The sequence below is a fragment of the Manis pentadactyla genome, chromosome 2, assembly GCF_030020395.1.
Source record: "Manis pentadactyla isolate mManPen7 chromosome 2, mManPen7.hap1, whole genome shotgun sequence".
Classification (NCBI taxonomy): domain Eukaryota; kingdom Metazoa; phylum Chordata; class Mammalia; order Pholidota; family Manidae; genus Manis; species Manis pentadactyla.
In genome coordinates, this window is record NC_080020.1 from 152,909,789 (window position 1) to 153,136,105 (window position 226,317).

At 37.7% G+C, this 226,317-nt stretch overlaps 5 protein-coding genes across 20 annotated transcripts; 2 read left to right on the plus strand and 3 right to left on the minus strand.

Moving 5' to 3' along the window:
* Positions 1–248: 248 nt before the first annotated feature.
* On the minus strand, positions 249–62,242 carry MRPL30 (mitochondrial ribosomal protein L30). 8 transcript variants are annotated; one of them, XM_036879998.2, is made up of 7 exons: positions 25,192–25,305; positions 17,807–17,890; positions 15,160–15,237; positions 5,800–5,883; positions 851–997; positions 549–622; positions 249–470 (listed from the first exon to the last, which is right to left on the minus strand). In XM_036879998.2, the coding sequence occupies exons 3-7, from the start codon at positions 15,208–15,210 to the stop codon at positions 338–340; spliced, it is 489 nt and encodes a 162-aa protein (XP_036735893.2). In that variant the 5' UTR covers positions 15,211–15,237; positions 17,807–17,890; positions 25,192–25,305; the 3' UTR covers positions 249–337. The 8 variants fall into 8 exon arrangements, with proteins under 8 accessions (XP_036735893.2, XP_036735895.2, XP_057352930.1 ...); XM_036880000.2 differs by having other exon boundaries at positions 25,196–25,251; XM_057496947.1 differs by lacking the exons at positions 17,807–17,890; positions 25,192–25,305 and adding an exon at positions 62,224–62,242.
* MITD1 (microtubule interacting and trafficking domain containing 1) lies at positions 25,365–34,863 on the plus strand. Of its 2 annotated transcripts, none has more exons than XM_036879994.2 (7): positions 25,365–25,541; positions 30,627–30,728; positions 32,464–32,600; positions 32,681–32,764; positions 33,453–33,565; positions 34,473–34,533; positions 34,633–34,863. In XM_036879994.2, exons 1-7 carry the CDS (start codon positions 25,391–25,393, stop codon positions 34,726–34,728), a joined length of 744 nt encoding a protein of 247 aa, XP_036735889.1. In that variant the 5' UTR covers positions 25,365–25,390; the 3' UTR covers positions 34,729–34,863. The 2 variants fall into 2 exon arrangements, with proteins under 2 accessions (XP_036735889.1, XP_036735890.1); XM_036879995.2 differs by having other exon boundaries at positions 34,615–34,736.
* LIPT1 (lipoyltransferase 1) lies at positions 56,502–62,338 on the minus strand. Of its 2 annotated transcripts, none has more exons than XM_036880047.2 (2): positions 62,224–62,338; positions 56,502–57,686 (listed from the first exon to the last, which is right to left on the minus strand). In XM_036880047.2, the coding sequence occupies exon 2, from the start codon at positions 57,683–57,685 to the stop codon at positions 56,564–56,566; it is 1,122 nt and encodes a 373-aa protein (XP_036735942.2). In that variant the 5' UTR covers position 57,686; positions 62,224–62,338; the 3' UTR covers positions 56,502–56,563. The 2 variants fall into 2 exon arrangements, with proteins under 2 accessions (XP_036735942.2, XP_057352929.1); XM_057496946.1 differs by lacking the exon at positions 62,224–62,338 and adding an exon at positions 59,296–62,103.
* A 5,047-nt stretch (positions 62,339–67,385) lies between these two features.
* Positions 67,386–67,661, minus strand: C2H2orf15 (chromosome 2 C2orf15 homolog). The gene has a single exon (XM_036880044.2). It carries the CDS (start codon positions 67,659–67,661, stop codon positions 67,386–67,388), a length of 276 nt encoding a protein of 91 aa, XP_036735939.1.
* Positions 67,662–79,774: 12,113 nt separating this feature from the next.
* On the plus strand, positions 79,775–199,434 carry TSGA10 (testis specific 10). 7 transcript variants are annotated; one of them, XM_036880010.2, is made up of 20 exons: positions 79,775–79,854; positions 89,029–89,154; positions 103,089–103,304; positions 106,928–106,993; positions 108,112–108,279; positions 108,682–108,837; positions 112,269–112,439; positions 112,529–112,606; positions 113,524–113,675; positions 137,988–138,103; positions 140,469–140,623; positions 144,340–144,395; positions 145,485–145,653; positions 149,072–149,182; positions 152,463–152,648; positions 176,674–176,883; positions 183,554–183,756; positions 185,333–185,437; positions 185,610–185,759; positions 198,806–199,434. In XM_036880010.2, exons 5-20 carry the CDS (start codon positions 108,229–108,231, stop codon positions 198,828–198,830), a joined length of 2,094 nt encoding a protein of 697 aa, XP_036735905.2. In that variant the 5' UTR covers positions 79,775–79,854; positions 89,029–89,154; positions 103,089–103,304; positions 106,928–106,993; positions 108,112–108,228; the 3' UTR covers positions 198,831–199,434. The 7 variants fall into 7 exon arrangements, with proteins under 7 accessions (XP_036735905.2, XP_057352934.1, XP_057352935.1 ...); XM_036880006.2 differs by lacking the exon at positions 79,775–79,854 and adding an exon at positions 79,970–80,136; XM_057496951.1 differs by lacking the exon at positions 103,089–103,304.
* Positions 199,435–226,317: the final 26,883 nt, after the last annotated feature.

Sequence of the window (226,317 nt, forward strand, 5' to 3'; positions counted from 1 at the left end):
CAACACACTCTTCACTCAAAGAGCACTCAGGGAATTCGTTGAATTCAATTAAATGAGAAAACAGTACTTTAAGAAAGCTAATGACCATTACAATGGTGAAATCTGATCCCAGTTGTTTAAACAATGCCATTCTTAACCCATTTTGCAGTGAAACTATTAGAGGGAAAGGAGAGAGTTAAACCAATTAGCACAAAACCCCTGAAGCCTATATAAGGAAGAAACATACCAGGTGTAGTCAGTGAAAATGATTAATGTTTGAAGTACATTTAATGAGAACATTTTCTCACCATCTTTAAATAAAAATGATTTGCCTTTTTTAACGTGGACTGCCCTGGCATTAGGACTTAACTGCTTCCTGTTCTACAGGGCTTAGATGCCACTTCACTACTAATTCCCCAGTGCTCTTGAGGCACGTGTTAGACATGTCCTCCTCTGCTGGAAGTCCTTGTGGCAATTTCAGGGGCTGGATTCTGTAACATAAGAAAATGCTTTTAGAATTAAACTGGGTAACAAGTTTGTTTAAACTACTGAAGTAACAAACAACAAACCTTATCAAATGTTTAACCACTTTCAATTTTGCATTCACTGAAGGGATATTCTTGTGAACTTGAGGAGTGTGTGCCTGCAAGGAAGGAAACAACATTATGGATCGATTTCAAAAGCACGTGGTCCCAGGTTCCAGTAAAACATTAAGTTAAACGGACATTTGTTCTAAATCAACTTTCAAATAAATTACACTAAATAATACATCTCAACAAAAGAAATAATAAAAGTATATCTTTAAGTTTAAAAAGTATAAAATTTAAAGCAAATTTAAACAACACTAAAGATGACTAGGATAGTTGCATACTTTTTCTAATCCAAGCATCTTTATTATGTCCTTTTCCCAATATGGACGTCTTTTTGTACTCTTTATTCTGGTAACAATATGCAGTTTATGAGGGTGCTGTGGATCCCCACCGTATTTCTCATGATCTGCAGGTGAAGGGTGAAATACCTGGGAAGGAAGAATTATAAATGGTAAATTTTCAGCTGTGCATTTTTTTTCTTAAAAAACTCCCAAGTAACTACATAATGATCTCATTCCTAATGTTTCTATAATCCTCATCATCAATTTCTACCGGTATGATATTACTCAGATGGAGTCTTTTAAGAATTTCATACTCTTAAGAAAAATAGCACATAGGTAAGGATTTTGTTGTTTAGTCTAAGAGCAAAGCAGGAGCAAGCAGATGATGTAAAGAGTTCAAGTGCCAGGAGACAACGTGAGCGCTATAAAAGTTGGCCACTGGGTTGCAACCCCCACCCTCCTTCAAGTGAGGGAACAAACATAAATTTACAATGACAATAGCATGACCATTATAAATAATACGTACAAAGTATTGTGAGCATACAGACGAACAGCTCCAGTTGACATGTGAACTGAATTTCTAAGAATCAAAAGGTTCTGGGGAGCTGTCCCACAGAAAAACTTCCCTAAGTACATAAAATGTAGTGAATAAGGATGTACATTGCAACACTATTTGTAAAACTGAAAATTAAGGTCACATCTGTGTTCTTAGTAGAACTAAATAAATTGTGATAAATACATTCTAAATAAAACTAACAATACTAATACCAAATAAAATATGATGTAAGTAAATAAATGATGATGTAGCCTACTGGATACAATGCTGCCACTATAAAGGTTTACTATCTTTGCAGCTACTAACATGGAAGGATGGCCATAACACATTCTTGAGCAAAATCCAAACCAAACCAAACAAAAAAACACATTTCCACACCACTATGTGCAGTAGGATACTGTATTTGTTTCATCTATACCAAATACATGAGTGTGAATATGACATATTCTACAAATACTGAATCTAAGAATCACATATATGTATATATGTGTGTGTGTGTATTTATATATGTATGTATATATTCCTATATATGTAAAAGGTCTCAAAGACGTTAGCTCAAGAGTTGTTATACCTCTGGGGAATTAGTCCAAGAAAGGAAACACACATAAAAAAGATGGTACTTAAATCAAAAAGGATATTATTTAATAATTAAAAACAGCATTGTAGAAACTTACTAAGAGGTCATACTATATTGCTAATGAAGAAAGCAACTAGAGAAGTGTTACATCTGAGATGATTCACATCTTTGAAAACACATAACAGAAAAGGATGTAGAAGGTGTTGACAGTAGCTGTCTCCAGGTGGGTGGCATTAAGGGTGTTTTCCAGTTAGTTTTGCTTGTTTGTATTTTCTAGGGATTTCAAAGATATACAGGAGGGGAGGAACGGTGGCAGGCAGAGGATGGAATAGGTGCGCCAAAGAACATTTAAGGGAACAGTGTGAAGAGCATGAAATAGTGGAAAACCGAGTGTTCCGTGTGGCTGAAGTAGGAAAAAAGCATGAAAAGCAATGCAGGGGATGAACTTAAACAAGGCTCAACTATGCTGAGCCTTTAGAAATTTCCAGAAGGGATACAAAGCTACTAAAAATCTGGAGCAGCATGATCATGTTTCAAAAATAGATAGAAAGACAACTCTTACAAGAGAATAAAATGAACTGGAGGTGGAAGACTGGTATAAGGAAACAAGGGTAGGAAGGTATGGCCATGGTTAAAAGCCTGAATTACAGTAGTTGTAACAGAAAAGGGACTCATTTCAAGCCTGGGGCAGTAAAATAGATGGGTCTGTGGTGGTGAAGGAGGGGTGGAGATTCACTCAGGTCTCCAGCCTGGGAAATCAGCTTGAGGATGTAGCATTAACTGATACCATTCATACTGGATGAGCACCCTCTTTTTGTTTGATTGTTCGGAGGGAAAATAAGATAGTGAGTTTAATTTCGGATGTTTAACTCAAATGCTTATGAGTTATCCAAGCAGCATGATCTAGAAACAATATGAGAATACAGGCGTAAGTTTAGAAGACAACAAGGGCTGGATATACACACTATGAAGGTTAAAACTTTTCACCTTTACTATAACTGGTGATGAAAATAACTGTCTTGCACATTTTAAACAAATACATTTATATCTATCATTCTCTTTCAGAAGTTTACAGATTAAGAAACACAGAAGATATAAGATAATGCACTTGTGGCAAGGACAGCGGCAGAAAGACTATGACTTGAGAAAAAGGTTTCTGGTAAAGGAACGTCAAGTACACTAAAGGTGTCAAACAGTCAATGGCAATACTATTTTTTTTTTGGTATCATTAATATAAAATCACATGAGCAACATTGTGGTTACTAGATTCCCCCCATTATCAAGTCCCCACCACATTCACCATTACAGTCACTGTCCATCAGCGTGGTAAGATGCTATAGAGTCACTACTTGTCTTCTCTGTGCTACACTGCCTTCCCTGTGCCCCTCCACTAATGTTATGTGTGCTAATCATAACGCCCCCTTTTCACTTTATCCCTCCCTTCCCACCCACCCTCCCCAGTCCCTTTCCCTTTGGTAACTGTTAGTCCATTCTTGGATTCTGTGAGTCTGCTGCTGTTTTGTTCCTTCAGTTTTTGCTTTGTTCTTCTGCTCCACAGATGAGTGAAATGATTTGATACTTGTCTTTCTCTGCCTGGCTTATTTCACTGAGCATAATACCCTCTAGCTCCATCCATGTTGTTGCAAATGGTAGGATTTGTTTTCTTCTTATGGCTGAATAATATTCCATTGTGTGTATGTACCACATCTTCTTTATCCATTCATCTACTGATGGACAGTTAGGTTGCTTCCATTTCTTACCTACTGTAAACAGTGCTGTGATAAACACAGGGGTGCATATGTCTTTTTGAATCTGGGCTCCTGCATTCTTAGGGTAAATTCCTAGGAGTGGAAGTCCTGGGTCAAATGGTATTTCTATTTTTAGTTTTTTGAAGAATCTCCATACTGCTTTCCACAATGGTTGAACTAGTTTCCATTCCCACCAGCAGTGTAGGAGGGTTCCCCTTTCTCCGCATCCTCGCCAGCATTTGTTGCTCCTAGTCTTTTCCATGTTGGCCATCCTAACTGGTGTGAGGTGGTATCTCACTGTAGTTTTAATTTGCATTTCCCTGATAATTAGCGATGTGGAGCATCTTTTCATGTGCCTGTTGAATGGCAACACTATTTAAAAATTTTTAAAAATAAAAAAAAAAAGGAAAATGGTGGTGACCAGAGGCTGGGGGTGAGGGAATGGGGAGGCACTGTTTAATGGGCACAGTTTCAATTCTGTAAGATGAAGAGTTCTGGAGATGGATGGTGGTGATGGTTGCACAACAACATGAATATACTTAATACCACTGCTCTTTACACTTAAAAACAGCTGATATATTGTTTTATGTTACATACAGTTTGCCACAATACAAAAAATTGGAGGAATAATGAAAAAAAAAAAAGACAAAACAAAACCCAGCTTTACAAAACCAAATGCAGTCGTTTTACCATACATTCCAGCAATTATGTTTCTAGATGTTTACCTCACATAAGTCAAAAACTTCTGTCCACACAAAAGCTGCACGTGAATATTTATATCAGCTTTATTCATGATTGCCAAAACTTGGAAGTAACCAGATGTCCTTCAGGAGGTGAATGTGATAGACTGTTGTACATCCATACAATGGAATATCATGTGGCAGTAAATAGAAATGAGCTGCTCAGCCAGAAAACTTGGGTTACAAAAATATGCTTTATTTCCAGTACCTTCTTAATTGCTGAGTCTCTAGCCACTTTACTGGAAAACAACTTGATCTTTTCAAATTCATGTTTTCCTTAAGTTCTAGCCAGAGATTTTCTAGTTAACTCATGATTTATTATTCCTTTGATTAAATATACAGTTGATTAGAAAAAAAAAAGAGCTATCAAGTCATGGCAAGACATCAAGGAACCTTAACTATATGCTGCTAAGGGAATGAAGCCAGTCTGAAAGGGCTACAATGCTGTATGATTCCAAATCCATGACATTCTGGTAATGGCAGAACTATAGATAAGTGGTTGCCAGGGTTGGGAGATGAGAGGGAGGGATGAAGAGGCAAAATTCAGGGGATGTTTAGGGCCGTGAAACCATTTTGTATAATACTCTGATGGTAAATACAGGACATTATGCATTTGTCAAAACCCACAGAATGTGTAATGCAAGCAGTGAACCCTGATGGAAAGTATGGACTTTGGTTAATAATAATGTGTTGCTACTGGTTCATCAATATATACAACAAATACATACCAAAGCAAGATGTTGGTAATAAAGTAACTGTGTAGCGGAGGAAGGAGTATTTGGAAACTCTGCACTTTCTATTCAGTTTTCCTATAAACCTCAAAGTACTCTAAGAAATAAAGTCTACTCAGTTAAAAAAAATCAAAAGAAAAAAATCAGTGGAGGGCTTAGCCAGTGTTTTCTTTAACAATGATATGTATGCATAAATCTAGCAGAGAAAACACAAGATCAAAAATAGCAATAGCGGGTACAGAAGATGAACACAAAGAGCACATAAACAGAGCCCTGAGTCAGGGGAAGACCACATTTTTCTCAGGACAATGTTGATATGGTAACATAAAATATTAAAGAAAAAAACAGGAATACACAGATTCTGAGTGACAAAAACCTACTACTTTGAAGGCCAGTGGCATGTTATTTTTAGTAATCATCATGTACATGAATCCTACTATATTTTATGTGAAATTATGTGTGGATGTAGTTAATAGTGCAGATCCACACATAATTTAACATAAAGGTTTTCAATATTACAAAAACAGGTACCTTTTGAAAGAAAGTATGTTTAAAAAAATAGTAAAAAAAAAAATACACAAAATCACTTGTTCTTACTTTATCTGGAATTCTTGACCTGGTAAATTTGTGACGAATCCAATCCGTACATATGACAGGTTCCATACCTTTTGTAATAAGAGTCTAAAATATGACATAAAATAAAACATTTATTGTTTAGAACTCTGGTGCAGAAATCCATATCTACCAACTTTGGTTCTTTTTTTAAAAAGAAATCTGTTTTTATCTAAAAAGTAATTATTAGTTTATCTCAGTCCCTAAGCGAATGAATACATCTCATCTCACCATTAATAGATTATAAAGCAAAAACACATAAATACTGATTTCTAGACCAGGAGTGGTGATATTTTTCTATAAAGGACCAGACAGTAAGTTGCCACTGCCAAGTCCCAACTCTGCCACTGTAGGGCGAAAGCGCCATAGACAATATATAAGCAAATGGGTATGATTATATTCCATTAAAACTTTATTTACGAAAATAGGTGGGTGGGCTGAAGCTGGCCTGCTGGCTGCAGTTTGCCAACCCCTGGGCTAGACAATGTGCAGTACTTCACCTTCAATAACTCAGTGTCAAAGAAAGCCCGTGAGCTTCCAGTTTCCTCTCTAGTCCCAACAGTGCCATCACTCCAGGCTCCTATCTCTTGTTCCCTTTCTGCAATCCTCCAGTCCTCTTTCTCTGTCTGCTGAAGAAAAAGGATGCACAGCAATCCTTCACACCAGGAAGCTCCTCTCTGGATGGGAAATATTCACTCCTTTTCATGACCTACCTGTACTGCAGAGCTGGTATAAAACAAGTAGAGAGATTGCAGAGACAACATGGCGGCGTGAGTAGGACAGTGGGAATCTCCTCCCAAAAACATATATACTTTTGAAAATACAACAAATACAACTAATCCTAAAAGAGAGACCAGAAGACACAGGACAACAGCCAGAATACAACTACACCAGCGAGAACCCAGCGCCTGGTGAAAGGGGTAAGATACAAGCCCTGGCCCCGGCGGGACCCGAGCACACCTCCCCCCAGCTCCCGGCGGGGGAAGAGTAGGCAGAGCGGGAGGGAGACGGAGCCCAGGACTGCTAAACACCCAGCCCCAGCCATCCGGGCCAGAGCGCAGGCACAGTGCATGCGTGGAGGGCTGGTAACTAATGAAATAGGGCAGTAAGACCTCTGAGCGGGTGCCGAAGCTGATGTCCCTGTGACAAAGAAGAGCGGAGGCTTTTTGAAAGTCTTAAAGGGACAGGGATTTAACAGCTGGACGGAAACAGCATAGGTCACAGCCCAGCGGCAGGAAATTACAGGGAAAACCGGGCGCACTAACCCCCTGGGCAACAGCTCTGAGACCCCTCACGGAGGTAAACAGCCAAACAGACCCCCCGTCCATTACCCCTCCGGGCGCTGCGAAAGCAGAGAAACAGCCTAAGGCAAACCCCGCCCACAGAAAGGGAGATCCATCCATATCGGCAAGACACAAAGACCCAGCCTACTCGCAATTACCCAACACAAGCCACTAGAGGTCGCAGTTGTCCCAGTAAAGAAAGGCCAGTAGCAAGTGAAAAGTTTGGCCCTCCCAGCGGACAGTCAATAGCACCTGTCAACATGAAAAGGCAAAAAAATATGATCCAGATAAGACTAACCCAGACAGCTTCGGCATCTGCTACATCTTCCCCTGAGAAGGAACCTGGGGAGATAGATTTAACCAGTCTTCCTGAAAAAGAATTCAAAACAAAAGTCATAACCATGCTGATGGACTTGCAGAGAAATATGCAAGAACTAAGGAAGGAGAATACAGAAATAAAACAAGCTCTGGAAGGACTTCAAAACAGAATGGACGAGATGCAAGAGACCATTAATGGACTAGAAAACAGAAAACAGGAACGCAGAGAAGCTGATGCAGAGAGAGATAAAAGGATCTCCAGGAATGAAAGAATTTTAAGAGAGCTGAGTGACCAATAAAAAATGAATAATATACACATAAGTGGAATAGCAGAAGGAGAAGAGACAGAAAAAGGGATAGAAAATGTCTTTGAAGAAATAATTGCCAAAAACGTCCCCAAACTAGGGGAAGAAATGGCCTCTCAGACCACAGACGTACACAGAACTCCCATGACAAGGGATCCAAGGAGGGCAACACCAAGACACATAATAATTAAAATGGCAAAGATCAAAGACAAGGACAAAATATTAAAGGCAGCCAGAGAGAAAAAAAAGGTCACCTACAAAGGAAAACCCATCAGGCTATCATCAGACTTCTCAACAGAAACCCTACAGGCCAGAAGAGAATGACATGATATACTTAATGCAATGAAACAGAAGGGCCTCGAACCAAGACTACTGTATCCAGCACGAATGTCATTTAAATATTAAGGAGGGATTAAACAATTCCCAGACAAACAAAAATTGAGGGAATTTGCCTCCCACAAACCACCTCTACAGGGCATCCTACAGGGACTGCTCTAGATGGGAGCACTCCTAAAAAGAGCACAGAACAAAACACCAACATATGAAGAAGGGAGGAGGAGGAATAAGAAGGGAGAGAAATAAAGAATCATCAGACCGCGTTTACAATAGCTTAACAAGCGAGTTAAGTTAGACAGTATGATAGTAAAGAAGCTAACCCTGAACCTTTGGTAACCACAAACTTAAAGCCTGCAATGGCAATAAATTCATACCTTTCAATAATCACCCTAAATGTAAATGGACTGAATGCACCAATCAAAAGACACAGAGTAATAGAATGGATAAAAAAGCAAGATCCATCCATATGCTGCTTACAAGAGACTCACCTCAAACCCAAAGACATGCACAGACTTAAAGTAAAGGGATGGAAAAAGATATTTCATGCAAACAACAAAGAGAAGAAAGCAGGTGTTGCAATTCTAGTATCAGACAAAACAGACTTCAAAATAAAGAAAGTAACAAAAGACAAAGAAGGACATTACATAATGATAAAGGGCTCAGTCCATCAAGAGGATATAACCATTATAAATATCTATGCACCCAATACAGGAGCACCAACATATGTGAAACAAATATTAACAGAACTCAAGGAGGAAATTGAATGCAATGCATTCATTCTAGGAGACTTCAACACACCACTCACTCCAAAGGACAGATCCACCAGACAGAAAATAAGTAAGGACACAAAGGCACTGAACAACACATTAGAACAGATGGACCTAACAGACATCTACAGAACTTTACATCCAAAAGCAACAGGATAAACATTCTTCTCAAGTGCACATGGAACATTCTCCAGAATAGACCACATACTAGGCCACAAAAAGAGCCTCAATAAATTCCAAAAGATTGAAATCCTACCAACCAACTCTTCAGACCACAAAGGCATAAAACTAGAAATAAACTGTACAAAGAAAGCAAAAAGGCTCACAAACACATGGAGGCTAAACAACACGCTCCTAAACAATCAATGGATCAATGACCAAATCAAAATGGAGATCCAGCAATATATGGAAACAAACGACAACAACAACACTAAGCCCCAACTTCTGTGGGACACAGCAAAAGCAGTCTTAAGAGGAAAGTATATAGCAATCCAAGCATATTTAAAAAAGGAAGAACAAGCCCAAATGAAAGGTCTAATGTCACAATTATCGAAATTGGAAAAAGAAGAACAAATGAGGCCTAAGGTCAGCAGAAGGAGGGACATAATAAAGATCAGAGAAGAAATAAATAAAATTGAGAAGAATAAAACAATAGCAAAAATCAATGAAACCAAGAGCTGGTTCTTCGAAAAAATAAACAAAATAGATAAGACTCTAGCCAGACTTATTAAGAAGAAAAGAGAGTCAACACAAATCAACAGTATCAGAAACAAGAAAGGAAAAATCACGACAGACCCCACAGAACTACAAAGACTTATTAGAGACTACTATGAAAACCTATATGCTAACAAGCTGGGAAACCTAGGAGAAATGGACAACTTCCTAGAAAAATACAACCTTCCAAGACTGACCCAGAAACAAACAGAAAATCTGAACAGACCAATTACCAGCAACGAAATTGAAGCGGTAATCAAAAAACTACCAAAGAACAAAACCCCCGGGCCAGATGGATTTACCTCGGAATTTTATCAGACATACAGGGAAGACATAATACCCATTCTCCTTAAAGTTTTCCAAAAAATAGAACAGGAGGGGATACTCCCAAACTCATTCAATGAAGCTAACATCGCCCTAATACCAAAACCGGGCAAAGACCCCACAAAAAAAGAAAACTACAGACCAATATCCCTGATGAAAGTAGATGCAAAAATACTCAACAAAATTTTAGCAAACCGAATTCCAAAATACATCAAAAGGATCGTACACCATGACCAAGCGGGATTCATCCCAGGGATGCAAGGATGGCACAACATTCGAAAGTCCATCAACATCATCCACCACATCAACAGAAAGAAAGACAAAAACGACATGATCATCTCCATAGATGCTGAGAAAGCATCTGACAAAGTTCAACATCCACTCATGATAAAAACTCTCAGCAAAATGGGAACAGAGGGCAAGTACCTCAACATAATAAAGGCCATCTATGAAAAACCCACAGCCAACATTATATTGAACAGCGAGAAGCTGAAAGCTTTTCCTCTGAGATCGGGAACTAGACAGGGATGCCCACTCTCCCCACTGTTATTTAACATAGTACTGGAAGTCCTAGCCATGGCAATCAGACAAAACAAAAAAATACAAGGAATCCAGATTGGTAAAGAAGAAGTTAAACTGTCACTATTTGCAGATGACATGATACTGTACATAAAAAACCCTAAAGACTCCACCCCAAAACTACTAGAACTGATATTGGAATACAGCAAAGTTGCAGGATACAAAATCAACACACAGAAATCTGTGGCTTTCCTATACACCAGCAATGAACCAACAGAAAGAGAAATCAGGAAAACAACTCCATTCACAATTGCATCAAAAAAAATAAAATACCTAGTAATAAACCTAACCAAAGAAGTGAAAGACTTATACTCTGAAAACTACAAGTAACTCTTAAGATAAATTAAAGGGGACACTAACAGATGGAAATGCATCCCATGCTCGTGGCTAGGAAGAATTAATATCGTTAAAATGGCCATCCTGCCCAAAGCAATATACAGATTTGATGCAATCCCTATGAAACTACCAGCAACATTCTTCAATGAACTGGAACAAATAATTCAAAAATTCATATGGAAACACCAAAGACCCCCAATAGCCAAAGCAATCCTGAGAAAGAAGAATAAAGTAGGGGGGATCTCACTCCCCAACTTCAAGCTCTATTATAAAGCCATAGTTATCAAGACAATTTGGTACTGGCACAAGAACAGAGCCACAGACCAATGGAACAGACTAGAGAATCCAGACATTAACCCAGACATATATGGTCAATTAATATTTGACAAAGGAGCCATGGACATACAATGGCGAAGTGACAGTCTCTTCAACAGATGGTGCTGGCAAAACTGGACAGCTACATGTAGGAGAATGAAACTGGACCATTGTCTAACCCCATATACAAAAGTAAACTCAAAATGGATCAAAGACCTGAATGTAAGTCACGAAACCATTAAACTCTTGGAAGAAAACATAGGCGAAAACCTCTTAGACATAAACATGAGTGACCTCTTCTTGAACATATCTCCCCAGGCAAGGAAAACAACAGCAAAAATGAACAAGTGGGACTATATTAAGCTGAAAAGCTTCTGTACAGCAAAAGACACCATCAATAGAACAAAAAGGAACCCTACAGTATGGGAGAATATATTTGAAAATGACACATCCGATAAAGGCTTGACGTCCAGAATATATAAAGAGCTCACATGCCTCAACAAACAAAAAACAAATAACCAATTAAAAAATGGGCAGAGGAACTGAACAGACGGTTCTCCAAAAAAGAAATACAGATGGCCAACAGACACATGAAAAGATGCTCCACATAGCTAATTATCAGAGAAATGCAAATTAAAACTACAATGAGGTATCACCTCACACCAGTAAGGATGGCTGCCGTCCAAAAGACAAACAACAACAAATGTTGGCGAGGCTGTGGAGAAAGGGGAACCCTCCTACACTGCTGGTGGGAATGTAAATTAGTTCAACCATTGTGGAAAGCAGTATGGAGGTACATCAAAATGCTCAAAACAAACATACCATTTGACCCAGGAATTGCACTCCTAGGAATTTACCCTAAGAATGCAGCAATCAAGTATGAGAAAGACCAGTGCACCCCTATGTTTATTGCAGCACTATTTACAATAGCCAAGAATTGGAAGCAACCTAAATGTCCATCGATAGATGAATGGATAAAGAAGATGTGGTACATATACACAATGGAATACTACTCAGCCATAAGAAAAGGGCAAATCCTACCATTTGCAGCAACATGGATGGAGCTGGAGGGTATTATGCTCAGTGAAACAAGCCAAGCGGAGAAAGAGAAATACGAAATGATCTCACTCATCTGTGGAGTAAAAGAACAAAGGGAAAACTGAAGGAACAAAACAGCAGGAGAATCACAGAACTCAAGAATGGACTAACAGGTACCAAAGGGAAAGGGACTGGGGAGGATGGGTGGGTAGGGAGGGATAAGGGGGGGCAGAAAAAGAGGGGTATTAAGATTAGCATCCATAGGGGGGTGGGAGAAAGGGGAGGGCTGTACAACACAGAGAAGACAAGTAGTGATTCTATAACATTTTGCTACACTGATGGACAGTGACTGTAAAGGGGTATATAGGGGGGACCTGGTATAGGGGTGAGACTAGTAAACAAAGTATTTGTCATATAAGTGTAGATTAATGTTAAAAAAATAAAATAAAATAAAAAAAGCAGTTCCTGTGTGGTGACCTCCAATGAGCTCTACACAATGATATAAAGGGCATATAAAAGTGTAGGCAAAGGGTCTGTTTGTGTTTATACAGAGGATCAAAGCCTAATTTGGCTACCCCAAAAATGAACTAAGATACGATATGAAAAAGAACTTCCAACATCAGCACTCTCGGGAAGACTCATGCCAGAAGATGATCATCAAAAAAACCCCAACAAAGATCCACGCACTGCTACAGCTGTAGATGCACTCATCCCACCAATTCCTGGACTTGCCATGGGAATGAAGAAGGAGATATCTAAGCTGGCCTGTGCATACAGTAAAACAACAAGTTTGACTGGATCTATATGGTTGGAACTCAACCAAGAATTAGGAGAAGTGCAAATTGTAGCACTCCAAAATCTTACAACTACAGACTATTTACTGTTAAAAGAACATATGGGATGTGAACAGTCCCCAGGAATGGGTTGTTTTAATTTATCTGAATTCTCTTAGACTGTTCAAGTTCAGTTGGACAATATCCACCATATCATAGATAAGTTTTCACAAATGCCTAAGGTGCCTAACTGGTTTTCTTGGTTTCACTGGAGATGGCTGGTAATTACAGGTATGCTTTGGTTACATAACTGTACTCCTATTATGTTAATGTGTGTGCACAATTTACTTAGTAGTTTAAAAACTATACATGCTGAAGTTACTCTACAGGAAGATATGTCAAAGAAATAATCAATCTCCCCAGGTTTTCTTCCACCTGCTACTTCTATAGCTTTCCTCCTTCCTTCCTAATTACAACCCTTAAATAGAATTCGTGCCACATATCGAATTTACCGAGTATCATAATTCTTCCAAGTGGTAACGACACCTCAAGACAAATACTGGGCATAGAAGCCACAGGGCATAAATCTGCAAAGAAGTAAAAAGCTAACCTTTTCAAACAATAAGGCTTCTCTCTCACTTACCAACTTTACATTTCCCTGTATGGCCCCGGAAGATGACTGGTTAGCCAGAGACGGGTAAGATTCCTCAAGGGAGGAACAACCTAAGACAGGCACAGTCGCAGGGGGGTCATCAGGTGAGAAAATGGGGATCAACAGAGGTGAGGCTTAGAACCTGCCCCCCCGTTCTGAGAGAAATCTTCCGCATACGAGGATGTTTTATTGCCTGTGTCTAGCGTGGATTAACACATAGTCTACAGGTACACACCTGATCATCTACATTTGCTCTCTTACAACACTAAACTATGTTTTCTACCTTTATCTTGTATCTACCTACCACTTCAGCATTTTATTAAAAATAATAATAATAAAGAGAGAAATGTGGTATCCACATATAAATCAAGTATAAAAATCAAATGAATATTCATATTTGAACTGTTTATAGTTCATAATGCATGAGCAAAACCGAAAGCTTCTGTGATGACTGCCCCTGTAATGTTCACCATGTAACTTATTCACTAGGTAAGAATTTGTACTCCATGTAAGAACTTGTTCGTTAAGCTTCAAAAGATTGGAGACTGACGAAAATTAGGCTTGGGGTGGATTAATGATTGTGCATTGAGCATTGACCCCCCTATACAGAATTTTATTGTTGTCAACAACCATTTGATCAATAAATATGAGAGATGCCCTCAGGTAAAAAAAAAAAAATATATATATATATATATATCCAATTGTAAAATAAATAAGTAACCGGGATGTAATGTATAGCATAAGGAATATAGTCAAAATATTGTAACAACTTGGTATGGTGATAGCTGGTACCTAGAATTATCATGTATATAAATGTTGAATCACTGTGTTGTACACCTGAAACTAATGTAATACTGTGTGTCAACTACCCTTCAATTAAAAAAACAAACAAACAAAAAAAAAACAAGTAGAGAACAAGCAGGAGGGAGTGGCGGAGGGGAAGGACAAACACGGGCAAGACAATGGGCACTGCATCCTGTCTCTGTGAGAAATGAGATGCTGACCCTCTCAGAGGGTCAGTTTCCTCAGATATAGAAAGGAAGTAATACTGAGGATTAATCTGAGGGTAAGGTAATGTAAGTAAAGCACCTGACATTATCATTTATGGCCAGCAGCCCTCCTGAATAAATTAGGCTGCACCGTTGCAGTTTCTAAAAGAAAAGACCAGAAAGAACTACATGTTTGAACTCATGTTTGAAAATACAAATGGTCTCTGGCAGATTGTTTTGTTTTACTCATTTTTTATGACTGAAAATGTACTTTTTCATAAGTGAAGCAAAAACACTTAAAACTTTAAAAAGATTAAGGCCGACTGGCCATTTTTCACCAGCATGTTCTCCAGGGAAAGAGATTTTGATTCCAAATCTTTAGGGATAAAACAGCAGATAAACCATATATAACCCTTGACATTAAAAAATATAAAAAGAGGAACTCATAAAGTTTAACCTGCTTGTATGTTTTGTTAATTAGAAAAGAGAAAGAAAAATATCTTAAGGAATAGAAAAAACAAGATAATTCTTGAAAAAAAAAGATAATTAGAAAAGAGAAAGAAAAATATCTTAAGGAATAGAAAAAACAAGATAATTCTTGAAAAGAAATACTTACTTTCAGTCTGCCTGGAGGCCTCTGAACTATTAATGGCAAAATCCCTGCCATGAATGTGGCGACTATTCTCCTTAGAGGCTGTGAGAAGTAAAAAATAGGTCTCAGAAATAGACAGGTCTCCCCTTCTGCAGTATTAAAAACTAAATAAGAAGTTAATTGTATACTTGACTGAAGTTTAACAGTAAAATCTTGGTTATTTTAAATAGTAAGGGCAAGAATTAGTTATAATAAATGTTTTATTCAGCGTTCAGCAAAACCACAGGTGATTACACATTAACTCTATCCCATTTTTACCAGGTAAGTTAGAGCCTACATTGATTCAACAGGAACAGGTGATGGAGGTTATTATCATTTTTTAAATCTTCAATAATGAGGGCAAAAACATAATGTTTTGTTACACAACCATAAAAAAATCAAAGAGCTAAAACATTAAATGAAGATACCCCAACTCCTACAATTAGAACTGACAACCCTGTTGCGCTATGTGTGAGGAAAATGAATCCCCAAAAGTTCAATCTTTTACCCCAGGGCATCCAGCTTTCCAGAGTATATGGTCTGGAATTCAATTCTCCTAATTGCTAGTCCAGTGCTTTTTCACTACACTGTAACGCCCTTCTCTTTAAAGTAGAACTCTCTTTTTTGCTTGTATTTGTATTTTTAAATGATTCTTCACAAATATACATTGTTTTCATGACCTAAAAAAGTTATGTTTACCTAGACACAAAACAACTATAGCTTACTATGCTAATGTATACTAAAAGTAGAAAGATTAGGTTCATGTGGTAAATGTGTATTTGGATAATTTGTTTCAAATTTTTACCCAAAGAACAGACAGAAATACCCAACTTGCAAAGGAGTTACTCTAAAAACACCTAAAACTCAGCACATAGGGAGCCCTCAATAAGTTTTACCATTATAAAATTATTAAATAATTACAAAGCTATAATAAGAATATCCTAACACACCAAAATAGGGTAAGTGCTATGTGTTAGTGTCCACCAGATTCTGGCTCACTCAAGCTCTACAAATCTTTCCTGAGATGTGGATAAAACAGTAAAGTTGTGAGAATCAATGCAAGATGTCCCAAAGAGCCAGACTTCAGAAAAATTCTCAGCAAATGAACCAGTCTCTCAAAATTAATTATGTATCAGATTTAGAAGCATTAACTACCAAACCCATAATGCCCTGAATGCAAGAATTTTCTTGTTCATCTTCTACTCTCAGCATCTAGCACACTATGTGATGAACAGTAGGCACCCTATGTTTGTTATGAGTATATGAATCACTCAATGGGTTAGATCTATGGTCTGCTCAACTCAGAATACAGAAGTACATCCAAATTTCAAAAATGTCACTAAGACTTCAGATCTCAAACTTTACGTAATGATTTCTAGTTCAGATCATTTTTGCTTTGCTGGTGCTTTATATACTTAGTACTGGGGCTTCCTTAGAAGAGACGCTTAATCCTCCAGCCCTCCAAATCAAAGAGGTAATGCTAAATTATTTTCTCTACCATACTTCTTCCTCACAAGTATTACATACTAACCCTACTCATTTAGCTTCATGCTTTGTTATATCTTTCTCTTATTAGCTATATTTCAACAAACACCTCCTAACTGGCCTTCCTACTTCCCCTCCAACTTCCTAAGGTCTTTTCTCCATAGCAGCAGTCATCTCACTAAATTTTAAATCAGATCATGTCAACTCCTCTGCTCAAAATCTTTCAATAAGCCAAGTTTCTCATTGTTGGAATGAGAGGTTACAAATAAGCACGAGGGAAGGCTAAGATGATCCATGTGCTCCAATGATACAGGATTAGAGCTGGAACTCATGTTTGGCTTCATATAATGATGGATACAGACAAATTACAGATATGTACATATATATGGATTAGCTGTTAGCTGAGCGGGCCTAAAAGCAATGGTACCCCAGTAGCCATGAGCCCATCCAGTGCCCCATTTCTAACAGCATTCTCTAATAAAAAGAGCCAGGTCTCCTCCTTTGAGAAATGGCTGATTGCAGGGCTGTAGCAGGGAATATCTAAAGATGAGTATGAAGTACTAGAATCCTGTAGTACTAGAAAAGAACTACTCATAAAATGAAAATGATGGGGTATGTCAAAGGGACACAGGGGCCAACTGAAAGATCTCCTAATGGCTGAAGCGGGAATAATGAGCAACAAAATAATACCTTACAATACAAACCCTAAAATAACTATGAGCCCATACTGATATAAATAAATTAATAAATTAATGGGAGAGAAGAAACAAATTTCCTTTACAGAAGAATTATAAATAATTTATGCAGATGCTCCCCACCTCAAAGAGATGGAGCAAAATACTCACCCCTGAAGCATGGGCCATGCTTACTGACTCCTAGAGTACAGTATAAAAAGCAGGGAGTGGTGGTGGGGGGATAACATTACACTACAGAAACCTGTTCAACACTGCATCATCCAGGTGATTAAGGTTAATGTCAACTGATTCACCATGACAACAATCAAGTTGATAGCATGTGCCCTTGATATGATGGAATGAGAATGGCATTTCACCTCTGTGGTCTTCCTCCCCAATATCCCTAAACCCACTCTAAAAGAAAAACATCAAACTCCAGTTAAAAGATATTATATAAAATACTTGACCAGTACCTCTTCAAATACCTGATTGCTTCACAACTCCCAAGGTCATCAAAAACAAGGAAAGCCTGAGAAACTGCCATAGTCAAAAGGAGTCTAAGGAGACATGATGACCAAAGATAAGGTGGTTTCCTGGATGGGATTTTGGAACAATAAAAGGACACCAGGTAAACACTAGCAAAATCTGCATGAAGTACTAACTTCAGTTAGTAATTAATACTGTTTCATAAATTATAACAAGTGCACCAAATAATACAAGATGTTAATAAAAGGGGAAATTGGGTGTGGGGTATATAAGAGCTCTGTGCTACTCACTAATTTTTTGTAAACCCCAAATCATTCTAAAATAAAAAGCTTACTTAAGACCTAAAGCTTTCAGTGCCCAATGCCTCTTCATTTCAGTCAGAGCAACAGCCAGTCCTTAAATCCAGCCCCCTACCCCAGTTCAGGACTTCATCCCCAATTACTCTCTTACTCAGTGGCTACACACAGGCCCCCTTGCAGGTCCTGGGACTTGCTAGGCAGGTATGCTCCCTGGGCCTGGCTGTTCCCTCTCCTGGAATGCTCCTGACAGTCACATAGTAAATTCCCTTACTGCCTTCAAATTTTGGCTCAAATCCCATCTTCTCTAAGGGGTCATCCCTGATTTATTTAACATTTCAACCTACACCAAAATAGTCAGCCCTCCTAATCTCTTTCTCTATTTGATTTTCTTCCCATAGCACTTATCATCTTCAAACATAATCTAATTATTTGTTAGGTTTGTTGTTTATTGTCTGTCTCCACCCAATAGCACATCAGTTCCACAGGACAAAGACTTTTAAATTTTGTTTTGTTTTTGTTCTGTTCTATCTGTTCACACATGTATCCCAAGCATTTACCTAAGGTAGAACTTGCCATGTAGGAGGCAGAATTTCCCTTTCAATAAACTGAGATATCCGAAGGAAAGAAATGTCTCTTCTTTCAACACCTAATGCCTAACAAATGGTAGTCAACCCTCGTAAGTGCCTGTGGGGAAGTTGGGGTTCCTATGGCCAGGATCCTCACTGAACTTAACCACATGATGATGTAACTGGCCTGTTGCTAGGCTACCACTTCCACACGTTTTGGCAATAAGCTATTATTGTACTATATAGAGAGCTTGGCCCAGTGCTCTGGGCAGAGGCAGAGACGCTAATGCTTGACCTACCGCTGGGAGAACAAGCCGGGTAATAAACCCTTTCACCTAAAAGAACGTTTTGTTGTCAATTTCTTTGGTCACATTGAATCCATAGCGAACTTGCCCAGGGCTGAAACTCATTGGCAAGACAATTGGCAAAAGTCGGCAGGGTTCATTGTTGACCAAGGAAAAAGAAAAGCTGCCTTTATGGGAGGGGTGCTTCAGCAGGCTGCCCCTGTGAATGGGGAGACAGTGGATTGTCCCCCAATGGGTATGTGGTCTGAGGTGGCTTGCCTCCTAGAGGACTGGGCCCCACCCCAGGACTGGAGGCAAGTGGAGGTGACACCTGAGGCTGTAGCGGTGGTCCTTGGTATAGTAAATAGGTCTTTTGAGAAACAGAGTGCTCGTGAGGTAGTGGGGACTGTGGGTTGGCTGCTTCTCACAGTATTAAAAAGGTCTACAGAAGAGACCCAAGAAATGGCAGCATGAGAATGCAAGCTGCAACCTTCTGTGGATTCCCTGAAGAAGGAAATGGCATTGATGAGAGAGGAGGCAGCACGAGAACGCTGTCAGCAAGGTGCCATTGGAGAGGTAAACAATTCTTTACAGAATGAGATGGCAGCACTGCCAGGTGTTCTGAAGGAGTAAGAGGCCATCAAGGGAAAAGACGAACTCCTGAGAACAGCACAGGCAGAGGTGGCACAAGAACTTCAGCTGAGAAGCATTGAGGTGACAGTAAGAGAGCTTCTGAAGACTTGAGCTAGCATTGCTGCAAGGCACAGTAGAAAAGGTAAAGGTTGTAGCAGAGGAGGCACTCCAGGGAGGGGAGAGAAAGGTGCTATCAGCCCCAGAAATGGAGGAGCAGGGGAAGGATGAAGGGGTGATGCCGGAGGCACTGGCCCCTCCTGTATTGAAAGCATGTCCAGTGGTTGTAAAGAATATAAAGACCCAGCAGCTGAAAGTTCCCCAAGGAGAGGAGCAGCCCCCTCCCCAAGTCGTGGAGCACTCTATGCTCCGCACTTATACTCAGGCTGAGCTGGTGGATTTGGGCTCCCAGTTTAGGCCGAAGCCCTTGGAGTAAATATCAGCTTGGCTCGTGCGTCTGTGGGACTTAGGGGTGGATGGAATTGTTCTGTCGGGATCAGAGATGGGAAAGCTGTCTTCCCTGACAGTGCAGCCTGCCTTGAGGCAGCGATTACAAAATGCACATCAGACCCCAGGGAGTCACTCCCTCCTGGATTGGATTATGGCTGCACTTTGTGCTGTGTGGCCCAATCAGGGTGATCTACCATCCTCTCCTGTTAGATGGCAGACGTATGCTGAGCTCCAACACATGTTATGAGAGCTAGGCATAAGAAATGCCATCTATAGTCCAGAGAATTATGGCCCAGATGAAGAGATTTTCACTACTGGGATGAGAAATATTGTACTTCAAACGGCTCCTACATGCCTCTTTGGGTCTCTAGTGGCCATTCTTTCCCCTCACTTAGGGCATCCCATAAGTGAGGGGACACGGAACAGTAGCAGACCTAAGAGAGGCTGAAGCAATGAGAACCAGAAAGAAATAAGATCTGTTATTCACAAGAAGAATTTAAACGGCCCCATGAAGGTTATGAGGACCCAGATGTGGGTTGATTTAATAAGGGCAGGAGCAGATGGAAGGAAATTAGATGGGAAGTCAAATAGGATCTTACTAGAGCTATGACAACAGCTGAAACCAGAGCAGCAGTTCCAGCCATTAAGACCAAAGAGGCAGAAGTCAGAGACAGAGCCATGAGTCCAGCCTGTGTGTTTGCAAGACTTCCTGCTGGAGAACGAGCCAACCTCAGTTGAGCCCACAAAGGAAGGTGATTGGGGAACATGCTTTGACTGAGGGAAAGGTCAAGGTATCTGCCCTGAGGGACCCAGGGGGGACCAGAGGCCACATGTTGAAATAGCTAACCATTGGTCCCCAGAGAACATACAACATGTCCTGGCTCTGGTGGACACAGGGGCTGAATGTTCACTGATTCATGGTAACCCTGAGCAGTTCCCCAAGAACCCCACTGTCATAGATGGATATGGGGGGTAAGGCTATCAGAGTGAAAAAAGCCCAAATCCCTTTGGGAATAGGGCGTCTACCCCCAAAAGAGTATTCTGTGTATATATCTCCTATCCCTGAGTATATTTTGTGGATTGATATCCTGCAGGGTCTATGGCTGCAGACCACTGCACGTGAGTTCAGACTGAGAGTACATGTGGTAAAGGCAGTTCTGAGGGGACATGCTAGGCACCCATAGCTTTGCCTGTGCCTCAGAGGGTGACTAATACCAAACAATACAGACTACCTGGATGGCATAAAGAGATTGGAGAAACTCTCCAGGAGCTGGAAAAGGTAGGTATTGTAAAGCCCACCCATAGTCTTTTCAATTCCCCAGTGTGGCCAATAAAAAAGCCAGATGGCTCCTGGCATATGACTGCGGATTACAGAGAAGTGAATAAAGTCATACCCCCTATGCATACTGCTGTCCCCTCTATTGCAGGCTTGGTGGATACCCTCAGCTATGAACTAGGAACATACCATTATGTGGTAGATTTTGCTAATGCTTCTTTTCCATTGACATTGAGCAGGAAAGTCAGGAACAGTTTGCCTTCACATGGGAAGGATGGCAATGGACTTTCACCATCCTTCCACAGGGATACCTCCACAGCCCCACCATCTATCATGGACTTGTATCCCAGGACTTGGATACACGGGAGAAACCGAGAGAAACCACCAATGGTGCGGCTGTACCATTATATTGATGATGTCATGCTCATGTCTGATTGTCTTTCAGATCTAGAAGGTGCAGCACCTAGACTGCTGCAACATTTACAGGAGAAAGGATGGGCTGTGAACAGTACCAAGGTTCAGGGACCTGGTTTGTCTGTCAAATTCTTGGGGGTCATCTGGTTGGGTAAGACCAAAGTTATACCAGAAGCAGTCATAGATAAAGTCCAGGCCTTTCCTACCCCTATAGCTGTAGCATTGCTACAGGAGTTTCTGGGTCTTCTAGGCTAGTGGAGAGTGTTTATTGCACACTTGACACAAATTCTGAAGCCCTTATGCTGGTTGGTATGAAAGGGCATCAGGTGGGACTGGGATGAGACATGTACATCTGCCTTTACTACAGCAAAACGGGCAGTCAAGGCCCTGCAAGCCTTGAGTGTGATAAACCCAACAAGGCCCTGTGAGCTGAATGTTCATGTGACTGAAGACTGTTATGGCTGGGATCTCTGGCAGCAGCTTGAATGAACTCGCCAACCTGTTGGATTCTGGTCACAACTCTGGAAAGGGGCAGAGGTACGATACACTTTGATAGAAAAATAACTGGCTGCTGTGTATCACGTCTTGCTGGCTACAGGTCCCATCACTGGAATGGCCCCAATAAAGGTAATAACCACCTATCCCACCTTGGGTGGGTACAAGACTGGACTCCAAAGCCAAGGAGTAGTGTGGCACAAATGCCCACACTAGCCAAGTGGGGTCCTTACCTACAGCAGCAATAATGCCCTCTCTAGTAGCCCCTTGAGTGAGTAACTCCAATGCTTATTGGGGCTAGTGACATATACTAGGGAAAAGCGGGAAGAACTTGCTTTTGAACCATTAGTAGTAGAGAGTCCCTGTTGGGAGGGAAGAGCCCCTATACCCGAAGATCCATGGTACACAGATGGCTCCAGCTGTGGGCAGCCCCCAAAATGGAGGGCCATATAGTTTTCTATCCTAAGACTGAGACAATATGGATGGAAGATGGTGAGGGGAAGAGCAGCCAATGGGCAGAGTTGCGACCCATGATCAGCCAGGAGCCCTCCCCTATAGCTGTCTGCACTGACAGCTGGGCTGTGTATTGGGGTCTGACCCTGTGGCTACCAACCTGGTACTATGCCAACTGACTGGTTGGTCATTGACCCCTTTGAGGGCAAGAATTGTGGCAAGACTATGGGCCTGTGGTCAGACTAAAATAATTACAGTATACCATGTAACAGATCATTTACCACTGGCATACCCAGGAAATGATGAAGCAGATATATTTGCCCAGATACATTGATTAGAAGGAAAGCCAATGGTTACATCAGCATTTGTTGCATGCAGGGAAAAAGACAATGTGGGCTGTAGCCCGTCGGTGGGGCTTACCTTTGACCTTTGAAGAAGTTAGTAGAGCCTGGCAGGAGTGTGTCATGTGCTCCAAAAGGGACTTACACCCAGTTCCACAGCAACATGGGACAATAGCTACGGGGCCTATACCCCTCGTCAGGTGGCAGATAGACTATATTGGGCCTCTACCTGTGTCAGAAGGATATCGGTATGCTATGACTTGTGTGGACACAACTACTGGACTTCTGGTTGCTTTTCCTACCCATTGTGCAGACCAGCAGATGACCAAAAGAGGCCTGCAGTGTCTCTTTGCTACCTATGGCCGACCACAGGTAATTGAAAGCGATCAGGGCACACATTTTACTGGACATACACTGCAAGAATGGGTGTGACAGCTGGAAATCAAATGGAAGTTTATTTGCCATACAATCCTACTGCAGCAGGCATGTTAGAGAGGCACAATGGCTTGTTAAAATCCAGACTAAAGTCAGATACTAATTGTCTGCAGGGATGGTCATCCGCTTATGGACCGTGCTATGGTGTTTGAATGAGAGACCCCCGAAAGGGAGCCCTGAGCCCTGTAGACATGTTAACATGCATGGCTGCCTCCCATATATAACTGCAAGTACAAACCAAGGAAGAATCCCTGAACCGAGGTTCGGCCACCAGAATAACATCTTGCTGCCAGCACCAACTGTGCTGAACCCCAGAGACTCCATTGAGTGGACATGGCCTTGGATCTTTTGACACATGGACCAACGATGGCTGGCTATCCTGGCATCTTGGGGACAAGGCCTGGAAGCTAGCCTCCTGTGTATTCCTGGAATAACAGCAGAGTGGCCACCAAAGGTCACAGTAGTATATCCTGAATGGCCAGAAGGTAGGAGCATCTTACTGGGGAGTTTTATCATTATGGCCAGTGCATGCACGTCCAGTAGCACTATATATAGACCCTTCAGTAACCCCCAGGGGGAAAGGAGTAAAAGTATGGTACACTAGACCTGGAAGGGATACCCTGCCTGCTACAGTCCTATCACAGGACCACTCTCTTGCATGCATCCTACCTGATGGACAAGATTGGCCTATGTTGGTGTAATTAAAACATGTGTCTTATCACCCCTAAAGTCTTTGTGGATTGGGAACTTCCTCTGGCTTGAGGATTATTATAATTTTTGTTACCTGTATCAAAATCTTGTTGTATCTTAATTTTGTTATTATCTCTAAGTTGTTGTTATCCTCTGTTGCTGTTGTGGAACCTGGTTACAGTGCTCCAGCTTTCTCACACAGGGACCATTGCAGAAGATTGAAAGTGTGTAGATTGTAAGGTGAGAATCCTGGAGGCGTGGAGTGTGGGGAAGTTGGGGTTCCTATGGCCAGGATCCTTACTGAACTTAAACAACGTGATGATGTAACTGGCCTGTTGCTAGGCTATTGCTTCCACACCTTTTGGCAATAAGCTATTATTGCAGTATATAGAGAGCTTGGCCCAGTGCGGGCGGAGGCAGAGACGCTAGTGCTTGACCTACCGCTGGGGGAACAAGAGGGGTAATAAACCCTTTCACCCCAAAGAATGTTTTACTGTCAATTTCTTTGGTCACATTGAATCCATAGCGAACTTGCCTGGGGCTGAAACCCATTGGCAAGACAGTGCCTCTTGGCAAAAATACACAAAACAGCTTTGGGTAGGTGGTGATCATAACGTGGTTGGAAAATCACAGCTTTCAGTAAACTACCAACTCCAGACAGTCTGCCTTTTAAAATGCAGTATTTTTAAATTAGGCAAATTTGTATATTCTTTAACAAAAAATGTTAAGTTAGGCTTAATGTGGAAAGCCAAAGTTAAGAAAACACTAAGACAAACCTGAATTCCTTTTCCTCCCAGCCTGTCAGGGCGCAACAGACCGCGCGTCCCGGAAGCCCTGGACCTGGCTTTTCTGGAGCCACTGGGAGGGTGTCGGAACGCAGGCCCAGTTAGGTTGCTGTGACCCGTATACTCACAAACAGGAAAAATCAAGCTGCATCTGCACAGGATTCCCAGACATGTACTCTTGGCAAAAATGCAATACTTTCGGCCACTCATTTCCCTACTTCCCAGCGATGACTAAATATTTATCCTGAACTTACCCACCGAAGGGAAGCGGAGAACAGGAGACTCCACCACGCACTCTAGACTGAAACCCTGCGGTCAGAGGGCCGACAGTACCCGACACTTAGTTCCGGCGGAACGCCGCTCAGGGGCTGTATAAAGAGCGCGCGCAGGCGCATTCGAGTCACGTGAGTCCGCACCCCAGCTACAGAGAATGCGGAAGGGATTTCCGGAATTATGGCGAGGTCTGATTGCGTGTCTGGTCTCGGGAGCACTGCTGCAGTCGTTGTGCTAAAGAGGGCGGTGGAACTAGATTCGGAGTCCCGGTACCAGCAGGCTCTGGTGTGTTACCAGGAGGGTATTGACCTGCTCTTGCAGGTTCTGAAAGGTGAGCAGTAAACCGTGGAGGGAGGCTGGAGGAAAAGGAGCTGTATCCCGCTGTGTCTGGAGCGGAGTCAGAGTTATAAAAGAATCTTGAGCACCAGGTGGAAGCAGTGAGATACAGAAGGTGGGGTATTCTATTGAACAAGCGGAGTGTTTTCTTTTATATCTTTAACAGATTGATGTCATCAAGAAAAAGGGGATGCTACAGATTTGTAAGAGACATAATATACAGTTGACCTTTAAACAAGGAGGAAGGGTATGGGTGGGGCGTGTAGGTGGCCTTAGGGGCACAGACCATGCAATCAGAATCACAGAAAACTTGATTACCCAAAAACTTACCTATTGCTAGCCTACTGTTGAGTGGAAGCCTTATGGATAACATAAACAGTCGATTAACAAATATTTTGTAATATATATACCATATTCTTACAAAGCTACAAAAAAGAAAATGTTTTTTTGCACATTGTCGCAAATCTCCAAAACAGTTTTCCAACATGTTCATTGAAAAAACCCCTGCATATGACTAGCCCTGTACCAGTGTTGTTCAAGGGTCAACTGTACAAGCCTTGACAGGACTTAGGTTTGAATGAACTGTAGAAGACGTTTTTTGGATCAATTTGGAAAGTTTGAATATGGAATGGGTAGTATTTAAATTAATTTGTTAGGCAGTGTGATTTTTTTTCGAAAACTGCCCTTATTTTGTAGAGATGCAGACTGAATTTACTTAAGAAAAATCGAAGCAAATGTGGTAAAATGCTAACAATTTTTAAAATCTATAGGTGATGGGCAATTAGGGTGTTCATTACACTATTAAACTTTTGTTTTTAAACATTTTCAATAAAGTAAACTGAAATAAAATCATGTAGTGGTAGAACAAAAGTTTTTTTGTAGGAAATGGGTGTAAGGAAATAGGGTGTGATAAATGCTCAGGACTGTGGCAGGGACTGAGACTTTTTCTGTTACATAGTTACTCAATGTTGACAAGTACTCAAATAACCCTTAACACCCAGCACAATCCGTGGCACCAAGTGGACACCCGGTAATCAGGCGTGAAATAGATAAAAATCAGGTCTTGCTCCCCATCCCCTGCAGCTCCTAGTCTGGTCTGAGATCTCCCCTCTGTGCTTTTAGGCTTGAGTTTATAATTTAAGTGTTACAGAAGCTTTGAGACAGCAGAGGGCGCTCTTCAAGGTTCGGTGCTTTTCTTGGAACTATAAAACTACCGTGGGCAGGGCCAATTTGATGATGATGATGATGATAACAGTAAAAATGTGCGTAGTACATTGAAAGTATCTCGTTTCCTCCTTAAAATTCTCTTGTGAAGTAGGAGATGATGTTTCCTCATTTTACAGCATAAAAAAGTAGTTTGCTTTCCAGTTATGCCACGATTGGAACCCAAGGCATTACAAACTCTGGTATATTGACTCCCCAAATGAGGGATGGTGAACAGTGTTGGCCAGGAAGCACTGCTCAGATCCTGGTGCACTAGAAATCTGAAGCACAGAATCACAGGAGTTCTGCTCCAGTATGCTTCACTGATCCAGTAGAGGTTATAGAGTCAGTGACATGATCTTACAGGTTAAGATAGAAGTGCAGATAACTAATACAGGGAATAAGTGCCGGGAGAGAGAAAGACAAGTACAATGAGGGTTTAAACAATTAAAAGTCATCTGGGGGTGGGAAGGTATAAGTGGCTTTTGATAGTTGCTTCGGAGGAATAAGCAGAATTTCAAAAGTTCAGAAATTTAGCTAAGAGTATTCAAGTTCTGTCTGTGTGGCTTTACCAGATAAGTGGTTCTGTTTGGTTCATCGTGTATCTAGAGAGGAAGAGTGAGAGGTACAGTTTAAAGGTAAATTGAGGCTTAGAGTGCACTGTGGATGGTCTTGATTGCTAGAGATTTTAACTCTTGCCATAGACAAGGAGAAACCCTAAAGTTTTTACAAAGGTGTGATGCAATTAAAGTTACATTTCAGGGCTTGTCCCTTTTAGGAATATGCTTTTCTCCCAAATATTTACAAGGCATACCCCTCTTCTCTTTCAGGTCTTTACACAAATATCACCTTCTTTGTGAGGACCTTCCCTGACCTCTGGTGTAAAATTACAGCCCCATCCAAGACACCCTTATCCTGCTTCCTTGCTTTATTAAACAGCACTTGCCATAATCTAACATATATATTTATTTTTTTAAATTTATTTTTATTGTTGACTTTCCTCCCACTTGAATGACAGGGGAGAACTGTATGTGTTTTATTAACTGCTGTATACCCAGTGTTTAGAACAATGCCTGGCATGTAGTATGTTCTCAGTAAGTATTTCTTGAGTAAGTGAGTGAATATGGCAGGAGTGTAGGAGAAACATTAACTTGAAGAGACTGAGGTCAAGCAGACCAATTAAGGTGCTCCTGCAGGAATCAAGATAAAATGTGATAAGGGCCTGAATGAACTGGTGGGGGGTAGGGTGATACCAGTATGTGGAAAAGGAGTGGCCAGTGTGGCTATTGAATTACTGGTATTGCCACATGACTGGATGTTGGAGTGAGGTTCCAATGGGAATCAAAGATGGCTGTGAACTTTCAAACCTGGGAAACTGAGACACAGTGTTTGAACAATGGGTCTACAGTGCCAAACTCTAACAGAGATCTAAATGATAGTGAATTTTGGCAGTAGAACAACTTAAAAGGGAAAGATTCCAGTAATCATACTGGTGTCAATAAAATGTTGGAAACAACCTAAATGCCCCTGGGTAAGAAAGTGTTTGCTTAAACTGCAGTATGTCTACCCAATGGAGTATATACAGCTGTAAAAAAGAAACAGCTCTTTATGAAGTGATATGGAGGGATTTCCAGCATATATTCTTACATGAAAACTACAAAGAACAAGTATCTATAGTAGGCTATCCTTCCTGTAAAAAAGAAGATATAGAAATATATTCATATGTCTACTCATTTGTTGAGAAGAAACACGGATGAAACCAGAAATGAATGAGGTTTGTGAGGTGGGTGGGAAAGGTGGTAGAAAGATGGGGGAAGTGGGACCTGGGTAACAAGATGAGGAGAGGCAACAATTCTCCAAATTATTCAACTGTAATACATAAGAGTGGAAATAGGTGACTGAAGTATCTTTGGAAAATAGTATTTTGACTGTATTCTGTAAGGTTAAAGATGAAATGAATAGTATACAAATACTGTATTTTAGTTGGTAAGTTTTTCTCTCACAGGGGCATGGGTTAGGAATTCTGGAACTTTGTCTATACTAGGCTTGACCAAGACAGTAAATCTATTGTGGATAATGAAAATTACAAATAGGAAAGGAAGGCTACAATGAACCCTGTGTGGGATCAAAGTTACCAGTGTGAACTCCATGGTTTTTAATATACATACAGATGGATAGACACAGAAATAAATACAGATGTGTGTGTTAATAAACCTACATATACCTTGTTGACAAAAAGGGTCTAACCATGTTGACAGAAAGGGTCTAGAAGTAGTGATAGGACTCCCCTGGTAATATTGAGCACACTTAGAACCCAAATTAGATTTCTTGATACCAATCACCAGTAAAAGAAACCAGGGCTCCTTGGAAAAATGGTTGATCCCAGAGCTGGGGCAGGGAAAATATGAGCTTAAAACATTTTGCACCAAAAATAATAAGTGCTCAAAAATTGATGGGGCATTTTGAAAGGAGTCAACATGAAGGAGCTCTCAAGCCAAGGCTGATAAGTTTGAGCAAGAAAATAATAGTATTAGATTACAACTCATAGAATATAATAAGTATCCACAAGTCCATATTGATGCACATTAATAATAAATAGGTGGGGAGAAGGGGTAGCTCTCCATACAGTAGAATTCTAGTTAATAAATTGAATAGGAAAGATGGAAGTAGGAAATTGCCATTGACAAACACCACAGGCAGGGAAGGACCAGCACTAGATGCTAAAACTAGGGGGGAAAAGAGTGCTAAAACTAAGGGAAAAATATGAAACAGGACATCTTCCCATAAGATACTTACTCATTATAAGGAGAAAGGAGTGATTGTGCAGTGAAGAAATCTGTGAAGTCTACCTGAACCAAATGATCAAAGTGAACATCACCAGTGACCAGATAAAGCATCATTTACCCACAGAGAGAGGCTGAGCATTTGTGTGATTTTCTTGCCAAAAATGCATAACCTCAGTCTAGTTGTGAGGAAACATCAGCCCAAAATGAGAGGCATCCCACAAAATAACAGGCCACTCTTCCTACATGTCAAGGTCATGAAAAGCAGAGACTGATATTGTAGATTAGAGGAGGCTTAGGAGATGTAACGACTAAAGCTATGCAGGATTGAACAAACTCTCTTTAGTGAGGAAATTGATAACTACAAATAAGGTTTGTAGATGAGTTAATAGTGTATCAATGCTAGTTTCTTAATAACTCTGATAATTGTACTATGGTTTTGTGATGTGTTAATATTAGGGGAACGTGGGTGAAGAGATTCTGTACAACTTGTGCAACTTTACCGTAATTATAAAATTAATTCAAAATGAAATGTTTTAAAAAACAGTTTAAAAATGAAACTTTATGGAAAATATAAACAGTATCAAAAGGAAGGAAGGAACCATAGTTAATTTGGTGACTGGGTTTGGGGACTTGGGATAAGATTTTATTGATAATGTGTTGTCAAAAATACCTTACATTTTTTGGGTGGTGGGAAAAATAAATGTAAACTGTAATGGGGAGGTCTGGAGGAGAAGCTGGTTTTGTGGAAGTAAGATAGGTATTGTTTGCTATCTCGATTATGCTTTCAAAATTGTAGGTGGTGAGGACAAAATAGTGCTCAGACTCGTGTCCCCCCACCAGATTTGCTGTCCTCAGCAGTGAGACATGGTGTCAGAGTCCCCACTCCTAAATAAAGATGCTTGAGATGCTTAGTGTGAAAATGAAGGTCTTGTATGATCAAGCCAAATTTGAGCCTATTGTTTGTGTACTTTAGGACTGGGGCAAACCATACTGAAGGATAGGATATTTATGGAAAACGGGAAGCTGAAAATAATGCCTCTACTTAATAGAAAACTGTTTTGAAATTTAGGAATATATTTTTTAATTTGTAGGTGCCAAAGATGATACAATGAAATGTAATCTCAGAAAAAAAATTTCTGGCTACATGGATAGAGCAGAAAACATAAAGAAATACTTGGATCAAGAAAAAGAAGGTAAAGAGACTATTGTAGAGAATGTGTCCATAAGCTGTTGTGACAAAGCCCATTATACCAGTGTTTCTGGCTCTGCCCTTTGGAGCACTGTGAGGTCTGGACCATTTATCCCTAGGGGCTTAGAGATTTATTTTTTACTCTGCATTTCTGCTGCTCTACACATAAGCTGTTCTTAACCTTTTTTTGGATGGGGGAAGGTAGGGGTCAGATACCCTCTTAGGAATCTGATGAGAGCTGTACATACTGCAGGACTTTGCATGCCATTTTAAGGAATTCACAGGTGCTCATAAAGCTTATGTGTGGACTCCAGTTTAAGTAATACTACAGAGGAATACTGAAGATAAATCCTGTATTTTTTTTATTTCGCCTTATAAAATTACCAAAACATTAAAATAGCTAAAGAAACCCTTGGACTTCTTTGGGATTTTGTTGTGAATTAAAACATTTCAGGAAGTATTTCTAATGATTAGGGATGCCATAGGTATAGTTCCCTATTTATTAGTTCTCTACTTTGGAGCATCCAGTTTATACACATATATGTGTATTTATAGCCATTGCCCCCTTTGCCTGAAGTGCACACTCCTGTTGCTTTCCAGAGCCAAAGGAACTGCTGCCATTAAAAAACCAGCACCTCCAGCCCTCAACTGCCCTTCCCTCTCCCCATCACTTTCTAGTATTCTGTACTAGCCCATATTCTGGGTACTCCCACTGAGTTCTGTTGAATGGGAATTAAATAGTGTGTCCTTCATCCCAAGAAGCAATCTACAATGTAATTTCCTTCTAAAACACTGATGAAGTATAGTACCATCCGCACTGCAGTTTGAAAACACTTAGTTAACTTTGGTGGTTGGCTTGGCTTGACAATTGAAGCATAGTTGTTAAACATACTTCTGGAAATACTAGGAACAAACTACTGGTTCTTAAAGTAAAGTGCAGCTGCCATATCAAGGAACTACCATTAAGGGTCACATTAAAAAAAAAAAAACCTTAAAGGTCTTTGCTAACTTAATTCAATACATTTTCATTTTGGATAAACACAAAAGCAGTGAAACTATCCTACTGATCGTGTGGCATCCTAGTGTTTGGCTTGGGTTATTACTATAAGTTTCTGCTTAAAACACTCTACAAGTTCTAAGAAAGACTTCTAAACTCCATATTATACTGCATGTGTGTGTTTAATACTCACCTTAGCTATTAAATTGCAGGACATAAAAAGACTTAACTGATGGGGGATGTGGTGGGGACTTGATAATGGCGGGAGTCTAGTAACCATAATGTTGTTCATTAATTGTACATTAATGATACCAAAATTAAAAAAATTAAAAAAAAAGACTTAACTGAAGAGAAGGACAAGACAGCCACTGAATTTTGTAGCTTGTACTTCTACTCATGGTGACAGGAGAATCAGATATCTTTATACGTAAAGTCCTGTCTTAAATAAACTGTCTAGTTAACAGGATTCACTCAAGAATCTGTCTCAAGAAATCTCTGGATTTCCCCATTTGCCTCCATAAAGGCAGAAATCCCTTGTGGGATGGCTTGCCTTGTTTACTCCATATGTGTAGCATCTTGCAGTGTGCCTTCTATATAGTAGGCATTCAGAAAAGTATGCTGAGTGGTGAGTTAAAAAAAAGTAACTTTATCTGATCCTGATTAAACTTATATAAATATAAAGTTTATAGAAAGAAAGTGGTCATTGGTTTATTGGTTTATTATTGAAGCTTGTGTTTTGTAGATGGAAGATATCATAAGCAGATTAAAATAGAAGAGAATGCAACAGGTTTTGGTTATGAGTCACTTTTTCAAGAATACCTTAATGAATGGGTTACAGAAGTTTGGATAGAAGATCCTTATATTAGACATACTCATCAGGTAGGTGAAGTGCACTAAAGTATGATGAAATGTTACTTAAAATGTATGAGTTGGTAATAACCCATCCTAATGTCTTTCAGCTGTATAACTTTCTTCGATTTTGTGAGATGCTTGTTAAGAAATCATGTAAAGTAAAAACGATTCATCTTCTCACCTCTCTGGATGTAGGTATCTGAAAGCATTTATTCTTTTCAGTTACAAGATGTAGTTGAAACAAGAAAAACCTAGACATAGTGCTTTACCTAAAGCTATTGTCTTGGAAATGAGAATGTTATTATCTAATGATAGACATAAAACTCCTTGAGAAAAGTACAGTTGATGTAAGTATGTCGTACCTTGAAATTGGCCACTTTGCTAAACTCTCTTACTCAAACAGTTTGTTAGTTTAGTCTCTCCAGTGTTCTAGGAGGCAATCACACTGAACTATTGACAGTTTTCCTCTTCTTTACCAATTATTACATGTTATCACTTTTTCTTGATTTATTGCATTGGCTTTCTGGGAGGGGTGGGTCGTAGCATGATGGTTGGCATCTCTGTCTTGATTTTGACTGAAGTACGAATGCTTCTAAATAATAGAAAGCAGCCCCATCTGAATAAGTAAACAGCATCACTAAATACCTTTTAGGAGATAGAACAGCATTGCGTTATGTTCATGTTAGAAAAAAACAATTATTTTTATTAAAAATTCCACTCTTAAGGTACTTAATATTCCTTGGTTGCTTCTTTGAGGTAACAGATATTGAAACTAGTATATAGTCTTTGCATTTTAATTCATCTGTGATACTATATAGATTAGGAATAATTTAAAATATTAATAAGTGAGGCAGAAAACTGTATTTTTCCTATTAACAGGGCATTGGGAAAGAGCAGCAATGTGGCCTGGAAGAAATAAAAGAGTCACTGAGAAAGCATGGAGTGCTATTGGAATTAGAATATTCTTCTTCAATACATGACCGAGAAATTCGGTTAGTATACAGTATTATTTTAATTTTTATGCACTTTGAAAATATTTTTTTCTCTTAATAGGTTAACTTTTATATAATTGCATATAAATATTCAGCTTAAAAATTAACATCTTAAAGCTCAGTTTTAGTGTATCTTTTCACTTTTGAGAAAAAAAATCTGGCTTATTTGTCCTGTATGTGTGTTTCGTATTTCCTAATGGAATAAAATTTATGCTTTATATGTCATGTGAAAAGAGGAAGTACTTTTCTATTCAACTACATATAGTGTTATGGTATTGGGATAATTTCCTTTTCTGGTGATATTAATACTTATTTAATATAGTTTTACTTCTTATAGAGTATTAAGTATTCTAGTCAGCATGACAGCGTGCTGTGTCTGTAAGGAAACAGTATAGGCAGTTATATTAATGATGCATTCCCATGTTGAACAGAGTGGCTTTCACCTGTTTATAGTGACAAGAACCTTAGTTTTAATGAAAACCTAAGCACAACCTAAATGCAAAACAGATGAAAATGCAGCTGCTGTGGTTGAAGCAGAGGTTAAGACCCAGAGCTCTTCCTGCTTACATCCCTTATCTCTAGGTTGCAGGACCCCTAAAACACCCCACACTGCCTGAGAACACATTGATGCCAGAACAGGAAAGTTTTATCAGCAAGCCAAAATTCAGGAGTAAGGTTTGATTTAGTTGCTAAGCACTTTATCAGCTAATCAACTGGTGGTTTCTGTGGACCTTTTGTTTCATTGTAGATATAGTTCATGAGTATCCCAGGTTTGGGTCAGTTTCATGTCCCTAGAGGAAATGATTTTCTTTGTTGGTGGAAATTTTGCTGACACTTAATACACCACACCTGTGATAACTGTCTGACTTAAATGTGTGGAATATAATACTTATACTCATTTCAATAGGTTCAACAATGGATGGATGATTAAGATTGGAAGGGGACTTGATTATTTTAAGAAACCACAGGTAGGATATAGTCTTATGAGTAAGTACGTAGCACTCTTTGTATCATTTTAACAAAATGGCTTTTGTTCTTTGTTTAAAAAGCTTATTTTCTTCTCTTAGAGTCGTTTTTCCCTTGGATATTGTGATTTTGATTTAAGACCATGTCATGAAACAACAGTGGACATCTTTCATAACAAGCACACAAAAAAAATATGATGGGTAGTAGCTTACATTAAATATTTCTATTTTTAGTAAATACTGTATATTTTTTTACTTTGAATAGCTCGTTCCTGTAATGTATAAATTTAACAATAAACTTTAACATTTCTACTAATTTATGGATCTGTTGTTCAGTTGTGTGACCCATCCTAAAGACATATGTAAATACACTACTCAGATTTACAGTGTTTCAAGTCATACAATTAATTTCAACATGTTTCCAGCTTTTCTTTTATTTGGCTATTGGAGAGTAGATCAACAAGTAATGAACACATATGATGAAGATGAATTGGATGTTAATCTTACCCCTGGGAATTTAGAGTCCAGAAAGAAAAAAATCATAGATTAGAGTACTCCTTAAGAGATAGATGGGCTTGTGGGTCTAATAACCAGAAAAAGAAAAAAAAGTACAATGTTAATTTTGTTACAACTGAGTGTCTTTGACAGACATTGACCAACCTTTAGTTATCTAATTACCTAACTCCATAAAGGCAAATCAACCCGTTTAGTTACCCAGATGAATTTTATGGCATAGTCAACCTTGGCTGGCATGTTTATAAAGCTTTGTAGCTTAGAATCAACTGTTCTAGGGAAGCTCATCCAGCCTGATGCCAGCTGACCAGTCCCTCATGTGCTCGCTCTTTGCCAGGAGGTATAAGGGATAGAGGCACTGTGCCAGGTGTGGGATAAAAGTCCTCCCAAACTCCTGCAAAAAAACTGGCTCCTCTTTCACATTTTTAGGGATTGGATAGGCCTGCACCTTGTCAATAACAACTTTTGGGATAACATGCTTCTAACTTCACCATGTGACTCCCAGAAATGTCTTGGCACTGCCTGGGCCTTGCGTGTCCTGCAGGCACACTGCCTGACCTGTCCCTCACAGGCGTGTCAGCACAGTCTGCAGCGTCCTGCAGCAGAAGCAAGTCCTCACGTGTTAACATGACACCATCAGTGCAATGGGCCCCTTTTCTTGATGCAGAGGAGAACAGGAACAGGTCTCAGCCTCCATCCCCATGTGGTGGGCTGTGCAGGCGGCCTTGGGACAGCACTGGATCCACTGTTGCCTCTCCTGTGGGAAGGCAAGTTGACCTTGTGACTCAGGGGCCAGGGTTCTATGGGAAAAGGCATTTGCTAAGTCTAGCACAGCATGATACACTCCTAGGATGATGGCCGTGGTGTCTACAATGGGGGCAGCATTGGGCATTGCCACCTGGATAAGGAACATCCACCTTAATTCTTGCTAATCCATTATGAACCATCAGTTTTTTTTTACCAGCCATACTGGGCTGTTGAAAGCACGATGGGCAGGCTATACAGTCCCACTTGGAGCTGCTGATCAGGTGGCTTCTCCTGTCTCCTTCCACTCCCCAGGCAACTTATACTGTTTGACAGCTACCTCTCTGTGGGGTTGGTAGAATTGCCAGTGCCCAGTTGGTGTTTCACCTCAGCACTGGTTTGATTACTCTTAGCCCAGAGGTGGAATTCACTGATACCAATTCGCAGAGTTTGACCTTGTAGGAGGTTAATGCCCAGTATGTTCTCTGGTGTTAGAGAAAAGCCTCATATTCTTGGGGGTAGAATGCTCAATTTGTAAGGTCAAAGGGACCTTGCTGACTATAACTGCTCTCTGCAACCATAATTGGTGCTGAGGGAGCCCGAAAACTTGAGCGTCACCATGTGTTAGAGTACATTCATCTCCAGTACGAAGCACAGCCATCACTTTTTATTTCTAGGGGACTCAGTGAATAGTGAGCTCCACCTGGGGCCTCCAGTTACCACCAGTGGCCCTTGCCTGGAGGTGATCTTGGCCCACATCCTATACCTGGGGCATGGGAGGCACCCACATCCAAGAGGGCTATCCCTGAGGCCTCCACTGAAGCAGGTGGGGCACTAAGGTGGTGGGGCCTCGGGTGGTAGGGGCAGGTCTGAACTGCAGTTCAGGGTTATGGCTTTCCACAGGCTGACCAACACAGGGTGAGGTTACTGGTCTGTCTTTTCAGGTGGGGTCCTGGAAGCAATGAGGTCAAACCACGTTTGCTTCCAGGTTACTTTTACTGGACCCATAACAGTTGATGGGAATAGATATGGCTTTTGGAGTCTTCTGTCTCAGGTCTTTCCCATAGTCCATTCCTGTTCTGGGATTTGTCAGTTTCCCACACATCAGCAATGGACTGCCCAACGTAAATATTCTTTTCACAACTGGGCTCATCATGGATATTAGTGTCCCATACAGGTACTGGGGGCAGACTTCACTTTCGTTCCTTCAGTGAATATGGTTTGATCAGGGCCTTCAAAGGGCCTGGTCCATTGTCAACTCCATGAGAATTTGTTGTACCTCCTTGTATGGTAGCACTGGATGGCAGATGCAGGCACACCCTGAGTACCGCAGTTCTTCATTACCTTGAAAATACATAGTTTCTATCCTCCTGTATTCCCACCAGGCCAAAAGTGTAACAGAACATGTTGTCTGGCAGGCCAAGATCAGAGATTCTGAAAATGGCCAACTTGGGCCATGTTCTTGGTAATAAAGAACATGCAGGTGCCAGGCCTTTATCTCCTTGGGGCACTGCTCATGCCAGGAGGAGAGGGGCCCTGATAGTTGCTAGGTTAGTTGCTACACAGTAAAAGCTTGCTGCACGTAGACCCCAGTAGTGGATGCTTCATCCAGTTGGCTGCTGCTGGACTCCCTATATCTAAGTTCACCCAATAAACCTATTTCAGTTGTTGTCTCTGGGTTGTTTCATGGGTGTCAGCCCATCCTTTGTCCCGAAGTTAAAGTCAGCTGGGGTGCAGTGACACAGTCCTCTATAGATATATAGGGTTTCACGTGTCCAGGTAGATACGCCTCACCTCCCTGCAGGATAGAATATAAGGGAGTACTTTGAAGCCCCCAAGGGCCATGCTGGTGGGCAGGGTGTGTGGGTATGTGATGATATCGCTCACTTTCTCTGCCTCCTTCCTGGCCAGGGAAATGTCATTGCTCCTGGATTCCCATAGCTGCACTAACAATGCCTGCAAACTTTCCCTGGCCTTGTGGCACTGGGCAGCTGTATCAGTAAGCTTGGTGAGAGTATATTTCCTCATCATGTTTCCTCAGTTGGGGCAGCCCCACTGGCTGGGGTTGCTGCTGTGCTGTGTTTTCCATTGTATTAGGGGCTGGATAGCCTGGGGCGTTTTGTCCTTTATTTCACTGCCAATCACCACAAATCCTCTCTCCTCACTTTCCCAGGGATTCCACCTCTTAGGGTCCCAATCATCAGGTTGTCACAGCACTTGGACCTTAATTTGAGGCAGGTTGCACCCTCCTAGTTTTGCAAAACAGCATACTATGGTCTCCAACTTATTATCCTGCCGTCCCACTTCTCTGCCAGCCTCAAGCTAGTAGAGCAGTGGACATGCATGTCCTCTAACCTCAGATCTTCCAACTCTCTTAACTTGAGCTTCAGCCTATAGTTGGACATCAGTGGCCAGCCAAACTGCCCACAGTAGACGCCAGCCCACACATGTCCCTTCTCTGCTGCAGTGCACTCTGCACAGTTCCTCAAACGCATTTTCTATGCATCCCCATCCTCATGAAGTGGTCTACAAGCATCTAACTTACCAGCCACCTCTTCCCACAGAGACTGATGGCCACCCTGGGATTTCCCCTGGGGATGCCTCTTTTCCAAGGCCCATTCCTTTGGTCTCTGGCTAATTGTTGGTTTGAAACTTCAGGAGTTCCCTGGGTGAAATTCAAATTGCCTCCATATAGGGAGGACAAGGAGATAACTCAAGAAAGAGGCAGGCCACTCTAGATTGGTAGTGGGAGTTTTAATAAGCAAAGTAACTTAAGAGGCTTGTCTTGAACTAGATGAGTAGATCTCCACAGCTGCCCACCAGAGTAACAGTTTATAAAGAGGACTCAGGGATGAATGATTAAACATGGTGGAATAGGAAGGCAAGACAGAAACCTCCTCCCAAAACACATAAAAGAGGAAAATACAGCAAATGCAACTAGACCTGAAAATGACCTGAAGATTATAGAATAGACCCTCTACACCTGAGGAAGAAGAGAGGACCACACAGAAAAGGGTGAGGTGGAACAGAAAGGGAACCCAAGCCCTTCCCCCACCCCAGCCCACAGGCAGGAGAAAGATGAACAGAGCTGGAAGGGGGTCGGAGCCCGGGAACTCTGCACACCTGGTCCTGGAGATCTGCTCCGAGAGCACGAGCCCACATTACATTGGATTCTAGTGATTTTGGGGGCTGGACACCAGGGGCAGGTGACTGAGACTCCAGTAAATATGGAAGACGGGCACTCTCCACAAGTCCTGAGACCTGAAGCAGAGGCAGCAGTTTGAAAGACTTGCCAGCAGTGTGAGGAGTACTGGAGGTGACAAGGGTTGGACGGAACTCTCAGGAGAAAGGGCAGGTGGAGGATACCTCCTGAGTACTTCCTCAGCCCAGCAGATTGGGAACTTTTGGGAGCTCCAGGTGCTCCATCCCCCTTGCTGGCAATGCAGTCCTGAGGCTCCTCCCTGTGCCTGCTGCCAACAGACCACCCACTTGGCCCAGCAGCAGCAGCAGACTTTGCTGCCTGGCAGGCAGAAGACTTTCCCAGCTTGCTTAGCTCCATTTCAGCCCAACTGGGGAGGGGCCTGGAAGAGCCAGCCCCAAGAGCTCCTTTCTCCCTGCAGGTGTCCAAAGCTGGTGCTGCCTGTTTGGCTGTGGTACATCAGTCCACCCACCCCATTAACCCTGCAGCGTTGTCATTGCTGCAGGCCAGGCAAAGGGTAGCCCCACGCACAGTGAGCTCAACAGAGATTCCTGAGTTAATCCCAAAGGCAGCAACTCAAACTACCAATCCAGACTTAGACCACTACAGAAGCCAGACAGAAAGGTGGCCCTGTCCATGGCACATCAACAGCTGGGGGCCACTGCAAAATAGAACCAGGCACTAGAGAGTAAAAGTCTTGAGCTTCTGGGCACCATAGCACACCTTCTGCATAAAGCTATTACTCTTTAGACTAGAAAGTATAGCAAAGACATCTAACACAAAGGAAGAAACACAGAATCCCTGATAAAATGAGCAGGCAGAGGAATTTGATCCAAACAAAACTATAAGACAGAACGCCAGAAAGAAGGCTAAATGAAACAGAGATCACTAATCTTCTTGATAAAGATTTCAAAATAAAAGTCATAAATGTGCTCATGGATTTACAGAAAATACTCAAGAGCTCAGTGAGGACTTTAATAAAGAGATAGAAAACCTGAAAAAGAGCCACTCAGAGCTGAAGAATACTAGTATCTGAAATGAAACAAACATATAAGGGAGGGGTTTAAAAGTAGATTAGATCATATAGAGGAGACAGTAAATGAAATAGAAATTAGAGAACAGGAAAACAAAGCTGAGGAACAGACAAAAAATGATCTCTAGGAATGAAAGAATAAGAGAGCTATGTGACCAATCCAAGCAAAACAATATTTGCACAATAAGGGTACCAGAAGGAGAAGAGAATGACAAAGGGATAGAATCTCTTTAAGGAAATAATTTTTGAAAACTTCCCCAACTTGGGGAAGGAAATAGACACTCAGATCATGGAAGTACAGAGATCCCCTAACAATAGGAACCCTGGAAAGACAACACCAAGACATTTAATAATTAAAATGGCAAAGATGAAGGATAAGGAGAGAGTGTTGAAAGCAGCCAGAGAGAGAAAAAAGGTTAGAAATCCCATCAAGCTATCAGCAGAATTCTCAACAAAACTCTACAGGCCAGAAGGGAATGGCATGATATACTTAATGTACTGAAACAGAAGAACCTCCAACCAAGAATCCTCTGCCCAGCAAGATTACCATTTAAATTTGAAGCAGGTATTAAACAATTTCCAGATAAATGAAAGTTGAATGAATTTGCCACCACTAAGCCAATCTTACACCATATGTTAAAGGGATTCCTGTAGATGGAAATGACCCTAAGAATAAATAGCTTTCACCAGTGAAAATAAACCCATAGTAAAGGTAGTAGACAAACTAATTACCAAGCAAGTATGAAATTAAAACAAAATGCAGCAAAACCAACTTTATAAAAAATCAGTCAAGTGATATACTAAAAGTGCAGAGTATGACATCTAATAGGAAAAATGAGGAGGAAGAAGAAGGAAAGCAAAGTACCTTTAGATTGTATTTGAAATAGAGTAATCAGCAATTCAAGATATACTATTATACAGTAAAGAAGCTATCCTTAAACCTCTGGTAACCACAAAACTAAAGCCTACAGTAAACACACACAAAAATAAATTAAAAAGAGAGAGAAATCCAATTACAACACTAAAGAAAACCATCATAATAACAGAAGAGTAAAAGAGAGGAAGAAAGGAATAGAGAGGAGATATAAAACATAGCCAGAAAACAATAAAATGGCAATATGTACATATCTTTCAATAATCATCTTAAATGTAAACAGACTGAATGCACCAATTGAAAGACAAAGAGTGGCAGAATGGATAAGGAAACAAGACTCATCTATATCTATATGCTGCCTATAAGAGACTCATTTCAGACTCAAAGACCAACACAGACTAAAAGTGAAGAGATGGAAGAAGATATATCACGCAAATAATAGGGAGAAAAAAAAAGAAGTAGCAGTACTTAGACAAAATTGATTACAAAACAAACAAGAGACAAAGAAGGACATCACATATGATAAAGGGATCAGTCCAACAAGAAGATATAGCCATTATAAATATCTATGCACCCAACATAGGAGCACCTAAATATGTAAAACAAATACAGAATTAAAGGAGTAAACAGATTGCAATGCATTCATTTCAGGAGAATTTAACACGCCACTCACATCAACAGATAAACCAGACAAAATAAATAAGGAAACAGAGGCACTGAACAATATATTAGATCAAATGGACTTAACAGATATCTACAGAACACTCCATCCAAAAGCAGCAGTATGTACCTTTCTCTCAAGTATACATGGAATGTTCTCCAGAACAAATCACATATTAGGCCACAAGAAGAGCCTCAATAAATTCAAAAAGATTGAAATTGTATCAAGCAGCTTCTCAGACCACAAAGGTATGAAACTAGAAATAAATTACACAAAACCAAAAGACTTACAAACACATGGAAGCTAAATGACATGCTTCTAAATAATCAATGGATCAACAGATTAAAACAGAAATCAAGCAATACATGGAGACAAATGAAACACACAACAGCACAAAATCTGTGGGACATGACAGAGGCAGTTCTAAGAGGAAAGTACATAGCAATACAGGCTTACCTCAAGAAACAAGAACTATCTCAACTAAACAGCCTAAAATCACAACTAAAGAAACTTGAAAAAGAACAAATGAAACCCAAAGTCAGTAGAAGGAGGGACATAATAAAGATCAGACCAGAAATAAATAAAATTGAGAATAAAACAATAGAAAAATCAGTGAAATCAGGAGCTAATTCTTTGAAAAAATAAACAAAATAGATAAACCCCTAGCCAGGCTTCTCAGGAAAAAAAAATATATACACATAAACAGAATGATAACTGAAGAAGGAATGATCACAATGGATATCACAGAAATACAAAGAATTATTAGAGAATAGTATGAAAAGTTATATGCCAATAAACTGGACAATTTAGAAGAAATGGACAACTTCCTAAAAATATACAACCTTCTAAGACTGACACAGGAAGAAACAGAAAATCTGAACAGACCAATTACCAGCAATGAAATTGAATTGGTAATCAAAAAACTACCTAAGAACAAAATGCCTGGACCAGATGGCTTCATCAGTGAATTTTATCAAACATTTAGTGAACACCTAATACTCATCCTCCTTAAAGTTTTCCAAAAAGTAGAAGAGGAGGGAATACTTTCAAACTCATTCTATGAAGCCAGAATCAATCAAATACCAAAACCAGACAAAGACACCACAAACAAGAAAATTACAGACCAATATCCCTGATGAACATAGATGCAAAAGTCCTCAATAAAATATTAGCAAAGAGAATAAAAAAATACATAAAAAAGATCACTTTCAATACCCAGTATGATTTATTCAGGGAAGCAATGATGGTACAATATTCATAAATCAATATCATACACCACATTAACAAAAAGGATAAAAACCACATGATCATCTAAACAGACTCTGAAAAAGCATTTGACAAAATTCAACATCCATTCACGACAAAAGCTCTCAACAAAATGGGTATAGAGGGTACATACCTCAACATAATAAAGGCCATATATGACAAAACCACAGCCAATATCATACTTAATAGCGAGAAGCTGAAAACTTTTCCTTTAAGATTGGGAACAAGACAAGGATGCCCACTCTCACCACTTTTTTTTTTTAACATAATGAAGATTTTTTTTTATTAAGGTATATTGATATACACTCCTATGAAGGTTTCACATGAAAAAACAATGTGGTTACTACATTTACCAATATTATCAAGTCCCCAACCATACCCCAATGTAGTCACTGTCCATCAGTGTAGTAAGATGCCACAGATTCACTATTTGCCTTCTCTGTGCTACACTGTTTCCCCTGTGATCCCTCACACCATGTGTACTAAACATAATACCCCTCAATCCCCTTCTCCCTCCCTCCACTCTCACCACTTTTATTTAATATAGTACTGGAGGTTCTAGCCATGGCAATCAGACAAAACAAAGAGATAAAAAGCATCCAGATTGGTAAGGAAGAAGTTACACTGTCACTATTTGCAGATGGTATGATACTATACATAGGAAACCCTAAAGAATCCACCAAAAAACTACCAGAACTAATAACTGAATTCAGCAAAGTTGCAGGATACAAAACTAATACACAGAAATCTGTTGCATTCCTATATACTAACAACAAATTAGCAGAAAGAGAAATCAGGAAAACAACTCCATTTACAACTGCATCAAAAAGAATAAAATACCTAGGAATAAGCCTAACCAAGGAGGTGAAATGCCTATACTCTGAAAACTACAAGATACTTGTGAGAGACATTAAAGATGAAACCAAAATATGGAAATCTATCTCATGCTCATGGGTAGGAAGAATTAATATTGCCACAATGGCCATCCTGTCCAAAGCAATTTACAGATTTAATGCAATCCTTATCAAAATACCAACAGGATTCTTCAAGGAACTAGAAAAGTAGTTCTAAAATTCATATGGAACAAAAAAAGACCCCAAATACCAAAACCATCCTGGAAAAGAAGAACAAAGCTGAGAGGATTATGCTCCCTGACTTCAAGCTCTACTGCAAAGCTACAGTAATCAAAACAATTTGGCACTGGCACAAAGACAGACCCTTAGATCAATGGAACAGAACAGACAGCCCAGAAATAAACCCACACATATATGGTCAATTAATAAATGATAAAGGAGCCATGAATATACAATAGGAAAACAACAGCCTCTTCAACAACTGGTGTTGGAAAAACTGCACAGCTACATGCAAGAGAATGAAACTGGATTATTGTCTAAATCCATACATAAAAGTAAACTCAAAATGGATCAAAGACCTGAGTGTAAGTCATGAAATCATAAAACTCTTAGAAGAAAACATAAGCAAAATCTCTTGAATATAAGCATGGGCAACTTTTCCCTGGACACATCTCCTTGGGCAAGGGAAACAAACTAAAAAATGAACAAGTGGAACTACATCCAACTAAAAAGCTTCTGTACAGCAAAGGACACCATCAGCAGAACAAAAATGCATCCTACAGTATGGGAGAATATATTCGTAAATGACTCATCTGATAAGGGGTTAAAATACAAAATATATAAAAAACTCATATGCCTCAACATCCAAAAAACAAATAACCTGATAAAAAAATGGGTGGAGGACCTGAACAGACACTCCTCCAAAGAAGAAACACAAATGGCCAACAGGTACATGAAAAGATATTTCATATCATTAATCATCAGGGAAATGCAAATTAAAACCACAATGAGATATCCCCTCACACCAGTTAGAATTGTGACCATCCAAAAGACAAGAAACAACAAATACTGGCCAGGATGTGGAGAAATAGGAACCCTCCTACACTGTTGGTGGTACTGCAAATTGGTACAACTGCTGTGGAAGGCAATCTGGAGGTTCACCAAAAAACTTAACATAGAAATACCATTTGACCCAGTAATTCCACTCCTAGGAATTTACCTGAAGAAAACAAAATCCCTGATTCAAAAAGATATATACCCCTGTGTTTATTGCCACACTGTTTGCAGTAGTCAAGATACGGAAGCAACCTAAGTGTCCATCAATAGATGAATGGATAAAGAAGATGTAGTACATATACACAGTGGAATATTATTCAGCCATAAAAAGAAAATAAATCCTGCCATTTGTAACAACATGGATGGGCTAAAGGGTATTATGCTTAATGAAGTAAGCTAGGTGGAGAAAGACAAGTACTATATGATTTCACTTTTTGTGGAATATAAAAACAAAGCAAAACAGATGAACAAACAGCATTAGATTCATAGACACTGAGAAGTGACTAGTGTTTACTAAGAGGGAGGGGAGTGGGATGGCAAGGGAGGGGGAGGGGGACTGTTGAGCCATTGTGATGTACATTTGATAATAAAAATAATTGTGATAAGTTATAAGAAATACATATTTGGTCATTCTTATGACCAAATATATATTTCCCAGGTATATTGGTCTTCATTCACAGTTCCTGAAAACACTGCAGAGTCTTAAAGGTGAAATAGTTGTTTTGTCATGTTAATGAGAGACTTTTGGACCCCCACCCAAGGGCAGGGGCTGGAGTTCAGATCAGCCAATGGCCAATAGTTTAGTCAATCGTGACTATGCAATGAAGCCTTCACAAAACCTGTACAAGAACTTGTATCTCTCTCTCGCTCTGCTTTGCCTGTTCTGCTGGCTTGGATCCTGTTTCTTGGTCTGAGAGAGCTTCTATGCTTGGGGAACCAGAACGCCTTCATGTGCCACTGAACCAGGCCCCAAGCTCCTTGAGGATAGAAGCTCCTTTATTTGGGAACCTTGCCCTATGTCTCTCTTCATCTGGCTATTAACTTGTACCATTTATAGTACCCTTTATTAAACTGGTAAATGTAATTTAAGTTTTTTCCTGAGTCTGTGAGCTGCTCTAGCAAATTAATCCAACCAAAGGGGTGGTCATGTGAGCCTCCAATCTGTAGCCGGTAAGTAAAAGCACAGGTAACTGCCTGAGGTTTGTGACTGGCGTCTGGAGTCTGAAGTGGAAGGTAGTCTTGTGAGATGGAGCCCTTAACCTGGCAGTCTAGTGCTGTCTCCAGGCAGAGAGCACCAGATTTGTGTTCTGCAACACCCTGCTGGTGTTCGAGAATTGCTTGATGTATGTGTGGGAAGATCCCCTCCCACATACTTACACACAATGGAATCACGTCCAGGAAACTGAATGAAGTTATACTGTTACTGCTGGGTATAATATTGTTACTGTTATACATATATGTAGGGAAGAAATATACCATGGCATTTGGTGTCACACATATTGCAATTAATTTTTAAAAAATAAATAAAGAGGACTTAACTGGGGTCAGTCATGTGTATCATCCAGATGGTCTCAATAATCTTTCAAGGCTGCTTGCTTGAGGTGGCTCCAAGTATGGGAACAAGTGGGCAGAATACACATTCCAAGTACGGGGGTAGGGGGTGGTGGTGGTGGTAAGGAGCTTGTGATTGCCTGAGTTCAAGGGTCAACTGGCAGTCAAATCCTCTCAGTCACCTCTCCAACAGGTGGACTCTATATACCACCAAGATTTGCAAGATAGAGAATCTCCCAAACACAGTAAAGGGACTCAGATGCTAAACACTTTAAATTAAAATTCAGATGAATTATATAACTCCACAGTTATCCATTTTCATGACTTAAAATATTATTTATATTCTGTCACTCCTAAATAATATATTAAGCCAAGACTTCTTAGAGTTCTAATTTCATATATTTAGCTGCTTATTTGGCATGTCAGCTGGCATCACAGAAGCACACATGTGATTTCAAATATAATATGCCCCAACTGAACTATTGATAAACACTCCCCCACTCTGTTTATTCCCATCCCTCCGGTTGTTCAAATAAATTTAGGTGCTATTCCTCAGTCTTCTTCATCCCCATATTCAAACAATCAGAAAGTTGTGTGGAATCTACCTTCAAAACATCCCTTGAACATCTCATCTATTCCAGGCAATGCTTGTCAAATCTCCCTTTTGGAACTGGAAGCTCTTAACACCATTTACCTGATGATATCCTCTCTTGAGAAACAAATGGTATTAGAAAATCATGTCTGCTTTTGTGGGGAAAATGTTAGTTCCTATGGCCAGGATTCTCACCTGACTTTAATCTACTTGATGATATAATTGGCCTACTGGTAGGCTAATGCTTCCACACCCTAGGCAATGAGCTATTTTATTACCCACCTAGTTACTATATAAAGAGCTCTGCCCAATGGTCTGGGAGAGGCAGAGACAGAGGTGGATTATAGACCTGCAGAATGCTGGATGTAGATGTGATTCTAGTGCTCCACCTACCACTGTGAGAGTGCCAGGTATAAATTCTTTTACCCCCAAAACTCCGTTGACATTTCTCAGTCTCACCGAATCCATAGTGAAGAAACCCAGGCTGAAATGCTCGGGTGAGACAGCTTTGTTGCATCAAAGGACAACAGGACTCTTATACCTTTCTTAGAAAATAAGTTTCACCTATTGCAACAAAGGTAATGTTTAAAAATATGCCTGAGAAACCTCTTAAAAATTGTGTACTTGCTATTTAACACTGCTGCTCACTGCTGCTCGTCTTGCCTGAGGGTTTCATCCCAGGGCAAGTTCACTATGGATTCAGTGAGACTGAGGAATGACATTGGGATGTTCTTGGGCAAAAGGGTTTATACCGAGTTTTATTCTTATGGCAAGAGGTCAGGCACTACAGTCACATCCGCATCCAGCAGTCTGCAGATCCCTAATCTACCTGTCTCTGCTTCCATCCAGAAGAGCTCTTTATATAGTGACTCAGCAATAACAGCTCATTGCCTACAGGTGTGAAAGCATTAGCTTAGCAGTAGGCAAATTACATCATCAAGAAGTTTAGTTAGGTGAGGATCCTGGTCATAGGAACTTCCATTTTCTCCACACTGCTAAAGAACAAAAGGGCCTGCCCATTAGACCCACCTCAAATGGAGAAAAGCTGAACCACCTATCATGTTTGTCCCAAGAGCAATGAGGAAAGTAAAATCTTCTCCATTTACTCCACTCCCACTCTGAGATAACCAGTTGCAATTGTCAGCACCAATTTCTCAACCATGTGAATAAGCCATCTTGGAAGCAGGTATTTCCAGCCTGTTAGATTCTCCTAGCTAATGCCATTGGATCATAGGCTATCCCCACCAAAGCCCTGCTCAAATGTAGATTTGTTAACAAAATAAATGACTGTTGGTGAGAGGAGCTCAAGATAGGGACATGAGTAGGGCAGCAGAAATCTCCTCCCAAAACCATGTATGTTTTTGAAAATACAACAAATACAACTATTCCTAAAAGAGACCAGAAGATACAGTACAACAGCCAGGCTACATCTACATCTGCAAGAACTCAGCATCTCACGAAAAGGGTAAGATACAAAGTTGTGACCTGGAAGGACGTAATCACTCACCCCACCCCAGCTCACCGGTGGAAGGAAAAGAATCAGAGTGGGGAGGGAGTGGAAGCACAGGACCACTAAATAACCAGTCCTAGTAATCTGCACCAGGAGCACAGACACACATTGCATGGTGCACTGGATATTAGAGAAACAGAAAAGTAAAATCCGAGAAGACGACTGCGAGCAGGTCCCCATAGCTGGCTCCCCTGGGACAAAAGAAAAGTGAGCACTTTTTAAAACTCTTAAAGGGACAAGGGCTTAACAGATGGACAAAATTGTCTGGCACACTCAGCCCAGCAGCTGGGAATCTTAAGGAACTTCAGGTGCCCTAACCCCCTGGGGGGTAACACTGCCCCAAAGCCCCTCACAGCGATAAGCAGCCTGCCATTCATTTCCCCCAGCCAGCACTGAAAGCAAACAGGCTCACCCGCCACAGCTGCGGGGCAGCCAGAGAACAGCCTCACCCACAGCAACAATACAGTCTTCTCCCAGTTTGCAGCTAACCAGGACAGACCGAGGCTGCCGCCAGCACACAGCTACCCAGCACAGAGGAAGCCTGGAGCAAGGTCCAGAAGGCACGAAGCGGCACTTTTCTTGCAGGAGAACACACCCAGCATGTCTGCAACCCTCCGCAGTGCCCTAGGCTACCCGAGGACCACCCTGCCCATGGAAGCTCAGGGAATTAAATGAGAGGCTACCCCCCACAATAGTAGACCGGCACAGGCAGAGGAAGCCAGAGCAAGGTTGGAAGGCATGAAGGGGTGCCATTCTCACAGGAGAACACACCCAGTGCGTCTGCAAACCCCCGCAGTGCCCTAGGCTATCCCAAGGGCCCCCCTGCCCACAGCAGCTCAGGAGATTATCCCAGAGACTGCTCCCTGTGTGCAGGTAACCGACACAGGCAGCAGAGAAGAGCAAGGCGACCAGCAAGAAGGAAGGGACTTTGTTCTCCCAGCTGACACAACCGCCACCTGCCTGTGACCATTTTTATCACCATGAAAAGGCAGAAGAATCTGCTCCGGCTAAAAATCACTCAGACAACCCCAGAGAGAGGGCCTCGTGAGATAGATATAACCAATCTTCATGAAAAAGATTCAAATTAATAGTCATAACCATGCTGATGGAGCTGCAGAATAATATGCAAGAGCTAAAGGATGGAGTCTGAAGAGAGATAACAGAAATGAAACAATCAACAGAAGTTCTTAAGAGCAGACTGGACAAGATGGAAGAGAGTGTTAATGGAACAGAAATCAGAGGACAGGAATACAGAGAAGCTGAGGTAGAGAGAGATACAAGGACCTCTAGGAATGAAAGAATATTAAGAGAACTGTGTGACCAATCCAAATGCAACAATATTCACCTTATGGGAGTACCAGAAGAAGAGAGAGAAAAAGGGACAGGAAGTGTCTTTGAAGAAATAATTGCTGAAAACTTCCCCAAACTGGGGGATGAAATAGTCTCTCAGACCATGGAAGCCCACAGATCTCCCAAAACAAGGGACCCAAGGAGGACAATACCAAGACACATAATAATTAAAATGGCAAAGATGAAAGACAAGGACAGAGTATTAAAGGCAGCCAGAGAGAGAGAAAAAAGATCACCTACAATGGAAAACCAATCAGGCTATCATCAGACTTCTCAACAGAAACCTTACAGGCCAGGAGGGGCATGATATATTTAATGCAATGAAACAGAAGGGCCTTGAACCAAGAATACTATATCCAGCACAATTATCATTTAAATTTGAAGGAGGGATTAAACAATTTCCAGACAAGCAAAAGTTCAGGGAATTTGCCTCCCACAAACCACCTTTACAGGATATTTTAAAGGGACTGCTCTACATGGAAGCACTCCTAAGGCTAATTAGATGTCACCAGAGAAAATAAAATCACAGCAAAGAAAGCAGACCAACCAAATACTAACTAAAGGCAAAAAATAAAATCAACTATCCACAAAAGCAGTCAAGGGAAACAAAAAAGAGTACAGAATAAAACACCTAACATATAAATGCAGGAGGAAGAATAAGAAGGGAGAGAAAAAAGAATCATCAGACTGGGTTTACAATAGCATAATAAGAGAGTTAAGTTAGACAGTTAGATAATAAAGAAGCTACCCTTGAACCTTTGGTAACCATAAACCCAAAGTCTGCAATGGCAATAAGTACATATCTATCAATAATCACCCTAAATGTAAGTGGACTGAATGCACCAATCAAAAGACACAGAGTAGTAGAGTGGATAAAAAAGCAAGACTGTCTATACGCTGCATGCAAGAGACTCACCTCAAACCCAAAGACATACACAGACTAAAAATGAAGGGATGGAAAAAGATATTTCATGCAAACAATAGGGAGAAAAAAGCAGATGTTCAGTACTTGTATCAGACAAAACAGACTTTAAAACAAAGAAAGTAACAAGAGATAAAGAAGGACATTACATGATGATAAAGGAGTCAGTCCAACAAGGGGATATAACCATTATAAATATATATGCACCCAACACAGGAGCACCGACATATGTGAAACAAATATTAACAAAATTCAAGGAGGAAATAGAATGCAATGCATTCATTTTAGACTTCAACACACCACTCACTCCAAAGGACAGATCCACCAGACAGAAAATAAGTTAGGACACAGAGGCACTGAACAACACACTAAAACAGATGGACATAACAGACATCTACAGAACTCTACACCCAAAAGCAGCAGGATACACATTCTTCTCAAGTGCACATGGAATATTTTCCAGAATAGACCACATACTCAGTACATACTTGGATGTACTTAGGCCATAAAAAGAGCCTCAGAACATCCAAAAAGAATGAAATTCTACCAACTAACTACTCAGATCACAAAGGTATAAAACTAGAAGTGAATTGTACACAGAAAATAAAAGGCTCACAAACATATGGAGGTTTAACAACATGCTCCTAAATAATAATGGATCAATGACCAAATTAAAACAGATCAGGCAATATATGGAGACAAATGACAATAACAGCACAATGCCCCAACTTCTGTGGGATGCAGCGAAGGCAGTTGTAAGAGGAAAGTATATAGCAATCCAGGCCTATTTAAAGAAGAAAGAACAATCCCAAATGAATAGTCTAAAGTCATAATTATTGAAACTGGAAAAAGAAGAACAAATGAGGTCCAAAGTCAGCAGAAGGAGGGACATAAGACAGATCAGAGAAGAAATAAATAAAATTGAGAAGAATAAAACAATAGAAAAAAATCAATGAAACCAAGAGCTGGTTCATTGAGAAAATAAACAAAATAGATAAACCCCTAGCCAGACTTATTAAGAAAAAAAGAGAATCTACACACAAAAACAGAATCAGAAATGAGAAAGGAAAAATCATGATGGACCCCACAGAAATACAAAGAATTATTAGACAATACCATGAAAATGGTAACAAGATGGAAAAACTAGAAGAAATGGACAACTTCCTAGAAAAATACAACCTTCCAAGACTGATCAAGGAAGAAAGAAAATCTAAACAGACCAATTACCAGCAACAAAATTGAATTGGTAATCAAAAAACTACACAAGAACAATACCGCCGGTCCAGATGGATTCACTGCTGAATTTTTTCAGACATTTAGAGAAGACATAATACCCATTCTCCTTAAAGTTTTCCAAGAAATACAGAAGAGGAGGTAATACCTCCAAACTTATTCTATGAAGCCAGCATCACCCTAATACCAAAACTAGGCAAACACCCCACAAAAAAAGAAAATTACAGACCAATATCCCTGATGAACATAGATGCAAAAATACTCAACAAAATATTAGCAAACCAAATTCAAAAATACATCAAGAGGGTCATACATCATGATCAAGTGGGGTTCATCCCAGGGATGCAAGGATGGTACAATATTCAAAAATCCATTAAACATCATCCACCACATCAACAAAAAGAAGGACAAAAACCACATGATCATCTCCATAGATGAAAAAGCAATCAACAAAATTCAACATCCATTCATGAGAAAAAATTCTCAACAAAATGGGTATAGAGGTCAAGTACCTCAACATAATAAAGGCCATGTATGACAAACCCACATCCAGCATCATACTTAACAGCAAGAAGCTGAAAGCTTTTCCTTTAAGATTGGGAACAAGACAAGGATGCCCACCCTCCCCGCTTTTATTCAACATAGTACTGAAGGTCCTAGCCTCAGCAATCAGAAAAAACAAAGAAATAAAAGGCCTCCAAATTGTCACTGTTTGCAGATGACATGATATTGTACATAAAAACACCCTAAAGAATCCACTCCAAAACTACTAGAACTAATATCTGAATTCAGTGAAGCTGCAGGACACAAAATTAATACACAGAAATTGGTTGCATTCCTATACACTAATGGTGAACTAGCAGAAAGAGAAATCAGGAAAACAATCCCATTCACAATTGCATCAAAAAGAATAAAATACCTAGGAATAAACCTAACCAAGGAAGTGAAAGACCTATACTGTGGAAACTACAAGACACTCTTAAAAGAAATAAAGAGGACATTAACAAATGGAAACTCATCCCATGCTCCTGGTTAGGAAGAATTAATATCATCAAAATGGCCATCCTGCCCAAAGGAATATACAGATTCGATGCAATCCCTATCAAAATACCAACAGCATTGTTCAACAAACTGGAACAAATAATTCTAAAATTCATATGGAACCACAAAATACCCCGAATAACCAAAGCAATCCTGAGAAGGAAGAATATAGCAGGGGGGATCTCGCTTCCCAACTTCAAACCACAGTAATGAAGACAATTTGGTACTGGCATAAGAACAGACCCACAGACCAGTGGAACAGAATAGACAGTCCAGATATTAACCCAAGCATATATGGTCAATTAATATTCAATAAAGGAGCCATGGATATACAATGGGGAAATGACAGCCTCTTCAACAGTTGGTGTTGGCAAAACTGGACAGCTACATGTAAGAGAATGAAACTGGATCATTGTAGAACCCCATTCATAAAAGTAAATTCAAAACGGATCAAAGACCCGAATGTAAGTCATGAAACTATAAGCCTCTTATTAAAAAACATAGGCAGAAATCTCTTGGACATAAACATGAGCAACTTCTTCATGAACATATCTCCCTGGGCAAGGGAAACAAAAGCAAAAATGAACAAGTGGGACTATATCAAGCTGAAAAACTTCTGTACAGCCAAGGACACCATCGATAGATGATGTATGAGAGAATATATTCATAAATGACATTCGATAAAGGTTTGACCACAATGAAACATCACTGCACACCAGTTAGGATGGCCAACATCCAAAAGGCAAACAACAACAAATGTTGGTGAGGTTGTGGAGAAAGGGGAACCCTGTTACACTGCTGATGGGAATGTACATTAGTTCAACCATTGTGGAAAGCAGTATGGAGGTTCCTCAAAAAACACAAAATAGAAATACCATTTGACCCAGGAATTCCACTCCTAGGAATTTACCCTAAGAATGCAGGAGCCCAGTTTCAAAAAGACATATGCACCCCTATGTTTATCACAACACTTTTTACAATAGCCAAGACATGGAAGCAACCTAAATGTCCATCAGTGGATGAATGGATAAAGATGATGTGGTACATATACACAATGGAATATTATTCAGCCATAAGAAGAAAACAAATTTGCAACAACATGGATAGAGCTAGAGGGTATTATTTTCAGTGAAATAAGCCAGGTGGAGAAAGACAAGTATCAAATGATTTCACTCATCTGTGGAGTATAAGAACAAAGAAAAAACTGAAGGAACAAAACAGCAGCAGACTCACAGAACCCAAGAATGGACTAATAGTTACCAAAGGTAAAGGGACTAATAGTTACCAAAGGGAAAGGGACTGGGGAGGATGGGTGGGGAGGTATAAGGGTAATAAGGGGCATTACAATTAGCTCACATAATGTAAGAGGGGGCATGGGGAAGCCAGTACAACACAGAGAAGACAAGTAGTGATTCTATAGCATCTTACTACAGTGATGGACAGTGACTGTAATGGGAAATGTGGTGGGGATTTGATGATGGGGGAAGTGTAGTAACTATAATACTGCTCATGTAATGGTAGATCAATGATACCAAAATAAAAAATAAAAATAAATAAATAAATAATAAAATGACTGTTGTTTTAAGCCACCAAATTTTGTAGTAGTTATGTAGCAAACTGATAAAACCAGGAACACTCCTCCTCCTCACTCCACTTTGCATGGCTTTTTTCTCCTTCAAGTCTCAATTTCAATGTCATCTTCCTGAGTGCTAGCTAGGTAGCCCCTATTAATGTCCATTACAGCTAACTGGACTTTTTTTCATACTTTTGTTTCATAATTATTTACTGATTTGTTCACTATTCCTACTATAGGCTTGTGGGGAAGTTGAGGTTCTACGGCCAGGATCCTCACTGTACTTAAACCTCCTGATGATGTAAGTAGCCTGTTGCTAGGCTACCACTTCCACACCTTTATGCAACAAGCTATTATTGCACTACACAGAGAGCTCAGCCCAGTGCTCTGGGCACAGGCAGAGACACCAGTGCTTGACGTACCACTGGGAGAACAGCCGGGTAATAAATCCTTTCACCCCAAAGAACGTTTTGCTGTCAATTTCTTTGGTCACATTGAATCCATAGCGAACTTGCCTGGGGCTGAAACCCATTGGCAAGACAAGGCTTGAGTATTTTAAACTTATATCTTGACCTATTAATGGGTCATGAGATCAATTTTTAAAAGGTGAAATAAAATTGAATATAAAGTATCAGTAAATAGTGAGGGATAAGCATTGTATTGTGAAACTTGTTAGGTATAGGTAACACATGTGTGTGCTGTACACAAGATAAAACGTAGTTTTTACTCTAGTTTTTAGAGTTTGAAAACCACTACATTAACCGTCCATTCCTGAGGTCAGTGAGCTTGTCTTTCACTCACCATGAATGTCCAACAACTAGCAAATACCTGAGAAATAGTAGGTACTCAATAAACATAGAGTAAATACAGTAGAAATAAAAGAAATATGTGAATGAACCGTAGAGAGAGGAAATGGTTGGCAATGATGACTCTTCGAAAAAGTCTGGCAATGAAGAAATGGAGAGAAATGGAATAAAACTGAGCAGGAGAGTTTTGCGGGGAGGGAAACATGAGGATGTTTGTTCACTATGGGTAAGGATCCAGTGAAAGTCGAGACAGAAAAAATATGTAAGATAAGGAAGATAATATTTGATAACACAAGGCCACAACAGTCTGAACAGGACAAAAATTCAGAGTAAATTAAAGGGATTAGCTTTAAGGAAAAGAGGTATTTCTTTCTGAAATTGAATGAAATGAGAAATGTGGAAGTAGAGAACCTGAGGGCTAAAGGAGCTCACTGCTGAAGGCCTCTACTCTCAACTATGAATCAAGTTTGTGACAAGATTACAAGTAGTGGAATTCTGAGATTAAGAAGAGTAGAAATATTTAGGAATACGGCCTCTAAAGAAAGAGGGAATCAACTGAGATGAGTTGAATCTGACACCAATAGAAAGTTACTGTAAGTTGAAAATTGTAAATAAGAAATTGGGTTACTCTGCATGTTTATGTGATTTTCTTCCAGCACTGCCTACCATCTGGGTATGGGAGTGAAAAATTAATTGCTGGGGGAAAAAAAAAAGATGGCTATGATAATGTTAAGAGAGAGAGAAGCAAATAAAAATGCCGGCATGAAAGGACAGTAAACTTGAAGCAATTCAGGCTAGGGTAGGGAGATGAAGCATTCCCCCTAGGCAGGAAAGAGAAGGTTTTAGAAAAGTACAATTGTCTTGATTTAGTAAAAGAGGATGGAAGTATAAAAAAATATGTGAGATTTTTAGATTTTAAGGTATCAGGAGGCAAGAAACCTGGGTTATATTCCCTAGAACTTAGAAAAAGAACTCACTCTGAAACCAGAATGTCCAATGTGGTATACATCCCCAAGATAGTAACAGAGGAGGGAGCTGAGATACAAATGCAGGCCAGGTATTAAAATCAATGAAGAAAGATAGAGTTTCCTGAAGGTCAGTAGGAAATATGGACAAGGATAGGTGATAGACAATTTCTAATAGGGAGGAAGTTACTGAAAGAGACTAAGCCTCTTTATTTTAAGAGACATACAATGCACATTAAAATTTTTATTTTTCTCATTGAAACTGTCAATATTAAGAAATTTACTTGCAATCACATTATTCCCTTAATTTTTTCACAAAGAATATCCCATTTACTGTGTAGTTCATTGTCTTCTGGACACGTTCTATGTAATATACTTGTTAGCATAGTAGTTTCAACTGGGCAAAACTTACTGCCAATAAAACTTGAATTTAATTTGTCACATATTTCCAGTGGCAACCAATGATCAGGTGCTTCAATATTACAGATTTCAATTCTTCCATTCTTTATGTCTACAAATACTTTAATTTCCAAGTGTGACTGTTCATATAACACATTAAAGGAAGTATTTATACTAAACTTTGGAGTTTTGCCATATATCCACTCCCAGGTTTGCAGCTCTTTGGCTTTGCTATTTATTCCAGGAAACAGTGTCTCATCTGTTGGGTTTACTAGGTTAATGTGATTATCAATTTGATGATGAGCAGCATACTCTGCAGCAATAGCATTCATCAGTACTTCACAGGTCAGACTGGGATCTTTTTCCAGGAGATTTTTTACTAAGGAAGGTATGCTGGCAGTGGCATTGCTCCTGATCCCTTGGTAAGGGCTCTTCAGCAAAGATGACAAGAATGTCCCATCAGTACTACACAATAAAGTGCAATGGTGATAAGCAGTAGTCCGGCCAATCTTAGAAGCTGTTCCTGAGATCTTAAACTGTCCATCAAGTACGAGGTCAAATCTTTTGGTAGCCTGCACATCCAGCCGGGGTTGGACAGTACGCAGAGCTCTCACAACTAATTTTAGATTTTCCATCCTGTCATACTTTTTTTTGGTTGTAAAAAAAGTCAAATTGATATTTCCCATATCATGGTAGACTGTTCCTCCTCCACTTCTTCTTCGAGCCAGTTTTATACCTTCTTCTCTCATCAGAGTCAGATTACATTCCTGCCAAGGATTCTGATGCCTACCAATGACAACAGAAGGAGAATTTCTCCAAATGAAAAGAACTGGCTTGCCTTCTAGATTCATATGGTCATGGATCCAGTCTTCTACAGCCAGATTATGGTAAACATCATTGGAAACGGACTGTAAAATGAGCCCACTTTTTACTGTGTTTTTAAAACCAGATGCTGGGACTTTGAGGTTACAAAGTAACTGGAAGCAATTCTTCATTGAAACTGGGATCAGCATGCTTTTAAAAGTGGAAGACAAACAAGTTAATTGATTAAGAAAGGGAAAACTGTTTTCTAGCTATAAATGTTTAGCTATCTAATTCTTTAGTATCCAGTCCAGTTGCTTTTCTGGCCTTTTGGCTTTATAATTAGTCTTTAGCAATTCTACAGTAAGAGTACTCAGAGAAAACAAACTAAGACAAACCTTAAATAATTTCAGTTGAAACGGAAAAAGGGCGAAGATTTTTCAAACAATAAATCTGCAAGTACATTATGTAATATAGCTCAAAGCCAAAACAGTGATTTAAAATTCACAGGTAGTACAACCTCACTGAGAAAAATGAGCAAATACAGATAAGCAAAAAGAGCAAAATAAAAGGATCCATAATACCACAACCTGGAGGAAATCAGTTAACATTTTGGTGTATGCTCATTTTTTCTGTGCATGTGTAAACATCCCCCAACCAAAATGGAACTGTCTGTTATTTTATTCAATGTTAAATCTATTTTTTTTATCATCTTTAATGTTGTGTAAGAGGCCATCATCAGATATACCACATTTTACTCAGTCTCTTAGCTTGCAATTTTAGGTTGTTTCCAGTTTTTCTGTGTTATCAACAACATATTCATAAATATCTCAGTAGAAAACTTTAGTAATTAGGTCCTTACAATACTTTTGAAATAATTCTTATCTGACTTTGAGATATATGATTTACTGGCAATATAATGGTAGTAAGATATTAAATTAGGATGAACCTCCTGAGGTCAGGGGTAGAGGCTGTCAGAGTAGCAGGGTTATACAGAAAGGCCATGAACAATTTTACATCTGCACACTTTACATACCATTTTTGTCAGCAGTGCTGAGGAAGAATTAGGTGGCAGAAGCCTGAAAATACTAAGCATAATGATGAAGTAGTCTGACTAGTTATGGTTGTAAAGAAATTATTTCTGAAAGATAGCCATAATTTTCCTTCAGGTTAAAGAATTGTGGTAGAATGGATTATTAAAATCTATCATGAGACTAGATTCTTTTATAGTTGAATAATGTTCTAGAAACAAAATTCCTAGGTTAAAGAGTCTTCATATTTTCATCACGCTTGATACATTTTGATAAACTGTGCTACAGAAAAGTTGAACCAATTTATCTAGAAAAGTCAGGAAAGACTTAAAAGAAAGCCCAGGAGAGGAAGGATACTTGAACTGAGTCTCAAAATTGATGTTGTATAGTAGCATATTCCAGGCATATACAAAGACAAAGAGTCACCTAATAGTGTGGCATATTTGGGGGAATCCCTCCTCAGGGGCAGAATTAACCTCTATCCAGTCTTTCAGCTCCCCTGAAATCTATGGCTACACTGTCCTAGAAAGCCTCTGCAGCCAGATCAAATTCCTTTGGTACAAAAATGTACAAGGTGACTGGTACTTAAGAGTGTAAGACTGGGGAGTTACAATAAGGAGGCAGAAGAAGAAGAGGTCAGATTATGAAGAGATTTAAAATCTGTGTTGAATGCTTGAACTTTGTCCTGAAGAACATGGAGGAAGTGCTGAAGAGTTTTAAGGAAAGGGGAAGATCAGATTTATATATTAGAGACATCACCTAGAGATAAAAGCGCTGAGAATCTACAGTACCTGGTAATTGGTTGAATGAGGGTGAGAGAGAGAAGTCAACGGTCATATCCTTTATGGCATATTGATTATAAGCTCAAGCCAGAGTGCCAGCATTCAAATCCCAGCTCCTCCTAGAAGCTGAGTTGACATTTCTGTGTCTGAGATACCTTTTCTGTAGTATCTGGGTAGTCACAGAACTTGTATCAGGATTAAATAAGCTAGTACATGTAAAGTGCTTTTAAGAGTTCCTGGCACACAGAAAGCACACAATGTTAGCTCTTTTATTAATAGTATGCCCTGATTTCTGACCTGGAAAAATGGAGAGAAAGAGGTGACATTTCCTAGGACAGATTTCACAGGAAGACAAGGCATGTGGTCAAGATATGGGTTCATTTTGACCATGTTGAACTTTAACAGAGTCTATGGTTATCCAGCAGCTAATGGCACAGAGCTAAACAGATTAATGGTGGCCATGCAAGGGCACTAGATTATCCAGAAGGGATTCAGTAAGGAGACGTAAGAGCCTTAGAACCCTGAAAAGCAACATTTATGGGATATGCAGAGGAAGGTAGGAGATCTCCCAAAAGCTTAGCACAGAAGGAAGAAAATTTTAAATATGGTATTACAGAAGCTTCAAGGAGACAAGATGGTTAATGCCAAATGTTGAAGATAAATAACATAAGGATGAAAGGGATTTATTAGAATTAACAGGATCAAGATTATTAGTATTAGTGATGCTGGCAAGAATGAAATGTGCTGAGTGGAGACAGTGAGTATATTCCAGCTGCAAAGTGGAAAAGCTAAGGGCAGTAATTAGAAGGAGATGTGGAGTTAAGAGAGCACTTAAAATGGAAGCGAACTGAGCGTGCTTAGATCCTGGTAGGAGTCAGGAAAGAGCAGGCAACACTGGTGAAGGAGATCCATGACCTAGTGATGGTGTTGGGATCCAGAGCTCAGACAGGGAGGGAGGCAGCCTGGACAGCAGACAGGATCCTCTTACATTGTGATCCAAGGGGAGACTCAGTAAGGAGTGGGTGCAGTGGATGCTAATATGCTGAATGGTGTCTGTGGATCTGGAGATTTTCAAAGACCTTGTGACACATTCCTCCCTAAGGTTAAGGCTTTGACTCTTGCCTGCATATGCAGGACAACAAAGTGGTTAAAAGCTTAATGTTGTTCCCCCCACCCCCCACCAGTTTTATTGAGATATAATTGACATATAATATTGTATTAGTTTAAGATGTACATCATAAGGAGTTGATATACATATTGCAAAATGATTATCACAATAAGCTTGGCTAACAACCATTACCTCACATAGTTACAATCTTTTTCCCCTTGTGATGAGAACTTTCAAGATCTACTTTCTCAGCAACTTTCAAATATACAATACAATATTATTAATTATAGTCACTTACAGAGCTTAAGTTTTAATCCTGGCTCTACCACTTACTAACTTAATAACCTTGGGCAAGTAGTTTAACCTCTAGCTGCTTCAATTGCCTCATTTATAAAATGTTCCCATCTCACAGAATGGTCAATAGGATTAAATGGGTTAAGGAGCATAAAGCACTGGTGCGTGGCAAGTATGAAATGCTCTATAATGTTAACTGTTACAGTGTTTCTACCTTCCCATTTCTATGCTTCTCATACTGTTCCTGTCATGTGACATGTATTCCCTCCAGGAGCTTAACAGGAAAGTGTACAAAGATTCCTAACCAAGACTTAACAAAGTGGCATTTACTTTGATAAATTAACAACAGTGCAAGATACTGAATTGGTAAAAAACACAATCTTGTTAGGATTCCAGAACTGACCCAATTTACATATTAACACTGTTCAAAATGTATCCATCTAGGCATTTTATATATAGTGTGAATGAAACACAGCAAAGGTATTAAATCAACAAATCCTACATCTACTGCTTGAGAGGCATTATTCTTGGCACTTGGGATTCATCAGTGAACCAAATAAGTAACGGTAACAAGGATCATAGGAAAAAGAAAAAGTAGAGCTGGGAAAGGGAGGATTGAAATTGTGTATGTGAGAAAACCAAGCTGCAAATTTAAATAGGGTTGCCAGGCTAGCCTTCATTAAAAAAGTGACGTTTGAGCAAACATTGAGAGGGCTGAGGGAGTTAGGCTGAGTCTTTGCTATGTGCCAGAAACTGTACTAGGCACCTGAACACATAAACAAGCAAGCCCCTGTGAGGATGTAATTTTAATTGAGCCCCCAAGGATGAGAAAGATTCACACACTGAGTAGAATATTATAAGGATACCTGAAAAAAGTCTTTCTTTAGTTGTCAGGATATAGTCAAGTCTTGAAGGCCTGGTAAAATTTTGTTTCTTTAACGTTGTATATCTCTACTCTCATACTTCAAATTAGTACCTTATAGTTTTTCATTATTGGACAATCTTACTTCCATGGTCTAGGGGTACACTTTGAGACCTACAGTTTGTAATGCCAAACATACTTCTTCATCACCTAACATAACGCAAAGCGTAATAGTCCCATCTATCCTCGGCAAGCCCAGCTCCTTCAAACAAAACCTTCCCACGTGATTTTATCCCCCTCTGACAGCACGAAAGGGACCCAGAGGCTCAGAAAGGCCCCATGCACGTCTCACGCGCCTTTAGCTCTCTGTGAGCGCGCACGCAGCCGGCATCCAACGCGTGTCAGCGCTTTACCCTCCCGTGTCGGGGACAAACCGTTCCGTACTGTGGAGGTAGGTTCCCTCCTCACCGCCGAACGCCCGAGCGCTGAGTGCGAACTGCAACGCCTTCAGTACCAGTCGCGGCGGCGCGCACGCCAGGGGACCCCGGGTCCCCGCCCGTCGTCCGCGACGGGGGCGCAGACCGCACCTGAGGAACGGGGCGCACCGCGCGGCGCCTATAGCCACTGCTGCTCCAGCCCGCGAAACCCGAGCTCTGCTTCCGGCATTACCCACCTGCTGCTTCTGGACGCGCGCGGACTCGTGCGGGAGAAGGACGTGTGCGACGCCGGGCCTGGGAGGTTGCGGCAGCGGCGGGGGTGGGGAGGACGCGCCGGGAGAAGGGGGCGGGCCTGCGCCGGGAGCGCCGGGCGGGGCTGCGCCGGGCAGAGCGGGGCGGGGCCGCGCCGGGCAGGGGAGGGGCCGCCGGGCCTCGCTCTCTGCGGGTGCTGGCAGCCCCCCGGGTTCCTGAGGGTCTTTTCGAGCGGCCCAGCCAGCGCCAAACCAGACCAGGACTGGGACACCGCCCACGTTCTAATAATAGTACCTAATAAAGAAAGCCCTGTAAGGGAAGCTACACGCGGGAGAGCGCGTGCCTAACGGCCACCGGGAAGGAGGCCGTTAGCGGCGTTGTCAAGGAGGAGGGGCGCTGCGTGCCGCGAGCCTAGGCGGAGTCCGCCGCACTCCCAGAGCTGAAGCGCACACCGGGCCAGACTTCCAAAAGATAGTCTCTATGGCACTTGCGGGCATTGCACAGACTCTTGACACATCTCGTAAGCCAAAGGGCACATAGTTCCACTTGGAAGGTGAGGAAACAAAAATCAGTTTTAAGAAACAAATTGCATTTAAAGGAATAAACGCTGTTATTCTCAATGCAGAGATGATAGCAGGTAGGAAGGAGTATGGGTCCGAAAACAAACGCACTGAGGGTAATGAACGTTAGCACCTGGGTGCCCTTTAGTGCTGATAGTAGGAAAATCCTTGTAGCTCAGCCAGATGGGAATTACCCCAGCAAGACAAAGTTTCGGTTAACTATTGCTGCGTAACAAACTGCCTCAAATCATTAGTAGCCTAAAACGATTTATTATTTTTAACATTTATATAGGCAAGTTGGGTGATTCCTCTGCTAACTTCAGAGGGCTTACTCCCGTGGCTTCATTCAGCAAGGGCTGGCTGAGCTGGGAGGTCCAGGATGGTGGAATCCACCCTCCTGGCAGCTGGTGCTGGCTGACTGCCGAGGCCCCTTTAGGCCCAGCCTGAGAAGTAGCAGTCAGTCATATTCTATTGGCCAAAGCAGCACAAAGACAGCCCAGAGTTAAGGGGTAGTGGACCCAACCTCTTGATGAGAAGAGCCCAAAGAACTTTTGTTCTTTTGCAGTCTTCCACAGATAAGAATCTCTCCTGCAGGTAGAAACTACCAAGACTTGCATTTTGCAGTGAGATGCATCCAGTGTTCACAATTTGGTGGTGCTGATACCATAAATGACCAGGGCTCTGTATGAGTCTACAGTAAAGACCCAGTGACTCCTCATTTATTTCTACCTTTTGATTGAAGTCTCTCTGAATTAGTCTTGTCTTATGCAGTGGATTCTGTGCAGTTAGTCCCAGCAGGGTTTTTCCTAGTTATCATTAAAAAGAGTCATATACTACTGTTGCCCTCTGCTTATATAACATCTTTCTAAGTTCCATTTCTCTGAAATGACAGTTTTTTAATCCCCTCCCCAACTTCCTACTGAGTTGATTTTCAAGCATCCCATTCCTTCCCCCCTGCTCTGAGACTTGTGGTTATTCTTATCCCCTCTCCTACTTCAGCTTCTCCACTGGAACCTTCATCCACTGACACTCAAAACATGAACTCTGTCTTATGTTAATAATCCTATGATTTCACTCCTCTTCCCACCTTTCATCCTATCCATTTCTGTTTTCAGATTGGAGTTCTTCAAGGAGTTGCTACACTTCCTCACTTCCCATTCAGTTTTCGGCCTACTCCAATATGGCTTGTGTCTGCATTATTCCATCAAAAGTGCTTTTTGTGGGAGTAGGCAAAATGGGTGAAGATGGTCAAAAGGCACAAACTTACAGTTATAAATAAGTAATTATGGGGATGTAATGCACAGTACAGTGACTACAATTAACAATACCTTACTGTATATTTGAAAGTTGCTAGAAGAGTAGATATTAAAAGTTCTCAACACAGGAAGAATCTGTATGGTAATGGACGTTAACTAAACTTACTGTGGTAATCATTTTGCAATACATACATACATAAAATAGTTATGTTGTACAACAAAGCTTGTTAATTATATCTCACTTAAGAAAGAAAATTCTTTAAATCATTTCTAAAATTAGAATTAGGTCAGTTACTTATTTATCAAATGGTTGGAGAATTAGATCAGTTACTTATTAAATGGTTTGGGGGGAGAGGAAAAGTCCTTTGTACTATATTTGCAAGTTTTCTGTAAATATGAGATTGTTTCAAAATAAAAGGAAAATAATATGGTAGGTGTCTGGCATTGTAACAAAGACTGTTAGTACCCTACCCAGATTCCCTTTATCCTTAATTCATGCATCCATTCTCCAGCTGCTATGAGTGTAGGAGTTGCTGTGCCCAGAGACACTGAGCAATTCATGCTACCTCCCTGTCCCCCAAAGACCTCTCACATTGGCTTGGTGGTAACAACTAATGCCTAACTGGTATATAGGGTTACAGTAGTCCCACCTCATGCCTCAAAGTGGGACAGTGGGGAACTCTGCAGTGTGATCCTTCCAGAGCACCCTGCGGATAAGGCCAAGAATTTATCTGAGCTCTCATCCTTAGTTGACTATTGCTTTCCTATCTTGCTTCCTTTCACCTCCTTACAGGTTTTCCCTAAAGAGCACACTTTCAAATTCCTGTGCACCTGAATCCCAGCCTCAGGCAGCTTCTAAGGAATCTCAACTAAGACAGACACATACCAACTCAATAAATGAGAGCTATTATCATTAGCATCAATGTCAACACCACTAGATGCAATATTATTGTATGAATTATAGGTTTAGATACCATTATTTTACGGATATGTTGAATTTAAAGTATCCCAGCATTCTTATTTTTGAACTATGTTAATTTTTATTTAGGAAATTTACTTTCTTATCAGAAACAGTAGAACTCTGAAAAGTGCTCACTTTAGGATTTCACTTGTAGAATACTCCCCCAAAATTCAAATAAACATTTAAGTGAGGCTGTTGTCTTGATTAAACTTGTTACCCCTTCCAGGAAGTCTTTATGGGTTTCCTTTCCCAGGTGTTCTGCTAAAACTGTGGCTTGGCTTGGATTTGGGGGTTCCAATTTTCTGATGTCTTAGCAGCAATGGTTTTCAATGAGTGTAATTAATGTTTGCATTTTTTCTTGTTTCAGTGACTGGGTTGTACTACTATATTTGACATCCTGCAATGCATGGGGCATCACACACAATGAAGTATCATTCCCAAATCCTGCATCCAACAGAACTATCAAAAGTTCTGTTGGACATTTCTGGAGGCTATAAAAAAAAAAAACAAGGCCACAATTATCTAAGCCAAGTCCCTTAAAAAAAAAGTGGTTTTGCTAAGGCCACTGGGTGACATTCATGTTGCTAGATCCAGTGGACCTTTCAGTCCTCATCTAACCTTTCAGTTGACTGCCTCCACCTCAAAGACTACCGTGGGCAATCCTGACATTACCCCGTCTTGGTTGCCAGCAGTCTCACTGCCAACTCCTCAGTCCCCTTTGCCCTCCTATGCTGACCAACTCCTAAATGTTGGAGTCCCTCAGGACTTTATCTCATACTATATTCTCCTCAAGTAATCTCATTTGTCCTCAAGACTTAAAATACCATTTTTGTAAACAACTCTAAAATTTTTATTTTTAGTTCCATACATACAACTGTCTACTTGCATTGGAAACCTGGTATGTCCCCAAACCTTGCTCCTGGGCTCACTCTTTCCCCCAGGGAAGCTCCATGCATCTAGCCTTTCTGTTAGAAACCCTTTCTTTTTCCTCATTTCTCACTTTTAAACCATCACTGTGTCCTGCCAAACTTCACCTGGACTTCATATGCTTTTCAATACCTTGATCATTACCATCGTCTCACTGGATCACCATGTTACTGCAAAAGCTGTAATGTCATGTCCTCAGAAAAGACTTCCTAGTTCCCCAAATTAAAAATCAATTTTATGTACTATGTCTCCTCTCTCTCTGAACATTTCACTTTTTCTTGATGGCACATCACAATTTATATCTTATGTAATTACTGTCTGATGTTCTGTCTTTCCTGGTGGACAGACAGTAAGCACTATGAAGGCAGTGGCTATTTTATTCAGTAGCATATCCCTAGCACCTCGCAAAGAATTACATTCTGTAAATGACACAAAGCACCATTTTCTTGAGTTGTGTCCTGCTTAACAATTTTTTTAAAATTCTAGGCACAATATTCCCTACAAATGAATTATGTTTTTTAATTATTTTTCTAATTTATAAAATATAGCTTCCCCTAAAAGAAGATTCCCTTTCCTCTTTGTTTTTATGACTACTAAGAAGATTACTCAGTTGGGCATAAGAGATAGTCATTAAATGTTAAAGTACAGGAAGATGTTCAAAACATACATAATATTGTTATAGGTTGGTTTTAATTTCATCTAACATTACTTGGGACAATACTGCTATTTCAGACTATTAGACGTTTCAGTAAGAATGGCAAACTGACACTAGGCTGTTCCTATATTAAATATTGGTGGCATAAATGGTAGCATATGCAAGATAGATGATTACACTTAGAATTAACTATTTTGTAACTCTGAATGAATTTCACATTGGGATAAAAACAGTTCTAGAAGGATGACATGTTACAATGTGAGATGCTTCCCAAAGTATGCAAATTACCTGTCCTTTGCAGAGTTCATCTGCAGTGATCTTTTACAGAACAAAAATGCAAAAATTTAGGAAGATAAAGTACCCTAAACCCAAATCCCAAACTGGAAATCTAATATACAAAATTGGTACACCAGAAAGTGAAATACTGATGTCAAATTGTTTGGGCACTCTTTCATGATTACTTGTTAGAGATAAATTATACTTAAATGTTTTGGTGCCATTTAAAACCTGTTACTCTAAACTCTGATTTTTGGTAAGAATAGAATGTAATACCAGGAGAATGTAATACCAGGGAAATCTGCTTTGAAGTTTGGAAAGCTTTTTCTCCCTAATGCAATTTTTTTGAGTATGTACCATCAAAAAATGCAGTCTAAGGTGATTCATAAATAGTGAAAAATAAACAATCATCTTCCCTCATTTTGTTAGGTTTCCTAATAAGGTTAATTTCTCATCACACTCTTCTGGTCAAAAGCAATTCTGGCTTCTTTGGTAATATGTACAAATAACTTCATTCCATGTCTGTCATTTCTAGCCCATCACTTTCTTTAACATAGACCACTGAACCCAGGGCTTTCTCTGAAAGAGATCCTGTGCCAGTCTCTTTACTTTTTGTAGTGTTTTCCTGGTTTGTGTCTTCTAATCTTATTTTCTTGGTGTTCTGAAATAACTGAGTCACTGGTTCCAACTTGCTTTTCTCAGTCCCTCCCATTAAGTGATCATCCACTTTTGAATCCATATACATAGCAGATACCTGAGTGGCAGACTTACTAAGAGAAAATCCCATTAGGATAGCTGAATAAATATAGTTTGCAGGTACCTCTTTAAGAAATAGAAACATTTCTCCAACTTGATTGCTTGGGAGGAAAAATGGTAACAAGTGATTACAGCAGGAATTTCAACTAACTTCACAACAATGTTTGTTTTAATGAAACGTCATGGTGATGCCAAAAATACAAAGTGAAATCACCTGCAACCTTTTAGTGTTTACATCTTTCTGGGAAGGTTTGCAGGTTCTATAGATTATTTGAAATCTTCTTTAAAAAGTATTTCCAGATTTTATATTTCATCACCTTTTGGAAAATAACTGAACTTCTCTTCTTAGACCTTTATATCATTCTTGCTATCAAAAACTTTTAATTCTTTAATAGATTGATAATTAAGTGAAGAGAACACTCTGCTAGGTGTTCTACAAAAAATAAACAAATCCAAACAATTGTAAACACTCACCTAATTACATACCATAAAAATATATGAAAGAAAAATTGACAGCATTGAAGGGAGAATACACCATTCTACAATAATAGTTGTAGACTTCAAAACTTAACTCACAATAATGGACAGAACCACCAAACAAGATAAGTAAGAAAATAGATTTAAACAGCACATTAAACCAACTAGATCTAACACACATTTACAGAATATTCTACCCTGCAACCACACCATACACATTCTTCTCCAGTGTACGTGGGACATTTTCCAGAATAGGCCATACATTAAGCCACAGATTAAGCCTCAATGAATTAAAAAAAGATATTATACCAAATATATTCTCTGACCACAAGATAAAGTTAGAAATCAATAGCAGAAGTAAAACGAAAATTCATGAATATGTGGAAATTAATACACTCTTAAATAGTCAATGGCTCAAAGATATCACAAGGAAAATTAGAAAAGAGATAAATGTAAATAAAAAAACAGCATATCAAAACTTATGAGATGCTGTAAAATCAATGCTAATGGGGAAATTTATAGCTATAAACACATTTTAAAAAACAGGACATTTAAAATCAATAACCCAAGTAACTTGAGGAACTAGAAAAAGAACAAATTAAATCCACTGTGAGAAGAAGGAGGGAAATAGAGTACAGCAGAAATAACTGAAATAGAGAAAAATTAATGAAACCAAAAGTGGTTCTTTGAAGAAATCAATGAAATTGACAAACTTTAGATAGACTGACTAAAAAAAAAAGAGAAGACTCAAATTACTAAAATCAGAAACAAAAGTGGGGACATTACTACCAATTATACAGAAATAAAGAGGATTATAAGAGAATGCTATGAACAATTGTATGTCAACAAATTAGACATCTCAGCTGAAATGGATTAATTCCTATAAAATGAAACCTACCAAGACTAAGTCACAAAAAAATATAAAATCTAAATGGAGCCATGACTAGTAAGAAGACTGAATCAGTAATCAAAATGCTGTTGACAAGAAAAGCCCTGGACTAAATGGCTTCATGGATGAAATCTATCAAACATTTAAATAGCTAATACCAATTGTTTTCAAACTTCCCAAAAACTGAAGAGGATGGAGCACTTCCTAACTCATTCTATGAGGCCAGCATTATGATGATGCCAAAGCCAAGCAAAGACCCTACAAGAAAAGAAAACTAAGACCAATACCCCTTATGAACATTGATGCAAAAATCTTTAACAAAATACTAGCAAACAGAATTCAACAGCATAATAAAAGGATTATACACAATGACCAAGTGGGATTTTTTCAAGGAATACAAAGATAGTTCAACAGATGAAAATTGATTAATGTAATACACCACATTAAAGATTGAAGGAAAAGAACAACTTAATTGATACAGTAAAAGCATTTGACAAAATTCAACACCCTTTCATGATAAAAGCACTCAACAAACTAGGAAAAGAAGGAAACTACCTCAACATAACAAAAGCCATATATGAAAACCAACAGTGAATATCATCTCAATGGAGAATCTTTCCCTCTAAGACCAGGAATAAGGCAAGGATGCCTACTTTCACCACTTCTTTTTAAACATAGTACTGGAAGTTTTAGCCGAGCAAAAAGAAATAAGTCATACAAATAAGGAAGGAAGAAGTAAAATTATTCCTATGTATACATGATATGATCTTATAGGTAGAAAACCTGAGAGAGTCCACAAGAAAAACTGTTAGAACTAATAAATGAATTTAGCAAAGTAGCAGGAGACAGAGTCAACATACAATAATCAGTTGCATTTCTGTACACTAACAATCTGAAAGTTAATAAATTAAGAAAAATCTGAAATTAAATAATTCCATTTACAATAGCATACATATGACAGTAAGATACTTGGGAATTACCTAAGAAGTTGAAAGACCTATACAATGAAAATTATAAAACATTGCTGAAATTAAAGACATAAATAAATGGAAGCACATTCCATGTTCATGGATTAGAAGACTTAATATTATTAAGATGCAGTACTACTCAAAGTGATCTACAGATTCACTGCAATCCTTATCAGCCTGCCAAAGATGTTTTTGGAAGAAATAGAAAAAGCCAACCTAAAATTCGCTTGCAATCTCAAGAGACCCTGAATGGCCAGAACAATCTTGAAAAAGAACAAAGCTGGAGGAGTCACATTTCCTGATTTGAAAACTTACTACAAGACTATAGTAATCAAAATAGTGTGGTAGAGAAATAAAGATAGACATATAGACTGATGTAATAGAATAGAGAGCCGAGAAGTAAACCATTGCATATATGGTTAAATTATTTTTGGCAAGGATGCTTAGACCACTATACCGGAAGGGCAGTCTTTTCAACAAAAGGTGCCGGGAAAACTGGATATCCACATGCAAAAGAATGATGTTAGGCATTTACCTCACATCATATTAACCAAAAAGTAACTCTAAAATATTAGCTAAAAATTAACTCAAAATGGGTCAAAGTCCTAAGTGTTAGACCTAAGACTATAAAACTCTTAGAAGAAAACATAGGACAAAAGCTTCGTGACAGATTCGGCAATGACTTCTTGAATATGACACCAAAGGCACAGGCAACAAAAGCAGAAAAGTTGGACGACATGAGAATTTAAAAATTTTGTGTGTCAACAGACACTGTCAAGAGAGTAAAAAAGCAAGTCACAGAATGAAAGAAAAAATTTGCAAATCATATATCCAGAATATATAGAGAACTAAAACTTTCAACAACAAAAAAAACCCAATTCAAAAATGGGCAAAGGACTTGAATAGACATTTCTCCTAAGAAGTTATACAAATGGCCAATAAGCCCATGAAAAGATGCTCACCGTAAATAATAAGGGAAATGCCAATCACAACTACTATGAAATACTGCCTCACATCCATTAGGATGGCTACTATAAAAAAAAATAGACTATAACAAGTTTGATCAAGGTGGAGGACCTGGAACCCTTATGCACTGTTGGTGGCAATATGCAATGGTACAGCTGATGTGGAAAACAGAAGGAAGGTTACTCAAAAAATTAAAAATGGAATTACCATATGATCCAGCAAACCAACTTCTGGGTACCCAAAAGAACAAAAACAGTCTCAAATTCCCCTCAGGTCTGAGCTGCCTGGACTCCAGTAGGTTCCTCATTGGCTCCTAGACACCAGCCTTCCCAACTGCCACAACGCCAAGACCTCCCTCCTGCAGAGTCCACAGGGACCACCTTGCTGCAGAGAGGAGTGCCCTGGCCACAGCGCCAGGCTGTCCATCCCCACAAGGCCTGAGCCGTAGGCAGCCCAGGCTCAACTCACCAGGGTCTGCACCTCCCCTGCACCTCCACCCCAGACTCTGTAGCTGAGCACAGTCACTGCCTGGGAGGGCTGGCCTGGAACTGGCATCCTCTTCCCACCCTGCCCCATGGCATCCAACTCACTGCTGTTTCTCAGCACTGCCTCTTGAAACAGCCACCTCCCTCCATGTCCACGACATCCTCCAGGCTCCTAGAGGCACCTCTTCCCACCTGTCTCCTGCTCTGCTTGGCTCAATCCATCCAGCCTGCACCGAGAGCCACCAGAGGGACCCCCTCCCTAGTCCTGCATGGTTTGCGAGGTCCAATCACGTGCGCCACCGGGGTCTGCTTGGTTCTCATCTGCTGCCTCATCTCACACTTTCTCACCCAGACACAAGGCATGGGCCACACCTCAGGCCCCTCACCACCCTGGCTGCCCCACACATCTGCTCATCAAAGGCCCGTGTCACACGGGACCCTGCAGCCAAGACCTGCTGTCATGGCCAGAGTTTGGAACCATGACATCAAGGTCCAAATCCAAGTTTTGCCACAAACTGGCTGTTGGTAGTCTATGCAGAATGCCTGTGTGTAGAAAAGCCAAAAGTGGTCTGTCAGGATCATCTGTGTTTGGTGGGCCAGAAGTGGTCTCTGGAGGGACCCCTGTGTGACCAGAAAGGGTCTATGCAGGAAAGCCTCTATGCAGACAGTGTAGAAGTGGCCTATGCAAGATGGACAGTCAAGCGGTCCAGGCAGGAACACCTGTATGCAGACAGGCCAGAAGTGGTCTCTGCAGGAACTCCTGTGTGTGGATACTGCTTCTCTTCCCTTCCTGTCAGAGTGGCAGCCACCTCATGGCCCTGCTCTGAAGGTCACTTAGACACTTGCCTGGGTGAGACCTGCCGTCAGGAGAAGTGGAGACTGTGCTGCGTAGGGGAAACCCCATCATGGGCAACCCAACTAACCAGGGACATCCTTTTGCATTCCAACACATTTATTTGCAGCACACTTCAAGCAGGAGCTCCCACACCCCCGACCCTAGGTGACCCACTTCTGCCCCAGTTTCCCTCCTCTGCCCTGCAGGGGGCAGCATGTGCAAGGAACGTCACCCCTTCAAGGAAATAAAACATTTCTCAGGTGGAAAAGCTTCCAGGAATCCCTGCACTTGGCCATAAAAGGTCTCCAGCATTTGGACCTGGGCCTTCTGCTGAACCAACCGCCTGTCTTCTTCCCACAGTGCCTCCACCTCCCGCTTCAAGGGGAAGTACTGGTCCTGAAACAGGCAGAGCTCGGCCAGGGACCCCTGTGTGCTCAGGGCTGGGGTCTCCTCTGGAGCCAGCTGGCAGCCCCCCTCCTCCTAAGCAGCCTGTGGTGAGGCCTGGGCCTCAGGTGAATTCTTCCCTTTTCGGGACAACAACGTTAGAAACAGATTTTTCACATTTCGGTGTTGTCCTTTGAAGAGAAGCCCCCAGATTATACTCCCCCAGGACATGAGGCTGAAGCTGATCCCAGACCAGAGGTCTTCAGGCCGTAGGCCCAGCAGCATCTTGGCGCAGTGATCAACCAGGGGGACAGCCCTCTGAACGGCTCCCAGCACTGGCCAGGCCTCGGCAGGCAGCCACAACACGGTGACATTCTGGAGCATGCTTGGGACAGAGGCGGTAAAGACTGCCTTCACAGACACTCCCAAGCTTGGCCTCTCCTCGGGAAGATGGAGGTCCCCCAGGGCTGGCAGCCTCAGACGTGCCGTGTCTGGGACAAGATAGCCCATGATGTCGGATTCAGGCTGGACTTCCTGCCTCGGCTCCTGGCTTTTTGAGTTTCTTACACAGTCACTGGATCCTGGCAGAGAAGGAGGGGTCCCTGGGGCCCAGGCATCACTTTCTGGCCTCAGGGGCACCACCTGCGACTGAGAGATGTGACTGGGCCCCAGGCTGCCAGATGGTGATGGCAGATCTCTGAGCCCACTGTCCTCATTCTCTGCACCAGCAGGGCTCACTGACTTGGGAGACATCTTGGTGACAGGGTGCATGAGGACAGGTGTGAGGAACTTCTCCTCTACTAGGTAGCAGCCTCTTCCAGCCATCTCAGCCGGGTCCAAGAGATGTCCTGATGGCCACAGGCACACAAGAACTTTGGGGGCATCAGTGGAAAACGAGGCAAAGGGCTTCTGGTATGGAAGAAGGATGGGTCCAGAAAGATGGGGGAGATGGAGCTGGAGGGCTTTCGTTTACCTTGATGTCCTGGGGACTGGCTGGCCCTATGGTGCCCTTGGCCAGGTGGCTTCTGGTCACTGTGATGTGCTGGGCACTGGTTGGTCCTGTGGTGAACTGGGCCAGGGGGCTTCTGGTCACCGTGGTGTCCTGCGGACTGGCTGGCCCTGTGGTTCTCTGGGCTGGGGGGCTTCTTTTCACCGTGGTGTTCTGGAGCCTGTCTGGTCCTGTGATGCTTTGGGCCGGTGGGCTTCTGGTCACCGTGGCGTCCTGGGGTCTGGCTGGTCGTGTGGTGCCCTGGGTCAGGGGTTTCCGGTCACCGTGGTGTCCTGGGGACTGGCTGGCCCTCTGGTGCCATGGGCCAGGGGGCTTCCGGTCATCCAGCTGTTTCAGGCCCTTGTTTGGCCCACAGTGACCTTGGTCGTGGGGACCGCTGTCAGCATCGTGTTCCCAGGGTTTGTTTCCCCTTTGTTACCCCTAGGAGTTGGTGGAGGGTCTGGGGGACTGGCTGGCATTGTGGGGAGGTGGGCGGGTGGGCTTTGGTCCAGTCCCGGGTTGGGCGTCCTCAGCAAGTCGGATGGGCTACGGGAGAGCCCAGGATGTGCGCATCCCGCTGGGCGTGGTGCTGTGCTATGGCGCGGTGCTGCGGGTCTCGGGGTGGATCTCTTCAGTGGGGAGGGTATTTGGCGTGCTATGCTTCCCGGCCACCTGTCCCCAACCGCCGATCTGGAATGTGGGGCTGAGTGGCTTGCCTGGAGGGCCTGGACCCAGGAGTTTCCGGGTGCAGGTGCACGGACTGGCGGGACCGCAGAGGGGTGCGAAGGTGGGTGCCAACATGAAGGTGGAGGGCAGGGTGCTGGCCAGGGGTCCCGGGCAGGCCGAGTGGGCCACCACGAGGGTGTGGGGGACATGGGCGTGAGCCTGGATGTGGGAGGCGCCGCAGAAGGGGGAGAGCAGTGAGATCGCCATCGCTCCCCTAGGCCAGGGTCGCTGGGTGCTCTGCTTTTGTAGTACCCACCTGGCGCATCACAAACCGTCTTCATGACGTCAGCCACGCTTCTGGCCAATAGGCAGGTGGCTCTCATATCAGCCTGCTTGTTCAGCCGATAGCCAGGCGGCTCTCACCTGAACAGAGAGCCCTCCAGCGCGCAGGTGGCCCTCCAGCGCACGCACCACCCGGGCTGTTTCCCTGGCAGCGCCACTCGCACCACTAAGCCCTAGTTTCGCATGGGAGCCACTGGGGAGGGTCACGGTTGATTCCCCGACCTGTGGGGATCTGAGAGTCCGCAAGTGGCCATCGGCCTAGCTGCAGGCGGCCCGGGCAAGCACAGAGGTGGTGACGCTCCAGAAAGAAGGGTCTTCACACCGCGGGTCCCAGACAACAGAGAGAGTGGGCTGCTCATCTGAGAGACTGGAAGTACTGCTCCTAGACAGCACCCCTCACCCCTCCTGTGCAGTTGGCTGCCCCTTCCCCGTTGCTGCCTCCTCAGCAAAGCCTTTAGCCCTGCTCGCCGCTGACCAGTATGCCCTGATGGGCATTTTCAGTGACTTATACATTCACAGTGATAGTCCATCCCACACATGGCCTTTGGGTCCCTGTCCTCCTTGTCTCCTGTTGCAAACACTGTTGCTCTTTTCCCCAGAGGTCATGTTTGTCTTCCACACTGAATATCGGCCATACTACTAAAGGTGTGTTTGGTCTCCTGTTGAAAGCAGGCACATTCCCAGGGAATGCGTGCTGGCAAGAGGACGTCAGTCCTGGTCCTCCTCTTTCTCTTTGCTGGTAATGGTTGGTCGTGAAGAGGGCTTTCCCCCGTTCTGGCCAATAGGGCCCCAGAGCAAGCCCACTGTAAGCGGGAGGTAGTTTATCTCATTAACTGAAGAAGGGCAGGTGGTAGGAATCCTTCCCCAGTCTTACCTTGACCTCGTAGTGTGAATAGGCAATGCTCGGTCTAGCAGCCGAAGACTATGAGGAGAGGGGTGGGTGGAGCACAGAGAGGCAGGTGTCAGGGCTCTACTGGCCAGGAACACTGCCCACCGCGAGTCCACCTACCTTGGCCAGCTTGTTGTGAGATCATCACCACCTGTGTTGACGCCTCTTTGTGCCCAAGGAAATCACATGAAACTGAAACTACCCAGTGGATACATTGCATCCCCAGAATGATACATGTATGTTATATAAATATTTCTTGTGCTGACCCTACTTAAATTTGTATTTACCTGGACGAGACATCGGCCACTGTAAGTCAGAGCCATAGCTAGTTCCCTTTGCATCCCCAATGCCCTAGCATTTTAGTTCCCTCAGTCTGTGCTCAACGTATGAATAAAAGTGTCATCAATGGCTTACAGTCTCAGCCTTCAGCAGAGCACAGCCCTGCACCCAGACAAATTCTTCACTAGTGTAAAACAAACAAAACTAGCACACACAAAACCAGAGAGCTTGACATCAAGAACCTGACCACTGAGTGTTCTACCTGTGGTCACTGCTGTGACAGCCAGTCAGGGATGTGTGTGGACCTGGCCCAGCTGATGCAGAGCCCTCAGGTAAAGGCCTTTGTCCCCACAACCCCTGCAGGGAGGGGAGCTGCTTACAGACCAGAATTCATCTACAAACCTACCAGCCGGGATGTAAGGTGTTAGCAGTTTTTCAGGCAGCTCCTGGGGTCTAAGTGCACACCCTCTTCCCCCTCTTCCTTGTAGAGCCATGTACCCATGCTAACAGTCTAGCCTCTCGGCTCCCTTGAGCCCTGGAGTGGCCACGTGACTGAGTGTTGAGTAGAAGGGTGGTTTGGGATTTCTGAGGTGGTACTGGAAGTGAGGCCACAGCCCCCTCACTGCTGCACATGTGGGGGCTGGACCCCCTCTGGTGGTCACTCAAGGATAGAAGCCAGGGAAGGGCAGTGGAGCAGAAGGATGGAGGCAGATCCTGGCATAGAGAATCCAGATGTCTGTGCACAAGAAAGGACTTGGCTTTCTTTTTCCCTTATGTTGGCATTTTGTTGTATGCAGGTGCACTGATCCCCAGCTGACCAAGGGCCCTCACCCTGCCCACAGCTTCCCAGGGAAAAGGTCCACGAGGCCTGTGCAGACCAGGAATGGGCCCTCACCTGGCCCCACGCATGATTCTAAAGCCTCCTCGTCTTTGCCTATAGCGACTCTCCCAGTTCCAAGCTGGCCCAGCTCCTTCGTGCCAGAGGGCCTCTGCATGTGCGCCCCTCACCCTGGAGGGTCAGCTGCCCGGCCCTCATGGGCCCAGACCCCCTGGCCTCATCACTCCTGTATCCCATATGTTTGTGGGTCTACCCATACGTGCCTCCCATCCCTATGACATGTACCCTGAAAACAGGTAGCCCCCGTCTGTGTTCCTGTGTCCCCAGTCGGAGCACAGTTCTGGCATACAGAAGGCGCCTCGTGGGCCTCCATGCTTCTGCTCCTGGGAGGACAAGGTGCTACTCCTTGTCAGGACCACCAAGCACAGCAACAGCCTCAGCCAGGCCCTCACACAGATTTTCTGCCTGACCCCTTCCTCACTGTACAGTTTCAGGCAGGTGACCGCTTCGACCCTGAAAGTGGGTGTGATGAGAGACACAGCTGTCAGCTGTGGGGAAACTGTGAAGAGCATGAATACATGCCTGGTGCCTTGCCAGGCACGGGCCACCTTTTCACCCATGTCAGCCCCCGGCTGGTGCACAAGTGACTCCAGAACGCCTTTGCCCATGCCCTGGCTTGAGGACATTCTCGCACTTTCCATTCTCAAGGGGAGCTGGTGACCAGTCATGGTGCAGTCCACCAGCCTCTCCGATGTCCAGCAGGGGCTCAGGATGTGCATAGTAGCTGCACCCCACCTTCCTATGTGCCAGAAGGAGATTCCCTCTCCTTCTGGGAAGACATAGGCTGAAGATTGTGTGGGGCTGGAGCCCGGATGGGTGAGGTCATCAGGGGAGGCCATATATGGGGGATTATGACAGGTGCTGAGAGCTTGAGGTGGGCAGAGATGACTGAGGCCAACGGGGAGGTCGGTGGAGCAGAGAAGGAGGTCTCTGGATGCTGCTGGTGTGGGTGAACCCCAGGAGAGGCAGCACTGGAGGAGTTGAGGGGGAGCCCTGGGGTTCAGCTGGGACTGGCCAAAAAGCAGACATGGGGCAGCTGTGAGAGCAGCCACACGGGGTGTGGGTGGGCTCTTCCAGCGTCATCACAGGCCCTCTGTGTCTGGCCCAGTGGGAGCCCTATGGTCTTTCAAGCCTTGGTGCAGACGGCTTCCTCCCTGCTCCCCTAAGCTTGTCAGTCTGGGCCTGTTCAGACCCCACTCAGGGCTTTATGGGGTCAAGTCACATTCTTCCCACTGCTGGCACTCCTGGCAGTGGGGGAGAGGCAGGGCCATAGCCTTCATTTCCCCATCACCCTCCCATCCACCCACCCAAGAGGAAAGTGCTGTAACCCCCTCTGTCCTCAAACCCCCTGTGGTGGCATCGTCATCAGCTACATTTTCCATCAACCATTACATCCTCCCAAACTTCCACGGGAGAGTCTGTCGGACTCTCCACTTGCCACGAGCCCCTCTGTCCTCCCACAGCCCTCTGAGGGGTATGCTGGGATCTGCACTCTCTATCGAGGTGCTTCATCCTCCTGTCCTTCTAAGAGGGCAGTGTTATTCCATCAGCCCGATTCAACCTGCCGACCGCATGCAGGGCAGGGAGGCCATAATCTCAGTGAAGCACTGGCCCACTTTGTCCAGCCGCACACTCAGAGAAGGCATATCATGATCGCAATTTAAATCAATACCCTCCCTCCTCTCAAAAACCATGGGGAAGGCTGAGCATAATCTCCTTTACACCAGTCACCTTATTTCCAGCTCCCACGGAGGAAGCTGCCTCCATTTCCCCACCGAGGAAAGGCAGGCACAGAGACGGTGAGCCCCTTCTTACCACGTGGCCCTCATGGCATGGTTGCCAGAGGCATCCAGCTGGTGAGTGAGGCTTTAGATCCAACCCTGGCCTTGGCACTGGAGTACGTGCTGCATGGCCTCCTAGTGGCGGGAGTGTGCAGAGAGCTCTTTAGGAGATGGGTACAAACATGCTACCAAAACACGCCTAAAAATCATCTGGGAAAGAAAGTGGGACATTGACAGTGAAACCTAGGGGCTGGCAGCAGAGATGGGAAGTGACAGCTGTAAAGACTTCCTGGTGCAGCGGGGGATGTGTGGATGAGAGAGCATGCCAGGGGTCTCACTTGGATGTGGGCTGCAGTGGGAGAGGTTCACGACATTGGCTTCTCTGTGGAAGGTGTCCCCCAGAGCTGGTCACATCCCCAGCCGCCCCTGAAGTCCGCCCAGGGATGACGCCTTCCGTGGGAGCCGCGCTTCTCCCCGTGGCCACACCCCGCCGGGACCTGGTTAAGATTGCTCCCCGACTGAAGGCTTCTAATTGAGAGAACACACATTTAAACGGTATTACACAGAAAATAATCGATACAATATTAAATATCAAGGGAGGTGGTATATAGCCTTTCCTTATTTGGTTAACCATCACCAGTTTTTCTGGAAAGGGGACTTGGAGAGGGACTGGCATCTGGAGAAAGAATACAGGTCAGCAATCTGCGTTTTCATTACTAGTTCTGCCACTTCCCGATTTGGCACTGCCTGGACCGTGTAGGGCTGACGGGGTGTGTGGGTCTGCAGGCTGCCTACGCTCACTTCAACAGGCCGGCTCTCTCCCCGTAGGCTGCAGCAAGACCGACCCGGGAGGCTCCCCCAAACTGGCCCCTGGCTGCTGCAGGAAAGCACACCAACCTCCCAGAGAACAAGCGCAGCTCAGGGAACAACGGGCTCACTGAACATGAGCCCAGTACGACACCAGATCCGTGGGGAAAGCTGCACAAAGCAGCGGCAGCAAAGCAGCAGGGTTTCCGAGGGAAAGCGGCGGGCAGGAGATACGGTGCTGCGCATGCGTGTTCTATCCAGGTGCCGCTGCTGTCAGCAGGGAGTCAGAGGTTGTGGAAACGGGGCAGTGGCTGGTTACTAGGAAACGGGACGCTCGAGTGGGCGTCTAGGCGCTGCGTGGGCGAGCGCCTGCGCGGCATGGATGGACCAGAAAGAGGCCTCAGGAGGGCGGGTGGATTTACGCTCGTTACGTGTTTGGGTGCGCGCGCAAGGCTTGTAGTCCCCAGGAGAGGCCGGGCCGAACCAGGTACGCGTGCGTACGGGAATTGGAGGCACGTGGGACGGAAGCGGAGGAAGGCTCCAGGGAGGTGGAGAACGAGCCCCCCTCAGGTACAGAGCATGAAGGCGGAGCCGAGGGCGGTGCCGGAAGGCGCTAACCGCCCCGCCTCCTTCCCTCCGGGTCCAGCCTTCCTCCGGCCTACCGGGGCGGGGCCAGGTCGATTTAGGGGTGGGGAAGGAGGAGAAAGGGGCGGAGGATGGAGACCGGGAGGGACCTGGATCCCCGGCTGAGGTCGAGATCGAGGTCCAGGTCGGGCCCACTCTATACCCTCTGGGATGATCTCCGGGGAGGACGACGGGCAGAAAAGCCCGGGGAGGGACCCTGAGCACCAGGTAGAGCAGCGGGGATGCGCCGCGTTGGGGTAAAGCAGCTCCTGTGCCCGAGGGCTTCTGAGAGGGCAGCTGCAAGAGGGCGGGTGTGGCGGGAATTGGGGATGCGGGGCAGTAGCGGCAGAGTTGTCCAGGGCAGCCCTTCGGGAGCAAACTTTGCCTCTGTTGTCGTTTCTGGGAATTTAGGGTTGAGTCCAAGTTCCCATGGTGACCGCTTTGCTTCCTGCCTCCGCTCTCCGCATTGTTGTTGGGGGGAGGGTTCTGTTTAGAAACGTTTGGAGTGAAGCTGAGGAATTTGGAAGTCAGAGATTTGGGGGTTCAACCTGGCTCTTCTTGACTACCAGCCTCTCACTTTCTAATCTTCTCTGTAGACTTTGGGAGGTGAAGGGCCGAGATTATGTAGGCATTTGCATGAAAATCTCATATAATTTTAGTAGAAATTATACACAGGAAAGGCAGGGTAAGATGGCTTTGTTTGAAAAAATATTTGCGGCTTGAATAACTCTGCGACGGTCATGGACCTGATACGAATAAACGTATAGAAATATATGTTTTTTACTTTAAATAAAGAATCGTGGCTTCAGGAAAAGTTTGCATACATGACAGTGTCTCAGTGTTTTCTCTCTTCCACTCCAGGCCCTTGTATCTCAGAGTATTTGTTGTTTTGGATTTCTTCTACTGCTTTTCAGCATCTCTCCTACACCCTTCTTTTTTTTTTAACCTTTAATGAATTCAATAGAATAACAATTGGTTTGTTATTCTATATAACTAGGAGAAAATAGGCTATAAAAGGAAGGTGTCACATTCAAATCTGCGTCTAGGATAAAACTGATTCTTGTTTGTATTTTAATTGATGAACTAAACCATTTAGTCTTAATTAGTGGAAATAACTAGGAAGGTACCTTAATATTTATTTTAAACAATAAACTTCGGTATTATTTAATGGCAGCTTCCAGAACATATCTTATTGTATTTACTTTCTGAAAAAAAATTACTGCTTATAGCCTAGAATATAATCAAATGTAGAGATTCTTGGGGTTATCTTTCCATCTTCTTTTTCAATTGCTTTCATCAGTTTTTTTTAGGATTACTTGCTTTAAAGTACTCCATATACTGAAGCAGTTAGAGCAGGTGTTATTATTTATTCTCTTTTCCCACCTTACACATCTCCTTCTCCCTGATGTAGGCACTAGCCTGACTTCTATAATAGCTACTTCCATGCTTTTCCTTCCAGGTTTACCGTCTTTGTATGTGAACATGGACATTCTAATTTGGCTTGTTTTTGAACTTTATATAAATGGAATTGTACTAAGTATTTCTCTGCATTTTGCTTCCTTATTCAACATTGTTTTTAAGATTTATCCTTGTTTGTCGTTTGTTGTTTGTTCTGAGTACACCACAGTTTATCTGCTCTAATGTTGATGGATATGTATATGTCTTGTCATGTCTTATACATGTACCCCATGATAATCTTTTGAATTGAACTAGTTAGTAAGATAGTTCTTTTGTCTTAGTTTTGCTGTTAATATTAGTCTATGTATTACTGAAATCTTTTAGTACAGAAAAGCCTCTTGAAAACTTTTTAATCCTTTATGTTTCCAAGAGGTATTGATAAATGATACCACTGTTTTATGCTTCTTGAAAAAGACAAGTTATTGCTTTACAGTGTAATATATTGAAGAGAAATGAGGAGCTTGGGTTTGGATGGAATGACTAGAGATATTACTTCTTTTTCATAAGAGAGGCTAAACATTGTGACTACTATTTTGTTTGAAGTGAATAACAAAAACATTTATTCACTTATTTTTACTAAAAATACAAAAGCCTATATCAAAATAATTCCTAAAATTCTGTGCGGTTTACATATCTTTCTCTTAGTGAGCCTATTGAAAGTGTCCATAAACTTCTGAGACAATTTTATAAAAAGAAAACAAGTAGAGCTGTTTTGGAACCAGATTTCAAAATCTCATATAAAGTACTCAAATATATCAAAATATTCAGTAGATATTTGTTGACAACTATTATATGCCTGATACTTTGCTGGACACTATGATACTTTTTAGCAGTGATCTTCTGGTTTGCTGAAAAATTAAAGTTCTACCAGGCAGGGACTTAATATCTTTTTAAAAATATTGATATCATTAATATACAATTACATGAGCAACATTATGGTTACTAGATTCCCCCCATTATCAAGTCCCCACCACATACCCCATTACAGTCACTGTCCATCAGTGTAGTAGGACGCTGTAGAATCACTACTTCTCTTCTCTGTGTTATACTGCCTTCACCGTGCACCCCCCCTACATTATATGTGCTAATCGCAATGCCCCTTTTTCCCCTTATCCCTTCCTTCCCACCCATCCTCCCCAGTCCCTTTTCTTTTGGTAACTGTTAGTCCATTCTTGGGTTCTGTGATTCTGCTGCTGTTTTTGTTCCTTCAGTTTTTTCTTTGTTCTTATACTCCACAGATGAGTGAAATCATTTGATACTTGTCTTTCTCTGCCTGGCTTATTTCAGTGAGCATAATACCCTCTAGTCCATTCATGTTGTTGCAAATGGTAGGATTTGTTTTCTTCTTATGACTGAATAATATTCCATTGTGTATATGTACCGTATCTTCTTTATCCATTCATCTACTGATGGACACTTAGGTTGCTTCCATTTCTTGGCTTTGTAAATAGTGCTGCGATAAACATAGGGGTGCATATGTCTTTTTGAAACTGGGCTCCTGCATTCTTAGGGTAAATTCCTAGGAGTGGAATTTCTGGGTCAAATGGTATTTCTATTTTGAGTTTTTTGAGGAACCTCCATACTGCTTTCCACAGTGGTTGAACTAAATTACATTCCCACCAGCAGTGTAGGAGGGTTCCCCTTTCTCCACATCCTTGCCAACATTTGTTGTTGTTTGTCTTTTGGATGTTGCCCATCCTGACTGGTGTGAAGTGATGTCTCATGGTGGTTTTAATTTGCGTTTCTCTGATGATTATGATGTGGAGCATCTTTTCATGTGCCTGTTGGCCATCTGAATTTCTTCTTTGGAGAAGTGTCTGTTCAGCTCCTCTGCCCATTTTTTAATTGGATTATTTGCTTTTTGTTTGTTGAGGTGCGTGAGCTCTTTATTTATTTTCGATGTCAACCCCTTATCGGATCTGTCATTTATGAATATATTCTCCCATACTGTAGGATGCCTTTTTGTTCTACTGATGTTGTCCTTTGCTATACAGAAGCTTTTTAGTTTGATATAGTCCCACTTGTTCATTTTTGCTTGTTTCCCTTGCCATGGAGATATGTTCATGAAGAAGTTCATGTTTACATTCAAGAGAGTTTTGCCTGTGTTTTCTTCTAGTTTTATGGTTTCATGACTTACATTCAAGTCTTTGATCCATTTTGAGTTTACTTTTGTGTATGGAGTTAGACAGTAATCCAGTTTCATTCTCTTACATGTAGCTGTCCAGTCCTGCTAACACCAGCTATTGAAGAGACTGCCATTTCCCCATTGTATATCCATGGCTCCTTTATCATATATTAACTGACCATATATGCTTGGGTTAATATATGGACTCTCTATTCTATTTCACTGGTCTATGGGTCTGTTCTTGTGCCAGTACCAAACTGTCTTGATTACTACGGCTTTGTAGTAGAGCTTGAAGTTGGGAAGTGAGATCCCCCTGCTTTACTGTTCCTTCTCAGGATTGCTTTGGCTATTCGGGGTCTTTTGTGGTTCCATGTGAATTTTAGAACTATTTGCTCCAGTTTGTTGAAGAATGCTGTTGGTATTTTGGTAGGGATTGCACTGAATCTGTAGATTTCTTTAGGCAGGATAGCCATTTTGACAATATTAATTCTTCTTATCCAAGAGCATGGGATGAATTTCCATTTGTTCATGTCCTCTTTAATTTCTCTTAGGAGTGTCTTGTAGTTTCAGGGTATAAGTCTTTCACTTCCTTGATTAGGTTTATTCCTAGGTATTTTGTTCTTTTTGATGCAATTGTGAATGAAATTGTTTTCCTGATTTGTCTTTCTGCTAGTTCATAATTAGTGTATAGGAATGCGACAGATTTCTGTGTTTTAATTTTATGTCCTGCAACTTTGCTGAATTCAGGTATTAGTTCTAGTAGTTTTGGAGTGGATTCTTTAGGGTTTGTTATGTAGAATATCATGTCATCTGCAAACAGGGACAGTTTGACTTCTTCCTTACCAGTTTGGATGCCTTTTATTTCTTTGTGTTGTCTGATTGCTGTGGCTAGGACCTCCAGTATTATGTTGAATAAAAGTGGGGTGAGTGGGCATCCTTGTCTTGTTCCTGATCTTAGGGGAAAAGCTTTCAGCTTCTTGCTGTTAAGTATGATGTTGGCTGTGGGTTTGTCATACATGGCCTTTATTGTGTTGAGGTACTTGCCCTCTATACCCATTTTATTGAGAGTTTTTATCATGAATGGATGTTGAATTTTGTCGAATGCTTTTTCAGCATCTGTGGAGATGATCATGTGGTTTTTGTCCTTCTTTTTGTTGATGTGGTGGATGATGTTGATGGATTTTCGAATGTTGTACCATCCTTGCATCCCTGAGATGAATCCCACTTGATCATGGTGTATGATCCTCTTGATGTATTTTTGAATTTGGTTTGCTCATATTTTGTTGAGTATTTTTGCATCTATGTTCAGGGATATTGGTCTGTAATTTTCTTTTTTTGTGGAGTCTTTGCCTGGTTTTGGTATTAGAGTGATGCTGGCTTCATAGAATGAGTTTGGAAGTATTCCCTTCTCTTCTATTTTTTAGAAAACTTTAAGGAGAATGGGAATTATTTCTTCTCTAAATGTCTGATAAAACTCAGTGGTGAATCCATCTGGTCTGGGGTTTTGTTCTTGGGTAGTCTTTTGATTACTGATTCAATTTCATTGCTGGTAATTGGTCTGTTTAGATTTTCTGTTTCTTGGGTTAGTCTTGGAAGGTTGTATTTTTCTAGAAAGTTGTTCATTTCTTCTAGATTATCCAGTTTGGTACCATATAGATTTTCATAGTATTCTCTAATAATCAGGGACTTAATTTTATTTAACCCTTCTCATCTAAATCTTCACCTAACCTTGTTTTTCTTTCTTATCTCAGAGCACTAGTGCATCCTTTACATGTGTTTCCTCTTAGCTCAGGGGTCTTTGTCCATTAGTTAATCCATGTCCTGGGAATCTCCATTGTGCTTATACTGTAGGACTTCTTAACCTGGAGTACAAGAACTTTAGGGAGTTCTTGAACCCTCTGAAATTATAAAGTTTTATATGTGTTTGCACTTCCTGAAGAGAGTACCTAGAGCTTTTGTTAATTTTGAAAGGGGTCCTTGGTATATAGAGAATTAGGACAAGTTTTCCTACTCTTGTAATGACCCTTCAACACACCAGTCTTCTTCCAACTTTCCTCTACTACTCCCCTTCTCACAATCGTGTTTCCTAAAGTCAAAATTATCCATAATTTTTACTATACATTCATTTATTAGTCCTCTTCAGATTTACTTCCATACCTCCCATTTTAAAATTACTTTGAGTCATCAAAATACATTATTTTGAAAATGTTTCATTGAGTACCAACTTTGTACTGGACACTTTTCTAGACATTGGGGGTGTAACAGTGATCAAACAAGAACCTAGCTCTCTTGGAACTCACATTCTAGTAAGTGTAGACAGACAGTAAACAACTGAAGAAATAAATGATGCAACTTTGAATAGTGTTAAATGCAAATAACCTAATGAGAGAGTGACTAGGACAGAGGCTACTTTAGGTAGGAGTAAGGGAGGACCCTCTTGACATTTGAGCCAAAGAGCTGAGGGTAAGAAGGAGCCAGCCATGCAAAGTGCTTGGGGAGGAAGGTTCCTGACAGAAGAAAAACAAGGGTAGAGGCCTCGAAGTGGAAGGAGATTGGCGTCATAGAGGACTAGAACACCTGTAAAGCTGGTGGGTGAAAAAGGAGAATACTAGGTCTATTTAGGGAAATGAAAGCAGGAGTCAAATCATGTAGGACCTTGAAAAGTTTGGATTTTGTTCTAATTGTAGTGGAAGCCTTTGGAGTGTTTTTGAGCAGGACTTCATTATTTTAAAGTGATTGTTTTGATTTCAGTTTGGAAAACAGGTTGTAGGGAGCAACAGTAGAAGCAGAAAAGACCAGTAGGAAACTATGGTTTCCTATGCAGTAATCCATGTGGGAGATGATAGTGACTCGAACTATCGATGGAGGTGGTAATAAATATGTAGAGAAGTGGATGGATTTGGAATATATCTTGGAGGTAGAACCAACAGGGCTGTTGGTGGATTTGAAGGGGAGTCAGGGAAAGCAAACAATGATTACCCTTCAATTTTTGACTCTGGGTATGAACTGAAATAGTAATAATAAGGATGGAAGAAATGTATGGGATTTAGTGAAAAGATCAGTAGAAATTGGTTGCCAGTAATATATATAAGCATGTCTTATTGCCAGATGCTGTTAAAAGTACTTTGCATATATTAACTTGTTTAATCTTCGCAACAACTCTATGAAGCAAGTATTATTATCATCCCTATTTTATGGGTGAGGAAGAAGTGGCCAGAGAAGTAACTTGCCCATGGTCATGCAGCTAAGAAGCAGCAGAACTACTAGCATCATGAGCATAAGCAGTATGATGCTAAAGAACATGCTTTTAACCACTGTGCTATCTTGCACAGAATGGTTGTGACTCTGGCTTGGGTGTTTATGATAACAATTTGCTGCTTACAAAGTACTTGTATTCTCTGAGATCTGTACAGGAACACAGATTGCATTCAAAGTTCCATTTTGAAATCATGGGAATGTGGAAGATACTCAGGTGGCCTGGGGTGGGGAAACTGGCAGGCCAGGGCACAGGCATTTCAGGTACACTGATTTCTGTCCCTTTCTATTGCTTCCAAAGCTAGGACAAGGAAAGTAGTAACTGTATATAATTGTTCATAGTTGTTAGGTAGATTCTTGGCTTCTTCCTACTTTAAATTTCTAGACTAGCCTGATAGGTAATATTATGGAATCCCCACTTGACTGTTCAGTTTACCAAGGAGAAGAAGGTAAGTTCAATTTTATCTGCTTTAGTACACTGCTTCATTATCAACCTCTACAAATAGTTATTGATACCTTTCGATTATTCAAAGAACTCTGTGCAGATTAGTGGGAATACAGAAAACTCTAGGGCATTGCTTATTCTTAAGATTCTGATAACTGTGTGAGGAGGAGATACCAGAAAAAATAAATAGCTACATAAATTGTAAGTGATAAGTGATCACTATTTGATGGAGAAGCTAGAGAAAGCCTCCTAGAGAATATGAAATTCAACTGAGCCTTAGATATGTCTTTAGTTAAATGGAGGAAAGGGTGAGGGCAAAACTCATGAACAAAACATAATGTGTTTCTGAGTGTATGTGTAAAGAATGTGTAGGGTTCGTCTTTACTAGAGAGGTTCTTAGTGTCAAATAGGAGATAGGTTTGGGGAAGTGGGAAGGAGCATATTATGAAACACTGAATGTTAAACAGGTTTATACTTTAGTTAAATCCTTGCTATTCATGGTGTAGTCTCCGAACTTGCCAAATCAGGATCATTGACCAGCTTTTTAGAAAAGTAATATTTCAGGCATACTGTGAATAGAGTAAGTCAAATGTTTATAACTAGGAACATATTTTTCAATAGAAACTATGTAAGAAACAGTAGTTGGGATTTGGGCCTAACCCATAAAGGCCTAAATGATTCATAAATAGAAATACGTGGTGAGATCTAATGCTGAACTTCCAGTTGAGGCAGTAATTGCTGAAATGAAGAACAGTAAAGCAGATTTGTGTCTTATTTAAGGGAAAGGAAAAGGAAAATCTGTCAAACTGCTGAGTGCTGGATTGCACAAGGTTAAATCCAAGATCAGTGACTGGGAGATCCTAATCCTATAATTTCCCAAGCACTAGATTTTGTAGAAAACCATCTGCATTACCAGAATAGCATCTAGGATAGCTGTAGCAAATTCTCTGTTCCTTAACATTATGGCAGCCTTAACTCAAGGAAAGAACAAATTATTTCCCTTACTTACACAATTTCTAAGGTACATCATCAAGTAAAAAAGCACAATGCAGAGTAGTATGTCTATTATGCTAAAGTGAAAAACCTTTAACACTTGTTATTTTACACACATGCAAATATATATGTAGGAAAAATTCCTAGAGTTTTTTGTATTAAAGCTCTGTACATTTGTGATGTTGCTAGATTTTACATAATTGTTCTCTGTAAATATTGTATTAATTTAGGATGCCACCGGTAATGTATAAGAATGCTGTTATATATCCAATTTTTGTTCTTTGCCAATGTGATAGTTAAAAAACAGTACCTCAGTGTTAAATTTCTATCTCTCTAAATAGTGAGATTGAATATCTCTTTATCTGTTGAAATGCCATTCCATATCCTTTTCCAGGTTTTCTGCTAGGGTGTTGTAGGAATTATTTATAGATTAGGGACATCAGCCCTTTGCGATATGGGTAGCAAACTTTTTTTAATATACAGAAGCAACAATAAGCAGGGTGACCACTATATTGGACAACATAGGCTTAGAAGCAGACTGCTCAGTTTGCTGCTGACCCATATTTCTTTTGAATGGTGATTACCAAAGGGGTAGGATGGAGTATGTCTTTTTTGGAAATGATGTTCATTATTGTAGTTTATATCTGGAAAACACACAGAAAAACTTTATAACATAACATTTTGAGAAAGTGAAACAATGAAATCTTAGCTGGTGGATAAGATTAAAAACAATTGGAAGTGTATCTTAAGAATGTGTTAATTTTCAAAATGTATTGATGTTGTGAAAAATCACAAAGCTGTTTTAAAATGAATGCCTCTCTAGTATTCTCATTCTTTCCACTAGGTTACCACCAAAGAACATGATATTCTAGGGGCTTCAGTTTCCGAAGCTGAAAAATACCAGAATACTCACCAGCTAGAACAAGAAGTGAGAAATCAAGATAAACTAATCTCTACACTGAAATTACAGGTTACATTTATTTTATATACTTATTTCCCTGAATTAGTTTGGGGTGGGGCCTATTTTAAAATAAGAAGATGGAGAATCAGTACTAATTCACTGCTCATTTAAGTCGTATGGATCTAAAACCACTCCATTTTATCTTAACCATTTTAGTACACATAGATTTAGAGTCACTGAATGCACACTACGTGCCAAGTGTTGTGTCTGGTGCTTTCAAGTCCATAATCTTTCTTAATCCTGTCAATCCTGTGAAATAGTGATGTTATTTCCATTTTATAGACATTGAAGCTGACATTCCAAGAGGTTAAAGAATTATGATGTTTGAGTAACGAGTGACAGAGCTAGGATTTCTCTGAACTCCTAAGTTAGGCTTTGAATCCAGGTCTCTGAATTCCACAATGAGTTTTGTTTCTGTTCTCTTGGTGCTTGATGTGGTATAGCTATTAAAGGCTACTAAAAGAAACTTCCACTCCAGGAACATGGAGTAGACTTACTTTTTCCTATTCCTTATACTAAGTACAGCTAAAAACACTGAACATAATGTGTAAAACAAACATAACATTCTGAAAGGAGGGGTAAGAAAGGAAGACTGTCTAGGGATCTCAACAAACAGTGAACAACACATTAGTAAATTTGTGTTTTGCTCTATATATCCCAGACAGTGCTGGAAAAACTGACACCTGGAAATAACCATAGGTGTGCAGACAGAAGTCTCAGAAGAGCCACCCCTCTGTAGTCAAAGGATTAGGAAAGGGGCAACCTAGCAAGGCAGATTGATTTTAGACGGTAATTGTCTGCTCTGAGTAAACACCATGGAAAAAACTAGCCCCATTCTTGTCAGCCAAAGCTGAACAAAGAGCCTGGACTTCAACTCTTGTTGATGTGTAACAAGGAGCCTTAGCTGCACTTAATGCCCCCCAATCCTAGGTCCCCCTAAGCCAAGCCCTGGCGGTATGAAAGACATGCGAGTGGGGAGCCAAGACTCTTGTGCCCACCAGGCAGTAGGGAAGTCTCCAACCCTATAGTGTCAGTGGAGATTACATGGGTAACCTAGGCATGCACCCCTGCCTGATAGTGAGAGGTGCCTGCTTTCATCCTTGCTGGGATGGTATCAGAGGAGACCTAATGCAGAGTTAGGATTTTTACCACCCCAGCAGTAACAAGTCCACCCACTCACACTGGCAGTTGGGGACATGTGGAAGCAGCAGCAAGGTGCCTCTGCTCTTCATGTCTGTGGTGGTATCAGCAGAGGCCTAGTGAGAAGCTGAACTTCCATCCCTGCCTAGCAGTAATAAGGAGCTCTCTCCTCCCAGGTGTCAGTAGAAGCATATTGGAGAAATTGGACTTCCACCCCCACCTAGCAGTAACAAAGCAGTGCCCAGGTTTTCTACCTGGAGCAGTGTCACAGGAGCATACTAAAACATGAGCCAGAGTCTTCAAATATTTGCAGGTCTCAATAAAAAAAAATCTCTCCTCATTCCAATAATCAAGAAAATGTCAACTTCAATGAAAAAAAACTTCAAGAGATGCCAGCACAGAGGTGAATCAGATATAATTATCTGGTAAGGATTTTACATCAGCTATCATATAAATGCTTCAATAAGCAATTCTGAGCATGTTTGAAACAAAAAAACAGAAAAACTCAGAGAAATAAGATGTAAAGGAGAACCAAATGAAAGTTTGGAAGCAACCAAGATGTTCTTTAATAAGTAAATGGATAAGCAAATGGTGGTACATCCATACATTGGAATATTATTCATTGAAAAAAAGAAATGAGCTATAAAGCCACAGAAAGACATGAAAGAACTTTGAAAGCATGGTGCTAAATGAAAAAGTCAGTCTGAAAATGTGATTCCAACTATATGACCTTCTGGAAATGACAAAACATAGAAACAGAAACATCACTGATTGCCAGGGATTTGGAGAGAGGGAAGGGTAATGAAGCATAGGGGATTTTTTGGATAGTGAAATTATTCTGTATAACAGTAATAATGGATAACTGTCATTTAACATTTGTCAAAATCCATAAACTCTACAACCCAAAGAGTGAACCTTAATATAAACTATAGGCTTTAGTTAATAATAATTTATCAATGTTGTTCATCAGTTGTGACAAATGTACCACACTAGTACAAGATGTACATAAGATGTGGAAGAGAATGGGTATGTGGGAACTTTCTGTACTCTACTGATCAACTTTTCTGTAAATCTAAAACTCCTCTAAAAAAATTAAGTGTATTAAAAAAATTCATGGGAGAAAATATTACAAATCAAATATCTGGGAAGGGATTAATATCCAGAATGTATAAAGAACTGTTACAGCTCAACAACAAACAAACAAAAACAACCCAATTCAAAAATGGATGAACGACTGAATAGACTCCAGAGAAGATGTACAAATTGCCAACAAGCATATGAAAAGATGTTCAACATCACCAACCATTAAGGAAATGCAAATCAAAGCCACATGATATATATGCTATATCACTTCACGCCCATTAGGATGGCTATTATCAAAAAAACAGAAAATAAAAAGTGTTAGAATATGGAGAAACTGGAGCTCTTGTGCATTGCTGGTGGGAATGTTAAGATGTTGCAGCCTTGGTGGAAAAATCTTTTGGAGATCCTGAAAAAGTCAAATACAGAATTATCATATGATCCAGATATTCCACACCTAGGTATATCCCCAAAGGATGAAAAGCAGGAATTCAAACAAATAATTGCATAACAGTGTTCATAACAGTAGTATTCATAATAGCCAAAAGATTGAAACAACTCATCCATCAATGTCCATTAACAGATGAATGGATAAACAAAAAGTGGTATGTACATGCAATAGCATATTATTCAACTTTAAAAGGAGTGAAATTCTGATTTGAGTCTACAACAAGGATGAGCTTGAAAACATGCTAAATGAAATAAGCCAGGCACAGAAGGACAAATAATGTATCTTCCACTTACATGAAGTGCCTAGAAAAGGCAAGTTCATAGGGAGAAAGTTATTATTTAATGGGTACAGAATTTTTGTTTGAGATGAACAAGTTCTGGAAATGGATATAGGATGGTTGCCCAACATTGTCAATGTACTTAATATCATCAAACTGTATACTTTAAAAAATGGTTAGAATGGTAAATTTTATGATACATGTATTTAACACAATCAAAAAAGTTTAAAAAAATACAGTAACAAATTAAAACTCATTGTATCCAAACAACAGAATTGAGAGAGGAATGAGTAAGTGAACATGAGAATAGAAAAATAGAAATAACCTAATCATACAACAGAAAATAGATTCAAAAAGGTGAACAGAGGCTCAGGTATAGGTTGGACAATAACAGAAAATGCTAATATTTGGAGTCCCAGTAAGATAGAGTGGGGCTGAAAAAGTATTAAAATAAATAATAGCTAATTAGCCTGCAAATTTGGCAAAAGACATAAAATAGATTTTAAAAAGTGAATATTTACCTTCTAGGAATCTCTCAAAGAAATCCATGCCAAGACAGTTCAGTCAAACTTCTGAAAACAAAAGACAAAAAAAGAGTCCTGATAGGAACTAGAGAAACCATTTTTTACCTATAGGGGAGCACCAGTTCAAATGATAGCAAATCGGAAACCATGGAAGTAGATGGAAGAAAGTGGTACATTTTTCAAGTGCTGGAAGAAAAGAGCTGTTGATTCAGTATTCTCTGTCTGGTGTAAGTATCCTTTGGAAATGAAGGGAAAATCAAGATATTCTTAGATGAAGAAAACTAAGAAAATTGGTTGCCAGCAGAGGTACCTAAAAGGATAGCTAATGGAATTTCTAGGAAGACATGTTTATCCTGACACCAAAAAGATGATTCAGAAAAGAAAAAATTGTTGATTTCGGCTTCATTAAAAATTTAAGTTTTTTGCTTTGTGAACACCCCATTATTAGGATGAAAGTGCAAACTACAATGTTGCTGCCAGAGGAATCCTATCTAGAACCATGAAGAATTATCAGAATTCGGCAGTGAAAAGCATACAGTCCAACTAAAAAATGAACAAAAGACATGAAGAGATATTTCACAGAAGCATATGTGGTTGATGGATGGCACATAAAAAGATGTTCATCCTGAGTGCTGAGATTCAAGATGGTGGCATGAGAGGTGAGACAGAGAACTCCTCCCACAACCACATATAATACAAAAATATAGTTAATATAACTAATCCTAAAAATGCAACAGGAAAGAAGGCTGTGCCAGACTGTGTACACGTGGAGAACAGAGCAGACCTCACAAAGCAGGATAACATACCAAAGCCTTGATCCAGTAGGACCCAAGCCCTTTCCCCAACCCAGCTCACTGACAGGAGAAAGAGAAACATAGTGGGGAGTGGGTGGAAGCCTAGGACTGCTGACCACCTAGCCCTGGAGATCTGCTTTGGGAGTACAAACCTACATTAAATGGTGCTCTGAAGATTAGTGAGGTTGGAAATCTAAGGTGAAATACTTGGAAAGACTGAGATTCCAGCCGTTTGTGGAGGACGGGATCCACATCCAGCTGCTCTGGAACAAAGGGAAGGCTGTGGTCTGAGAGGCTTCCTAGCAGCAAGAGGGCTGCTGAAGGGGTGGGGTATGCATGGAGCTTGCCCCACACGGAGCTTGCTGCTTGGGAGAAGGGATAGGTGGACAAGGTTGTTTGGGCAGACTCTGCCCAGCAGGTTGGGAACTTTCAGGGGCTTCAGGTGCTCCACCCCCCTGGCTGGCTACTCATATCTGAGACCCCCCACTGTGATATGCAGCCTGATGCACCTCCCTCCTGGCCTGCTGGCACTGGCTCGCAAACTGGCAGTCTCTGCACTGGCGTCAGGCCAGCCAGAGGGAGGTCCCACCTACAGCAGCTACAAAGCAAAGCACAGGCTTACACCTGTTTGCTGGGCCCACTGGTTCTGACAGTGGAGACAGGCACTGCAGCCAGGAAGCAGGAAACAGCTCTTCCCACCCCTAGGCACCAGCGCTGACTCCCTGTGACCCCCCGACATCACTCCAGGGGCTGAGCAGCACCAGAGACTAGAGCTTCTGGACAATAGAGGGTGCCACTTACAAATATGAAATGTCAAAGGAACCTGGTTAAAACCAAAATCTGGCAAACACCAGAAAAAGGGCCAAATGAAACTGAACTCACCAATCTTTCTGAAACAGAGTTCAAAATAAAAATCAAAAACATGCTCATGGAGATACAGAAAAATATTCAAGAACTCAGGGATGAATTTAGGATGCAGATTCAATCATTAAGAAATTCCATATCTGAAATGAAACATACAATGGAGGGATTTAAAAGTAGATTAGATGCAGTAGAAGAGACAGTAAATGGAATAAAAATTAGAGAAGAGGAATACAAAGAAGCTGAGACACAGAGAGAAAAAAGGATCTCTAAGAATGAAATATTGAGAGAACTGTGGGACCAATCCAAATGGAAAAACATTCGCATTATAGGAGAACCAGAAGAAGAAGAGAGAGAAAAAGGGATAGAAAGTGTCATTGGGGAGGTAATTTCTGAAAACTTCCCCAATCTGGGGAAGGATATAGTCTCTCAGGCCATGGAGGTGCACAGATCTCCCAACAAAAGGGATCCAGGGAAGACAACACTAAGATATATAATAATTAAAATGGCAAAGATCAAGGATAAGGACAGACTTTTAAAAAGCAGGTAGAGAGAGACAAAAGATCACATACAAAGGAAAACCCATCAGGCTATCATCAGACTTCTCAACAGAAACCTTACAGGGCATAAGGGAGTGACATGATATATTTAATGCAATGAAGCACTAGGGCCTTGAAACAAGACTACTCTACCTGGAAAGATTGTCAATTAATTTGAAGGAGGAATTAAACAATTTTCAGATAAGCGAAAGCTGAGAGAGAACCTCCCACAAACCACCTCAACAGTGCATTTTGGAGGGACTGCTATAGATAGAAGTGTTCCTAAGGCTAAATAGCTGTCACCAGGGGGAATAAAACTACAGTAAAGAAAGTAGAACAATTAATTACTAAGAAGCTGGAAATCAAGTCAACTACCCCCAAAGTCAATCAAGGGATAGACAAAGAGTACAGAATATGATACCAAATACAAAAAGAATGGTGGAGGAAAAAAAAAGGCCGTTTAGGTTGGGTTTGTAATACCATACTAAGTGAGTTAAATTAGACTGTTAGATAGTAAGGGAATTTCCCTTGAACCTTTGGTAACCATACATCTAAAGCCTGCAATGGCAATACATACATACCTATCGATGACCACCCTAAATGAAAATTGTCTGAATACACCAATCAAAAGACGTAGAGTCACTGAATGGATAAAAAAGCAAGACCTGTCTATATGCTGCCTACAAGAGATTCACTTCAAACACAAAGACATATACAGATTGAAAGTAAAGGATGGAAAAAGATATTTCATGGAGCTAATAGGGAGAAAAATTCAGGAGTTGCAGTACTTGTATCAGACAAAATAGACTTCAAAACAAAGAAAGTAACAAGACATGAAGGATATTACATAATGATAAACGAGTCAGTCCAACAAGAGGATATAACTATTATAAATATCTATGCACCCAACAGAGGATCACCTACGTATGTGAAACAAATACATTTTAGGAGACTTCAACACACCACTCCAAAGGACAGATCAACCAGAGAGAAAATAAGTAAAGAGACAGAGTCACTGAACGATGTATTAGAACAGATGGACCTATCAGACATCTACAGAACACTCCATCCAAAAGCAATAGGAAACACCTTTTCAAGTGCACATGGAACATTTTCAAGAATAGATCATATACAGGGCCACAAAAAGAGCCTCAGTAAATTCAAAAAGTTTGAAATTGTACCAATCAGCTTATCCGACCACAAAGGTATGAAACTAGAAATAAATTACACAAAGAAAATGAAAAAACCCACAAACACATGGAGGTTTAATAACATGCTCCTAAATAATCAATGGATCAATGACCAAATAAAAACAGATCCATCAATATATGGAGAAAAATGACAATAATTCAACACCGCAAAATCTGTGGGAAGCAGCAAAGGCTGTGCTAAGAAGAAAGTATATTGCAATACAGGCCTACCTCAGGAAAGAAGAACAATCCCAAAAGAACAGTGTAAACTCACAATTAACAAAACTAGAAAAGGAAGACCAAATGAGGCCCAAGGTCAGTAGAAGGAGGAACATAATAAAGATTAGAGAAGAAATAAACAAAATTGAGAAGAATAAAATAAAAGAAAGAATCAATGAAAGCAGGAGCTGGTTCTTCGAGAAAATAAACAAAAAAAATAAACCCCTAGCCAGACTTATCACGAAAAAAAGAGAGTCTACACACATGAACAGAATCAGGAATGAGAAAGAAAAATCACAGACACCACTGAAATATAAAGCATTATGAAAGAATACTATGAAAAATTATATGCTAAAAAACTGGATAACCTAGAAGAAATGGACAACTTTCTAGAAAAATACAACCTTCCAAGACTGACCCTGGAAGAAACAGAAAATCTGAATAGATCAATTACCAGCAATGAAATTGAATTGGTAATCAAAAAACACATAAGAACAAAACCGCTGGACCAGATGGTTTCACTGCTGAATTTTATCAAACATTTAGTGAAGACCTAATACCCATAGTCCTTAAAGTTTTCCAAAAAATAGAAGAGGGGGGAATACTCCCAAACTCATTCTACGAGGCCAACATCACTCTACTACCAAAACCAGGCAAAGACACCACAAAAAAAAGAAACTTACAGACCAATATCCCTGATGAACATAGATGCAAAAATACTCAACAAAATATGAGCAAACCAAATTCAAAAATACATTCAAAAGATCATCCATCATGCTCAACTGGGATTCATTCCAGGGATGCAAAGATGGTACAACATTTGAAAATCCATCAACATCATCCACCGCATCAACAAATAGAAGGACAAAAACCACATGATCATCTCCATAGATGCTGAAAAAGCATTTGACAAAATTCAAAATCCATTCATTATAAAAACTCTCAACAAAATGGGTATAGAGGGCAAGTACCTCAACATAATAAAGGCCATATATGACAAACCCACAGCCAACATCGTACTTAACAGCAAGAAGCTGAAAGCTTTTCCTTTAAGATCTGGAACAAGACAACGATGCCCACCCTCCTCACTTTTATTCAACATAGTTCTGGGGGTCCTAGCAATGGCAGTCACACAACACAAAGAAGTAAAAGGCATCCAGATTGGCTAGGAAGAAGTCAAACTGTCCCTGTTTGCAGATGACATGATATTTTACATAACAAACCCTAAAGATTCCACTCCAAAACTACTAGATCTAATATCTGAATTCAGCAAAGTTGCGGGTACAAAATTAATAAACAGAAATCTGTTTCATTCCTATATACTAACGATGAACTAGCAGAAAGAGAAATCAGGAAAACAATTCCATTCACAATTTCATCAAAAAGAATAAAATACCTGGAATAAACCTAATCAAGGAAGTGTAAGTTCTATACCTGGAAAACAACAAGACAGTGATGAAAAAAATTAAAGAAGATACTAATAAATGGAAACACATTCCATGCTCATGGTTAGGAAGAATTAATATTGTCAAAATGGCCATCCTGCCTAAAGCAATCTACAGATTCAGTGCAATCCCTATTAAAATACTAACAGCATTCTTCAATGAACTGGAAGAAATAGTTCTAAAATTCATATGGAACCACAAAAGACCCCGAATAGCCAAAGCAATCCTGAGAAGGAGGAATAAAATGGGGGGAATTATGCTTCCTGACTTCAAGCAGTACTACAAAGCCACAGTATTCAAGACAATTTGATGTTGTCATAAGAACAGATCCATAGACCAATGGAACAGACTAGAAGCCCAGATAGAAACCCAAGCATGTAAGGTCAATTAATATACGATAAAGGAGCCAAGGATATACAGTGGGGGCAATGACAGCCTCTTCAACTCTTCAACAGCTGGTGTTGGCAAAACTGGACAGCTACATGCAAGAGAATGAAACTGGATTATTGTGTAACCCCATACACAAAATAAACTCGAAATGGATCAAAGATGTGAATGTAAGTCATGAAATGATAAAACTCTTACAACAAAACATAGGCAAAAATCTCTTGAATATAAACATGAGCAACTTCCTGAATGCATCTCCTTGTGCAAGGGAATCAATATAAAAAATGAACAAATTGGCTACATCATGCTGAAAAACTTCTGTACAGCAAAGGACACTATCAGCAGAACAAGAAGGCATCCTACAGTATGGGAGAATATATTTGTAAGTGACATATCTGACAAGGGGTTAACATCCAAAATGTATAAAGAACTCATATGCCTCAAGACCCAAAAAGCAAATAACCCTTTTAAAAAATGGGTGGAGAATATGAACAGACAGTTTTCCAAAGAAGTAATTCAGATGGCCAACAGATACATGTGAAGATGCTCCACATCGCTAATTATCAGATCAGGGAAATGCAAATTAAAACCACAATGAGATATCCCCTCACACCAGTTAGAATGGCCAACATTGAAAGGACTAGGAAAAACAAATGCTGGTGAAGATGTGGAGAAAGGGGAACCCTCCTACACTGCTGGTGGGAATGTGAATTAGTTCAACCATTGTGGAAAGCAAAATGGAGGTTCCTCAAAAAACCAAAAGTAGAAATACCATTTGACCTGGGAACTCCACTCCAAGGAATTTACCCAAGGAAAACAACTTCTCAGATTCAAAAAGGCATATGCACTTCTGTGTTTGTTGCAGCACTATTTACAATAGCCAAGATATGGAAGTAATCTAAGTGTCCATCAGTAGATGAATGGATAAAGAAGAGGTGGTACATACACATAATGGAATAGTATTCAGCCATAAGAAAGAAACAGATCCTAGCATTTGCAACTACATGGATGGAGCTAGAGGGTATTATGCTCAGTGAAATAAGTCAGGCCAAGAAAGACTACTACCAAATGATTTCCCTCATTTGTGGAGTATAACAACGAAACATTAACTGAAGGAACAAAATAGCAGCAGACTCACAGACTCCAAGAAGGAACTAGTGGTTACCAAAGGGGCGGGTGGGTGAGGATGGGTGGGTAGGGAGGGAGAGGGGGATTGTGGGGTATCATGATTGGTGGACATGGTGTATGTGGGGTCACGGGAAAGATAGTATTGCTCAAGACAAATAGGGACTGTGGCATCTTACTACACTGATGTACAGTGACTGCAATGGGGTATGGGGGGACTCGATAATAAGGGTGAATGTAACAACCACATTGTTTTTCTTGTGAAACCTTCTTAAGAGTGTGTATCAATGATACCTTAATAAAAAAAATACCTTCTGGGAAAAAAAAAGATGTTCATCCTTTGTAAACATGGGAAATTCAAATTAGGACCATTATGAAATAATGCGTATCTATAAGAGCACTAAAATAAAAAACAATACCAAATTCTGACAAAGATAAGGAGAACTTGGGTCACTCATACATTGTGTGGGAATGAAAAACAGTACAACCACTCTGGAAAATTGTTTATTTCTTATGAAAGTAAGTATGCAGTTACCAAGCAATCCAGCAGTTGTATTCCTGGACATTTATTTTGGAGAAAAGATAACTTATGCCCACTCAAAAACATGTATAAAATTGTTTTTAGCAGCTTTATTTGTTATAGCCAATAACTTGAAACAACTAAATTTTCCCTTCATCAGTGAGTGATTAAACTGACTGTGGTAATCCATACCATGGAATATTGCTCATCAATAAGAAGGAATGAACTGTTCATTCATATAACTTGGCAGACTTCAAGGCATTGTGCCAAGTGAAAAAGCCGTTGTCAAAAAACTACATACTGTGATCTTTATCACATGATTTAATTTTTATTGCATTTTTGAAATGAAAAAATTGTTGACATTAGTAGTTGCTAAGAGTTAAAGGTGGGGAGGGATAGCATGTGAATATAAAGGGGTAACAGGAACTCCATCTTTGTGGTCATGGAATAGTCTGTACCTCACCGAGGTGATAGTTACAGCAATCTGCACATATGATAAAATGGTATAGAAAAACATGCACAAATTGTTAATGTCAAATCTCTGGGTTTGATAATGTATGATGATTATTTAAGATGTATTTAATGTTTTCTTTGGGGAAGCTGGGTTAAGGCCACAAGAGATCTCTGTGCTATATTTACAACTTCCTGTGAGTTCATAGTTACTTCAAAATAAACTTTTTTTTTCACCCTACTTTTTGAGTACCTGTTACTGGCCAGAAATTTTACTGGAACTTTTATTTCTAACTACAACCCTGAAAATTACAGCTTTTTTCTCCACTGAACATTGAGACTCAGGAGGCTTCCATTTATTTTTTCTGAAGTCAGATAAATCCCTTAGGATCAAGAAAATATGGTACATTGCCCAAGGTTAACTAACTGGTAAAAAAACTGTACCAGGATTAAATCAGCCTGCCTAAGCGCCAAGCCCACATCCTTTCTGCTTCTCTGAGTGAACTGCCTCTTCTAAGTATTTGTGTCTTGAAATTGAGTAAGGCTTGATGGCAGGTGGGGGAGTGTTCATTTTTTTATATAATGTATTTTATTCATTTAAAAATAATTTGAAATATGGGTGAATGTAGTAACCATATTGTTTTTCATGTGAAACCTTCATAGGAGTGTTTATCAATGATACCTTAATAAAAAAAATAATTTGAGCAGTATGTGCTACATATATAATGAACCATACAGAAAGGAGAGTTGTATTGATACAGAAATTAGAGATCTATCTCTAAAGTTGTTTAGAATTTAATGCAAGGGGCAGGGAAATAAATGATTGTAATGCATCTTATAAAATATTAAGAAAACTAAATAAGAGACTTTATTGGAGCACCAAAAGGAGAAGCATTTAACCTGTCCCAGTACAGTCGGAGGTTAGTGAACATTTTTAGTGCGCTCTTGTTGTCATAAATATGGCCATGAACAAAGAAAGACATACAGATAGATAAATTGAAGTTTATGTTTGCTTATCCCCTATTCTATAGTTTAAAACAATACTAGTAATGAAAATAGCTTAGATAATAAGAGTAGGGGAAAAATAAACTTAGGGAAAGCATAGGATAATAATAGACAGACAGGAAATCATTGCACACTATTTCCATACTGGTTGTTAGAGGGAGGCTGCAGGCTGGCTTTAAAATTATTGGAGGCAAAGGCAAAAAGAAAATTTTAGTTAAATAATTCCTGGTCCATAGTGTAAGAACAAACCAGGTCTCCAAAAAATAATATGTTTTTCTGAAATTGAGACTTGAGCAAAGTTTCCATTGGGAATTCTTACAAAGACGGCTCTGGGACATAGTATATAATATTTGCAACAACTTCCCTAGTATAGCTTTTAAAATGAGTTTAGTGAGATTGTTTCCTACAGCATGTCTGGAGCTTAAGTATATTTTGGGGATGGTGAAAAGTTAGGCTGAACAGGTCAGTACAGCTGGGATCACAAATGGCATTTTTTCATCCTATTCTCAGTGTGATGAAGCACCATATGGTTTCAAGAGTCATTTCAAATTTGCATTTTCAAAAAATTTGTATTTGTGTTTGGGAAGAAGGCCAAAAGAGAAGACAGTAGGAGATACTGCTGAAATTCAGGCCAGTTGTAATGAAAGACTTAACTAAGGAAACAAGTTCACTTACAGTTCCCCTTTCTGATTTTTTTTAAATTCTTGAAATTTTTTCTTTTCCTGGGTTTGACTATTTCAACTCTTTACCTCTAAATCCTGCAAGGTAGTGTCCCTTCCAAAATGCCAAAGGGAGTGTTGGATTAAAATAATGGCTTTTACTGTGCTTACTGAATGTAGTATATTAAATATAATTTATGACCTTTATGATATTTACTTATATAGTGGTAAATTACAGATAACATTTATATCTTTAAAGAAAACTTTGTTCATTTTGATGATTCGGAAAAAGCTATCTGTATAGTTATTTACAAAGAGTCAGGTCAGGGCAAGAATAATGTTAGAACTAAGAATAACATTAGATAAGGGATTTAGCAATTCTAGAAGCTCCTTAAAGACCGAGACTGTTTTTCTTCTTTTTTACATCTTCTGCAGGATGCCAACACAGTGCCTTGAATATAGTAGGTGCTCAATAAATGTTTATTAAATATACAGTGAGAGACAGATACTATGGAAAAGACCTTTGTGCCACCACCTTATATCATAGATGCTTCTGTTCTGGCACTTAACATACTGTATTTGTATTTCCTCAAGTAACAGTATATTCTCTGAGGACAGGTACCTAACCTATCTTGTATCTTTGTAATTTAACATAGTTCCTGATATATAATCATTGTTTAATGCATCTAATATATTTTTTTTCCTTTAAAGGCATTTGGATACCTTTGTGATAGAAAAGGCCCTTTTCTTCATCCTTTGATGATTTGATAGTGGGCTGGGAAGGAAAGCTGTGGTCCTCCATTTTAGTCAGCAAATACCTGATTGATTTGATATTTAGCTTAGTCATGTAAGTTATTGATACATTTATTCAAAAGGACTTTCTTCTAAAGAGTTAACATTTTGATAATAATTAGAAATTTAATTCTAAAGACTTCCTAATTGATGGTATTGCTAAAATTAAATAATTTCAAGACCATGGTTTCTTTTTTGCAAATATTTGGCCAATTTTATAATATCTGGTTAAAAATCAATAGAAATTTTTTATTAACTGTAAATTGTCTTTAAAGATATAGCTGTAAATCTTCAAATTTTCATTTAATGTATTTCAGATAGGTAATACATTCACATGGTACCAAATTCAGAAAACAAAAATATATAGTTAAGTCTCTTTGCCAGGGAAGCAACCTCCCTTCCTAATTCCAGTCACCTAGTTGTTTTCCTCAGAGGGAAGCTAAGTAAATATTTTAATGTGATTATTTTCCTTCTAATTATAACAGATTGAAGATCTCAAACAGACAAATCATGGCTTGGAAGAATATGTTAGGAAACTCTTGGATAGTAAAGAGGTGGTAAGCAGTAAAGTAGATGATTTAACCAGCCGCAATGAGCATCTTTGTAAAGAATTGATTAAAATTGACCAACTAGCAGAACAACTAGAAAAAGAGAAAAATTTTGTGGTGGATACTGCCGACAAGGAACTTGAAGAAGCAAAGGTATTATGTTTACCACTGACCAGGACTTTTTTTTTTAATTATTGAAGTATAATTGACATACAATGTCTATTCTGAGGATTAATTTATACAATTGACCCTTGAACAACATGGATTTGAACTATGTAGGTCTACTTACATGTGAATTTGTTTCAGTAAGTGCAGTACCTCTCATTGGATGCAAGGCAGCAGATTCCCCAAGCAATGAGGTTGATAGAAATGGAAAAGGAAAACCAGCCTTGTAAGGACTGAACTCACAACCTTGGGTTTCTTAGCCCTAGGGTGTTAACTGAGCTAACCAGCCCTCATTAGGACCAGAGAGAAATGCTGGAATCTGAGAGGAGCGTGGAGTAGAGAAGCCTGAGGCTGGGATCAGGCAATTCAAAAGAAGGAGGCAGGAAACTTTGCCCCTTCAATATTTCTTAGTTTTCTTTTAATGCTTTAAATAATTTTTTTAAAGTTTTTAATCTTGCTGGAAATTCTTTGTTCTATTTTGAGGTAGGGTTGACTTGTCCTTTGTTACCCATTTGAAATACAATTTTAACAGCTACTAAATTCTCATACATGCATGGATTTGTTCCTGGACTGTTTGGTTTCACTGATTAATTTGCCATTTTCTGTGTCACTACCACATTATTTTAATTGCTTGTAGCTTTATGATATTTTGATAAACATTTTATTTGATTGGGTTTTAGTAGTTTGCCATGAAATTTAGAAACTAGGAATTTATGTGCAATTTTAAAATGAAGACAGTTCATTTCTCATTGCTGCCTAATGGCTTATAAGCAAGATACAGAATATATTTGAAAGCCAAAAAGCAAACAAATGAATTTCTAAATGATAATGTGTGGCTGTGCTTATTCATCTTGATTTTATTAGTCACCAAATTAGTAAATTATGTCTGTAGTAAGGTAGTTTCCCAAAGCTAATTGTTGTTACGTGTTATTTCTTAAACACCCTTTCAATGTACTCTTGGTAGCATATAATAAAGCATATTACATGCTATTCTTGGTAGCATATGATAAAACACTTAAATGATCAGGCTGAGAACATAGTGTTACTGAAGACATTATTTGTTACAGTAATTTGAAATTTAAGAGCCTACCTAATGAACTCTAGGATAGTATTTGCTTATATGCAGTGATCTCACATATTTACACTATGTAAAGACTAAGTAAGTCTAAGTTAGTGAAAAGTCTTAATAACGGCATATTTAAATACAAGAAGTTTATTACTTTAACATAAACACACAGTCCTCTTTAGCAGTGTTGCTTGGAGGAGGTCCTAGGAGAATTACTTGAAAGAGAAGATAAGAATGGTTTGTTTTTAACTAGTGAATTATTTATCTTGCAAGGGTTGCTACTAAAGTATTTGAAGGATATTTAAAAGTACGTTGAATATTTTAAACATTTCTTAGTGAAGTCTTTTGTTTATATTCTTTCTTTAAGAATAGTTATCCTTCATTAATACTTTCCACATTAATGGTAAATTGAGTTTAGTCTTAATGATAAAAATGATCAAATTAAAGAGCAGTGGATTGGTATTTTATTATGTCTTCCTTGTTTTCTTCTTTAAATTAAAAATTCACTGCACTCCTTCCCAGATTGTAGGAAGTCTAGTTGGCCAAATTCTTGTGAAGAGAAGTCATTAATTTTAAAGGCTTGTTAGGGTCTGTGTTCTTGAGAATGAATACTGTCTAAGGGTAAATCCTCTGTTATCAAAAGGGAGAATTTCAGGAATGAAAAACACCAAAAGAGCTAGGATTTACCTAAAACTGAAAATACTAAATTCACAGATGAAAATTCTTCTGGCTCAGAAAAGAGCTTTTCTAGGAAATAGGTAATCCATATATGATGTGTAAAGTGTAGTGTATCTGAGAATTGGAAAGCTATTTGGGGAAGAGATCAGCAGCAGTCTTAGAGATAGCATTGCTGATGCAGGGAAAACACTGGAAAGTTAATAAAGAGATGACAGAAAGGAAATAGGTGCTTTCAGTTGGTAGGATGCCCTGAAATGATATCACCAGCCTCAGTAAGTGGATGTTACAGGTAGAATGGGTATTAGAAAGATGCACAACCAGTGTTAGGGATATGAATACCATTGCGTCTTGTCATTATCCTTAAGTCATTGGATGTGCAGTTTAGATATCCAGTCTCTGGTGAGAGATTCCTTGTTTGAGCTGTGGGATGAGTCTTGAAAACAAGAGAATTTCTAATTTGAAAGCTCATAAGAATTTTTGGGACCCTACACTGTTTGAGATTATGCTATAGATACATGGAGGTAGTCTGACATATATTTTACCTGTTATCTTTGTTTTTTCTCTTTGCAACTTGAAAGTAAGCTCCATTAGGGCAGAAGTTTTGTCTGTTTTATTCACTGCTATACCCAACATTTAACACTATGTGAAGCACATAGTAGGTCCTCATTAAACAGTTGTCAAGTAAATGAAAATACTGTGTTAGCATCTTCATTTGGGCCAGTTATAATTTTGTTTTTCAGAGAGGGATCAACTTCTGTTTTTTATCTTTATTAAAGTAATACATGTTTATTAATCAAAATTTCAGTCCACATAGAAACCATACCTTGCTGTACCTAGACATAATCTATCTTCCCCAGTTTACATAGTATTAGTTATGTTCTGTCTGTATGTGGATATATGTGTATAAATTTTTTACAAGAATGTGTCATGCTAGATAAAATGTTTGGCAGCTAAGCTTTTATACTTAATTTAGTGTGGACATCTTTATACATAATTCAGTATAGATCGATTTCTTTTTAGTGTCTACATGGTAGTATAAATTAAAGCTTTGAAAATTATCTATCCAAAACTATATATAAGCTTATCCACACTGTGTAAGTTATGTTGCATACCATAGCACCCCTTAATATTTCATAAACTAAAATATGACTGCCAGAGAAATCTTAGAAAAGAATTTTGGTCTAAAGAAATGAGCAATGAATTCCAGACAATCCAATATAAAATACAGCAGGAGACATTTTAGTTTAGAATAACAAGGAGGAGGTTCTTGAATTGAGAAATAACTTCATTAAACTAATATGCCAACTTTTAGCAAAGGGCATTACAGCCTTACCTAAAAGCATAGTTAACTGTCCTTTAGGAAGATACTCCATTTGTATACTAAACACATGATTATCGGTAGTTACACTTACACAACTGGGTATGTCAAATGTCTTAAAACTGATAGAAAAGGTATTTTGGGGGTTGGCTTGAACTAAATTATTAAAGAATTCAGAGGAGAAAGTAATGACTTCTAAATGATGATTTGGGAAACTTTTATCCTAGTAATTCTTTTCTCTTTCCTGTTATCTTCAGAATTATAATTAGTATTAACATTTTGTTCCAGTTTATTGGGAGTAATTTGGTAAAATATTGTCAATATTTTATACACAACACTGGATAATTTAAAGGCACTGCTATATATTTCTTCCAAGGTTTTTTTCCCATCAAAGGTACATAAACATAAAGGGGTAATATCTTTTTTTCTTCAAATATTCACTGTCTTCATGTTTTTAAGTGGCTTCCTTTTTTTGATGCTCTCTTTCAAGTTCAATCAGTTTAAACATTTTTCATCTAAATTAACAACCTTTTTTGTCTTGATTTTTAGATTGAACTCATTTGCCAGCAAAGTAATATAATAGTACTGGAAGATACAATAAAAAGGCTTAGATCTGTGAGTATATTTTTCATAAATATATGTTAAGGAATCATTTTTATTCTGTTAGTAAGACTACAAAAAACTGTACGTGTTTTGGGTCTCATGCATTTTGTGAATAATAAAAAATGTTTCTTTTCTTAAACAATAAAAAATGTTTCTTTTCCCTGCTTGGTGCATGAGGCACTCCCATCTGTAATAGCAATGCTGTTCTTGCCCCATTTCATCATTACTCCTTTCTTTCCTAGAGGTGGAGAACTTTTGGTTGGTTTTATTAATGTTCTTAGCTGTTACTTGATTTAAATTGCTGACTGTGAATAACTTAATTCTCAAAATATAGGATTGATTTGTTTACACATTAACTTTTATTTCTGTTAGTAATAAATATATTTAAGTCAAATTTTGTTACTTAATTCCAAGTAATATGTTTTTCTGTAACACTGTGTGATGAAAACTGCTCTATTTAGACATTTTAATGTTATCATTTAAAATATTTGAAACAATCTCTCTGAAAGAATTTGCACTTTTCCCCAATAAAGTATTGGTAAATGAAATGTTGTAAAGGAACTGTTTCTAAATAAATTAAAGTGAATGGGAATACACTAGAAATGCATACAAGTATGGAATACTCAGCATTCATTTAATTTATATTCATTCACAGAAATTATTGAACAAAATTTAGGTATTGGAAAAGATGCTTTAATAGTAACATGCTATTATCTGTGAGTTAAAAAAAATTTTTTTTTGTATCGTTAATGTGCAATTACTTAACCAACATTATGGTTACTGGACTCCCCCTATTAAATTTTTAAATTAATTTTCTAAGCAAAGTAATTACATTGCTAGGACTTGTAACTAGGTCTGTGGACATTTCTGATCTCTGAAATTTCTTTATCATTTTTTCTTCAAAATTATTGAGGAAATTTAGGGGTGCCTTCAGTTAAATACAAATATAGTACTGAAGAAATACTGGAAAAGAAAGGTATCTAACTGCTTTTTAAAAAAATAATTGATGAATTATTTTAAAAATACTAAATTTGTGATTTTTAAAGATCCTTTTTGTTTTCAACTTTCATTAGAAAATGATGCTATAGTTTAGCTTGAAATAATGGCCTGATTTTTTCCTCTTTGGCAAGATAATTTTAGAGACTGAAAAAGCACAAAATAAATCTCCTTCTAGACTTGACTCCTTTGTCAAGACGTTAGAAGCAGACAGAGATTACTATAAGAGTGAAGCTCAAAATTTGAGAAAGATGATCAGAAGCAGATCTAAAAGTCCAAGACGCCTGTCTCCATCATTCCGGGTAGGTTTTGAAAAGTCGTAAGTATTTTGGAGTTTGCTGCTCAAACACTAACTGTATATTTGGATTTACCTACTCTGGAAATAATTCATTTGGGTTTGGCATAAATTGATATATCATAGGTTGGGAAAGAAAGGTTTCCTTGATGACACAATGAACCATCGAAACTGGTTCTTTATCCCCAACATTAGTAGTGGGAGGTTGGCAGGTAATTAGAAGAATATGGAACAATTTGGGTTGAAACTATTTAAAAGACAGGTGATTTTACTCTTTCTTTTTAAATCATTTCCTTTCATTATATAGTCATGTTTGCTGAAGTAGAGATTGTGTACTGCTATCAGTAATATCTTCCTGTTAATACCATAGTCAAAGAAGAATTTCTAGTTTCTTATGTAATAATTATAGGGTACGAACTGTGATGTAGAGCTTTTGAAGACAACAAGAGATCATGAAGAACTTAAATGCATGCTGGAAAAATATGAGCGTCATTTGGCAGAAATTCAGGGTAATGTCAAGGTTCTTACCTCTGAAAGAGACAAGACCTTTCTTCTTTATGAGCAGGTAAACTCATTTGTAAATAACAAACTATGTAAGTAATAACATTCAATTCTAGAGAAATGTAATTCTTTAAGTTCTATTAGAATGCTTAAATTTGCCAATCAAATTAACTAACATTTGGGAATTACTTTTATACTTAAGATTTAATGAAATATACGCTATTTCCAATATAGTAAGTGTATGTGTACACACACATGTATGCTATCCCCATATCCAAAAAATCATATCATGCATAGAAATAGTTCAATTTTTGTATAAGAAATGGAAAAGTGTTAAATGATAGGATGGGTGAGTTCAGGGTAAAAATATTTGATTTGGGGGTTAAAAAATACTAACATCATTTTGATATAGTGTCAATCACTTTAGGAACTGCCATGTAATTTGCTTAAAGTCAGTTTGTAGTTTATCTCTATTTTGGATTAAAATTATGTAACATTTAGTCAGATTGCTTCTTTATTCAAATATTAAACCTCATAAATCACCAACATAATTTCTTTTAAAAATACCAACTTTATTAAGAATTAAGCTACTATGTATGGGTTCTGGGCTTGGAACTCTAAGAAATAGAAAATATGATAAGATAGAGACACTGTTTTCTAATTTTGCAATCTAGTTGGAGAGATAAAGTATGTTGTCCTGTCCTTTTTGTTGCTTTAGCATAAATAGTCTAGAAGATAATTGAAAGAAATAAAAGCAGTGGGTATTTTTAGTTAATTGTGATCAAGGAAATCTTTGCCAGATGATGTGGGGTTTGAGTCCTGAAGGACTCAGGTTTCTGTCGTCTTGAAATGAGTAAGAAGGAACTTTCAGACTAAAGGAATGGTGTGAGGCAAAGGATAAAGGTGGAAAAATGAGTAGATAAATGAATCAGTTTAAATGAGATTAGAATAAATAGCCTGTGTCAGTGGACTAAGGGGAGTTAAGGCTTGAGTAGATGGGACTAGAAAAGGAGTCTGCCAACTTCTTTGTAAAGGCCCAGATGAATGTCTTGGCTTTGCAGGCTGTACTGTCTCTGTCACAGGTGTTCAGCTGTGTTGTAGTGTGAAAGTAGGTGTAGACAGTATACAAATGAATGAGTTTGACTGTTAAAACTTACTTTATGGACACTGAAATTAACTTCATACTATTTTTACCTGTTATAAAATATTCTTCTTTTGATTTTTTTTTCAACCATTTAAAAATATAAAAGATATTCTCAGTTTACAGATCTGCAAAAACAGGAGGCAGTCAGGATTTGATTTGTGAGCTCCATGTAGTTGCCAACTACATGGTAGAGGCTGTTCAACGGGCCTTATAAGGGGTTTATACTTGGCTTTATAAGCACTGGACAACCTATGTTTTTAAGACAGAAGAAATGACCAAAGCCCCATTGTAAGTCCAGGGAAAGGAAATTCTGGGGCAAAATACCTCTAAAAACCAAAATCAGCCAAAGAGAGAAATAAAATTTAAAACCCGTTTATTGCTTACAAACTGTAGTCCAGGGCCATCTCTCTCCTCTGCTCCTGAAGAAGAAGCCAGCAAGCCAGCCAGCCTCCTCCCCTCAACCTCTCAGGTTCAGGCACACCCTCGGTTGCCCAGGTAATTACCCATTGATATGGAGATGAACTTCTCTCCACCCCTGAGAAATTATGCAAATGACCTAAAGCCATACTTCTCTCCACCCTTGAGCACCTGTTGATATGCAGATGTACTAAAGCCAGGGGAGATATTCTGGAAATACTACAGTTTTACCCACACACATTTTTATAGTTTTAACCTAACAATTTTATGTTATCTCTTACATAATCTTTCTATCTTACTATCTTATATAACAATTTCTTCTTCAAGGGAAACCATGAACCCTCTAGAAGGCTGTTACAGTAGGCAATCCATGAAGCATTAGAGGACTAAGCAAGGGTGCTGTCAGTGGAAATAAAGATAGGGACGGATGCAGGAGTAACTGTAATGGAAGACTTGACAAGATTTGATCTTAGCATGAAGGAAGGATGAATGGAAATGAATGAAATTCTGTTTTGAATGACTGAAGAATTGTGGTAATAGAAAAAGAAATAGGAAAATCATTGGTAATTTTGATTTGAGAGAAAAAATGTGTTTAGTTTCAGATAGATGGAGTAAGATGATGGTAGTACATTCATTCAGGAAGTAATTGTCATCAGGTAGCAAGAAATGTGGGATTGGGGAGGCAAGAGCTGAATATATAGATTTAGAAGTCGCCTGCTTAGAAGTGAGTTTTGAGCCTTCACAGTGGTTAGGGTCTCTGAGAAAGCAATAATAGAGGAACAGAGAAGCCAACATGTCACCTTGGGAAGTTTCATTCAATTGGTAGAGGCATCTTTGAAAAAGATGAAGATAGGAAACTAAGGCAGAACAATGTTATAAGCCCAAGGGAGGAAGGAATTTCAAGGAGGGTGTTGTAAACAATGTCAGATGTTGCCCAAATATCAAGAATAACAACTAAGAAAAGGCCATTAGGTTTGGTGAGGTCATTAGTTGAAATTCTTCAGAGTGGTCAGTGTGGGAGCCAGGTTTACACTGGGATGAGAGAGTGGGTGGTAAGGAACAGGCAATGGGTACAGACCATGGCACTTTTAAAAAGTCTGTCAAAGGAAAGAGACATAAGATGGCAAATGGGGCAGCAGGATTAAGTTCCCACAGTGCGTGGTTAAAGGCAGGAGAGAAAGAACCAGAGGAGAGGGCGCTCTTCAAAGTGAGAGGCAATAATGATAATTGAGTCAGGGATATATTAGAAGGCACTTCAGGAGATGATGTCCAGGATTCTGGTGAAAGCTTAGCTGTGGAAATTAGGAAGTAATATATCTTCCTCTGAGACTTGGAGATGAGTTGGACAGAGTGTGATCAAAATTAAGAAGGAAGGTAATGGACTTAAGCAGCAAAGTAGCAGATGAAAACATCTGCTGGTGTGGAATAGGTTTGGGACCTGAGGGTGGATGAACAAGTGTGTAGAGAGTATATTGGATTGTCAGTAAGGATTGGTGGGCCCCTCTGTCAGGGTCAGAGTAGTCAGGACATGGAAATGGCATATATGTTCATGTAGAGAAAGACTGGAATACTGTGATACTGTTTATTGAAGCAGTATTTTATCTGAATTGTGCTGAATTCAAATTTGTATCACAAAATGGATGAAGTATACTATATATATTTCTTAGTAAAACAATCTCTCTTGTATTGTCTGCCTTCAAATTAATTTTTTTTTTAAACTTTCACAAAGATACTGTAAACCAAACTTTACTTGTATACATTCATCTGCATTTTGGGGGCATCATTTGTATTTATTTGTATAAACTCATTAAGTTATGCCATTATCCTGATGCCTGCATATTAATATAGGCTTGCATTTTTACTAGTTGGGTATAAGATAGCTATGTGTATGTCTGTCCTAAAGCTTGTTAAATAGGAGTCTTTGTATTTAATAGGCACAGGAGGAAATTGCCCGACTTCGACGAGAAATGATGAAAACCTGTAAGTCTTCTAAGTCAACAACAGCACATGCCATCCTCCGGAGGGTAGAGACTGAAAGAGATGTGGCCTTCACTGATTTACGAAGAATGACGTCAGAACGAGATAGTCTGCGGGAAAGGCTGAAGGTTTGAAAGAATTTTATCTGTATGAACTTTTGTGAAACACAGTGCAGTGACATTGCAAATACTTTGTTTTGTTTTTGTTTTTTAAACAGATTGCCCAAGAGACAGCATTTAATGAGAAGGCTCATTTGGAACAAAGGATAGAGGAGCTGGAGTGTACAGTTCATAATGTAAAGAAAAATCACTTGTGCTTTTGGCTCTAAAATGTCAATGGCTTCCCCCTTTCCCCTTTTTCTGTGTTCAGAGAAGTTCTTTTATTTTTCTGAGATAGTGTTTATAATCCTAAAATATTTAGGATGTTATGTGTGGTGTAAATTGTCACTTTTTCATTGTTTATTTCCCTCTGAAAAATGTGAGTAAAGGTTTTGTGTTAGGCTGCAAAGTGTGTTCTTTAAAAAAAAAAACCTTTAGGGATGCATTCTCAGGGATTTTAGCAACTGACTCATCCCAGTGTTTCATTAAGGATAACATTGCATGATACAGAGAAACTGGCTTATTCTACCTAAAGAATAGCTTGGGTAGAGAAAATGATGATGAAATGAGAAGTAGTAAGAAAAACATTTAAACTAAATTTAAATGTAAAGTGTCGTCTTTTTACTAATCAAGGATTTAAGATGTTATAGCTATATATTTGAGGTATTCTGATTGTATAAGCGGAATTAAGGGAATTTGATTTCTGTTACCACATTTAATTGAATATATTTATAACTCATCTGTGTTAGGTTGTTATTAGTGAAAAAAAAACCAGAAAAACAATTTTTTTTCATAATCCCACTTTAATGTATAATTTGTTAATGTAAGCAACAAATAAGAAATCCTTTTGCAAAGAGGATATAAAAGCCATAGTCAAAGTGAACCAGATCGTAGATGTATATACTGTGATAGACTTTATAGAAAAGCTGTGCAGTGGCTTGTTCTCTGCAGTACCTTGTCCATCCAACCTCCTCAGTGGTCAAGTCTAATCTGATCATCTCCTTATGTAAATTATGTCATATACCACAGTTGGTACAAAGGGACGATCTCTCTTTAGGAAGATTACTAAGACATTTTCAGTGATGGCATTAACCTTGTCATTCTACTTGTATAGCTTGATGATGAACGTATGGAGCAAATGTCAAATATGACTTTGATGAAGGAAACCATAACCACAGTGGAAAAGGAAATGAAATCACTAGCAAGAAAGGCAATGGATACTGAAGGTGAACTTGGCAGACAAAAAGCAGAGAATAATTCTTTGAGGTAAATTGAATGACCTTTAAACAACTAATAGTTTACTACAACTAATAGCTCTGCTTTTTGTAGTATATTTTATAATAATAGTTTATTGACTTTAATTTCTGAGAGGATTATTACAAAGCAGATGTAGAAACCTCAACAGACATTAAATGATTTCTGCAAGACTAATCATCTACTAGTAGTGCCATACTTAACTAGGAATCAGACTTCTAGTCATCTTAATTTTATATTTGCAGAAAGCCTCATTGTTTACTGAAAGAGCTTTTATAAAGACCTTCTGGATACAGAGCATTTTGACTTTGGTATTGATTTTTAATTTACCTTTACAACTTAAATTATGTTCTGGGATCTGAACAGTATAAGAAAGCACAGAGCATAGATTTGATATTAGCTTAGAAAAAGGGGTATTTGGAATATAATAAAATGTTACAGCAGAGAGATAGAAACATGTAAGAGAACTTTTATTACACAGAATGCCAAGTACTGTGTTTAGCCCCTTCCTACATACTGGTATGGTTGCAGAAGAAATTCTAATTAAAGCAATAATAAATATAGGAAGAACAGGTTTTCCATGTTAGTGGTTTTACTTTTAGTTTCTGTCAATGGGAGAAATAAAGGTTCTACAGATTTGTAAAGTTGAATTTCAGTGTATCTATGAACATCTGAAAAATAGTAGTTCATATGAGTGTGAAATATACTATTAAGTTTATAGATAATACTTGGTTCACATGTATTTCCAGAGTCCCCTCTTTGATTTTTTAGGGGTCTGTGGTGCATATGTTTGACTCCCTTATCAGGACAGATAATCACTCAAATTCTTTACCTTCATTTAGTTTTTAATTTCCTGCTGAAAAAGATGTTGCTGGCTCAGGTAAAATAAAAATAATAATAAGGTAAGATAGCAACAAAAAAAGCCTTGGAAAATAGAGAAAAGTCTAAAGAAAATTTAAATCACCCATGATTCCATAACCAGGAAAAACTATTACTGATATGGATTTATTTCCAACCATAAATATTTCTATGTGTATATAAACTTCCTATGTAATTAACATTATTCTATATTAGGTTATATATTTGGCCATTTTCACTTAATTGTATACCATAAGCATTCTCCCATGTCATTACATGTTCTCTGAAGGCATTTTTAATGGTTTATTAAAGTGTTCTAACATAGATATGTAATAATTTGGAGGGCTTTGTGTTCATTTATTTTAACAGTATTACTAAAGTCTAATTGAAATATATACAGTAAACTGCATGTATATAAAGTGTTACATTTGGCTAGTTTTGACATATATATATATATACCTGTAAAACTGTCACCACAATCAAGATAGTGACTCTATCCATCACTCTGAAAGGTTTCCTCATACCCCTCTGTAACCTCTCTACCCTGCCAATCCTTAGGCAACAACTGATTTTCTTTCTGTCATAGAGATTTGTTCGGATTTTTCAAAATTTTATATAAATGAAATCATTCAGTATATATTCTTTCATTGGGCTACTTTCATTCAGCATAATTATTTTGAGATTTATCCACACTGTCACATACAATCAGTAGTTTATTCCTTTTTATTGCTGAGTAGTATTCCATTGCATGGATATGTCAGTAGACGCTTTTGTTGTTTCTGGCTTTGTGCCATAACAAATAAAACTTCACGTACTCAAAATTCAAATAAGAATGTCATTCTTATATGAGTCTTTATGTGACTTAAGGTTTTATTTCTCTTGGATAAGTACCTCACAATAGAGTGACTGAGTCATGTGACGGATATATGTTTACCTTTTGAAGAAACATTAAATTATTTTCCAAAGTGGTTGTACTATTTTATTTTACATTTGCATTAGCAGTGTATAAGTGTTCCAGCTGTTACATATCCTCATCAACACTTGGTATGTAGTATCTTTTTAATTTTAGACATTCTAATAGATAGTAATTTATAGTTTTAATTTGCCTTTCCTAATGACTAATGATTTCAAGCATCTGTTTGTGTGCTTAATGTTCCATGCATATATCTTCAGTGTCTTTTCAAATCTTTTGCACAACTTTATTGAGTTATTTTTATTAAGCTGTAAAAGTTCTTTTTATATTCTAGGTCCTTTGTCAGGTATATGTTTTGCAAATATCTTTGCCCAGTTTGTGGCTTGCCTTTTCATTTCTTTACAGTATTTCTTAAAGAGCAAATGTTTTTTATTTTGATTTAGTGAAATTTATTGATTAAAAAAATCTTTATGCAGATTTATGTTCTTTTTAAGAAATCCTTGTCAAGTCTAAGGTCATTGAGATTTTTCTCCTATGTTTCTTCTAGGAGTTTTATCGTTTCAGTTCTTACATCTAAATCTATGATCCATTTCAAGTTAATATTTGTATACAGTACAAGGTATAGATCAAAGTTGAATATCCAATAGTTACAATACTATCCATAGAAAAGCTACCTTTCTACACTTCATTGTTTTGCACCTCTGTAGAAAGTCAGTTGTCCATATATGTGTAGGTCTATTTCTTGGTTATGTATTTCATTTAATGGATTTATTTATGTATCTTGTTGTCAATACAACACTCCTGATTATTTTTTTTTAAGTCTTCAAGTCAGGTAGTATTAGTCCTCCAACTCTGTTCTTTATCAAAGTTATTTAGGCTTTTCTAGTTCTTTGGAGTTTTATTTTAATTTTAGGATCAGCTTCAGAAGTATACAAAAAAACCTTGCTTGGGATTGGGGGAAAATGACATTTACAGAAGATATCAAGTGTTCCTGCTCATGAACACAGTATATCTCTCCTTTTCTTTAGGTCTTCAATTTCCCTCAGCAATATTTTGTAGTTTTTAAAAAGTGAATGGATTTTATGCTTCATCAAATTTATCCCTAAGTATTTCCTATTTTTTGATGGAGTTGTAAATGGAATTTTTAGTTTTCACTTTCTGATTATTGCTTTTATATGAAAATACAATTTTCTAAAAAACTTTGTATTTTAGAATAGTTTTAGATTCACAGAACAATTGGAAAAATAGTATTAATACTTCCTACATACCTCACACCTGATTTTCTCTATTATTAACATCTTACATTAGTATGGTACATTTGTTACAATTAATGAATCAGTGTTGATATATTATTATTAACTAAAGTCCATACTTTATTCATATTTCCTTAGTTTTTCCTTAATGTCCTTTTTCTATTCCAGAATCCCATCCAGGACACATTACATTTAGTTGTCATGTCTCCTTAGGCTTCTCTTCACTATTAAGTCTCAGACTTGTTTTTGATAACCTTGACAGTTTTGAGGATTACTCTGATCAGGTAAATTGTAGAACGTCTCTCAACTGGGGTTTGTATGCTGTTTTTCTCATGATTAGATTGGTAATATGTGTTTGAGAGAAAGATCACCAAGGTAAAATGCCATTTCAGGGTGCATATCTGTCCAGGGTATCATGGGTACATACTGTCTATATGACTTTCCACTGCTGATTTTGACCTTGATCATGTGGCTGAGGTCATATTTGCCTTTCCCAGAATATATAATTGAAATCATACAGCATATAGCCTTTCCAGATAGGCTTGTTTCACTTAGCAATGTATATTTAAGGTTCATCCATGTCTTTTCGTACCTTGTTAGCTCATTTCTTCTTAGCATTGAATAATGTTCTATCATATGTATGTATGTGTGTGTTTATTTCTGCACATATTGAAGGACATCTTGGTTACTTCTAGCTTTCAGCAATTATGAATTAAGCTGCTCTAAGTTTTCATGTGCAGGTTTTTGTGTGGACATTTGTTTTCAAATCAGTAAATACCTAGGAACACAACTGCTGATTCATATCATAAAACTATATTTAGATTTTTTTTTTTTTGTAGATAATTATTTTTTATTGAAGGGTAGTTGACACACAGTATTACATTACATTAGTTTCAGGTGTACAACATAGTGATTCAACATTTATATACATGATAATTCTAGGTACCAGCTATCACCATACCAAGTTGTTACAATATTTTGACTATATTCCTTATGCTATACATTACATCCCGGTTACTTATTTATTTTACAATTGGAAGTGTGTACTTTTTTGGGTTTTTTTTTTTGTGAGGGCATCTCTCATATTTATTGATCAAATGGTTGTTAACAACAATAAAATTCTGTATAGAGGAGTCAATGCTCAATGCACAATCATTAATCCACCCCAAGCTTAATTTTCATCAGTCTCCAATCTTCTGAGGCGTAACAAAGAAGTTCTTACATGGAGAACAAATTCTTACATAGTGAATAAGTTACATGGTGAACAGTACAAGGGCAGTCATCACAGAAACTTTCGGTTTTGCTCATGCATTATGAACTATAAACTGTCAGTTCAAATATGAATACTCTTTCGATTTTTATACTTGATTTATATGTGGATACCACATTTCTCTCTTTATTATTATTATTTTTAATAAAATGCTGAAGTGGTAGGTAGATACAAGATAAAGGTAGAAAACATACTTTAGTGTTGTAAGAGAGCAAATGTAGATGATCAGGTGTGTGCCTGTAGACTATGTGTTAATCCAAGCTAGACAAGGGTAATAAAACATCCACGTATGCAGAAGATTTCTCTCAGAACGGGGGGGTGAGGTTCTAAGCCTCACCTCTGTTGATCCCCAATTTCTCACCTGATGACCCCCCTGCGACTGTGCCTGTCTTAGGTTGTTCCTCCCTTGAGGAATCTTACCCGTCTCTGGCTAACCAGTCATCTTCCGGGGCCATACAGGGAAATGTTAAGTTGGTAAGTGAGAGAGAAGCCTTATTGTTTGAAATGGTTAGCTTTTTACTTCTTTGCATATTTATGCCCTGTGGCTTCTATGCCCAGCATTTGTCTTGAGGTGTCTTTACCACTTGGAAGAATTATGATACTCGATAAATTTGATATGAGGCACGAATTCTATTTAAGGGTTGTAATTAGGAAGGAAGAAGAAAAGCTATAGAAGTAGCAGGCGGAAGAAAACATGGGAAAATTGATTATTTCTTTGACATATCTTCTTGTAGAGTAACTTCAGCATGTATAGGTTTTAAGCTACTACTTAAATTGCACACACACATTAACATAATAGGAGTATAGTTACATAACCAAAGCATACCTGTAATTACCAGCCATCTCCAGTGAAACCAAGAAAACCAGTTAGGCACCTTAGGCATTTGTGAAAACTTATCTATGATATGGTGGACATTGTCCAACTGAACTTGAACAGTCTGAGAGAAATCAGACAAATTAAAACAACCCATTCCTGGGGAATGTTCACATCCCTTATGTTCTTTTAACAGTAAATAATCTGTAGTTGTAAGATTTTGGAGCGCTACAGTTTGCACTTTTCCTAATTCTTGATTGAGTTCCAACAGTATAGATCCAGTCAAATTTGTTGTTTTACTGTATGCACAGGCCAGCTTAGATATCTCCTTCTTCATTCCCATGGCACTATATTTAGATTTTTAAGAAACTGACCAACTCTCTTCCAAAGTAACTGGTTTGTTTTGCATTCCCACCAGCAGTGAATGAGAGTTTTTGTTGCTCCATGTCCTTGACAACTATTTGGTATTGTGAGGTTTTTGTATTTTAGCCATTATCATAGGGGTGTAGCAGTATCTCATTGTTTTAATTTGTAGTTCTCCATTGGCAAATGATGTGGAACATCTTTTCATATTGTTATTTGCCATCTGTTTATCTCATCATGGTGAGGTGTCTGTTTAAATCTTTTGCCCATTTTTCAATTGTTTATTTACTTTTGAGTTTTAAGAATTCTTTGTATATTTTGGCTATGTGTTCTTATCAGATGTCTTTTGCAAATATATACTCTCAGTCTGTGCATTGTGTCTTCATTCTTCTAACAGTGTTTTGTACAGCAGAAAATTTAAAATTTTATGAACTTCATCTTACCTTTTCCATCATAGATTGTGCTATGATATTTTTCAACTGTGTTTTCTTCTAGAACTTGCATAGTTTTGCATTTTATACTTAAAGTCAGTGATCTATTTTTTGTGAAAGGTGTGAAGTCTGTGTCTAGATTCACTTTTAATTTACCATTTGTTTAAAGACTGCCCTTTTCTGTTATCTTTGCTCCTTTATTAAAGCTCAGTTGCCTTTATTTGTATGGGCCTGTTTCTGGGCTTTCCATTCTGCTCCATTGATCTATTTGTTTTATTCTTTTGCCATGTCATGCTGTCCTGATTACTAGAACTTCATAGTAAGTCTTGAAACTGGGTAGTGTGAGTACTCCCACTTAGTCTCCTTTGGTATTGTATTGGCTATTCTGGGTCTTTTGCCTTTCCATGTAAAATTTAGAATTAGTTTATCTGGTTCTAAAATAGATATCTGTAAAATGGCTTTCTGGGACTTTAATTGTATTTACACTGAATCTATAGATCAAGTTGGGAAGCATTGACATCTTAACAGCATGGAGCATTTCAATCCATGAACATGGAGTTTTTCTCTATTTATTTAGATCTTTGATTTATTTCATCAGTGTTTTCCAGTTCTCTGCATATAGCTACTATACGTTAATTTGGGAAAGTTCTAGGTCATTTAAATATTTCTTATGTTCTTGTTCTCTCCTTTATTTTTTCCTCTGGTACTTCAATTATACCCATAGTTCTTGGTATTCTGTTCTGGTCTTTTTTTTTTTCCATTCTTTTTTTCTCTTTGCATTTTAGTTAGGGTAATTTTTATTGATTGATCTTCAACCTTAATGATTTATCCCTGACTGTTGAGTCTGTTGATGAGCCCATCAAGGACATTCTTCATTTTTGTCACAGTGTTTTGCTTTCTAGCATTTCCTTTTGATTCTTTCAAGTTTCGATCTCTGTGCTTGTATTACCCACCTGTTACTGCATGTTGTCTAGTTTTTCCATTAGTATCCTTAACCAATTAATCATAATTAATTTAAAATTTTCTGTCTGATAATTTCCATATCTGTGTTCTGAGTCTAGTTCTGATCCTTCAGACTGTTTTTGCTTGATGTGTTTTGTATTGCTTTGTAATTTTTTGTTGAAAGCCAGATGTATTGGGTATTTACTAACTGAGGTAAATAGGCCTGTAGTATGAATGTTTATATTTATCTGGCTAGGAGTTGAAATGTGTTTAATGTTTGTTGTAGCTGTAGGTTCTAGAGGCTTCAAATTCCTCTATTGCCCTGATTTTTGTTTCTTTTCTTGACTTTAGGCTTTCCTACACACTCCTCCTTAGTGACAGTCTGTCTCTTCAGGCTCTTTTACTTGTAATTCACTGTGATTATCCTGCAGCCCTGTTAGTCTGCTGGTTAGGGGAGAGGGTGGAAACATGTTCGGTAGTCTTGTACTTATTAAATCCCGGTCCTTTTATGGGCCTGAGTATCTGGGCTATGATGTTTACAAGTGTTATTCCAGTGGTATAACTTCTTTTTTTATCCACTTATATGAAACAGGAAGGTTAGAGGGCATAAAGTGGAAGGAATGCCCTACTCCAGTTGGAATAAAGCTCTGGTAAAGTCTTTTTACTTGAAGAGTAAGGCTTTATTATGGAGAATGCTCTGGGTGTATTTCATAATATTTAATTTTCCCATGTCAGAGCCACAAAGGGATCCTTCTCAGATCTTCTCTGTGAGAACCTAGGGGAGTTCCTAGAGGTAAACATGCTGATGTGTTGCGGCCCCTCTAAGACTGCTGTCCTGGGAGCTTCGTGCTCTCATGTTAGTACACATTCAGCATCCAGCAATGCATCGTTACCATTTAAATGTTTCAACTCTTCATGATTCTAGTGACTTCTTCTCCACATGAGCAGATCTCAGTTGTAACTCTCTGGATTTGCTTTCTTTTTAGATTTTGGGGTGGTGATATGCCCTGTAACTCATTATCCTGATGTGTTCATGAAAACACTCTGGTATTCTGCAGGGTTGCTGAATTTACCTTTTAGTTCTAATAGCCTCTTTGTAGGTTTCACTTCATTTTCTACATAGACAATTAAGTCATCTGCAAATAAAGTTTTACTTGTCTAGTGTACATGCTTTTTTCTTTTCATACTGCTTTGGCTAGAATATCCAGTACAATGTTGAATAGAAATAGTGAAGTGGACATCCTTGTCTTGTTCTACATCTTAGGGAGGCTTCAGACTCTCAACAGCTGGTAAGATATTGGTTGTATGTTTTCCATAGATGTCTTCTTTCAGGTTGAAGAAGTTTCCTTTTATTTGTACAGTACTGAGAGTTTCTTTTCAGTGATGTATGTTCTTTTTCGAATTGGTCAGGGTCTATTATACCTTTTTATAGATTTCTGGTGTCAGTTAACAAATGCTTTGTTTTAAGGTATGTACATCTATTTTTATAATTAGATTGGCCAATAATTTGCCTTTCTTGAGCTTTTTAAAAATCAGACTTTGGGATCAAGGTAATGCAAATATTATAATAATCTTTCCAATTCATTTTGTCTCCTTTCATTACCTAAAAGAATTTGTAATATTGGAGTTTTTGTATTTATCCATGAAGCCATTTGGATCTCAAAAGAGATAGGTTTTTTTTTTTACGTATTAAACTGACGAGGGAACAATGAAATATTTTTTCTTATATCATTTAATATATATTTTTTGAGGTATTTGTCCATTTTCTCTAAACTTAAAAAATTTTTAGAATGTTTGTTATAATATACCATCAACATTTTAATGTCCATAGAATCTGAGTGATTTCTTCTTCCAGTCTGTTGTTATTAGTCTTTTCAAAGGATCAAATTTTTTGCTTGGTGATCCTTCCTATTGTTTATTATTTCAATACATTTTGCTCTTTATTATTTCCTTGCTTTTACTTTTTTTAGATTTATTTTCTCTTTTTCCTCTAACTTCTTCAGATGAATGCTTACTTAACACTTCTCAGGCTTTTTTTTTTCTCATATGAACATTTAAGCCACAAGATTTCCTCAAAATACTTCTTTGAATTTATTTTACAATTTTTGTTATGTATTTCTTTCTTTATATTTTCTAACTCTCATCACAACTTCTTATTTCGTCCATTGGTTATTTATAAGTATGATCTTAAGTATCCAAAAGGACAATGATTTTTCCCTTATCTGTTTGTGATTGATTTCTTTCTTAATTACATTGTTTTGCAGAATATACTGTTAGATTTCAAATTTCAGAAATTTGTTGCCCTCTTATGGTCAATTTTTGGTAATGATCTGTGTATATTTGAAAAATTATAAATTCTGAAATACATGGGTGCAGTGTTTTATATTTGTCCTTTAGTTCAGATTTATAATCATATTACTCAAATTAATTTTATATTTTTACTGAATTTTGTGTCTCATTTACTGGAATTTCATTGAAAGTTATCTAGATTCCTGGCTCCCAAAAATGTCTCATTTTTTGTTCTCTCTTGAACCTACTATAATCTCCCTTTCTCCCCCACCATTGTAACAAAACTTTTTCAAGGTAATACTTACTTTTATGTTGCTCAGTTTAGTAGTCAGTCTTCAGTTTTCATTTTACTTGACCTATCACAACATTTGACAGAGTTGGTCAGTTGCATGTTCTCACTCTACTCCTTTAAAGACTCTTCATTTGGCTATTGGGCTATCACGATTGTCTGATTTTCCTTTTATCTCTTTGGTGGTCCTATCTCAGTACCTTATCCTACTTCCTCCTCATCTCCATTACTTCCAGATGTTGGAGTATCCCTGAGGTCAGTCCTTAGACCTCTTCTGTTTGGTATTTATACTCATCCCTCAGTGATCTCATCCAATCTTATGTATTTCTTCTTGACTCTCAAATGTGCATCTGTAGACTGGACTTCTCTCTTGAACCCCAGACTTAATGTCCAAACACTTCCTTTCCATCTTCACTAGGTTGTCTACTAGACACCTCATTTCTAAACTGAATTTCTGCTCTCTACTATCCTTCCCCGTCTGACACACACAAATCTGCTCTTTCAGTCTTCCCATTGCAGTAAATGGAAACTTCATTCATAAAATTCTTGTCCTGAATCCTTGAAGTGATCCATGATTACTCTTTTCATATGCCTATATCCAGTTCAGTTGATTTTGTCTTCAAAACATGTCCAGAAGCTGAGCATTTCTCACCATCTGTCTTGCAGCCTTGCTAGTTTTGAAGCATAGTTACAAAGGTTGGGCATTATTTTAAAACATTGATGATGTATTTCACTCTCTTATGACTTGTATTATTTTTGCTGAGAAGTCAGCTATAATTTATTTTTTATAGATCCATATCTTATAATGCACTCATATTTATCAAAGACTTCATTTTTACATGTACAGAAGGCAAAGACTTAAAAAGAATCTACTCAGGAGCTACATAATCCAACTATATTCAAAATAATTAAAATACTATTGTCTCTGTTCCCTGTTTTGGTAAGAAAATATAAGTGTTGTCCCACATATAAACTCTACTTATTAGAAGAAGCAGATTTAAAAAAGGTCTGTGTGTCTGCATCTGTGGATCATACATCTCAAGGCCCAAGAAGTTAGAATTTTCCATACAATTGAATAGAACTGTCTGTTAATAAAAACTTAGTGGGTTTTTGTGTCCAGTGATTCCAAGACTGGTTTGGTTTGAGTTTTGGTATTTGAAGCAAAAAAGACTTCAATAATTAAAATCTATTCTAGATGACATAATATTCTACATAAAAATCCCAAAAGAATCAATAAAAAATCTGACACTAATCAGTTATAACAAGATTGCAGGATATAAGATTAATATACAAAATCAGTTGTTGGTGCATATACTAGTAATGAATAAGTGGAATTTGAAATTAAAAACAATACCATTTATATAAACCCCCAAAGAAATGGAATATTTAGGTATAAATCTAGCAAACTGTGTAAGATGTATGTGATAAAAGCTACAAAATTCTGGTGAATGAAGTCAATGAAAAACTGAAGAGAGGATTTTCTCAAGATGGCAGCCTGAGTAGGGTGGCAGAAATCTCTTCCCAAAACCATATATATTTTGAAAATACAGCAAATACAACTATTCGTAAAAGAGAGACCAGAAGATACAGTACAGGCTACTTCTACATCTGGGAGAACTCAGCATCTCATGAATGGAGTAAGATACAAAGCCATAACCTGGTGGGACCCGAGCATTCCCCCTACCCCAGCTCACTGGTGGGAGGAGGAGAATCAGAGTGGGGAGGGAGTGGAAGCGCAGGACTGCTAAGTAATCAGCCCTAGTAATCTGCACGGGAGCACAGACACACATTGCTTGGGGTACTGGATATTAGAGAAACGGATAAATAAAATCCAAGATGGAGACTGTGAGTGGGTCCCCACAGCTGGCTACCTTGGGACAAAAGAAAAGCAGGTGCTTTAAAAGTCTTAAAGGGACAAGGATTTAACAGGTGGACAAAATTGTCCCACACACTCAGCCCAGCAGGCTGGGAATCTTAAGGATCTTCAGGCACCCTAACCCCCTGGGTGGCAACACAGCTCCAAAGCCCCTCACGGTGATAAGCAGCATGCTGTTCATTCCCCCGAGCCAGCTCTAAGCAAACTGGCTGAGCCGCCATTGCTGCGGACCAGCTGGGGAGAAGCACCGCCCACAGCAACCACACAGAGTGTTCTCCCAGTGCTCAGCTAAGCAGGCCAGACGCAGAGGCTGCCCCCTGCGCCCAGCTGCCTGGCACAGGCAGAGGAAGCTGGCTCAAAAGTAAGGAAGGAACGAAGGGGCGCCATTCTCACAGGAGAACACATGCCACTTGCCTGCAACCCCCGGCAGTGCCCTAGGCTATCCCAGGAGCCACCCTGCCCATTATAGCTCAGGGGATTAACCCAGAGACTGCTCCGTGTGTGCGGTTAACTGGCACAGGCAGTGGAGAAGGGCAAGGTGACCAGTAAGCAGGAAAGGACTTTGTTCTCCCAGCTGACACATGCGCCACTTGCCAGCGATCACTTCTATCACCGTGATAAGGCAGAAGAACCTGGTCCAGTCCAAAATCACTCAAACGCCAGAGAAAGGGCCTAGTGAGACAGATATAACCAATCTTTCTGAAAAAGAATTCAAAATAAAAGTCATAACCATGCTGATGGAGCTGCAGAGAAATATGCAAGAGCTAAGGGATGAATTCCAGAGGGAGACACCAGAAATGAAACAAAAAATGGAAGGATTTAAGAGCAGACCAGATGAGGTGCAAGAGACTGTTAATGGAATAGAAATCAGAGAACAGGAATTACAGAGAAGCTGAGGCAGAGAGAGAAAAGGATCTCTAGGAATGAAAGAATATTACAAGAAATGTGTGACCAATACAAACAGAACAATATTCACATTAGGAGTACCAGAAGAAGAAGAGAGAAAAAGGGACAGAAAGTGTCTTTCAAGAAATAATTGCTGAAAACTTCCCCAAGCTGGGGAAGGAAATAGTCTCTCAGACCATGGAAGACCACAGATCTCTCAGCACAAGGGACCCAAGGAGGACAACACGAAGACATGTAATAATTAAAATGGCAAAGATCAAGGACAAGGACAGAGTTTTAAAGGTAGCCAGAGAGAGAAAAAAGGTCACCTTCAAAGGAAAACCCATCAGGCTATCATCAGACTTCTCAATAGAAACCCTACAGGCCAGAAAAGAATGGCATGATATATTTAATGCAATGAAACAGAAGGGCCTTGAACCAAGAATACTGTATCCAGCAAGTTTATCATATAAATTTGAAGTAGAGATTAAACAATTCCCAGACAAGCAAAAGTTGAGGGAATTTCACTCCCACAAACCACGTCTACAGTGTATTTGAAAGGGATGCTCTAGATAGAAGTGCTCCTAAGGCTAAACAGATGTCACCAGAGAAAATAAAATCACACCAAAGAAAGCAGTCCAAGCAAATACTAACTGAAGGCAAAAAATAAAATCAGCTATCCACAAAAGCAGTCAAGGGAAAAACAAAAGAGTACAGAATAAAACACCTAACATATAAAGAGTGGAGGAGGAAGAAAAAGAATGGAGAGAAACAGAATCATAAGACTGTGTTTATAATAGCGTAATAACTGAGTTAAAGTTAGATGGTTACATAGTAAAGAAGGTACACTTGCACCTTTGGTAACCATGAATCCAAAGCCTGCAATGGCAATAAGTACATATCTATCGATAATCACCCTAAATGTAAATGGACTGAATGCACCAGTCAAAAGACACAGAGTAATAGAATGGATAAAAAAGCAAGACCCATCTATATGCTGCTTACAAGAGACTCACCTCAAACCCAAAGACAAACACAGACTTAAAGTGAAGGGATGGAAAAAGATATTTCATGCAAACAGTAGGGAGAAAAAAAAGCAGGTGTTGTAGTACTTGTATCAGACAAAATAGACTTCAAAACAAAGAAAGTAACAAGAGATAAAGAAGGGCATTACATAATGATAAAGGGGTCAGCCCAACAAGAGGATATAACCATTATAAATATCTATGCATCCAACACAGGGGCACCGACATATGTGAAACAAATACTAAAATAATTAAAGGAGGAAATGAAAAGTAATGCATTCATTTTAGGAGACTTCAACCCACCACTCACTCCAAAGGACAGATCCACCAGACAGAAAATAAGTTAGGACACAGAGGCACTGAACAACACACTAGAACAGATGGACCTAACAGACATCTACAGAACTCTATACCCAAAGGAGCAGGATACACATTCTTCTCAAGTGCACATGGAACATTTTCCAGAATAGACCACATAGTAGGCCATAAAAAAGAGCCTCAGTAAATTAAAAAAGATTGAAATTGTACCAACCACCTTCTCAGATCAGAAAGGTATAAAACTAGAAACAAATTGTACAAAGAAAACAAAAAGGCTTACAAACACATGGAGACTTCACAACATGCTCCTAAATAATCAATGGATCAATGACCAAATTAAAACAGATCAAGCAATATATGGAGACAAATGAAAATAGCAGCACAACACCCCAACTTCTGTGGGAAACAGCAAAGGCAGTTCTAAGAGGAAAGTATATAGCAATCCAGGCCTACTTAAAGAAGGAAGAACAATTCCAAATGAATAGTCTAAAGTCACATTTATTGAAATTGGAAAAAGAAGAACAAATGAGGCCCAAAGTCAGCAGAAGGAGGGACATAATAAAGATCTGAGAAGAAATAAATAAAATTAAGAGGAATAAAGCTAGAAAATAATCAATGAAACCAAGAGCTGGTTCTTTGAGAGAATAAACAAAATAGATAAACCTCTGGCTAGACTTATTAAAAGAAAAAGAATCTACACACATAAACAATCAGAAATGAGAAAGGAAAAATCATGACGGACACTACAAAAATACAAAGAATTATTAGAGAATACTATGAAAAGTTGCATACTAATAAGCTGGGTAACTTAGAAGAAATGGACAAGTTTCTAGAAAAATACAGCCTTCCAAGACTGACCAAGGAAGAAAAAGAAAATCTAAACAGACCAAATACCAGCAATGAAATTGAATCTGTAATAAAGAAACTACCCAAGAACAAAACTCTTGGGCCAGATGGATTCACCACTGAATTTTATCAGACATTTAGAGAAGGCATAATACCCATTCTCCTTACAGTTTTCCAAAAAAATAGAAGAGGAGGGAATACTTCCAAACTCATTGCTCTAATACCAAAACCAGGCAAAGACCCCCCCAAAAAAGAAAATTACAGACCAATATTCCTGATGAACAAAGATGCAAAAATACTCAACAATATTAGCAAACCAAATTCAAAAATGCATCAAGAGGGTCATATACCATGATCAATTGGGATTCATCCCAGGGATGCAAGGATGGTACAATATTCGAAAATCCATCAAACATCATCCACCACATCAACAAAAAGGACAAAAAACACACGATCATCTCCATAGACACTGAAAAAGCATTTGACAAAATTCAACATCCATTCATGATAAAAACTCTCAACAAATGGGTACAGAGGGCAAGTACCTCAGCATAATAAAGGCCATATATGACAAACCCACAGCCAACATCATACTTAACAGCAAGAAGCTGAAAGCTTTTCCTTTAAGATCTGTAACAAGACAAGGATGCCCACTCTCCCCACTTTTATTCAACATAGTACTGGAGGTCTGAGCCATGGCAATCAGACAAAACAAAAAAATAAAAGGCATCCAAATTGTCACTGTTTGCAGATGACATGATATTGTATGTAAAAAAAACCCTAAAGAATCCACTCCAAAACTACTAGAACTAATATCTGAATTCAGCTAAGTTGCAGGATACAAAATTAATACACAGAAATCGGTTACATTTCTATACACTAATGATGAACTAGCAGAAAGAGAAATCAGGAAAACAATTCCATTCACAATTGCATAAAAAATAATAAAATACCTGGGAATAAACTTAACCAAGGAAGTGAAAAACCTATACCCTGAAAACTACAAGACACTCTTAAGAGAAATTAAAGAGGACACTAACAGATGGAAATTCATCCCATATGGTCTTGGGTAGGAAGGATTAATATTGTCAAAATGGCAATCCTGCCTAAAGCAATCTACAGATTCAATGCAGTCCCTATCAAAATACCAACAGGATTCTTCAACAAACTGGAACAAATAGTTCTAAAATTCATATGGAACCACAGAAGACCCCTAATAGACAAAGCAATCCTGAGAAGGAAAAATAAAGCAGGGGGGAATCTCTCTTCCCAACTTCAAGCTCTACTACAAAGCCACAGTAACCAAGACAATTTGGTACTGACACAATAACAGACCCACAGACCAATGGAACAGAATAGAGAATCCAGATATTAACCCAAGCATATATGGTCAATTAATATGTGATAAAGGAGCCATGGATATACAATGGGGAAATGAGAGCCTTTTCAACAGCTGGTGTTGGCAAAACTGAACCAGCTACATGTAAGAGACTGAAACTGGATCATTGTCTAATCTGATATACAGAAGTAAATTCGAAATGGATCAAAGCCCTGAATGTAAGTCATGAAACCATAAAGCTCTTAGAAAAAAACTTAGGCAAAAATCTCTTGGACATAAACATGAGCAACTTCTTCATGAAAATATCTTCCCGGGCAAGGGAAACAAAAGCAAAAATGAACAAGTGGGACTATATCAAGCTGAAAAGCTTCTGTACAGCAAAGGACAGCATCAATAGAATGAAAAGGCATCCTGCAGTATGGGAGAATATATTCATAAAAGACATACCCTATAAAGGGTTGACATTCAAAATATATAAAGAGCTCACACACCTCAAGAAACAAAAAGCAAATAATCCAATAATAAATGGGCAGAGGATCTGTATCGACACTTCTCCAAAGAGGAAATTCAGATGGCCAGCAGGCTCATGAAAAGATACTCCACATCCCTAATCATCAGAGAAATGCAAATTAAAACTACAATGAGATATCATCTCACACCAGTTAGGATGGCCAACATCCAAAAGACAGACAAAAAATGTTGGCGAGGATGTGGAGAAAGGGGAACCCTCCTACACTGCTGGTGGGAATGTAAATTAGTTCAACCATTGTGGAAAGCAGTATGGAGGTTCCTCAAACAACTCAAAATAGAAATACTATTTGACCCAGCTATTCCACTCCTAGGAATTTACCCTTATAATGCAGGAGCCCAGTTTGAAAAAGATATATGCACCCCTATGTTTATTGCGACTCTATTTACAATAGCCAAGAAATGGGGCAACCTAAGTGTCCATCAGTAGATGAATGGATAAAGAAGATGTGGTACATATACACAATGGAATATTATTCAGCCATAAGAAGAAAACAAATCCTACCATTTGCAACAACATGAATGGAGCTAGAGAGTATTATGCTCAGTGAAATAAGCCGGTGGAGAAAGACAAGTATCAAATGATTTCACTCATCTGTGTAGTATAAGAAGAAAGCAAAAACTGAAGGAACAAAACAGCAGCAGAATCACAGAACCCAATAATGTACTAACGGTTACCAAAGGGAAAGGGACTGGGGAGGATGGGTGGGAAGGGAAATATAAAGGGGAAAATGGGTCATTACTATTAGCACACGATGTAGCAGGGGTGCACGGGGAGGGCACTACAACACAGAGAAGACAAGTAATGATTCTATAGCATCTTACTATGCTGATGGACATTGACTGTAATGGGGTATGTGGGGGGGACTTGATAATTGCGGGAGTCTAGTAACCATAATGTTGCTCATGTAATTGTACATTAATGATAGCAAAAGAAAAAGAAAAACTGAAGAGCTATTCTATATTTATAGATAGGAAATCTCAGTATTGTCAAGATGTCAGTTCTTCCCAATTTGATCTATAAATTCCATGCAATTCTAATTAAAATCAGGTTATTTTGTGGATATAGACAGATAGAGTCTAAAGTTTAAATGGAGAGGTAAAAAGAATACCCAACACTTTTAAGGAGAAGATAGTTGGAGGACTAACAGTCCCTGACTTCAAGACTTACTATGAAGTTACAGAAATCAAGACAGGGTTGTATCAGCATAAGAACAGACAAATTGATCAGTGAAAAAGGACAGAGAGCCCAGAAGTTAGATCCACATAAAGATAGTCAACTGATCTTTGACAAAGGAGCAAAGGCAATACAATAGGACAGAGATAGTCTTTTCAACAAATGGTGCTGGAACAACTGGACAATCATGTGAAAAAGAAATCTAGACACACCATGCCATTCAAATTAATCCAAAGTGGATCATAGACCTAAATGTAAAATGCAAAACTGTAAGACCTCTATAAGATAACATAGGAGAAATCCTAGATGACTTTGGGTATGGTGGTGTCTTTTTAAAAACAAGATAAACCACAGACTGGGAGAAAACATTTGCAAAAGACACATCCCATAAAGACCTGTTACTCAAAATATCATCTTCTCAAAATATGCAAAGAACTCTAAAAACTGAATGATATAAAAGGTGGGCCAAAGATCTGAACAGATACCTCACCAAAGAAAAGATACAGGTGGAAAATAAACATATGAAATGATATGCCACATCTTACGTCATCTGGAAAATGCAAATTAAAACAAATACCATTGCGTATCTTATCATAATGGCCAAAATCCAGAACACTGAGAAATGCTGGGAGGATGTGGGTGAAATTAACTCCTATTTATTGGCATTCAAAATGGTACAGCCACTTTGTAAGATAAACTGGCTGTTTCTTGCAAAACAATTTACCATATGATGTAGCAACCATGCTCCTTGGTATTTACACAAAGGAATTAAAACTTAACATCTACACAAAAACCTACACACAATGTTTATAGCAGCTTTAATCATAACTGCCCAAACTTGGGAGCAAACAAAATTCTAGGATTCTGGGCTGGACCAGATGGCAACTGTGTCAGATCTTGTATTAGTGTCAGACTGAGGACCTTCATTGTCTTACTTCTGGCCAGGCAAATTACCTGATGGCGTTTTCCAAAATTGCTTTAAAAAATCTATTATTTGGTTCTGATTATGTCATGCTTTGTGAATGAAGCATTCTGTTGTGTGCACTGAAGTTTATGATGGGTACAGATTTCCCATCTTGAATTTAAATCTTAGAGTTAGAAATTCTGAGTTAACAAAGCATGAACTTCAGTCTCTGCTAATTAACTGTTCTTGGTGAAGGGAAACTAAAAACCAGTCACCATACATGTCAGCTTGGTTGATCAGTGCTGGTAAATGTAGAATTTTGTATTTCACCGGCTTGAGTTTCTCTAGAGAGTCCACCTCACAGCAAAAAAACATATATCTGAACACTAATGGAAAGAGACTTGAGAACCAAATGGCAGTTTTGTTTGAGAATAAGGCCATACAGAGGAATCAGGAGAATCCCATGATGCAAGTGGTTTTAAAGTTTCATGATGTATGAGCTCTATCTGTATGAGGAACAAAGAAACATTCTTTTGACTGTTTTCCATAATTCTTATAAAATATTAGATGGACTTTGTACACATTGTATGCCCACTTGTACACTTGTACTCATTGGATCATTAGGATTTTCAATTTTTGAAAGAGGTTGGCTCTCCTTAAGAGAAAGCCTCTTAAATTAGCCAGCAATCACAGTTGCAACTGACAAAGGAATTAAATGAATAGTACCCATGGCAGAACCCTGGCTTATTTAATACCCCCTACTAAGGCTGCAAAGAGGTTGATTGTAAGCACCCAAAATGGGCATTTGAAAAAAACAGGTAGTTTAACCAAAATCTCTTTGGGCTTTGGTAAAAGCAACTTCTAAATATATCTTGGAAGAATTATAAAAGTCTGTCTTCTGACATTGGAATTAACAAGATCTACAAAAGAAACTACCAGCTTTATTTCTAAAGTTACTATTTCTTGAATGTCTGCCTTAGGTATGGGTTTATCGGTCAGTGGTTTAAAGATCTGATTTGTGAACTTGTGACTATGCATGTAGTTTTCATTTTCCTTTTTCTGATTAAATGACACCCCCATGTTGTGAAAGAGTCTTACGGCTGCTTTGGAAAAACTGGCTGTAGTGCAATATAACCACATAAGGAAGGATAGCCGCAATGCACGCTGCAAGGTTTTGCCACAGTCCTGTTTTTTCAGAACTCATTTATCATCATAGAAATTGATAAACTTACTACATTTATGCTTATTTTAGCATAAGTTCTTTTAAAGTCTGTTAAGATTATCCATTCACCCATTGAATTGCGTTGGCATCTTTGTGAAAAATCAGTTGACCATATATGTATATTTCTCATCGCCTCTGTTCCATTCATCTGTTTTTCCATCATGCTAGTATCACTCTGTCTTGATAATTGAAGCTTCATAATAAGTCTTGAAATCAGATACTGTAAGTCCTCTACCTTTGTTGCTTTTAAAAGTTGTTTTGGCTATCCTAGGTCCTCCACATTTCCATATATATTTTAGTACTACCTTGTCAATGTCTATAAAATCCTTGCTGTGATTTTGATTAGAACTATATAGAATCTATAGATTGAGTTTGGAAGAACTGACTGTGAATAATATTGAGCTTTTTGATCCATAAACATAGAATATCTCTAGTTAGGTCTTTTAAATTTTCTTTCGGTATTGTTTTATAATTTTACAGTGTACAAATCTTGCACACCTTTTGTCATATTTATACCTAAATATTTTTGTATTTTTGATGCTATATAAATGTCTTTAAAGTTTCAGTTTCCTGTTGCTTTTTGCTAGTATATAGAAGCAAATCTGATTTTTGTATATTGCTCTTCTATTTTTGTAATCTTGCTAACCTCAGTTATAGTTAATACAGTTTTTTTTATAGATTCAGTAGGATTTTCTATATGGATTATCATATTGTCTATGAATAGAGTTTTAATTCCTTTTTTTCCATCCTGAAGGTCTGTTGTTTCTTTTTCTTGTTTTGTTGCATTGTCTAGAACCTCTGGTAAAATGTTGAATAGAAGAATAAGAACAGTCATCCTTCTTTTGTTCCTGATCTTAGGAGGAAAGCATTCTGCCTTTCACCATTGCGATGTTAGCTGTAGGTTCTTTGTAGATGCCTGTTATCAGACTGAGAAAATTCTCTTGTATTCCTAATTTGTTGAGAGTTCTTCTGCAGAATGGATTTTGAACTTTGTCAAATGCCTGTTCTGCCTCTGTTGATCTTATTTTTTCCTCTTTTTTAGTCTCTTAATATGGTGAATTACAATTAGATTGTAAACCAATCTTACCTGGTTACTGACTTTACTTGGTCATGATGTATTACAATTTTTACATATTTCTGGACTTGATTTACTAAAGTTGGTGACAACTTTTTACATGTATGTTTATGATTTTTCCCAAAAGCATTAGTTTTAACTTTTATGTTAGGTGTTTTGTATGACATAAAGGTTAATTCAGTTTTTCCCCACATTGGATTGTTTTGATGTATTTGTTGAAGTTAATTGACTGTATAACTGTGGGCCTTTTTCTGGGCTCTCCCTTCTGCTTTGCTAATATATTTGTTAATCTCTATACTAATGTCATAATGTTTTGGTTACTGTAGTGATTACTATAATAAGTCTTCAAGTCAGGTTTGGTAAATTCTCTTAACTTTTCATTTCATGTTTTCTATTTATTAGTCCTTTTCAACTTTTTTCTGAGAAATGTCCTCAGTTTAGTTTTTCAGTTTAATGACTTATTCAGCTGTAGTCATTCTATTTGTACCATCTACTTAAAAATTTTTTTAATGACTATATTTCTCATACTTGATACATCTATTTCTTTCCTTGTTTCTTTTTTCATATTGCTTGCATCTTCCTGTTTTTAAAATATGTTTATTAGTCTAATTTAAACATTTTTATTCTAATGTATCTATTACTGATGGATTCTGTCATCAGTATGCTTTATCTCATTTGAAATGGCTGGGCTTTTCAAATGTCTTGTAATTTTTGGCCCATGAACACATTTTTTCATGGAGATATGTCAGAAAATGCTTTTGGAGGAATGTCAGTGTCAGTCTCATTAAGTTCAGAGTGTGGAGGAAGTCCTAAGATAGAAGTGAAACCATAAAATTGCAATTCAATGCCTTCTCTGTCAGGTTTTAGCCTTTGACCTCCCCTACAGGAAGTAGCATTAGGAGGCAGTCCTTTTCAGCCTGGGATGCATATTGGAATCAAATGAGGAGCATTAAAAAATAGTGATTCCTAATTCCTGGTTTAGTTGTGCAGCCTGGATTTAAGAATTTGTTTTACTTCTTAAATTTAAAGTAATTATAGATTTACAGGAAGTTGCAAGAACACAGAGAGAGTCCATGTACCCTTCATTCAGTTTCTTCCAGTGATTACGTTTTGCTAACTATAGTACAATATAAAAAGCAGGAAATTGACATTAGTACAGTGTGTGTAGTTTTATGTTATTTAACACATGTAACCACTGCTACATTCAAGATACAGAACTATTCCATCATCTCAAAGATATCTCTAATTACCTCTTTAATGTCACACTTCCCCCCACCATCCCTAACTTCTGGTACTTATTAATCTGTTTCTCTGTAATTTTGTCATTTTGAGAATGTAGTATAAATGGAATCACACAGATGCAACTCTTGAGATTGGCATTTCATTTAGAATAATGTTATTGAAATTAATCTAGCTTGTTCCTTGTATCAATAATTTACTACTTTTTTTTAGTTCTGAGAGTATTCCTTGGTATGAACTACCACAGTTTGTTTAACCTTCAATTCATCTATTGAAGGAAATTTTGTTTCTAGTTGTGGTGATTATGATACAATAAACCATATGCATTTAATGTAAATATTGGTGTGTTAGGGCTCAAATATCCTACATTATTTTTTTTGTTTTCTATTTTTTCCCTTTATCTTGTCTGTTTCCTTTTTCCTGCTTTTCTGGGGTTACTTAGACATTTTTTAGAATTCCATTTCAGTTTATGTTTGATACTTTTGAGTATCTCTATATAGATATTTTTAATGATTGCTGTAGGTAAACATAAGAACATAACTCATCACAGTCTATTGGTGTCACATTTTACCAGATTAAGTATAGAAATCTTACCTCCCTTTAAGTCCTTTTACCCTCCCTCATTTATATTCGTCTTAATGATAGAGGTTTGTTTTTTGTTCTGATCAGGACTTATATTCCCCTAATGTTGATGTTCATGTTTTTCATTGATGTTTCTTTAGTCTAAGATTTCATATATTAGCATTATTTCTTTCAATGTTTATCCTTTCTTGGAATTTTGATTAGGTGAATATTGGACCTTTTCATTCTGTTCTTTTTTTCTAATTAAAGTTTCATTGATATACAATCTTGTATTGGTTTCAAATATACAACACTGTGTTCAGTCTGTTTTTTATGTTTCTTAACCTCTCATGTATTTTTCTATCTTTTATTTCTGCTCTATTATAAGTAATTTCCTCTGATCTGTTTTTTTCCAGCTTACTTATTGTCTCTTCAGCTGTATCTATTTTGTTCTTAAATTGTCAGTTGATATTGTTTCTCTTTTTAAATTATTTCAGTGATTTTAGTTTAATTTCCTAAAGTTCTCCTTGGTTCTTTTTAAAAATCTGCTGGTTGTTTTTTCTTATTATCATGTATTCTATTAATTTATGTCTTAGTATCTAAACACACTTAAGTTTCTATTTGATAATTCTATAATCTGAAGTTCTTGGGGATCTAATTTAGTTTGTGTGTCTTCTGACTCCAAGTTTGTGTTGTTTCTTAATGTGTTTTTAAAATTTGAATTGTGAGCTCATTTTCAACAGACCTTTATCTCAGGTTTAGTTCTGTGCATGAGTTGAGGACATATCCTTCCAAAAGTTTTGTGTTTATTTTTGCCAAGTGTTCTAGATTATATGACCATCCTAAAACCAGACTTATTTTGATATTTTTATCTTGAGATTAAGAATTCCCAAGTAACATTCTTAGTGATTATTACCTTAAGTCTAGCAATGGTTGACAAGCTCATTTTCTATAATCTGACATTTCCACTAAATGATATAGTCCTCAGTGGCTTTATCTGGGGTATCTTAGTACTAATTCTTGCATTGCAGACATCTCTATAGTCTCATATGTTTCTGAGTTAAAACAAGAGACCCTACTACTGAGATAGGCAAACCCCAACCATATCTAACAAAATATCAGTTCATAGTCTTATTGCTCTAATTCCAGAGAACTTCCCTTACAAATTTTTATAAGTTTTGCTATACAATTAAGAGGATACCTCTTACATTTTATGCAGTATGTCCAAGTGTTTTATGATGAGAAGACTTTCAAATTATCTAGTTTCTGTATTGCCAGAAATTATAGTCTGTGTACTTGTTTATTGGCTATGCACTCCATAAGGGCAGGGGAGGGCCAGTGCCCACCTCATTCACCATAGCTTCCTCAACACCTAGTGCCTGGTACATATTAGACATTTAATAAATGTCTGTGGAATGAATGAAATGCTGTTGATTACTGATATATTTATAATAGTTAAGAACTGAAATGAACCTGTCTAATAATAGAGTAATTAAGTAAATGGTTATATTTACTTGAAAGTAAATGGCTGTTGCTCATACATTTTTTCAGCCACAAAATGATGATTTGGAGGGCTGTAGTATAAGATTGAAAAATATAAAAAATTCCGTGTAGGTGAAAATTCAGAATTCAATTTTGAAATTGTAGTATGGTAACTTTAAATTATGCATAACAAGAAATTAATAGTGAACATCAAAATGCTAATAGTTGTTTATGTTGGAGTGATGGATGAAGGATCCCTTTTTAACCTTAATTCTCCCAGCTTCCTATACTGTGGTTTTATAATGAAAATACTAAGAAGAAAAAATGTTTATCAGTGTCCTTAAAAGTTTTTAGATTTAGATACACTAAAAAGTTGATGAAACATAAAAATTTCAGAATTAGTTTAATTATTAAAATGTTTACAGACTTTTATATGAAAACACAGAAAAAGATCTTTCTGATACTCAGCGACACCTTGCTAAGAAAAAATATGAGCTACAGCTTACTCAGGAGAAAATTATGTGCTTGGATGAAAAAATTGGTGAGTTTTTTTCCCTGATATTACCCTTTTTTCAAAAAGCTGGTAGTAAAATACATTTTCTTTTCAGTAATAACATAGGTAAACTTGGAAGTAATTCAAATAAAGTTAAAATTTTATTAATCAGAAATCATGGGAAAATGTGTTTTTCCTTGATAGTAAAAGTTTTTACTTAGATTTAGGAACATAAATACTTAGACATGGCTTCATATTTTTCAATAGCTAAACAAAGCAGCAACACTTTGTAAATTTATGATGATGGCTTTTAAATTTACAAGTTTTTGTATTGTATTCTGGCTTGTCCATATACTATAATGAAACATAGTACATATGTGTTACTTCCAGTGGAAATTGTAGATATATTTGTCTATATCTATGGTATTGGGTTTATAGAGAAAATTATTTTTATAAGTCTCCTATTTATTTTTCTTATCAGTGATCTCTATAAAAATACAGTCATAACTAATTTTACAACTGTAAAGTAAAATTTTGGGCAGGACTATAAAAGAGCCCATTTTAAAACTGAGAGAATAGTTTTAACATTTGCTATTATTATGTAGTTTAAAAATGTCTAGCATAAACAATTAGATGCATAGAGGTGCTTTCTATTGAGGTAGGGAAATATTAAAAGAGAAAAACAAAAGGGGAATATTGAAGAACTCATTTTAGATATTTTTTCAGTCCAAGTAGAAGTGTAAGGTAAGCGATTAAACAGATGTTTGTATCTCAGGAGAGAAATCTAAGCTAAAGATATATCAGGACACATCAGCATATAAATGATATTTTAAAACCATGAAATCACCTAGGAAAATATAGAAAATGAGAAGAGGAGGATCCAGGTCTGAGTGAAAAGAAGCCAAAGAAGTAGGAAGAAAACCCAGAAGGGAGTGTTATTTTGGGAGGGAAGACAGCAAAATGTTTTAAAAAGGAGGGTATGATCAATTGTCAGATACTTTTGAGAAGCAAAAATAAGATGAGGATGAAAAAATACTGGTTAGATTTGGCACATTGAAGGTTTTAGCAACACAAAAAAAGTTTGAATGGACTGTTAGGTAAGAAGATGGAGCAGGTTGAGGAATGAGGGAAGTGAGGAAGTAGAGACGTGAGGGAATAGGGCTCTAAAAAAGTTTGCCTGTTAAGAGTAGCAGAAAAATGGGTGGTAGCTGAGGGGAGTTGGGAGGTTGAGGATGTTTTTTTTAAGCTAAGAGATACTAGAGCTGTTTTGGAGATTATTTTTTTATTCATTTTATGCTAATTAATGAACTCAGTATCAGAACATCCAAAACATGTGAACTGCCTTAAAGACAGTACTGCCTGGAAAAGGGACGTGTTGTATTCTCAAGTACTATGTAGATCATCCCTTGGTAAATGGTGTTACTTCTCTTATTGCTGCATTGGATGGCCATCGGCGGGGATTTCCTGGAGTTGTAGACTAACAAAGCTTCCCTGGTCTAGTTTTAGACCAGTGGTTCTCAGACTTTGGTTCATGTCAGAATCCCCTGGAGAGCTAATAAAGATCATTGGAGCCAGGCTCCTTGAAGTAGGATATGGCTCGGGCTTTTGTTTCTTTACCAATTTCCTCAAGTGGGTCTCAAGCTTTAATTCTGCATTAGGATCACTTAGGAGGGGTGCTTGTTAAAACATAAATTGCTCTGCCCACTCAGAATTTCTTAGTCAGTTAGTCTGGGGTGAGACCCAGAAATTTATATTTCTACCAAGTTCCCAGTTGATGCTGATGATGTTGGATGAGAAACCACAATTTGAAAACCCCTATTCTATACTAACCATTCAGGCCTTCAACAATGACTTCGGCTTTCCAGTGTTCTCACAGATTGAGTCAGACTTCCTGGAGTGATTTTTTGTTTTCTAGGAATTTCTATAACACTACTTTAGAAAAATCAGAACATTAGAAGATGTTTGACTCTGAAGATGACTTAATTGAATATTTTATTAAGATCTATTAGTTACCAGGTTATATTCAATAGTAATTCTGGGGTAGAGGGAGGGAAAATTAGAGGGGAAAAAGCTCACAGTTTGTTTTAATATTCCATCCACTTCATCCACCCACTCTCTCTTCCCCTACTATACCTATAAATATACTTTGAGAACTTGTGATACAGAGTTTTCCTTTTCTGCTGTAATTCAAATGTGTTAATTGTGCTTTTACATTTATGAGTCATTTAGAATTTCATGATTCATCCTAGTTTTTAATCACTAACAAAAGTCATTTTTTATTTGGGATACAGTACTTATTTTTAGTCATCAACATAATATAGATGAACTTAACTTTGAAAAGTGTTTTTCAATCTGCTTGAAATGGAAAAAAAATTATCTTGATTAAACAATGACTTTGTGATTACATTTTTAGATAATTTCACAAGGCAGAGTATTGCCCAACGAGAAGAAATCAGTATTCTGGGTGCAACCCTCAATGATCTGGCTAAAGAAAAGGAATGCCTGCAAGCATGTTTGGATAAAAAATCTGAGAATATTGCATCTCTTGGAGAGAGTTTGTCAATGAAAGTATGTTCTGAGAATTATAGCTTAAAAGAAATATTTGAACATGGATCTGAGTAAAATGATAGGATTTTCTTAGCTATTTTCCTAGAGAGCTGATACTTTAAAATCTGATTTTGAAATATTTCAAGATAGTCTTAGGAAATAATGTGTTCACATCCACTAGTTAATATTTTTTAATTGATTTTTCTGTCATCAATTTGCAATTAGCATTCGCTGACAATAACTGATTCAAATGTCAAAATCTGAAGCATGATAGTAAAGCAGTGAGACTGATTTCCTCTTAAAAGCACACCAGAACTTATATTTTTAGGTGGTCACCTTGGGAGGCATATGTTTACTCCATTAAAACTGCTTTTGTAATTGTGTGCAGAACTAGGAGCACATTTACATCATCCTCAGCTTTGAGAGTAGATCATATGGAGCTGGTGAATAGAGCTGGATGATAATCTCAATCCCACATTTTTTGTTGCTCAAACAACAAAAAAGGTTGCCAAAAAAGGCAGGGAATTGTTGATGCCGTTTTCTAGCTCATCAGCTGATTCTGAAGGCAATTCCTGAACTGTTTTCCAAAAATGCCTGAAGCAAAGGTAGCATCACAGAAGAGGGTCTTTCCCGTCCCTTAGGGAACTAGTCCGTCCATCCAGCCACCCAACAGACATTATTGATGTGTGCTAGCTGTTTTGTTAGAGGTTTAGAATGAGTGGGCATGCTGTCTAAAAGCCTTTAGTATAATTGGGAGAAAGGTAAATAAAGATGCTATTATGATAGAATGTGCTAAGTACTGTAATGATGTATTCACAATGTGCAACTAGAGTTTGGCAGAAACATCTAGAAAGCCTTCCAGGAAGTGATGGTACCTGGACCACCCCAAAAGATGGCTAGAAATAACCAGGAAAAGATTTAGAGAAAGGGTGATTCAGACAGGTAGAACAGCTTATATGAAAGCCCAGTGGCTTTCATAAGATAATTTAATGAGATTTCCTGATGGTTTAGTATGTGCGGACAATAGATTGCAAAGAGGTGAGTATGGAGATGGGGTTGGGGGTCAAAGATGAGTAAGCAACCAATCATAAAAATATATGTGATACTGAGTTTAGACTCTTACCATGGATATAAGATATCTTTGAATTAACATAAATGAAATATTACAATTAGATCTTTACTTTAAAACAAATATTCTGGAACTGTTAATCCATGTAAATGATACATTATAGGGAAATGAGAATAGTGACAAGAATACTAGTTAGGAATGAAATGATAACTGTGTTAGGGTAGTGGCAGGATTTCTTGAGAGAAACAGGCAGTTCTATTAAGGAAGTAAGAGTATCAAGATGTGCTTTCTGATTTAGGAAACATGAAAGATTCCTAAACATTAAGTACGATACACAGGAAATAGAACAGGCTTAGAGAGGAATATTATTGACATGTCTTTCAGACATGTAGTTAAAATATTCACAGTTCTTGGATTTTTAGGTTTAGAGAGAAAATTGAATCAAAGTTAATAGATTTGGGAATGATGAGCATAACTGACGTCATCAAAATGCATGAAATAGTAAATTTTGGTTTACTTGCTGAAAAGACTGACTCATGACTTTATAACTCAATAATTTTGAAACTTCATGGGACTTTTTGGGGTTGAATTTTGCTTCTCATATTCAGACCACTTTTAAAATACTGAAGTGTGATTTTCTTTAGAAACAAATTATTCAGATTTTTAAAATCTCATTTTCCTCTACTATATCTAATATTTCACATTTCTTCGGTTCTGTTAACTGAACCAACATTATCTTTTCCTGCACAAGGAATACTGACTTGCAAGGCCATTTCAAAATCAGGAACTTCGTATAAGATTATGAATATATATACATCCATTTTCTGAGGGGAAGTAACTTCTTAAAACAGTGTTAGACATTCTAAAGAGGAAGTATTCTCTATGATATTTCAGAGCTGAATTTACAAATACCCTTCAGTGAAAAGCAGTTTTGTAGTCTAATCTGGAGATTACAGAAATAAATTACTATGGAAAAATCTACATTATAGCCAGTGCAGTGGAACTTTTTCTGGTAATCATGATTTAAAAAGATGTTCTTCTACTACTTGCTACCAATTAAAGTTAGAAAACTAAACAGCAAGTTCACAGATTTTTGAGTAATAAAAGATAGCATTATTTGTGCAATGTTTTAGTCTCTTTCTAAGTAGATTTATGACCATCTTGTCCAGATTGAACTTTTAGCAGTTAACTTGAATTTGTCTCTGGTTGGCCAAACATATGGAGGTTGTACAAGGAATATTAAGCTGGAAATGATGGCATAGATTTCAACAATTTGAGAAATGGTGGTCTTAGTGTCAAATTAAGAAAAATATAGTCTAATAGGATATATTTTTGGATTCTACCCAGTAATTTTCTTGCCCTGGACACTTTACAATGTTCTTTGAGAATCTTACTTTGCAAGGATTTCCATAGTTAAAGGAAAGTCCTTTCTAGGCTTATAAGCCGTATTTAAAGCTTAACCAAGTAATGGCTTTCAGAAACACTAGAAGTTCAATTAATTTTTCAGAATTTACTTAGAAGTGTATTATATTTCAAAAGCATGTGTAAATATCTCAAATTAGGTAGTATTTTCTCTTTGAGTTTTTTCTTCCATTGGCTTGTGCAGCTTAAAGAGGTTTAACTGTTTTGCTAATGGGTATTTTAACCATACTCCAATGTACATATGTGGAATCCACACCATTCTGCCAGAAAGAATGGGAAATGAGGCAGAAATACCCTGGAGAGGAGCACATGAGTAAAGGAAGGTGTCTAACATACACACATCCAACTGTCCTCTAAAGAACAAGAACAGGACTAGTTGGGAAATGAAAGTTTAGTTTTTCATCTTGTAACTTGGTTACTAAGGATTTGAAGTGTCAAAGGGCAAAGTGAAATCTAGGTATTTATTGACAGAATAATTTTCCTACTGTTTTAGGGCTAATGTCAGCTCTAAGTGTCTGTGTAATATCTAACTTCTTCAGGATCAATGAGAGTTTTAAAAGGAGGAGGTGTAGGAATGGTATAGATGGCATTAAGATGTTCGCATGCATTTCAGCTTTAACTGACTCCATTAATTCTACTCCCTGATCACACCCTTGGAAATGGAGAATATCAAGAGTTTGTTTGTTTACACCTTTGCTCTAGGCCAAATGCCTACATGCTTATTAGCCCAGACCTAAAATTAATAGTATACTTTCATAAATAATTCCATTAGAGCAGCTTTTTGGAGATGCTATTGATGACTAACATAAAAAACTTGATCAAAAGTGTTATTATTAAGAATTAAATTTAGTTTTACGTGATTCACTTCCTTGATTTTTAAACATGAATGAAGTCAGTTAGTACTCAGTATAGAACACCACCAAAACCATTGCTTTGCCTCCAAAAATAGGATGCTTATGGGGTTCTTGTGTTGCTGGGTGACTGCAGAGCACACCTTTTAACAAAGTAGTTGATATGTTGATCTCATGTCAACACACCGAAGTGTGTTGTTGACTTTCATGAGCATAAGCTATTGTTCTTATCCAGTACAGATATTCACATTGATACATTATGCTTTAGTTTTAAAGTATAATGAAGAATAGAACATAAATATTTAAAACCAAATGGAAATCAAAAAGGGAGAAGTTTTAACAGAAATAATAGTTCAAGATAATTTATTAATTTAATACTTATATTACTTTTCAAGGAAAAGACCATTTCAGGCATGAAGAATATCATTGCTGAGATGGAACAGGCATCAAGGTAAATTGTTCATTCAATAAAAACTTGAGCACTTTCTGCGAGCAAAGTACTATGTTAGGTCAAAGATAGTGAGAAAGAAGGGGCTTAATGTTACGTATCAGGTGATAACTCTCCAATGTTGAAAGAAGGCCTAAGTCTCTCTGAGGAAGTAAGAGAGGATATGGTGTTTGCCAGGTGAAGGAAAAGGAAAGGCATTCATGGTAGAACGAATAGCAAAGAACCACAGATTCTGTTCACAAGCCTCTTGAATGACACATAGTGCATCGGAACCCAAAGTGTAAGAGGGGAAGTGAAGGGAGGGGAGGCTCAAGAGGCAGGCCCAGGCTGGTGATAGACAAATGAGTCTTGGTTTTATCCTTTGGGCAGTAAAATCACTGAAGAATTTTGAGGAGATTTTTGTGTTAGATCACCCAAGGCAAAGAGGTGGTGATTGATTGTGGTTAGCGGTTTGGGCACAGAGGTACTTGTGAGGGAGAGACTCTAGGAAAATGCCAGGTGCTGGCTGGGGATGAATACTGGACATGATGAAAGTATGTGGAAAAAGATAACTTTCCTCTGAATTTGAAGAGTCTTTGAGACCTTTTTGTACATATGTCTAGCAAATGTTAGTATAAGAATCTGGAATGTAAGGAAACGCCTGAGGCTGGAGATAATGATTTCAGAGTTATCTGGGTATGGATGGCATATAAATGGGATTTGTCTGAAAGAAAGGGTAGAGAGAAGAATCAGAAGGCTAAGGATTAATCCCTGAAAAACATCAATTTTTAAGAGGGCAGAAGAGGAACCTGCAGAGGACACTAAGCTATAGCAGCTAGAGGTAGGGTGAAGGCTTTCTTATACCCAAGTGTCAGAAGTTTTGAAACACTTAACAAATCAGTGCCTGTTATGTATATCTAGCATCCTTTTTTGTAATGAAATGTTGGCAACATAGAGAAACTCCAATGCACTGTTACTGGAGTATTTATTCCTACAGATTTAAATGTGTTTAAAACTTCTTCAAATGTTTTCATGCTGTCTATCTTCTGTCTTATGTGCATTTGTTATTCTGTTTTGAGTCTCTTCTTATGTACTATTTCATTTGTGGAATAGACAGTCTACTGAAGCCCTAATTATGTGTGAACAAGACGTTTCCAGAATGCGTCGGCAATTGGATGAAACAAATGACGAGCTGGCTCAAATTGCCAGGGACAGAGATATCTTGGCTCATGAGAATGACAATCTCCAAGAACAGTTTTCTAAAGCTAAACAGGAAAACCAGGTATACTTGTTCCTACAATTTTTTCTCCAAGAAAGTGATATATAAATATTTCTTCTGAGGCATGACCCTCGTTTCATTTTGTAGAAAACTCAGGCTTTGTAATGAGCCATTTTTTACCTTTATTACCCAGAATATGCCACATGATTTCTAAATGAAATTCTCAGAAAATGTTAAATATTAAAAGAAAAGAGGGAATAGGAGATATAATAGATTTGTATTGAACTTTAAGAAGTACTTCCTTACTGAAGGATAAATTTGAATAATCAACAAATGAAGATTAAAAACCTTCAGAAACTAATAGGAAAAGTATAGAGTTATTTGATGGACCACTGTTCTGTTTAAGTGTGAGTGTATGAACAATGCCACGTTTTTTGGCCCTCTTTAGCCCTGTGATTCTTTTTAGGAAAATTTCTTTTGTAATTGCCACTTCTCTAAGCCAGTCTATTTCAACTGTATCCACAGTTCTCACTTCTAGTATCATTATTTTAATTTGAACATTAAACAATTCTATTTGGATGCTTTCTTCCCTTAAAATTCTTCAGTCCAAATGATTTTCCCCACTTGTCTATCACTCTCAATGTGTTTAGTTTGCACCATAAAATTCTGTGTTTTCTGTTAAATATTTTTAATTTGTATAAACAGATAACAAAGATGCAATGCTTTGTTAATCATAAAAAATTGCCTGCGATAGTGAAGTACTTTGTTGAAAAGTCAGCAATACTGAGATGCTGGAACACAAAAGGGACATTACATAAAAATGAAAGAAATCTGAATAAAATGTGACTTTAATAGTATACCAATATTGGGTCATGGTGACAAATGTACCATACAATGTAAGATGCTAGTAATAGAGGAAACTGAGTATGGGTATATGGGGATTCTCTGTACTCTTCACAATTTTTCTTAAATTTAAAACTATTCTAAAATAGTTTATTTTTAAAGAGTTAATGATGGCAATAAAAATAAAAGATGAATTTATATATTTTGTGTGCTCTACTTGTAGCTAGAGCAAATAGACTAAAGATGAGTATAACAGCCAGAGACGGGTAAGATTCCTCAAGGGAGGAACAACCTAAGACAGGCACAGTCGCAGGAGGGCCATCAGGTGAGAAATTGGGGATCAACAGAGGTGAGGCTTAGAACCTCACCCCCCCTGTTCTGAGAGAAATCTTCTGCATACGTGGATGTTTTATTGCCCTGGTCTAGCTTGGATTAACACATAGTCTACAGGCACACACCTGATCATCTACATTTGCTCTCTTACAACACTAAACTATGTTTTCTACCTTTATCTTGTATCTACCTACCACTTCAGCATTTTATTAAAAATAATAATAATAAAGAGAGAAATGTAGTATCCACACATAAATCAAGTATAAAAACCAAATGAGTATTCATATTTGAACTGACTGTTTAGAGTTCATAATGCATGAGCAAAACTGAAAGTTTCTGTGATGACTGCCCTTGTACTGTTCACTATGTAACTTATTCATTATGTAAGAATTTGTTCTCCATGTAAGAACTTGTTTGTTATGCCTCAGAAGATTGGAGACTGACGAAAATTAGGCTTGGGGTGGATTAATGATTGTGCATTGAGCATTGACTCCCCTATACAGAATTTTATTGTCGTTAACAATCATTTGATCAATAAATATGAGAGATGCCCTCACAAAAAAAAAAAAAAAAAAAAAGGACAGACTTCCAATGGTAAAATAAATAAGTAACCGGGATGTAATGTATAGCATAAGGAATATAGTCAAGATAATGTAACAGCTTGGTAGGGTGATAGCTGGAACCTCGAATTATGTATATAAATGTTCTACCACTGTGTTGTACACTTGAAACTAATGTAATGTAATACTGTGCGTCAACTACCCTTCAATAAAAAAATAATTATTAAAAAAGAAAAAATAAATAAATAAATAAAGGATTTCATTATCCAGCCAAAAAAAAAAAAGATGAGTATAACTTATATTTATGAAGAACTAGATTAAAAGCTCTCATTTTTACCACCCAGTTAGCCACTGTTAACATATCTGTTATGTTAACAAATCTGATTTTCAATGTACTTTAAAAAAATTTTATACTCTCTTTTACATTAATTTTTTAATGTAACTAGAATAAAACTACATACCACCCTATATCATGCTTTTTTCCTGCATGAGAAATCAATAGAGTGGAGTATTAATGGCTCACAGGAATTTGAATCCCCCTGCCTGGCTGTGTGATTATATCACTTAACTTCTTGAATCTCAGTTCATCATCTGTAAAATGGAGAGTAAATGTGAATATGCCTAGAAAGCACCTATCAGACTGTCCACCATAAAAGCTCAATAAATCTTTTGTAGTGAAGGTATTAGCTTACTCAAACATCATAAACACTTCCCTGCTTTGTTAAAATTTCATAGATATGCTTTATAATCAGAAGAAAATTGGTGTCATAACAATTTACCCATGTTGAAGAGTAGTTTTTTCTTTTATTTGGGTCACAGGCCCAAGGGTAGAAGATGGTCTGTCTAGTGGACAAGTTGTTTAAGAATCCATATTACAGATGATTTGGAAAATAGAATTCTAAAAAAAATTTCATCCTCAATACCACAATTTTAAACAAATTGGGATGAGGTATTTTTAGTGTTTTATCCTGATTTTTTCATGAATATTTTCCTCTGTTATTAAAAATTATTCCGAGTGTTTCTCATAGATGCATAATGTTCTATGTGGTTATACCACAATATAGATTATTATTAATTACTGCATGATTCACTTAATGTGAATAAATACTACCACTATAACAAATAATGCCTTAATGAACATTCTTTCTCACTAAATTTTGTTAGATTTAATTCCAAATTCAATAAAAAAGCTATGAGATTTCTTTTTTTTAATTTTTAAAAGATTTTCTCACTGGACATTCTCAAATACAGTCCGCACTCATGTATCCATCTCCCACCTTCAACAAAAGCAACATATTTGCCTTTCTTGTTTTTGTAAGTGTTTAAAAATGTCTCTTGATACAGCATCAGCTCATAGATCAGAGATTTGTTCTTTGCAAATTTACATTTACTCCTGATACATAGGAATGCCCATTCTTTGCCATGACAGAGTAGCTTTAAATCTTTGCTAATTTGGTAGGCAAAATAGTATTTCATTGTTTTCATTACCATGTCTTCGATTACTAGTAAATTTTAACTTTTTTCAAGTATTATCCACTTGTGCTTCCTTTTTATGAAGTGCCTATTTAGTTTCTTTGCCCATTTACTGTTTGGACCCTTATGTTTTTATGAGAGCTTTATGTATTGGTATATTAACTTTTATTTATCATATTTATTGTAAGTATTTAAACATTTATTTATGGTGTTTTTTACATAGATTATTTTTTTATTTTTTGTAGTCAAATCTAGCTATCTTTTTCTCATAGGCCCTGTCTAAAAAGTTGAATGATACTCATAATGAACTTAATGACATAAAACAGAAGGTACAAGATACTAATTTGGAGGTTAACAAACTGAAGAATATATTAAAGTCAGAAGTACGTATATATTTTCCTCTTCTTTGCTTGTAATACCTAAGACTTCACTACAGTTTTGATCAGTTATACTCATTGGGAAAGCCAAATCAAGTCTTTCTTTAATACATAGCACATTTTAGTGTTAGCAATGATGGGTTAACTATATATTTTGAATGTTACCAATGTCCAGAAAGTAACGCAAGAATGTGCCCTTTCAGTTTGCCACTCAGCCATTCTAGATAAGTAGCATCCTAAGTCAATGAAGGACAAGGGGTCAGAATCAACTTGGGCTCATTTATATTTGAAAATGGTAGAATTTAAATTACAAACCTTTAACAAAAGAGCCTCCACCTGATTGTATAGCAAATCAGAACTAATCACCCTGTTGTGGAACTATTTCTTAGGATCAGAGGTAAGATGACTGTCCTCTGTGCTTTATCTGAAATAGTGTAGTTGGATTTATTACTGTAATAGCATATAGTGTTACCTAGAGACCACTCAAACCATTAACAGGAATTTCCCCCATAACTGTTTTCCTTACTTTATTAACATGTCATATAATATCAGTCCACAGATATATCGACATAAAAATAAATTTTTATTTATTTATTTATTTACATATAAATATTTATAGTATGCACAAAATTATTTAGGACTTGGAGAAAAAGGAGATTTTAAGGGTACCCAAATTTCAGCCCTTGCTTTCAGGCAGTAAGACAGGAGCCCTACATTGGCAAAGTAGGTGGTTTCCTACACTTCTTGATTTTAAGGCGCCAGCAATATAATACTGTAAGTGGATAGAAGCTTTGGAGTCAGATAGGTCTGACTCTTCTCACTGATGACGTGGACTTCTGTAGACTACTCAGCCTCTGAGTTTCAGTGTTCCATCTGTAATTAGGAAGAACATCCAAGTAGGATAGACCTAACACAGTGAGCTATTTAGATCTATTTGGAAATAGGACAATAAATAAATAAATGAATGTCTGAACATTTAGCTTTCAATGTTAGAGACACTTCCCTTTTTCTCCCTTTCCTGTCACATTACCTGAAATTCCACCTTTAGGCACTGGGGGCTTTTAGATTCTGGAATTTTATTTTCAGACATCACACATGAAGCTTCTCTCAGCTTTTAGCATCTTAATTTGAGTTCTTTATGAGATTTCATTTCACAACATAGCTGGATAGATCCAGGGACCTGCCTGAGAGGATGAACCACAGGTCCATTGGTAGGGAGGCCTATTAAGAATTGCCAAGTACTTTATTCATTACTCATTCATTCAGCATGCAGTATGCTAGGTGCCGAGATGATAGAGATGAAAAACTGAGAGGAAACAGATGGTACCTCTGGCAGTGGGCCAATGTGAGCAAAGGTGTAAGGGGAAAAGGTAGGTCTTACAGCTAAAGTGAAGTGTAAAGATGGGTTATAATAGACAAGAAGGACTTGTTTGAACTCTTACTTTCAGGAAGCTTTAGTTACAGCATAAGCACAGAAGTTATTTGAAGAATTGCCTTTTAGAAAGATCACTCCAGAGATGTTGAGAAGAATAAATCATAGGGTGACAAATCAGAAGGAGGGAGAGCAATTAGGAGAGGCTGTATCCGTAATTCAGTCAAGAGATGCAGAAGAGTCCAGCTGAGGCACTGAGCTGAACCTAGGTGGGCCACCAGAGGGAGCTATGGGGGACAGGGGTGGGGCAGCACCAGACAGCGGTAAAGAGATCTTGAAAGAGGGAATTGGAGAATACCAAAGAACAGTTTCACTTTGTAATCTTACCCCATACTGCTCTGGCTGCTTTGGACAAGTACAAAAAAAGAGTAAAATATAGCTAGGTGGTTGGTGGGCAGGAGAGACGTTTTATGGCAATCATTTTTTAATGCTGAATCGTGTATTACCTACTCACAAAACTAAATTTAATATAAAAATGGTTCCTGTCTTAATGAGGAAACTAATTTTTAAATATAAAAAATGGTAGCTGTCTTAGAAAACTAAATTTAGAATAAAAAATGTTTCCTATCTTAAGGAACCCAAGGTGTTATTGGGAGACTCCACATCCACATCTAACTATGTAAAGCTGTAAGGCATTTAAAGGGAATGACATAGACAGTAAGTGTTACAGAAAGTTAAAGGGGGAGAAAATTGATGTGGGTAAAATTCAGTTTATATATATCTACCTCCCCAAGTATGTACTCTACACAACTGGTATTTTTAGTACAATGATGTAAAACACACACCAGATTCCTGTTAGCACATGGGGAATATCTGAATCTTTAAAGGTAATACAGTAGTTTAATATGTCCATAAAGTGGTGATATTAACTGAATTTCAAGTAGTCTAATGATTAATCATATTTGTGAGAACTTAAATCTGATTTGAAAGCTTCACAGGGTAAGAGATTGTTTATTGCAGTTTGGTCATTTTATTTAACCTAATGTTTCTGGTAGAGAAATGCACTGTTTATTAACAGGTAGGAAAGAATGAGATCTAGTGCCTTTTAAATTAATTACCAAAATTATAAATGATTTTTTAGAATAAGTTTCCAAACCGTACTTCTAAAATGTTTTAAGAAACACCCTCATAATGATTACTCAAGGTAGCATACTGTTTGTGGAGCCTATTGCTTTTCTCTAGAAATAAGATCCTACTTCAATTTGTCATGAATATATGAGTAGTGTTTATTGTCATAGGTTTAATATTTTACTTCTGAACAATTTCAAGTGAGTTAGTTAGAATAGTGAGCAAAAGTGAATTTTATAACAGTCCATGATCAAACCTTAAGGGTGGGGTTATGAATGAAAGGCAGGAAACAGGAAATGCTCCAAACCAAGAGAATTATCAGAAGTTGATGCTTAAGACACGCAAGCAGCCAGAAGCTCTGTAGTCACTACAACCTAGAAAAGTAGTTAGGAAGGGAATACACACATATAAAAACTTAGAAACCAGACCAGCTAGTAGTTAGTAAGCAGATGCATGGGAAAAGGAGGCAATGAAGGGTTTTGAAAAGCAGATATAAGAACATATTATTCATCCAGGTCCTGTAGATTACAGTAAGCAGTTAACTTTCCTAGACAGGTGAGGGTGACAGAGAAGCCAAGGCAGATCCTGGTCACAGTCTCTTTCTGTTAATTATAGGATGACCAGTTTTCTAAACTGATAGTGTAGATGGGGTTCCTTGAGGTTATGTTACAAACGATCCTTGTGGCAAGTAAATTCCCAATGAACTGGCAAATAATGTTTAATTTACATCATATGTTGAACATTTTACATCTTTTAAAGTAAGTAATACCTAAGTTTGCTTTTCAGGAATCTGAGAGCCACCAAATGATGGACCAACTCCGAAAAGCCAGTGAAGATGCTGAAAACTGGGAAAATAAGGCCCGTCAAGCAGAGGCAGATAACAATACCCTCAAATTAGAATTTATCACTGCTGAGGCAGAGGGTAACAGATTAAAAGAAAAAGTAGATTCCCTCAATAGAGAGGTTGAGCAGGTATGTTTGGGGGAAATATACTTGTAGTACATCCTGTGTCATATTTAAAAGAACTTTGCTTGGCTTTCCATACATTAAATATTATAAACTCTTAAATTATTTAGATATACTGTAAATTGTAGCCTGCTAACTGTTCTCCTTATACCCACTCTGATTCTCCTCTGTTACCTATCCTACAACTAGAAGAATGCTTAGCATTTTTAAGTATTAGTAACTATTTCAAACATAATAAAAAAATACAAAAAAAGTAATATAAAACACACACATACACACACCTCCCAGGTTTAAGGATGCTAACATTTTGCCATATTTGCTTCTTTAAGTCTCTCTTTATTTAAAGAAACAAAACATTACAGATAACTCCTCACCCTTTCCCCTCCTCCCTCCATAATGACTGGTGTGTATAACTCTCAGATCATAAAACTCCTTTGCACATGTTTATACTTTTTCTGCATATCTGTTACCCACTAATATAAAATATCTTGTGTGCTTTAAGTTTTTAAGTGATAATATATGGTAAATACCTATTTGCAACTTGTCTTTTTTGTTCAATATTATAATTTTGAAATTTATTTATTTTGATACAAATAGTGTACATCTAAACAGTCGCATCTATATTCATTATGTAAATATTTTCTTTTAAAAGTTCATTCCCATATTGAAGGAAATTTAATTGTCTTCACTTTTTCTGTAATAAAACACTGCATAGGCATCCTTTTAGAGTTTTCCTTGGATATGTATTTCTCTAGTTTACACCTGGAAGTGGAGTAACTGGATCTGAGATATGTTCAATTTTAACTCTTCTAAGTTTTGTCAAATTGCTGTCTAAAGTTTTATTCTTTCACCAGAAATCATGGAGTTATCATCTTCTCAAGTACTAATCAATACTTGGTATTATCAGACTTCAAAATTTTTTTCCATACTTTTTGTTTTGTGTTTCCTTGATTACAAGTGAAATTAAGGGTCTTTTCATGGTTCTTGGCCATTCAAGATTCCTCTTCTGTTAATTTCCTTTTGATTTTCTCCTGAATGAATTTTAATAAACTTTACCCATTTTTCTATTGGGTTGCTATCTTTTTCATACTGATTTATGGGAAGTATCTATATATTCATTATAATAATCCTTTAAAAGGTATTAATTATTCTCCTTGTCTGTGGGTTGTCTTTTCACTGTGCTTGGCAATATAAACACAATGTTTTAAAATGTTATGCTGTCAGAATTTTGTTGGTCTTTTCCCATATGGTTTATGCTTTTATGTCTTCTTCAAGAAATTCTTTACTATCCCAAGACCAGAAAGGTATTTTCTTATATTTTCATTTAGAAGTTCTTCTAAAATTTTAAAGGTATGTGACATTTTACCCTTCACATTTATGTCTTTAATCTGCTTGAGATTGATTTCATATATAGCTTGAAATAGAGATGTTATTTTATGTTTTTACGGATGGATAGCCATCATCCTTCTTTATTGAATTGTAAGTCTACTTTGTCATAAAAGTAAGTTCCCATATATTCTGCTCCATTGATCTGTTTATCAGCTTGCCAACAATATACTCTTAGAGCTTCTATAGTTTTAAGTCAGATATCTGGGAGGATTAATATTCTCCCCAATTATTTATTTGTTTGTTTTTTAAAAACACATATGGCATTATTAATTTTTCCAGGAAGTTAATATATTATTAACAGGAGTGTGACATGGGTTCAGCTACCCAGTGAAGCCGCTAAGGAGCCAAGCTTTTCTTTTTCTTCCTTAACTTATTGAGTCTTCATCCTCATGCTTACGCCCTCACGGGCACATTGCTGTCAACAGCACCAGGCAGTATAACAAAAATTGAGGAAGAGGGAACACCTCCAAACTCTAAGAGCCCAATATTACCCTGGTAAAATCAGACAAAGACACTCTCCCCAATTATTTTGACTATACTTTGCCCTTATTAAACTCTCTTAAATGAATTTTGAATAACTTTATCACATTCCATGATTTAACATCTTCTTTTTATATACATTTAAGACTGGAAATTTCTTTCTAAATATTTCTTTGGCTGCATCCTGCAAGTTTTGAGATAATGCTTTTATTGACATGCAATTTTAAATATCACCTAATCCAGTTATTATTTTTGATCACTGAAGTTATTTTTAGAATTTCCAATGTACAGGTGACTTGTTATTGTATTTTTTGTTTCTAATTTTGTTGTCTATTATGATCAGATTAAATGGCTAATGTTATTAATTCTTTGGTATCTGTTAAGGCTTGCTTTGTGGCAGGATACACAATTAATATTTGATAATACTCCAAATGACCTTGAAAAGCATGTGTATTCACTTACTGGATGTACATATAATGTACATTTACTTTAATATATTTATATGTACACACGTGGTTAGCTTGTTTATAGTATCATCCAATTCTTACAGAGCCTTACTAAATTCACGTTCAGTTACTGCAAGAAATGTGTTATATACTCTTCTATAATTGTGCATTTGTTTTTCTCGGAATGATTTTCTTAGTTTTTGTTTTATACATGAGACTACTTTTAGTTCAGTATTTTATATATTTGTGATGAAAATATGAATGTGTCATGACTCATTTGAACACTTTGTGCTTAAAAGTGTGTTTTATATATTAATGTAACTTTCTAGTTTATTGTTTATGAACTGCTGGTATATATTTTAATCAACTGTATTGAATGATTTTACATGCCATTTTACATGCCAAACTGAATTTACATGCCATTAAAAGCATTCATTTTAAGTGTATGATTCAGTGAGTTTTGACAAATGAATACTTGCACAATCATCACTATAATCAGGTTAGAGAACATTCCATCACCTCCTCCACATTCCCTCAAGCCATTTTGCAGCCAATCCATCCCAATTCCTAGGCAACTGCTGATTTGCTTTCTGTCAGTGTAGATTAGATTTGCTTTCTCTTAGAATTACCTATAAACGGAATCCTAAAGTAAGTACTCATTTGTGTCTAGGCTTCTTTCACTCAGCATAATGATTTTGACATTCACCCATGCTGTTGTGTGTTCGTTCATTCATTAGTTCATACTGTTTAGTGGTATTCCATTTTATAACTTTATCACGATGTGTTTCTCCGGCTGATGGACTTTAGTTCGTGTATTAGTCTGTTAGAGATGCTGTAAAGAAATACCACAGATTGAGTGGCTTAAAAAATAGAAATTAATTTTCTCACAGTTCTGGAGGCTGGAAATCCAAGGTCAAGGTGCCATCAGCTTTGGTTTCTTCTGAGGCCTCTCAGCTTGGTCCACAGATGGCCACCTTTTTACTGTGCCCTCTCAAGGCCTTTCCTCTGGGCATGTGCCCCTCTCTTATAAGGACATCATTCTTGGATTTTAATGATACCATTGTACTGGATTCGGGTCCCATTCTTATGATCTCATTTAACCTTAATTACCTCATTTAACCTTATTTCCCTGTCTCCAAATACAGTCACACTGGGGAGTAGGGCTGCAACATAAGAATTTTAAGGGGGCACAATTTAGCTTCTAAGAGTTTGTAGTTTTTAGCCATTATGAATAAAGTTACTGTGAACATTGTATGCAAAGTTTTATGTAAACACAAGTTTAAATTTTTCTTGGATAAATAACTAGGGGTGGAATTACCAAATCATATGGTAAATATGCTTAACTTTTTCCAATCTGATTGTACCACTTTACACTCCATTTGCATTTATGTGAATTCCAGTTCTACATCTTCCATGGTATTGTTAGTAGATATGTATGGTTATCATGTTGCAGTTTGCATTTTTCCTCATGACTAATGATATTGAGCAGCTTTCCACATTCTTAGTGATCTCTAATACATCTTTTTTTCTGAATTACCTATTCAAATCTATTGTCCATCTTTTTATTGGGGTTCTTATTTTTAAGTTGCAAGAATTTTTAAAAAATACTCTAAATGTCCCTTAGATACATATATTTTAAAATATTTTCTCCCAGTTATTGGCTTACCTTTTTTTCTTAATGAAGTCTTTTTAAGAGCAGAAGTTTTAAATTTTTTATGAAGTCCAGCTTAGTTTTCTTTTATACCTTTTACTTCTGTGTCCTAGCTAATAAATCTTGGCATACACCAAGGTGCTTAGACTTCCTTCTCTGTTTCCTCTAGAAATCTTATACTTTTATTTTCTAGGTTTTGGTCTCTGATACGTTCTGAATTAATATTCTTTTTTTTATTTTGGTATCATTAATATACAATTACATGAGCAACATTGTGGTTACTAGATTCCCCCCATTATCAAGTCCCCACCACATACCCCATTACAGTCACTGTCTATCAGTGTAGTAAGATGCTATAGAGTCACTACTTGTCTTTGTGTTATACTGCCTTCCCCATGCACCCCCCCTGCATTATGTGTCTAATGGTACTGTCCCTTATTCCCCTTATCCCTCCCTTCCCACCCATCCTCCCCAGTCCCTTTCCCTTTGGTAACTGCTAGTCCATTCTTGGGTTCTGTGAGCCTGCTGCTGTTTTGTTCCTTCAGGTTTTTCTTTGTTCTTATACTACACAGATGAGTGAAATCATTTGATACTTGTCTTTCTCTGCCTGGCTTATTTCACTGAGCATAATACCCTCTAGCTCCATCCATGTTGTTGCAAATGGTAGGATTTGTTTTCTTCTTATAGCTGAATAATATTCCATGGTGTATATGTACCACATCTTCTTTATCCATTCATCTACTGATAGACACTTAGGTTGCTTCCATTTCTTGGCTATTGTAAATACTGCTGCAATAAATATAGGGGTGCATACGTGTTTTTGAAACTGGCTCCTGCATTCTTAGGGTAAATTCCTAGGAGTGGAATTCCAGTGTCAAATGGTATTTCTATTTTTAGTTTTTTGAGGAACCTCCATACTGCTTTCCACAATGGTTAAACTACTTTACATTCCCACCAGCAGTGTAGGAGGGTTGAATTAATATTCTGTATGATGTAAGATAATGGTGCAGGTTCATTTTTTCCCCATATTTATATGAAATTGCCCAACACCATTTGTTGAGAAAAGACTATCCTTTCACCTTTGAATTATCTAATAACCTTTGGTAAAAATCAAATGATTCTGTATGTATGGGTTTCTACTCTCTTCTGTCCCATGGATTATATCTATCCTTAGCCAGTCATAGAGTCTTAATTAATACAGCTTTATAGTAAGTCTTGAAATGACTAGTGTAAGTCCTCCATTTTCTAAAAATGTTTGACTCTTATGGGCCCTCTTCATTTCCATATAAGTATAGGATGAGCTTGTCATATTTTGAAGAAAAAACATACATGGAGTTTGATAAGCACTGTAGTAAATATACAGATCAATATGGGGAGAGTTGGACTTAACAATATCAAGTCATCCAGTTCATAAACATAGTATCCACATGTTTTGTACTTTTCAGTATATAGGTATTATATATGTATTTTAAAGTTTATTCCTTATTACTTCATGAGTTTTTAAAATACCATTGTAAATGATATTTTATTCTTAAATTTTACATTCCAGTTCTTGGTAGCCTGCACACAAATAGAATTTTATGATCTTTTATTCTGTAATATTGCTTAAATTCAAGTTTTTAGTTCTAATAGGAGTTTGGTAGATTTTTAAAGGGTTTTCTACATATGTAGTCACTTCTTTTGCATATAAAAATAGTTTTTACTTCTTCTTTCCCAACATGAATGCCTCTTATTTCTGCCTGGTGTTGAATAAAAGTGGTGAGAGTGATTATCTTGCCTCATATGCTATCTTACGGGAAATTGATTCAGTGATTCATTTTTGAGTATGATATTAGCTGCAACGTTTTTGCAGAAGCATTTTATCAGGTGGCAGACATTCCCTTCTAAGTTTATTTGGAGTTCTTATCATGAGTGAATATAGAATTTCATTAAGTACATCTGCAGCTATTGAGATGGTTATATCATTTTTACTTTGTTAGTCTGTTAAAATGGCTAATACATTGATTAATTTTCAAAAATGTATTCTTGGGATAAATCTCAGTTGATCATGATATATTATCTTTTTAAATAAATTGTTGGATTATTAATATTTTGTTGAGGATTTTTACACCTATATTCATGAGGGATATTGGTCTGTAATAGTCTTGTGATATCATTGTCAGATTTTGTTGATCTGTCTCATATATTAATGAGATATATTAATCAGGTTAATGCTGCCTCACAGAATTAATTTGGAAATGTTCCCTTCTTTTCTATTCTAGTTTATGTATTGATGTTATTTCTTCTTTAGATATTGGCAGAATTCACAAGTAAAACTATATGGACCTGGAACATTTTACTGGGAAGATTTTAAATTGTGACTTTAATTTTTTAATATATTGGGATCTGTTCATATTTTCTATTTCTTATTAAGTCAGTTTTGGCAATTTGTGTTTTCCTATAGTTTGTGCATTTCATCAGAATTGTCAAGTTTGTTGGCAAAAAGCTGTCCATAATTTTTAGTGTCATCCCTTTTGCTTTCTTGCTATTGGTAATTTATAACTTTTCTCTATTCTTTTCATCATTCTAGCTGGAAATTTATTATTTAGTTGGTCTTTTCAAAATAGAACTATTAATTTCATTGATTTTTCTCTATTGTTGGTTTTATATTTCATTGAGCTCTTTGTTATTTCATTCTACATAATTTGGGCTTAATTAACTCTTATTTTCCTTTTATAAGATGGACACTTAGATCATTGGTTTTAGACCATTTTTTCTTTTCTGATGCAGTCATTTAAAGTTATGCATTTTCTTCTGCACACTGCTTTAGCAGCATCCTACATGTTTTTGTGTTATTTTTTCTAACAGCTTTGTTGAGATATAATTCACATGCTATATAATAGTTCACTCATTTAAAGTATACAATTCAAATGTGTTTGGTATATTCACAGAGTTAATGCAGACTTCATCATAATCAGTTTTAGAAAATTTCCATCACTTCAAAAAGAAACACCATGCCTTTTAGCTATAACCCTCAAGTCTCCCATTCAGATCTTTGATTCATTTTATGTTAATTTTTTGCACATGGGTAAATGGTCCAACTTCATTCTTTTGCATCTCGTTACCCAGGTGTCTCATTAACATTTGGTCTTAACACCCTTATTGAAAATCAATAGACCATAGTAACATGGGTTTATTTCTAGACCCTCAGTTCTGTTCCACTGATCTACATGTCTGTCCTTATGCCAGTACCACACTGTCTTAATTACTATTGCTTTGTAGTAAGTTTTCTTGAAATCAGGAAGTGTGAATCTTCCAGCTTTTTTTCTTCAAGATTATTTTGGCTATTCTAGGTCCTATGAGTTTCCATATGAATTTTAGGATCAACTTGGTAATTTCTACAAAGAAGCCACCTGGGATTCTGATAGGGATTGTATTGAATCTGTATATTAATTTGGGAAATATGGTCATCCGAACAATATTAAGTCTCTTGATCAGTGAATGCTGGCTGTAGTTTTATTTATTAAATCTCCTTTAATTTCTTAAAATAATAGTTTGTTGTTCTCAGAGTATGAGTTATGCCTTCTTTTGTTAAATTTATTCCTAAGTATTTTATTCTTTTGGATGCTATTGTAAATGGAGTTATTATTTTCAGTTTTGGAATATTCATTTCAAATGCTTGAAAATACAATTGGTCTTTGTCGATTGATCTTATAACCCACAATCTTGATGAATTTATTAATCCTCACCATTTTTTAGTGAATTCCTTAGGATTGTCCTATATCCAAGATTGCAAACAAATAGTTTTTACTTTCTTTCCAATATCAATGTCCTTTATTTCTTTTTCTTGCCTAATTGCCCTAGCTAGACCTTCTAGTGCAATGTTGAATAGATGTAACAAAAGGGTATATCCTTTTTCCTGTACTTGGAAGGAAAACATGTAGTCATTCATTCACCGTTAAGTATGATGTGAGCTGTGGGTATTTTGTCAAATGCTTTTTTGGTATTGATTGAGATGATCATGTAGTTTTTGTTTTTTATTTAACAGACAGTATATTAATTGATTTTCAGATGTATTCCTGAGATAAATCTCACTTTGTAATGGTATATAATTACTTTTTATGTTACCAGATTTTGTTTTCTAGTGTTTTGTTGCATATTTTTTGTTTATATTCCTATTAACTCCTTGTCTGATAGATGGTTTGTAAGTCTTTTCTCCCATTCCATGGGTTGTCTTTTCATTTTGTTGTATGTTTCTTTTGCTGTGTAGAAGTGTTTTAGTTGAGATAGTTCCATTAAATTTATTTATGCTTTTGTTTGTGCTTTTGATGTCATATCCAAAAAATTATTACCGAGAACAATGTCAAGGAACTTTTTCTGCTTTCTTCTAGGATTTTTATGGCTTCAAGTTTATGTTTAAGCCTTTAATCCATTCATGGTTAATTTTTTTTGAGTGGTGTAAGAGGTCCAATTTCATTCTTCTATATGTGATTTTTCAGTTTTGTCAGCATCATTTATTAAAGAGACTTTACTTTCCCCATTGAGTATTCTTGGCTCTCTTGTCAAATATTAGTTGACCATAGATGTGAGGGTTTATTTTTGGGCTCTTGATCCTGTGCCATTCGTCTGGGTGTCTATTTTTATGCTTGTACCATATTGGCATGTTTTGATTATTATAGCTTTATAATATAGTTGGAACTCAAGAAGTATGGTACCTCCAACTTTGTTCATCTTTCTCAGGATTGTTTTGAAGTCCCCTAGTATTATTTTATTGTCTATTTTCCTTTCAGATCTGTTAGTATTTGCTTAGTATATTTGGATGCTCTGATGTTGTGTGCATATATTTTACAATTATCGTGTCCTTTTGACATGTCCCCTTCATCACTATATAATGGCCTTCTTCATCTCTTGTTGCAGCTTTTAAGTTAAAGTCTACTTGTCTGATAAAAGTAGAGCTACCCCTGCTCTCTTTTAGTTTCCACTTGCATTGAATATCTTTTTCCACCCCTTCACTTTGAGCCTGCATGTGTCCTTGAAGATGAAATGAGTCTCTTGTAGGCAGTATATAGTTGGGTTTTGTTTCATAATCCATTCAGCCACTCTATGCCATTTGATTGGAGAATTTAATCTATTTACATTCAAAGTAATTATTGATAGGTAAGGATTACTGATTCCATCTTATTACTTTCTGGCTGTTTTATAGTTCTTATGTTCCTTTCTTCCTGTTTCACTATCTTCCTTTAATTGGTGATTTTTGGTAGTAGTATGTTTTGATTCCCTTCTCTGTATTTTTGTATATCTACTGTAGGTTTTATTTTGTGGTTACCATGAGGCTTACATAAAATATCTTACAGATATAACTGTCTATTTAATGTGACAACTTAACTTGAAATTACATATCTCCTTTACTAGCATATCAATATACCTCTTTTTAAAAAAACTTTTAGTGACTGCCCTAAAGTTTTCAATGTGCACTTACACTAAGTCTACTTCTTTTTTATTAAGGTATCATTGATATACACTCTTATGAAGGTTTCACAAGAAAAACAATGTGCTTATTACATTCACCCTTATTATCGAGTGCCCCCTCATACCCCATTGCAGTCACAGTCCATCAGTGTAGTAAGGTGCCACAGAGTCCCTATTTGTCTTCTCTGAGCTACACTGTCTTCCCCGTGACCCCACACACACCATGTGCACCAATCATGATACCCCGCAATCCCCTTCTCTCTCCTTCCCCACCTGCCCTCCCGACCCCTCCCCTTTGGTAACCACTAGTCCCTTCTTGGAGTTTGTGAGTCTGCTGCTATTTTGTTCCTTCAGTTTTGCTTCGTTGTTATACTCCACAATGAGAGAAATCGTTTGGTAGTTGTCTTTCTCTGCCTGACTTATTTCTCTGAGCATAATACCCTCTAGCTCCATCCATGTTGTTGCAAATGGTAGGATTTGTTTCTTATGGCTGAACAGTATTCCATTGTGTATATGCAGCACATCTTCTTTATCCATTCATCTACTGATGGACACTTAGGTTGCTTCCATATCTTGTCTATTGTAAATAGTGCTGCAATAAATATAGGACACTAGGTCTACTTTTAAATAACACTATGCAGTGCGGTATCTTAAAGCAGAGTATTCAGAAATTCCTCCCTGTTGTCCTTTATAACTTCGCTCTCATTCATTTTACTTATTCATAAGCTATTATCATCCAATGTATTGCTATTATGTTGAATAAACTATTACCTATTAAGTCATTGAAGAATGTGTATTAGGTCAATTAAGAATAAGAAAAATAAAATACTTTTTTAAACTTTCACTTATTCCTTCTCTGATGCCCTTTCTTTAACATAGACCTGAGTTTCTGACCTTTATCATTTTCCTTTTCTCTGAAAAACTTTTAACATTTCTTCCAAAACAGATCTACTAGCAACAAGTTTGTTTAGTTTTGTTTGGATGAAAAGGTCTATTTTTCCTTCACTTTAGAACAGTAGTTTTTCTGGATACAGAATTCTAGGTTGCAGGGGGGGGGGTTCCTTTAATACTTTGAATGTTTCACCCCATTATCTTTTGTATGTGGTTTCTGAAGAGAAGTCTGATCGTTGTTATCCTTGTTCCTCTATAGGTAAGATGCTTTTTTCCCTCTGCCTTCTTTCAGGATTCTATCTTTGTATTTGATTTTCTGATGTCTGAATACAGAATGCCTCAGTGTAGATTGTTTGCCTCTTGGTGTTTTCTCTCTTTCCTGGATTGTTGGTTTGGCCTCTGTCATTAGAAATTTTTTAGAAATTTCTTAGTCATTATTACTTGAAATATTTCTTCTGTTTCTCTCTCTCTTTCTTGTCTTTTGATGTAATCTCATTATGCGTATGTTACACTTTCTAAAATTGTCTCAAATTTTTTGGATATTCTGTTCCTTTTTCTCCATTATGCTTTCTTTTTGCATTTCAGTGGGGAAATTACCATTAATTTTTCAATCTAATTGATTCTTTCATAGGCTGTTTCCAGGAAGATAATCAGCCCATCAAAGACCTTATTTATTTCTGTTAGTGTTTTTTATTAGTAGCATTTCCTTTTAAACTCTTAGAGGTTCAATCTCTCTGTTTACATTATCCATCTGTTCTTGTACGTTCAGTTTTTTTTGTTACTGCCCGTAGAATATTAATCATAGTTATTTTATGTTCCTTGTGTGATAATTCCAAAATCTCTGCATAACCATCTGGTTCTGTTGCTTTGTCTCTTCCGACTGTGTTTTTCTTTTAGAATATCCTGTAATGTTTTTTTGAAGTCTGGCCATGATGTATTGGGTAATAGTTACTGAGGTAAACAGAACTGTTGTGTGAGTGAAGTTTTATGTTTATCTGTCTAAGTCAGGTTGTGATTATTTGCTGTACATGTCAGACACTAAAATTTCCCTCTTGTGTTCTTTTTGTCTCCTCCGTTGCCTGTGTTCACTTAGACTCCTTAAATAGTGTGAGCCTTGTAGTTCTTCCATCTGTAATCCCCAGTTATTACACAGGAGCTCTGTTGTTGTGGTAGTAAAGTGTAGGTGGAAGAGAAGGATTCTATAATCCTATGATTACTTCTTAAATTTTAGTGGGCATCTGCCTCTGGGATGTGACCTTCACAAATATTTCTCAGCATTTTTTCTCCCTTAGGTGAGACAAAAATGCTAGAAAAAAATCTGAGTTAGGTATTACCATTATCCCATATTGGTTAGGCTATTAAAACTATGTTGGTTACAAAACCGTCTGCCTTGAAGGCAGACCTTTATCCAGGAGAACAGAATGCTCTGGGGTTATTTCAAAGTGGTTCCTTTTCCCCTCATCCTGCTAAAAGCATGAGAAGATTTTCTCTGATATTTTCCCTGAAAACATGGTGGCCTCCTGGAGGTAAAACTAATGAAAGTCCTCCCTAAAGATCCTCCATAGGCTGGGATTTCAGGAGGTTTATCTCTACAGCTAGTCCATGTTCAAACTCCAGCAAGTAGTCAATATCCTTTAAGTGTTGTGACCAGTTGCTAACTCCAGCAGCAGCTTCTGCTCCTGGGAAACTGATTCTCTGCATTTACCTTTTTCTACATTTTGGCAGCAGCAGTTTGTTCTATGTCCTCATTTCCCTAATGGGCCAGAGAAGAGCTGTTTATTATAATATAATAAAACATAAAAGAATCATGACAAGTTGAAAATAGAAAATGAATTGGTAATTGTAAACCTAAAAGTGCCAGTTGATGAATTCATCTCTTTATCCATTGTAATATTTCTTATCCTGTAGTATACTTTGTGAGATATTAGTATAGCCACTTCAGCCTTCTTATGATTATTTGTATGTCATATCTTTTCCCATGCTTTTCTTTTTAATTTTTCTATGTTTTTATGTTTAAAATGGCATTCCTTTAGACTTCATATGTTTGGATCTTGCTTTTTTATCCAATCTTAAAATATGTGTATTTTGTTGTAGTCTTTAGACCATTTACATTTAATGTAATTAATATCGTTGTGTGGAAATCTACCACATTGTTGCTTTCTATTTGTCCCATTTATCTTTCTTTTTTACTCTTTTCCTGCCTTCTTTTTCCCTCAGATTTGTTGACCATACATCACTTATAATTGACATACATCACTGTATAAGTTTAAGGTACTGTAAAAGTTTACATTTCACAATGTAAAATTGCCACAATTGGTTCAGCTAACATCTATCTTCTCATACAGATAACAATAAAAATAAAAGAAAAAAGGAAAAAAGTTTTCTCCTTGTGATAAGAACTTGTAGGATTTACTCTCTTAACAAATTTCCTATATATCATACAGCAGCATTAGCTACAGTCACAATGTTGTACATTACATCCCTAGTACTTATTTATCTTATAACTGGAAGTTTGTATCTTTTGACCACCTTCCTCCAATCCCCACCCACCTTACTCACCTCTGCCTCTGATAATCACAAGTCTGACCTCTTTCTGTGACTTTGGTTTTTGTATTTTTTTTTTATTCCACATGTAAGGGAGACCATACAATATTTGTTTTTCTCTGACTTATTTCACTTAACATTATGTTGTACCATTCATAATGGTACATTCATGTTGTCACAAGTGATCGGATTTCATCTTTTTATGGCTGAACAATATTCCATTGTATACATATCATAACTTATTTATCATTCATCCATTGGTGGACACTTAGGTTGCTCCTGTGTCTTGGCTATTGTAAATAATGCTGCTGCGAGCATGGGGGTGCTGATATCTTTTCAAGTTAGTGTTTTGTTTCTTTTGGATATATTTCTAGCAGTGGAATTGGTGGATCATTTGGTAGTTCTATTTTATTTTTTTCTTGCCTTCTTTTATATTGAGCATTTGAAAGCATTCCATTCTATCTCTAGTATGGCTGTGTAAGGTATATATCATTTTTAAAAATTGTTTGCTCTGAGGTATAAACCATGAATCTCTTGTCACAGTCTAACTTCAAGTAATATATTACTTCATAGTATCCTCTTATTTCCTCCCCCCATCTTTTATCTTACTGTTCTTATATTTTACTTCTACATATATTATAAACTCTATAATGCATTATTATTTTCACTTTAAATAGCTATCTTTAAAGAAATTAAAATATGAAGTGAATGTAAGTTTTTTATTCACACACATATTCACTATTTCTGAAGCCTTCATTCCTTTGGGTGGATCCAAGTTTTCATCTACTTCAAATTCTCTTTGCCAGAAGAATTTCCTTTAAACATTTCTCCTAGTGAAGTTCTGTTGGCACCAGATTCTCTCAGGTCTTGTTTGTTTCAAAGTGTTTATTTCACTTTCATTTCTGAAGAACATTTTTGCTGAATAGAGAATTCTCAGTTGGTAGATATTTTTTCTTTGACCATTTAAGTGATGTTATTTCATTGTATTCTGGCTTTTGTAGTTTTTGGAGAGAAATCTGAAGTTATTTTTATTTCTCTAATCATTCTCTTTATCACTGGTTTTCAGCAACTGGGCTTTCTGCAATTAAAGTTGGTGTTATTTTCCTTGTGTTTGTAACACTCAAAAGAGTTTCTTGTGACTGTAGGTTTCATCAAATTCAGAAAATATTTGGCCATTTTCCTTCAAATATTTTTGTCCTCCTACCCCCTTCTTCTGGAACTACAATTCCACATATGTCAGACCACTTGATATTATTCCACAGATCATTAAGGCTCTATACATTTTTTCTCAGTCTTTTTTTCTCTTTTTGCTTCATTCTATGTAGTTGCCAATTTTGTGTCATCGTGTTTACTGATCTGATGTGTTTAATTTGCTGCTAATTCCATTGGGTGAAATTTTCATTTCACAGATTTTATTTTCATTTCCAAAAATTCCACTGGTTTCTTTTGAATGTCTTTCACTTCTCGTTTTTATTTTTCTCTTTAAATCCTTGAGCATATTGAGTGCATTTATAGTAGCTGTTGTAATGTCCTTGTTTGCTAATTCCATCTCTGCCATATTTGATTCTGCATCTACTGACTGATTTTTTCTTGACTGAAGGTCTCATATCTCTACTTCTGGGCCCATTTAGTAAATTCCAATTGTATTCTAGATATTGTTAATTTTACACTGTTGAGAGCTGAATTTTAAAACTTGTTAGGTTTATCTTGCCTACACTATTACTTGACATTCACTTTATCTTTTTAAGGATTGTTTAAAATCCCTTTAGTATAGGTCTAGAATAGTCTTTATTCTAGGGCTAATTTATCCCCACTAGGAAGAGTATAACCCTTCTTGGGCCTCTATTGAATGCCTGCTATAGTAGTGAAGTGTAAAACTGTCTCTACTCTGGCTATGAGATCATGAATGATTCCTGGGCCTATATAAGATATGGGCATTGTTTGGCTCATGGTTCTCCTGGAATTGTTCTTTCCTACGAAGTTGTTCTTTGCCTGGTCTCATGGAGTTTCACCTGTGCATGGACAGATTTCTGGAACTCCTTCTCTGCATAGCCGCCTTCCCTCTGGTGTTCTATCCCACAATTCTAGCCCCCTCAGTCTTTCTGAACTGATCTTTCTCTTATGAATTCAATGAGGTCTCTGGACTGTGTTTTGGTTCCTTTTCCCTGGATCATCGTCCAGGATTTGCTTCTTAAGCAAGAAACTGAGGCAATCATATGGTTCACCTTGTTTGTTTTTCTTCCATCAGAGATCATTGTGCTAAGCTACCTGCTACCAGTTGTCTGAAAACAGGTTTTCCCTCCTATATTTTTCTCCATTTTTCTAGTTGTTTGTGGCAACAGGGTAATTCAGAACCTGTTACTTTCTCTTGTCTGGATAATATCTGTCTTAAAGCCCTTGTCTGTTCATATTGTCTTTGTCATTTTTGCATTTGCTTAGTCAACTGATTTTTATCCTACTGTGAGTCAAATTTTCCTGCACTTTGCATGTCTGGTATTTTTTTAATTGGAGGCTGGACATTGTGAATTTTACTTTGTTGAATGTTAGATATTGTTGTCTTCCTTTAAAGTGTCAGATTTGTTCTGGCAGGCTGTTAAATTACTTGTAGGTCAACTGATCCTTTCAAGATTGTTTTTCAGTTTTGATAGGGCATATAAAGTGGCCTTTTCTGTAAGACTAGTTTAGCCCCAGCACTAAAGTCTGACCCTTCTGAGGTCTCTATTAAATGCTCATCCCAGTGTTCATTAAAGACTTTTCACTTTGGCAGGTTCAAACATTGATATATCCCCAACTATATATCAGCTATGGGATCATTTTCCCTAGAGCTCCCTGGTCTGTCTTTCCCAATCTCATGGAGTTTCACTTTATATATTCATGGCTCAATATTTAGCAACAGACTCAAGGAGATTCCTAGGTTTTTTTGTGTAGATCCCTTATTTCTGGAACTTTACCCTATGTATTTCAGATGCTTATTTCTGTCTCTTCAACTTAGCAACACAACCATACTCTAATTGAAGTTTCCTTCCCTGAACTACAGACAGGAAAGTGTCTCCTGACAGATAGTTGGAATGATCATAGGAGGCATCTTGTTTGTTTTACTAATCTCAGAGATCAACAGTCTTGTGCTGGTGTCTGAAAGCAGTTGTTTCCTCCTTCCCTTCCTGCCTTCCTCTCCCTCGCTCTCTCCTCTCTCTCTCTCTCTCTCTCTCTCTCTCTCTCTTTCTTTCTCTCTTTCCCTCCTTCTTTCCTTCTTTCTTTTTTTTAAAGTAGTTTTTTAGTTGTTAAGGGTAGGAAGATAAGTTAAATTCCATTCTGTCATGGCTGGAACAGAAACATTATGTTTCTTTTTAAAAATCCTTTCCAACTGTTTGTCTCTAATAAACACCATATAGCGTGATTTTTTAAAAAATTCAATCTGAGAATATTTTTCTGTTAACTGATAAGTTTAATCTCTTTAATGTATTTGTTTGGATTACTGGCACATTTAGGTTTACTATTACCAATTTATTTTGTATTTTCAACTGGTCACAATTCTTTTGTGTTTCTTTTTTCCTTTTATCCAGCTGTTATGTTTTTGTTCTCTTTACATACTTCCCACCCCCACTACTTACTGGTTTAGAAATTATATATTGTCAATCTATTCTTTCAGTAGTTAAAATTGTAACATGTACATTTAACAAAGTCTTTTGCTAGTATCATCAACCCTCTACCTAGTCAATACATGGTCCAGTTGAATTCTGAGCGTAGTATCCTACCAACTAGTGTGTGTATGCGCTCTCTCTTATTCTTCCTCAGACACACACGCCAATCTTTTATGGTGTTCTTATGTACTAATTTAGTTCCATTTTGTATTTTTATATTCTAAAAAATTATTACTACTAGTATTTTTTCAGTTAATCCTTATTTGTACCCACCCATATGTTTATGAAATCTTCATTCATCATTCCTCCATGCATTCTATTTCTTCCAAGTTCAAATTCTTTTTTTCAGACTATTTCCTTTCTTTGATTTTTGAATTAGTTTCCTCAGTCATCTGAAAACAGCTTTATTTTCCTTCAGTCTTGAGTGTTAGTTTAGATGAGTATAGAATTCAAGGTTGAGAGTTATTTTCTCTTGATAACTTTCATAATAATTGCCTTTTCTGTTGAAAAGTCTGTTGTAATTTTGATTTCATTGTAAGTCTGTCTTTGTTGTTGGTTCTTCTTCAGGTCTTTTCTTTCTCTTTGTAGTTTCACTATTATATGTCCAGGTATGCTTTTTTTTTTTTTTTGTATTGGTTTTGTTTAAATTTTCTAGTCAGAGTATTCGTGTATTTTATTATTTTTGGAAAAATTTCCAGTGTTATTTATTTGGATATTACTGCCTCCAAATTCTACCATCTCCTTCAACTTTTATAATATACTTTTGGATCTTCTAGTCTAAATGTTTATTGGTATTTTTATTATAGTTTCTATATATTTATCTCTTTGTGCTGTGATCTGTCTTCTAGTTCATTCTTTCTTCTTCAGCAGTACTGGTTAGTTCTTGGATGCATTCAGCAATTTTTTTATTTTCTTAACTACTTTTCCTTTCTTTTCAGAAGTTCTATCCAATTCTTCTTTAAATCTGTTTCTTTTTCTAAGTCTTATTCTTTTCAATTTTTTCCTTAAAGTTTTTAAAATAACTTTTTTTTTTTGGTATTACATTGTGGGTCTTTTTTTTACTATCATTAATATACACTTACATGAACAACATTGTAGTTACTATATCCCCCCATTATCAAGTCCCCACCACATACCCCATTACAGTGGCTGTCCGTCAGTGTAGTAAGATGCTATAGAATCACTACTTGTCTTCTCTGTGCTATACTGCCTTCCCTGTGCCCCCCCACTACATTATGTGTGCTAATCGTAATGCCCCTTTTTCCCCTTCTCCATCTCTTCCCACCCATCCTGTCCACTCCCTTTCCCGTTGGTAACTGTTGGTCCATTCTTGGGTTCTGTGAGTCTGCTGCTGTTTTGTTCTAAGTCTAAATGTTTATTGGTATTTTTATTATAGTTTCTATTTATTTATCTCTTTGTGCTGTGATCTGTCTTCTAGTTCATTCTTTCTTCTTCAGCAGTACTGGTTAGTTCTTGGATGCATTCAGCAATTTTTTGCTTCCTTCTTATACTACACAGATGAGTGAAATCATTTGGTGCTTGTCTTTCTGTGCCTGGCTTATTTCACTGAGCACAATACCCCTCTAGCTCCATCCATGTTGTTGCAAATGGTAGGATTTGTTTTCTTCTTATGGCTGAATAATATTCCATTGTGTATATGTACCACATCTTCTTTATGCACTCATCTACTGATAGACACTTAGGTTGTTTTCATTTCTTGGCTATTGTAAATGGTGCAGCGATAAATGTAGGGGTGCATATGTCTTTTTGAAACTGGGCTTCTGCATTCTTAGGGTGAATTCCTAGGAGTGGAATTCCTGGGTCAAATGGTATTTCTATTTTTAGTTTTTTGAGGAACCTTCATACTGCTTTCCACAATGGTTGAACTAATTTACATTCCCACCAGCAGTGTAGAAGGGTTCCCCTTTCTCCGCATCCTTACCAGCATTTGTTGCTCCTAGTCTTTTCTATGTTGGCCATCCTAACTGGTGTGAGGTGGTATCTCATTGTAGTTTAATTTGCATTTCCCTGATAATTAGCGATGTGGAGCATCTTTTCATGTGCCTGTTGAATGGCAACACTATTTTAAATTTAAAAAAAAAAAGGAAAATGGTGGTGGCCAGAGGCTGGGGGTGAGGGAATGGGGAGGCATTGTTTAATGGGCACAGTTTCAATTCTGTAAGATGAAGAGTTCTGGAGATGGATGGTGGTGATGGTTGCACAACAACATGAATATACTTAATACCACTTTATTATGTCCCTCCTTCTGTTGACTTTGGGCCTCATCTGTTTTTCTTTCCCAATTGGAATAATTGTGAATTTAGACTATTCATTTGGGATTGGGTATTTAGACTGTTCATTTAGGATTGTTCTTCCTTCTTTAAATAGGCCTGGATTGGTATATATTTCCCTCTTAGAACTGCCTTGCTGCATCCCACAGAAGTTGGGGCATTATGCTGTTGTTTTCATTTTTCTCCATATATTGCTTGATCTCTGTTTTAATTTGGTCATTGATCCATTGATTATTTAAGAGCATGTTGTTAAGCCTCCAAGTGTTTGTGAGTCTTTTCATTTTCTTTGTACAATTTACTTCTAGTTTTATATACCTGTGATATGAGAAGTTTATTGGTACAATTTCAATCTTTTTGATTTTACTGAGGCTCTTTTTGTGGCCCAGTATGTGATCTATTCTGGAAAATGTTCCATGTGCATTTGAAAAGAATGTGTATCCTGCTCTTTTGGGGTATATAGTTCTGTAGATGTCTGTTAGGTCCTTCTGTTCTAATGTGTTGTTCAACGCCTCTGTGCCTTACTTATTTTCTCTCTGGTTGATCTGTCCTTTGGAGTGAGTGGTGTGTTGAAGTCTCCTAGAACGAATGCATTAGATTCTATTTCCCCTTTTAATTCTGTTAGTATTTGTTTCACATATGTAGGTGCTCCTGGGTTGGGTGCATAGATATATCCCATATTGTAATAGTTATATCCTCTTGTTGGATTGACCCCTTTATCATTATTTAATGTCCTTTTTTGTTTCTTGTGACTTTCTTTGTTTTGAAGTCTCTTTTGTCTGACAGAAGTACTACAACACCTGCTTTTTTCTCCCTATTAGTTGCATGAAATATCTTTTTCCATTTCTTTCACTTTTAGTCTGTGTATGTCATTGGGTTTGAAGTGAGTCTCTTGTAGGCAGCATGTAGTTAGGTTTTGTTTTTTTATACATTTAGTGACTATGTCTTTTGATTGGTGCATTCAGACCATTTACACTTAGGGTGATTATCTATAGGTATGTACTTATTGCCACTGCAGGCTTTAGTTTCGTGGTTACCAAAGGTTCAAGCATAACTTCCTTACTATCTAAGAGTCAATCTTAACTTACTTAGTATGCTATTACAAACACAATCTAAAGGTTCTTTTTTTTCCTCTCCTTTTCTTCCTCCTCCATTCTTTATATATTATGTGTCATATTCTGTACTCTCTGTCTATCCCTTTTTATTACTTCTGGTGACAGCTATTTAACCTTGGGAACACTTATATCTATATCAGTTCCTCCAAAATACACTGTAGAAATGATTTGTGGGAACTAAATTCTCACAGCTTTTGCTTATCTGGAAATTGTTTAATCCCTCCTTCAAATTTAAATGATAATCTTGCCAGATAAAGTATTCTTAGTTCAAGGCCCTTCTGCTTCATTGCATTAAATATATCATGCCACTCCCTTGTAGCCTGTAAGGTTTATGCTGAGAAGTCTGATGATAGCCGATGGGTTTTTCTTTGTATGTGATCTAATTTCTCTCTCTCGCTGCTTTTAATAGTCTGTCCTTATCCTTGATCTTTGCCATATTAGTTACTATATGTCTTGGTGTTGTCCTCCTTGGGTCCCTTGTGTTGGGAGATCTGTGCACCTCCATGGCTTGAAAGACTATTTCTTCCCCAGATTGGGGAAGTTTTCAGCTATAACTTCCTCAAAGACACTTTCTATCTCTTTTTCTCCTGGCACCCCTATTCATACAATATGAATATTGTTCCATGTGGATTGGTCACACCATTCTTTCAGTATTCTTTCACTCTTAGAGATCCTTTTTTCTCTCTGTGTTTCAGCTTCTTTGTATTCCTCTTTCTTAATTTCTATTTCATTTATCATCTCCTCCACCGTATCAAATCTGCTTTTAATACCCTCCATTGTATTCTTCAATGATTGAATCTCTATCCTAAATTCATTCCTGAGTTCTTGAATATTTTTCTGTAACTCCATGAGCATGTTAATGATTTTTATTTTGAAATCTCTTTCAGGAAGATTCATGAGGTTGATTGCATTTGAATCTTTCTCAGGTGTATTCATAATTTTGCTTTGAACCAGGTTCTTTTGACATTTTGTAATTTGTCTGTGGTGCCCTCTAGTGCCCAGAAGCTCTACTCTCTGGAGCTGTTCAGCCCCTGGAGCAATGTCAGGGGTTACAGGGGAGCGGTGTTGGTGCTTGGGGGGAGGAAAGAACTGTTTGTTGCTTCTTGGCTCCTATGCCTGTCTCCACTGCCAGAACCAGTGGGCCGAACACACAGGTGTAAGCCTCTATGCTTTGTGTTTGTAGCTGCCATAGGTGGGGCTTCCCTCTGGCTGGCCTGATGCCAGGGCAGAGGTTCCCAGTTTGTGAGCCTGAGCCAGGTGCAGGCTAGCTGGGGGGAAGACTCAGCAGGCTGTGTATCATGGTAGGGGGCCTTGGAGCTGTGTAGCCCGCCATGGGGTTGGAGGGCCTGAAGATCATTTAAGCTCCCAACCTGCTGGGCAGAGTGCACCCAGACAATTTTTTTCTACCTGTCTTTTCTCCTGAGCAAGCTCTGTATAATCCTTGCCCCTTTAGCAGCCCTCTCAATTTTAAGAAGTCTCTCAGACTGCTCCCCCAGATCAGCCGGATATGAATCCCTGTTTTCCACAAGCAGCTGGAATCTCTTTCTCTCCAGGTATTCCTCCTGTCTTAGCTTTCCCACCACTCTAAATCACCGTAGCACCATGCAATGTAGGTTCATGCTCCCAGAGCAGATCTCCAGGGCTAGGTGTTCAGCAGTCCCAGGCCTCCACTCCCTCCCCATCCTGTTTCTCTTCCTCCAGCTGGTGAACTTGGGTGGGGAAAGGGCTGGGGCACCACCCGGCCACAGCTTTAGTATGGTACCCTGCCCATGAAGTCTTTTCTCCAGGTGTATGCAGTCTGGTACAGCCTTCTTTGCTGTTGTTCTTTCAGGATTAGTTGTATTAAATTATATTTTCATATTATATGTGGTTTTAGGAGGAGGTCTCTGTCTCACTTCTCATGCCACCATCTTTAATCCAATCTTTAAAACAATTTTCAAGCATATTTTTCCTTGTGTTCTAAGATATTTTGTTCAATAATTGAAAGTGTAGAAGTCTGATCCTATGTGTTGTTTTTTTGACTCTCTTTCAATGAATTGTTTCCTATGTTTGATTGTAAGCTCCTCTTAAACAGGACTTTCTTCCTCGTATACAATCTTGTATGACCATGGCGATGAGTTTGCTTCTACAATGGGACTCTGAGTTATTGGCATGGGACAAATTTTATGTTAAAACTTAGAATTGGATATAGGTAAAGTCACACTCCAAAATTGAGTGAGGTCAGACTTATGGTTTCAATTTCTACATAAGACATTTTTTTCCCTACCCAGAAACCAGGGCAAGATAAACTTTTGGTTTTATCGCTGAGGTTGAATTCATTTTTTTCTCCCCTAGTCTCCTTTCAGGGCCCCAGATTATGTAGGTGTCTCAGTTCCACTCTCCATTAGTCCTAAGTTCTTGTTTCCTATCCTTGCTTGAGCATTGAAACATAAGCCACTCACTGTTACATGTCTTCCTACCCCCAACCCTTATCTTCAAGCCTGCTCATTTCTTCCTGCTCTGGCTCTGTTTTCTCTGTTTTTGGCATGTGAGAATTTCTCTCTCTTTCCTGCAAGCTCAGTTGTGAATTACAAATTTTTTTTTTGGTCTAGTTTATCCAGAATGTTTTTCTTTTAGCTTAACAACTATTTTGCTAGAACCTGAAGCATTCAAAGTGATCTTTCCAAAACACAAAACTGACTGCATCACCTCTTTCTTTAGGATCTTTCAGTGGTTAAAGACTTAAGTATTAACCTGGCTTGCTAGGCTCTGCCTTGTAAGTCATGTGTGCTTCACAACTACATCTCCTATCATGCTCCTCTGTAGTCACTAGGCTCCAGCCATACTAGCCTTCTCTATTTTTGGATCATGTCATTTCCCACCCTACAAACACCCCTTCCAGGGCCTGTGCGCTTTGCATTCGTTCAATTTGGAAACTGCCCTCCCCTCCCCACACACACTGTATAATTACTCACCTTTCAGACCTCTCTCAAGTGTCATTTACTGAGGGAAGCCTTTCCTGAATTCCCTGATCCTCTCAGTCTAGGTCACTTTCCTTTGTTAAACACTTTTTTTATCTCTAGCAGTATTTGCTTAATATGCATCTATATATGTTCTTCTGTATGATTATTTGATTGATGCATGACTCCCTGAATGTCTGAAAGTTTCATGAGAGCAGAAATCATTTTGTTTACCATTAGATATCCATCTAAGCACATTGGAACATGGAATATACTCAATAAATATGGAATGGATAGATAGTTAAGTGAGTGGGTGGTTGAAGTCTGGATGGCTAGAAGGTTGTTTGAAGAATGAGTGAGGAAGGAAGCTAGGGAGAAAGGTACAAATGAATTGTGGCCAAATAAGTTATTCCAGGAGCAATTTTTGTGTGTTTTGTTCTTGTAAAAGCACCTACAAAAACAGAAATGTTTCTTTCTTTGCCTCTCAGTTAATAGCTTCACTAACAACTTGTTCACACTAACAGCTGTAGCAAATATTTCTCTGTAGGTGGTAGTGCACTTACATAAGAGATTTTTCTGAAAGAAAAAAAGGGGGTAGAATTATCTTGAGCATTTGAAAGCATTTACATAACTGGAATCTCATATTATAGTTTTGAAAACATGCTTTATATCCCATAATGCAGATGTATTCTTTATTTATACTTGCTTTGAGTCTTTCTTCCCTCACAGGTATTAGTAAGTGCTAGAGAGGTTCCAGGCCTCACTTTCTGTTATTTTTATCGATATCAACATGCTATTCAAGAATTGAAAATGGGTATTGTGAATGAAACAGTGGTAGTGGATAATGTTTTGACTTTAACAACAACAATATTTATATTATAGAATAACTGAAACTGTAGCAAATTTAGGCCAACTATAGACCATGTCTAGCTTTGGGACTGAAACTTTTAGGTGGGAGAAGTTTTCTAAATATATTAAGAAGAACAACCAGTTGACCACCTTACTTATGGATTTTATGTGCAGAAATTTGAAACCTGAATTTGTCTTTCCTGTAGTGTTTTGTACATTACTATTACCATGTGTATCATTAAAGTGTCTTATAATCAAAGTGCACTATTGTTAAAAGATTTGCCTCACTTTGTTTTCCAAGTTGTAGTTTTTTTTACAGTAAAATATATATAATAATTTTGTCCTTGCAGCACTTAAATGCAGAAAGGTCTTATAAATCCCAGATGGCTACATTACACAAATCTCTTGTAAAGATGGAAGAGGAGCTTCAGAAGGTTCAGTTTGAAAAAGTGTCTGCCCTTGCAGATTTATCTTCCACAAGGGAACTTTGTATCAAACTTGACTCAAGCAAAGAACTTCTCAATAGGCAGTTGGTTGCTAAAGATCAAGAAATAGAAATGGTATGTAACATATTTTTAAATCATTCTTTTAATATTACTATTACTATAAAATTGCTACAATTTTAGAAAAATAAATTCTTAAAAAAGTATTACATCAAGCCATGGCTTTCAACTTTAGATTTTATTTTTAAAGTCCAAGAGATTAATTTATTACAGCCATGTTCCAACAACTCAAGAATATAACAAAAACTCTTCCTTTTAGTACGTAACTTACATTTTCTTTTAGCCAGAAGAATTCTAAAACACATTGGCATGGCATTCAGCAAAGAGCCATGAGGTTGAGGTTTATTTCACTCAATTAGAACTTTAATAGTATTATTTTAAGTTAAATTTATTTACTAATTGGCTGGGTTCTTTTAAATTAGAATTCAGTTTAAACTTACTGTGGTTGTGTCTAGTGTATGCCTAACATTGTACTTGCCACTATGATTATAATGTTCAAAAGATACAGCCCCCTGCCCTCAAGGACCTCCTAATATTGATATACAAATCATTTGGTATGAATCTTATACTACCAAGAAATACTTACAGTTTTAGAGTGGGAATCCCTACTCAGCCTGTGGGTGTCATGGAGGAGTTCACAAGGACATACTGCTGAAATCATAAGGGATGATAAGTATACTACATACTATTACATACATAGGCAATAGTATGGAGGAATAAATGAATTATTGAGCAAATAGTAATTTGCACTGGGCAGTGTCATATACATGGGTGAAAGTGGTTGGAGATGCATGTGAAGGGGTAGATGGAGCCCGAATCCTAAAGGGGTATGTATAAAGTTACATAGTGTAATTAAAATATCAATACATTTTGATCATGTTTACATTTCTGTTACTATGCAACCTTATTGAACTTTTAATTTTGCTAGTCTGCTGGTTGTTAGGAGGATATGATGCATTTGAGAACCATGTGTCTATTTGGTTTCTATAAGAATCCACTGTTAATATTTTATTAATGAAGTGGTATATACCAGAATTCTCAGACTTTTCTTTAAATTATCTTTCATTTCAACAAGATCTTTTTAATGATGAATGTAACTCATGAATATAGTCAGTAATGTAATATTTTTGTATGGTGACAGATGGTTACTACATTTATCATAGTGAGCATTTAGTAATATATATAATTGTTGAATCACTGTGTTGAACACCTGAAACCAACTTAATATTGTATGTCAACTATATTTCAATAACAAAGAAAGTAACTCATGAATAGATAACCACTGTAAAAATCCAAATAATATGTCCTTAATTTTTTTTTTAAAAACACTTTTTTGCTTGTTGTTTTCAAATTAGAAAAGTAATGTATGTTGTTGTAACAACTGGAACAATATAAAGATGAAATACCAGAAAAAATTATCCCAAAGCTTATTAAAATAATAATAGACCCTAACCAAGTAAGGTATATTGCAGAAAGTTTCTTTAAGCTTTAAAATCATTACCTGTAGCAATAGAACTATGTTTAAGTTGATAATGATTTATATTAGTTTTTAAAAATATTTTAAAGATTGTTTACTCCAAGTTTTATGGTTTATTTGCTGTTATCATACTACTTTTTCTTTTTTTGGTTGTGTTAAAATACACACATACATCACCTTTACTATCTTAATTATTTTTTAATATATGGTTGAGTGCTACTAAATACATTCATATTGTTGTGCAACCATCACCACCATCCATGCCCATAACTTTTTTCATTTTGTAAATCTGACACTTTATACCTGTTATGCAAAACTGTCCACTCTCCCTTCTCTCCAACTCCTGGAAACCACTGTTACATATTTCTGTCTTTATGATTTTGACTACTCTAAGTATCTCACATAAGTTGAATCATGTAATATTTGTCTTTTTGTCACTGACTTATTTTACTTAGCATAATGTCCTCAAGGTTCATCAATGTTGTATCATATTGCAGAATTTCTTTCCCTTAAAAAGCTGAAAAATACTCCATTTTTGTTTATCCAACTTGATGGACACTTGGGTTGCTTCCATGTTGTAGCCATTTTGAATTATGCTGCTATGAAATATGGGTGTACAAATATATTTTTGAAACCCTGCTTTTAATTTTTTGCATCTATACCCAGAAGGTCGATTTTTAGATCATATGGTAATTCTATTTTTAGTTTTTTGAGAAGCATCCATACTGTTTTCCACAATGGCTATACCATTTTATATTCCCACCAATAGTGCATAAGGGTTCCAGTTTCTCTACTTCCTTGCCAATACTTTATTAGTTATGTTTTTTTTTTTCTTTTTTTGATAATAGCTATTCTGATGGGTGTGAAGTTGTCAGGCTAATTCTCATTGTATCTTAAAATACTCCTGAAATAAAAGTTTTTCCCTTGAAATTTAGTTATTTATGTGTGTATGTTTATCCCTATAATAAGCTATACTTTCAAGAGCAAGGACTATCTTATTTATCTGTATCTTTCTTTAGCTGTAATATGCATATAGGGGACACTCAAATAATTTTTTCTAAATTAAACTTTTGATTCTGAGATAATTATAGATTCACATGCAATTATAAGAAATAATACAAACAAATCCTGTGTATCCTTTGCCTGATGTCCCCCAATGATAACATCATGCAAAACTATAGTATAATATCACAGCTAGTATGTAGACATTGATTTGGGCAAGGTATGGAGCATTTCCATCATGTTGCCTTTTTGTACCCCATCTACTTCTCTCTTATCCTCAACCCTTCTTTAGCCCCTGCAACCACTAATCTGTTCTCCATTTCTATAATTCTGTCACTTCAAGAATCATTCAGTATGTAACCTTTTGGAATTGGGTTTTTTTTTTTTCACTCAGCATGATTACCTAGTGGTACATCCAGGTTGTTTTGTGTGTTAGTAGTTCATTCCTTTTTGTTGCAGTATAATATTCCATGCTATTGGTGTAACACAGTTTAACCATTCATGCATTGAAGAACATCTGGGTTATTTCCAGTTTTTGCATCTTACAAATAAAGCTATTGCAAACATTTGTGTATAGGTTTTTGTGTAAACATAAATATTCATTTTTGTGTAAATGCCTAGGAATACAACTTTTGGATAATACAGCAGACGCATGATTAGTTTTTTAAGGAACTGCCAAACTGTTTTCCCAAGGGTTTGTATCATTTTGCATTCCCAGCAACAATGTATGAGTGTCCCAATTTTTCTGAATCCTTGTCAGCATTTGGTGGTGTCACTATCTTTAGTTTTAGCCATTGTGATATGTATATAGTGCTATATCACAATCTACTTGCATTTCTAATGACTAATAAAGTTGAAAATATTTTTGGTGTGCTTTTTGCTTTACATAGATGTCACTGTATCTTTATGTCTTTTGTCCATGTTCTCATTGGATTGTTTGCATTTTTAATGTTGAGTATTAAGAGTTCCTTATATATACCAGATACTAGTCATTTATCTGATATGTGGTTTGCAAATATTTTCTCCCACTATGTGGCTTGTATTTTCATCCTCTGATCAGGGTCATTCTCAGAGCAAAAGTTTTAAATTTTGATGAAATGCAATTTATCAATTTTCCTTTTATGAACTGTGCTTTTGGTTTTAAGTCTAAATTTTTATAACCCTAAATCCCAAAGATTTTCCCCAGGTTTTTTTCTAAAAATGTGTAGTTTAATGTTTCATATTTAATTCCATGATCCATAATGAATTAATTTATGCATAAGGTGTCAGGTTTACACTGAGATTTATTTTTTTGCCTATAGGTATCCAATTGCTTCAGTACCATTTGTTGAAAAAGCTGTCTTCTCCATTAAATTGATTTTGTACCTCTGTATAAAATCAGTTGGACATATTTAAGTGGGTCTATTTCTTGGTTTCTATTCTTTTACATTGATCTGTGTGTCTGTCTCTCCACCAAGACCACACAGTAATTACCAAATTACTGTAGCTAAATAATAAGCTTTTAAATCAGATAGACTGATTCCATTCATTTTATTCTGCTTTTTTCAAAATTGTTTTATCTATTCTAGTCTCTCTATCTTTCCATAGAAATTTTAGAATAATCTATTTCTGTAAAATATCTTGCTGGGATGTTTATAGGAGTTGTATTAACCCATGTATCAAATTGGGAAGAACTGACATATTTACCAGGTTGAGGCTTCCAGTCCATGAACATAGTATGTCTTATTTAGATCTTTGTTTTCTTTTGTTGAATTTGTGTAGTTTTCAGCATGTAAGTTCTGTACTTGTTTTGTTAGATTTATACCTACAAAAATAACAAGATATTTCTCTTTTTTGAGCTACTACAAATGGTATTTGAGGTATAATTTTGCTATCAATGTGTTCAGTGCCTGTGCTTAGAAGTACAATTGATTTTTGAGTGCTTATAACCTTTGACTTTGCTAAACTTATTTATTAGTTCTAGGAGTTTTTCTGCAGATTTCTTAGAATTTTCTATGCGGACAACCATGTTTTCTGTAAACAGGTACAGTTTATTTCTTCCTTTTCAACCTTTATGCCTTTTCTGGAGTTTTTATGCTGGTTAGTACTTTAATGCTGCATTGGAAAAGAGTGGTACAAGTAGTCATCCTTGCCTTCTTCCAGTCTTAGGGAAGAGCATTCAGTCTTTCACTATTAGGTAAACTGTAGGATTTTGTAGATGCTTTTTATCAAGTTGGAGAAGTTCCCCTGTATTTCTGGAAGTTTTTTTAAATAAAAAATGGTGTTGAATTTTTATATCAAGTGCTCTTTCTGCATCTAATTAATTAATATCCTAATTAATAGGCTCATGTGACTTTTTCTTCTTTAGCCTGTTGATATGATAAGTTACACTGGTTGATATTTTAATGTTAAACCAGCTTTGCATCCCTTGAATCACTGTGGGTACTGACGAGGAATGACAACATAGGTTGACACAAAAACTTGTACATGAATGTTCTTAGCAGCATTATTTATAATAGCCAGAAAGTGTAAATAGCTAAAATGTTCCTACATCTATACAAGGGAATATTACTTGGCAATAAAAGTAACAAAGTACTGAACTACTGTAACATTGATGACACTTGAAAACACTATGCTAAATAAGGAAATCAGTCACAAAAGACCACACACATTGTACTATTCCATTTACATGAAATGTCCAGAATAAGGCACATTGTAGCAACAAAAAGTAGGTTAGGGATTGCCTAGGGCTGGGGCTGGTGTAGAGGGTGTGGTGCAAAGTGACTGCTAATACTACTAGGTTTCATTTTGGGATAATGAAAAAGTTATAACACTAGATTGTGAAATTGTATGATCACACAATTCTGTTAACATACTAAAAATAATTGAATTGTACCATTTCAATGGCTGAGTTGTATGGTATGTGAATTATATTCCACTAAAGCTGTTACCAAAAAAAGTGATGGTTCATTTTGTATTACTGCCAGCAGAGTATATGAAACTGCCATTACCCATTTAATCAACACACACTAAGAAATTTGCCAATTTGATAAACTAGAACAGTGGTTCACTGAAAGAGTTTTTTGTTCCCAGTGGACATCAATATCTGGAGACATTTTTGATGGTCACAACTGAGGTAGTAGAGGCCATGGATGCTGCTAAACATCTTATAATACCCCTATAAGACAGTTCCCTACCCCAAATAATTATACAACCCAAAAGGTTAGTTTAGTAGTGTCAATATTAAGAAACCCTGGACTAGAAATTGCATCACTTTAACTAATATTTCTTTGATTATTTGTAAGGGTACATTTTTTCCATATGTTTACTAATTAGTTATATTTTGTAAATGTTCTGTTCATGTCATTAGTTCATATTTCTCACTAGTTTGTTTGAGTTCCTTATGCTAGTAAGATACTAACTATTTTATTAAATTTGTTTTCTTCTAGTTTTTTCCTCCTAAATTTTGGTTAAGTTTATTTATGGTTAAGTTTATATCATTTATACTCTTGTATTGTTTATCAATATGTTAATTTTTCATATAGACTTTTAAAAATTGTATGTAGTCTAGAAATTTCTTCCCCTAGCTACCCAGCCACCAATAATTTCAGTGTTATTAAATTCTTTCTTAGAGTTTTATCCTTTCATGTTTAACTTTTTAAATGCATATCTTATTTATTATATAAATGTTTTATATATATATGTATATATATGTGTATATATATGTGTGTATGTATATATATATATATACATATATATATATATAATATAAATATTCTTTTTCTGGTTTTGATTTTCTTCCTTTTGAAGAAACATTTAGCTTAGAGAGTATATTCCAGGCTCAAGATAACCTTCAAAAAAGCTTTGCACAGGTTTATGCAAGACAGAGAATGAGCAATTACTCCTTATCTCCCTTAACAATGGAGTACAGTGACATTCCCAAAGGTGGCTAGGTGTTTGCAACTCACCTAACTCAGGACAAAGCGGTAGTAACATATATCACCATTTAAGTCTTGCAGAAAAATATAAAGAAATAACAAAGCTGGAAATGGAAATTGTTTGCAGTTTGGTTAATAAGTCTTCATTTAAGTCAATGAATTTTTTAATATGATCAGAGAGTTGGGGAAGTAATAATGTGTATGTGTGTGTGTGTCTTTGGTAAGAAGGGAAGCACAATTTCTAGTCAAGAAATTAATTTTATGAGCCTCTGATAATCAGTTAAGTGAATGAATTGGAGTTAAGTATAGATATCTTCCTATTGTTGTACAGATGGAGAATGAATTAGATTCTGCTCGTTCTGAAATAGAACTACTAAAGAGTCAGATGACAAATGAGAGAATCTCCATGCAGAATCTAGAAGCTTTGCTGGTGGCCAAAAGAGACAAAGAATATCAGTCTCAGATAGCACTTCAAGAAAAAGAATCTGAAATTCAGCTTCTTAAAGAACACCTTTGTTTGGCAGAAAATAAAATGTGAGTTGGTTGGCAATATAATAACAGAAAGTTGTATTTCTTAAATTTTGGGTATTTTATAGGTTAGTAGAATTTTGAAGCTGGAATTCAGAAAATATAGTGCCCATAATTTGCCATTAATTAAACTGAGGACCAGAAATACTGTGATTTGCTTAAGATTTAGTATTTATTATATGTTTTTAAGTTTAACCATCTCTGTTGTTTTTAGTGGAACTTTGGGTATAAGAGAATATTTAATCTAGGAAATATTATAACCAAATTAGAAAAAAAATGAAGCACTTCTGAAACTAGAGTTTTTCTATTTATGGACCTGCCTGGTATTGCTACCTAGTCTTTCCAATTGTCACATAGTATTTCCTTACATACCTGTAAGTGTATATTGGGTACGAGGAAGATCTGCATTCACAGAATACTAAAGACTTCCCTTATAGCACTGAATTTGGCTTTTTAAAAAAATCCTTAGCACCTTATTACAAGACCACTAGTTGGAAGATTGGGTAGAAATGCCTGCCTGCATAGTGAATGTTTTATTATGAAACTTGTTCATCTCTCACAAAAATCACTGCTCACCCTTAGCCTCTGTTTGTATCTATCACACTTTTTCATCCAGCCTCAACTTTGCCCTCTCAGCTGAGCATGGCTCCTGGGAAAGAATAGGAATCTGCCATGCATAAGAACCGCTGTCTAAGCAAGGGCTGCCAAGCCAGGGCCAGTGTCCTTTAGAAACTGCTTTCAGGTTAAGGCAGCTGTGACTGAGTCATGCTTTTCAGTCACTGCAGCTAGGCTTTTGTGATACCTTCAACCGGTTCTGCAGGGTAACTTTCTCAAGCTGGTAGGTGGAAATCTGCCTTAATGAAGTAGGCCAAAACTCCCACCTTAAGGGTGCAGCCTGTTTTAGACTGATTGGTAAATACTGTCATTTAGAACTGGTAAGCATGATAAACTTTTGTGTTCTTAGTTTCTGAAGTTTAAATTTCAGCCATCTATAATGCAATCCTGAAAGCAAGCAAAGAGGATAAAATGTTCTGTGCAAGTATTATTCATCTCTGTCATTATCTTCTTCAAGATAGTATGCCTTATCACAGACATATTATTTAAGGCATTATTTAGCCCTAAAGAAGATCCTGTTAAATTGAAGAGATTTATGTTTTCTAAACAGTGTGTATATATCAAATTTCACTGTGTATATGTAAAGTAGTGGGTGCTAATGAATTCCAGTGTTGATTATTTGGTCGTACTACTATTTTGCATATAATAAATATCTCAGGATACTTTTATAAAAATTATTCACAGTAAATAGATAAAATAGATAATAGATAATAGATAACATTATCCCATCTAAACAGGGAAACAGAGAAGGCTTAACTAATTGAATGGGACTGAGACAGCTTAGGCTTTTCAAGTACGCTACTTCGCACATTAACTACATCAAAAACTGACATAATTTAGATGTACTAACACATCCAGAAATATCACAATTTGGCTTGGATGCAGGTGAGAAACCAGTAGGGCTTAATGGACTCCAGGGGTCCATATTTTAATTTTAATAAACTGTCACTCCTATTCTTCTACGCAGGGCCATCCAGAGTAGAGATGTGGCCCAGTTCAGAAATGTTGTTACACAATTGGAAGCTGATTTAGACATTACCAAAAGACAACTAGGGACAGAGCGCTTTGAAAGGTAAGTTTGTCTCTATGCAGTGTTCACCATGGAACATTACATCTTAGATAACAACAGATTTTAGTTATTTTCATGATAGTTAGATATTAAAGTTGAACTGAATTATGGTTTTATGACAGTACTAATAATGTCATTGGATATAAAGTTTAAAAGCCTTACTGTTTTGCTTTAGGGAGAGGGCTGTGCAAGAACTTCGCCGCCAAAATTACTCAAGTAATGCTTATCACTTGAGTTCTACAATAAAGCCAAAGACAAAATGTCATTCACCAGAACATGCTCACCATCGATCTCCTGACCGAGGCCTAGATCGATCATTAGAAGAGTAAGTAGTTTAAGGATCCATTCTTTGGGGACCATATAGCAATCAATATATACAGTAAATATTTGAGAGAGTTAGGAAACTCAATGACAATCTCACTAATAGTGCTATTTAAACATGATTATGATTGGATATGTTGACCTAAAAATATTTTGATAATTAATCTGTAAAAATGCTAAAGTGAAAAATTTCTATTTAATGTATACATAAATTACATTTTAAAAATATTTTTATTTTTGTTTCTACAACAAATTTTTTCATATACTTTCATTAACAAAATATTGGTTAATATAACACCTTAAAATACATATGGTCTAGGAAAATAATAGGCTAATTTTTCAGAGGAAAATATTTTAGATATATTCCTATATGTCACTAATTTTGTGAGAATATTTTTATTTGGAAATTAAAACTTATACAAGAAATTACAAAAACATAAAATAATACAAAGATTATCTGTATACCTTTTACCTGTACTTACTATTGTTAAAGCCTTATCCTGTTTTGTTTCTTGTGTGTTTATAAGACAAAGCATGTGCTGTCTCACACATGCGCCCTCTCTCCACACATACACAATTATTTGGCTTTTTTTTAAATTGAAGTATTTTATATTGGTTTCAACTATACAACACAGTGGTACAACAGTTATTCATATTATTAAATCCTTACCCCCTCTAGTGCAGTTACTATCTGTCAATGTAGAAAGGTGTTACAGAATCATTGGCTATGTTCTCCAAGCTGTACTACCATCCTCATGACCAACTTGTATTATAATTGAAAATTATTGTGCCCCTTTATCCCCCCACCCTCCCTACCCACCCATCCCAGCCTCTTCCCCATGGTAACATTAGTCACTTCTCAGTGTCTGTGAGTCTACTGCTATTTTGTTCATTTTATTTTGCTTTGTTTCTATATCCCACAAATAAGTGAAATCATGATGGCATTTGTCTTTCTCTGCCTGGCTTATTTCACTGAGCATAATACCCTCTTGATCCATCCATGTTGCAAATGGCAAGGTTCCTTTTTTATGGCTGAATAATATTCCATTGTGTATATGTACCATTCATTTATGGACATTTAGGTTGCTTCCACAACTTGGCTATTGTAAATAATGTGGCAATAAACATAGGAATACATATATCTTTTCAAATCAGGGATTTTGCTTTCTTTCAGTAAATTCCTAAAAGTCGAATTACTGGGTCTAATGGTATTTCTATTTTTAGTTTTCTGAGGAACCTCAATACTGTTTTCCACAGTGGTTGCACCAATTGACATTCCCACCAACAGTGTAGAATGGTTTCCCTTTCTCCACACCCTCACCAACACTTCTTATTTCTTGTCTTTTGGATAGTGGCTATTCTGACTGGTGTGAGATAATACCTCATTGTGGTTTTGATTTGCATTTCCTTGATGATTAGCAATTCTACATACATGTGTTTTAAAAAATAACCAATATCTCCAGTTCCAATCCATCCTCACAGGTTTAGTTCTTTTTCCATTCTTCATGTGGTATGTCTGTCCTTTTACACTGAGAACCTTGGCTAAACAGCAAAAGGTTGACTCAACAACATTAGCATGGACACTCATTTGTTCAATTCCAGAATGCAACTAAAATAGTTGCAAAATTTCATTTCTTCCTCTGTGTCACTACAATAAACAAACCTACTATAAAAAAAAGTTCAGGATCTATTTGCAATTCTTCCTTCCTATTCCCATACACTACCTTGCCCAAGTCTTGAGGGCATATAGTCAAATACTGTGTTCCTAAATTAGTTTGGATCAATTCATTTTTTCCCTGTCAGTGTGGTTATGATATACATTTGAAATAGCTTAGATTCATTTGTTTCTATTTGCTTTCATTTTTCATTTTTTCCCTTCCTACTTTTTCCCTTGCTTTAGCTTTATTTTTGAATATGTAGATTAATATGCTTTCAAAAGTTAAAGCTCTACAAAAAGTAATAGTCAGAGAAGTGTCATTCTCTCCTATACATCTTCTACATTATATCCCAGACCTTTCCACCCCCTTCCTTTATGGTTTTATGGTAATGATATTCAGATTTTTATTTTTCCTTTCTTAAGCAAAAAGTAGCTTACAGTATGTGCATCTTTGTGCTTTGCTTTTCTCACTTCCTTCTGGAAGTCACTCCATACTGATTCACTGTGATCCTCATTCCCTTTTATAGCTGCATAGTACTCCATTGTATGGGCGAACTTGAATTATTCAACCTGCCTTCTGTATGTGGACATTTATGTAGTTTCCAACAATTTGCAGTTATAGATATAGCTGTAGTTAATAATCTTATCCAAATGTATTTTTGTATTGTCAGAGGTGTATCTTAAGAATAAATTGCTAGAAGTGGGATTTCTTTGTCAAGGAATAAATGTATATGTAGTTTTGTTAGTGTCAAATTCTTCTCCATTGAGGTTATACCATTTTGCATGCTGACTAGCTATGTATAAGAGTGCCTATTTCCCCACAGCCTCACCAGCATTAGTGAACTGTCAAACTCTTGAATTTTTGCCAATATAGTGAGTGAGAAATGGTGTTTCAGTGTAGTTTTAACTGCATTTCTTTTTATCAGTGATCTGAATATCTTCTCATATATTTAAGGGCTATTTTGTATTTTTCTGAATTATCCATTCGTTTTGCCCATTTTTCTAATGAATATTTTGTCTTTTGGTTAACTTTTTTAATGAATTTGGGAAATTAGCCCTCTCTCAGTAATTTATGTTGCAAATATTTTCTCCCACCTTGTCATATTTCTTTTGATTTTACTCACAGTATTTTTTCTGTATAAAAGTTTTTATTTTTATGCTGTCAAATTTAAAAATTTTTTTCTGTAATGTATCCAGATTTCTACTTAGAGTTAGAAAAATCATTCCCTGTATCCAAATAGTAGTAATTCATCAATTTTAGTACTTTTAGTACTTATTAGTACTGATATAGTTTTACTTTTTACATTTAAATTTCTCACCCATTTGGTGTCTATTTCTTAAATGGTATGAAGAATGGATCTAATTTTATTTTTTTCAAGTGAGTATCCAGTTGTCTAAAGATCATTTATTTAAAAAAATAAATAAATGAGTCAAGTCTCAGTGAACCAGGTCTCTTTCTGGACTTTCTCTTTAAAATATTTTTAAATTAATTATCCACACTTTTTAAATTATAGAGGCTTTATAATGTTTTTAATTTTGTAGAGTCAGTCCCATGGTTTGCTGATTTGCTGGTAAACTATTTCTCCAAAGAAGGGGAGGGAGAAGCCCTGATTTATAGCACTTGCCAATTTCTATGGTATAAATATTCCTGCTGTGCGAATTTTGTGCCTAGTTTCAAACTATCAAGCTTTTTACCACCAGCTCACAAAATTCCTGAATATTTACAGTCAGCTGCAGCATACCAATAGTGTAGTGCCACCAAAAGCTCTTCTTTATAAGTGTTTCACATATATTTTCTTGTGAGTTTAATTCTCCATATGAAATTTAGGGTTGACTTGTCTAGCTCCATTAAAAAAAAGCCCATTGAAATTTTTATTAGGATCACATTAAATTTATAAATTAACTTGGGGAGAACTGATTCTTGATAATGTAGAGATGTCCTAAGAAAGAAGAAGAGATGTCTTTCCATTTGTTCAGATTCACTTTCTGTCTTTCAGAAATAACTTGTAGCTTTCTTTATATAGGTTTATATAGGAGCATCCCTTGTTAAGTTTACTCCTATTTTATCTTTTTTTGTTGCTGTTATAAATGGGCTTTTCCCCCATTCATTGTATCTTCAAAAAATGCTACTTTTGTATGTTGATTTTATGTGATGTTACCTCACTAAATTATTTTATTGTTTCATTAAGCTTTGTCATTTATTAGAGGTTTCTAAGTATACTATAATGTCATCTGCAAAAAGAGGCCATTTTATTTCTTTTCCTCTTTTTATCTCTTGAATTGTATTCTATAGTTAATTGTATTAGCTTGTATATTCAGAATAATTGATACACGGGGAATTCAAGATGGTGGCGTGAGAGGTGAGGCAGAGGACTCCTCCCAAAACCACAAATAGTATGAAAATATAGTTAATTGATACAACTAACCCTAAAACAGCAACAGGAAAGAAGGCTGAACCAGACAGCATACAGACCTCACAAACAGAGCAGACCTCATGAAACAGGGTAATGTACCAAAGCCTTGATCCAGTGGGACCCAAGCCCTTCCCCCACCCCAGATCATTGGTGGGAGGAAGAGAAATGGAGCAGGGAGAGGGTAGAAGCCTGGGACTGCTGAACACCCAGCCCTGGAGATCTGCTTTGCGAGCAGAAACCTACATTGTGTGGTGCTCTGGAGGTTGGGGAGCTCGGACAAGCAGAGTGCCTGAGAGACTGACATTCCAACTGTTTGTGGAGAACGGGATCCACATCTGGCCACTCTGTGAGAGAGGAAAGGCAGGAGGTCTGAGAGGCTTCCTAGCAGTGATAGGGCTGCTGGAGGGGCAGGGGAAGCTTGCTGCATGGGAAAGGGGAGAGCTGGACAAGGTTGTCTGGGTGCACTCTTCCCAGCTGGTTGGGAACTTTGAGGAGCTCTAGGTGCTCCATCCCTGTGGCTGACTGCTCAGCTCCAAGGTCCCCCACTGTGACATGCAGCCTGCTGCGCCTCCCTCCCAGCCTGCTGGCACCAGCTCGCAAACCAGAAGTCACTGCGCCAGCATCAGGCCAGCCAGAGGGAGGTCCCCCCCACAACAGCTAGAGACGCTGAGCACAGAGGCTTCCACCTGTGTGCTCGGCCCACTGGCTCTGACACTGGAGACAGGCAACACAGATGGGAATCAGGAAACAGATCTCTCCTCCCCCCAGGCACCAGCTCCGCTCCTCTACAGCCCCCAACCTCACTCTAGGGGCTGAGCAGCTCCAGAGACTGGAGCTTCTGGGCACTAGGGGGCACCTCACAGAAATATGACATGTCAAAAGAACATGGTTCAGACCAAAATCTCACAAACCCCAGAAAAAGGGCCAAATGAAACTGAACTCACCAATATGCCTAAAAGAGAGTTCAAAATAAAAATCATAAACATGCTATGGAGGTACACAAAAATATTCAAGAACTCAGGAATTAATTTAAGTTGGAGATTCAATCATTAGGAAATTCCATATCTGAAATGAAACATACAATGGAGGGATTTAAAAGCAGATTAGATGTAGTAGAAGAGATGGTAAATGGAATAGAAATTAGAGAAGAAGAATACAAAGAAGCTGAGACACAGAGAGAAAAAAGAATCTCTAAGAATGAAAGAATATTGAGAGAACTCTGTGACCAATCCAAATGGAACAATATTCTCATTATAGGTGTACCTGAAGAAGAAGAGAGAGAAAGGGGGATAGAAAGTGTCACTGAGGAGGTAATTGCTGAGAACTTCCCCAGTCTGGGGAAGGAGATAGTCTCAAGCCATGGAGGTACACAGATCTCTCAACACAAGGGACCCAAGGAAGACAACATCAAGACATATAATAATTAAAATGGCAAAGATCAAGGATAAAGACAGACTTTTAAAAGTAGCTAGAGAGAGAAAAAAGATGACATACAAAGGAAAATCCATCAGATGATCATCAGATTTCTCAACAGAAACCTTACAGGCTATAAGGGAGTGGCAAGATATATTTAATGCAATGAAGCAGAAGGGCCTTGAACCAAGAATACTTGACCCGGCAAGGTTATCATTTAAATTTGAAGGAGGAATTAAACAATTTTCAGATAAGCAAACGTTGAGAGAATTTATCTAACACAAACCACCTCTAAAGTGCATTTTGGAGGGACTGCTATAGATGGAAGTATTCCTAAGGCTAAATAGATGTCACCCAAGGAATAGACAAAGACTACAGAATATGATTCATAACATACAAAGAATGGAGGAGAAAAAAAAAGAAAAAGGAGGAAAAAAGAAGAACCTTTAGGTTCTTACCATATGAAGTGAGTTACATTAGACCATTAGATAGTAAGTGAATTACCCTAGAACCTTTGGTAACTACAAATCTAAAGCCTGCTATTGATAATCACCTTAAATGTAAATGGTCTGAATGCACCAATCAAAAGACATAAAGTCACTGAATGGATAAAAAAAAAAAAGACCCATCTATATGCTGCCTACAAGAGACTCACTTCAAACCCAAAGACATACACAGACTGAAAGTAAAGGGATGGAAAAAGATATTTCATGCAACTAACAGAAAAAAGCAGGAGTTGTAGTACTTGCATCACACAAAATAGACTTCAAAACAAAGAAAGTCACAAGAGACAAAGAAGGACCTTACATAATGATAAAGGGGTCAGTCCAACAGGAGGATATAACTATTATAATTATCTATGCACCCAATACAGGATCACCTACATATGTGAAACAAATACTAACAAAATTAAAGGGGAAAGTAGAATGCAATGCATTCATTTTAAGAGACTTAAACACACCATTCACTTCAAAGGACAAATCAGCCAGATAGAAAATAAGTAAAGAGACAGAAGCATTGAACAACGTATTAGAACAGGTGGACCTAATGGACACTCCATCCAAAAGCAACATGATACACATTCTTCTCAAATGCACATGGAACATTTTCAAGAATAGATCATATACTAGGCCACAAAAAGAGCCTCAGTAAATTAAAAAGATAGAAATTCTACCAACCAGCTTCTCAGACCACAAAGGTATGAAATGAGAAATAAATAAGGCAAAGAAAACAAAAAAGCCCACAAACACATGGAGGCTTAATAACATGCTCCTAAATAATCAATGGATCAATGACCAAACAAACAGATCAAGCAATATATGGAGACAAATGACAACAATAATTCAACAACACAAAATCTGTGGGATGCAGTGAAGGCCTTGCGAAGAGGGAAGTATATTGCAATACAGGCCTACCTCAGGAAAGAAGAACAGTCCCAAATGAACAGTCTAAACTCACAATTAATGAAACTAGAAAAGGAAGAACAAATAAGGCCCAAAGTCAGTAGAAGGAGGGATATAATAAAGATTAAAGCAGAAATAAATAAAACTGAGAAGAATAAAACAATAGAAAGAATCAATGAAAGCAGGAGCTGGTTCTTCAAGAAAATAAACAAATAGATAAATCTCTAGCCAGAGTTATCAAGAAAAAAAGAGAGTCCACACACATAAACAAAATCAGAAATGAGAAAGGAAAAATCACTATGGACGCCATAGAAATTATGTGAGAATTATGAGAGAATACTGTGAAAAATTATATGGTAACAAACTGGATAACCTAGAAGAAACAGACAACTTTCCAGAAAAATACAACCTTCCAAGGCTGACCCAGACAGAAACAGAAAACCTGAATAGACAAATTACCAGCAAAGAAATTGATAACAAAAATACTACCTAAGAACAAAACACCTGGACCAGATGGTTTCACTGCTGAATTTTATCAAACATTTAATGAAGACCTAATACCCATCCTCCTTAAAGTTTTCCAAAAAGTATAAGAGGAGGGAATATTCCCAAACTCTTTCTATGAGGCTAACATAACTTTAATACCAAAACCAGGCAAAGACACCACAAAAAAAGAAAATTACAGACCAATATCCCTGATGAACATAGATGCAAAAACACTCAACAAAGTATTAGCAAATCAAATTAAAAATACATCAAAAAGATCATCCATCATGATCAAGTGGGATTCATCCCAGGGATGCAAGGATAGTACAACATTTGAAACATCAACAAAAACAAGGACAAAACCCTCATGGTCATCTCCTTAGATGCTGAAAAAGCATTCAACAAAATTCAATATCCTTTCATTATAAAAACTCTCAATAAAATGGGTATAGAGGGGAAGTGCCTCAGCATAATAAAGGCCATATATGACAAACCCACAGCCAACATTATATTTAACAGCAAGAAGCTGAAAGCTTTTCCTTTAAGATCAGGAACAAGACAAGATGCCTACTCTCCCCACTTTTATTCAACATAGTTCTGGAGGTCCTAGCCACGGCAATCAGACAACACAAAGAATAAAAGGCAAGGAAGAAGTTAAACTGTCCCTGTTTGCAGATGACATGATATTGTACATAAAAAACACTAAAGAATCCACTCCAAAACTACTAGATCTAATACCTGAATTCAGCAAAGTTGCGGGATACAAAATTAATACACAGAAATCTGTTACATTCCTATATGCCAATGATGAAATAGCACAAAGAGAAATCAGGAAAACAATTCCATTCACAATTACACCAAAGGAATAAAATACCTCGAAATAAACCTAAACAAGGAGGTGAAAGACTTATACTCTGAAAACTACAAGACACTCATGAGAGAAATTAAAGAAGAAACCAATAAATGGAAACACATCCCATGCTCATGGATAGGAAGAATTAATATTGTTTAAATGGCCATCCTTCCTAAAGCAATCTACAAATTCAATGCAATCCCTATCAAAATACCAACAGCATTCTTCAATGAACTAGAGAAAATAGTGCTGAAATTCATATGGAACCACAAAAGAATAGCCAAAGCAATCTTGAGAAGGAAGAATAAAGTGGGGGGAATTGTGCTCCCTGACTTCAAGCACTGCTACAAAGCCACAGTAATCAAGACAATTTGGTACTGGCACAAGAACAGACCCATAGACCAATGGAACAGACTAGAGAGCCCAGATATAGACCCAAGCATACATGGTCAATTAATATACGATAAAGGAGCCTGGTTATACAATGGGGAAATGACAGCCTCTTCAACAGCTGGTGTTGGCAAAACTGGACAGCTACATGTAAGAGAATGAAACTGGATTATTGTCTAAGCCCATACACAAAAGTAAACTCAAAATGGATCAAAGACCTGAATGTAAGTCATGAAACCATAAAACTCTTAGGAAAAAACATAGCAAGACTCTCTTGGACATAAACATGAGCAACTTCTTCATGAACATATCTCCCCAGGCAAGGGAAACAAAAGCAAAACTGAACAAGTGGGACTATATCAAACCTAAAAAGCTTCTGTACAGCAAAGGACACCATCAATTGAACAAAAAGACATCCTACAGTATGGGAGAATATATTCATAAATGACATATCTGATAAGGGGTTGACATCCAAATTATATAAAGAGCTCACACACCTCAACAAACAAAACACAAATAATCCAATTGAAAAATGGGCAGAGGATCTGAACAGACACTTCTCCAAAGAAGAAATTCAGATGGCCCACAGGCACATGAAAAGATACTCCACATCCCTAATAATCAGAGAAATGCAAATTAAAACCATGAGATATCATCTCACACCAGTAAGGATGGCCATCATCCAAGAGACAAACAACAACAAATGTTGGCGAGGATATGTAGAAAGGGGGACCCTCCTACACTGCTGGTGGGAATGTAAATTAGTTCAACCATTGTGGAAAGCAGTATGGAGGTTCCTCAAAAAACTAAAAATAGAAATACCATTTGACCCAGGAATTCCACTCTTAGGAATTTACCTTAAGAATGCATCAGCCCAGTTTGAAAAAGACTTATGCACCCCTGTGTTTATCGCAGCACTATTCACAATAGCCAAGAAATGGAAGCAACCTAAGTATCCATCAGTAGATGAATGGATAAAGAAGATGTGGTACATATACACCATGGAATATTATTCAGCCATAAGAAGAAAACAGATCCTACCATTTGCAACAACATGGATGGAGCTAGAGGGTATTATGCTCAGTGAAATAAGCCAGGCAGAGAAAGACAAATATCAAATGATTTCACTCATGTGAAGTATAAGAACAAAGAAAAACTGAAGCAACCAAACACCAGCAGACTCACAGAACCCAAGAATGGACTAACAGTTACCAAAGGGAAAGGGACTGGGGAGGATGGGTGGGAAGGGAGGGATAAGGGGTAAAAAGGGGCATTATGATTAGCATGTATAATGTGGGAAGGCAGTATAACACCGAGAAGACAAGTAGTGATTCTACAGCATCTTACTATGCTGATGGACAGTGACTGACGGTAATGGGGTATGTGGTGGGTACTTGATAATAGGGGGAGTCTAGTAACCATCATGTTGTTCATGTAATTGTACATTAATGATAGCAAACTAAAAAAATTGAATAGTAATAAATAGTAGTGGAGAAAGTGGGCATCCTTGTTTTGATGCTGACTTTTAGTGAGATTGCCTTTCCCACTAAAGTTAAATGCTGGCTTTAGGACTGAGGTGTATATGTTTTATATTAAGGAAATATTTACGCATTCCTATTTTGTCAAGATTTTTTATTAGGAATGGATGTTTAGTTTTGTCAAGGATTTTTCAGCGTGTTATGAGGTTAAAATATTAATAGATTTCAAATATTGAACTATATTTGAATTTCTGGTATAAACCCTTCTTGGTCATAGTGTATTATTTTCTGAATGTTCACTAATATTTTATTTATTTTATATTTGTGGGTCAATATTTATGTGATATTGGTCTGTAATTTATTTCTTTGTGGCATCTTTATCAAGGTTTATATATCAGTATTATATTTGCTTCAGAAAATGAATTTGACAAGTTTTCATTGACTATGCTTTGAAACAATTCATGTAGTTTGGGATTATCTGACCTCTAAAGATTTGACTAAATTCACTTATGAAACCATACAGGCTCTTTATTGTGTGGGGTATACTTCCTTGATAATTTTTTCAATTTTTTTTCTTTGGAACTTGGTCTTTTAAAGCTTTCTATTTCTATTTGTCTGAAAATTATCCATTTCCTCTAGGTTTTCAGATTTCTTTGCACAAGGGTAAACAGTGCAGAATCTTACAAATTTTTAGATTTCCTCTGTATCAGTAGTTATATCCAGTTATCATTTCTTATTTGCATAATGTGCTTCCCCCCTTTTGTTTCTTGATCACCTTAACCAGTAGTTTATTCTGTTCATTGCTTCAAAAAAACCAGCAGTTTGACTTACTGATTCGATCTGTTTATCTTACTAATTTTTAAAAATGTGTATCATTTTCTTCCTTGTGCTATCTTTCTATTTACTCTTGGGTTTTTCCCCTAGCTTTTTGAGTTAGGAATTTATTTATTGCCATTTAAAAATTTGTATTGATGTACATTTTTAGGGCTATGCATTCTACTATGATCATTCCTTTAAATTTATTCCATAGATTATGATATGTATATTTTCATTATCATTGTTTTGCAGAAATTCTGTAATTTCTATTTTTATTTTTACTTTTACCCAAGAATAATTTGATAGGAAATCTTTTAATTTGCAGTGAGAAGGGCTTTTTTTGTGTTTTTGGTTTCATTTTTAATTTCTAGTGTTGCTACATTGTTATCGTAGACTGTTGTTTGTAACATTTCTATTCTATGGAAGCTACTAATGTTTTCTTTGTACTTTACTACAGTTTTTGTGAACAGTTCATGTATACTTGAGATGATATGGGTATAGTATATATATATATATTTAAAAGATTTACTATTTTGATTTCATTTAGTTCTTTTACATTTGTCCATTTGATCTGCTTTGCTAAGAATGGTGTTTAAAAATCTCCAATTATTAGTATGCTTTTATTTCTTCTTGTAGCTCCTATAAATTTTTTTATATAAGTAGTTTGCTGTTTTATTTGTTTCATAGATATTCTGAAGTCATATCTTCATTGTGAAATGTGGCTTTATGAAGTGTCCTTTTCTGATGCATTTAATTTTTTGGAGAGGAAAGGGGCTTAGTATCTACTTTGTCTGGTATTAGAGTTAGAACTCCTGTTTCCTTACTGTCTCTGTTTGCCTGGTAAATCTTTGTCCATCTCTTTATTTTTTTCTCCTTCAAACACAGTAAGGATTTGAGTCTTGCTTTCTGGATCATTTTTAAATACTATTTAAAAAATAGGTGAGTCAAGCTCCTTCACATTATTGATATGACTGTTAAATTTGGTCTCAATTCTGTCATATTATGTTATAATTATGTTTATTATATGACATTTGTGTATTTCCTTCTCTGTGGTAATTCTTTGCTTCTGAGCATTTCTTTTGATTATAGTGGTTACCTTTCTATCAATACCTTCAGTAGTGCTTTAATACTTTTCAAAAATATTAAAAATACTTTTACTATCTGCTTTTTAAAAATGGTATCCTTTGTCTGACACCTATTATTATCTAGGCAACAGTCAATGTACTTAATTTCCGCCCCCCATCCACTGATGTGTTCCCTATCGCTGTAGTTTTGCCTTTTCAAGGTTGTCATATAAATGGAATCATGTAGTAGGCAGCCTCTGGTGGCTGACTTTCACTCAGCATCATGTATCTGAGATTTGTGTAGGTTGCTATATGTATCAGATGTTGTTGCCAGTTCCTCTTAACTGCTGAGTAGTATTCCCTTGTATGGTTGTATCACAGTCTTGTTTTGTTTTACTTTTTATTTTGAAATAATTATGGCCTCACAGGTAGTTACAAAAATAGTAGACAGCCCCACATATCCTTCCCCCAGCTTCCCTAATGGCAATATCTAACAAACTGAGAAATTGACATGTACAATACAATTAGGTAGTCCATAGGCTATGTTCAGTTTTCACTAGTTTTCACACACATTTGTGTGTATGTGCACAGGTTTTTTTACACACCACACATACACCATCACCACAGCCAAGATAACTGAATTGTTCCTTCAGCCCCAAGGAACTGCTCCCTCATGATCCATACCCCTTAGAGTCACTTCTCCCTGTCCTCTGGCAAACACTAACTTCTCCAGCTCCATAATTCTGACATTTTGAGAATGTTGTATAATGGAATCACACACACTATGTAACTTTTTTGAGAGTGGCTTTTTTGTTTAGCACAATGCCCATGAGATCCACCCAAATTGCTGTATGGATCAATAGCTCATTCCTTTATATTGTTGAATATTATTCCATGATGTGGATGTCTCAGTTTGTGAAAACTGAATGAAAAAATACATTGTATCTGTTTCCCTTCACAGAAACTGGGGGAAAAAATCTTAAGTATTGTCAAAATCATGTTAAAATACATTTTTAATATACAGTGAAATTGTTGAGTTAAAAATACTAATCAGCATAATTTTTTCTCTCTCATAGGAATCTTTGTTATAGAGATTTCTGAGATCTGAGAAGATTCTTCACATCCTTGGGAAAGGTCAAAGTTACAAACTGATTTTTTTTGCTGTATGATTGCATTTATCTTTTGAATGCTTGACAATGTTAAATGTTTTTATTAACTTTGTGCCTCTGAATCTCTGTTTTCATGTGCCGTATCACAGTGATGTGCCTTCTAAAAACAGAAATGCATATATATGGCTCTTTCTGTCCGCACAGTAATAGTGAGTGTAAAACTGCTTACTTCACTATTGAACACTGTTATGTTAACTATCCGGAGTAAATAAAAAAGCTTATAAAAAGAGGGAGAAGTGTTCTTACAAAACTGATTTCCTTTCCTTTCTTGGTATCTCAAATAATTGGTTGAATTTTTTCTTTGTAATTTATGCTTTCATGGCTGGAGAAGTTGTGTCAAAACAGGCACAGTTCACCCCTACTGGTCTGGGACCCAGTGTTCCATTTTGGAACCAACCTGATGTAAATTCCAAGCTATAATCTGATTTTAAAACAGCAGACGGAGTGTGTCAGGGTTTTAAAATCCATAGTATTGTACCACTAATTAACATACATTTTCTACAATCGTGTTTACCCCTACTATTTTTAGAAAGGTAGGTGATGCTATCTGTCAAGAATGTAAGATTTTTAAAAATCAGTATTTTTAATAAGTTTTCTTTAAAACATTTAAGTACTACAATCAACATAATTGCCATTTTATTTATTTGCCTGTGACAGCTGTCTGTAAAGTAGAATAACACAATCAATGATGTTTCCTTACTTCCCCTAAGATCTCCTAAATCTCACCTTTTCTGTCCTTAGGCTTTGATTTAATGTTCATATTACAGCCTGAACACTACTGTATTTTACTGATACAAGCTTTTTGTATTCTAGCCATTTTAATTTAAAAAGTCCTATCATTAATAGTATTCATATGAAGTAGACAGTTTCTTATTTTATAGAGTTACTATTCAGTATGACTACAGGGATGTGGGGAGGCACACTGATTAGGTCCTCTTTAATCATTAGGCTCGTGATACCCCTGTACCATCACAGCAGCCCCTCCTCTGTTCTTATTGCACTATTGCATGTGATACATCCATATTATGGAATAGTATTTAGATCAGTCATTACTGATTTACTTTAAATTCTTGGTATGTATTCACTTTATTTGATTTTTAAAGACCTTGAAGTTTACTCATCTAGTTTAAGACAGTCATTATAGATTGATTTAAAAATTGAATAATTTAAGATAAGATGTCCTTTCACAGAGGCACTGAACAACACATTAGAACAGATGGACCTAATAGACATCTACAGAACTCTACATCCAAAAGCAACAGGATACACATTCTTCTCAAGTGCACATGGAACATTCTCCAGAATAGACCACATACTAGGACACAAAAAGAGCCTCAGTAAATTCCAAAAGATTGAAACCCTACCAACCAACTTTTCAGACCACAAAGGCATTAAACTAGAAATAAACTGTTCAAAGAAAGCAAAAAGGCTCACAAACACATGGAGGCTAAACAACACGCTCCTAAATAATCAATTGATCAATGACCAAATCAAAATGGAGATCCAGTAATATATGGAAACAAACGACAACAACAACACTAAGCCCCAACTTCTGTGGGACACAGCAAAAGCAGTCTTAAGAGGAAAGTATATAGCAATCCAAGCATATTTAAAAAAGGAAGAGCAATCCCAAATGAACGGTCTAATGTCACAACTATCGAAATTGGAAAAAGAAGAACAAATGAGGCCTAAGGTCAGCAGAAGGAGGGACATAATAAAGATCAGAGAAGAAATAAATAAAATTGAGAAGAATAAAACAATAGCAAAAATCAATGAAACCAAGAGCTGGTTCTTCGAGAAAATAAACAAAATAGATAAGCCTCTAGCCAGACTTATTAAGAGGAAAAGAGAGTCAACACAAATCAACAGAATCAGAAACAAGAAAGGAAAAATCACAACGGACCCCGCAGAAATACAAAGAATTATTAGAGACTACTATGAAAACCTATATGCTAACAAGCTGGGAAACCTAGGAGAAATGGACAACTTCCTAGAAAAATACAACCTTCCAAGACTGACCCAAAAAGAAACAGAAAATCTAAACAGACCAATTACCAGCAACGAAATTGAAGTGGTAATCAAAAAACTACCAAAGAACAAAACCCCCGGGCCAGATGGATTTACCTCGGAATTTTATCAGACATACAGGGAAGACATAATACCCATTCTCCTTAAAGTTTTCCAAGAAATAGAAGAGGAGGGGATACTCCCAAACTCATTCTATGAAGCTAACATCACCCTAATACCAAAACCAGGCAAAGACACCACCAAAAAAGAAAACTACAGACCAATATCCCTGATGAACGTAGACGCAAAAATACTCAACAAAATATTAGCAAACCGAATTCAAACATACATCAAAACCATCGGACACCATGACCAAGTGGGATTCATCCCAGGGATGCAAGGATGGCACAACATTCGAAAGTCCATCAATATCATCCACTACATCAACAAAAAGAAAGACAAAAACCACATGATCATCTCCATAGATGCTGAAAAAGCATTTGACAAAGTCCAACATCCATTCATGATAAAAACTCTCAGCAAAATGGGAATAGAGGGCAAGTACCTCAACATAATAAAGGCCATCTATGAAAAACCCACAGCCAACATTATATTGAATAGCGAGAAGCTGAAAGCATTTCCGCTGAGATCGGGAACTAGACAGGGATGCCCACTCTCCCCACTGTTATTTAACATAGTGCTGGAGGTCCTAGCCACGGCAATCAGACAAAACAAAAAAATACAAGGAATCCAGATTGGCAAAGAAGAAGTCAAACTGTCACTATTTGCAAATGACATGATACTGTACATAAAAAACCCTAAAGACTCCACCCCAGAACTACTAGAACTGATATCGGAATACAGCAAAGTTGCAGGATACAAAATCAACACACAGAAATCTGTGGCTTTCCTATATACCAACAATGAACCAACAGAAAGAGAAATCAGGAAAACAACTCCATTCACAAATGCATCAAAAAAAATAAAATACCTAGGAATAAACCTAACCAAAGAAGTGAAAGACTTATATTCTGAAAACTACAAGTCACTCTTAAAAGAAATTAAAGGGGACACTAACAGATGGAAACGCATCCCATGCTCATGGCTAGGAAGAATTAATATCGTCAAAATGGCCATCCTGCCCAAAGCAATATACAGATTTGATGCAATCCCTATGAAACTACCAGCAACATTCTTCAATGAACTGGAACAAATAATTCAAAAATTCATATGGAACCACCAAAGACCCCAAATAGCCAAAGCAATCCTGAGAAAGAAGAATAAAGTAGGGGGGATCTCACTCCCCAACTTCAAGCTCTATTATAAAGCCATAGTAATCAAGACAATTTGGTACTGGCACAAGAATAGAGCCACAGACCAATGGAACAGACTAGACAATCCAGACATTAACCCAGACATATATGGTCAATTAATATTTGATAAAGGAGCCATGGACATACAATGGCGAAATGACAGTCTCTTCAACAGATGGTGCTGGCAAAACTGGACAGCTACATGTAGGAGAATGAAACTGGACCATTGTCTAACCCCATATACAAAAGTAAACTCAAAATGGATCAAAGACCTGAATGTAAGTCACGAAACCATTAAACTCTTGGAAGAAAACATAGGCACAAACCTCTTAGACATAAACATGAGTGACCTCTTCTTGAACATATCTCCCCGGGCAAGGAAAACAACAGCAAAAATGAACAAGTGGGACTATATTAAGCTGAAAAGCTTCTGTACAGCAAAAGACACCATCAATAGAACAAAAAGGAACCCTACAGTATGGGAGAATATCTTTGAAAATGACACATCCGATAAAGGCTTGACGTCCAGAATATATAAAGAGCTCACACGCCTCAACAAACAAAAACCAAATAACCCAATTAAAAAATGGGCAAAGGAACTGAACAGACGGTTCTCCAAAAAAGAAATACAGATGGCCAACAGACACATGAAAAGATGTTCCACATCGCTAATTATCAGAGAAATGCAAATTAAAACTACAACGAGGTATCACCTCACACCAGTAAGGATGGCTGCCATCCAAAAGACAAACAACAACAAATGTTGGCGAGGCTGTGGAGAAAGGGGAACCCTCCTACACTGCTGGTGGGAATGTAAACTTGTCCAACCATTGTGGAAAGCAGTATGGAGGTACATCAAAATGCTCAAAACAGACATACCATTTGACCCAGGAATTGCACTCCTAGGAATTTACCCTAAGAATGCAGCAATCAAGTATGAGAAAGACCAATGTACCCCTATGTTTATCACAGCACTATTTACAATAGCCAAGAATTGGAAGCAACCTAAATGTCCATCGATAGATGAATGGATAAAGAAGATGTGGTACATATACACAATGGAATACTACTCAGCCATAAGAAAAGGGCAAATCCAACCATTTGCAGCAACATGGATGGAGCTGGAGGGTATTATGCTCAGTGAAACAAGCCAAGCAGAGAAAGAGAAATACCAAATGATTTCACTCATCTGTGGAATATAAGAACAAAGGAAAAACTGAAGGAACAAAACAGCAACAGAATCACAGAACTCAAGAATGGACTAACAGGTACCAAAGGGAAAGGGACTGGGGAGGATGGGTGGGTAGGGAGGGATAAGGGGGGGCAGAAAAAGGGGGGTATTAAGATTAGCATCCATAGCGGGGTGGGAGAAAGGGAGGGCTGTACAACACAGAGAAGACAAGTAGTGATTCTACAACAGTTTGCTATGCTGATGGACAGTGACTGTAAAGGAGTATATGGGGGGGACCTGGTATAGGGGAGAGCCTAGTAAACAAAGTATTCGTCATGTAAGTGTAGATTAATGATTAAAAAAAAAAAAAGCAGTTCCTATGTGGTGATCTCTAATGAGTTCTACACAATGATATAAAGGGCATATAAAAGTGTAGGCAAAGGGTCTGTTTGTGTTTATACAGAGGATCAAAGCGTAATTTGGCTACCCCGAAAATGAACTAAGATACGATATGAAAAAGAACTTCCAACATCAGCACTCTCGGGAAGACTCATGACAGAAGATGATCAGCAAAAAAAAAAAAACTCCAACAAAGATCCACGCACTGTCACAGGTGTAGATGCACTCATCCCACCAGTTCCTGGACTTGCCATGGGAATGATGAAGGAGATATCTAAGCTGGCCTGTGCATACAGTAAAACAAAAATTGGACTGGATCTATACTGTTGGAACTCAACCAAGAATTAGGAGAAGTGCAAATTGTAGCACTCCAAAATCTTACAACCACAGACTATTTATCGTTAAAAGAACATATGGGATATGAACAGTCCCCAGGAATGGGTTGTTCTAGTTTATCTGAATTCTCTCAGACTGTTTAAGTTCAGTCGGACAATATCCACCATATCATAGATAAGTTTTCACAAATGCCTAAGGTACCTAACTGGTTTTCTTGGTTTCACTGGAGATGGCTGGTAATTACAGGTATGCTTTGGTTAGGTAACTATATTCCTATTATGTTAATGTGTGTGCACAATTTAATTAGTAGTTTAAAACCTATCCATGCTGAAGTTACTCTACAAGAAGATATGTCAAAGAAATAATCAATCTTCCCAGGTTTTCTTCTGCCTGCTACTTCTATAGCTTTTCTTCTTCCTACCTAATCACAACCTTTAAATAGAACTCGTGCCACATGTCCAATTTACCGAGTATCATAATTCTTCCAAGTGGTAAAGACACCTCAAGACAAATGCTGGGCATAGAAGCCACAGGGCATAAATATGCAAAGAAGTAAAAAGCTAACCTTTTCAAACAATAAGGCTTCTCTCTCACTTACCAACTTAACATTTCCCTGTATGGCCCCGGAAGATGACTGGTTAGCCAGAGACGGGTAAGATTCCTCAAGGGAGGAACAACCTAAGACAGGCACAGTCGCAGGGGGGTCATCAGGTGAGAAATTGGGGATCAACAGAGGTGAGGCTTAGAACCTCACCCCCCCGTTCTGAGAGAAATCTTCTGCATACGTGGATGTTTTATTACCCTTGTCTAGCTTGGATTAACACATAGTCTACAGGCACACACCTGATCATCTACATTTGTTCTCTTACAACACTAAACTCTGTGTTCTACCTTTATCTCGTATCTACCTACTTCAGCATTTTATTAAAAATAATAACAATAGAGAAATGTGGTATCCACATATAAATCAAGTTTAAAAATCAAATGAATATTCATATTTGAACTGACTGTGTATAGTTCATAATGCAGGAACAAAACCGAAAGCTTCTGTGATGACTGCCCTTGCACTCTTCACCATGTAACTTATTCACTATGTAAGAATTTGTGCTCCATGTAAGAATTTGTTCGTTATGCATCAGAAGACTGGAGACTGACGAAAATTAGGCTTGGGGTGGATTAATGATGGTGCATTGAGTATTGACCCCCCTATACAGAAATTTATTGTGGTTAACAACTATTTGATCAATAAATATGAGAGATGCCCTCACAAAATATATATATATATATATAAACACACTTCCAATTGTAAAATAAATAAGTAACCGGGATGTAATGTATAGCATAAGGAATATAGTCAAAATATTGTAACAACTTGGTATGGTGATACCTGGTACCTAGAATTATCATGTATATAAATGTTGAATCACTGTGTTGTACACCTGAAACTAATGTAATGCAATACTGTTGTCAACTACCCTTCAATAAAAAAAAATTAAAAAAAAAAAAAAAAAAGAAAGCATTTATGTAGGTCTTTAAAACACATAAAATAATTCTGTATATTGTTTAATGCATCCATATGTATGTAATACATTTATAAAAGTACAGCCTGGAAGGCCTGCAATTCATGACATTGGTTGCCTCTGGGGAGACAGAAAAACAGGACTGGGAGGGAAAGAAGGTAGCAAGGCTTCCATTTTTTTGTTACTTTTGGTAATTTTATTTTTAAAATTATAAATAAATATGAAGCAAACACACACACACAAAAAAAATAAGATGTCCTTTTATAAATATTTTAGATAAATGCAAAATAGTTGCTAATATTAAATAATATACTGATAAATATACAAAATTAACTTTTGCTAGGTGATGTAATGACCTAAGCACTAGGTCATCACAACATTAATTTGAATTTATCTACATCCTACAAGAGCTGAAAAGGAACAGTGTCATCTGTCATATGCATTTAACATATGTTGTACATAGAGGTCCGTATATAAGGAGAGGGCATGAGAGAAATAGGAATGAAGTTTGTAAGAAAATATTTCCATACTTGATTAAAAGTATACTAAGCTTGTGCTATAAATTGCAGAATATTTAAAAGGAAAATTATATGGGAAGTATCATGAGGTCAATATTAATCAAAAGTAGAAGACACTTCAACTGTATCCTATGTTAAAATTCAAAAAAATTTTTCTTATAATATTTAAGAATATTTATTGTTTGATAAAACTAATTCAAAAAGATATGTATACTCCTGTGTTTATTGCAGCATTGTGTACAATAACCAAGATATAGAAGCAACCCAAGTTTGCACTGATAGATGAATGGATAAAGAAGATGTGGTACATAGGTACAATGGACTATTACTCAGCCATAAAAAAGAACAAAATCTTGCTGTTAGCAATGATATGGATGGACCTAGAGGGTAATATGCTGAGTGAAACAATCACAGAGAAAGGCAAATATTGTATGCTTTCACTTACATGTGGAATCTAAAAAAAATTAATGAACACAAACAAATCAGAAATAGACTCAATAAATACAGAGAACAAACTGATGGTTGCCATAAAGGAGGGGGTGAGGGAATGGGTAAAATAGGTACAGAGGATAAAGTACAAACTTCCAATTATAGAATAAATAAGTCACAGGGATGAAAAAGACACAGCATAGGGAATATAGTCAATAATATTGTAGTAGCTTTCTATGATGACAGATGATAACTAGACATCGTGGTGAGCAAGCATTTCAGAATGTATAAAATTACACAATTTTCTATGCTGCACACCTGGAACTAATATTGTATATCAACTATACTTCAATCAAAACCAAAAACAGAATCCCATTATTGTTTTAAATGAGATCCTCATAGCTTGATATAAACATATAATAGCCTATTGATATGGTAGAGACTGCCTAATGCAAAAAAAACACAAATACAAATGCTATACCAAACACTCTTTCTTTGATGACAATCTGAAAAAGGGCTCTCAGCTTGGAAATGTCATGTTCAATGCAAACATCCACTCTTGCTGAAGTAAGGTAGACTTGAAAAAAGTCTGTTGGCCCTCTAAATATCTCATAGGCACTGAGTCTCATCACATCTAAACTAAATTCAACAATCTCTCTGCTTATATTCTCTGCCCTTGTTTCTTATCATAGTGTCACCAGTCACTATGTCAGATGCCATCCTGGGTCACTCCTCTTTTTGCTCCACACATTTAACCAACCTAAATGTCACGTCCTAATACATAATACTATTAACAGAAATTGAAGATCACCTAAATAAATGGAAGACATACCCTGTTCATGATTAGAAGGCATAATATTGTTAAGATGGCAGTATTCCTCTAAACCATCTTCAGATTAAATACAATCCTTATTAAAATCCCAGTGGAGTTTGTTTGTTTATTTATTTTCAGAAATGAAAAGTCAATCCTAAAATTCATATGGAATTGCAAGGGAAACAGAAGAACAAAGTTGTAGGATCCACATTTCCCAATTTTAAATTTTAAATTTAAACTTACTACAAATCTGAAGTAATCAAGGTAGTGTGGTATTTGCATAAGCATAGACATATGGATCAGTGGAGTAGAACTGGGAATCCAGAAATAAACCCATACATCTACAGTCAATTGATTTTTAACAAGGATGCCAAGATTATTCATTGAGGAAAGAACAGATCTCCAAGAAGTGGTGATGGGACAACTGGATAATCACATGCAAATGGATGAAATTGAATCCTTACCACATACAAAAATCAACTCAAAATGGATCTAAATTTAAAGGCTAATGCTATAAAACTCTTCAAAGAAAACAAAGAAGCAAATCTTCATGACCTTGATTTTCATAATGGTTTTTTAAATATTAGTGAAATGACAAGTGACAACAAAAATAGATAAGTTGGACTTCATCAGAATTAAAAACCTTATACATAAACACTATCAAAAAAAGTGAAAAATAAATAATGGGAGAAAATATTTGCAAATCACACATCTGATAATGGGGTAGAATCTAGAATATATTAAAAATTTTTATAACAAAAGATAACTCAAAAAATGGGCAAAACACGTGAATAGGCATTTCTCCAAAGATATACAAATGGCTAATAAACACATGAAAAGATAATGTCATTAGTCATTAGAGAAATAGAAATAAAAGACTACAACAACATACCCTTTACATGCACTAGGATGGCTATAATTGAAAAGATGGCAATAACAAGAATCAATGAGGATATGGAGAAATTAGAATCCTCATATATAGCAGGAATGAATGTAAAATGGTGCAACCATTGTGGAAAACAGTATTGCAGTTCTTCAATAAACATAGAAGTACAATATAACCCAGTAATTCAACTCCTAGGTATGTGCCCAAAACAACTGAAAATGTGTTCAGACAAAAAGTTGTGCATGTATGTCCACAGCAGCTCTGATTCACAGAAGGCAAAATGTAGAAACAATCCAGATGTCCACCAACTGATGAATGGGTAAACAAAATGTGGTATTTTGCTATGATGGGTATAAATAAATTTGTGAAAAGAGGTGTACTAAAAACTGTAAAACATGGTAAAAAAATTAAGACCTAAATAAATGGAAAAGTATCCCTTATCACATATTAATGGGTCACAAGACAATGTGGTTAGGTTGGCAATAGCCCCCAAATTGATCTATAGATTCAATGCATTTCCTATCAAATAACTACACAAATTTTGTGATAATATGTAATTATTCAGTCAAAAATATGAAGTACTGATACTTTGTACATATGGATAGCCCTTGAACAAACACATTGTGCTAAATGAAAGAATCCATACATAAAACCCACATATTTTATGATTCCATTCATATGAAATATGCATGCAGAATAGGCAAATCCATAGACACAGTAAACAGATTAGTGGATACCAAGAGGCAGTAGGGAGGGCCTCTTGGTACAGGGTTTCCATTTAGGATGTTCTGGAACAAGATACTGGTAATGGCTGTACACCATTGTAAATGTACTTAATGCCAGAATTCTACAATTTTAAATGGTTAACATGGTAAATTTTGTTATGTATATTTTGCCACAATAACAAAAGTCACTTCTTCAGGGTTTCTATAACTCCTAGTATTGATCAGACTGGGTCAGATTCTTCTGTAAAAGCACCTAGTATTTCTCCTTTGAAGGAGAATGTCTTTATTTTCATTTTTTGAGAGATAGTTTTGCTGGGTATGTAAATCTTGGTTGACAAGTTATTTTTCCCAGCATTTTGAATTTGTCATCCCACTGCCTTCTGGGCCTCCATTATTTCTGAGGATAAATCAGCTGTTAGTCTTTTGGAATTCCCTTACCAGCTGAGAAGTCAGCTGCTAATTTTATTCGGGGCATATACTGAGTGGTTTTTCTCTTGTTGCTTTCAAAATTTCCATTTTGCCTGGCTTTAATATCTTGAACATGATGCGCCTGGTATTTATCCTCCTTGCAGTTTGTTGTGCCCATTTGGTGTGTAGGTTAATGTTTTGAATAAAATTCATCACTTTTCAGCCAATATTTCTTCAAATACGTTTTCTGCTTCTTTCCTATTCTCTGGTACTCCCAGTACATATGTGTTGCTCAGTGTAATAATGTTCCACATTTCTCTGAGGCTCTGTCCATTTTTATTCATTCTTTTTTCTCTCTTTTATTCATATTATGTATTCTTTATTGATCTGTCTTTATTACTGTTATCCTTCTGCTAGTTCAATCTCCTGTTGAGCTCCTCTATTGGTTTCTCATTTGGGCCATCATACTTTTCAACAGTAAAATTTTCGGTTTGTTCTTTTTTTTTGGTATCATTAATCTACAATTACATGAGGAACATTATGTTTACGAGACTCTCCCCATCACCAAGACCCACCTCCCACATACCCCATTACAGTCTCTGTCCATCGACGTAGTAAGATGCTATAAAGTCAGTACTTGTCTTCTCTGTGTTGTACAGCCCTCCCTGTGGCCTCCCCTCATTATACATGCTAATCATAATGCCCCCTTCCCCCCTTCCCACCAATCCTCCCCAGTCCCTTTCTTTTTGGTAACTGTTTGTCCATTCTTGGGTTCTGTGAGTCTGCTGCTGTTTTGCTCCTACAGTTTTTGCTTTGTTCTTACACTCCACAGATGAGTGAAATCATTTGATACTTGTCTTTCTCTGCCTGGCTTATTTCACTGAAAATAATACCCTCTAGCTCCATCCATGTTGGTAGGATTTGTTTTCTTCTTATGGCTGAATAATATTCCATTGTGTATATATACCACTTCTTTACTGATGGACAATTAGGTTGCTTCCAATTCTTGGCTATTGTAAATAGTGCTGTGATAAACATAGGGGCGCATATGTCTTTTTCAAACTGGGCTGCTATATTCTTAGGGTAAATTCCTAGGAGTTGAATTCCTAGGTCAAATGGTATTTCTATTTTGAGCTTTTTGAGGAACCTCCATACTGCTTTCCACAATGGTTGAACTAATTTACATTCCTACCAGCAGTGTAGGAGGGTTCCCCTTTCTCCACATCCTCACCAACATTTGTTGTTTGTCTTTTGGATGGTAGCAATCCTTACTGGTCTGAGGTGATATCTCATTGTGGTTTTAATTTGCATTTCTCTGATGACTAGCAATGTGGAGCATCTTTTCACGTGTATGTTGGCCATCTGAATTTCATCTTTGGAGAACTGTCTGTTCAGCTCCTCTGCCCATTTTTTTATTGGATTTTTTGCTTTTTGTTGAGGTGCATGAGCTCTTCATATATTTTACATGTCAACCCTTTATTGGATCTGTCATTTATGAATATATTCTCCCATACTGTCAGATTCCTTTTTGTTCTCTTGGTGGTGTCATTTGCTGTACAGAAGCTTTTCAGATTGATATAGTCCCACTTGTTCATTTTTGCTTTTGTTTCCCTTGCCCGGGGAGATATGTTCATGAAGAAGTTGCTCATGTTTATGTCCAAGAGATTTTTGCCTATGTTTTTTTCTAAGAGTTTTATGGTTTCATGACTTACATTCAGGTCTTTGATCCATTTTGAATTTACTTTTGTGTATGGGGTTAGACAATGATCCAGTTTCATTCTCTTACATGTAGCTGTCCAGTTTTGCCAGCACCATCTGTTGAAGAGACTGTCATTTCCCCATTGTATGTCCATGGCTCCTTTATCGAATATTAATTGACCATATATGTTTGGGTTAATGTCTGGAGTCTCTAATCTGTTCCACTGGTCTGTGGCTCTGTTCTTGTGCCAGTACCAAATTGTCTTGATTACTGTGGCTTTGTAGTAGAGCTTGAAGTTGGGGAGCGAGATCCCCCCGCTTTATTCTTCCTTCTCAGGATTACTTTGGCTATTTGGGGTCTTTGGTGTTTCCATATGAATTTTTGAACTATTTGTTCCAGTTCGCTGAAGAATGTTGTTAGTAATTTGATAGGGATTGCATCAAATCTGTATATTGCTTTGGGCAGGATGGCCATTTTGACTATACTAATTCTTCTTAGCCAAGAGCATGGGATGAGTTTCCATTTGTTAGTGTCCTCTTTAATTTCTCTTAAGAGTGTCATGTAGTTTTCAGGGTATAGGTCTTTCACTTCCTTGGTTAGGTTTATTCCTAGGTATTTTATTCTTTTTGGTGCAATTATGAGTGGAATTGTTTTTCTGATTTCCCTTTCTGCTAGTTCACCGTTAGTGTATAGGAAAGTAACAGATTTCTGTGTATTAATTTTATATACTGCAACTTTGCTGAATTCAGATATTAGATCTAGTAGTTTTGGAGTGGATTCTTTAGGGTTTTTTATGTACAATATCATGTCATCTGCAAATAGTGACAGTTTGACTTCTTCTTTACCAACCTAGATGCCTTGTAGTTCTTTGTTTTGTGTGATTGCCATGGCTAGGATCTCCAGTACTATGTTGAGTAACAGTGAGGAGAGCAGTTTGTTCTTTTTGAATAATTTCTATTGATAGTCTTTATTTGATGAGACTGTCATCAGACGTCTTAATTCTTTAAACATGATTTTCATTAGTTTTTTGAACATATTTATAATAGCTACTTTGAAGTATCTGCTAAATCCAACATCCAGGGACAATCAAAAACAGTTTGTTTGCTTTTACTCCTATGTATGGGTCAACCCATGTCAGTTTTGGAAGTCCTGCCCAGTTGTTTACTTTTCAGGATTTAAGTTGGGTAAACTTTCAGAGTATTTCAAAGTAGAATTTTCTTTCCTCTTCCCAAAAAATGATTTTTTGCTACATCTATTGATGATAATAGAGGAATGAGATGATGATGAGCGTAGGCTGTTGAGTGAAAAGGATCAGGCCTTATAAAAGTACATGGCAATTGATGACCACAAAAAGAACCCGAATCCATGGATAACTGGGATGCATTTTTTTGGCCTCTGGTTGGAGAGTTCATCTTTATTACTTTCAGTTAAGGTGGATGGAGAGATGTGGCATGAGGCATCAAGCAAGGGGCCAGGATGAAGCTGAGCAGAACAATTCTAGTAGGACAAGGCCCATGATTCATGGGGAAGCCCTTCTTATAAGAAAGGCCAGCTTTTCAGCTGGAAAAGAATGCTTCTGGTGTCCTTGCTGAGCTCCTTCCCTTTCTGTGACTCCATGATTTAATATTGGAGGAAAACCCACTTCCCTTTTTCAAAAATTGAGGTACAATTAACATATAACATTATATTAGTTTTAGGTGTACAACCTGATGATTCAATATTTGTGTATATTGTGAAATGATCACTGCAATGTCTAGTTAACATCCATCACCATACATAGTTACAACATTTTTTTCTTGTGATGAGAAATTTTAAGATCTACTCTCTAAGCAACTTTCAAATATGAAAAATATTATAGCTATAGTCACAACACATTACATCATCATGACTTGTTTACTTTATATCTGTAATGTTGTACCCTTTGACCCTCTTCACCCATTTCACCCCCACTTGCCACCAGTTTTATGTCAGTAAAAAATAGACATTATAGGAATTATTAATGCATTTGCATCATCTCTTAGGCTATAGCATCTAATATAAGAGAGGTGCTATTTTGCAATATTCTGAAGTAGAAGATTTCAGAGTCAGTGTGATAGAAATCTCATGCTTCCTCAGTTTTTCTTAATAGGCTATGGCATCTCAAGAATTGGTATTAAAGAGCCAGTTTCTTTAATGATGTTTCCATCAAAGTCAGAGCAAGCAGATGTAAGCCTAGCGTAAGGGCAGCTAATTAATGCCATCTGTGCATGTCTGTACTTCAGAATAACAGCTAAATAAACAGGCCTATAGTTTCACTCACTTCTGATGAGTGTGATGGAGAGAATCAGGAACATATTTCATGTTCATCTTATATCTGACTTTATTTTCAAAGGAAAATATTGTTTTGCTTTGCTTTTAGGTATATTTGGTGTAACAGTTTCAGGTGTACAACATAATAATTTGATATTTATATATATTGCAAAGGAAAATATTACTTACTGTAGTAACTATAAGCTTGTGAGGGTATTTACTTTCCTATAGTTCTTCCTATTTTTTTTCACTGGACTGTTGCAACATTTTTCACCAATTCATCCTCAGGCACCAGTGACTCTTATACAACAGATGTTCAATCAATATTTGTTGAATGAACTCGTGAGTGAAACCTATTTTTTACATTCATCAGGGCAAAAGATTTGCTTCAGTACTTTTTTGTAACTCCAAAAACTCACTGAAATTGTATTTCAGTGCAGCCAATCCCAGTCTTAACATGTTTCCCATACATCTGCAAAATGGCTGGTAACATGCATGCCTATCCATTGACAATATAGACTGCTCTACTGGGCATTCTCTTCAATTGAAATTACATTTTTGAAACATGGCCCACTTCTCTACACCTTCTAAAAATTTCTAAGCAAAACATAGCTTTAATAAGTCTTTGTAAAGATTTATATAAACATTTCTTCAGAAAAAGCCCATAGTGGGTCTTTGCAAAAGTGAGTTTAAAGGCAGAGCTGAAGATGGTCACAGGAAAAAACAATTTAACAACTTTTCCTTAGCAGCTGGGGGTTGTAAAATTCAATAATTGCTTAACCCAGGGTGAAACAAGTCCCTTTGACCATTGTGAAAACAAGTTCCTTGATTTCTATTTGGACGAGGACAGTTCATCCTGGTTTTGTAGGCAGTAATACAGGGACTTGATTACTGCTAATAGAGGAAGGCTATGTTGAATTCTTAAAAAAAGAAAAAACTCTTAGTAACAATTACTGTCTTGCCAATGGGTTTCAGCCCCGGGCAAGTTCGCTATTGATTCAGTGTGACCAAAGAAAATGACAGCAAAATGTTCTCAGGGTGTAAAGGTTATACCCAACTTTATTTCCAGGTGGCAGGTCAGTCACTAGAATCCCATTCACTCAGAGCGAGTCTGCATGCAGCAAGCCAGTCTCTGCCTCTGGGCCCCTCTGTCCACACAGCTGTTCTCTGGGCCTCTCTGCACAGTTGTCCCACACAGCCGTCCTCTGGGCCTCTGTCCTCGGTGCTGCCACCACTCCAGCCTCTGCTCTGCTCTCCTGCAGCCTTGCAGCCCTGCCACCGTGTCATGCCCAGAGCACTGGCAGAACTCTTTACATAGTCAACAGTCATGTATTGCCCACAGGTGCAGTGAGCTAGTCAACCAGGGCCAGGTGAGAATCCTGGCCACAGGAGCTCTCATTTTATCCACAACTACACAGACTGGTGAAAACTTTTTACAGTAGGAAATTGAAAGTTCTGGGTTAATGTATAAACTCATGTAAATGTATATTTATATTTTATTTGCCCACATAACTCCACAACCTTAAATTTCCTATTGCAAAAATTTTCCATGCATTAAAAATTCTAAACTGTATTTCTGTTCAGAACATTATACTTGCTCTGGAAGAAAGAAAAACATATTCTTCTAATTCTGTACCTTGACTGAATAATGGCTATGGTATAACTGATCTACATTTGACTGTTACAGCCCCCACTGTAACATCTTTCAAATCCTCCTGCTTTTCTACAAACCCAAGTCATTTGTGAAGTTTGGTTATTTGAGAAGTGTTCAGAGGCAAGGATTTTCAGCAAGTAGATCAAAAGATAAATGACTTCAGGTTTCCACCAAGCCTTCATCCAGCGGTTAAGTTAGCTTTCAGACCTTTTGAAATGAACACCTTCACTAGGATAAGTGGGTAATTCCACATGAAACAATAGAATAGTATCTCCCTTTATAGCAGTGAGTGGCAGATTTACACAGGTTAATTCTTCATGGGAAAGAATGAATAAGAATCAACTATTTGAGGACTTCCCACAGATCATCAAAGCAGATAGGGCAGAGTGTGCTGGGTGCTTCTCTGTGCCATTCTCTCTTGGCCCTGTTGCTCCTTGTTGTGGAGCTCTCTGAGGCAAAATAAAGCAGCCATCTCTGGAATATACAATGGGAAGCAGGAGTTTTTCTTTTTCTGGTCAACAGTGTCTTTGTGACCATGATGTCACAAGGTCATAGACCCGGCACCTTGTAGGCCAGACACACTGAGAAAGGCTAGAAAGAGTCACCTACAGGGATGACGGAAGTATATGATCCCAATTTTCTAAACTTTATTATCAGAAAACTCTAATAATAAATAATAAAACCATAGCAATACTGCATAGAATGCAATTTTTACAAAGCATTATAACCATACAGAAGAGTATACAATACAAACATTGAGTGAACACAATGAATTATCACAGATACCCACAGAACCACTCCCTGGGCAGGTACGGAGCCCAAGAATCCCAGCAGGGTCCTTGGTGCTGCATCTCACTGTTCCTGTCTCTCCCAAATAACAGTGTCATTTCTAAGACTTAAAATTTAGTTTTGCCCCTTTGGAGACTTTTATAAGCGTAACCAGTGTGCATTCTTTTTTTTCTGTTTTTTCCACTCAATATTTTGTTTCAGAAATGTACCCATGTTACTAAATGTACCTACAGTTTCAGTGTGTTCATTTTCATCTGTGTGTGTTATTCCATTGTACAAACATGACACAATTCATTCATTCTTCCAGTAATGGACATTTGGGTTGTTCTTGACTTGGGCTTTTAAAATGATGCCACTCTGAACACTGATGTGGCTGTCTCTTAGAGCACATAATACATCTGGAAGTGGGATTGCTAGGTTAAAATGTATGCATATGTCCACCTTAGTAAACATTGCCAAATTATTTTCTTAAGTAATTGCACTAGTTTACACCCACCAGGCAGTCTATGGGAGTTCACAGTGCTGCACAAGTTTGATATTGTCAATCTTTATTTTTTGCCGTGGTGGCAGGTGTAAAATGGAGTCTCACTGTGGCCAGCATTTGCATTTCCCTAATGACTTAATGTGGTTGAACACCTTTTCACATGTTTATTTCCCATTTGTTGTGAGTTCCTATTCCAGTCTTTGAGCTAGTTTTCTGTCTTATTAATTTATAGTTCTTTATATATTCTATGTCCAAGCCCAAAAACCTTCTACAGAGGCTTGCTTTTTCACTCATTTCATAGTGTCTTTAATAAACAAGTTCTTGATTTGGGTAATGTCCAATTTACCAATGATTTTCTTTATGAATATGCATTTTTTTTCTGTCCAGTTTAAGATATTTTCACTACTTTAGGGTCCAAGTGATCTTCAATTAACTTTTTTGTTTTTCTTGTTAATTTTAGAACTACAGTCCATCTGGAGTTGATTTTTGTGTATGGTTGAAGTAGGAGTTTTTATTTAATTCCATTAAAGATTTCCAATTAACCAAGCATCCATTACTGAAAAGACTACCTGTTCCCCATTGGTATGCATTACTCTCTTGTCCTATCAATAGTCCAAGTATGTGTGGCTTTGCTTTCAGGCTCTCTATACTACTACACTGGTTTATTTTTCTAAAATCTGGCAAACACATCATTGTTTTAATTACAGGCACATCTCAGAAATACTCACGTTCAGTGCCAGACCATTGCAATAAAGTCAAATGAATTTTATTGTTTCCCAGTGCATATAAAAGTGATGTTTGTCATATAGACCATAGTCTATTAACTTTGCATAGCACTGTCTAAAAAAACAATGCCTATATCTTGATTAAAAATACTTTATTGATAAAAATTCTAACCATCAACTGCACTTTCAGTGAGTCATTATCTTTTAGCTGGAGGAGGGTCTTGCCTCCATGTTAATGGCTGCTGACTGACCAGGGCAGGGGTGGCTATGGCAACTTCCTAAAATAAGGTGATGACGTTCACTGCATTGACTGAGTCTTCCCCTTATGAACGATTTCTCTGTAGTACATGATGCTGTCTGATAGCATTTTACCCATAGTAGAACCTCTTTCAAAATTGGAGTCAATCCTCTCAAACCCTGAGGCTGCCTTACCAATTAAATGTATATAATATTCTAAATCCCTTGTTATTTCTACAGTCTTCACAGCATCTTCACCAGGAGTTTCCATCTCAGGAAACCACTGTCTTAGCTCATTCATGAGAAGCAGAATGAGAACATCTGTTCAAGTTTCATATAGCAGTTCGGTCACGGCTTCAGGCTCCACGTCTAATTCTAGTTCTCTTGTTATTTCTGTCACACCTGCAGTTATTCTTCTGCTGAGATCTTGAGCCCCTCAAAGTCACTGAGAGGATTGGAACCAACTTCTTCCAAACTTCTTTTACTATTGCTATCTTGCCCTCTTCCCGTGAATCATGAATGCTTGTAATGGCATCTAGAATGCTGAATCCTTTAGAAGGTTTCAATTGACTCTGCCCAGATACATGGGGGGAGTCACTCAAAGGTTTTCTTAGCGTGGAGCAGTTTTGGAGCATTCACAAAGGCTCACTAATGACATTGATCGGAGGCCTTCTCCCAGCTACAGCCCATTTGTATCTGACTGAGCAGGAATGTGTTAATTTAGCTAAACCTATTCTCAGGCCACAGGGGGAAGAAATGTCATGGGAGACAAAGAGAGGGCATCCCTAAGCTTTCAGGCAACCCCAGGCTTTGATATATGAAGCCCACTCAGCTGACTGTTTTTAATGTTATATCCCAGAGGCTGAAAAGAAAGACATTTAATTTCTACCAAACATTTGAGTTCAGTACCACCAAATTATTTTAATCCAACTATCAGAATTTCTCCAAATTCTTCATAATGGAGGGGAGGAGATGCAACCTTTCTTTGAATGTATGCATATTAAGGCCCCATACTAAATGCTTTGGGATCACCCCAATTTGGGCTTGTATTCTGGCTTCCCTACTCACTAGCTATATGAACTTTGGCAAGCTCCCTCTGAGTTTCCTAATTCCTGAAATGGAGATATTTATAAGTGCATTGTGAGTATCAAGTAGGAACTTGTGTCTGTCACCAAAGCCTGCTGTGTGACTGGCCCACGGAAAAGCAGATTGGACTTGGGGTGGCCGTGGGAGTTTCCCAAAGACCCACACCCCAGCATCCATGCCATGTGAATGAGGAACTGCTACATGAAACTTGAACAGATGAGAAGCTGCTTCTCATGGATGAGCAAAGACAGTGGTTTCCTGAGATGAAACTCCTGGTGAAGATGCTGTGAAGACTGTAGAAATAACAAGGGATTTAGAAGAGCAAGATGTCTAAGATCCATGCCCTGTACTGTTCTTTTTACCAATGGGCATGCATTTTCTAGGGCTTTTTCTTTGGGATTTAAAAAGAAACTACACATGTTTTTATTAAATTAAATGGGGATAGAGGCAGGAAAATAGTAAGTCAATACTTACCATTTCATCTTTGAAGGTTTTGGTTTACTAGCATGTTGGCTTATTAGCTGAGGTTCATTTAAGGAGTGCCTTTGAATGAGGGTGGGGATGGGGAGATAAAATTGGCTTTTGCCTGAAGAAGGTGGGTCTAGGGCATCTGCACAATAGGTCTCTGAGGTGCAGGAAGATGCTAAGTGCACTAAAGACAAGCTTCACTTAAATCACAGCTTCATGGAGGGTCAGTATCCCCTATCCAATTTTGTATAGAATCAACATAGATCAGGCAATAGGCAACTAAATATAAAAGGCCAAGCAATAGAAACTTCCATATATACATGAAGTAAATCAGACTCACAGACATTTAGAATGGAAGAGGTCATAGAGATGGCAGTGAATCGATTAACAGTTGTTCAGAGTTATGTCAGCAGATGCCTCCCCATTTCCTTTAAGGATGTCTCCAGGTCTACCTAAGTCCTCATAGGGACATTCAGTGGCTACCTCATTCCCACGTCCCTCTTTTTCCATGGAAACAATGAAGAAATTATTCTCAGCTGCCTTTCACTGCAAACACTATTTTTAGTGTTAGCATTTGCTATAGAAACAGTCACTTAGTTCTTTCACCTCAATGTCAGGCCCTTCACTGACAGACAAGGATGAGCTGCTCTGGCTGTTTCAGAAGGAAGTGTGTGTTCCGGGTACCAAACAACGGCCCTATGAATATAATTTTGTTCATAACTCAGTCACAAAAAAGGAACTGCCCAAAGAGGGACAACTGTAAATCCTTTCTGTGATTTCAAAACCCCTGCATTTCCTTTTTTATATTTGCTTATTTATACTTTAATTTGTTTATATTTATTTGTGCCTTATTTATATTTGTTCCTCATTTACACTTTATTTTTTTACTTATAATCTATCAAATAAATAAGATGTCGCATTCCTATCAAATGAATAGAACCATGGCTAATTTGTTCTACTAAGAAGATAAGTTTTCTGTTAAAATTGTGCTGGTGGTTGCCCCAGACTCGGGAAGCTACAGAATGAAGGGGAGGCGGTCAGGTCCTGGGACACAGCCTCCTTCGGGGCAGGTGTGAGGGCAGAGCCGTCAGAGCGTACCCCCGGGCCTGTCACCCAGGGTGGCCCCCGTAATATGAGGCTGAACGAGATGTCTAAGATCCTGGACAGATCTAAGCTTCCAAATTTGGATTCCAGTCACATAGCACATCATGCTGGGGAGGCAAGACGAGCTTTTTCTTCAGGCAGCTTCATGTAAATGAAAACCGAGAACTGCCCTGGGTGCTCAGAGACACAGCAGCATGTTCACTGGCAGAGATCGTCACTCTGCTTCAGTGCCTTACATTTATACTCCCACATTTGTTCTCCTTGCTTCTAAATCAGTCCGTGTAAAGACTTTTAAAAGATGAGCTGGTTTAAAGCCACATTTGCAAAAGGAGCTATGTGGGCCAGCATCTATATCAGATACATGCTTGCTTTTGAAGTGGTGGTTTAGACTTTTTCTTTATAAACATAATTTAAGTTCTCATTTCTCTTAATCAAAATATTATTCTGTATAAACACAAAATGTGGATTGTTATGGACCTTGTTCCAAAGTAATCTGTCAGATCCCAGACCTGAAATACCTTCCTTCCTACAGATCACTAAACCAGCCAAAGAGGATAAAAAGGAACACAGTGCATGAGAGCAGTTAGGGCGAGCTGCTGGGCAGCGGGAGACAAGCTGCCTGGGGGCGATCGGAAGTACTGTCCAGTCACGCCAGCAGGCTTTAGAGCTTTAGAACCTTCATCCCCACACGCTGACTCAGGAATCCTTCTGAGTCTCTCCTAAGGATATGATTATACCTGCAGACAAATGATGTACACGGATATTTGCCAAGGAATTTTATATAATACCTTCAAACTGTAAACAATGCAGTAGAGAAATGGTAAAATAAATTATGGTAGATCTACGTATTAGCCAGTTATGAAAATTGATATGGAGACTTGGTTATCACGTGGGAAGACTATAATGTTCTAATGTAGTTGAAAAGAAATCAGGACACAAAATGGTGTACTTGGCTTCATCTCAACTATGGAGAAGACATTTGAGTTTGCAGGCTAACTCTGATGCCATATTTATAAAAGAAAAACTGGAAGGAAAAACAATAAAATGGCAACAGTAATTTCTCTAGGGCTGGAATTATTGGTGATCATTCTTTCATTTTTCTTTTATGTATTGTCCCAATTTTTCAGAGACTGTCTAAAGGTACTAAGGCTCAATGAAGTTGAAGACTATAAATTTTTGTGGTTTTAGTCTGCAAGGTTCTGTGATTTTTTTGGACAGCATGTTAAGGCTTGAATGTAGGAACAGAGGAGGTTGATGCTGAAAAGGTTAGAAGATATTTGTGTGATCTTTCTCTCTATATATATATGTACACACACATGCACACATATACACACATACATGTACACACATATATGTATACCTATACACACACACACACACATATATATATATAAATAAACATATATTTCCAATACAGGAATTATATCTAGAATATATAAAAGAGTTCCTACCAATATATAAGTAAAAGCCCAATAGTGGATCAAAGGACTTGAAAAACACTTTATAAAAGAGGACATCAAAATAACCAATGAAAAGATTCTTATCATTAGGTATCAGAGAAATGAAAATTAAACCACAGTGAGATACCACTACAATACCCATCAGAATGACTAAAATTAAAAAGACTGTCAATACCACATATACAAGAATATGAAGCTCCTGAAATGTTTACATTAATGTAAATGTAAACTGGTCCAGCCACTACCAGAAATGTGCATAAGCATACATATGCCCTGTGACCCAGGATTCCACGCCTGGGTAAAACCCCGCAAAACTGAGTGCTTATGCCCACTGAAAAACATGTGTAAAAATGTTCATAGCAGATTTATTGTAATAGCCCAAGCTTGGAAACAATCCAAATGTCCAAGAAGAGAAGAATGGGTAAACCACCCCATGGAATACTACACAGCAATAAAAGGAATGAAATGATAAACATGGCACATATGACTCTCACAGATATAATGTTGAATAGCAATTCAGATGCAAAAGAAGGGATACTGTATCATCTATATATCATCTGTATATGTGCCTATTTATGACACTTAACTATACAGGCCACTAACCCATGATGATAGAATATGGAATAGCAGCTGGCTTGGGCATGCACACTGATGGCCAAAGGGCATGAGGAGGCTTCCTGAGGTGCTAGGAATGTCCTATATCTTAATGCAGATGGTGGTTGCATGGGACTAATGACATGCAACTAAAACTTCAAGCTAAGCACTTCAGATGTGTGTTCTTCAGGTCAGCCATACCTCAGAAAACAAAAGCCAAACCAATCCCCACAAACAACAAAACCACTATCATGATTTAGCCCATCCTGAAACAGTAAGATTTTATGAAGCTTATCATCCATGATAAATTTTTCTAACAGAATTGTAACTTCACAGCCCCAGCCAACACTAAGCCAGAATAATCAGGTATTTCTACCTAACTAAAACTGAAATACCTCCCTACAGATCAACAAACTGGCCCCAAAGTATCTAAGGATAAACATTCCACAAGGAAAAATAAAGAATCACCTGAACTTGTTCTGAACATAAACTCATTTGTTTTTTCCATCTATTGCACCAAAAAATGTTGTGAAGATTTATGAGAAAACATTCAGAACCACCGAATAGAGGTGTGGCCTCAATGGGGGGAGCCTCAAGGCTGTCGTGATTATGCTGAAAATAGTCGATCACCAGTTGGAACTAAAAGGCATGCACTGCTTGATTGCATGGATGAAGATGTGACTGCCTGGATGTGTGGTGGCAGATGATGCCATGTAAATACAAGGCAAGGAAGTAGGAATAGGAAGTAAGAGAAAGAAAACATACTCAATGCCTGCCTAAATGTTAATAGGATTTTTTAGAACTAGAACAAAGCATTGGTATCAAATGATGTAGACAAGAATCCATAATCCCCAGACCATATTTCCAAACTCAAGTGAAAAATGGAGTTATCATGTACTTCCTTTCAAATCTGGAAAGATTCACTCCCGTAGGTAGAAAATCCTTAGAAAGACCATGCAGATGTCAAGAGCTTTGAAGTTGTATATGGGGCCTGACAGTCTCAGTGTGATCTTGGGCCCATTGCACAACATTTCTGGACTTTACGTAAAGCTCCCTTACAGAAGTTCAAAAGGGACTCTATGAAAATGACTAGTATAGTATTATGTATAATAGGTACTCAATAAATGATAGGTATCATGATCATATTTACATCATGATAGGTTATAATCTTGGAGGAAGATGATACAAGCCAATATTATCTAAACTTTGAGAGACAGGGAGGTTCCACCTTATGTCTAGGAGATCAGTGCAGGGCACTGAGAGTGTTCATTCCTGATATCTTTAATTTTCTCTGAAGAAGGAAGCAAAAGCATTTGTTCATTCATTCAAAGGAGACTGGGGACATAGGGTGGATGCGAGCCGTTAGGGCTAGTTGCTGGTGGGGTGGAAGATGAAGCTGCCAGGGACAAACGGAAGTATTGCCCAATTGTGTAGTTCAGGCCTTATAGCCTTGAAGGCCTTCAGATACCCTTTGCTTCAGTCAGGCCCTAGACCCACATCCACTGACTCAGGAATCCCTCTTCCGGGTCTCTCCTAAGGATATAATGACAAATGCAGACAAATGATGTACACAGATTTTGTCAAAGAAGTTTGTACAATACCTTTAAATTGGAAACAATGCAGTAGAGAAATGGTCAAATGAATTATGGCATATCTACATATTAGCCAGTTATTAGAATTGGTATTTGTGGAGACATGGTTATCACATGGGAAGGTACTTGTGTTATGATGGAGTTGAAAAAAATCAGGATGCAAAATGGTAAATTTGGCTTCATCTCAACTATGTAGAAGACATTTGAGTTTACAGGCTACCTCTGATGCCTTTCTTATGAACAAAAAACTGGAAGGAAAAACAGTAAAATGGTAACAGCAGGGCTGCAGTTGTTGGTGCTCTGTCTGTCTTTTTTCTTTTCTGTATGTGTTTTTCAGAGACTGTCTAAAACTATGAAGCCCTAAGTGAGGTCGGAGACTATAAACATTTGTGGCTTTAGTCTACACATTCCATGGCAGCACAGAAAGGCCTGGCTGAAGGAACAGAGGAGCCTGGTGTGGGGTTAGGTTTTGAACCCAGAAGGCACAGCAGTTGGACCATACATGAGGGCACTGGGCAGGCGGGGAGGGATGACTCCAGAGACAAGAGAGCAGTCAAAGAGCAGAGGGTCCCTGGGAGGAGAAAAGGCAGAAGTCTGGGAAACACGGAACAATCCCAGGCTGGAAAAGAGTTGGGAACAGAGAGTGGGTACTGCATTTAGTACATTTGAGGTAAAACAATTCAGGGTCATGACAGGGTATGGTGGGAGTTCATGGATTAATATGTACCGAGCAACCACGATGGACCAGCACTTTGCTAGGTGCTGTATACACAACGATAATGCTCTAAACAGATACAGACTCTGCTCTCTTGGAGTCGTGCTCCAGTGGGGAAGACAGTGTGAAACCAAAAATAAACCATTACAAAGCATTGACATGTACTCTAAAGAAAAGAGTAGGTGCAAGTAGGAAATACGGGTCAGGAAAAAAGATCACGGGAAGTGACATTTAAACTAAAACCTGAAGAATGAGAGGGAGTTAGCTGGGTGAAGCTGCCAGTAAGAAGGGCAAGAGTAAAGCATCCCAGGTCAGGGGGCTGCTCTGGCAAGGACCCCAAGGCAGGAAAGAACCAGAAGAAGGCCAGTTTGGCTGGAGTGAACTGAGCAGATGGTGGCATTGAAAGGGTGCTCAAGAGATGGGCAAGGAGTAGATCAGGCCCGATGAAGGGGTTTGGATTTTCTCATAACTGCACAGTATCCAAGCAGGGAATTTGACAGATGGAAATGACATGGTCCATTATTGGAGGGGGGTGGGAGGGACAGTGGCTGGGATCTGGTACTGCTGGACAGCTGCCGGCAGAGAGAGTCCCTCAGAAGTAGGGTTCGTGGGGCCTCTGACCATGAGGGAGCTCAGTTTGACCTCTGTCACCAAGGCTTACCTGGGCAACGCCTGTTGCCATGGGAAGAATGGCATGCTTTTTTCTTACTTGGTTCCTTGCTGGTCCTTGGCTCCAATTCTCAACCCAGATAGGGATTCCTGGGCTTATGGGGTCTGTATTTTTGGAACCCAAGGGAAGACAGGTAGATTGAGTGTCTTATGAAGACCCAGGAGCCGAATCCTGGGGTGAAGCACCATCCTGAGGAATATGGTCTCCCAGGTACTAGCCTGGGTTGGCAAGCCTGTCGCCTTTGGTGAAACCCTCTTCACCCAGATAGTGACAGCCCTCTAGTTTGACAAAATGGAGATTCAGGAGGGTGGAGACTCGACTTAAATACTCTTGCTTTCTGATATCCCAAAGGATACCTTTTCCTGAGTGTGGGAGGAACTAATTCTCTCCCCCTCCTCCTTTTTTTTTTTTTTAACTGAAAGGCAGTTTCCAGTTTGCAGAATTCGATGCTATTTTTAGAAAGGCAGCCTGTTTGGTGCTGAGAGTACACATTGTGGGTTCAAATCCTGGATCTGCCACCTTAATTCCTGCATGACATTTCCTTGCGTGAGTCTGCTCATCTGCAACATGGAGATGATAGCAGTACCTCGCCTGTAAAATGGGGGTGATGGCAGGACTTAGCTCAGGGTTCTGCTAGGGACTGAATGATTTAAATAAGAAACTAATTGTAAATAACGTAGAACAGTGCCTAGCATCTGATAGAAATGTGTTCCCAGATGAGGTGCGATATATTTGGAATTAACACAGGCTTCTTTCTCTTGCCTTATCAGTGAGGTTCTCCTTCCCTGGAACAGGGTGTTCAGGGCCAGCTGAGAGGGATTGTCTGGAGCCCCAGGGAAAAAACAACCACATGCTCTTAGTTTTATGGTTGTCTGTGCGTGCTTCCAGAAACTCTACCTGGGATCTGTGTTTCTTTTGAACCTTAGGAAAGCCTTACTAACATGTCAGCTTTTTCTCAACCTGGCTTCAAGGTTTGGTCCAAGAGGCATGACAGAGGGAAAGAGCAGCCTTGAAGGCCACACAGCAGGGCCTTGGGGACCAGAGTTCTCAGCAGGAAAGTGGAACAGATTGGGGGTGGGGGAAGGGGCATTCTTCATTTCAACGTTTTTTCCCATTTTTCTGGTATTCACAAAGTTCCCCACCACTTTCTATTTTGGTTGTTGACACCATGTTCTTTCTGGCCTCAGCTAATCACCAAGATCTTTGTCCTCTCAAAACCTCCAGGAACTTCAAAAGCCACCCACAGCACACACAAATAAAGCCAGAGGCTTCAGATACTCTGTAAACAAATGAAATTCTGGGGCAGAAAGGTGATTTTTGTAGTCAA

Bases quoted from the DNA above. Each gene is read 5' to 3' on its own strand.
- MRPL30 (XM_057496947.1), bottom strand. From the start codon at position 15,210: ATGGCAGGGATTTTGCCATTAATAGTTCAGAGGCCTCCAGGCAGACTG. The intron at 998-5,799 runs GTAAGAACAAGT...CTTCCTTCCCAG, and splicing joins GGTCAAGAATTCCAGATAAA to GTATTTCACCCTTCACCTGC. The intron at 471-548 runs GTTTGTTGTTTG...CTTATGTTACAG, and splicing joins GTGGTTAAACATTTGATAAG to AATCCAGCCCCTGAAATTGC.
- MITD1 (XM_036879994.2), top strand. From the start codon at position 25,391: ATGGCGAGGTCTGATTGCGTGTCTGGTCTCGGGAGCACTGCTGCAGTC. The intron at 32,765-33,452 runs GTAGGTATCTGA...TCCTATTAACAG, and splicing joins ATCTTCTCACCTCTCTGGAT to GGCATTGGGAAAGAGCAGCA. The intron at 33,566-34,472 runs GTTAGTATACAG...TCATTTCAATAG, and splicing joins ATACATGACCGAGAAATTCG to GTTCAACAATGGATGGATGA.
- LIPT1 (XM_036880047.2), bottom strand. From the start codon at position 57,685: ATGCTGATCCCAGTTTCAATGAAGAATTGCTTCCAGTTACTTTGTAAC.
- C2H2orf15 (XM_036880044.2), bottom strand. From the start codon at position 67,661: ATGGGATTTTCTCTTAGTAAGTCTGCCACTCAGGTATCTGCTATGTAT.
- TSGA10 (XM_036880006.2), top strand. From the start codon at position 80,080: ATGATCTCCGGGGAGGACGACGGGCAGAAAAGCCCGGGGAGGGACCCT. The intron at 103,305-106,927 runs GTATTATGTTTA...CTTGATTTTTAG, and splicing joins AGGAACTTGAAGAAGCAAAG to ATTGAACTCATTTGCCAGCA. The intron at 185,438-185,609 runs GTAAGTTTGTCT...GTTTTGCTTTAG, and splicing joins GGGACAGAGCGCTTTGAAAG to GGAGAGGGCTGTGCAAGAAC.